Genomic DNA, 288,358 nt, shown 5'->3' on the forward strand with positions numbered 1-288,358 from the left:
TAGACGGGGTTGATAAGGGTGTCCCCGGCAAACTGCCGGTCTGTGAGGAAGATGCAGGCGGACATGTTAGGTTGCCTTGATCCAAAGGTGGTGCTATTGATGTCGGACAGCGCTCAAGACCAGCTGGTGTTACCACCTCCAAAGAAAATGATGACCTGCCAATCACGCTGGCTGTTGCGGGTAAAGAGGTGGCAGGTCTGCGCCCCAAAACAGGTGTGACTGCTGTCCCCCCAGTCACAGAGGATGAAGAGGCCGCGGATGCACAAGATATGGCAGACGGTGGTTGGCCCGGCCGGCTAGACCGCATTGTAGCACACTGAGCTTCCCACTGCAACTTATGCTTCATGTCCATGTGCCGGTTCATGCATGAAGTACTCAAACTATGTATTTTTTGGCCTCTACTTAGCTTTTGCTGACAAATGTTACAGATAACACGAGTTGGGTCATCTTTATCGATCTGAAAAAATGCCCAGGCTATGCAAGGCTTAGCACCCATGCGACCTGAAGAGCCACCACGACTTGTGGTGAGAGGCAGAGTTGTGTTTGAGGATGCAGTTGTTGACGTGCTTCCAGTACTACGTCTCTGTCCAGGAAGGCGCAACCTGACCTCGTCGTCACTAGCATCTTCCTCCACCTCCTCTGCTGACCTCATCTCTTGGCTGACTGTGGGTTGACAGTAAGTGGGATCTCCGACCTCATCATCATCACCCTGTGCGTTATCACACCCGTCGTCCTCAGAGCCAACCTGTTCCTGCCCTGACAAAAAACTAAAGTTGTCGCTCCAATCAGGTATTTGAGTCTTATCATCGTCTTCCTCATTGTCTCCACCAACAGGAGTTACAGTTTGGGAATGAGGGTCTACATTATGGTCAGAACCTTCTGCGTCTGGTCCTGGATCCGACTCATAAAGATTCTGGGCATCAGTGCAGATCATTTCCTCGTCTGGATTCACAGAAGCGCTGGAGTCGACCTCTGATTCCCAGGCTATAGTATGAGTAAACAGCTCTGCAGACTCAACCATCTGTTCTACCTCATACTCAGACGGGCAGCTGGAGATTTGGGAGCTGTGAGGAAGCAAGTGTGATTTGGGTGACACCTTTGAGGACTGGAGTATTTGTGATGTTGAAGTTGATGTGGAGGAGAGCCCACTTAAAGGAGCACTTGATATCCGTTGAAGCACCTGCTGTTTTTGTGCCTCATCTGGAATTTGTAGCGATTGGCATGGCCGTAAGAAAGGGATCTTATCACATTGTCCGCTAAAAGAAGTAGACATTTTAGTTTGGCTGGAAGATGGTCTTTCTTCTGCACCTACCCCACGGACACAACCTTTTTTCCCCTTCCCAACACGCCTATTCCCCTTTCCACCAGCAGCAGGCCTTTTTCCACTCATTTTGGTGGTTAACTAATTCACAACTCTGGAGTTGTTTGCACAAAAAAACAATGGATGGTAACCGAGCAGAGCTGAGTGGCCAAACTGTGGTATTAGGCCAAAACTATTGGCTGGGTTAGATGCAGAAAAAAATTATTTTTAATTTGCAACCTGATGGAGGTCAGTATAGATGGACTAATAGACCAAGTCCCACACACCGCTAGAAGCCCAAATATTTTTTCAGAGCTAGATGCAGAAATTTTTTTTATTCAATTTGCAACCTGATGGAGGTCAGTATAGATGGACTAATAGACCAAGTCCCACACACTGCTAGAAGCCCAAATATTTTTTCAGAGCTAGATGCAGAAAAAAATTATTTTTAATTTGCAACCTGATGGAGGTCAGTATAGATGGACTAATAGACCAAGTCCCACACACTGCTAGAAGCCCAAATATTTTTTCAGAGCTAGATGCAGAAAAAAATTATTTTTAATTTGCAACCTGATGGAGGTCAGTATAGATGGACTAATAGAACAAGTCCCACACGCTGCTAGAAGCCCAAATATTTTTTCAGAGATAAATGAAGAAAAAAATTATTTTTAATTTGCAACCTGATGGAGGTCAGTATAGATGGACTAATAGACCAAGTCCCACACACTGCTAGAAGCCCAAATATTTTTTCAGAGCTAGATGCAGAAAAAAAATATTTTTAATTTGCAACCTGATGGAGGTCAGTATAGATGGACTAATAGACCAAGTCCCACACACCGCTAGAAGCCCAAATATTTTTTCAGAGCTAGATGCAGAAAAAAATTATATTCAATTTGCAACCTGCTGGAGGTCAGTATAGAAGGACTAATAGAACAAGTCCCACACACTGCTAGAAGCCCAAATATTTTTTCAGAGCTAAATGAAGAAAAAAATTATTTTTAATTTGCAACCTGATGGAGGTCAGTATAGATGGACTAATAGACCAAGTCCCACACACTGCTAGAAGCCCAAATATTTTTTCAGAGCTAGATGCAGAAAAAAATTATATTCAGTTTGCAACCTGATGGAGGTCAGTATAGATGGACTAATAGAATGATGCTATGCCCAAAAGATTTTACTTCACTAGGTGCAGTAAAAAAATTGGTATTCTATACACAGGTGGTATATCTTGCAACACAGATAGGCTACTCCACTGACTAACACACTCTGCAATAGGCCAAAAAGGATTAGCTTTGCTAGATTCAGCCAAATGCTGTGAAAAAAACTTGCACAGCACTGGCACAGACCTGCCTGGCAAAAACTGATAGGAACTCATGTAACCTAGTCCTGAAAAGGACTCCAATTACAATTAGTCTTTACTCCCACAATCTATCTATTTAAGAGCACAGACCTGCCTGATAAAAGTCGTAGGAAATGCTGTAACCTAGTCCTTAAAAGGACTGCAATCACAACTATTCCCTACTCCCAAGCTATCTGTATATTTGTGCGAAAATTGGCTTGAAATTAACAAGGTATAGCGCACACAGCAACAGCGGTGCCGTGTAACACGCAGCTGCAGCAGTGAGAAAATGGTGGCGACGGGGAAAATGGCTTGGTCTTATAGGGCAAGGACATGTGACATACACTGCCAATCACACATGCCCTTGCTTGTGTGAAAAAAAGCACTTCGCTCCGTGTGTGCGCTGCTGATAGGCTGACAGATTGCACCTCCCCACTGCAAATGCGGGAAAGAGAAAAAAAAATGGAGATCTTCATTGTTCCTGCAGAGATCCATCCCCTGCCCCTCCCCCCGCCCCGCTGTACACTCAAACTGCGTATTAACATTAATTTTCATCATTACTGAGAAAAAATCCAGTTATGATTTTGGTGCACGAACAGTTATCGAACATAACCTCGAACAGCCGAATTTTTCTCAAATTGTTCGTGTTCGCCGACCGGCTCGAACACCGCCCAAAACAGCTCGAATTTGAGATTGGCGAACAGTTCGAGTAGAACAACGCTCATCTCTACTCACTACATGGATACAATTCACACCTCCACCAGACAGACTATAAATAACTAAGAGAACATTCCCACTGCCTCTCCATTTGTAACAAAATCCCTAATTTTATTTCCTTGGCTTTCTTTAAGAGGCATCACTCCTTCCACCTCATGAACAAATATTGTGTTGCAATATCTTTTGAATGATGTGCTCTTATCTTAATATTTCATTTTTAATTCTGCCTGAAGAAGGAGCCTCTGTGCTCTGAAAGCTTGCAAATATATATTTTGCTCTGGTTAGCCAAAAAAAACTCTGAATTACTTTTGTCATCTTTGGGCATATAAAATATTTACATTGATTTCTCTGACTAACATGATACCACAATATAATTTTTTATTGTACATAACTAGAGATGAGTGAATCTTTTGAATTCTGAATTCGACGGTTTTGCCGCATTGTTCCAGAAACTTCTATTAACAGTGCATTGAAGTGGCAAAAATTGTAAATACTCCAATTGCCCTTAAAAGACATGTGTACAACATTCTAAGATTTCCTAGAAATGAATTCAACCCATTTGAAGCTCTTTAAGACAAAAACAGCTTTAGTAATGTCAAAGTGACCTTCACATATGTGTTTATGAGCAAATGGATGGTATTTGTTCTTTGCTCATGCTGTTTCACACATTATCTGTGCAATTTGTTCATTGTCTATTCCATTTGTTCATTTTTTTTCATGGTTTTCTCTCTATTGCTAAACTGTGACATCCTTTAAATATCACGATTCACTTGGAAATGTCTGCTGCATTCCCTGCCTCCACTTTTATACAGGCCCTTTTTATATAGTCCTTTTTGATTAGTTGTGCTATATCGGGAGATATGTGATAGCTGCAATACATTTTGGTCAACACCCAATGTTGTCTATGCCGTCTCTGGCTGATGAAGTTTTTTGCATTGTGTAAAATGGTGGTTGGTATTTTTGGCAGGATGAATTGCAAATTGTTAGAATTTGCTTGATCAAGCGAATTTCCAAAAATTCAAAAAAAAATTTATCTGCATCAACTTATTCAACACATCTCTGACCGTAAGGTCCTGCACAAATTTTTTTTTTCCTATTAAAGAAAATGCTCTAGTCATTCTCTAGGGGACAAGAGCAGCTCTCACCAGCCTAAAAAGGAGTAAATGGAGAGGTGGTCGAGCATATGCATTGCCAATCCATTCTAACGAGACTAAAAGTTCTGCTGTTCTGCTAATGGATGTGGTTCCCAGTGTTCAGACTCTCATAAATTAATAAATTATTATCTGGTATTGACTTACTTGGTGAGATACTGGGAGAGTGGCTCAAATGAGCTCCTGTAACCCCTTTCCTAGAGAGTCCCAGGCTTTATTAAGGACACGGGTGACATTTTACATATTTTCAATGACCGTAAATGGTCATCTCAATATTCATAGTTGGGGTGTGGTGCAGCATCACTGTACATGTCTATTCCTCATCAGCTGGTTATAAGTGCAATGGATTTCCATTTAAAATAATACAATGTTTTTTCCACAGATCTTTAAAATGATATCAATGATGTTGCTTATTTCTTGATTGTCAACAATTACCTTAGCTTCAGTGCCCCATTCTACTAAATGGTAGAGTTCTCAGTGGTTGGAGCCCACCAATTAACAAATTATAACCTAATCTGTGGATAGATGATAACTTGTTTTCACAGGAGAACCCTTTTTAAGGTCTTTCAATGTAGGTGACAAAGTGTTTACAAACGAGGTATAGCACATGTCTTATAGGGCATTGGATAGAGCATGAATCCAACCTCAGGACTGAGGTCTAGTGTAGCCCCAGGAGGAGCCTTAAACGTGAAGTTCTGCAGCAGTCTTGTGAAGAACATGTATAGCTCCATTTTAGCCAAGTTCTCTCCAGCGCAACTTCTCTTACCTAAAGCAATGAAATACGTGGAAAAGGATAAAAATTTTATATTGTTCCATGGTTGAAGCAAAAGATACTATATAATTTCAAAATGGGCTGGTTTAACAAAATTATAAGTTGGCGATTTCAATCTGACCATTGTAAGAGCACCCAACGTTTAAATATGGAGGCACAACCATCCCCACCTCACACAGATTTCCCCAAAGGAGGAAACTGTCCACATACAGTTTCTCACATTTTCCTAAAGCCTACCCCACATAAATGATAAATGTCCTCTTAGGATACCTGACGTAGTCAGTCTCATAGGGAGACTGTTTACAATATTTTCTATTAATTTAGTGGATATGATGACGAATACATGTTCTTATTTGCGCTTATCACTCCTCCAAAGTGCTGAATGAAGTCATATGAAAGAATAACTCACCGGCCGAAAAAGGCATAAACGCTTCTTTCCTTACAAAATTTCCACTGGAATCCAGAAAGTGTTCTGGGTAGAATTCATCGGCTTTCACAAAATGATCCTTATCATAAAGTACGGAGGTCAGCAAAGGGATCACCTGCATTCCCTGAAAGTTTCAACATTTGCACAAGTCACATTAAAATCTGCCTCCTTAAGCATTATTTATTTAAAGGGAATTTGTCAACAAGTTTTTGCTACCTCATCTGAGAGCAGCGTAACGTAGGGAAAGACACCCTGAATCCAATGATGTATCACTTAGTTTACTGCGTATTGAGGCTCTGACACAGAGTTTAGCATGAAGCAGAGCTGGGAAAGCTGCCCTCACCCCAAGCACAGCTAACCCCGCCCACACCACAGATAACCCCACCCCCACCATGCACAGTATTTATATTGTCTATTGACAGTGAGATTATTTTAGCAGGGGGCAGAGTCAAACCAGTGCTCACACTCACCGAGCCCCCTGCTTGTCAGCACAAGTTCAACTGTATTAGCATACAATTGAAAGCATTAATGGAATAGGAAGCGTCAATTGATTTTCCATCTCCTGTTAATCCCCCTCTGTGTCTGACATCTCAGCACAGCAGGCACGATGACATCGCTACATGGCTCCTGCTCGCTGATATGTGCAGTGGTTCAGAGCGCTCGCTGCAGAGACTGGAGCATTGGGGGAATAGGTAGGAGAGGTGAGTATTGTATTTTTTTATGGTGAGTGCATTACATATTGTCTCCTCATGAACCACCTTTAGGGAAACATGTTGAGGCATTGAGGCATTATCTGAGGCATCATCTATGGGATAAGTAAACCCCGATTTTCAATAACATATGTGAGGCACAAGAACTTTAATCTTTATGAAATATTTCCCTGATCATATGCTTACATATTGATATAGGTTAAAAGGGATCAAGCACAGACACTATTCATCTACTTGTTTGTCATTGTCTCTGTTATATTTGAGTATCAATTTACATGATGAACTAGAACAATCAGTTTAATAATTATTATTATTATTTATTTATATAGCGCCATTGATTCCATGGTGCTGTACAAAAGAAGGGGTTACATACCAGATACAGACATCACTTCCAGTAAATAAAACTAACAATGGTAGACTGAAGCAAAGGAAAGTGGACGCTGCCCTTGCGAGCTTACATTCCATGAACGGGGAAGGAGACAGTAGGTTGGGGGGGTTGCAGTAGCTCCGGTGTTGAGGTGGCAGCAAGCAAGGTCATGGTAGACTGTAGGCTTGCTTGAAGAGATGAGTTTTCAGGTTCCGTCTGAAGGATCCGGACATGTTTAGGCACAGAATTCCATAGGATGGGGGATATTCGGGAGTAGTCTTGGAGGCGATTGGGTGAGTCACGAATAAGTGTGGAGGTGAGAAGGAGGTCTTGGGAGGGCTGGAGATTATGTGAGGGAATATATCGGGAGATTAGTTCAGTGATGTTAGAAGGGGAAAGGTTATGGATGGCTTTGTAGGTCAGTGTAAATAATTTGAACTGGATACGCTGGGCAATTGGGGGCGAGTGAAGGGATTTGCAAAGGGGGATAGCAGAGGAGTAGCGAGGCGAGAGATGAACCAGTTCCGCAGCAGAGTTAAGGATGGACTGGAGGGATGCGAGAGTTTTAGCAGGTAGGGCACAGAGGAGGATGTTACAGTAGTCAAGGCGGAAGATGATGATGGCATACGCAAGCAGTTTAGTAGATTGAGGGATGAGGAAAGGATGGATTCTGGAAATATTTTTGAGTTGGAGGTGACAGAAGGTGGCAAGAGCTTGGATGTGGGGCTTGAAGGAGAAGGTAGAGTCAAGGGTTACTCCGAGGCAGTGGATTGCCAGTACTGGGGAAAGTGTGGTGTCATTTATTGTAATTGAAAGATCAGGTGGGGAAGATACATGAGATGAGGAAAAGATGATGAGTTCAGTTTTGTCCACATTGAGCTTGAGGAAGCGAGAGGAGAAGAAGACATCTGGGCCAGAGAGGTAGATCTAGGTGTCAACAGTGTACAGATGGTATTGGAAGCCATGGGATTTTATGAGCTGTCCCAGGCCAGGGGTATATATTCAGAAGAGTAGGGGTCCTAGGACAGAGCCTTGAGAGACTCCAACAGACTCCAACAGAGAGGGGGCTTGATGAGGAGCTAGATTGGGAGTGGGAAGCGCTAAATATGCAGTTGGAAAGGTATGATGAGATCCAAGATAGGGCAAGGTCTTTGACGCCAAAGGAAGAGAGGATCTGTAGTAGGAGGAAGTGGTCAACTGTGTGAAAGGCAGAGGACAGGTCAAGAAGGAGGAGTACAGAGAATTGTCTGTTAGCTTTGGCTGTAAGTAAGTCATTAGTAATTTTGGTAAGGGCAGTTTCGGTGGAATGGTGGGGGTGGAAGCAAGTTTGTCAGTTGTCGAAGAGAGAGTTAGATGAGAAGTGGTAGGAAAGTTCAGCGTGAACGTGTTGCTCACAGAGTTTGCAAAAGGGAGCAGCGATATGTGGCGGTAGCTGGACAAGGCGGTTGGGTCTATGGATGGCTTTTGGAGAATGGGATTGATCGTGGCATGTTTGAAGGCAGCGGGGAAGGTACCAGAAGTTAGTGATAAGTTGAAGAGATGGGTTAGGGATGGGATGAGTGTGGGGGTGAGGTTGGGGAGGAGGTAGGATGGGATGGGGTCAAGTGCACAAGTGGTGAGATGTGATTTGTAGAGGAGATGAGTGAGGTCTCCTTTTGTGATGTTGGAAAGGGAGGTTATGGGGGAAGGGCAATGGTCTGGGAAACAAGGGGGTTGAGGTGGTTGGACAGTAAACACTTGCCATGTTTGGTCAATCATTTTTTTTAAGTGTGTGGCAAACTTCTCAGCAGAAATGATGGAGGTCGGAGGGGGCAGTGGAGGGGGGAGGAGAGAGTTAAAAAGTGTTGAATAACTGTGAAATAGGCATATTTAACAGAGTTGAGGGCTGATTTGAATGCAAGTGTTGCTTGTTTGAATGCAGCAAAGTTAGCTTGCAAATGTGTTTTCTTCCAATGCCGCTCCGCAACCCTGGACGCTTGCCAAAGCTGTTTAGTGAGGTTGTTGTGCCAGGGTTGCCTGTTGACTCGTCGCTCTCTGCCATGCATAAGAGGGGCGACCGAGTCAATAGCTGATGTGAGAGTGGCATTGTAGAAAGCAGTGGCATTATCTGTGTCATGGAGTGAGGATATGGATGTCAGTGTTAGAATAGAGTCAGAGATTGTGTGAGTGTCTAGATGTGCAAGGTTTCTGCGGGGGTGTGCTAGTAGCTGGACATGGGTGACAGGTGAGGAGGACAGGGATGAGAAAGTGAGTAAATGGTGGTGAGATAATGGTAAGGGGGAGGTTGTGAGGTTAGATAGGGAGCAGAGTCGAGTGAAGATGATATCTAGTGTGTGTCCTTCTGTGTGGGTGGTTGACGAGGACCACTGAGTAAATCCAAAGGATGAAGTAAGCGACAGGAGTTTGGATGTTATTGACTGGCGAATGTCAGTGGGGATGTTGAAATCACCCATGATGATTGTGGGAATGTCAGTAGAGAGAAAGTAAAGAAGGCAGGTGGAGAATTGGTCATTAAATGCAGTGATCAAGTCCGGTTGTCGGTATATGACAGCCACATGGAGGTTGGACGGAGAGTAGATGCGGACAAAGTTGACTTCAAAAGAAGGGAGAGTAAGAGAGGGTAAAGGTGGGAAAGGGATTAAGGTGCAGTTGGTAGAAAGGAGAAGACCCACTCCTCCACCATGTTTGTTACCAGTGTGAGGAGTGTGGGTGAAGTGGAGGCCACCGTAACACAGCGCAGTAGGGGAGGCAGTGTCAGAGGGTGTCAACAATGTCTTTGTGATGCCCCGGAAGTAGAGATGATGGGAGATAAAGAGGTCATGGAAAAAATGGAGCTTATTGCAGACAGAGCGGGCATTCAAGAGTGCCCTAGAGAGCAGGGGGGTGGGCGTCAGGAGCACAGGTTTTATGTAGGAGAGATTGCGGTAGTTTGCAGTTGGTTGGAAGCAATAGGAGGAGGAATTGGTTGGAGGTGTGAGTTGTAGGGGTCCAGGATTGGGAGATATGTCGCCAGCAGTGAGGAGAAGCAGAGAGAGGGAGAGCAGGTGGTAGAACGAGAGTGTCCCGCTTGTTTTATGTTTTGGTCGGATCAACCTTAGGTTGAGGAGCAGGTCTGCAGATGAGGTCAGGTGGGGAGGTAAGAGGGAAGGAGAGATGATGATTTGGTTAGAGGGTGCTGGGGTTTGGGGATAGCGAAGGAGGGTAAGGATTAGTGGGGCAAAGAAAGTAAGGGCGTATGTAAGCATCATGAAGGTTTACGTGTGAATGAGAAAGCAAAACTAAGCCTAATTAGTAAATAGTTACTCCTACCTTCTAGCCACTTCTGGTCTATTTCGGCATATTTCAGATAAGACCTTTTAATGCGACCCTTCAGCACCAGATCTCTGGACTCTGGATATATGAAGCTCTTAACAGCACATGGAGTTTGATCAGATGTGATCAGAAAGCAGGAGGAAGGGATACTTGACACAGAGCACAGGGATGAGGGGGGAGTAATTAGGAAAAACTTGATCACCTGATGTTGCCCATGAGCTTGGTTAGTGCTTTCACATGAGATAGAGCAGAGGTAGAATGAGTCATTTTATGTGATGATATTCATTTCTTGGCACTCAATGGTATGGTATGGCAATATATTTTTCTTTATGAACAAGCTATAATTGGTGTGCCTATGTCACAAAGTGCTTGATAAAGTTTGTAATGTTGAGCCGTGAAAATAAAAAAAAAATAATCACATTTTTCCCACTCAATTTGATTAGTGCCAAATTTTGCATTTTCACAAGGGTAACAGGAGTAATTGCACCACACAATTTGTAGTGCAATTTCTCCTGAGTATGCAGATATCCAATATGTGAAGGAAAACTACTGTTGGGGGCATGGCAGGGCTTGAAACTAGACCCCTAAGGAAACTTAACTAGATATCTGGTGAGCACTTTGAACTCTTATGGGCGTCACAGAAGTTTATAACATTGAGACATGAAAATGAAAAAATCACATTTTTCCCACAAGAATATATTTTATCCCTAAACTTTGCATTTTCAGAAGGGTAACAGGAAAAAATAGACCCCAAAATTTGTTGTGAAATTTCTCCTGAGTATGGAGATACCCCGTATGTGGTCAAAAACTACTTTTGAGGCTTAGTGCAAAGCTCAGAAGGGAAGAAGCGCCATATTGGAGTTCAGACTTTGCTGGACTGATTTGAGGGTGCCATTTCACATTGGTAGATGTGAGATCAGCCAAACCCCCTATAAGTGACCCCATTTTACAAACTATAGTGTATTATACTATATAGAGGACTATGAGGAGTGTATTATGCTATATTGAGGATTATGGGGAGTGCATTGTACTACAGTATATGGAGGACTATGGAGATGGCATTATACTATATTGTGGACTATACTATATTATGCATTATATTATATAGAGGACTATGGGGAGTGCATTATATTATATAGAGGGCTATGGGCAGTTCATTATAGTATAGAGAAGGACTATGGGGAGTGCATGTACTATATAGAAGACTCTAAGGAGTGCATTATATTATATTGAGGACCACGGGTGAGTGCATTATACTATATGGAGGGCTCTAAGGAGTGCATTATGCTATATTGAGGACTATGGTGAGAACATTACCAAAAAATAAGGTTCAATATTTATTTTTTACTTACTTTGGGGAGGAGATAACCCCTGAAGTTTACATCTTGAGTGGTACCATGGGGCATACTGGATGGAAGAATATTTCCAAAACGTTGAATCTCATGGATGACGGCATCAGTATACGGCATCTCTCTACGATGAATAACTTGGGGCTCATTCGATCCAATAACTTTATCGATCTCACTTTGGACCTTTTCTATTTCCAACACAAATACATGAAAATATATGTTAAAAAAAAGAACTTCCATCAATTAAAATGAATGATAACTAGTGATGAGCGAGCATGCTCGCTACTGCTCGGTGCTCGCCCGAGCATCTCACTGCTCGAGATGCTCGGCGCTCGTCGAGCAGTTTTGGGGTTGCTCAAGAGGAGCCCGGGTCTCCTCCCTGCATGTTTGGTGCTCTTTAGAGCACCAATCAACATGCAGGGATTGCCTGCCACTCATTGTAATGACGCAGCCATAGTGGATGTGTCATTACAGTGATTGGCTGGCTGCACAGCATCATCAGGTCTATATCAGACCTGTCGCTGCCATGCTTGTCAGAGTCACTCCAGAATCAGACAGTGTAGGGAGATGTGCTGCTGCATCAGGAAGAGATTTTCTTGTGTATTAGGTAGTGTAGGGAGAAAAACCATACATTACACATATCCATCTTAACAAACAGTCCTTTTGAGGACTAACTAATCCTTCTGCTGAGATATCAGGCAGGCAGTGTATATAGGCAGGCAGGCAGGGTATATAGCAGACTACAGTGCATATAGCACAAGAGGCTCCATTCCAATTCTGCCTTCTGCTGCTGTTAGATATTTCTATACAAAGGCCCAGGTCTGAGGGGCCAGAAATACTTTTTTTTGGATCTTAATCCTCATTATTTGCTTAAAAAGCAATCCAGAGAACACCGTTTTTCTGCGCCATTTGCTTGTTGGCACTGCAGAATACAGCCATGTCGTTTCCATATTACAGCGCTAGAAATCCAGCTATTAAAAACTGTGTTTTCTCCGTCACACAGATCACATATACGTTGTCAGAAAATACTGCCATTTCTGGCCTCCATTAAAAATTTCTTTCAGTGTGTCAGTGAAGCAATTCCCAACAGTTTGCTGTTCAAAATACTTACCTACAGGCCAGGTATTGAAAACTCTGTTTTCTCTGTCACACAGATCACATAAACGTTGTCAGAAAATACTGCCATTTCTGGCCTTCATTAAAAAATTCCTTTAGTGTGTCAGTGAAGCAATTCACAGCAGTGTGCTGTTCAAACTACTTACCTACAGGCCAGGTATTAAAAACTTTGTGTTCTCCATCACAAGGATCACATATAAGTTCGCTCCAAACTCACTCATCTGTAGTGAGCGTGGAAGATACTGTCCTCCATTTAAAATGGGCAAGGGATGGGGAACTGAACGTGATGGTGATGATGCATGCAGAGGCCGAGGACAAGGCCGTGGGCAAGCTGAAATTGTGCCCCAACAAACACCCACATCTTTACCCAGGGGACCGCAGCACACCATTATTGAACAGAGCAGTGTCAAAAGGTTGTTGGTTGGATAGCGGGAAATGCTTCCAGTCACTTAGCCACCACAACCACCACGACCCTGTCCTCCACACAGTCAAGTCTCAGTAGCAGTGAGTCTGGACCCCATATTCCTCACCTTGATCCTCCTTCCTCCCACCATGCTGAGTACCCGGAGACAACTGATCTCACACTTGGACACTCTGAAGAGCTGTTCACTTTTCTATTTATAGATTTGGGCCTCTTGCCTGGTCCACTTGAAGTGGGGCAAGAAGAGATCGCGTGTAGCGATGCCCAAATATTTAAGCAGCCACAGTCACACAAAGGAGACGGTGGGAAAGTGTCACAAGAGGTGGACGATGATGAGACACAATTGCCAGAAAATGAGGAGGAGGACCAGGGTGAAGAAATGGAAGATGAGGTGGTGGATGATATAGTAACTGACCCAACCTGGTTGGAGGACCTGCAGAGCGAGAAGAGCAGCACACAGGGGGAGGGAGGCACAGCACCCCAACAGGCAGGAAGAAGCAGTGTGGTGGCCGCAGACAGAAGGCAGGCAACCGTTCCCTGTAACACCAACATGAAGGAAGTTGCCAGAACAACTGTAAGGTCTTACCGAGTCTGGTTGTTTTTTAAAGACTCTGCCGATAACCCTAAAAAGGCCATTTGCACCACCTGCCAGGCCAGCATCAGCAGGGGTGGCAAAACTAGCAGCCTGACCGCCACCAGCATGATTAAGCACATGGCAGCAAAGCACTCGACTTTGTGGGCCGAACCCCAGGGTCCAGGAACAGTATCTGCAGGTGGCACCATTGCTTTTTCCTCTGTTGTGCGTGCAAGCAAATCCCCTGTCCATGGAGCATGTGAAGATGCCTCCTGCCCTGCTCCTGTCATTGTGAACTCTCAAGTTGCAGCATCAGGAAGCAAGTCCATATACTTGTCCCTGGGCAGAATTCAGTTGTCCATACCCCAGTCCTTGGAACGCAAGCGCAAATATGCAGCCAACGCCCCAAAGGCCACACTACTAAATTCTCGTGTTTCACGACTGCTTGTGCTCAAAATGTTCCCTTTTAGGCTCCTGGAGACGGAAGAATTCCACAACTTGATAGCTGCGGCAGTCTCTCGGTACTCGTTCCCCAGCCGCCACTATTTCTCCCAAGCACGCGTCCCAAAACATTAGCCATGCACTCAACAACGCTGTTACCGGTAAAGTCCACCTAACCACGGACAGGTGGACAAGTGCTTGTGGGCAGGGACGATACATCTCGCTGACGGCACACTGGGTTAACATAGTGGAAGCAGGGACCCAGTCGGACCATGGGATGGAACAAGTCCTCCCGACGCCAAGGATTGCGGGCCCTTGGTCAATCAAGGTTGCCCCCATGGTCTACAGCTCCTGCACCTCATCCTTGTCAGTCTCCTCCTCCTCTTCAGCCTCCATATCCGAAATGACCACATGAGTCACAAGAAGGAAGCACTGCAGCACTGCCTCGGCCAAGCGGCAACAGGCTGTGCTGAAGCTAATATGCTTAGGTGACAAATCGCACAATGCTGAAGAGTTGTGGACAGCTCTGAAAGAGCAGGCAGTTCTGTGGCTCACACCGCTGAACCTACAGCCAGGCATGGTCGTGTGTGACAGTGGACAGAACTTGGTGGCGGCTCTGAGGATAGACGAGCTCACACACGTACCATGCATGGCCCATGTGCTTAACCTTATGGTTCAGCGGATTCTCAAATCCTACCCTGAGCTGCCGGATCTGCTTGTTAAAGCACCAGCCTGTGTGCCCATTTTAGAAAGTCACCTACAGCTTCCGCCACCCTTGCCGTGTTTCATCAGCGTTTGCAGCTTCCGGCTCACAGACTGATGTGTGATGTCCCCATGCGTTGGAACTCTACACTACACATGTTGGGAAAGATTTGTGAGCAGAAGAGGGCAGTTGTTCAATACCAGCATCAACAAGGTTGTCAGTATTCAGTTCAGACTCCACACATAAGACCTCAGGAGTGGACATGGATATCAGACATATGTACCATCCTCCAAAACTTTGAGGACTCCACCAATAAGGTGAGCGGCGATGACGCCATAATTAGCGTCACCATCCCGCTTCTCTGTGTTCTGAAACACTCTCTGTTCACTATCATAGAGGATGCATTGCAGGCGGAGCACAATGAGATGTAGCAAGGTTCCATACAGGGTGATTACACGCTGCCAAACCTCATCTCATCCCAACATGGATTGGGTGACAATGAGGAAGTAGAGGAGGAGGAAGGACAGGAGCTAGTTTCATGTACTGTAGACGGTACTACCTGCACAGCTGTCATACCGTTTGTTCAGCATGGATGGCCAGAGGACAGAGAGGAGGAGGAGGAGAGCATGGTCATTCATTCTCTTGGTGAGGACACGGAAGTCTTGCCTGTTAGTAGTCTGGCACACATGGCTGAGTTTATGTTACACTGCCTTTCCCATGACCCTCACATTCTCAAAATTTTGGGTGACAGTCATTACTAGTTGGTGACACTTATAGACCCACGCTACAAGGAGAACTTTATATCTCTTATTCCTGAGGCGGACAGTTCTACAAAAATGGGGCTGTACCAGAAGGCCTTTGTTGCCGAAATATTAAAAAAATTCTGAAAACGCTGGCGGCAGAGGGCACACATCGTTGGACAACGAAGGAGTACAGGCGAGAGAGACGCAACTTCAATCCAACAGAGGCAAGGGAACACTGTCAACATTCTGGGAGAGTTTTATCAGACCCTCCCATCGCACAGGCCCTGAGGCTTGGGGTACTCTCACAAGGAGTGCAAAGTTTGGGAAGATGCTGAGGGAGTACCTTGCCGACCGTACCAACGTCCTCCGTGATTCCTCTGTGCCTTATAATTATTAAGTATCCAAGCTGGATACGTTGAATGAACTGGCTCTCTATGCCTTGGAGGTCCTGGCCTGCCCTGCCGCCAGCATTTTATCAGAGCAGGTTTTTAGTGCCGCTGGTGGAATTGTAACTGATAAGAGCATCCGCCTGTCAACTGAAAATGCTGACAGGCTTATTCTTATAAAAATGAACAAGTGCTGGATTGGGCCAGACTTCTATACACCACCAAAAGATAGTAGCGTAACATAAACTCAAATCCCGTGTCGTTTCTTGGGAGGTGTATTCCCATGCATCTTTTCACACCCACACATGGGTATACGCTTCCTGATTTTGGCTATTTGCTTTTGTCCTCCTACTTCTCCTCATCCTCCACCACCATATAACCAGGGTGACCATGGTCTGTGATGCTACACCAACATAATTTTTTTAAAGGGTGTTTATGATGCCCGTAAAAAAAAATTTTTATACAGTATGTTCATGTATACCCCCCATGGTAAATGTTTGTCAGCCCTACACTTAGTGCATGGGGATTACAAGTATATGAGGCGCGCTGCTTTCTAATAAGAACATTTTTTATGAGGCCCTCCTCCATGTCTCTTCCAAGGGGCATTGAAGTGCCGCCAAATTTTTGGCAGCCCTTGCATTCACTGCATAGGCCAACACTATAAGAGACTCTCTCCTTTCTAATGGGAATTTGTCATTACTGTGGCCCTGCTCTATGAGTCTTTAATTTCTTAGTGGGGTTTTTCCTAGAATTGGTTAGCCGTTGGACTCACTGCATACCCTAAAACTGTATAGCAGACCCTCTCCTTTCTAATGGGAACATGTCGTACTTCTTACTTTGGCCCTATGTGTCTTTAAATTCTTAGTGGGGTTTTTCCTAAATTTGGTCAGCCGTTAGACTCACTCCATACCCTATAACTGTATAGCAGACTCTCTCCTTTCTAATAGTAACATGTTGTACTTGTTACTGAAGCCCTGCTCTATGTGTCTTTCGGAGTCCCTCCATCATCAATGAAACAGGATGTGTCTGATGATGTGTCACACACCACATTGCCAGATAAGTTTGTAAAATGATAAAATGACATTTCCCGGTGAATGCATTTGCCTTAAAAAAATAACGTAAAAAAAAAAACAGTAGGATCTTTTTTTAGTATAAAAACAGAGTCGCCAATGTAACCTCAATGTTATCACATTGTTCAGCTCCTGCACCTCCTCCTCCATCTCCGAAATGAACACATCAGTCACAAGCTGAAAGCACTGCAGCACTACCTTGGCCAAGCGGCTGTGGTGAAGATAACATGCTTAATGCTTAGGAGACAAACCGCCCAGCGCTGCAGTTATTGAAAGCGGTAACACAGCAGCTTGATCTGTGGCTTTCACCGCTGAACATACAGCCAGGCATGGTCGTGTGTGACAATGGGCGGAAGCTTGTGTTGGAGAAATGACAGCCGGAGTAGATACAGTTTCCTCTATGTCCTTTCACCGAGCTAAAGAATATGGCTGTGGTGAAATACAACTCCCACTGGGAAGCTTTTTCAGATTGAAAAACATTGAGCCCACCAGAGGATTTGATTCTTAGGTCTCATCTTTCTTCCCCATAGCAGCTGCAAAGTTAGCACTATCATGAACTCTCCTGATGTAGAAACCAGGGCACACCAGAGGATTCTCTGGTGGGACCGTCCAACCCTGCCGAGTAGCAGTCCTGGCTAAGAAAAGTGTGTTGGAAGGTTCCCAGACACTCTATGGCTTCTTTTTTACTGAGGTGGAAACCCCGCAAACACGGAGAGTACAAACAAAATCCTTGCAGATGTTGTCTTTGCTGGGATTTGAACCCAGGTTCCCAGCGCTGCAAGGTTTCAGTGCTAACCACTGATCTAATGTGCAGCCGTTCACCCTCTGATATCTAACAGGCTGGAGAAACTTGCACCTACTGTCACTCTATTTTCAGCACCTACTGTCACTCTATTTTCAGCACCTTGGTGAGAAACTAATGTATTTGGGCAACCTGAGAAGGAAATTGGGAAAGGATTTGCTACTGGTACTGGGGGCAATGCTAATACCATGGCGTCGTACCATAGTTTACTGGAAATATTCCAGGAGGCAAGCAGATTCCCACAGAAAAATACCAGCAGTGATGTTCAGGGACCCGCGCTTGGGGACCGAGTATGGACACGAGTCATGAGGTTGTGAAAAGCTTCCGCCTCCACGAGCCTAAAAGGCCACATTTCAAGTGAAAGCAGCTTTAGAGGACTTCCTGCGAGAAATGACAGCTGGGCAGATATGGTTTCCCAAGTTCTTTCACCAAGCTAAAGAATATAGCTGTGGTGAAATACAACTCAGCAAAAAAAGCTGTGCAATGGCTCTGTACCGTCCCTGGCCACATTCACCTGTCCACGTGTTTGTGGTTAGGTGGTCCTTTCCTTAGAGTGCACTGGGGCGGGCACGGGTAATGTTGTGGGACCCATGCTTGTGGAAGTCGGAGACAACACCGGGAGATACAGTGATGACTGGGGACCGAGTATGGACACCCGGCCGCCGCCAACAAGAGGTTATGAAAAGCTTCTGCCCCCACAAGCCTAAAAGGCCACATTTCAAGTGAAAGCAGCTTTAGAGGACTTCCTGGGAGAAATCACAGCTGGAGTAGATATGGTTTCCCAAGTTTGTTCACCAATCTAAAGAATATGGCTGTGGTGAAATACAACTCAGCAAAAAAAGCTGGGGATTGGCTCCGCATCGTCCCTGGCCACATTCACTTGACCATGTGTTTGTGGGTAGGTGGTCCTTCCCAGTAAGTTCACTGGGGAGGGTACGGGTAATGTTGTGGGACCCGTGCTTGTGGAAGGCGGAGACGATACCGGGAGAAATAGTGGCGGCTGGGGACCGAGTATTGACACCCGGCTGCTGCCGGCATGAGGCTGTGAAAAGCTTCTGCCTCCACAAGCCTAAAAGGCCCCATTTCAAGTGCAAGTAGCTACCCAGAAATCTGGCAGTTTAGTATTGCAACCTGTGGGTAGGTAGGTGGCTGGCTGCATACTTGCTCTTGCATTCCAAGTAACAGAAAACAAAGCAGATGGTGGCCTCAATCATCATCATGGCCTCACCTTAGCACTATTAACTCTCCTGGAGGAGAATCCAGGGCCCACCGGAGGAGTCTCTGGCTTTCTGGTGGGTCTGTCTAACCCTGCCGAGAAGCAGCCCTGGCTAAGAAAAGTGTGGGGGAAGGTTCCCGGACACTCTATGGCTGTTTATTTTAATGTGGATCCGACATGCTTATGCATGTTATTTCGCAAACCGGATTGCAGATCAGGCCATTGCCCAACTCTGTAGTCATGAAATTAAATGTGGAAAGAAAGATGTTTGAGTATCAAAGCAACACCGAGAAATGCGAGTTGATGTTGGACGGGCTGCCATTGCTTCTGCAAAAGCTGCTTTAGAGTACTTCCAGGGAGGAATGACACCCAGAGTAGATACGGTTTCCCTCTATGCTAGTCCTTTAACCGAGCTAAAGATTATGGCTGTGGTGAAATACAACTCAGCAAAAAAAGCTGTGGACTGGCTCCGTACCATCCCTGGCCACATTCACTTGTCCACATGTTTGTATTTAGGCGGTCCTTCCCTGTAAGTGCACTGGGGAGGGCACGGGTAATGTTGTGGGACCTGTGTTTATGGAAGGCGGAGACGACATCGGGAGAAACAGAGGCGGCTGGGGACCGAGAATGGACACCCAGCCACCGCCGGCATAAGGTTATGAAAAGCTTAAGCCTCCATGTGCCTAAAAGGCCACATTTCAAGTGAAAGCACCTTTAGGACTTCCTGGGAGAAATGACAGCTGGGCAGATATGGTTTCCCAAGTCCTTTCACCAAGCTAAAGAATATAGCTGTGGTGAAATACAACTCAGCAAAAAAGCTGTGGACTGGCTCCGTACTACCCCTGGCCACATTCACCTGTCCATGTGTTTGTGGTTAGGCAGTCATTTTCAGTGTGTGCACTGGGTAGGGCACAGGTAATGTTGTGGGACCCGTGCTTGTGGAAGGCAGAGACGACACCGGGAGAAACAGTGGCGGCTGGGGACCGAGTATAGACCCCGCTGGCAGGAGGTTATGAAAAGCTTCCGCCTCCATGAGCCTAAAAGGCCACATTTTAAGTGCAAGCTGCTGTCAAAAATTTGGCAGTATAGTATTGCAGCCTGTGGGTTGGTGGGTGGGTGGCTGGCTGCATACTTGCGCTTACATTCCAAGGAATGGGGTAGGGACAACTGAACGCTGCACTGGGACAAGGAAGTGGACAGTGATTGTTGCAAGTCTGCAATGACAGGTGCATGGCGGGAGGCATCTTCGCATGCGCCAAGGATCACTTATGATAGGCACACTTTTAGGCAGTGACCTGAGAGTCAGAGATGCTTCCAAAGGTCTTCCCCATGCTGTTTCCATGTCTTTTCAGCTCTATATGCATGTGTCTGATGATGTGTCACACACCACATGGCCAGATCAGGTTGTAAAATGTTAAAATTACATTTCCTGGTGAATGCATTTGTCTTGGTTGAAAGCAATGCAAAAGTGCAAAACCACATCAAAAACGCTACGTGTGAACATAGCCCAAGGTGTGGAGGAGTATTTTTTGCTTTTGGTTATTTATTTTGCCTTATATACAAGTTATTACCCTGGAAAGGATGTTCATTAACATATTTCCCAGGAAAATCCATTTTGGTTTTGGTTTTGTATGTTTTATTGTGAGTCCGTAAAAGAGGTGTAATACTCTGACAACGTTGTTGACAGCAGTGATCTGGGAGTCAGAGATGCTTCCAGGGGTCTTCCCCATGCTGTTCCTATGTCATTTGAGCACTGTTCCCATTGATTTGGGCAAGTTTTATGCCCTCTGCAGACCGCCGGGGGAGCCACCTGAAAACTGCTCGAGTTTCCCATAGACTTACATTGGGCTCGTTGCTCGGGTCAAGCACCTGAGTATTCCAATGTGCCCGAGCAATGAGTACCCAAGCATTTTAATGCTCGCTCATCACTAATGATAACATTTCAGCAAGATTTCCACTTTGGCATTTGATACCATCATGGTTGTTATGAAATTACTGTTTACGTAACCTAATTTTTCCCCTATAGTCAAAATTCATTCCATATTCTTCTGTACGGAAATATTCAGCTTTTAATTTTTCCAAAATCAAGTTATTTTTTAATCCCTAGGAGTTGTATTGTGAATTTGTGCTCTCTAAGGGTATGTGCCCATGATGCAGAATTGAAGCAGAAATTTCCTGTGCGTTTTTTTTAAGCGTTTTTACATGCGTTCATGCATGCGTTTTTTCAAGCGGTTTTCCAAGCGATTTTGAGCACCACTGAAATGCATTTGGAAAAGGGCTTGACAATATACGTTGGTCACACAATATAAATCCATGCAACTGGCATGGATTTATATTGTGTGACCAACTTGTGAGGAGAGTTCTGCTTTCAAATGGTGCATATATAGTAAAAAAAAAAATGTAAGTAATTAAAGTAAGTAAAAAGAAAAAAAAACTTATACTCACCTCTCTGGTGGCCTCCGGTCTCCTCCTGGCAGCGATCCTATCTCCTTGGCGGCCCGCGGTGTACTACCAGGACCTGTGGTGACGTCATTTATCAGCTGATGGTCACGCGGCCATCAGCTGACCTCTGAAGTCCACCGATCAGCTGATAGTCGTGTGACCATCAGCTGATACATTACGTCACTGCAGGTCCTGGCAGTACACTGAGGGCCGCAGAGGAGAGAGGATCGCTGCCGGGAAGAGACTGGGGTCCACCAGAGAGGTGAGCATGAATAATTTTCTTTATTTTTTACTTTATAATTCTTTTTTAACTTGCGGGCACTATGGTACCCGGGTCGGATGAGAGGAGTAGCAGTCTCCTCTTCTCCAGCCCCGGGTACCCTCCGCGCATTGAACCGCAGAAAAAACGCATGTATAGATATATACATGCAGGTTTGCTGCGGTTGAATGCGAAATCGCGCCCATATTGGTTGTGCTGCAGATTTTTCCGCAATGATAATACGCAGTGGAAATTTCCGCAGCATGCGCACAGCACATGCAGATTATCATTGGGAAACATTGCAGACCTCTTAAGCGATTTTGATGCGTTTCCGCTGTGGAAATACCGCCACGGAAAAGCATTAAGTCCACATCGTGGTCACACAGCCTTAGACACGCATCACTGTCACCAAACTTCTTTTTTCTTCTCTAGTGGGAATCTATATGACCATTGTGGTTAACAGGCCAAAGTATTATACCATAAATTTTTATGATGGATGCCCCGTTTGGTCATCAATTTTGGAGGCCCTGTCTGGTCCTTCAAAATGCTTTGTCTAGCCTCTCTTTTCCTTCAACAAACAATGCTGGGCATCTTAACTCTGTACTGGGGTTTCTGGTGCCGAGAAGGCATCTGATGTCACGACACATGCTATAAGGTTGTAACATCACAACTTGCATCTTCTTATGTCTGATGTTTTATTATTTATTTAGAGGCCTTCTGCTTGATCTCTACCCATGGCAACTTGATGGATGAATGATATGTAGGGAGATATATCTTGAACAAGCCTAGATAGGTCCACCGGGGTCTGCTCTACCACTATCTTGATAGTATCAAGCCATCAGGATGATGGTATTCCTCTTTGCCTTGTTCTTTCTATTCTTCCGACCATGCTTTCCTTCTCCAGTGATTGCTCTCTTCATATGAAGTGTCCAAAGTAAGTAAGTCATATGTAGTTGGTGTAAAATGAATCTGAGATGCGGAGCACAGTTGAGGGAATATGGCTGCCGCCACAATCATCCACACAAAATAATATAAAAATAGATAATGAGAAAATAAGGTGTATGACTATATGATTTTAATTAGTAAAAGTAAAATTAAGTAAACATGATACATTCCCACACATAAAGGGGGGCTCTTACTTTGGATTTCAGGATACTTCATCATTAGTAGAAGGCCCCATTTCAGGGTGGTTGAGGTGGTTTCCATGCCAGCGTCAAAGAGATCCGAAACCAGCACTGTAAGGTTTTCATTGGTGAAGTATAATTTAGGATTTGGCTTTTCCTAATGAATAAAATACAAACAATTACATGCTCTTTTAGAAACCACTTTGAGCTGCTGCTCTAGCAAGATTCCAAACTCGAACATTAATTATAAACACGGAGCATGGAGGAGAGGAAAAGAAATGCTAACAAAAGGAGAGTGTTTGTAAATATTGTTTACTCATGGATTCTTGACAAAGCATCAAATCGGAACAGCTTCTAAAAGAGCATGAACTTTGCAGTTAAAACAGCACTTTAAGCATTGTTTTATTGCATTAGAGTTATAGCAGTGTGATGAAATGTCTTTATATGCGACAGTTTTACAATATATTTTACCATTTGTTCTGGGCATATCCATATGCTCCCATTTACTAGATCTATTTACCTATCTATCTATCTGAAAATACAAAAGCAGCAACAGCAAAGTTGGGTGCAAAATCTCCCAGGTACATACCAGTCCGCTATTATAGTAAAAAAGTTTAAAGCAGCACACCATATTATGAAGAAAAAAGCGCTATTTAATAGCTCATGAGGCAACGTTTCAGTTCCAAGTGTGAGCCTTACTCAAATTTACCTATCTACCATATTTTTCAGGCTACAAGACTTATCGGACCATAAGGCGCACCTAGATTTTAGAGGAGGAAAATAGAAAAAAAAATGAAGAAAAAAATGTGGTCAAGATGCATGTTATGGGGGAGGGGGTCTGCTGGTGACACGGTTACAGGGGTAATGTCCCTCAATTCTGTACTAATATCTTCCATTCCCTATCTCTGTTATATATGGCCCTCTCTTCCTGTTATATGTAGCCCCCCCATTCCCATCCTGGTATACATAATACCCCTCACCCCTAATCCTGGTAAGCATGACACCCTTATCCCCATCCTGGTATGCATGGCCCCCCTCATCCCTCTTCCGGTATACATGGCATCGCTCATCCCCATCCAGGTATGCATGGCACCCATCATCCCCATCCTGGTATGCATGGTACCCCTCATCCTGGTATGCATGACACTCCTCATCCTGTCATGCATAGTAACATAGTAACATAGGTTGAATAAAGACCTATGTCCATCAAGTTCAACCTTTCTCCCCCAACTGTACTCCCCATACCAACACTACACTAACTTACTGGGATTAGGCCTCACAAATGAATTACCATTTTTATTTTTATTATTACTGCACTATTACAATTACAAATAAATCTGTTTATAATTTTTTAATTAGTTTTATCTTTGCATTACTGTTATGGTATTACTAAAATCCCTGTACCTAAATCTGTTGATCCAGAATAAGGCAAAAACCCCAGGATACATTCAGCCAATTTGCATCACGGGGAAAAATTCCTTCTTGAGCCGAGAAAAGGCGATCAGTCCTAGAACCCTGGATCAAAAGTAGAACTATAGGTGTAACATTTTGTCTAATTTAACTGTAGCCCACAATGTTTTTTGTATAGAGGAAATCATCCAGCCCTTTTTTGAATGCTGTTATAGCATCTGCCATTACTACCTCTTGTGGTTGGCATTCCACAGCCTGACTGCTCTGACTGTAAAGAACCCTTTCCTGTTTAGGTGCTGGAATTGCCTTTCTTCCACCCGTAATGAGTGCCCCCTTGTCCTTAGTAAAGTCTTTGGAAGGATAAAATCATGTACTAGACCTTTGTACTGACCACACATATATTTATACATGTAAAAGAGATCCCCTCTGAGGCGTCGTTTTTCATGGCACCCCTCATCCCCCAACCTGCTTAGCATGGCCCCGTCACCCCCCATCGTGGTATGCATGGCACCTCTCATCCCTCATACTGGTATGCATGGCACCCCTCTTCCTGGTATGCATGGCACCTCCATCCCCATCACGCTGCACACAAAAAAATAATGGATTCTACTCACTTCCCCTCTGCTCTACTCACCTCCCCTCTGCTGCGTCCTGTTCTGCTGATAGCAGCTGATCTCACCTCGTGAGCCCCTCGTGAGCGTCACTGCCATGCATCCTGAGATGAGCCGCCGGAATAGTCATTGTTCCCCACGCTGGAACTATGAGCGTGGAGAGGAGTGACTATTTATTCTCCATAATAGCAGTCACACACTGTAGCCACAACCGCGGCTCCTGCAGCAGCTCGGTGATCGAGTGTACCCCCTATTAAAGAATATGAAAATTGACTACTTCCTACCCATGGGGGTGGGGAATAGTGAATATTCATGATCTTTAATAGCGGCCACACGTGACCTCTGAGCCAATGCAGGAAGCCACGGTTGCTGCTGACACTGCGCTATTCAGGAGAATGAATATTCAGTGCTCCACACGCCCATGTGTGTGAGGAGCAGTGAATATTCAGTTTCTTTAGCAGCGGGCATAGTGTGGGCTGCAGCAAGTGACTCCTGCCTCCTGTGTCCCTCTCCTCTGTCACTGCCACTCCCCCCACAGCTCCCACCACCCACAGCAGCAATCTATCTATCTATCTGTCTATCTAGTTATGATCAAACCTTTTGAAATTAAAAAAATTAAATTTGCCATCTTTGCCAAATTTTTCTCAAAAATGTGATTTGTAGGCCAATTGAATTGGTGTAACAAAGAAAGAAAGAGGAAAAAAAGAGAGAGGGAGAAAAGAGAAACAGAGGTAGAAAAAGTAAAAAGGTGGGTGAAGGGGAGAAAGAACCCAAGCTTTTGTATTGCAGGAAGGATAAGAAATGTGTGGATACTTGAATGCATCAATCCATTACGCTCTGATGCCATCTTTCTTATCTCTGTCTCGCTGCTGATACAACTAAGGGCAGGTGCAGATGACGGTATTATCTCTCATCCTAGAGAATCAGGCTGATTATGCAAATCACATTTTGATCAGAGTTTGAACAGAGTGTGGTCACAGTGTGATCCAATTCTCTCGGATGAGGTGAAAATTGAGAAAAAAAATTCTCCATCTTCTCCATTCTGTCAGTCCGTGGAAATTGGACTGCACTCAGATGTCATGCGAGCACAGTCCCATGTTTTTTATGCACTCATGGACTCGGATGTCTTAGTGTGATCCGAATTTTGGATCAAACTTGGGTATGCTGCAATTTTTTCCTCGGAATAAAATCGGGCATGTGCACGGCCCCATAGAATAGCATTAGTCTGAGTACCAATAATACAGTCGTCTAAATGTTCTTCAGCTGTAGTGTCTTTTTCTGTCCTTATGCAGGAAGGGCTGTGCACTCCGACCCGCCAATCTCTAAGCTGTAATAGCAGAAAATAGCGCTCCTTGGCCTGTCCTCATCTTTTATACGGGCCGTCATAGTCTCTCATTATTGGACGTTCTACATAATGTGATGTGATAGCTGCAGGACGTTATGGGGAAGCCTGTGCGTTCACACATGTCATCATTTGTCTACAATATTACTCTGCAGCAGTGTCTGATATGGTGCTGGGCATTATTCATTTTTGGCTCCATATTGAATCGCAAACTCTAATTAGATTAACCACTGGAGACAAGAGAAAAAAACGGAGAGGAGACTTAGACCACGTACACACGTTCAGGATTTGGTCAGTATTTTACATCAGTATTTGTAAACCAAAACCAGGAGTGAGTGATAAATACAGAAGTGGTGACGTGTTTCTATTATACTTTACCTCTGATTGTTCCACTCATAATTTTGCCTTAGAAATACTGATATAAAATACTGACCAAATACTGAACGTGTGAATGTGGCCTGAAGTTGCATATCAGGGGGCCTGAATGAACATATTTGGCATTGAAATGTTCGATCTATCAAAATATGCAATAAATTAACCTGCTCGGTAACCACGAGTAATAAAAACACCAGAATTACATATTTTTCATCGTCGCAACATTGAAATAAAATGCAATAATGGGCGATTGAAACATTGTATCTACCCCAAAATGGTTTCAATAAAATGTCAGCTCAGGGTGCAAAAAATAAGCCATACATCAGCCCCAAATTACAAAAATTGACAACATTATGGGTTTTGGAAAATAGCAACAAAAGCAGAATTTTTTTTTCCAAATTTCTGAATTTTTAACACCACTTAAAAAAAACAAACATGTTTAATATCTACGTATTCATACTGACCTGAGGAATCACATTGCCTTGTAAGTTTTACCATATAGTGACCATGGTACATAAAAGAAAAAAAACATTGTGGAATTGCATTTTTTTTGCAATTTCACTGCATATGATTTTTTCCCCTGTTTTTTCAGTGCATTATATGGCAGAATGAATGATGTCATTCAAAAGTACAACTCGTCCCACAAAAAAAGCCTTCATACGGCTATATAGATGGAAAATTATAAAAGTTATTGCTTTTTATAAAGTTATGGAAGACGGAAAGAAAATAAACGAAAAACGGAAAATCGCCCGGGAGTGAAGGAGTTAACTACATTGAACTAAATTAAATACAATTAAATAAATTGAAAATTTAGCAAATTAGCCAAAACAAAAACGTTCTTGAAATTACAGTGAGGAAAATAAGCATTTGATTTTGCAAGTTTTCCCACCTACAAAGAATGGAGTGGTCTGTAACATTTATCGTAGGTACACTTCACCTGTGAGAGACAGAATCTAAAAATAAAATCCAGAAAATCACATGGTATGATTTTACATAATTAATTTGCATTTTATTGCATGAAATAAGTATTTGAACAACCAGGAAGAATACTGGCTCTCACAGACCTGTTAGTTTTTCTTTAAAAAGCCTGCATACTCTGTATTAATTGCACCTGTTTGAACCCGTTACCTGTATAAAAGACACCTGTCCACTCAATCAATCACACTCCAACCTCTCCACAATGGCCAAGACCAAAGACCTGTCTAAAGACACCAGGGCCAAATTGTAGACCTGCACAAGGAAGGGATGGGCTATAGCACAATAGGCAAGCAGCTTGGTGAGAAGTCAACAGCTGTTGGCACAATTATTAGAAAATTGAAGAAACACAAGATGACTGTCAATCTTCCTCGGTCTGGGGCTTCAAGCAAGATTTCAAATCATGGGGTAAGGATGATTCTGAGAAATCTCAGCAATCAGCCCAGAACTATAAGGGAGGACCTGGTCAATGACCTGAAGAGATCTTGGACCACAGTCTCAAACATTACCGTTAGTAATACACTATGCCATCATGGATTAAAATCCTGCAAAGTACGCAAGGTCCCCCTGCCAGTATAGGTCCAGGCCCGCATGACCATCTGGATGATCCAGAGGAGACATGGGAGAAGGTTATGTGGTCACATGAGGCCAAAATAGAACTTTTTGGTATCAACTCTAGAGATGAGCGTTGTTCTACTCGAACTGTTCGCCAATCTCAAATTCGAGCTGTTTTGGGCGGTGTTCGAGCCGTTCGGCGAACACGAATAATTTGAGAAAAATTTGGCTGTTCGAGGTTATGTTCGATAACTGTTCGTGCACCAAAATCATAACTGGATTTTTTCTCAGTAATGATGAAAATTAATGTTAATACGCAGTTTGAGTGTACAGCGGGGTGGGGGGAGGGGCAGGGGATGGATCTCTGCAGGAACAATGAAGATCTCCATTTTTTTTTCTCTTTCCCGCATTTGCAGTGGGGAGGTGCAATCTGTCAGCCTATCAGCAGCGCACACACGGAGCGAAGTGCTTTTTTTCACACAAGCAAGGGCATGTGTGATTGGCAGTGTATGTCACATGTCCTTGCCCTATAAGACCCAGCCATTTTCCCCGTCGCCACCATTTTCTCACTGCTGCAGCTGCGTGTTAGACGGCACCGCTGTTGCTGTGTGCGCTATACCTTGTTAATTTCAAGCCAATTTTCGCACAAATATACAGATAGCTTGGGAGTAGGGAATAGTTGTGATTGCAGTCCTTTTAAGGACTAGGTTACAGCATTTCCTACGACTTTTATCAGGGAGGTCTGTGCTCTTAAATAGATAGATTGTGGGAGTAAAGACTAATTGTAATTGGAGTCCTTTTCAGGACTAGGTTACATCAGTTCCTATCAGTTTTTGCCAGGCAGGTCTGTGCCAGTGCTGTGCAAGTTTTTTTCACAGCATTTGGCTGAATCTAGCAAAGCTAATCCTTTTTGGCCTATTGCAGAGTGTGTTAGTCAGTGGAGTAGCCTATCTGTGTTGGAAGATATACCACCTGTGTATAGAATACCAATTTTTTTACTGCACCTAGTGAAGTAAAATCTTTTGGGCATAGCATCATTCTATTAGTCCATCTATACTGACCTCCATCAGGTTGCAAATTAAAACTAATTTTTATCTGCATCTACAGTACCTCTGAAAAAATATTTGGGCTTCTACCTGTGTGTGGGACTTGTTGTATTAGTCCATCTATACTGACCTCCATCAGGTTGCAAACTGAATATATTTTTTTCTGCATCTACCTCTGAAAAAATATTGGGCTTCTAGCTGTGTGTGGGACTTGTTGTATTAGTCCATCTATACTGACCTCCATCAGGTTGCAAACTGAATATATTTTTTTCTGCATCTACCTCTGAAAAAATATTGGGCTTCTAGCTGTGTGTGGGTCTTGTTCTATTAATCCATCTATACTGACCTCCATCAGGTTGCAAACTGAATATAATTTTTTTCTGCATCTAGCTCTGAAAAAATATTTGGCCTTCTAGTAGTGTGTCGGACTTTCTCTATTAGTCCATCTATACTGACCTCCATCAGGTTGCAAACTGAATATATTTTTTTCTGCATTTACCTCTGAAAAAATATTGGGCTTCTAGCTGTGTGTGGGTCTTGTTCTATTAATCCATCTATACTGACCTCCATCAGGTTGCAAACTGAATATAATTTTTTTCTGCATCTAGCTCTGAAAAAATATTTGGCCTTCTAGTAGTGTGTCGGACTTTCTCTATTAGTCCATCTATACTGACCTCCATCAGGTTGCAAATTAAAACTAATTTTTATCTGCATCTACAGTACCTCTGAAAAAATATTTGGGCTTCTAGCTGTGTGTGGGACTTGTTGTATTAGTCCATCTATACTGACCTCCATCAGGTTGCAAACTGAATATATTTTTTTCTGCATCTACCTCTGAAAAAATATTGGGCTTCTAGCTGTGTGTGGGACTTGTTGTATTAGTCCATCTATACTGACCTCCATCAGGTTGCAAACTGAATATATTTTTTTCTGCATCTACCTCTGAAAAAATATTGGGCTTCTAGCTGTGTGTGGGTCTTGTTCTATTAATCCATCTATACTGACCTCCATCAGGTTGCAAACTGAATATAATTTTTTTCTGCATCTAGCTCTGAAAAAATATTTGGCCTTCTAGTAGTGTGTCGGACTTTCTCTATTAGTCCATCTATACTGACCTCCATCAGGTTGCAAACTGAATATAATTTTTTTCTGCATCTAGCTCTGAAAAAATATTTGGCCTTCTAATAGTGTGTCGGACTTTCTCTATTAGTCCATCTATACTGACCTCCATCAGGTTGCAAATTAAAACTAATTTTTATCTGCATCTACAGTACCTCTGAAAAAATATTTGGGCTTCTAGCTGTGTGTGGGACTTGTTGTATTAGTCCATCTATACTGACCTCCATCAGGTTGCAAACTGAATATATATTTTTCTGCATCTACCTCTGAAAAAATATTGGGCTTCTAGCTGTGTGTGGGACTTGTTGTATTAGTCCATCTATACTGACCTCCATCAGGTTGCAAACTGAATATATTTTTTTCTGCATCTACCTCTGAAAAAATATTGGGCTTCTAGCTGTGTGTGGGTCTTGTTCTATTAATCCATCTATACTGACCTCCATCAGGTTGCAAATTCAAAATAATTTTTTTCTGCATCTAACCCAGCCAATAGTTTTGGCCTAATACCACAGTTTGGCCACTTAGCTCTGCTCGGTTCCCATCCATTGTTTTTTTGTGCAAACAACTCCAGAGTTGTGAATTAGTTAACCACCAAAATGAGTGGAAAAAGGCCTGCTGCTGGTGGAAAGGGGAATAGGCGTGTTGGGAAGGGGAAAAAAGGTTGTGTCCATGGGGTAGGTGTTAAAGCAACAGTAACATCTGCAGAAGAAAGACCATCTTCCAGACAAACTAAAATTTCTACTTCTTTTAGCGGACAATGTGATAAGATCCCTTTCTTACGGCCACGCCAATCGCTACAAATTCCAGATGAGGCACAAAAACAGCAGGTGCTTCAACGGATATCAAGTGCTCCTTTAAGTGGGCTCTCCTCCACATCAACTTCAACATCACAAATACTCCAGTCCTCAAAGGTGTCACCCAAATCGCACTTGCTTCCTCACAGCTCCCAAATCTCCAGCTGCCCGTCTGAGTATGAGGTAGAACAGATGGTTGAGTCTGCAGAGCTGTTTACTCATACTATAGCCTGGGAATCAGAGGTCGACTCCAGTGCTTCTGTGAATCCAGACGAGGAAATGATCTGCACTGATGCCCAGAATCTTTATGAGTCGGATCCAGGACCAGACGCAGAAGGTTCTGACCATAATGTAGACCCTCATTCCCAAACTGTAACTCCTGTTGGTGGAGACAATGAGGAAGACGATGATAAGACTCAAATACCTGATTGGAGCGACAACTTTAGTTTTTTGTCAGGGCAGGAACAGGTTGGCTCTGAGGACGACGGGTGTGATAACGCACAGGGTGATGATTATGAGGTCGGAGATCAGACTTACTGTCAACCCACAGTCAGCCAAGAGATGAGGTCAGCAGAGGAGGTGGAGGAAGATGCTAGTGACGACGAGGTCAGGTTGCGCCTTCCTGGACAGAGACGTAGTACTGGAAGCACGTCAACAACTGCATCCTCAAACACAACTCTGCCTCTCACCACAAGTCGTGGTGGCTCTTCAGGTCGCATGGGTGCTAAGCCTTGCATAGCCTGGGCATTTTTTCAGATCGATAAAGATGACCCAACTCGTGTTATCTGTAACATTTGTCAGCAAAAGCTAAGTAGAGGCCAAAAAATACATAGTTTGAGTACTTCATGCATGAACCGGCACATGGACATGAAGCATAAGTTGCAGTGGGAAGCTCAGTGTGCTACAATGCGGCCTAGCCGGCCGGGCCAACCACCGTCTGCCATATCTTGTGCATCCACGGCCTCTTCATCCTCTGTGACTGGGGGGACAGCAGTCACACCTGTTTTGGGGCGCAGACCTGCCACCTCTTTACCCGCAACAGCCAGCGTGATTGGCAGGTCATCATTTTCTTTGGAGGTGGTAACACCAGCTGGTGTTGAGCGCTGTCCGACATCGATAGCACCACCTTTGGATCAAGGCAACCTAACATGTCCGCCTGCATCTTCCTCACAGACCGGCAGTTTGCCGGGGACACCCTTATCAACCCCGTCTAAGCACAATAGCCAGCCCTCGGTCCCTCAGATGTGGACAAGTAAAAGACCATTTCCTCCTAGCCATGAGAAAGCTAAGAGGTTGAATTTCACCATCTGCAAGCTCTTGGCTACAGAAATGCTGCCTTTCCGCCTGGTGGACACAGAGGATTTTCGAGACCTTATGTCCGTCGCAGTGCCCCAGTACCAGATGCCCAGTCGGCACTACTTCTCAAAGAAAGGTGTGCCTGCGCTCCACCAGCATGTCACACATAACATCTCCGCTTCTTTGAGAAACTCTGTGTGTGACAGGGTGCATTTCACCACAGACACTTGGACGAGTAGGCATGGACAGGGGCGTTACATGTCGCTGACTGGGCTCTGGGTAACTATGGTGACAGCAGGACAAGGGGCTGCTGTCCAAGTCTTGCCGTCCCCACGAGTTGTGCGTCAATCCTCTTTATGTCAAAGTTCCTCCACTGCTTCTGCCTCCTCAACCTCCTCTCGGTCTTCCACCTGCACCCAAAGCCTGTCTGGTCATGCCACAAGCTTTCTAACTGCGCAGAAGGGATCCTGCACACCTCCTTACTATGCTGGCAGTAGGGCTCAATGTCATCAGGCGGTTTTTACATTGAAATGTCTGGGAAATGTGAGTCACACAGCTGAGGAGTTGTGGTCAGCTCTGGAGAACCAATTTCATGAATGGTTGTCTCCACTGGACCTGAAACCAGGGAAGGCCGTGTGCGACAATGCTGCAAACCTGGGTGCGGCCCTTCACCGGGGCAATGTCACACACATGCCTTGTATGGCTCACGTGTTGAACCTGGTTGTCCAGCAATTTTTAGCCCACTATCCCAGACTAGATGGCCTTCTGCAGAGGGCACGGTCGCTGTGTGCTCACTTCCGCCGTTCGCATCCCGCAGCTCAGCGACTTACATCTCTACAGAAGTCGTTGGGCCTGCCACTTCACCGGCTAAAATGCGATGTGCCTACCCGGTGGAATACAACTCTGCACATGTTGCAGCGACTGTGGCAGCACCGACAAGCCCTGGTGCAATACGTTCTGACGTATAGCCTGGGCCAACGAGATTCAGAGGTGGGGCAAATCACGCTGGAGGAGTGGTCTCAGATCAGGGACCTATGCACCCTTCTGCACAGTTTTGAAATGGCGACGAAGATGTTTAGTGCTGACGATGCCATTATCAGCATGACTATTCCGGTGATTTACATGCTGGAGCACATGTTAAACAGAATTCGGAGTCAGGTGGTGGCACAAGAGGAGGTGGAGGAAGTAGAGGAGGAGGAGTTGTATGCGGAAGGGCTAACATCTGCAAGGTCCAGACGGTCAGCAGCACCAAGGCGGCAGGCATGTGAGGGTGGGGGAGAAGGTTTTACCAGGGCGCATGGTAGCAGCCAAACTAGTGAGGAAGGTGCAGGAGCCCAGGAAGAAGTGGTGGACGAACTGATGGAAGACTCATCAGATGAGGGAGACCTTGATCACATTTCTGTTGTGCGAGGTTGGGGGGAGAGGACAGAGGAAGGAAGCATGATTGTTACCTCGCCACCAACACAACAGGGACTTGGTGCTCCTGGATGCGCAACACACATGAGTGCCTTCTTGCTGCACTACCTGCAACATGACCCTCGAATTGTGAGAATTAGAAATAATCCTGACTACTGGGTTGCCACACTGTTAGATCCCCGGTACAAAAGTAAATTTGCAGAAATTATTCCTGCCATAGAAAGGGATGCACGCATGCAGGAGTATCAGCAGAGACTGTTGCAGAATCTTACATGTGCTTTTCCACAAAATACCAGTGGTGCACGTAGTGAATCTCACAGTTCCAACTTGCCAACCGTGGGACCGTCAAGTGTTCAGCACTCAAACCGTAACAGAACCACAGTATCTGCTGGTAACATCAATTTTGCGGAATCATTTCACCACTTTTTTAGCCCATCCTTTGCAAGGCCACAGGAGACAAGAAGTCTGACACATAGTCAACGCCTAGAGACGATGGTACAGGAGTATCTCCAAGTAAACATTGAAGCCACGACTGTGTCACTGGACCCTTGCTCTTTTTGGGCTTCCAATCTGGATAAATGGCCGGAGCTAGCCACTTACGCCTTGGAGATCTTGTCATGCCCCGCAGCCAGCGTTCTGTCTGAACGTGTGTTCAGCGCTGCTGGTGGTGTGCTGACAGATAAGCGCACGCGGCTCTCCACTGATAATGTAGACAGACTCACGTTCATAAAGATGAACAAATCATGGATCCGAAATGACTTTTCTACCCATGTCTCATCCTGGGGAGAGTAAAAGCTTGATGATTGGTTAAAATCACCCTACCAACCGTTTTAAGCTTTCAAATTACTAATCATGTTTATCTGTATCTTGACTGGAAAATAATTTGGGCTTTGTAGCAGTGTGCAGCACTGATCCTATTAGGCCATCTATAATAAGCTTCACCAGATTTAAAATTAAAAATAATTTTTAGCTGCATCTAGCCCGGAAAATAATTTTGGGGCTCCGAGATGCGCAAGGCACATAAGTGCCTTCTTGCTGCACTACCTGCAGCATGACCCTCATATTGTCAGAATTCGAAGTAATCATGACTACTGGGTTGCCACACTCTTAGATCCCCCAAACTTTTCGATCAACCTTTTCATTTTAATAAAGACCAAAAAAATGGTCATTTTTGAAATTATAAGCATTAGCAGGTTGTTAGAAACTGAAATCAAACAGTTTTCAACTCAAAACTTTATTCTAGGTGATGTTACATTTTCACATAGGACCCCTTGTTCGAAAGGAGCTTCTGAGCTCTCTCGTCCATTGAATTTGTCAGGTTTTGGATGGTTTCTGCTTCAATTGTTTTGCATGAGGACAGAATACCCTCCCAGAGCTGTTGCTTAGATGTGAACTGCCTCCCGCCATCATAGACACTCCTTTTAATGATGCTCCAAAGGTTCTGAATGGGGTGGAGGTCAGGGGAGCATGGGGGTCAAACCATAAGTATGTCCCCTTTTATGCCCATATCAGCCAGAGATGCAGATGTTTTATGTGCAGCATGAGATGGTGCATTATCATGCAGAAAAATGATCTTGCTGTGAAATACATGGTTCTTTTTCTTGAACCATGGCAGGAAGTGCTGTTTGAGAAAATCCACATACATTATGGAGTTCATCTTTAGCGCCTTCAGGGATCCTAAAGGGGCCGACAATCTCTCTCCCCATGATTCCAGCCCAAAACATTACTCCACCTCCTCCTTGTTGGCGCTGTAGCCGTGTTTGCGTGGGGTGTCCATCAACCAGCCATCCTCCACTCCATCCATCTGGACCATCGAGCGCTGCACGGCACTCATCCGTGAACAAAACAGTTTTGAAATCAGTCTTCATGTAATGTTTGGCCCACTGGAGCCGTTTCTGCTTGTGTGAAGTGGATAGAGGAGGTCGACAGGATGGCGCATGCACAGCTGCAAACCTCTGAAGGACCCTGCATCTTGTTGTTCGGGGGATGTTGGAGGCACAAGCAGCTTCAAAAACTTGTCTGCTGCTATGACAAGGCTTTTTTGCCGCTGCTCTTTCAACCTGACGTAATTGCCTGTAGGAAAGAGTCCTCAATTTGCCCTTATAAGCACGCACACGTGTGTACTGTGAATCAGCTACATACTTCTTGATTGCCAAGACACTTCATCCTGATCATCGCACAATGTTGATTGTAGTCATGCCTTGACCTAAACACTCCACAATTTGTTGCTTCTCAGCAGCCGACACATCCTTTTTCTTTCCCATTTTGGCAGAAAATGTAGGCTGCTTAATAATGTGAGAGAGCCTTCTTAAGTAGTCTTGCCTTTCATTGGACACACCTGCCAAACTAATTAGCACAGGTGTCTGCAATTGCTTACAGTGATATAAAGAGCCCTGACACACATCACCATCAATGAGTTTAACTGACAAACAAACAAATTCTTCCCTTATCACTCCTAAACACTGTTTGCATAATAATTTGGAACGCAGTGTACATGTGCTTTTCCACAAAACACCAGTGGTTCACGTAGTGAATCTTACAGTTCTAACTTGCCAACCGTGGTCTGTATGGAGTTGTTCAATAAAGGGCCCAAAATTAAGATAACATAGATGGGAGAGGTCTCTATGAATAGGAATTCCTAAGTATTTGATACCCTGTGAGGGCCAGGCAAAGGGAAAGTTGGACTGGATGGAATCCTATATGGATTTGGGGAGGGAGACATCGAGGGCCTCAGACTTCGCTGCATTGATTTTAATATTTTACCATGTAACAAAGTGATCTATTTCAGCCATAACAGCATGGATGGATATATGTGATTGAGTGATATATACTAGGACATCATCAGCAAATAGAGAGCACTTGTACTCGGTGCCTCCCACCTCAATCCACCTAATATTGGGGTTATGGCGAATTGATGAGAGCAGGTGCTCCGTCACTAGGATGTATAAGAGAGGGGACAGAGGACATCACTGCCTTGTCCCATTGGTGATTGTGAAAAGTGATGAAAATGTTCTGACGCACCCCCTGGGCCTTGGGACACCCGGAGCCGGACCCTTTTTGGTGGATGCTGGTGGTTGTAGTCTTCGTGGCGGCGACCCGGTTCCGTGGCTCAGGGCGGTCAAACCAGTGGCGGAACTATTTATGTGGTTTTGATGTTTAAATGTCCGACTACGCCACCCGTGGATTGCGGTCAGAGTGAACCGCCGCAACAGGGCAGACCGCTGAGGCTGGTGTTGTGGGTGCAGCAGAGCGTAGCATAACTCCCCACGGGAGGAGTATAGCCTCAGGGCAGTGTATGCGGAGGATGGGGGTGATGGTGCAGGGCAGCAGCAGTAACGACACGGAGTCAGTGATGCAGTTCAGGGCCTTTACTCACAGTTCTTATTATCCAGACCACGTCTGCAGGTAACGGCTGCCCACGTCGTACTGTGCTCACCAGGTGAGGGGCTCAGACAACTCCCAGATAACTTTCGAGCACTTCACAGGACCCCCTTTGTTTGTCCTTTGTCTGGCCTTTCTTACCAACACTTCTGTCCGGCTGCCTCGGGCCTCCTCTTGGTAAACTTGGCGCCAGTTTCCCTGACCCTATGTGGTGCCTTCCTAGCGGGTGTAGCGAGGGGCTGCGCCACATAAAATGTCAGAGCCTCCGGTTTCTAGCTGAGGGTCGTTTCCTGCCTCCACTAGTTCGGGGACCGGTCTCCCCCTTTGGCCTGACCCCTCCACGCAGGTGGATTCGGGCGTGCGGTGGCGACTCGCCCGTCCGCACCCCTGGGATCCCTTCATTCCTCGTTCCTGGAGCCTTCTCCGCTCCTCTTCCTTCCTTCCCCCTCTTCCAGGCCTGGGCCTCTGTTACTAGGCCCGCCTCCGGAGCAGAGCTCATGCAGAGCCCCTGCTCCCTGCCACTTCTGCTCAGACTTCTCTGCACTGAACTGAGATGGTGCCCACCTTTTATACTCCCTTCTCAATGCACCCAGGAACTGCTTCCTCCCTGCTCCTTCACTACAGGGTTCCCCTTCCTCAGTGTTCCCTCCCCCCACTCCAGCCAGGGACAGGGACTGTCGTGCCCCTCTCAGGGGCATATTGGTCGCCCTGCCCCACGGCAATGTGGTGTAATGCATGCAGGTGTCGGGTCCTGATCCACACTCCATCCTTACCTGAGAGTGAGATATCACACCTCTGGGTGAGGTGCAATACGTTTGTAGCAACCGAGCCCTCAGGGTGCTACAGTTCCATTTATCTTCAGCGTAGGTGACGTATTGCGATACAGGGCCGTGATTTTGGCTATAAAAGGGTCCCCTAGACCCCTACCCCAAGCTTTTTAAGAGAATCATATATGGCGTGCCAGGAGACTCTATGGAATGCTTTCTCAGCATCCAACGAGAGTATCTAATTACAAATTTTTAACTGCATCTAGCCCAGGAAATACTTTGTGCCTAGTAGCAGTGTCTGCTAGTCAGCGGATTATCCCGGCTGTTAAGCAAGCTGCACCACCTGTAGTTTAGACACTTAATTTTTTCAAAGGAAATGCTTCGGGACCATGGGATACTTAGTGAAGAGCATCAGGAGGCACCCCAAGGCATAGGGGCTGGGACTGGCAGTAGGATGCCTTGCGGTGGACAGCCGAGCTCGATCCTTATAAAAGCTTTTTAACTGCAGCAGCTTTAGTGGACGCTACTGGAGCTGGAATTACCGCGGCTGCTGGCATGAGACTTGCCCTCCAATAGATCCTTGTAAATGGATTTAAAGTGTATTCATTCAAATTAGAGAGACAATTTAAATTAAAAAGCTTAGAGCTGCCTCCACCACAGGGGGGCTCGCTCGACCCACCAGCGGACAGGCACCAGTATTGGGAGAGGGGGGCTGGCCGTCAGGGTTCACCGCGGCTCTGGCACAAACCCGGCGACACGGAGGTGGCACGGGCAGGAGCGGACTGGCCATGTCGGCTTCTCACTTTTTGGATTTTAGAAGGGCATGACATGCCTATATCTGTGTCTCCCCCTCCTTTTACTCCTCCACCTCTTTTATTTTCGCATGACTATATGTACTTGTCACTTTTCCATGTGTTAGTTATGTCTTCTGAGCAGTTTGTCAGCTTTTGGACACCTTTGAAGGTGTTTTCTATGTGTTTCTATGTGTTTTTGTTTGCCTGCCATTGGTTTTAACGGTGTTCGAAGGTGTTCGACGAACAGTTCGGCGAACACACGGGTGTTCGACGAACCGAACCGAACTTGAACACTACGGGGGTGGCTCAACACTAATCAACTCCACTCACCGTGTTTGGAGCATGGTGGGGGATTCATACTTTGGGGGTGATTTTCTGAAAAGGGGACAGGACGACTGTACCGTATTGAAGGAAGCATGAATGGGGTCATGTATTGCAAGATTTTGGTCAACAACCACCTTTCCTCAGTAAGGGCATTGAAGTTGGGTCGTGGCAAGGTCTTCTTGCATGACAGTGACGCAAAACACAAAGCAAGGAACAAAGGAGTGGCTCCGTAAGAAGAATTTCAAGGTCCTGGAGTGGCCTAGCCCATCTCCAGACCTGAACCCAATAGAAAATATTTGGCGGTAGCAGAAACTCAAAAATTGCCCACCTACAGCCCCAAAACCTGAATGATCTGTAAACGATCTGTATGGAGGAGTGGGCCAAAATCCCCACTGCAGTATGTGCAAACCTGGACAAAAGCTACAGGAAACGTCTAACCTCTATAATTGCAATCAAAGCTTTCTGCACCAAATATTAAGTTCTGTTTTCTGTTGTATCAAATACTTATTTCATCCAATAAAATGCAAATTAATTATTAGAAAAAATCATACAATGTGATTTTCTGGTTTTTATTTTTGCGTTCTGTCTATTATAGTTGAAGTGTACCTAATAAAAATTACAAACCTGTCCATTCTTTGTAGGTGGGAAAACTTGCAATACCTGCAATGTATCAAATATTTATTTTTAGATATGGGTGAATGTTTCAATGTTCGGTTCCGATTTGATCGTTGAATTTGCAATACTCACTGCACAGTATTCACCGAACTTTGCTGAACGCCATAGGGTTCAATGGGGGACAATAACAAACGCATATGCAACACCTTCAAATGGGCCCAAAAGCTGTCAAAACACATCAAATTAGGGGCAGACACCAGGAAAGTGCCATCAATTGACCCAGAGTACAAGTTCTATAATTAATTATTATTATTGCAGCGACATTTATTCCGTGGAGCTTTACATGAGAAAAGGGGTCACCGACTGGTACAAGAGGATAGAGGACCCTGCCTGCGAGGGCGCACAAACAATCTACAAGGGATGGGTGAAGATACAGTATATCAGAGTACAGCTAGTCGTACAGCAGTATGCTGGAGTGAGGGTTAGCGTAGTTTGTACTCTTATCAGAAGAAGTGGGTCTTCAGTTTCCTTTTCAAGGTTTCCATGGTAGCCGAGAGTCTGCACAGTAGTGAGATGCACGGCACAAATCTTGTATGCGATTGTGGCAAGTAGAGATAAGAGGGAAGTAAAGAAGGAGATCTTGGAAGGATGGGAGGTTGCGTGCAGGTAACTAGTACAGGAAGACTAGGTCACACATGTATGGAGGAGACAGGTTTTCGATGGCTTGGTATGCCAAAGTTAGGCTTTTCTACTGGAGTCTCTGGGCAACAAGGAGCCAGAGCAGGGATTGACAGAGGGGAGAAGCCTGGGAATAGAGGGGTGAAAGGTGCATTAATTGGCCAGCTCAGTTTAGGATAGATTGAAGGGGTGCAAGACTGGTAGAAGGGAGGCCACAGAGCAGGAGCTTATAGTAGTCGAGGCAGGAGATGATGAGGGCATACACTGGTGTTTTTCTAGATTCATGCTTGAGGAATGTGCAGATGCCTGAGACACTTTGGAGTTGGAGTCAGCAGCAAGTGGAAAGGGCTTGATTCTGACGTTTGAAGGAGAGGTTAGAGTCAAGCTTTTCAGTTTGACCAATGCACCTGCGGTGTTCCAACATTTCATTAATGATATTTTCCATCATTCGATGGGCAGGTTTGTGGAAGTCTACCTGGGAGATATTTTGGTTTACTCACCTGACTTTCAGACATATCGGGGGGCATGTTAAACAGATGCTTCAGATATTACTGGATAACAAACTATATGCCAAACTAGAAAAGTGTGTTTTTGCTATCCAGGAGGTGCTGTTTTTTGGGTACTTGTTGTTATCTTTGGGTTTTCGGATAGATCCAGAGAAGATCCCTGTTTTCCTTGATTGAGACCATCCCAGGAACTTGAAGGCTCTACAGCGTTTTCTGTGCTTTACAAATTTTTACCGAAAATGTATCCAAAATTATTCTGAAATTGTGAAATCCCTCACTGCCTTAACAAGGAAGGGGTCTAATCTTTCTAAATGGTCGGATGCCACCCTGCAGGCTTTTTCCTCCCTAAAGAGTTGTTTTTCCACTGCACCTATACTCAGTCAACCCGATGTTTCCCAATCCTTTATTGTGGAAGATGATGCGTCAAAAGTGCGGGTTGGGGCTGAGTTGTCTCAGTGTCCGTCCCCTGGTAAATGGCGTCCATGCGCTTTCTTTTCTAAGAAATTATCCTCTGCTGAGAAAAATTATGACGTGGGTAATAGGGAGCTTTTGGCGATTAAATTGGAGTTCAAAGAATGGCGACATTGGTTGGAGGTGGCTGACCATCCTATTACTGTTATAACAAACCTTAAGAAACTGTAATCACTTCAGTCGGCTAAACATCTCAACCCTAGGCAAGATAGATGGTCCCTGTTTTTCACTAGGTTCAATTTTGTTGTCACTTTCCGTCTAGGAGTCAAAAACATCAAGGCTGATGCTTTGTCCTGGAGCTTCCTTGTGGTGGTGACCATGAGAACCCTGCCCCGATTTTGCAGAAGGGTTGTAGTCATTTTGGCATTGTACCCTGAACTGATGGGTGAGGTGTTGTAGGCTCAGGGGGACGCTCCTGTCTCGTGCCCTTCAGGAAGGTTATTTGTACCATCTAATCTGCGCCACAAAGTTATTAGAGAACATCACAACTCTGTTCTTGCGGGTGATCCAGGTGGTAAGGAAACTGCAGACCTCCTTTTTCATCATTTTTGGTTGCACCGGGATGTGGTTGAACACGGGTCCGCATGTACTATTTGCACAGGTTCTAAAGTATTGCATACCCGTCCATCTGGTACTATTTTTCCGCTACCCATTCCTAGCAGGCCATGGACAGACTTATCCATGGATTTTATTACTGACCTACTGGTATCTGCAGGCAAAACTGTGATTTTGGTGGTTGTAGATAGGTGTAATGCACACGCCCGGACTGACTGGCGTGTGCGTGAATATGTAGTGATTCCACTGGACCGTACCGGAGAGTGAATGCCTGGAGGGGTGTAACTAAGTATCCACCCGATCCAACCAAGGTTGCACGACGGCATACGACGCCAGTGCACCAAGGAGGAACCGAGCAGAGGGACCAGGGGCTACTCCATTTCTGACACGGCTGTTGACCCACACTGGGGAATACAGGAACAGGCAGGTTAGACTGGCACACAGACGGGTGGCTGCTGGCAAGCACGACTGGTATGCAAACAGGGAGGAACTGACTGGTACGGCCGGTATGCAGGCAGGTGGATGCTGGTAAGCACGGCTGGTATGCAGGCAGGGAGGTACTGGCTGGTACGACAGGTTGGAGCACAGAGTGGATAGGTCCCAGTGCAGACTGGGACTCAGGAACAGAACCACAGATGCGATGGACAAACACAGCAGAGTGAGGCCGCCCGGAGCGGCGAGCAAGAGCAGAGCAAGACGAGACCGCCTGGAGCGGTGAGCGAGAGTAGAGCAGGACGAGGCCACCTGGAGCAGTGAGCAAGAGTCAGAGCAGAGCGAGACTGCTGGAGCAGTGAGCAAAGGGTCAGAGCAGAGCGAAACTGCTGGAGCAGTGAGCAAAGGGTCAGAGAAGAGCGAGACTGCCGGAGCAGTGAGCAAAGGGTCAGAGCAGAGCGAGACTGCCGGAGCAGTGAGCAAAGGGTCAGAGCAGAGCGAAGCTGCGGGAGCAGTGAGCAAAGAGTCAGAGCAGAGCAAGACTGCTGTAGCAGTGAGCAAAGGGTCAGAGCCGAGCGAGACTGCCGGAGCAGTGAGCAAAGGGTTAGAGCAGAGCGAGACTGCCGGAGCAGTGAGCAAAGGGTCAGAGCAGAGCGAGACTGCCTGAGCAGTGAGCAAAGGGTCAGAGCAGAGCGAGACCGCCTGGAGCGGTGAGCAAGGCAGAGCAGGCAAGAACCGCCAGAGCGGTGAGCAAGGCAGAGCAGGCAAGAACCGCTGGAGCGGTGAGCAAGGCAGAGCAGGCAGAAACCGCAGGAGTGGTGAGCAAGGCAGGGCAGAGGGGACAGGGCTCTGTTCACACGTAATAGACAGGAAGGGAAAGGCAGAACCGGATAACCACAGGGTACTTGCAGCGAAGTAGCGAGTGGACCACAAACTCACAAACGGAAGTACAGAGACAACAAGCAGGAGTTAGGTACGAGTTCAGACTCTGCAGAAAAAGAGAAGATATGGGCGTAGAGAGAGACTAGAAACAGGCAGGAAGATAGTTAGGGCAGGAACAGACACTGGGAAAAGACACAGACAACAGATCTAGGTATGCGGCCCCTAGAGGGCAGAAGGAACAGGCTAAGAGCGTGTTCACATGTGCCTGGAAATACAGCCTACCGGAAAGGCAGAAAGACAGCTGGCTAGAGTGCACAGACAAGACACAGTTCCGACACGGGAACTGATACCGCAAGGCAGGAAACATAGACAGGACCTGGCACATCAGTGACTAGAAGCCAACTGACAGAACAAGATGCTCAGGCAAGGATTCCAAGGAGGAGCTGATTTAAATACCAGGTGACAGACAGCAATAGGCTGATGACCCATTAGGGGTGTGTCTGCAGCAGCTACAAGAAACAGGAAGTTCGGCGGGCATCGCCCTAAGCAGCCAGAGCAGAGCAGACAGTATGGAAAGAAACCAGAGTGGCAGTCTGGACTGGAAATCAAGTGCGCGCTCTTGCACAGTGGGAGGTGAACCACTATGCAAGGACGCCGCCAGGTATGTTACAGTACCCCCCCTCTTACGCCCCCTCTTCTTCATGCCTGCCAGAATCTTCTGCAGGGAATTAGAGGGCCAATCCTTCTCTTCAAGGAGATTACTTCTACTATCCACAGGAAGAGACAAAACTGGTCTCATCTGAGTAGCTAGGATGCTACCTCCTATCCAGCCATCCTCAGCAACAGACAAAACGGGTGTAGTACCAGGAACAGCACACAAGGAAGTCTCTCTCCACTTATTATCAGGTAGCACCCCAGATGGTTCAGGAGTAGTGTTGAGCCACCCCCGTAGTGTTCGGGTTCGGTTCGGTTCGTCGAACACCGGGATGTTCGAGGAACTGTTCGTCGAACTGTTCGTCGAACACCTTAGAACACCGTCGAACACCGTTAAAACCAATGGCAGGCAAACAAAAACACATAGGAACACATAGAAAACACCTTCAAAGGTGTCCAAAAGCTGACAAACTGCTCAGAAGACGCTTTCTTTAAAAAAGCCGGCCGGCAATTCAGCAGCGGCATACACCGGTACCCGACAATTTAGACATGAAGGAATAGAGCATCACACATAGATTAGATAGATAGAAACATGTCAGTCACATATATATGAAGTACAGTGACAGTGTTGCTTACTGTACTTGTCATTTAGTGTAAAGGATTTATTAAAAAATATAATAGTGTTTTCGTGCACCGTCTCTTTAAAAAAGCCGGCCGGCAATTCAGCAGCGGTACCCGACAATTTATAACAGACAGAATAGAGCTTCACACATAGATTAGATAGATAGAAACATGTCAGTCACATATATATGAAGTACTGTGACAGTGTTGCTTACTGTACTTGTCATTTACTGCAAAGGATTTATTAAAAAAAATAATAGTGTTTTCATGCACCGTCTCTTTAAAAAAGCCGGCCGGCAATTCAGCATCTGTACCCGACAATTTAGAATAGAAGGAATAGAGAATCACACCTAGATTAGATAGATAGAAACATGTCAGCCACATATATATGAAGTACTGTGACAGTGTTGCTTACTGTACTTGTCATTTACTGCAAAGGATTTATTAAAAAAAATATTAGTGTTTCCATGCACCGTCTCTTTAAAAAAGCCGGCTGGCAAATCAGCATCTGTACCCGACAATTTAGAATAGAAGGAATAGAGAATCACACATAGATTAGATAGATAGAAACATGTCAGCCACATATATACGAAGTACAGTGACAGTGTTGCTTACTGTACTTGTCATTTAGTGTAAAGGATTTATTAAAAAATAAAATAGTGTTTTCGTGCACCGTCTCTTTAAAAAAGCCGGCCGGCAATTCAGCAGCGGTACCCGACAATTTATAACAGACAGAATAGAGCTTCACACATAGATTAGATAGATAGAAACATGTCAGTCACATATATATGAAGTACTGTGACAGTGTTGCTTACTGTACTTGTCATTTACTGCAAAGGATTTATTAAAAAAAATAATAGTGTTTTCATGCACTGTCTCTTTAAAAAAGCCGGCCGGCAATTCAGCATCTGTACCCGACAATTTATAACAGAAAGAATAGAGAATCACACATAGATTAGATAGATAGAAACATGTCAGTCACATATATATGAAGTACTGTGACAGTGTTGCTTACTGTACTTGTCATTTAGTATTAAAATAAAGGATTTATTATTAAAAAAAATTGGCGTGGGGTTCCCCGTAATTTTAGTCTCTAGCGGAGGTTAAGCAGACAGCTGGGGCATTTGTTTGAAGCCTGGGAAGGGGGTAATACCCACGGAGCTTCCCAGGCTACTAATATCAGCCCCCAGCTGAATACCTAGCCTTTACTAGCTATTAAAATGGAGGACCAACCCAAAAAAAATGACGTGGGGTCCCCCCTAATTTAATAGCTAGCAAAGGCTAGGCAGACAGCTGGGGGCTGATATTAATAGCCCAGGAAGGGAGCCATGAATATTGGCCCCCTCCCAGGCTAGAAACACCAGCCGTCAGCAGCCCCAGAAATGGCGCATCCATAGGATGCGCCAATTCTGGCACTTAGCCTCGCTCTTCCACGCTGCCCTGGTGCGGTGGCAGGGGGTAATAGGGTTGGGGTTGATGTCAGCTTATAATGCCAGCTGACATCAAGCCCAGGTTAGTAATGGAGAGGCGTCTATAAGACACCCCCATTACTAACCCCATAGTCAAAGTTAAAAAAAAAAACACAAACACCCAGAATAAAGTCCTTTAATTGAAATAAAGACACAATTCTTTATTGTTCTAAATTAAACCATACTTACCATCACGCCCATTCCAGCTGAAGCCAACGATCTCCTGCAATAAAAGAAAAATAATAAAGCAACCTCATCCTTACCTTTCCATGGTTCCCAGGACAGCTTCAGCTCTGCTACATCGAGATGACAGGCTGGACCGCAGCAGAACGCTGCCATCCAGCCTGTCATCCCGCAGACACTGAGAAGCACAGGCATGCTTGCGCTCCTCAGTGTCTGACTGTGACGGCATCCAGATGAGCCGACAATGAACTCGGCTCACCTCATGTACGTCACTGACAGCGTGGGAAAATTCTCCTGCACTCAGCGCTTCAGCGTGAGAATTTTCCCACGCTGTCAGTGACGTGCATGAGGTGAGCCGAGTTCATTGGACATGACCTCGGCTCATCTGAATGCCGTCACAGCCAGACACTGAGTAGCGCAAGCAAGCCTGCGCTTCTCAGTGTCTGCGGGATGACAGGCTGGATGGCAGCGTTCTGCTGCGGTCCAGCCTGTCATCTCGATGTAGCAGAGCTGAAGCTGTCGTGGGAGCCATGGAAAGGTAAGGATGATGTTGCTTTATTATTTTACTTTTATAGCAGGAGATCATTGGCTTCAGCTGGAATGGGCGTGGCGGTAAGTATGGTTTAATTTAGAACAATAAAGAATTGTGTCTTTATTTCAATTAAAGGACTTTATTCTGGGTGTTGTGTTTTTTTTAAATACTTTACTAGAAATTCATGGTGGTCATGTCTAATATTGGCGTGACCCCATGAATTTCGGGCTTAGGGCCAGCTGATAATGCCAAGCTGGCCTTAACCCCTTTATTACCCAGTGAGCCACCGCACCAGGGCCCTGGATGAGTTGGGTACAGCGCCAGAAGATGGCGCTTCTATGAACGCGCCATTTTCCTGGGCGGCTGCGGACTGCAATTTGCAGCGGGTGGGGCCCAGAAAGCTTGGGCCTCCCTGCGCTGCAGATTCCAGCCCCCAGCTGCCTAGTTGTACCTGGCTGGACACAAAAATAGGGCGAAGCTCCATGTATTTTTTTTTTAAATTCATGAAATTCATGGAATAATTAAGAAAAAAAGGGCTTGCCTATATTGTTGTGTCCAACCAGGTACAAATAGGCAGCTGGTGGTTGGGAGCAGCCCGTTCCTGCCTGCTGTACCTGACTGGACACAAATATAGGGCGAAGCCCCACATCAATTTTTTTTTCATTGTTTCATGAATATCCTGAAATAATTTTAAAAAAATTGACGTGGGGCTTCGCCCTATATTTGTGTCCAGTCAGGTACAGCAGGCAGGAACGGGCTGCCCCCAACCACCAGCTGCCTATTTGTACCTCGCCAGACACAACAATATAGGGAAGCCCTTTTTTAAAAAAATTATTTCATGAAATAATTAAAAAAAAATTGACGTGGGGCTTCGCACTATATTTGTGTCCAGCCAGGTACAGCAGGCAGGGACGGGCTGCCCCCAACCACCAGCTGCCTATTTGTACCTGGCCAGACACAACAATATAGGGAAGCCCTTTTTTAAAAAAATTATTTCATGAAATAATTAAAAAAAAATTGACGTGGGGCTTCGCACTATATTTGTGTCCAGCCAGGTACAGCAGGCAGGGACGGGCTGCCCCCAACCACCAGCTGCCTATTTGTACCTGGTTGGACACAACAATATAGGGAAGCCCTTTTTTTCTTAATTATTCCATGAATTTCATGAAATAATTTAAAAAAAAAATGCGTGGGGCTTCGCCCTATTTTTGTGCCCAGCCAGGTACAACTAGGCAGCTGGGAGCTGGAATCCGCAGCGCAGGGAGGCCCAAGCTTTCTGGGCCCCACCCGCTGCAAATTGCAGTCCGCAGCCGCCCCAGAAAATGGCGCGTTCATAGAAGCGCCATCTTCTGGCGCTGTACCCAACTCATCCAGGGCCCTGGTGCGGTGGCTCACTGGGTAATAAAGGGGTTAAGGCCAGCTTGGCATTATCAGCTGGCCCTAAGCCCGAAATTCATGGGGTCACGCCAATATTAGACATGACCACCATGAATTTCTAGTAAAGTATTTAAAAAAACACAACACCCAGAATAAAGTCCTTTAATTGAAATAAACACACAATTCTTTATTGTTCTAAATTAAACCATACTTACCGTCACGCCCATTCCAGCTGAATCCAATGTCTTCTGCAATAAAAGTAAAATAATTAAGCAACCTCATCCTTACCTTTCCATGGTTCCCACGACAGCTTCAGCTCTGCTACAACGAGATGACAGGCTGGACCGCAGCAGAACGCTGCCATCCAGCCTGTCATCCCGCGGACACTCAGAAGCGCAGGCATGCTTGCGCTCCTCAGTGTCTCGCTGTGACGGCATAAAGATGAGACAAGCTCATGTCCAATGAACTCGGCGCACCTCATGCACGTCACTGACAGCGTGGGAGAATTCTCCTGCACTCAGCACTTCAGCGTGAAAATTCTCCCACGCTGTCAGTGACGTACATGAGGTCAGCTGAGTTCATTGGACATGAATGAGCTCACCTCATGCACGTCACTGACAGCGTGGGAAAATTCTCACGCTGAAGCGCTGAGTGCAGGAGAATTTTCCCACGCTGTCAGTGACGTGCATGAGGTTAGCTCATTCATGTCCAATGATCTCAGCTCACCTCATGCACGTCACTGACAGCGTGGGAAAATTCTCCTGCACTCAGCGCTACAGCGTGAGAATTCTCCCACGCTGTCAGTGACGTGCATGAGGTGAGCTCATTCATGTCCAATGAACTCAGCTGACCTCATGCACGTCACTGACAGCGTGGGAGAATTCTCTCGCTGAAGTGCTGAGTGCAGGAGAATTCTCCCACGCTGTCAGTGACGTGCATGAGGTGCGCCGAGTTCATTGGACATGAACTCGTCTCATCTTTATGCCGTCACAGCCAGACACTACAGAGCGCAAGCATGCCTGCGCTTCTCAGTGTCTGCGGGATGACAGGCTGGATGGCAGCGTTCTGCTGCGGTCCAGCCTGTTATCTCGATGTAGCAGAGCTGAAGCTGTCGTGGGAACCATGGAAAGGTAAGGATGAGGTTGCTTTATTATTTTTCTTTTATTGCAGGAGATCGTTGGCTTCAGCTGGAATGGGCGTGATGGTAAGTATGGTTTAATTTAGAACAATAAAGAATTGTGTCTTTATTTCAATTAAAGGACTTTATTCTGGGTGTTTGTGTTTTCTTTTAACTTTGACTATGGGGTTAGTAATGGGGGTGTCTTATAGACGCCTCTCCATTACTAACCTGGGCTTGATGTCAGCTGGCATTATAAGCTGACATCAACCCCAACCCTATTACCCCCTGCCACCGCACCAGGGCAGCGTGGAAGAGCGAGGCTAAGTGCCAGAATTGGCGCATCCTATGGATGCGCCATGTCTGGGGCGGCTGACGGCTGGTGTTTCTAGCCTGGGAGGGGGCCAATATTCATGGCTCCCTTCCTGGGCTATTAATATCAGCCCCCAGCTGTCTGCCTAGCCTTTGCTAGCTATTAAATTAGGGGGGACCCCACGTCATTTTTTTGGGGGGGGTCCTCCATTTTAATAGCTAGTAAAGGCTAGGTATTCAGCTGGGGGCTGATATTAGTAGCCTGGGAAGCTCCGTGGGTATTACCCCCTTCCCAGGCTTCAAACATCTGCCCCAGCTGTCTGCTTAACCTCCGCTAGAGACTAAAATTACGGGGAACCCCACGCCAATTTTTTTTAATAATAAATCCTTTATTTTAATAGTAAATGACAAGTACAGTAACCAACACTGTCACTGTACTTATTATATATGTGACTGACATGTTTCTATCTATCTAATCTATGTGTGAAGCTCTATTCTGTCTGTTATAAATTGTCGGGTACAGATGCTGAATTGCCGGCCGGCTTTTTTAAAGAGACGGTGCATGAAAACACTATTATTTTTTTTAATAAATCCTTTGCAGTAAATGACAAGTACAGTAAGCAACACTGTCACAGTACTTCATATATATGTGACTGACATGTTTCTATCTATCTAATCTATGTGTGAAGCTCTATTCTGTCTGTTATAAATTGTCGGGTACCGCTGCTGAATTGCCGGCCGGCTTTTTTAAAGAGACGGTGCATGAAAACACTATTATTTTTTTTAATAAATCCTTTGCAGTAAATGACAAGTACAGTAAGCAACACTGTCACAGTACTTCATATATATGTGACTGACATGTTTCTATCTATCTAATCTATGTGTGAAGCTCTATTCTGTCTGTTATAAATTGTCGGGTACCGCTGCTGAATTGCCGGCCGGCTTTTTTAAAGAGACGGTGCATGAAAACACTTATTTTTTTTGATAAATCCTTTACACTAAATGACAAGTACAGTAAGCAACACTGTCACTGTACTTCTTATATATGTGACTGACATGTTTCTATCTATCTAATCTATGTGTGAAGCTCTATTCTTTCGGTTCTAAATTGTCGGGTACCGGTGTATGCCGCTGCTGAATTGCCGGCTTTTCATGTTTCACTGTTGGCACTGTTCCCATCGATTTGGGCAATCACTGTAATGCCACAACCACCATGGCTGTGGCATTACAGTGAGTGTCAGACAATCCCTGCATGATTGGTGCTCTAAATAGCGCCAGACATGCAGGACACGCTTTTTGTGCACGAACAGTTATCGAACATATCCTCGAACAGCCGAATTTTTTGCAAATCGTTCGGGTTCGTCGAACAACTCGAACACCACCCAAAACAGCTCGAATTTGAGATTGGCGAACAGTTCTAGTCGAACACCGCTCATCTCTATTCAGGAGACAACTGGAAGTCCTCCACCGGGTTAGAGGGGTGCACAGACTCGGGGGTAACCTCTGCTTCGGGGTACCTCTTGTCAAGCTCACAGGATGAAATGGGCGAGGTATCAGGTACAAGGTGTAGAAAAGTCACTGTCCCTTTGTTATCTGGTGGTACCCCGGAGGATTCAGGAAACAACTGGAAGTCCTCCGCCGGGTCGGAAGAGTGCAGGGACTCGGGGGTAACCTCTGCTTCGGAGTACACTAGGTAGGACTCACTGGACAAAGCGGGCAAGGTATCAGGTACAGAGTATAGGAAAGTCTCTGTGCATTCGCTACCAGGTAGCACCCCGAAGGGTTCAGGAGACAACTGGAGGTCCTCCGCCTGGTCGGAGGAGTGTAGAGACTCGGGGGTAACCTGTGCTTCGGAGTACACTAGGTCGGACTCACTGGACGAAGCGGGCGAGGTATCAGTTGCAGAGTATAGGAAAGTCTCTGTCCATTCGCTACTAGGTAGCACCCCAAAGGGTTCAGGAGACAACTAGAGGTCCTCCACCTGGTCGGAGGGGTGTAGAGACTCAGGGGTAAAGTCTGCTATGGAGTACACTAGGTTGGACTCACTGGACAAAGCTGGCGAGGTATCAGGTAGCGGTTGTAGGGAAGTCTCTCTCCATTTGTCATCAGGTGGTATCCCGGAGGATTCAGGAGGCAACAGGGGGTCCTCCGCCAGGTTGTAGAGGTTCACGGCCTCGGAGGTAATCACTGCTTTGAAGCACCCTTGGACAGGCTCACCGGTAAAGTAGGCGAAGTATCAGATACCGGGTGCAGGAAGTCCTCCAGTGTGGATTCTGGGTGGGCAGCAGTCTCTTCGGGCAGGAGGAATAGTGCGCTACCCACACACATTACCCATCGGGGCTGCTCCGGGATATTGGGAAGTGAAGCTTCAGCAGGGGCTTCTGGGTTAGGGTCATCGAAGACCATTAGAAAGGCCACCAGGAAGGCCTGCAGGTCCAGGACGACAGGATCCTGTGCGTCCCATAGGGGGGTGATCCATTTCAAGGCATCACCCGCTAGGTAAGACATCATGAATCCCACCTTAACCTGATCGGTGGGAAAATAAAGAGGGTAGGACTGGAAGTGTAGCATGCATTGCTCCACAAATGCACGACTTTGTCTTGGATCCCCATAGTAACGTGGCAGATCCGCAGGAACGGGTGCAGAAAGCTCCATCTGGACGGGTGTGTAATTCGCCTGGAACTCAGCTAGTGGCAAAAAAAAAATAATTTCTTTTAGATGCACGTATTCGCTGGAAAACGTCTCAGAGAGAGAAGGCCGTGGGGCTCAACGGGAAACATGGCCTGAGCATGCTGTAATGCACACGCCCGGACTGACTGGCGTGTGCGTGTATATGTAGTGATTCCACTGGACCGTACCGGAGAGTGAATGCCTGGAGGGGTGTAACTAATAGAGATGAGCGTTGTTCTACTCGAACTGTTCGCCAATCTCAAATTCGAGCTGTTTTGGGCGGTGTTCGAGCCGTTCGGCGAACACGAACAATTTGAGAAAAATTCGGCTGTTCGAGGTTATGTTCGATAACTGTTCGTGCACCAAAATCATAACTGGATTTTTTCTCAGTAATCATGAAAATTAATGTTAATATGCAGTTTGAGTGTACAGCGGGGTGGGGGGAGGGGCAGGGAATGGATCTCTGCAGGAACAATGAAGATCTCCAATTTTTTTTTCTCTTTCCCGCATTTACAGTGGGGAGGTGCAATCTGTCAGCCTATCAGCAGCGCACACACGGAGCAAAGTGCTTTTTTTCACACAAGCAAGGGCATGTGTCATTGGCAGTGTATGTCACATGTCCTTGCCCTATAAGACCAAGCCATTTTCCCCGTCGCCACCATTTTCTCACTGCTGCAGCTGCGTGTTAGACGGCACCGCTGTTGCTGTGTGCGCTATACCTTGTTAATTTCAAGCCAATTTTCGCACAAATCTACAGATAGCTTGGGAGTAGGGAATAGTTGTGATTGCAGTCCTTTTAAGGACTAGGTTACAGCATTTCCTACGACTTTTATCAGGCAGGTCTGTGCTCTTAAATAGATAGATCGTGGGAGTAAAGACTAATTGTAATTGGAGTCCTTTTCAGGACTAGGTTACATCAGTTCCTATCAGTTTTTGCCAGGCAGGTCTCTGCCAGTGCTGTGCAAGTTTTTTTCACAGCATTTGGCTGAATCTAGCAAAGCTAATCCTTTTTGGCCTATTGCAGAGTGAGTTAGTCAGTGGAGTAGCCTATCTGTGTTGCAAGATATACCACCTGTGTATAGAATAAAAAATTTTTTACTGCACCTAGTGAAGTAAAATCTTTTGGGCATAGCATCATTCTATTAGTCCATCTATACTGACCTCCATCAGGTTGCAAATTGAATATAATTTTTTTCTGCATCTAGCTCTGAAAAAATATTGGGCTTCTAGCTGTGTGTGGGACTTGTTGTATTAGTCCATCTATACTGACCTCCATCAGGTTGCAAACTGAATATATTTTTTTCTGCATCTACCTCTGAAAAAATATTGGGCTTCTAGCTGTGTGTGGGACTTGTTCTATTAATCCATCTATACAGACCTCCATCAGGTTGAAAACTGAATATATTTTTTTCTGCATCTACCTCTGAAAAAATATTGGGCTTCTAGCTGTGTGTGGGACTTGTTCTATTAATCCATCTATACAGACCTCCATCAGGTTGCAAACTGAATATATTTTTTTCTGCATCTACCTCTGAAAAAATATTGGGCTTCTAGCTGTGTGTGGGACTTGTTGTATTAGTCCATCTATACTGACCTCCACCAGGTTGCAAACTGAATATATTTTTTTCTGCATCTACCTCTGAAAAAATATTGGGCTTCTAGCTGTGTGTGGGACTTGTTCTATTAATCCATCTATACAGACCTCCATCAGGTTGCAAACTGAATAGATTTTTTTCTGCATCTACCTCTGAAAAAATATGTGGCCTTCTAGCAGTGTGTGGGACTTTCTCTATTAGTCCATCTATACTGACCTCCATCAGGTTGCAAACTGAATATATTTTTTTTCTGCATCTACCTCTGAAAAAATATTTGGCCTTCTAGCAGTGTGTGGGACTTGTTCTATTAGTCCACCTATACTGACCTCCATCAGGTTGCAAATTCAAAATAATTTTTTGTCTGCATCTAGCTCTGAAAAAATATTTGGCCTTCTAGCAGTGTGTGGGACTTTCTCTATTAGTCCATCTATACTGACCTCCATCACGTTGCAAACTGAATATATTTTTTTCTGCATCTACCTCTGAAAAAATATTGGGCTTCTAGCTGTGTGTGGGACTTGTTGTATTAGTCCATCTATACTGACCTCCATCAGGTTGCAAATTAAAAATAATTTTTATCTGCATCTACAGTACCTCTGAAAAAATATTTGGGCTTCTAGCTGTGTGTGGGACTTGTTCTATTAGTCCATCTATACTGACCTCCATCAGGTTGCAAATTGAATATAATTTTTATCTGCATCTAGCTCTGAAAAAATATTTGGCCTTCTAGCAGTGTGTGGGACTTTCTCTATTAGTCCATCTATACTGACCTCCATCAGGTTGCAAATTAAAAATAATTTTCATCTGTATCTAGCTCTGAAAAAATATTTGGCCTTCTAGCAGTGTGTGGGACTTTCTCTATTAGTCCATCTATACTGACCTCCATCAGGTTGCAAATTAAAAATAATTTTTATCTGCATCTACCTCTGAAAAAATATTTGGGCTTCTAGCTGTGTGTGGGACTTGTTCTATTAATCCATCTATACAGACCTCCATCAGGTTGCAAACTGAATATAATTTTTTTCTGCATCTAGCTCTGAAAAAATATTTGGCCTTCTAGCAGTGTGTGGGACTTGTTCTATTAGTCCACCTATACTGACCTCCATCAGGTTGCAAATTCAAAATAATTTTTTGTCTGCATCTAGCTCTGAAAAAATATTTGGCCTTCTAGCAGTGTGTGGGACTTTCTCTATTAGTCCATCTATACTGACCTCCATCAGGTTGCAAACTGAATATATTTTTTTTCTGCATCTACCTCTGAAAAAATATTGGGCTTGTAGCTGTGTGTGGGACTTGTTCTATTAATCCATCTATACAGACCTCCATCAGGTTGCAAACTGAATAAAAAATTTTTCTGCATCTACCTCTGAAAAAATATTTGGGCTTCTAGCTGTGTGTGGGACTTGTTCTATTAGTCCATCTATACTGACCTCCATCAGGTTGCAAATTGAATATAATTTTTTTCTGCATCTAACCCAGCCAATAGTTTTGGCCTAATACCACAGTTTGGCCACTCAGCTCTGCTCGGTTCCCATCCATTGTTTTTTTGTGCAAACAACTCCAGAGTTGTGAATTAGTTAACCACCAAAATGAGTGGAAAAAGGCCTGCTGCTGGTGGAAAGGGGAATAGGCGTGTTGGGAAGGGGAAAAAAGGTTGTGTCCGTGGGGTAGGTGTTAAAGCAACAGTAAAATCTGCAGAAGAAAGACCATCTTCCAGCCAAACTAAAATGTCTACTTCTTTTAGCGGACAATATGATAAGATCCCTTTCTTACGGCCACGCCAATCGCTACAAATTCCAGATGAGGCACAAAAACAGCAGGTGTTTCAACGGATATCAAGTGCTCCTTTAAGTGGGCTCTCCTCCACATCAACTTCAACATCACAAATACTCCAGTCCTCAAAGGTGTCACCCCAATCGCACTTGCTTCCTCACAGCTCCCAAATCTCCAGCTGCCCGTCTGAGTATGAGTTAGAACAGATGGTTGAGTCTGCAGAGCTGTTTACTCATACTATAGCCTGGGAATCAGAGGTCGACTCCAGCGCTTCTGTGAATCCAGACGAGGAAATGATCTGCACTGATGCCCAGAATCTTTATGAGTCGGATCCAGGACCAGACGCAGAAGGTTCTGACCATAATGTAGACCCTCATTCCCAAACTGTAACTCCTGTTGGTGGAGACAATGAGGAAGACGATGATAAGACTCAAATACCTGATTGGAGCGACAACTTTAGTTTTTTGTCAGGGCAGGAACAGGTTGGCTCTGAGGACGACGGGTGTGATAACGCACAGGGTGATGATGATGAGGTTGGAGATCCCACTTACTGTCAACCCACAGTCAGCCAAGAGATGAGGTCAGCAGAGTAGGTGGAGGAAGATGCTAGTGACGACGAGGTCAGGTTGCGCCTTCCTGGACAGAGACGTAGTACTGGAAGCACGTCAACAACTGCATCCTCAAGCACAACTCTGCCTCTCACCACAAGTCGTGGTGGCTCTTCAGGTCGCATGGGTGCTAAGCCTTGCATAGCCTGGGCATTTTTTCAGATCGATAAAGATGACCCAACTCGTGTTATCTGTAACATTTGTCAGCAAAAGCTAAGTAGAGGCCAAAAAATACATAGTTTGAGTACTTCATGCATGAAACGGCACATGGACATGAAGCATAAGTTGAAGTGGGAAGCTCAGTGTGCTACAATGCGGCCTAGCCGGCCGGGCCAACCACCGTCTGCCATATCTTGTGCATCTGCGGCCTCTTCATCCTCTGTGACTGGGGGGACAGCAGTCACACCTGTTTTGGGGCGCAGACCTGCCACCTCTTTACCCGCAACAGCCAGCGTGATTGGCAGGTCATGATTTTCTTTGGAGGTGGTAACACCAGCTGGTGTTGAGCGCTGTCCGACATCGATAGCACCACCTTTGGATCAAGGCAACCTAACATGTCCGCCTGCATCTTCCTCACAGACCGGCAGTTTGCCGGGGACACCCTTATCAACCCCGTCTAAGCACAATAGCCAGCCCTCGGTCCCTCAGATGTGGACAAGTAAAATACCATTTCCTCCTAGCCATGAGAAAGCTAAGAGGTTGAATTTCACCATCTGCAAGCTCTTGGCTACAGAAATGCTGCCTTTCCGCCTGGTGGACACAGAGGATTTTCGAGACCTTATGTCCGTCGCAGTGCCCCAGTACCAGATGCCCAGTCGGCACTACTTCTCAAAGAAAGGTGTGCCTGTGCTCCACCAGCATGTCGCACACAACATCACCGCTTCTTTGAGAAACTCTGTGTGTGACAGGGTGCATTTCACCACAGACACTTGGACGAGTAGGCATGGACAGGGGCGTTACATGTCGCTGACTGGGCACTGGGTAACTATGGTGACAGCAGGACAAGGGGCTGCTGTCCAAGTCTTGCCGTCCCCACGAGTTGTGCGTCAATCCTCTTTATGTCAAAGTTCCTCCACAGCTTCTGCCTCCTCAACCTCCTCTCGGTCTTCCACCTGCACCCAAAGCCTGTCTGGTCATGCCACAAGCTTTCTAACTGCGCAGAAGGGATCCTGCACACCTCCTTACTATGCTGGCAGTAGGGCTCAACGTCATCAGGCGGTTTTTACATTGAAATGTCTGGGAAATGTGAGTCACACAGCTGAGGAGTTGTGGTCAGCTCTGGAGAACCAATTTCATGAATGGTTGTCTCCACTGGACCTGAAACCAGGGAAGGCCGTGTGCGACAATGCTGCAAACCTGGGTGCGGCCCTTCGCCGGGGCAATGTCACACACGTGCCTTGTATGGCTCACGTGTTGAACCTGGTTGTCCAGCAATTTTTAGCCCACTATCCCAGACTAGATGGCCTTCTGCAGAGGGCACGGTCGCTGTGTGCTCACTTCCGCCGTTCGCATCCCGCAGCTCAGTGACTTACATCTCTACAGAAGTCGTTGGGCCTGCCACTTCACCGGCTAAAATTCGATGTGCCTACCCGGTGGAATTCAACTCTGCACATGTTGCAGCGACTGTGGCAGCACCGACAAGCCCTGGTGCAATACGTTCTGACTTATAGCCTGGGCCAACGAGATCCAGAGGTGGGGCAAATCACGCTGGAGGAGTGGTCTCAGATCAGGGACCTATGCACCCTTCTGCACAGTTTTGAAATGGCGACGAAGATGTTTAGTGCTGACGATGCCATTATCAGCATGACTATTCCGGTGATTTACATGCTGGAGCACATGTTAAACAGAATTCGGAGTCAGGTGGTGGCACAAGAGGAGGTGGAGGAAGTAGAGGAGGAGGAGTTGTATGCGGAAGGGCTAACATCTGCAAGGTTCAGACGGTCGGCAGCACCAAGGCGGCAGGCATGTGAGGGTGGGGGAGATGGTTTTACCAGGGCGCATGGTAGCAGCCAAACTAGTGAGGAAGATGCAGGAGCCCAGGAAGAAGTGGAGGACGAACTGATGGAAGACTCATCAGATGAGGGAGACCTTGATCACATTTCTGTTGTGCGAGGTTGGGGGGAGAGGACAGAGGAAGGAAGCATGATTGTTACCTCGCCACCAACACAACAGGGACTTGTGAGAATTAGAAATAATCCTGACTACTGGGTTGCCACACTGTTAGATCCCCGGTACAAAAGTAAATTTGCAGAAATTATTCCTGCCATAGAAAGGGATGCACGCATGCAGGAGTATCAGCAGAGACTGTTGCAGAATCTTACATGTGCTTTTCCACAAAATACCAGTGGTGCACGTAGTGAATCTCACAGTTCCAACTTGCCAACCGTGGGACCGTCAAGTGATCAGCACTCAAACCGTAACAGAACCACAGTATCTGCTGGTAACATCAATTTTGCGGAATCATTTCACCACTTTTTTAGCGCATCCTTTGCAAGGCCACAGGAGACAAGAAGTCTGACACATAGTCAACGCCTAGAGACGATGGTACAGGAGTATCTCCAAGTAAACATTGAAGCCATGACTGTGTCACTGGACCCTTGCTCTTTTTGGGCTTCCAATCTGGATAAATGGCCGGAGCTAGCCACTTACGCCTTGGAGATCTTGTCATGCCCCGCAGCCAGCGTTCTGTCTGAACGTGTGTTCAGCGCTGCTGGTGGTGTGCTGACAGATAAGCGCACGCGGCTCTCCACTGATAATGTAGACAGACTCACGTTCATAAAGATGAACAAATCATGGATCCGAAACGACTTTTCTACCCCTGTGTCATCCTGGGGAGAGTAAAAGCTTGATGATTGGTTAAAATCATCCTACCAACCGTTTTAAGCTTTCAAATTACTAATCATGTTTATCTGTATCTTGGCTGGAAAATAATTTGGGCTTTGTAGCATTGTGCAGCACTGATTCTATTAGGCCATCTATAATAAGCTCCACCAGATTTAAAATTACTAATCATGTTTATCTGTATCTTGACTGGAAAATAATTTGGGCTTTGTAGCAGTGTGCAGCACTGATCCTATTAGGCCATCTATACTAAAGCTTCACCAGATTTAAAATTAATAATAATTTTTAGCTGCATCTAGCCCGGAAAATAATTTTGGGGCTCCGAGATGCGCAAGACACATAAGTGCCTTCTTGCTGCACTACCTGCAGCATGACCCTCATATTGTCAGAATTCGAAGTAATCATGACTACTGGGTTGCCACACTCTTAGATCCCCCAAACTTTTCGATCAACCTTTTCATTTTAATAAAGACTAAAAAAATGGTCATTTTTGAAATTATAAGCATTAGCAGGTTGTTAGAAACTGGAATCAAACAGTTTTCAACTCAAAACTTTATTCTAGGTGATGTTTCATTTTCACATAGGACCCCTTGTTCGAAAGGAGCTTCTGAACTCTCTCGTCCATTGAATTTGTCAGGTTTTGGATGGTTTCTGCTTCAATTGTTTTGCATGAGGACAGAATACCCTCCCAGAGCTGTTGCTTAGATGTGAACTGCCTGCCGCCATCATAGACACTCCTTTTAATGATGCTCCAAAGGTTCTGAATGGGGTAGAGGAAAGGGGAGCATGGGGGTCACACCATAAGTTTGTCCCCTTTTATGCCCATATCAGCCAGCGATGCAGATGTTTTATGTGCAGCATGAGATGGTGCATTATCATGCAAAAAAATGATCTTGCTGTGAAATACACGGTTCTTCTTCTTGAACCATGGCAGGAAGTGCTGTTTGAGAAAATCCACATACATTATGGAGTTCATCTTTAGCGCCTTCAGGGATCCTAAAGGGGCCGACAATCTCTCTCCCCATGATTCCAGCCCAAAACATTACTCCACCTCCTCCTTGTTGGCGCTGTAGCCGTGTTTGCGTGGGGTGTCCGTCAACCAGCCATCCTCCACTCCATCCATCTGGACCATCGAGCGCTGCACGGCACTCATCCGTGAACAAAACAGTTTTGAAATCAGTCTTCATGTAATGTTTGGCCCACTGGAGCCGTTTCTGCTTGTGTGAAGTGGATAGAGGAGGTCGACAGGATGGCGTATGCACAGCTGCAAACCTCTGAAGGACCCTGCATCTTGTTGTTCGGGGGACGTTGGAGGCACCAGCAGCTTCAAAAACTTGTCTGCTGCTATGACAAGGCTTTTTTGCCGCTGCTCTTTCAACCTGACGTAATTGCCTGTAGGAAAGAGTCCTCAATTTGCCCTTATCAGCACGCACACGTGTGTACTGTGAATCAGCTACATACTTCTTGATTGCCAAGACACTTCATCCTGATCATCGCACAATGTTGATTGTAGTCATGCCTTGACCTAAACACTCCACAATTTGTTGCTTCTCAGCAGCCGACACATCCTTTTTCTTTCCCATTTTGGCAGAAAATGTAGGCTGCTTAATAATGTGAGATAGCCTTCTTAAGTAGTCTTGCCTTTCATTGGACACACCTGCCAAACTAATTAGCACAGGTGTCTGCAATTGCTTACAGTGATATAAAGAGCCCTGACACACATCACCATCAATGAGTTTAACTGACAAACAAACAAATTCTTCCCTTATCACTCCTAAACACTTTTTGCATAATAATTTGGAACACAGTGTACATGTGCTTTTCCACAAAACACCAGTGGTTCACGTCGTGAATCTTACAGTTCTAACTTGCCAACCGTGGTCTGTATGGAGTTGTTCAATAAAGGGCCCAAAATTAAGATAACATAGATGGGAGAGGTCTCTATGAATAGGAATTCCTAAGTATTTGATACCCTGTGAGGGCCAGGCAAAGGGAAAGTTGGACTGGATGGAATCCTATATGGATTTGGGGAGGGAGACATCGAGGGCCTCAGACTTCGCTGCATTGATTTTAAAATTTGACCATGTAACAAAGTGATCTATTTCTGCCATAACAGCATGGATGGATATATGTGATTGAGTGATATATACTAGGACATCATCAGCAAATAGAGAGCACTTGTACTCGGTGCCTCCCACCTCAATCCACCTAATATTGGGGTTATGGCGAATTGATGAGAGCAGGTGCTCCGTCACTAGGATGTATAAGAGAGGGGACAGAGAACATCCCTGCCTTGTCCCATTGGTGATTGTGAAAGGTGATGAAAATGTTCTGACGCGCCCCCTGGACCTTGGGACACCCGGAGCCGGACCCTTTTTGGTGGATGCTGGTGGTTGTAGTCTCCGTGGCGGAGACCCGGTTCCGTGGCTCAGGGCGGTCAAACCAGTGGCGGAACTATTTATGTGGTTTTGATGTTTAAATGTCCGACTACGCTACCCGTGGATTGCGGTCAGAGTGAACCGCCGCTCCAGGGCAGACCGCTGAGGCTGGTGTTGTGGGTGCAGCAGAGCGTAGCATAACTCCCCACGGGAGGAGTATAGCCTCAGGGCAGTGTATGCGGAGGATGGGGGTGATGGTGCAGGGCAGCAGCAGTAACGACACGGAGTCAGTGATGCAGTCCAGGGCCTTTACTCACAGTTCTTATTATCCAGACCACGTCTGCAGGTAACGGCTGCCCACGTCGTACTGTGCTCACCAGGTGAGGGGCTCAGACAACTCCCAGATAACTTTGGAGCGCTTCACAGGACCCCCTTTGTGTGTCCTTTGTCTGGCCTTTCTTACCAACCCTTCTGTCCGGCTGCCTCGGGCCTCCTCTTGGTAAACTTGGCGCCAGTTTCCCTGACCCTATGTGGTGCCTTCCTAGCGGGTGTAGCGAGGGGCTGCGCCACATAAAATGTCACAGCCTCCTGTTTCTAGCTGAGGGTCGTTTCCTGCCTCCACTAGTTTCGGGGACCGGTCTCCCCCTTTGTCCTGACCCCTAAACGCAGGTGGATTCGGGCGTGCGGTGGCGACTCGCCCGTCCGCACCCCTGGGATCCCTTCGTTCCTCGTTCCTGGAGCCTTCTCCGCTCCTCTTCCTTCCTTCTCCCTCTTCCAGGCCTGGGCCTCTGTTACTAGGCCCGCCTCCGGAGCAGAGCTCATGCAGAGCCCCTGCTCCCTGCCACTTCTGCTCAGACTTCTCTGCACTGAACTAAGATGGTGCCCACCTTTTATACTCCCTTCTCAATGCACCCAGGAACTGTATCCTCCCTGCTCCTGCACTACAGGGTTCCCCTTCCTCAGTGTTCCCTCCCCCCACTCCAGCCAGGGACAGGGACTGTCGTGCCCATCTCAGGGGCATATTGGTCGCCCTGCCCCACGGCAATGTGGTGTAATGCATGCAGGTGTCGGGTCCTGATCCACACTACATCCTTACCTGAGAGTGAGATATCACACCTCTGGGTGAGGTGCAATACCTCTCTAGCAACCGAGCCCTCAGGGTGCTACAGTTCCATTTATCTTCAGCCTAGGTGACGTATTGCGATTCAGGGCCGTGATTTTGGCTATAAAAGGGTCCCCTAGACTCCTACCCCAAGCTTTTTAAGAGAATCATATATGGCGTGCCAGGAGACTCTATGGAATGCTTTCTCAGCATCCAACGAGAGTATCTAATTACAAATTTTTAACTGCATCTAGCCCAGGAAATACTTTGTGCCTAGTAGCAGTGTCTGCTAGTCAGCGGATTATCCCGGCTGTTAAGCAAGCTATACCACCTGTAGTTTGGACACTTAATTTTTTCAAAGGAAATGCTTCGGGACCACGGGATACTCAGTGAAGAGCATCAGGAGGCACCCCAAGGCATAGGGGCTGGGACTGGCAGTAGGATGCCTTGCGGTGGACAGCCGAGCTCGATCCTTATAAAAGCTTTTTAACTGCAGCAGCTTTAGTGGACGCTACTGGAGCTGGAATTACGCGGCTGCTGGCATGAGACTTGCCCTCCAATAGATCCATGTAAATGGATTTAAAGTGAATTCATTCAAATTAGAGAGACAATTTAAATTAAAAAGCTTAGAGCTGCCTCCACCACAGGGGGGCTCGCTCGACCCACCAGCGGACAGGCACCAGTATTGGGAGAGGGGGGCTGGCCGTCAGGGTTTACCGCGGCTCTGGCACAAACCCGGCGACGCGGAGGTGGCACGGGCAGGAGCGGCCTGAACGTGTCGGCTTCTCACTTTTTGGATTTTAGAAGGGCATGACATGCCTATATCTGTGTCTCCCCCTCCTTTTACTGCACTCGAACACTACGGGGGTGGCTCAACACTAGTAACTAAGTATCCACCCGATCTGACCAAGGTCGCACGACGGCATACGACGCCAGTGCACCAAGGAGGAACCGAGCAGAGGGACCAGGGGCTACTCCAGGTCAGACCCTGGACACGGCTGTTGACCCACACTGGGGAATACAGGAACAGGCAGGTTAGGCTGGCACACAGACGGGTGGCTGCTGGCAAGCACGACTGGTATGCAAACAGGGAGGTACTGACAGGTACAACAGATTGGAGCACAGAGTGGATAGGTCCCAGTACAGACTGGGACTCAGGAACAGAACCGCAGATGCAGTGGACAAACACAGCTGAGTGAGGCCGCCCGGATCGGCGAGCAAGAGCAGAGCAAGACGAGACCACCTGGAGCGGTGAGCGAGAGTAGAGCAGGACGAGGCCGCCTGGAGCAGTGAGCAAGAGTCAGAGCAAAGCGAGACTGCCGGAGCAGTGAGCAAAGGGTCAGAGCAGAGGGAGACTGCGGAGCAGTGAGCAAAGAGTCAGAGCAGAGCGAGACTGCCGGAGCAGTGAGCAAAGGGTCAGAGCAGAGCGAGACTGCCGGATCAGTGAGCAAAGGGTCAGAGCAGAGCGAGTCTGCCGGAGCAGTGAGCAAAGGGTCAGAGCAGAGCGAGGCTGCCGGAGCAGTGAGCAAAGGGTTAGAGCAGAGCGAGACTGCCGGAGCAGTGAGCAAAGGTTCAGAGCATTGCGAGACTGCGGGAGCAGTGAGCAAAGGGTCAGAGCAGAGCGAGACTGCCGGAGCAGAGAGCAAAGGGTCAGAGCAGAGCGAGACAGTTGGAGCAGTGAGCAAAGGGTCAGAGCAGAGCGAGGCTGCCGGAGCAGTGTGAAAAGGGTGAGAGCAGAGCGAGGCTGCCGGAACAGTGAGCAAAGGGTCAGAGCAGAGCGAGACCACCGGGAGCGGTGAGCAAAGGCAGAGCGAGACCGTCTGGAGCGGTGAGCAAGGCAGAGCAGGCAAGATCTGCCGGAGCGGTGAGCAAGGCAGAGCAGGCAAGAACCGCCGGAGCGGTGAGCAAAGCAAAGCAGGCAAGAACCACAGGAGCGGTGAGCAAGGCAGAGCAGGCAGAAACAGCCGGAGCGGCAAGCAAGGCAGGGCAGAGGCGACAGGGCTCTGTTCACACGGAACAGACAGGAAGGGAAAGGCAGAACCAGATAACCACAGGGTACTTGCAGCGAAGTAGCGAGTGGACCACAAACTCACAAACGGAAGTACAGAGACAACGAGCAGGAGTTAGGTACTAGTTCAGACTCTGCAGAAAAAGGGAAGATATGGGCGTAGAGAGAGACAGGAAACAGGCTGGAAGATAGTTAGGGCAGGAACAGATACTGGGAAAAGACACAGACCACAGATCTTGGTAGGCGGCCCCTAGAGGGCAGAAGGAACAGGCTAAGAGCGTGTTCACACGGGCCTGGAAATACAGCCTCCAGGAAAGGCAGAAAGACAGCTGGCTAGAGTACACAGACAGGACACAGTTCAGACACGGGAACTTATACCGCAAGGCAGGAAACATATACAGGACCTGGCACATCAGTGACTAGATGCCAACTGACAGAACAATATGCTCAGGCAAGGATTCCAAGGAGGAGCTGGTTTAAACCTACAGATCACTACAGACCTACAGACCTACAGATCACTACCCATTCCTGCTAATACATGTGGGGACAAATGACACCGCAAGAAAGGACCTGGAAACCATCTGCAGTGACTTTGAAGACTTAGGCAAGAAAGTGAAAGAATTGGGAGCGCAGGTGGTATTCTCATCCATCCTCCCAGTGGATGGCCATGGAACAATGAGGTGGAATAAGATTCTACAGGTGAACAACTGGCTACGTCGATGGTGCAGTCAACAAGGATTTGGATTTCTGGATCACGGAATGAATTACCTATACGATGGACTACTTGCTAGAGATGGGGTGCACCTTACGAAGACTGGAAAACATGTATTTGGAAGTCGCCTTGCTACACTCATCAGAAGAGCTTTAAACTAGAACAATGTGGGAAGGGAAGCAAAAGGCCAGAAAAAGCCATACAGCTGACAAATACTATTGAGATCTCTGCTACTGGAAGTGGAAAGGAAGAACAAAGACAAAACAATTTAAATAATAAAAATATGAGAGGAAGAGAAACCAATCACAAACTAAAATGTTTTTATACAAATGCACAAAGCATGGGCAACAAACAAGGAGAATTGGAACTACTAATGCAGGAAAAGGAATATGATGTCATTGGAATCACTGAAACTTGGTGGGACGATACACATGATTGGAATAAAAGGCTGAAAGGATACAACTTATTTGCAAGAAACAGACTTGATAAACGAGGAGGAGGTGTTGCATTGTATGTTAGAAAAGCGTATATCTGCACAGAGATTGAAGCTTCAGAGACTGGGAGTTCTGTGGAAACTGTTTGGGTAAGAATTCAAGGAGAGAACAACGGAAAGGACACCATTGTAGGCATTTACTACAGGCCACCTGGGCAAGCTGAAGATATGGATGAACTCTTTATGTATCAAATGACCAAGTTCTCCAAAAAATATGACGTAGTGGTCATGGGAGATTTCAACTATCCAGACATTTGTTGGGAATCTCTCTCAAGTAAAACTAACAGGTCAAGCAAATTCTTATCCTCTCTTGCTGACAACTTTATCTTCCAAAAGGTAGGGGAGAAAACAAGGGGATCTGCTACTTTGGATCTAATCCTTATAAACAGGGAGGAAATGGTTGAGGAGGTAAAGGTGGCTGGGACCCTAGGAGGCAGCGATCATGCTATTATAGAATTTTGGATAACTAGAGGAGGAAGACATGTGAAGACTCAGACTTCAAGGTTAGATTTTAGAAAGGCAGATTTTAAGAGACTCAGAAAGAGAATAGGAGGGATCCAATGGCTGGATGTCCTTAAGGACAAAAATGTCCAGGAAGGATGGGAAGTTTTTAAAAATGAGATTCTCAAAGCACAATCGTTAACAATCCCGAAAAGTAGGAAGAATGGGAAGCATTTAAGGAAACCAGGATGGATGAACACAGAACTTAAACACACGCTAAAAAGAAAGAAAGAAATGTTAATTAAATGGAAAGAGGGAGGCATATCTAAAGAAGATTATAATGCAGTCTGCAGATCCTGCAGGGCACGTATCAGGTTAGCTAAAGCTGACAATGAATTAAGGCTTGCAAGAGATGTCAAAAGCAATAAAAAAGGATTTTGGGGGTATGTCAAAAGTAAAAGAAAAGTCAAAGATGCTATAGGATTTTTACAGGATGAAAATGGAGAAATGGTAAGAGAGGATGTTGAGAAGGCCGAACTTTTTAATTCCTATTTTGCATCTGTTTTCTCTCAGAAAGAAAATGTAACATCAACTGATCTTCACTGTCCTTTTAAAGGAATAGAGGAATCCAAGTTATCTGTAAACAGAAAGATTGTGAGTAGTGTTGAGCCACCCCCGTAGTGTTCGAGTTCGGTTCGGTTCGTCGAACACCCGTGTGTTCGCCGAACTGTTCGTCGAACTGTTCGTCGAACACCTTCGAACACCGTTAAAACCAATGGCAGGCAAACAAAAACACATAGAAACACATAGAAAACACCTTCAAAGGTGTCCAAAAGCTGACAAACTGCTCAGAAGACACAACTAACACATGGAAAAGTGACAAGTACATATAGTCATGCGAAAAGAAAAGAGGTGGAGGAGTAAAAGGAGGGGGAGACACAGATATAGGCATGTCATGCCCTTCTAAAATCCAAAAAGTGAGAAGCCGAGACGGCCAGTCCGCTCCTGCCCGTGCCACCTCCGTGTCGCCGGGTTTGTGCCAGAGCCGCGGTGAACCCTGACGGCCAGCCCCCCTCTCCCAATACTGGTGCCTGTCCGCTGGTGGGTCGAGAGAGCCCCCCTGTGGTGGAGGCAGCTCTAAGCTTTTTAATTTAAATTGTCCCTCTAATTTGAATGAATACACTTTAAATCCATTTACAAGGATCTATTGGAGGGCAAGTCTCATGCCAGCAGCCGCGTAATTCCAGCTCCAGTAGCGTCCACTAAAGCTGCTGCAGTTAAAAAGCTTTTATAAGGATCGAGCTCGGCTGTCCACCGCAAGGCATCCTAGTGCCAGTCCCAGCCCCTATGCCTTGGGGTGCCTCCTGATGCTCTTCACTAAGTATCCCGTGGTCCCGAAGCATTTCCTTTGAGGTGGTGTAGCTTGCTTAACAGCCGGGATAATCCGCTGACTAGCAGACACTGCTACTAGGCACAAAGTATTTCCTGGGCTAGATGCAGTTAAAAATTTGTAAGTAGATACTCTCGTTGGATGCTGAGAAAGCATTCCATAGAGTCTCCTGGCACGCCATATATGATTCTCTTAAAAAGCTTGGGGTAGGGGTCTAGGGGACCCTTTTATAGCCAAAATCACGGCCCTGTATCACAATACGTCACCTAGGCTGAAGATAAATGGAACTGTAGCACCGAGGGCTCGGTTGCTACAGACGTATTGCACCTCACCCAGAGGTGTGATATCTCACTCTCAGATAAGGATGGAGTGTGGATCAGGACCCGACACCTGCATGCATTACACCACATTGCCGTGGGGCAGGGCGACCAATATGCCCCTGAGATGGGCACGACAGTCCCTGTCCCTGGCTGGAGTGGGGGGAGGGAACACTGAGGAAGGGGAACCCTGCAGTGCAGGAGCAGGGAGGAAGCAGTTCCTGGGTTCATTGAGAAGGGAGTATAAAAGGTGGGCACCATCTTAGTTCAGTGCAGAGAAGTCTGAGCAGAAGTGGCAGGGAGCAGGGGCTCTGCATGAGCTCTGCTCCGGAGGCGGGCCTAGTAACAGAGGCCCAGGCCTGCAAGAGGGAGAAGGAAGGAAGAGGAGCGGAGAAGGCTCCAGGAACGAGGAATGAAGGGATCCCAGGGGTGCGGACGGGCGAGTCGCCACCGCACGCCCGAATCCACCTGCGTGGAGGGGTCAGGCCAAAGGGGGAGACCGGTCCCCGAACTAGTGGAGGCAGGAAACGACCCTCAGCTAGAAACCGGAGGCTCTGAAATTTTATGTGGCGCAGCCCCTTGCTCCACCCGCTAGGAAGGCACCACATAGGGTCAGGGAAACTGGCGCCAAGTTTACCAAGAGGAGGCCCGAGGCAGCCGGACAGAAGTGTTGGTAAGAAAGGCCAGACAAAGGACACACAAAGGGGGTCCTGTGAAGCGCTCCAAAGTTATCTGGGAGTTGTCTGAGCCCCTCACCTGGTGAGCACAGTACGACGTGGGCAGCCGTTACCTGCAGACGTGGTCTGGATAATAAGAACTGTGAGTAAAGGCCCTGAACTGCATCACTGACTCCGTGTCGTTACTGCTGCTGCCCTGCACCATCACCCCCATCCTCCGCATACACTGCCCTGAGGCTATACTCCTCCCGTGGGGAGTTATGCTACGCTCTGCTGCACCCACAACACCAGCCTTAGCGGTCTGCCCTGTAGCGGCGGTTCACTCTGACCGCAATCCACGGGTGGCGTAGTCGGACATTTAAACATCAAAACCACATAAATAGTTCCGCCACTGGTTTGACCGCCCTGAGCCACGGAACCGGATCGCCGCCACGAAGACTACAACCACCAGCATCCACCAAAAAGGGTCCGGCTCCGGGTGTCCCAAGGCCCAGGGGGTGCGTCAGAACATTTTCATCACCTTTCACAATCACCAATGGGACAAGGCAGGGATGTCCTCTGTCCCCTCTCTTATACATCCTAGTGACGGAGCACCTGCTCTCATCAATTCGCCATAACCCCAATATTAGGTGGATTGAGGTGGGAGGCACCGAGTACAAGTGCTCTCTATTTGCTGATGATGTCCTAGTATATATCACTCAATCACATATATCCATCCCTGCTGTTATGGCTGAAATAGATCACTTTGTTACATGGTAAAATTTTAAAATCAATGCAGCGAAGTCTGAGGCCCTCGATGTCTCCCTCCCTAAATCCATATAGGATTCCATCCAGTCCAACTTTCCCTTTGCCTGGCCCTCACAGGGTATCAAATACTTAGGAATTCCTATTCATAGAGACCTCTCCCATCTATGTTATCTTAATTTTGGGCCCTTTATTGAACAATTCCATACAGACCACGGTTGGCAAGTTGGAACTGTGAGATTCACTACGTGCACCACTGGTATTTTGTGGAAAAGCACATGTAAGATTCTGCAACAGTCTCTGCTGATACTCCTGCATGCGTGCATCCCTTTCTATGGCAGGAATAATTTCTGCAAATTTACTTTTGTACCGGGGATCTAACAGTGTGGCAACCCAGTAGTCAGGATTATTTCTAATTCTCACAATTCGAGGGTCATGTTGCAGGTAGTGCAGCAAGAAGGCACTCATGTGTGTTGCGCATCCAGGAGCACCAAGTCCCTGTTGTGTTGGTGGCGAGGTAACAATCATGCTTCCTTCCTCTGTCCTCTCCCCCCAACCTCACACAACAGAAATGTGATCAAGGTCTCCCTCATCTGATGAGTCTTCCATCAGTTCGTCCTCCACTTCTTCCTGGGCTCCTGCACCTTCCTCACTAGTTTGGCTGCTACCATGCGCCCTGGTAAAATCATCTCCCCCACCCTCACATGCCTGCCGCCCTGGTGCTGCCGACCGTCTGGACCTTGCAGATGTTAGCCCTTCCGCATACAACTCCTCCTCCTCTACTTCCTCCACCTCCTCTTGTGCCACCACCTGACTCCGAATTCTGTTTAACATGTGCTCCAGCATGTAAATCACCGGAATAGTCATGCTGATAATGGCATCGTCAGCACTAAACATCTTCGTCGCCATTTCAAAACTGTGCAGAAGGGTGCATAGGTCCCTGATCTGAGACCACTCCTCCAGCGTGATTTGCCCCACCTCTGAATCTCGTTGGCCCAGGCTATACGTCAGAACGTATTGCACCAGGGCTTGTCGGTGCTGCCACAGTCGCTGCAACATGTGCAGAGTTGAATTCCACCGGGTAGGCACATCGCATTTTAGCCGGTGAAGTGGCAGGCCCAACGACTTCTGTAGAGATGTAAGTCGCTGAGCTGCGGGATGCGAACGACGGAAGTGAGCACACAGCGACCGTGCCCTCTGCAGAAGGCCATCTAGTCTGGGATAGTGGGCTAAAAATTGCTGGTCAACCAGGTTCAACACGTGAGCCATACAAGGCACGTGTGTGACATTGCCCCGGCGAAGGGCCGCACCCAGGTTTGCAGCATTGTCGCACACGGCCTTCCCTGGTTTCAGGTCCAGTGGAGACAACCATTCATGAAATTGGTTCTCCAGAGCTGACCACAACTCCTCAGCTGTGTGACTCACATTTCCCAGACATTTCAATGTAAAAACCGCCTGATGACGTTGAGCCCTACTGCCAGCATAGTAAGGAGGTGTGCAGGATCCCTTCTGCGCAGTTAGAAAGCTTGTGGCATGACCAGACAGGCTTTGGGTGCAGGTGGAAGACCGAGAGGAGGTTGAGGAGGCAGAAGCAGTGGAGGAAAAATGACATAAAGAGGATTGACGCACAACTCGTGGGGACGGCAAGACTTGGACAGCAGCCCCTTGTCCTGCTGTCACCATAGTTACCCAGTGCCCAGTCAGCGACATGTAACGCCCCTGTCCATGCCTACTCGTCCAAGTGTCTGTGGTGAAATGCACCCTGTCACACACAGAGTTTCTCAAAGAAGCGGTGATGTTGTGTGCGACATGCTGGTGGAGCACAGGCACACCTTTCTTTGAGAAGTAGTGCCGACTGGGCATCTGGTACTGGGGCACTGCGACGGACATAAGGTCTCGAAAATCCTCTGTGTCCACCAGGCGGAAAGGCAGCATTTCTGTAGCCAAGAGCTTGCAGATGGTGAAATTCAACCTCTTAGCTTTCTCATGGCTAGGAGGAAATGGTCTTTTACTTGTCCACATCTGAGGGACCGAGGGCTGGCTATTGTGCTTAGACGGGGTTGATAAGGGTGTCCCCGGCAAACTGCCGGTCTGTGAGGAAGATGCAGGCGGACATGTTAGGTTGCCTTGATCCAAAGGTGGTGCTATCGATGTCGGACAGCGCTCAAGACCAGCTGGTGTTACCACCTCCAAAGAAAATGATGACCTGCCAATCACGCTGGCTGTTGCGGGTAAAGAGGTGGCAGGTCTGCGCCCCAAAACAGGTGTGACTGCTGTCCCCCCAGTCACAGAGGATGAAGAGGCCGCGGATGCACAAGATATGGCAGGCGGTGGTTGGCCCGGCCGGCCAGACCGCATTGTAGCACACTGAGCTTCCCACTGCAACTTATGCTTCATGTCCATGTGCCGGTTCATGCATGAAGTACTCAAACTATGTATTTTTTGGCCTCTACTTAGCTTTTGCTGACAAATGTTACAGATAACACGAGTTGGGTCATCTTTATCGATCTGAAAAAATGCCCAGGCTATGCAAGGCTTAGCACCCATGCGACCTGAAGAGCCACCACGACTTGTGGTGAGAGGCAGAGTTGTGTTTGAGGATGCAGTTGTTGACGTGCTTCCAGTACTACGTCTCTGTCCAGGAAGGCGCAACCTGACCTCGTCGTCACTAGCATCTTCCTCCACCTCCTCTGCTGACCTCATCTCTTGGCTGACTGTGGGTTGACAGTAAGTGGGATCTCCGACCTCATCATCATCACCCTGTGCGTTATCACACCCGTCGTCCTCAGAGCCAACCTGTTCCTGCCCTGACAAAAAACTAAAGTTGTCGCTCCAATCAGGTATTTGAGTCTTATCATCGTCTTCCTCATTGTCTCCACCAACAGGAGTTACAGTTTGGGAATGAGGGTCTACATTATGGTCAGAACCTTCTGCGTCTGGTCCTGGATCCGACTCATAAAGATTCTGGGCATCAGTGCAGATCATTTCCTCGTCTGGATTCACAGAAGCGCTGGAGTCGACCTCTGATTCCCAGGCTATAGTATGAGTAAACAGCTCTGCAGACTCAACCATCTGTTCTACCTCATACTCAGACGGGCAGCTGGAGATTTGGGAGCTGTGAGGAAGCAAGTGCGATTTGGGTGACACCTTTGAGGACTGGAGTATTTGTGATGTTGAAGTTGATGTGGAGGAGAGCCCACTTAAAGGAGCACTTGATATCCGTTGAAGCACCTGCTGTTTTTGTGCCTCATCTGGAATTTGTAGCGATTGGCGTGGCCGTAAGAAAGGGATCTTATCACATTGTCCGCTAAAAGAAGTAGACATTTTAGTTTGGCTGGAAGATGGTCTTTCTTCTGCACCTACCCCACGGACACAACCTTTTTTCCCCTTCCCAACACGCCTATTCCCCTTTCCACCAGCAGCAGGCCTTTTTCCACTCATTTTGGTGGTTAACTAATTCATAACTCTGGAGTTGTTTGCACAAAAAAACAATGGATGGTAACCGAGCAGAGCTGAGTGGCCAAACTGTGGTATTAGGCCAAAACTATTGGCTGGGTTAGATGCAGAAAAAAATTATTTTTAATTTGCAACCTGATGGAGGTCAGTATAGATGGACTAATAGACCAAGTCCCACACACCGCTAGAAGCCCAAATATTTTTTCAGAGCTAGATGCAGAAAATTTTTTTATTCAATTTGCAACCTGATGGAGGTCAGTATAGATGGACTAACAGACCAAGTCCCACACACTGCTAGAAGCCCAAATATTTTTTCAGAGATAGATGCAGAAAAAAATTATTTTTAATTTGCAACCTGATGGAGGTCAGTATAGATGGACTAATAGACCAAGTCCCACACACCGCTAGAAGCCCAAATATTTTTTCAGAGCTAGATGCAGAAAAAAATTATTTTTAATTTGCAACCTGATGGAGGTCAGTATAGATGGACTAATAGACCAAGTCCCACACACCGCTAGAAGCCCAAATATTTTTTCAGAGCCAGATGCAGAAAAAAATTATATTCAATTTGCAACCTGCTGGAGGTCAGTATAGAAGGACTAATAGAACAAGTCCCACACACTGCTAGAAGCCCAAATATTTTTCAGAGCTAAATGAAGAAAAAAATTATTTTTAATTTGCAACCTGATGGAGGTCAGTATAGATGGACTAATAGACCAAGTCCCACACACTGCTAGAAGCCCAAATATTTTTTCAGAGCTAGATGCAGAAAAAAATTATTTTTAATTTGCAACCTGATGGAGGTCAGTATAGATGGACTAATAGAACAAGTCCCACACACTGCTAGAAGCCCAAATATTTTTTCAGAGCTAGATGCAGAAAAAAATTATTTTTAATTTGCAACCTGATGGAGGTCAGTATAGATGGACTAATAGACCAAGTCCCACACACCGCTAGAAGCCCAAATATTTTTTCAGAGCTAGATGCAGAAAAAATTATATTCAATTTGCAACCTGCTGGACGTCAGTATAGAAGGACTAATAGAACAAGTCCCACACACTGCTAGAAGCCCAAATATTTTTTCAGAGCTAAATGAAGAAAAAAATTATTTTTAATTTGCAACCTGATGGAGGTCAGTATAGTTGGACTAATAGACCAAGTCCCACACACTGCTAGAAGCCCAAATATTTTTTCAGAGCTAGATGCAGAAAAAAATTATTTTTAATTTGCAACCTGATGGAGGTCAGTATAGATGGACTAATAGACCAAGTCCCACACACCGCTAGAAGCCCAAATATTTTTTCAGAGCTAGATGCAGAAAATTTTTTTATTCAATTTGCAACCTGATGGAGGTCAGTATAGATGGACTAATAGACCAAGTCCCACACACTGCTAGAAGCCCAAATATTTTTTCAGAGCTAGATGCAGAAAAAAATTATTTTTAATTTGCAACCTGATGGAGGTCAGTATAGATGGACTAATAGACCAAGTCCCACACACTGCTAGAAGCCCAAATATTTTTTCAGAGCTAGATGCAGAAAAAAATTATTTTTAATTTGCAACCTGATGGAGGTCAGTATAGATGGACTAATAGAACAAGTCCCACACGCTGCTAGAAGCCCAAATATTTTTTCAGAGATAAATGAAGAAAAAAATTATTTTTAATTTGCAACCTGATGGAGGTCAGTATAGATGGACTAATAGACCAAGTCCCACACACTGCTAGAAGCCCAAATATTTTTTCAGAGCTAGATGCAGAAAAAAATTATTTTTAATTTGCAACCTGATGGAGGTCAGTATAGATGGACTAATAGACCAAGTCCCACACACCGCTAGAAGCCCAAATATTTTTTCAGAGCTAGATGCAGAAAAAAATTATATTCAATTTGCAACCTGCTGGAGGTCAGTATAGAAGGACTAATAGAACAAGTCCCACACACTGCTAGAAGCCCAAATATTTTTTCAGAGCTAAATGAAGAAAAAAATTATTTTTAATTTGCAACCTGATGGAGGTCAGTATAGATGGACTAATAGACCAAGTCCCACACACTGCTAGAAGCCCAAATATTTTTTCAGAGCTAGATGCAGAAAAAAATTATATTCAGTTTGCAACCTGATGGAGGTCAGTATAGATGGACTAATAGAATGATGCTATGCCCAAAAGATTTTACTTCACTAGGTGCAGTAAAAAAATTGGTATTCTATACACAGGTGGTATATCTTGCAAGACAGATAGGCTACTCCACTGACTAACACACTCTGCAATAGGCCAAAAAGGATTAGCTTTGCTAGATTCAGCCAAATGCTGTGAAAAAAACTTGCACAGCACTGGCACAGACCTGCCTGGCAAAAACTGATAGGAACTGATGTAACCTAGTCCTGAAAAGGACTCCAATTACAATTAGTCTTTACTCCCACAATCTATCTATTTAAGAGCACAGACCTGCCTGATAAAAGTCGTAGGAAATGCTGTAACCTAGTCCTTAAAAGGACTGCAATCACAACTATTCCCTACTCCCAAGCTATCTGTAGATTTGTGCGAAAATTGGCTTGAAATTAACAAGGTTTAGCGCACACAGCAACAGCGGTGCCGTCTAACACGCAGCTGCAGCAGTGAGAAAATGGTGGCGACGGGGAAAATGGCTTGGTCTTATAGGGCAAGGACATGTGACATACACTGCCAATCACACATGCCCTTGCTTGTGTGAAAAAAAGCACTTCGCTCCGTGTGTGCGCTGCTGATAGGCTGACAGATTGCACCTCCGCACTGCAAATGCGGGAAAGAGAAAAAAAAATGGAGATCTTCATTGTTCCTGCAGAGATCCATCCCCTGCCCCTCCCCCCGCCCCGCTGTACACTCAAACTGCGTATTAACATTAATTTTCATCATTACTGAGAAAAAATCCAGTTATGATTTTGGTGCACGAACAGTTATCGAACATAACCTCGAACAGCCGAATTTTTCTCAAATTGTTCGTGTTCGCCGACCGGCTCGAACACCGCCCAAAACAGCTCGAATTTGAGATTGGCGAACAGTTCGAGTAGAACAACGCTCATCTCTAATTGTGAGGGAATATTTAGCTAACATAAATGAGTTCAAGTCTCCAGGTCCAGATGAATTACACCCCAGAGTACTGAAGGAGATCGTAGAAGAAATTTTAGAACCACTCTCCATAATCTTTGAAAATTCTTGGAGAACAGGAGAAGTCCCAGAAGACTGGAGAAGAGCAAATGTTGTTCCTATCTTCAAAAAGGGGAAGAAGGTGGACCCAGGGAACTATAGGCCGGTGAGTCTGACTTCTATACCAGGAAAGATCTTTGAACAAATTATTAAACAACATGTATGTAAGTACATGGATAAGAATGAAGTGATTAACCAGAGTCAGCATGGGTTTGTAACTAACAAGTCATATCAGACTAACTTAATTTCCTTCTATGACAGAATCACTGACTGGGTGGATCAGGGAAATGCTGTAGATATAGTATATCTTGACTTCAGCAAAGCATTTGACAAAGTATCTCACACCATCCTTATTGAAAAAATGACCAAGTATGCAATGGACCAGGCAACTGTTAGGTGGATTCATAACTGGCTTAGTGATCGGACTCAAAGGGTGGTTGTAAATGGCTTCACATCCAGCTGGATGAATGTCTCAAGTGGGGTACCACAGGGCTCCGTCCTGGGACCTGTATTGTTCAACATCTTTATCAATGATTTAGATGAAGGAATTGAGGGTAAACTGATTAAATTTGCTGATGACACAAAGCTAGGAGGGATAGCTAATACTAGAGAAGAGAGAGAGAGGATTCAAAAAGACCTAAATAAACTGGAGCAGTGGGCAGCAACCAACAGAATGGTTTTTAACAGGGAAAAATGCAAAGTACTACATCTGGGCAATAAAAATGAAAAAAGCAGATACAGAATGGGAGGAATAGAGCTAAGCAACAGTACATGTGAAAAAGACTTAGGTATACTAATAGATCATAGACTGAACATGAGTCAACAGTGTGATGCAGCAGCAAAAAAGGCAAATACAATTCTGGGATGTATTAACAGAAGCATACAGTCTAGTTCACGTGAAGTCATTATCGGTCTTTACTCCTCTTTGGTCAGACCTCACCTGGAATATTGTGTACAGTTTTGGGCACCACATTTTAAAACAGACATAGACAAACTGGAGCAAGTTCAGAGAAGAGTGACCAGAATGGTGACTGGTCTGCAAACCATGTCCTATGAGAAACGGTTGCAGGATTTGGGAATGTTTAGCTTGCAAAAAAGAAGACTGAGAGGAGACTTAATAGCTGTCTACAAATATGTCAAGGGCTGTCACATTGTAGAAGGATCATCTTTATTCTCATTTGCACAAGGAAAGACTAGAAGCAATGGGATGAAACTAAATGGGAGGAGACACAGATTAGATATTAGAAAAAACTTTTTGACAGTTAGGGTGATTAATGAGTGGAACAGGCTGCTACGAGAGGTGGTGAGTTCCCCTTCAATGGACGTCTTCAAACAGAGGCTGGACAGACATCTGTCTGAGATGATCTAGTGAATCCTGCTTTGAGCAGGGGGTTGGACCAGATGACCCAGGAGGTCCCTTCCAACTCTACCATTCTATGATTCTATGATTCTATGAAATACCAGGTGACAGACAGCATTAGGCTGATGACGCATTAGGGGTGTGTCTGCAACAGCTACAAGAAACAGTAAGTTCGGCGGGCGTCGCCCTAAGCAGCCAGAGCAGAGCAGACAGTATGGAAAGAAACCAGAGTGGCAGTCTTGACTGGAAATCAAGTGCGCGCTCTTACACAATGGGAGGTGGACCACTATGCAAGGACGCCGCCAGGTATGTTACAATAGGTTAAGCAAAATTGTTCACTTTGTAACATTACCGGCACCTCCGAATGCCAACACTCTTGCTCAGGTATTTATAAATGAGATTATGAAGCTTTACAGGGTTCCCTTCGATATGGTGTCAGACCAGGGCACACAGTTTGTTTCCAAGTTCTGGAGAGCGTTCTGTTCTCGACTGGGGGTGCAGCTGTTCTTTTCCTCTGCTTTCCATTCTCAGCTGAATGGGTAGACCGAGCGCACTAATCAGAATTTGGAGACTTACCTTCAGGAGGATTGGGCATCTTTCCTCTTGCAGAATTTGCTATTAATAATCATCGCCAAGAAACTACCTGCAGGTCACCGTTATTCGGTGCATACAGTTTCCATCCACAGTTTGTACTTTTAGTGGGGGGAGGGGCTTCGGGGGTTCCTGAGGAGTAACATTTTGCTTTATCGTTCTCCTCTGTGTGGCAGGGGGTTCTGAGTAATTTGAAGATCATGAGAGACAGGTACAAACGTATGGCTGAAAGAAAATGCTCGCCAGGTCCAGACCAGAGTGTGAATGACTTTGTGTGGTTGTCTACCAGGAATATCAAGTTGAAGGGTCCTTCCTGGAAGCTGGGACCTAGATCTACTGGTCCCTATAAAATAACCTCCGTCATTAACCCAGCAGTGTTTCGTCTTGAGCTACCTCAGGCCCTTAACATCCACAATATCATTCACAAGTCTCTTCTCAAGAAATATGTAGAACCTCTTGAGTCCTCTCCCCTACCGCCATCCCTAATCATGGTTGATGGCAGTTTAGAGTTTCAGCGTCGTTCCCTACTGTACTTGGTGTACTGGAAGAGTTATGGTCCAGCGGAAAGTAGGTGGGTTTCAGCATCATAGGTGAATGCCCCCAGGTTAGTTCGTGCATTCCACACCATTTATCCTGAGAAACCTGGTCTTGAGTGTCCGGAGGCCACTCATAGAAGGAGGGGTACTGTCACGGTTGTGTCAAGTGTTAAAGACAGTTGCTCTGGATCTGGGTGTGGAAGGTTTCTGAGCTTGGCATTGCAGATGCCTTCTTAATCCTTTTTCCTTTAGGACCCAGTAGCTACCTCCCTCCTGCTGTTAAATGACACACCCTTCTATGGGAGTTAAAGACTCCCAGATTGCTGCAAGAAAGCGCTGGTGATACTTTTATGTACTTTTGTGCATGCTTGGTGCACTAGCTATTGGCTGGCTTCTTCTCTGGTGCCCTTGGAAGACAGTTAGCATTTCTCCTCTGTTGTCTGCTCAAGCTAAGGTCATACCCTTTGTTTGTCTACCTTGTTGTCTTTAGTATGTAGTGGGGCTTGACCAGTGCTTACGCCTCACCCTCTCTATTTAGAGCCAAGCTCTAGGGACATAACGGTTTTAGAGTCCTGCTCAGTGATTGGTGTGGAACCAATATAGGGATGGTAGAGTAGGCAGGGTGTTATACGATCTGCCTAGGGGTCTCCACTGCCCCTTTCTCTAGTGTTTGGGCTTCCTTCTACTCTTCCCTTCATGTTGCACTTAGTCTTTCCCACACCTTACGTGAAACATACACAGAACAGGTGTGTAAGATAAGATATATTACGTATTTTCTGTTACGTGTGTGTCAGAAGTGACAGTCTCCCTGCAATTGGTTGCAGGAGATCTGTACATTTGGCATTACAGACATCTTCTGAGAGGCTGTCTCTGGGTCCTCACGGCTAGCTTCCTTTGGCTAATTAACTCCCTGGTCTGGGTGTATAAATATCTGCTGAGTACAGAGGGAGGTGCTGGTGATAATTATCACTTCTAGTGAAGACTTCAGCAAAAGCAGTACTTCCTCCTCTTTGGTGTTTGAGGACGTGTGGCATTTGTCTGGAGTTGTCTAAAAACTAAGCAATTTTCCCTGTTTTTTCTTCCTTTTTGTCTTTAGAGTTCAGTAGACATCGACTAGTGGTCATCTTCTCCATTCCCTAGCCTGAGTCTATCGCCGGGGAAAGACAGGTCGAGGAACGCGTGCGGCGATTGGTTAAGAGCCAATATAGGGTCGATAGTTGAGACAGGGTGACACTAGACCAGACCAGGAGGTCTCCACTCCCCCCTTTACCTAGTGTCTGGGCTCCCTTTACCTCTTCCCTCTGTGTTGCCCTAAGTCTTTCTCACACCTTGCGTGACATTTTCATGTGTACTCTTAATTTATGAAACAAAAGTTATTACAAGTTACTCTTTAAGTTTCCTGTAATCTGTAACAGCTGCAGCTACCATGTGCCATTTATAATACTGCAAAGTTTATTTCTGAAATACACTAATGCCATATAGTTCCACCACAAGACAACGTTTTCCTGCAGTCCTGTATAAACAAAAAACTAAATTGGGCTTTCACCATGAATTGTGCCAGAGGACAAGCTCAGCTCTGCCACATATGTATCAGTAAGTATTCTAGTACCTCTTGTTGTTTCACCAGGAATGAGTCGATAAGATTCCTCTGGTCATTTACGTCCAGTTGTTTCCTGTGGTTGGTGAAGGTCTCTCCATTAAACGCATGTAATATATCTAAATTCCTGAGCACCTTTTCAGCCACACTTGTAAACCAGCGCATCACAGATGGATATGTGTTATAAAGCTGCACAAAAAAAACAGTTGACCTTTATATTTATATTTCTAACTAGGTACATTCCTAAATGTGTTATCCAAAATATAAAAGTTCCACTTACAAACATGATAAGTTATAAATATATAATCATAGGGATCCCAGTTTGTCAGCCCTGGGAAAAGGAAATTCAAAGATCCTATGTTTGGGGGATGGTAGTGTGTGTATATTTTAAGGATGTCATCAATAACAGAACAGTAGGGGTCTTGCTCTTGGCTCCTCGGTTGATCATCAATACTTGTTAGGTGGATTTTATGCATCAAAATGCAAAACTGATCCTTATTTCTGCTTTTTTGTGGCAATCCTGAATTTACTAATGCAACTTTCAGGAAAGTTGACTAAACACTCTAATTTTGTTCTGATTGTCCAACTGTCTCATGTGTATGAGATGTTCCAACTTATCTCTAATGGCAGATGTCATGTGACAGAAGGATTGGGAGTATTGAGTTCCAAAGTTTTTTTTAGAGATGTTTAAGCACGACCTTCATCCTAAACCTGCATTTTCCCAGATTCCAGGAATCTGGGAATTTCACATTTTTGGGAAGTATGGTTTCAGCATGCCCAATCCTGTATTCATGGAGGAGATAAGTAGAGGGATCTGGCAGTGGCTTATTCCCCTCTCTCCACTAAGCACCAGTTCAGTGAATTCAGAGTGGTCAAAAGTCTATAAAGCAGCATCATTAAGTAGTCACCTGGAATGGCTTTCAATGGATAGGTCTGTCTTAGTAAGAGTTTATTTGTGGAGGCCCTGGCCTTCAGAAAGTGTCTTCACCAATCAGATGTGTTTTACAGAGGCAGTGTTGGTACCCAGTCGCTATTACAATATTTTTGTAAGCCAGAATATTATAAGAACCGCTCAACTAAGACAAGAAAAATGATAGTCCATCATTATTATAAAACTCGAAGGTCAGTCAATCTGAAAAAAATTGCTATAACCTTGAAGGAATCTTCAAGTTAAGTCATGAAAACCATAAATCACTATGGAGAAACTGGCTGTCATGAGGACCGCCCCGAGAAAGGAAGTCCAAGAATTAGCTATGTTGCAGAGGATAAGTTCATCAGAGTTACCAGCCTGGGAAACTGCAAATTGATTGCACATCAGATAAAGTCAACATCAATTGTCCAGATTAGACTTCGAGAAGTGACCTTTATGGTTTCATGGCTACAAAGAAGCCACTACAGTGTACTGCAAACAAGAAGAACAGACTTCTTTGGGATGACTACCACAATAACTGGATATTAGATCAATGTAAATCTGTGCTGTTATCTTAGGAGTGAACATTTCAAATTTTTCATACTGACAGCCATGTCTTGGCCAGCATAGAGGAGGAGATGTTATGGTGTTCGGGAGCTTTACTGGTGACACTGATGATGATTTATTACAAATTCAAGCATACGTAGCCAGCATGGCTACCACAGAATTCTGCCCACATATGCCATTCTATCTGGGTTACAGTTTCTGGGACCATTATTTGTATTGCAACAGGACAAGGACCTAAAACATATTTCCAGGTTATGTGAGGGCTATGTGACCAAGAGAGAGGGATGGAGTGCTGTGTAAGATGACATGGCCTCCACAATTTCCTGATCTCAACCCAATTGACTTTGTTTGGGATGAGTTGGATGCAAAGTAAAGACAAAGCATCTAAAAAGTGCTCAGTACCTCTTGGGACCTTCTTCAAGACTATTGTAAAGCCATTACAGGTGACACCCGATGAAGCTGCTTTAGAGAATGACAAGGCAGTATAAAGCTGTCATCAGAATAAAAGGGTGTACTTTGAGGAATTTTAGGTTTAATATAAATTCTGGTTTGACTTGTTCCTTTACTTATCATTTCCATATGTGTTACTTCTAGGTTTTTCTGCCATCAGTCTAAATCTGTAATTTGTACATTCCAATATGAACAAGGGAAAACATTGCATGAAGAGGCGTTCCAAACTTTAGACTGGTAAAGGACAACGACACAGTTAAGAAAGCTGTTCGTAAGATTTTAATTTTAAGAGTACGGGCACCTTATGGGTTGCAGCCTCACCAATCACACATTATATATCTTAAGAATGGCCCATAATGCTATTTCTTAAACACAATATGTAGCTGTGCTGCTCACCAATGCCATTGGGGAACCAGTTAATTGCATAATTTCATTATTCATCTTTATCAGCTTCAAAAGTGTGGGATCCTCATAATCAAATCGCTTACTCAGTAAAATTGAGACAATTATGTTACATGTAGCAGCATTTATAGTCATGGTGTTATCAAAGGGTTCACCTGGAAAAACAGTGAGAAGAAGAGTGTTTGTAATTGCAAAAAAACAGAATACTGATCAGCACCTCTGAACACGACAAAGCAAGTGTGAACAGGAGCAAGCCCCGGTCATGACTGCAAAGCATAGAAAGAAAAGAATGCAGTCACCTTTGTAAGAACTAAGATGTATTCAAACACAAAATATGACATTTAAACTGCATTACTGTTATATAGAATATACTTATAAAAATGAAGGTACTTCGATCATTAATTGACAAATTCATGACAACCCATTAGCCACAAAAAGATGTACCTTCTCTCAATGGGACCCTAAGGCTGTGTGCCCACGATGCGTTTTTTAAGTGTTTCTGCAGCGGCAAAAACGCTGCAGAAAAGCTTAAAAAACGCATGGTAGAAGGTCTGCCATGTTCCCCAATGATAATCCGCATGTGCTGTGCACATGCTGCGGAAATTTCCGCTGCGGATTATCATTGTGGAAAAAAACGCAGCACTACAAATTATCACTTTCGCATGTCCCTGGCAGGAAAACACATGTACAATCCGCATGTACAATCCGCATGCGTTTTTTTCTGCCAGGGAGATTCAGAAACGCTCAGGAACAAATCCTGAGCATTTCTGCATCATGGGCACATAGCCTTAAACTGATATTTATCAAACATTTGCAGAGCAGTGCGGGGTGGTAGCTGCTTGCGAGGTAGTAGTGTCCTTTCACGTCCCGGCGCACTGCATGAAAGTGTTGGTCCTGGCTAGATGTGTGGACTTGTGCTGTGAGCATACCATGCCCATGCAGAGCACCTCACAGTTCATTAAAGGTAACCGTCCTTCAAACATAGAGTCTTTACTGAATGATAACTTGGCAAAGGATATATACAAGGGATAAAGGTCACAACGTCTTATGATTGTTTATTTCTCCCTCACATCATATCTTTCTTCTGTAGTTTTACTCAAGGGCTTTGCAGAAACACTGTTCATACATTATGCTGCCACAACTCAGCTTGTCGCCACAGCCCTGATCAGCGAGCCTCTCTACTCGCTCATGGGTTCCTTGTCTTATTTCTTCCACTACTGGCACCCTGGATCTACCACCCTGGACCCTCACTAGTTTCACGAACTCAGTCCTATTTAGGGCCATTACCTTCGGCGTTGTAAGGGGTTCGTAACTCGGCTTCTTATCCATAGATGCCTTTTCTGCAAGGCCAGTGTGAGTACCCAGTCATCTCTTCTTTAGGATCTCACTATTCCTTTCCTTAAGTCTCCTGTTACTGTATGTCAACCCAATGGCAGCACTGCTCATGTTACACTCCAAACTCCAACTCACCAACTACCAGGAAGCAGTCACTTGCCCACCCCTGTGGGCTAGTCCCAACATTAACTCTCTCTGACCCTGCAGTCTGTTGCTGGTCAGTTTTAGTCTTATCACACAGTTCTATACAAACATTCTAACACCTATCTCTATCATGCTCTACATTACCACATCCTACATTATAAATTACCAACATTACCTATAACACTGCCACATACTATTCATATTACACTTCACATTACTAGACATTACATAGGAACATATTACATTTCACATGGCACAATATTTACAAAAGATGCAAGTCATTCACATTATAATACAACACAGTTCACATTACATCACAATGACACATTTCAACAATGAACTTGTTTCTTTAAAGGGGAAACGTGGGCATGCACACAAATATCCATATCCTTACACATGATTTTCCCGAGGTAAAATTTAAAGGGCCAATATGATCTAACACTAATTATAAACAGCCTTAGGCTGATGGGAGGTGATATAAATAATTATGAATTCCTTCAAAATTTATATTAGTCAGCATCTGGCAATTTGGGGATTTGATACATACAGTTGAAACCAGAAGTTTACATACACTATATAAAAAGACACATGTGCATGTTTTTCTCAATATCTGACGAGAAACCAGAATAAACCTTTACTGTTTTAGGTCAATTAAGATTACCATTAGTGATGAGTGGGCATACTCGCAAGTACTTGGTACTCACCCGAGAATCTCAGTACATGAGATGCTTGGAGCTCGCCGAGTACTTGCAAGATGCTCGGGCAAGAGCTTGGGTCCCCTCCCTGCATGTTCGGCACTCTTTAGAGCGCCATTCAACCTGCAGGGATTGCCTGCCACTCACTGTAATGTCGCAGCCATGTTGGTTGTGGCATTACAGTGATTGGCTGGCCACACAGCACCATCAGGTCTATATCAGACCTGGCGCCGCCATGCTCGTCACAGTCACTCCGGAATCAGACATTGTAGGGAGAGGTGCTGCTGAGCTAGGGAGAGATTTGATTGTGTATTAGGTAGTGTAGGGAGAAAACAAGTACATTATACATATCCATCTTAACAAACAGTCCTTCTGAGGACTAATCCATCTGCAGAGATATCAGGCAGGCAGGATATATAGCAGACTACAGTGCATGTAGCACAAGAGGCTCCATTCCAGTTCTGCCTTCTGCTGCTGTTAGATATTTCTAAAAATAGGCCCAGGTCTTAGGGGCCAGGAATATTTTTTTTTGGATCTTAATCCTCACACAGGGATCACATATATGTTTTCAGAAAATTCTGCCATTTCTGGCCTCCATTCTAATTTTTTTTAATGTGTCAGCAAAGTTTATGACACCTGTTTGCTTTTCAAAATAGTTACCTGCAGGCCAAGTAGTTGAAACTGTGGTTTGTCCGTCACACGGATTACATATAACTTCGCTCCAAATTCAGTCATTTGCAGTGAGCATGGAAGATATTGTCCTCCATTTAAAATGGGCAAGGCGCTTGGCAAGGAACGGGAAACTGGACGTGATGGTGATGATGCATGCAGAGGACGAGGCCATGGGCAGGCAGAAATTGTGCCACACAAACACCCACATCTTCTCACCCGACCTACCTGTTCCAATTCCTAGCGGACCGCAGCACACCACTATTGAACAGAGCAGTGTCAAAAAGGTTGTTGGTTGGAAAGCGGATAATGCTTCCAGTCACTTAGCCAACACCACCACTGATACTCCTTCCTCCCACCATGCCGAGTGCCCGGAGATAACTGATCCCACACTTGGACACTCTGAAGAGCTGTTTACTTTTCCATATATAGATTTAGGCCTCTTGCCCGGTTCACTTGAAGTGGGGCAAGAGGAGATCGCATGTAGCGATGCCCAAAAATTTGAGCAGCCACGGCCACACAAATGCGACGGTGGGAAAATGTTACAAGAGGTGGATTATGATGAAGCACAATAGCCTGAAAGTCAGGAGGAGGACAAGAGTGAGGAAGAGGAAGACGAGGTGGTGGATGATATAGTAACTGACCCAACCTGGCAGGAGGACATGCAGAGCGAGGACAGCAGCACACAAGTTGAGGGAGGCAGAGCACCCCAACAGGCAGGAAGAAGCAGTGTGGTGGCCGCAGACAGAAGGCAGGCAACCGTTCCTCGTAACACCAACATGAAGGAAGTTGCCAGTACAACTGTTAGGTCTTCCGGAGTCTGGTTGTTTTTTAAAGACTCCGCAGATAACCCCAAAAAGGCCATTTTCACCACCTGCCAGGCCAGCATCAGCAGGGGTGGCGAAACTAGCAGCCTGACCACCACCAGCATGATCAGGCACATGGCAACAAAGCACCCGACTTTGTAGGCCAAATCCCAGGGTCCAGGAACAGTGTCTGCGGGTGGCACCACTGCATGCAAGACCATCCACTGTCCATGGTGCATGCAAAGATGCCTCCTGCCCTGCACCTGTCATTGCACACTCTCAAATTGCAGCATCAGGAAGCACGTCCATGTCCTTGTCACAGCGCAGCGTTCAGTTGTCTATACCCCAGTACTTGAAACGCAAGCGCAAATATGCAACCAACGCCCCACAGGCCACAGTACTAAATTCCCACATTTCACGACTGCTTGCGCTCAAAATGTTGCCTTTTAGGCTCGTGGAGACGGAAGCATTCCGCAACCTGATGGCGGCGGCCGTCTCTCGGTCGCCAGCCGCCACTACTTCTCCCATTGTGCTGTCCCCGCATTACACTACCACGTGTCTCAAAACATTAGCAGTACCCCCAACAACGCAGTTACCGGGAAATTCCACATAATCACAGACACGTGGACAAGTGCTTGTGGGCAGGGATGGTACATCTCGGTGACGGCACACTGGGTTAACATAGTGGAAGCCAGGACCCAGTCGGACATTGTGATGGAACACGTCCTCCCGACGCCAAGGATTGCGAGCCCTTGGTCAGTCAGGGTTGCCCCCACAGTCTACAGCCCCTGCACCTTTTTCTCCTCAGCCTCCTCCTCCTCTTCAGCCTCCATCTCCGAAATGACCACATCAGTCACAAGCTGGAAGCACTGCCTCGGCCAAGCGGCAACAGGCTGTGCTGAGGCTAATATGCTTAGGTGACAAACCGCACACTGCTGAAGAGTTGTGGACAGCTCTGGAAGAGCAAGCAGATCTGTGGCTCACACCACTGACCCTACAGCCAGGCATGGTTGTGTGTGACAATGACCGGAATCTGGCGGCGGCTCTGAGGCGAGGTGAGCTCACGCACGCACCATGCCTGGCCCATGTGCTTAACTTCGTGGTTCAGTAGTTTATCAAATCCTACCCGGAGCTGAAAAATCTGCTTGTTAAAGTGCGCCGCCTGTGTGCCCATTTTAGAAGGTATCCTACAGCTTCCGCCGTAATTTCCATGTTTCAGCAGCGTTTGCAGATTCCTGCTCATAGACTGGTGTATGATGCCCCCACGCTTTGGAACTCTACACTGCACATGTTGGGAAGGATTTGTGAGCAGAAGAGGGCAGTTATTGAGTACCAGCATCAACAAGGCCATCGGTATTCAGTTCAAAATCCCCACATAAGACCTCAGGTGTGGACATGGATGTCAGACATATGTACCATCCTCTAAAACTTTGAGGACTCCACCAATATGGTGAGCGGTGATGACACCATAATTAGCATCACCATCCCGCTTCTCTGTCTTCTGAAACGCCCTCTGATCACAATCAAAAAGGATGCATTGGAGGCAGAGCATGATGAGATGGAGCAAGGATTCATACAGGATGATTACACACAGCCCAGCCCCATCTCATCCCAACGTGGATTGGGTGACAATGAGAAGGAGGAGGGGGAGGAGGAACAACAGGAGATAGTTTCATGCACTATAGATGTTACTACCTGCACAACTGTCATACTGTCTTTTCAGCATGGATGGCCTGAGGACAGAGAGGAGGAGGAGGAGAGCATGGTCAGTCATCCTCTTGGTGAGGACACGGAAGTCTTGCCTGTTAGCAGTCTGGCACGCATGGCAGAGTTTATGTTACGCTGCCTTTCCCATGACCCTCGCATTCTCAAAATTTTGGTTGACAGTCATTATTGGTTGGTGACACTTGTAGACCCACGCTACAAGGAGAACTTTATATCTCTTATTCCTGAGGCGGATAGGTCTTCAAAATTAGGGCAGTACCAGAAGGCCCTTGTTGCGGAACTATTAAAAAAATTCCCATCTGAAAACGCTGGCGGCAGAGGTAAGAGTTCGTTGGACAACCAAGGAGTACAAGTGAGAGAGACACAACTTCAATCCAGCAGAGGCAGGGGAAAATTTTCTCAGCCCCTCCCATTGCACAGGCCCTGAGGCGCAGGGTACTCCCACAAGGAGTGCAACATTTGGGAAGATGCTGAGGGAGTACTAATGTCCTCCGTAATTCCTCTGTGCCTTATAATTATTGGGTATCCAAGCTGGATACGTGGAATGAACTGGCTCGCTACGCCTTGGAGGTCCTGACCTGCCCTGCTGCTATCATTTTATCAGAGCGGGTTTTTGGTGCTGCTGGTTGAATTATAACTGATAAGCGCATCCACCTGTCAACTGAAAATGCTGACAGGCTGACTCGTAAAAAAATGAACAAGGGCTGGATTGGGCCAGACATCTCAACACCACCGAATGATAGCAGCGTAACATAAACTCAAATCCAAAGTATTTTTTTGGGAGGTAAATTCCCATCCACCTCTTCACACCCACACATGGGTATACGCTTCCTGATTTTGGCTATTTGCTCTTGTCCTCCTCCTTCTCCTCATCTTCATCCTCCACCACCTTATCACCAGGGTGACCGTGGTCCAGGATGCAACACCCACATAATTTTTTTAAAGGGTGTTTATGATGCCCGTAAAATTTTTTTTTTATAAAGTATGTTCATGTATACCCCCCAGGGGTAATTGTTTGTCAGCCCATACACTTAGTGCATGGGCATTACAAGCATAGGAGGCCCGCTCCTTTCTAATGGGAACATTTTTTTATGAGGCCCTCCTCCACGTCTCTTCCAAGGGTCACTGAAGTGCCTCCAAATTTTTGGCAACCCTTGCATTCACTGCATAGGCAAACACAATGAAAGACCCCCTTCTAATAATAGTAACCTGGTTTCCAGGAGGCCCTCTGACCTCCACGTCTCTTGCAAGGGGCATTGGAGAGCCTCCAAATTTTTGGCAATCCTCGCATTTACTGCATAAGCAAACCCAATGGGAGACCAACTTCCTATTAATGGGAACATTTTTTTCAGGAGGCACTCTGACCTACACGTCTCTTCCAAGAGGCATTGGAGTGTCTTCAAATTTTTGGCAACCCTTGTGTTCACTGCATAGACAAACATAATGAGAGACCCATTCCTAATAATGGGAACATTGTTTTCAGGAGGCCCTTGACCTCCACGTCTCTTCTAAGGGGCATTGGAGTGCCTCCAAATTTTTGACAACCCTTGCATTCACTGCATAGGCAAACACAATGAGAGACCCCCTTCTAATAATGGGAATATTGTTTTCAGATGGCCCTCTGACCTCCACGTCCCTTCCAAGGGGCATTGGAGTGCCTCCAAATTTTTAGCAACTCTTTCATTTACTGCATAGGCAAACACAATGGGAGTCCCACTTCCTTATAATGAGAGCATTGTTTTCAGGATGCCCTCTGACCTCCACTTCTCTTCCAAGGGGCATTGGAGTGCCTCCAAATTTTTGGCAACCCTTGCATTCACTGCATAGGCAAACACAATGGGAGACCTACTTCCTAATAATGGGAACATTGTTTTCAGGAGGCCCTCCTCTAAGTCTCTTCAAAGGGGTATTGGGGTGCTTCCAAAATTTCAAAGTGGTATCGGGGTGCGTCCAAACTTTGGGCAGCCCTGCCACTCACTGCATACACAATAACAGTATAGGAGACCCACTCTTTAGTAATGGGAACAATAAAACATAGTCAGCTGATGGCTCTATAAGAATAGTGATGGCTGACTGCTGGCCCTTTAAGAATAGTAAAGGCCGCTTGATGGCCCTACAAAAATAGGCTTTGTGACTTTCAGAATCCCGCCTTCATAAATGAAACACAATGTGTCTGATGATATCTCACACATCACATGGCCAGATAAGGATGTAAAATGTTAAAATGACATTTCCTGGTGAATGCATTTGTCATGGTTGAAAGCAATGCAAAAGTGCAAAAACGCATCAAAAACGCTAAGTGTGAACATAGCCCAGGTGAGGAGGAGTATTTATGTTTTTGGTTATTTATTTTGCTTTATATACAAGTCATTACCCTGGAAAGGATGTTCATTAACATATTTCCCAGGAAAATTCATTTTGGTTTAGTTTTTGTATATTTTTTTGTGAGTTTGTAAAAGTGGCGTAATACCTCTGCCAACGTTGCTGACAGAAGTGACCTGGGAGTCAGAAATGCTTCCAGGGGTCTTCTCCATGCTGTTCCCATGTCATTTGAGCACTGTTCCCATCGATTTGGGCAATTTTTAGGCCCTCTGCAGACCGCCGGGGGGAGCCGCCTGAAAAATGCTCGAGTTTGCCATAGACTTACATTTGGCTCATTGCTCGGGTCGAGCACCAGAGTTTCCTAATGTTCTCAACTTGAGAATCGAGCACCCGAGCATTTTAGTGCTCGCCCATCACTAATTACTAACATTTTTAATATTTGTCAAATGCCAGAAAAATGAGAGAGAATGTTTTAAGGCATATTTATTACTTACTGCAAAGTCAAAAGTTTACATACATTTCATTAGTATTAGGTACCATTTCCCTTAAACTGAATGACTTGGGTCAAACAGTTCATATATCCTTCCACAATCTTCTCACAATGGTTGGTCAGAATTTGGGCCCATTCCTACTGACAAGACTGGTGTAAATGATGCATGTTTGTAAGTCGCCTTACTCGCACCTGCCTTTTCAGCTTTGCACATAAATTTTCAATAGGATTGAGATCAGAGATTTGTGATGGCTACTCCAAAACATTGGATTTGTTATCCTTAAGCCACTTTGTTACCATTTTGGCAGTATGCTTCGGGTTATTGTCCATTTGGAAGACTTATTTCCGCACAAGCTTTAACTTCCAGGCTGATGTCTTGAGATGCTGCTTCAGTATTGCCACATAATCTTCTGCTCTCATGATGCCATCAATTTTGTGAAGTGCACCATTCCATCCTGCAGCAAAATAACCCAACAACATGATGCTGCCACCCCATGTTTCACAGTTGGGATGGTGTTTTTAGGCTTCCAAGCTTCTCTCTTTTTCCTCCAAACGTAACGATGATCATTACAATATGCCCAAAAAGTTCAATTTTATCTTCATCAGACCACAGGACATGTCTCTAAAAATTAAGTTCTGTGTTCCTGTGTGCATTTGCAAATATTAATTTGGCTTTTTTATGTTTCTTTTGGAGTAATGGCAGAGTGGCCTTTCAGCCCATGTTGATACAGTAATCGTTTCACTGTGGATATTGAGGTAATCTTAAAAGCTTCCACCATCATCTTCACAAGGTCTTTTACTTTTGTCCTTGGGTTGATATGTACATGTTGGACCAAAGCACGTTCATTTCTGGGACACATAACCCATCTCCTTCCTGAACGGTATGATGACTGGACCTTCATATATTGTTTGTACTTGCGTATAATTGTTTGTACAGATGAACAAGGCACCTTCAGGTATCTTGAAATTGTACCCAAGGATGAGCCTTATTTCTGCAAGTCCACATTTCCCTTCCTGATATCTTGGCTGATTTCTTTAGACTCTCTCACGATGCTACACAAAGAAGCAGTGTGTTACAGGTGTGCATTAAAATACATCCACAGGTGTGTATTAACTGAGATGTTGTCAAAAACCTACCTGAAGCTTCCAAACACATGACATCATCATATGGGCAGTCCAGAAATGTTTAAAAGCATAGTAGTCTTAGTATATGTAAACTTTTGACTTTGCAGTAAGTAATAAAAATGCATTAAAACATTCTCTCTCTCATTATTTTGGCATTTGGCAAATATTAAAAATTATGGTAATCCTAATTGGCCTAAAAAGGGAAAGGTTTATTCTGTTTTCATGACAGATATTGAGAAAAACATGCATATGTGTCTTTTTATATAGTGTATGTAATCTTCCGGTTTCAATTTGTATGAAGCCAAGAAAAGATCAGTTTCTATTGAAGGTCAGGGAAACATTAAAATTGATAAACTTTTTCTTCACCTGTTCTGCCACATCCACCGCAGATCCTATTTTACATGCTGGTCTTGTTTTTTTTTCTAGGAGTGGTCGCTCCATTCCAGCTTCATGTGTTCCTATCATGATGTGTATTGCTTCACCCCTACCCTGTGACCACGTGAGACCAATCTCATATATCTGTGCTCATCTTGATCAACTGATTAAGGCTGATGAACAACACGTCCATTCTGAGCTGTCCTCCCACCTCTCCTCCTGCTCCATCTTCGACCGCCTACAATCTGGTTTCCGACCGCACCATTCTACTGAAACTGCACTGACTAAAGTCACCAATGACCTACTAACCGCCAAATCTAAGCGACACTACTCTGTCCTCTTCCTCCTAGACCTGTCATCTGCCTTCTACACAGTGGACCATTCCCTCTTACTACAAACTCTCTCATCTCTCGGCATCACAGACTTGGCCCTATCCTGGTTCTCCTCATACCTAACAGACAGGACATTCAGTGTCTCCCACTCACACACCACCTCCTCATCTTGCCCCCTATTTGTCGGTGTCCCCCAAGGTTCAGTTCTATGACCCCTGCTCTTCTCCATCTACACCTTAGGCCTGGGACTAGAGATGAGCGTTGTTCTACTCGAACTGTTCGCCAATCTCAAATTCGAGCTGTTTTGGGCGGTGTTCGAGCCGTTCGGCGAACACGAACAATTTGAGAAAAATTCGGCTGTTCGAGGTTATGTTCGATAACTGTTCGTGCACCAAAATCATAACTGGATTTTTTCTCAGTAATGATGAAAATTAATGTTAATACGCAGTTTGAGTGTACAGCGGGGTGGGGGGAGGGGCAGGGGATGGATCTCTGCAGGAACAATGAAGATCTCCATTTTTTTTTCTCTTTCCCGCATTTGCAGTGGGGAGGTGCAATCTGTCAGCCTATCAGCAGCGCACACACGGAGCGAAGTGCTTTTTTTCACACAAGCAAGGGCATGTGTCATTGGCAGTGTATGTCACATGTCCTTGCCCTATAAGACCAAGCCATTTTCCCCATCGCCACCATTTTCTCACTGCTGCAGCTGCGTGTTAGACGGCACCGCTGTTGCTGTGTGCGCTATACCTTGTTAATTTCAAGCCAATTTTCGCACAAATATACAGATAGCTTGGGAGTAGGGAATAGTTGTGATTGCAGTCCTTTTAAGGACTAGGTTACAGCATTTCCTACGACTTTTATCAGGGAGGTCTGTGCTCTTAAATAGATAGGTTGTGGGAGTAAAGACTAATTGTAATTGGAGTCCTTTTCAGGACTAGGTTACATCAGTTCCTATCAGTTTTTGCCAGGCAGGTCTGTGCCAGTGCTGTGCAAGTTTTATTCACAGCATTTGGCTGAATCTAGCAAAGCTAATCCTTTTTGGCCTATTGCAGAGAGTGTTAGTCAGTGGAGTAGCCTATCTGTGTTGCAAGATATACCACCTGTGTATAGAATACCAATTTTTTTACTGCACCTAGTGAAGTAAAATCTTTTGGGCATAGCATCATTCTATTAGTCCATCTATACTGACCTCCATCAGGTTGCAAATTAAAACTAATTTTTATCTGCATCTACAGTACCTCTGAAAAAATATTTGGGCTTCTACCTGTGTGTGGGACTTGTTGTATTAGTCCATCTATACTGACCTCCATCAGGTTGCAAACTGAATATATTTTTTTCCTGCATCTACCTCTGAAAAAATATTGGGCTTCTAGCTGTGTGTGGGTCTTGTTCTATTAATCCATCTATACTGACCTCCATCAGGTTGCAAACTGAATATAATTTTTTTCTGCATCTAGCTCTGAAAAAATATTTGGCCTTCTAGTAGTGTGTCGGACTTTCTCTATTAGTCCATCTATACTGACCTCCATCAGGTTGCAAACTGAATATAATTTTTTTCTGCATCTAGCTCTGAAAAAATATTTGGCCTTCTAGTAGTGTGTCGGACTTTCTCTATTAGTCCATCTATACTGACCTCCATCAGGTTGCAAATTAAAACTAATTTTTATCTGCATCTACAGTACCTCTGAAAAAATATTTGGGCTTCTAGCTGTGTGTGGGACTTGTTGTATTAGTCCATCTATACTGACCTCCATCAGGTTGCAAACTGAATATATTTTTTTCTGCATCTACCTCTGAAAAAATATTGGGCTTCTAGCTGTGTGTGGGTCTTGTTCTATTAATCCATCTATACTGACCTCCATCAGGTTGCAAACTGAATATAATTTTTTTCTGCATCTAGCTCTGAAAAAATATTTGGCCTTCTAGTAGTGTGTCGGACTTTCTCTATTAGTCCATCTATACTGACCTCCATCAGGTTGCAAATTAAAACTAATTTTTATCTGCATCTACAGTACCTCTGAAAAAATATTTGGGCTTCTAGCTGTGTGTGGGACTTGTTGTATTAGTCCATCTATACTGACCTCCATCAGGTTGCAAACTGAATATATTTTTTTCTGCATCTACCTCTGAAAAAATATTGGGCTTCTAGCTGTGTGTGGGTCTTGTTCTATTAATCCATCTATACTGACCTCCATCAGGTTGCAAACTGAATATAATTTTTTTCTGCATCTAGCTCTGAAAAAATATTTGGCCTTCTAGTAGTGTGTCGGACTTTCTCTATTAGTCCATCTATACTGACCTCCATCAGGTTGCAAATTAAAACCAATTTTTATCTGCATCTACAGTACCTCTGAAAAAATATTTGGGCTTCTAGCTGTGTGTGGGACTTGTTGTATTAGTCCATCTATACTGACCTCCATCAGGTTGCAAACTGAATATATTTTTTTCTGCATCTACCTCTGAAAAAATATTGGGCTTCTAGCTGTGTGTGGGTCTTGTTCTATTAATCCATCTATACTGACCTCCATCAGGTTGCAAATTCAAAATAATTTTTTTCTCCATCTAACCCAGCCAATAGTTTTGGCCTAATACCACAGTTTGGCCACTCAGCTCTGCTCGGTTACCATCCATTGTTTTTTTGTGCAAACAACTCCAGAGTTGTGAATTAGTTAACCACCAAAATGAGTGGAAAAAGGCCTGCTGCTGGTGGAAAGGGGAATAGGCGTGTTGGGAAGGGGAAAAAAGGTTGTGTCCGTGGGGTAGGTGTTAAAGCAACAGTAACATCTGCAGAAGAAAGACCATCTTCCAGCCAAACTAAAATGTCTACTTCTTTTAGCGGACAATGTGATAAGATCCCTTTCTTACGGCCACGCCAATCGCTACAAATTCCAGATGAGGCACAAAAACAGCAGGTGCTTCAACGGATATCAAGTGCTCCTTTAAGTGGGCTCTCCTCCACATCAACTTCAACATCACAAATACTCCAGTCCTCAAAGGTGTCACCCAAATCGCACTTGCTTCCTCACAGCTCCCAAATCTCCAGCTGCCCGTCTGAGTATGAGGTAGAACAGATGGTTGAGTCTGCAGAGCTGTTTACTCATACTATAGCCTGGGAATCAGAGGTCGACTCCAGCGCTTCTGTGAATCCAGACGAGGAAATGATCTGCACTGATGCCCAGAATCTTTATGAGTCGGATCCAGGACCAGACGCAGAAGGTTCTGACCATAATGTAGACCCTCATTCCCAAACTGTAACTCCTGTTGGTGGAGACAATGAGGAAGACGATGATAAGACTCAAATACCTGATTGGAGCGACAACTTTAGTTTTTTGTCAGGGCAGGAACAGGTTGGCTCTGAGGACGACGGGTGTGATAACGCACAGGGTGATGATGATGAGGTCAGAGATCCCACTTACTGTCAACCCACTGTCAGCCAAGAGATGAGGTCAGCAGAGGAGGTGGAGGAAGATGCTAGTGACGACGAGGTCAGGTTGCGCCTTCCTGGACAGAGACGTAGTACTGGAAGCATGTCAACAACTGCATCCTCAAACACAACTCTGCCTCTCACCACAAGTCGTGGTGGCTCTTCAGGTCGCATGGGTGCTAAGCCTTGCATAGCCTGGGCATTTTTTCAGATCGATAAAGATGACCCAACTCGTGTTATCTGTAACATTTGTCAGCAAAAGCTAAGTAGAGGCCAAAAAATACATAGTTTGAGTACTTCATGCATGAACCGGCACATGGACATGAAGCATAAGTTGCAGTGGGAAGCTCAGTGTGCTACAATGCGGCCTAGCCGGCCGGGCCAACCACCGTCTGCCATATCTTGTGCATCCGCGGCCTCTTCATCCTCTGTGACTGGGGGGACAGCAGTCACACCTGTTTTGGGGCGCAGACCTGCCACCTCTTTACCCGCAACAGCCAGCGTGATTGGCAGGTCATGATTTTCTTTGGAGGTGGTAACACCAGCTGGTGTTGAGCGCTGTCCGACATCGATAGCACCACCTTTGGATCAAGGCAACCTAACATGTCCGCCTGCATCTTCCTCACAGACCGGCAGTTTGCTGGGGACACCCTTATCAACCCCGTCTAAGCACAATAGCCAGCCCTCGGTCCCTCAGATGTGGACAAGTAAAAGACCATTTCCTCCTAGCCATGAGAAAGCTAAGAGGTTGAATTTCACCATCTGCAAGCTCTTGGCTACAGAAATGCTGCCTTTCCGCCTGGTGGACACAGAGGATTTTCGAGACCTTATGTCCGTCGCAGTGCCCCAGTACCAGATGCCCAGTCGGCACTACTTCTCAAAGAAAGGTGTGCCTGCGCTCCACCAGTATGTCGCACATAACATCACCGCTTCTTTGAGAAACTCTGTGTGTGACAGGGTGCATTTCACCACAGACACTTGGACGAGTAGGCATGGACAGGGGCGTTACATGTCGCTGACTGGGCACTGGGTAACTATGGTGACAGCAGGACAAGGGGCTGCTGTCCAAGTCTTGTCGTCCCCACGAGTTGTGCGTCAATCCTCTTTATGTCAAAGTTCCTCCACTGCTTCTGCCTCCTCAACCTCCTCTCGGTCTTCCACCTGCACCCAAAGCCTGTCTGGTCATGCCACAAGCTTTCTAACTGCGCAGAAGGGATCCTGCACACCTCCTTACTATGCTGGCAGTAGGGCTCAACGTCATCAGGCGGTTTTTACATTGAAATGTCTGGGAAATGTGAGTCACACAGCTGAGGAGTTGTGGTCAGCTCTGGAGAACCAATTTCATGAATGGTTGTCTCCACTGGACCTGAAACCAGGGAAGGCCGTGTGCGACAATGCTGCAAACCTGGGTGCGGCCCTTCGCCGGGGCAATGTCACACACGTGCCTTGTATGGCTCACGTGTTGAACCTGGTTGTCCAGAAATTTTTAGCCCACTATCCCAGACTAGATGGCCTTCTGCAGAGGGCACGGTCGCTGTGTGCTCACTTCCGCCGTTCGCATCCCGCAGCTCAGTGACTTACATCTCTACAGAAGTCGTTGGGCCTGCCACTTCACCGGCTAAAATGCGATGTGCCTACCCGGTGGAATTCAACTCTGCACATGTTGCAGCGACTGTGGCAGCACCGACAAGCCCTGGTGCAATACGTTGTGATGTATAGCCTGGGCCAACGAGATTCAGAGGTGGGGCAAATCACGCTGGAGGAGTGGTCTCAGATCAGGGACCTATGCACCCTTCTGCACAGTTTTGAAATGGCGACGAAGATGTTTAGTGCTGACGATGCCATTATCAGCATGACTATTCCGGTGATTTACATGCTGGAGCACATGTTAAACAGAATTCGGAGTCAGGTGGTGGCACAAGAGGAGGTGGAGGAAGTAGAGGAGGAGGAGTTGTATGCGGAAGGGCTAACATCTGCAAGGTCCAGACGGTCGGCAGCACCAAGGCGGCAGGCATGTGAGGGTGGGGGAGATGGTTTTACCAGGGCGCATGGTAGCAGCCAAACTAGTGAGGAAGGTGCAGGAGCCCAGGAAGAAGTGGAGGACGAACTGATGGAAGACTCATCAGATGAGGGAGACCTTGATCACATTTCTGTTGTGCGAGGTTGGGGGGAGAGGACAGAGGAAGGAAGCATGATTGTTACCTCGCCACCAACACAACAGGGACTTGGTGCTCCTGGATGCGCAACACACATGAGTGCCTTCTTGCTGCACTACCTGCAACATGACCCTCGAATTGTGAGAATTAGAAATAATCCTGACTACTGGGTTGCCACACTGTTAGATCCCCGGTACAAAAGTAAATTTGCAGAAATTATTCCTGCCATAGAAAGGGATGCACGCATGCAGGAGTATCAGCAGAGACTGTTGCAGAATCTTACATGTGCTTTTCCACAAAATACCAGTGGTGCACGTAGTGAATCTCACAGTTCCAACTTGCCAACCGTGGGACCGTCAAGTGTTTTGCACTCAAACCGTAACAGAACCACAGTATCTGCTGGTAACATCAATTTTGCGGAATCATTTCACCACTTTTTTAGCCCATCCTTTGCAAGGCCACAGGAGACAAGAAGTCTGACACATAGTCAACGCCTAGAGACGATGGTACAGGAGTATCTCCAAGTAAACATTGAAGCCACGACTGTGTCACTGGACCCTTGCTCTTTTTGGGCTTCCAATCTGGATAAATGACCGGAGCTAGCCACTTACGCCTTGGAGATCTTGTCATGCCCCGCAGCCAGCGTTCTGTCTGAACGTGTGTTCAGCGCTGCTGGTGGTGTGCTGACAGATAAGCGCACGCGGCTCTCCACTGATAATGTAGACAGACTCACGTTCATAAAGATGAACAAATCATGGATCCGAAACGACTTTTCTACCCCTGTGTCATCCTGGGGAGAGTAAAAGCTTGATGATTGGTTAAAATCACCCTACCAACCGTTTTAAGCTTTCAAATTACTAATCATGTTTATCTGTATCTTGACTGGAAAATAATTTGGGCTTTGTAGCAGTGTGCAGCACTGATCCTATTAGGCCATCTATACTAAAGCTTCACCAGATTTAAAATTAAAAATAATTTTTAGCTGCATCTAGCCCGGAAAATAATTTTGGGGCTCCGAGATGCGCAAGGCACATAAGTGCCTTCTTGCTGCACTACCTGCAGCATGACCCTCATATTGTCAGAATTCGAAGTAATCATGACTACTGGGTTGCCACACTCTTAGATCCCCCAAACTTTTCGATCAACCTTTTCATTTTAATAAAGACCAAAAAAATGGTCATTTTTGAAATTATAAGCATTAGCAGGTTGTTAGAAACTGAAATCAAACAGTTTTCAACTCAAAACTTTATTCTAGGTGATGTTACATTTTCACATAGGACCCCTTGTTCGAAAGGAGCTTCTGAACTCTCTCGTCCATTGAATTTGTCAGGTTTTGGATGGTTTCTGCTTCAATTGTTTTGCATGAGGACAGAATACCCTCCCAGAGCTGTTGCTTAGATGTGAACTGCCTCCCGCCATCATAGACACTCCTTTTAATGATGCTCCAAAGGTTCTGAATGGGGTAGAGGTCAGGGGAGCATGGGAGTCACACCATAAGTTTGTCCCCTTTTATGCCCATATCAGCCAGAGATGCAGATGTTTTATGTGCAGCATGAGATGGTGCATTATCATGCAGAAAATTGATCTTGCTTTGAAATACACGGTTCTTCTTCTTGAACCATGGCAGGAAGTGCTGTTTGAGAAAATCCACATACATTATGGAGTTCATCTTTAGCGCCTTCAGGGATCCTAAAGGGGCCGACAATCTCTCTCCCCATGATTCCAGCCCAAAACATTACTCCACCTCCTCCTTGTTGGCGCTGTAGCCGTGTTTGCGTGGGGTGTCCATCAACCAGCCATCCTCCACTCCATCCATCTGGACCATCGAGCGCTGCACGGCACTCATCCGTGAACAAAACAGTTTTGAAATCAGTCTTCATGTAATGTTTGGCCCACTGGAGCCGTTTCTGCTTGTGTGAAGTGGATAGAGGAGGTCGACAGGATGGCGCATGCACAGCTGCAAACCTCTGAAGGACCCTGCATCTTGTTGTTCGGGGGACGTTGGAGGCACAAGCAGCTTCAAAAACTTGTCTGCTGCTATGACAAGGCTTTTCTGCCGCTGCTCTTTCAACCTGACGTAATTGCCTGTAGGAAAGAGTCCTCAATTTGCCCTTATCAGCACGCACACGTGTGTACTGTGAATTAGCTACATACTTCTTGATTGCCAAGACACTTCATCCTGATCATCGCACAATGTTGATTGTAGTCATGCCTTGACCTAAACACTCCACAATTTGTTGCTTCTCAGCAGCCGACACATCCTTTTTCTTTCCCATTTTGGCAGAAAATGTAGGCTGCTTAATAATGTGAGAGAGCCTTCTTAAGTAGTCTTGCCTTTCATTGGACACACCTGCCAAACTAATTAGCACAGGTGTCTGCAATTGCTTACAGTGATATAAAGAGCCCTGACACACATCACCATCAATGAGTTTAACTGACAAACAAACAAATTCTTCCCTTATCACTCCTAAACACTTTTTGCATAATAATTTGGAACGCAGAGTACATGTGCTTTTCCACAAAACACCAGTGGTTCACGTAGTGAATCTTACAGTTCTAACTTGCCAACCGTGGTCTGTATGGAGTTGTTCAATAAAGGGCCCAAAATTAAGATAACATAGATGGGAGAGGTCTCTATGAATAGGAATTTCTAAGTATTTGATACCCTGTGAGGGCCAGGCAAAGGGAAAGTTGGACTGGATGGAATCCTATATGGATTTGGGGAGGGAGACATCGAGGGCCTCAGACTTCGCTGCATTGATTTTAAAATTTTACCATGTAACAAAGTGATCTATTTCAGCCATAACAGCATGGATGGATATATGTGATTGAGTGATATATACTAGGACATCATCAGCAAATAGAGAGCACTTGTACTCGGTGCCTCCCACCTCAATCCACCTAATATTGGGGTTATGGCGAATTGATGAGAGCAGGTGCTCCGTCACTAGGATGTATAAGAGAGGGGACAGAGGACATCACTGCCTTGTCCCATTGGTGATTGTGAAAGGTGATGAAAATGTTCTGACGCACCCCCTGGGCCTTGGGACACCCGGAGCCGGACCCTTTTTGGTGGATGCTGGTGGTTGTAGTCTTCGTGGCGGCGACCCGGTTCCGTGGTTCAGGGCGGTCAAACCAGTGGCGGAACTATTTATGTGGTTTTGATGTTTAAATGTCCGACTACGCCACCCGTGGATTGCGGTCAGAGTGAACCGCCGCTACAGGGCAGACCGCTGAGGCTGGTGTTGTGGGTGCAGCAGAGCGTAGCATAACTCCCCACGGGAGGAGTATAGCCTCAGGGCAGTGTATGCGGAGGATGGGGGTGATGGTGCAGGGCAGCAGCAGTAACGACACGGAGTCAGTGATGCAGTTCAGGGCCTTTACTCACAGTTCTTATTATCCAGACCACGTCTGCAGGTAACGGCTGCCCACGTCGTACTGTGCTCACCAGGTGAGGGGCTCAGGCAACTCCCAGATAACTTTGGAGCACTTCACAGGACCTCCTTTGTGTGTCCTTTGTCTGGCCTTTCTTACCAACACTTCTGTCCGGCTGCCTCGGGCCCCCTCTTGGTAAACTTGGCGCCAGTTTCCCTGACCCTATGTGGTGCCTTCCTAGCGGGTGTAGCGAGGGGCTGCGCCACATAAAATGTCAGAGCCTCCGGTTTCTAGCTGAGGGTCGTTTCCTGCCTCCACTAGTTCGGGGACCGGTCTCCCCCTTTGGCCTGACCCCTACACGCAGGTGGATTCGGGCGTGCGGTGGCGACTCTCCCGTCCGCACCCCTGGGATCCCTTCATTCCTCGTTCCTGGAGCCTTCTCAGCTCCTCTTCCTTCCTTCTCCCTCTTCCAGGCCTGGGCCTCTGTTACTAGGCCCGCCTCCGGAGCAGAGCTCATGCAGAGCCCCTGCTCCCTGCCACTTCTGCTCAGACTTCTCTGCACTGAACTTAGATGGTGCCCACCTTTTATACTCCCTTCTCAATGCACCCAGGAACTGCTTCCTCCCTGCTCCTGCACTACAGGGTTCCCCTTCCTCAGTGTTCCCTCCCCCCACTCCAGCCAGGGACAGGGACTGTCGTGCCCATCTCAGGGGCATATTGGTCGCCCTGCCCCACGGCAATGTGGTGTAATGCATGCAGGTGTCGGGTCCTGATCCACACTCCATCCTTATCTGAGAGTGAGATATCACACCTCTGGGTGAGGTGCAATACGTCTGTAGCAACCGAGCCCTCAGGGTGCTACAGTTCCATTTATCTTCAGCCTAGGTGACGTATTGCGATACAGGGCCGTGATTTTGGCTATAAAAGGGTCCCCTAGACCCCTACCCCAAGCTTTTAAGAGAATCATATATGGCGTGCCAGGAGACTCTATGGAATGCTTTCTCAGCATCCAACGAGAGTATCTAATTACAAATTTTTAACTGCATCTAGCCCAGGAAATACTTTGTGCCTAGTAGCAGTGTCTGCTAGTCAGCGGATTATCCCGGCTGTTAAGCAAGCTGCACCACCTGTAGTTTAGACACTTAATTTTTTCAAAGGAAATGCTTCGGGACCATGGGATACTTAGTGAAGAGCATCAGGAGGCACCCCAAGGCATAGGGGCTGGGACTGGCAGTAGGATGCCTTGCGGTGGACAGCCGAGCTCGATCCTTATTAAAGCTTTTTAACTGCAGCAGCTTTAGTGGACGCTACTGGAGCTGGAATTACCGCGGCTGCTGGCATGAGACTTGCCCTCCAATAGATCCTTGTAAATGGATTTAAAGTGTATTCATTCAAATTAGAGAGACAATTTAAATTAAAAAGCTTAGAGCTGCCTCCACCACAGGGGGGCTCGCTCGACCCACCAGTGGACAGGCACCAGTATTGGGAGAGGGGGGCTGGCCGTCAGGGTTCACCGCGGCTCTGGCACAAACCCGGCGACACGGAGGTGGCACGGGCAGGAGCGGACTGGCCGTGTCGGCTTCTCACTTTTTGGATTTTAGAAGGGCATGACATGCCTATATCTGTGTCTCCCCCTCCTTTTACTCCTCCACCTCTTTTCTTTTCGCATGACTATATGTACTTGTCACTTTTCCATGTGTTAGTTATGTCTTCTGAGCAGTTTGTCAGCTTTTGGACACCTTTGAAGGTGTTTTCTATGTGTTTCTATGTGTTTTTGTTTGCCTGCCATTGGTTTTAACGGTGTTCGAAGGTGTTCGACGAACAGTTCGACGAACAGTTCGACGAACACACGTGTGTTCGGCGAACACACGGGTGTTCGACGAACCGAACCGAACTCGAACACTACGGGGGTGGCTCAACACTACCTGGGACAGTTCATAGAGTCTCAAGGCTTTCATTATCACCTCTATGCTGATGACACACAGACCTACCCTTCTGGACCCGATATCACCTCCTTACTAACCAAAATCCCACAATATTTTTCTGCTATTTCATCCTTCTTCTCTGTTAGATTTCTAAAACTTAATGTGGACAAAACAGAATTCATCATCTTTCTGCCATCTCATTCACCCCCCCAACTGACCTATCTAACAACGTCAATGGCTGTTTACTCTCCCCAGTCCCTCAAGCTCGCTGCCTTGGGGTAACCCTGGAATCTGGACTCTCATTCAAACCACATATACAAGCCCTTTCCACTTGCTCCCGACTCCAACTCAAAAATATCTCGCGGATCCACACATTCATCAACCATGAATCTGCAAGAACACTAGTGCACGCCCTCATCATCTCCCACCTTGACTTCTGCAACCTCCTGCTCTGTGGTCTCCCTTCCAACATTCTCGCACCCCTCCAATCCATCCTAAACTCTGCTGCCCGACTAATCCACCTGTCCCCCCGCTATTCCCTGGCCTCTCCTCTCTGTCAATCTCTTAACTGGCTCCCCATTGGTCAGAGACTCCAGTTCAAAACCCTAACCATGACATACAAAGCCATTCACAACCTATCTCCTCCATATATCTCTGACCTAGTCTCACAAGATCTCCTTCTCTACTCCCCTCTTATCTCCTCCTCCCACAATCGCATACAAGATTTCTCCCATGCTTCCCCCCTACTCTGGAACTCTCTACCCCAACTCATCAGACTCTCATCAACCGTGGAAACTTTCAAAAGGAGCCTGAAGACCCAACTTTTCCGACAAGCCTACAACCTGCAGTAACCATCGCTGCACGACCAGCTCTACCCTCATCTACTGTATCCTCACTAGAGATGAGCGTTGTTCGACTCGAACTCAAATTCAAGCTGTTTTGGGCGGTGTTCGAGCCGTTCGGCGAACACGAACGATTTGAGAAAAATTCGGCTGTTCGAGGTTATGTTCGATAACTGTTCGTGCACCAAAATCATAACTGGATTTTTTCTCAGTAATGATGAAAATTAATGTTAATACGCAGTTTGAGTGTACAGCGGGGTGGGGGCAGGGGCAGGGGATGGATCTCTGCAGGAATAATGAAGATCTCCATTTTTTTTTCTCTTTAACGCATTTACAGTGGGGAGGTGCAATCTGTCAGCCTATCAGCAGCGCACACACAGAGTGAAGTGCTTTTTTTGCACACAAGCAAGGGCATGTGTCATTGGCAGTGTATGTCACATGTCCTTGCCCTATAAGACCAAGCCATTTTCCCCGTCACCACCATTTTCTCACTGCTGCAGCTGCGTGTTAGACGGCACCGCTGTTGCTGTGTGCGCTATACCTTGTTAATTTCAAGCCAATTTTCGCACAAATCTACAGATAGCTTGGGAGTAGGGAATAGTTGTGATTGCAGTCCTTTTAAGGACTAGGTTACAGCATTTCCTACGACTTTTATCAGGCAGGTCTGTGCTCTTAAATAGATAGATTGTGGGAGTAAAGACTAATTGTAATTGCAGTCCTTTTCAGGACTAGGTTACATCAGTTCCTATCAGTTTTTGCCAGGCAGGTCTGTGCCAGGGCTGTGCAAGTTTTTTTCACAGCATTTGGCTGAATCTAGCAAAGCTAATCCTTTTTGGCCTATTGCAGAGTGTGTTAGTCAGTGGAGTAGCCTATCTGTGTTGCAAGATATACCACCTGTGTATAGAATACCAATTTTTTTACTGCACCTAGTGAAGTAAAATCTTTTGGGCATAGCATCAATCTATTAGTCCATCTATACTGACCTCCATCAGGTTGCAAATTGAATATAATTTTTTTCTGCATCTAGCTCTGAAAAAATATTTAGGCTTCTAGCAGTGTGTGGGACTTGTTCTATTAGTCCATCTATACTGACCTCCATCAGGTTGCAAACTGAATATAATTTTTTTCTGCATCTAGCTCTGAAAAAATATTTGGCCTTCTAGCAGTGTGTGGGACTTGTTCTGTTAGTCCATCTATACTGACCTCCATCACGCTGCATATTCAAAATAATTTTTTGTCTGCATCTAGCTCTGAAATAATATTTGGCCTTCTAGCAGTGTGTGGGACTTTCTCTATTAGTCCATCTATACTGACCTCCATCAGGTTGCAAATTAAAAATAATTTTTATCTGCATCTACCTCTGAAAAATTATTTGGGCTTCTAGCTGTGTGTGGGACTTGTTCTATTAGTCCATCTATACTGACCTCCATCAGGTTGCAAACTGAATATAATTTTTTCTGCATCTAGCTTTGAAAAAATATTTGGCCTTTTAGCAGTGTGTGGGACTTTCTCTATTAGTCCATCTATACTGACCTCCATCAGGTTGCAAATTAAAAATAATTTATATCTGCATCTAGCTCTGAAAAAATATTTGGCCTTCTAGCAGTGTGTGGGACTTTCTCTATTAGTCCATCTATACTGACCTCCATCAGGTTGCAAATTGAATATAATTTTTTTCTGCGTCTACCTCTGAAAAAAAATTTGGGCTTCTAGCAGTGTGTGGGACTTGTTCTATCAGTCCAGCTATACTGACCTCCATCAGGTTTCAAACTGTATATCATTTTTTTCTGCATCTACTTCTGAAAAAATGTTTGGGCTTCTAGCAGTGTGTGGGACTTGGTCTATTAGTCCATCTATACTGACCTCCATCAGACTGCAAATTAAAAATAATTTTTATCTGCATCTAGCTCTGGAAAAATGTTTGGGCTTCTAGCAGTGTGTGGGACTTGTTCTATTAGTCCATCTATACTGATCTCCATCAGGTTTCAAATTGAATATAATTTTTTTCTGCATCTAGCTCTGAAAAAATATTTGGACTTCTAGCAGTGTGTGGGACTTGTTCTATTAGTCCACCTATACTGACCTCCATCAGGTTGCAAACTGAATATCATTTTTTTCTGCATCTACCTCTGAAAAAAAATTTGGGCTTCTAGCAGTGTGTGGGACTTGTTCTATTAATCCATCTATACTGACCTCCATCAGGTTGCAAATTGAATATAATTTTTTTCTGCATCTACTTCTGAAAAAATATTTGGGCTTCTAGCAGTGTGTGGGACTTGGTCTATTAGTCCATCTACACTGACCTCCATCAGGTTGCAAATTAAAAATAATTTTTATCTGCATCTAGCTCTGAAAAAATATTTGGGCTTCTAGCAGTGTGTGGGACTTGGTCTATTAGTCCATCTATACTGATCTCCATCAGGTTGCAAATTAAAAATAATTTTTATCTGCATCTAGCTCTGAAAAAGTATTTGGGCTTCTAGCAGTGTGTGGGACTTGGTCTATTAGTCCATCTATACTGACCTCCTTCAGGTTGCAAATTGAATATCATTTTTTTCCGCATCTAGCTCTGAAAAAATATTTGGGCTTCTAGCAGTGTGTGGGACTTGTTCTATTAGTCCATCTATACTGACCTCCATCACGATGCAAATTCAAAATAATTTTTTGTCTGCATCTAGCTCTGAAAAAATATTTGGCCTTCTAGCAGTGTGTGGGACTTTCTCTATTAGTCCATCTATACTGACCTCCATCAGGATGCAAATTAAAAATAATTTTTATCTGCATCTACCTCTGAAAAAATATTTGGGCTTCTAGCTGTGTGTGGGACTTGTTCTATTGGTCCATCTATACTGACCTCCATCAGGTTGCAAACTGAATATAATTTTTTTCTGCATCTAGCTCTGAAAAAATATTTGGCCTTCTAGCAGTGTGTGGGACTTTCTCTATTAGTCAATCTATACTGACCTCCATCAGGTTGCAAATTAAAAATAATTTTTATCTGTATCTTGCTCTGAAAAAATATTTGGCTTCTAGCAGTGTGTGGGACTTCTTCTATTAGTCCATCTATACTGACCTCCATCAGGTTGCAAATTGAATATCATTTTTTTCCGCATCTAGCTCTGAAAAAGTATTTGGGCTTCTAGCAGTGTGTGGGACTTGTTCTATTAGTCCATCTGTACTGACCTCCATCACGATGCAAATTCAAAATAATTTTTTGTCTGCATCTAGCTCTGGAAAAATGTTTGGGCTTCTAGCAGTGTGTGGGACTTGTTCTATTAGTCCATCTATACTGATCTCCATCAGGTTTCAAATTGAATATAATTTTTTTCTGCATCTAGCTCTGAAAAAATATTTGGACTTCTAGCAGTGTGTGGGACATGTTCTATTAGTCCATCTATACTGACCTCCATCAGGTTGCAAACTGAATATCATTTTTTTCTGCATCTACCTCTGAAAAAAAATTTGGGCTTCTAGCAGTGTGTGGGACTTGTTCTATTAATCCATCTACACTGACCTCCATCAGGTTGCAAATTAAAAATAATTTTTATCTGCATCTACCTCTGAAAAAATATTTGGGCTTCTAGCTGTGTGTGGGACTTGTTCTATTAGTCCATCTATACTGACCTCCATCAGGTTGCAAATTAAAAATAATTTTTTGTCTGCATCTAGCTCTGAAAAAATATTTGGCCTTCTAGCAGTGTGTGGGACTTTCTCTATTAGTCCATCTATACTGACCTACATCAGGTTGCAAATTAAAAATAATTTTTTGTCTGCATCTAGCTCTGAAAAAATATTTGGCCTTCTAGCATTCTGTGGGACTTTCTCTATTAGTCCATCTATACTGACCTCCATCAGGTTGCAAATTAAAAATAATTTTTTGTCTGCATCTAGCTCTGAAAAAATATTTGGCCTTCTAGCAGTGTGTGGGACTTTCTCTATTAGTCCATCTATACTGACCTCCATCAGGCTGCAAATTAAAAATAATTTTTATCTTCATCTACCTCTGAAAAAATATTTGGCCTTCTAGCTGTGCGTGGAACTTGTTCTATTAGTCCATCCATACTGACCTCCATCAGGTTGCAAACTGAATATAATTTTTTCTGCATGTAGCTCTGAAAAAATATTTGGCCTTTTAGCAGTGTGTGGGACTTTCTCTATTAGTCCATCTATACTGACCTCCATCTGGTTGCAAATTAAAAATAATTTATATCTGCATCTAGCTCTGAAAAAATATTTGGCCTTCTAGCAGTGTGTGGGACATTCTCTATTAGTCCATCTATACTGACCTCCACCAGGTTGCAAATTAAAAATAATTTTTTGTCTGCATCTATCTCTGAAAAAATATTTGGCCTTCTAGCAGTGTGTGGGATTTTCTCTATTAGTCCATCTATACTGACCTTCATCAGTCTGCAAATTAAAAATAATTTTTATCTGCATCTACCTCTGAAAAAATATTTGGGCTTCTAGCTGTGTGTGGGACTTTTTCTATTAGTCCATCTATACTGACCTCCATCAGGTTGCAAACTGAATATCATTTTTTTCTGCATCTACTTCTGAAAAAATGTTTGGGCTTCTAGCAGTGTGTGGGACTTGGTCTATTAGTCCATCTATACTGACCTCCATCAGACTGCAAATTAAAAATAATTTTTATCTGCATCTAGCTCTGGAAAAATGTTTGGGCTTCTAGCAGTGTGTGGGACTTGGTCTATCAGTCCATCTATACTGACCTCCATCAGGTTGCAAATTAAAAATAATTTTTATCTGCATCTAGCTCTGAAAAAATATTTGGGCTTCTAGCAGTGTGTGGGACTTGTTCTATTAGTCCATCTATACTAACCTACACCAGGTTGCAAATTCAATATAATTTTATTTTGCATCTACCTCTGAAAAACTATTTGGGCTTCTAGCAGTGTGTGGGACTTGTTCTAGTAGTCCATCTATACTGACCTCCATCAGGTTGCAAATTAAAAATATTTGTTATCTGCATCTAGCTCTGAAAAAATATTTGGGCTTCTAGCAGTGTGTGGGACTTTCTCTATTAGTCCATCTACACTGACCTCCATCAGGTTGCAAATTAAAAATAATTTTTATCTGCATCTACCTCTGAAAAAATATTTGGGCTTCTAGCTGTGTGTGGGACTTGTTCTATTAGTCCATCTATACTGACCTCCATCAGGTTGCAAATTAAAAATAATTTTTTGTCTGCATCTAGCTCTGAAAAAATATTTGGCCTTCTAGCAGTGTGTGGGACTTTCTCTATTAGTCCATCTATACTGACCTACATCAGGTTGCAAATTAAAAATAATTTTTTGTCTGCATCTAGCTCTGAAAAAATATTTGGCCTTCTAGCATTGTGTGGGACTTTCTCTATTAGTCCATCTATACTGACCTCCATCAGGTTGCAAATTAAAAATAATTTTTTGTCTGCATCTAGCTCTGAAAAAATATTTGGCCTTCTAGCAGTGTGTGGGACTTTCTCTATTAGTCCATCTATACTGACCTCCATCAGGCTGCAAATTAAAAATAATTTTTATCTTCATCTACCTCTGAAAAAATATTTGGCCTTCTAGCTGTGCGTGGAACTTGTTCTATTAGTCCATCCATACTGACCTCCATCAGGTTGCAAACTGAATATAATTTTTTCTGCATGTAGCTCTGAAAAAATATTTGGCCTTTTAGCAGTGTGTGGGACTTTCTCTATTAGTCCATCTATACTGACCTCCATCTGGTTGCAAATTAAAAATAATTTATATCTGCATCTAGCTCTGAAAAAATATTTGGCCTTCTAGCAGTGTGTGGGACATTCTCTATTAGTCCATCTATACTGACCTCCATCAGGTTGCAAATTAAAAATAATTTTTTGTCTGCATCTATCTCTGAAAAAATATTTGGCCTTCTAGCAGTGTGTGGGATTTTCTCTATTAGTCCATCTATACTGACCTCCATCAGTCTGCAAATTAAAAATAATTTTTATCTGCATCTACGTCTGAAAAAATATTTGGGCTTCTAGCTGTGTGTGGGACTTTTTCTATTAGTCCATCTATACTGACCTCCATCAGGTTGCAAACTGAATATCATTTTTTTCTGCATCTACTTCTGAAAAAATGTTTGGGCTTCTAGCAGTGTGTGGGACTTGGTCTATTAGTCCATCTATACTGACCTCCATCAGACTGCAAATTAAAAATAATTTTTATCTGCATCTAACTCTGGAAAAATGTTTGGGCTTCTAGCAGTGTGTGGGACTTGGTCTATCAGTCCATCTATACTGACCTCCATCAGGTTGCAAATTAAAAATAATTTTTATCTGCATCTAGCTCTGAAAAAATATTTGGGCTTCTAGCAGTGTGTGGGACTTGTTCTATTAGTCCATCTATACTAACCTACACCAGGTTGCAAATTCAATATAATTTTATTTTGCATCTACCTCTGAAAAAATATTTGGGCTTCTAGCAGTGTGTGGGACTTGTTCTAGTAGTCCATCTATACTGACCTCCATCAGGTTGCAAATTAAAAATATTTGTTATCTGCATCTAGCTCTGAAAAAATATTTGGGCTTCTAGCAGTGTGTGGGACTTTCTCTATTAGTCCATCTACACTGACCTCCATCAGGTTGCAAATTAAAAATAATTTTTATCTGCATCTACCTCTGAAAAAATATTTGGGCTTCTAGCTGTGTGTGGGACTTGTTCTATTAGTCCATCTATACTGACCTCCATCAGGTTGCAAATTAAAAATAATTTTTTGTCTGCATCTAGCTCTGAAAAAATATTTGGCCTTCTAGCAGTGTGTGGGACTTTCTCTATTAGTCCATCTATACTGACCTACATCAGGTTGCAAATTAAAAATAATTTTTATCTGCATCTAGCTCTGAAAAAATATTTGGCCTTCTAGCAGTGTGTGGGACTTTCTCTACTAGTCCACCTATACTGACCTACATCAGGTTGCAAATTCAAAATAAATTTTTGTCTGCATCTAGCTCTGAAAAAATATTTGGCCTTCTAGCAGTGTGTGGGACTTTCTCTATTAGTCCATCTATACTGACCTCCATCAGGCTGCAAATTAAAAATAATTTTTATCTGCATCTACCTCTGAAAAAATATTTGGCCTTCTAGCTGTGCGTGGAACTTGTTCTATTAGTCCATCCATACTGATCTCCATCAGGTTGCAAACTGAATATAATTTTTTCTGCATGTAGCTCTGAAAAAATATTTGGCCTTTTAGCAGTATGTGGGACTTTCTCTATTAGTCCATCTATACTGACCTCCATCAGGTTGCAAATTAAAAATAATTTATATCTGCATCTAGCTCTGAAAAAATATTTGGCCTTCTAGCAGTGTGTGGGACTTTCTCTATTAGTCCATCTATACTGACCTCCATCAGGTTGCAAATTAAAAATAATTTTTTGTCTGCATCTATCTCTGAAAAAATATTTGGCCTTCTAGCAGTGTGTTTGATTTTCTCTATTAGTCCATCTATACTGACCTCCATCAGGCTGCAAATTAAAAATAATTTTTATCTGCATCTACCTCTGAAAAAATATTTGGGCTTCTAGCTGTGTGTGGGACTTGTTCTATTAGTCCATCTATACTGACCTCCATCAGGTTGCAAACTGAATATCATTTTTTTTTGCATCTACTGAAAAAATGTTTGGGCTTCTAGCAGTGTGTGGGACTTGGTCTATTAGTCCATCTATACTGACCTCCATCAGACTGTAAATTAAAAATAATTGTTATCTGCATCTAGCTCTGGAAAAATGTTTGGGCTTCTAGCAGTGTGTGGGACTTCTTCTATTAGTCCATCTATATTGATCTGCATCAGGTTGCAAATTGAATATCATTTTTTTCTGCATCTACCTCTGAAAAAAAATTTGGGCTTCTAGCAGTGTGTGGGATTTGCTCTATTAGTCCATCTATACTGACCTCCAATCGTGTTGCAAATTGAATATAATTTTTTTCTGCATCTACTTCTGAAAAAATATTTGGGCTTCTAGCAGTGTGTGGGACTTGGTCTATTAGTCCATCTACACTGACCTCCATCAGGTTGCAAATTAAAAATAATTTTTATCTGCATCTAGCTCTGAAAAAATATTTGGGCTTCTAGCAGTGTGTGGGACTTGATCTATTAGTCCATCTATACTGATATCCATCAGGTTGCAAATTAAAAATAATTTTTATCTAATCTATCTCTGAAAAAGTATTTGGGCTTCTAGCAGTGTGTGGGACTTGGTCTATTAGTCCATCTATACTGACCTCCATCAGGTTGCAAATTGAATATCATTTTTTTCCCCATCTAGCTCTGAAAAAATATTTGGGCTTCTAGCAGTGTGTGGGACTTGTTCTATTAGTCCATCTATACTAACCTACACCATTTTGCAAATTCAATATAATTTTATTCTGCATCTACCTCTGAACAAATATTTGGGCTTCTAGCAGTGTGTGGGACTTGTTCTAGTAGTCCATCTATACTGACCTCCATCAGGTTGCAAATTAAAAATATTTGTTATCTGCATCTAGCTATGAAAAAATATTTGGGCTTCTAGCAGTGTGTGGGACATGGTCTATTAGTCCATCTATACTGATCTCCATCAGGTTGCAAATTAAAAATAATTTTTATCTGCATCTAGCTCTGAAAAAGTATTTGGGCTTGTAGCTGTGTGTGGGACTTGTTCTATTAGTCCATCTATACTAACCTACACCAGGTTGCAAATTCAATATAATTTTATTCTGCATCTACCTCTGAAAAAATATTTGGGCTTCTAGCAGTGTGTGGGACTTGTTCTAGTAGTCCATCTATACTGACCTCCATCAGGTTGCAAATTAAAAATATTTGTTATCTGCATCTAGCTCTGAAAAAATATTTGGGCTTCTAGCAGTGTGTGGGACTTTCTCTATTAGTCCATCTACACTGACCTCCATCAGGTTGCAAATTAAAAATAATTTTTATCTGCATCTACCTCTGAAAAAATATTTGGGCTTCTAGCTGTGTGTGGGACTTGTTCTATTAGTCCATCTATACTGACCTCCATCAGGTTGCAAATTAAAAATAATTTTTTGTCTGCATCTAGCTCTGAAAAAATATTTGGCCTTCTAGCAGTGTGTGGGACTTTCTCTATTAGTCCATCTATACTGACCTACATCAGGTTGCAAATTAAAAATAATTTTTATCTGCATCTAGCTCTGAAAAAATATTTGGCCTTCTAGCAGTGTGTGGGACTTTCTCTATTAGTCCACCTATACTGACCTCCATCAGGTTGCAAATTCAAAATAATTTTTTGTCTGCATCTAGCTCTGAAAAAATATTTGGCCTTCTAGCAGTGTGTGGGACTTTCTCTATTAGTCCATCTATACTGACCTCCATCAGGTTGCAAATTAAAAATAATTTTTTGTCTGCATCTAGCTCTGAAAAAATATTTGGCCTTCTAGCAGTGTGTGGGACTTGTTCTATTAGTCCATCCATACTGACCTCCATCAGGTTGCAAACTGAATATAATTTTTTCTGCATGTAGCTCTGAAAAAATATTTTGCCTATTAGCAGTGTGTGGGACTTTCTCTATTAGTCCATCTATACTGACCTCCATCAGGTTGCAAAGTAAAAATAATTTATATCTGCATCTAGCTCTGAAAAAATATTTGGCCTTCTAGCAGTGTGTGGGACTTTCTCTATTAGACCATCTATACTGACCTCCATCAGGTTGCAAATTAAAAATAATTTTTTGTCTGCATCTAGCTCTGAAAAAATATTTGGACTTCTAGCAGTGTGTGGAACTTTCTCTATTAGTCCATCTATACTGACCTCCATCAGGCTGCAAATTAAAAATAATTTTTATCTGCATCTACCTCTGAAAAAATATTTGGGCTTCTAGCTGTGTGTGGGACTTTTTCTATTGGTCCATCTATACTGACCTCCATCAGGTTGCAAACTGAATATCATTTTTTTCTGCATCTACTTCTGAAAAAATGTTTGGGCTTCTAGCAGTGTGTGGGACTTGATCTATTAGTCCATCTATACTGACCTCCATCAGACTGCAAATTAAAAATAATTTTTATCTGCATCTAGCTCTGGAAAAATGTTTGGGCTTCTAGCAGTGTGTGGAACTTGTTCTATTAGTCCATCTATACTGATCTCCATCAGGTTGCAAATTGAATATCATTTTTTTCTGCATCTACCTCTGAAAAAAAATTTGGGCTTCTCGCAGTGTGTGGGACTTGCTCTATTAGTCCATCTATACTGACCTCCATCAGGTTGCAAATTGTATATAATTTTTTTCTGCATCTACTTCTGAAAAAATATTTGGGCTTCTAGCAGTGTGCGGGACTTGGTCTATTAGTCCATCTACACTGACCTCCATCAGGTTGCAAATTAAAAATAATTTTTATCTGCATCTAGCTCTGAAAAAATATTTGGGCTTCTAGCAGTGTGTGGGACTTGTTCTAGTAGTCCATCTATACTGACCTCCATCAGGTTGCAAATTAAAAATATTTGTTATCTGCATCTAGCTATGAAAAAATATTTGGGCTTCTAGCAGTGTGTGGGACATGGTCTATTAGTCCATCTATACTGATCTCCATCAGGTTGCAAATTAAAAATAATTTTTATCTGCATCTAGCTCTGAAAAAGTATTTGGGCTTGTAGCTGTGTGTGGGACTTGTTCTATTAGTCCATCTATACTAACCTACACCAGGTTGCAAATTCAATATAATTTTATTCTGCATCTACCTCTGAAAAAATATTTGGGCTTCTAGCAGTGTGTGGGACTTGTTCTAGTAGTCCATCTATACTGACCTCCATCAGGTTGCAAATTAAAAATATTTGTTATCTGCATCTAGCTCTGAAAAAATATTTGGGCTTCTAGCAGTGTGTGGGACTTTCTCTATTAGTCCATCTACACTGACCTCCATCAGGTTGCAAATTAAAAATAATTTTTATCTGCATCTACCTCTGAAAAAATATTTGGGCTTCTAGCTGTGTGTGGGACTTGTTCTATTAGTCCATCTATACTGACCTCCATCAGGTTGCAAATTAAAAATAATTTTTTGTCTGCATCTAGCTCTGAAAAAATATTTGGCCTTCTAGCAGTGTGTGGGACTTTCTCTATTAGTCCATCTATACTGACCTACATCAGGTTGCAAATTAAAAATAATTTTTATCTGCATCTAGCTCTGAAAAAATATTTGGCCTTCTAGCAGTGTGTGGGACTTTCTCTATTAGTCCACCTATACTGACCTCCATCAGGTTGCAAATTCAAAATAATTTTTTGTCTGCATCTAGCTCTGAAAAAATATTTGGCCTTCTAGCAGTGTGTGGGACTTTCTCTATTAGTCCATCTATACTGACCTCCATCAGGTTGCAAATTAAAAATAATTTTTTGTCTGCATCTAGCTCTGAAAAAATATTTGGCCTTCTAGCAGTGTGTGGGACTTGTTCTATTAGTCCATCCATACTGACCTCCATCAGGTTGCAAACTGAATATAATTTTTTCTGCATGTAGCTCTGAAAAAATATTTTGCCTATTAGCAGTGTGTGGGACTTTCTCTATTAGTCCATCTATACTGACCTCCATCAGGTTGCAAAGTAAAAATAATTTATATCTGCATCTAGCTCTGAAAAAATATTTGGCCTTCTAGCAGTGTGTGGGACTTTCTCTATTAGACCATCTATACTGACCTCCATCAGGTTGCAAATTAAAAATAATTTTTTGTCTGCATCTAGCTCTGAAAAAATATTTGGACTTCTAGCAGTGTGTGGAACTTTCTCTATTAGTCCATCTATACTGACCTCCATCAGGCTGCAAATTAAAAATAATTTTTATCTGCATCTACCTCTGAAAAAATATTTGGGCTTCTAGCTGTGTGTGGGACTTTTTCTATTGGTCCATCTATACTGACCTCCATCAGGTTGCAAACTGAATATCATTTTTTTCTGCATCTACTTCTGAAAAAATGTTTGGGCTTCTAGCAGTGTGTGGGACTTGATCTATTAGTCCATCTATACTGACCTCCATCAGACTGCAAATTAAAAATAATTTTTATCTGCATCTAGCTCTGGAAAAATGTTTGGGCTTCTAGCAGTGTGTGGAACTTGTTCTATTAGTCCATCTATACTGATCTCCATCAGGTTGCAAATTGAATATCATTTTTTTCTGCATCTACCTCTGAAAAAAAATTTGGGCTTCTCGCAGTGTGTGGGACTTGCTCTATTAGTCCATCTATACTGACCTCCATCAGGTTGCAAATTGTATATAATTTTTTTCTGCATCTACTTCTGAAAAAATATTTGGGCTTCTAGCAGTGTGCGGGACTTGGTCTATTAGTCCATCTACACTGACCTCCATCAGGTTGCAAATTAAAAATAATTTTTATCTGCATCTAGCTCTGAAAAAATATTTGGGCTTCTAGCAGTGTGTGGGACTTGGTCTATTAGTCCATCTATACTGATCTCCATCAAGTTGCAAATTAAAAATAATTTTTATCTGCATCTAGCTCTGAAAAAGTATTTGGGCTTCTATCAGTATGTGGGACTTGGTCTATTAGTCCATCTATACTAACCTCCATCAGGTTGCAAATTGAATATCATTTTTTTCTGCATCTACCTCTGAAAAAAAATTTGGGCTTCTAGCAGTGTGTGGGACTTGCTCTATTAGTCCATCTATACTGACCTCCATCAGGTTGCAAATTGAATATAATTTTTTTCTGCATCTACTTCTGAAAAAATATTTGGGCTTCTAGCAGTGTGTGGGACTTGGTCTATTAGTCCATCTACACTGACCTCCATCAGGTTGCAAATTAAAAATAATTTTTATCTGCATCTAGCTCTGAAAAAATATTTGGGCTTCTAGCAGTGTGTGGGACTTGGTCTATTCGTCCATCTATACTGATCTCCATAAGGTTGCAAATTAAAAATAATTTTTATCTGCATCTAGCTCTGAAAAAGTATTTGGGCTTCTAGCAGTGTGTGGGACTTGGTCTATTAGTCCATCTATACTGACCTCCATCAGGTTGCAAATTGAATATCATTTTTTTCCCCATCTAGCTCTGAAAAAATATTTGGGCTTCTGGCAGTGTGTGGGACTTGTTCTATTAGTCCATCTAAACTAACCTACACCAGGTTGAAAATTCAATATAATTTTATTCTGCATCTACCTCTGAAAAAATATTTGGGCTTCTAGCAATGTGTGGGACTTGTTCTAGTAGTCCATCTATACTGACCTCCATCAGGTTGCAAATTAAAAATATTTGTTATCTGCATCTAGCTCTGAAAAAATATTTGGGCTTCTAGCAGTGTGTGGGACTTGGTCTATTAGTCCATCTACACTGACCTCCATCAGGTTGCAAATTAAAAATAATTTTTATCTGCATCTAGCTCTGAAAAAATATTTGGGCTTCTAGCAGTGTGTGGGACTTGGTCTATTAGTCCATCTATACTGATCTCCATCAGGTTGCAAATTAAAAATAATTTTTATCTGCATCTAGCTCTGAAAAAGTATTTGGCCTTCTACTGTAGCAGTGTGTGGGACTTGTTCTATTAGTCCATCTATACTAACCTACACCAGGTTGCAAATTCAATATAATTTTATTCTGCATCTACCTCTGAAAAAATATTTGGGCTTCTAGCAGTGTGTGGGACTTTTTCTAGTAGTCCATCTATACTGACCTCCATCAGGTTGCAAATTAAAAATATTTGTTATCTGAATATAGCTCTGAAAAAATATTTGGGCTTCTAGCAGTGTGTGGGACTTGGTCTTTTAGTCCATCTATACTGACCTCCATCAGGTTGCAAATTAAAAATAATTTTATCTGCATCTAGCTCTGAAAAAATATTTGGGCTTCTAGCAGTGTGTGGGACTTGGTCTATTAGTCCATCTATACTGATCTCCATCAGGTTGCAATTTAAAAATAATTTTTATCTGCATCTAGCTCTGAAAAAGTATTTGGGCTTCTAGCAGTGTGTGGGACTTGGTCTATTAGTCCATCTATACTGACCTCCATCAGGTTGCAAATTGAATATCATTTTTTTCCCCACCTAGCTCTGAAAAAATATTTGGGCTTCTAGCAGTGTGTGGGACTTGTTCTATTAGTCCATCTATACTAACCTACACCAGGTTGCAAATTCAATATAATTTTATTCTGCATCTACCTCTGAACAAATATTTGGGCTTCTAGCAGTGTGTGGGACTTTTTCTAGTAGTCCATATATACTGACCTCCATCAGGTTGCAAATTAAAAATATTTGTTATCTGCATCTAGCTCTGAAAAAATATTTGGGCTTCTAGCAGTGTGTGGGACTTGGTCTATTATTCCATCTACACTGACCTCCATCAGGTTGCAAATGAAAAATAATTTTTATCTGCATCTAGCTCTGAAAAAATATTTGAGCTTCTAGCAGTGTGTGGGTCTTGTTCTATTAGTCCATCTATACTGACCTCCATCAGGTTGCAAATTGAATATAATTTTTTACTGCATCTAGCTCTGAAAAAATATTTGGGCTTCTAGCAGTGTGTGGGACTGGGTCTATTAGTTCATCTATACTGACCTCCATCAGGTTGCAAATTAAAAATATTTTTTATCTGCATCTAGCTCTGAAAAAATATTTGGGCTTCTAGCAGTGTGTGGGACTCATTGTATTAGGCCACCTATACCAAGCTCCACCAGCTTTGAAATTAATAATAATTTTTAGCTGCATCTAGCACTGAAAATAATTTTTCCCAATAGTGGTAGCAATAGAAATATGGGGTGCGCGCCTGGCTAACAAAAATATACGCTTCATAACACAAAACACCAGCCTAGCGCACTGCATTAATAAGATGGCATCATCGTCTCTCCCAGTGCTAGGCCTACTACGCAGGCTAGCATTCCTTTGCCTAAAACACAATGTATGGGTCCGCGCTAGCCACTATGCTGAGGGGTATAAAGCTGCTGCTAACGCTTTATAACAATTCAATTGGCAGATTTTCACATAGCTCTTCCACAACGCCCACCCATCGGGCAACAGTTGCCACCCTTCCTATGGGATCTAGTGGCGAATAGTTGATGCCATTAATCAGAGCGTCAGTTGCCCCGTCAACGTGGCAAGCATATGGTAAGGCATGGGAAGAGTGGACACGACTAGTAGCAGGCAGACGGGTTGACCAATGTGAACAAGCCAGATCACAAGTCACCATAGAATTTCACCACCAGCTAATGATGAGGGGCATATCAGGGGCGTCAGCGCAGCGGTGTCTGACCGGAGTAGAATTTCACTTCCAACTACTGAATTGGGGAGATGTGACAAAGATTCATCATCAGACAATCCATAAAAGGGTGGAAAAGGCGTCAGCCAAGTCAGGAATGTAGACGTCCCGTCCCGTGTCACTAAAACTGATTTCTCACATCTTATCCCTAACACCATTAACATGACACTCACAATTTGAAGCAACACTAATGTCTACTGCATTTGTGATCGCCTTCTTCGGGCCGCTATGTATAAGCGAATTAGTCCCTCAATCCAAAATTACCACCAGTGGAGGCTTATTACACCAGGACGTAGTCATAGCCAATAATGCAATACGTCTACGCATACACCAATCGAAAACGGTTCCAGCGGGCAGGGGTACTTGGGTACTTCTGCAACCCACAAACGGTGCACTGAGTCGGGTAACAATAGTAAAAACATATCTAACCATCAGATCACAAAGTAATTTCTTCCTATCACACATTGATGGAACGCCATTATCAAGATACCTGTTCCAAGCTATATTTAATAAATGCATAACATCGGCAGGGAACCACCCCAAAGATTACAGGACACACTCATTCCGCATAGGTGCGGCCACAGAAGCAGCAAGAGCAGGACTGTCAGAAACGGAAGTTGAGAGGATAGGGAGATGGCGATCCACGTGTTTGGCGAGATACATAAGACCGGACTTGTTATCCTAATGTGGTTTGTTTCTTTTACAGGTGACGCTAAGCCAACAGTGTGAGTGATAGGCCACTCGTATATATATTGGGCACAAAAAAGGGCGAAAGTCCGCCCAGGCGGGAGGAAATTAGAGTTTCATAACATATATTTCAACTGGAGAGGTATTAGAGGCCTGCTATGGCCACAGGTACTAATGGAGGTAATCAAGGTAGGGAGAGAGGCAAGAGGTCCGGTCATCTTAGTTATACAGGCAGGGGGAAACAACCTAGGTCATCACAAGAGCGCATAACTAATGGCAATAATGAAACTAGACACTGAGCGCTTCAGAGAATTTTTCACAAAATTAGCTATAGTATAGTCAGAGATTGTGCCGAAAGCGGTATGGCAAGGTGCGCGAGACATCACGGCCATCGAATGGACAAGGCGGGTAATAAATATTCGGATGGCAAAATTTAGAAGAGACAGAGGTGGTGTAGTGATATGACACCGACAACTGGAAGGAGATAAAGCAGGCCTCATACGGCCCGACGGTGTTCACTTAATAGATATTGGACTGGACATATTCCTGTCAGGACTCCAGGACGGAGTGGAACAGCGTTAAGAGTGATGGGTGGGGGTCAGAGTCCTGCATACGAGTACGCTGGATCCTCCGTGGCCTGGAAATAGAAAGGACATGTTGGAGAGTTACACTTGTTGGCCAACTTGCCAGAGTGGGGACCCAGGGCATGCTGCAACAAGCTGAATTATTTTAGAAATAAAATGTCTTTCTAATGGAATGAGTATAAAGAGTTAATAAAGCTGTGACCGATCCTCACCCATCCAGTTGTAAGAGTTACATTATTGTATTGTCCATGAAAGGGGGGCGGTAGGGGAGCTGAGCGTCTGGGTTTGGTTGGGGGTCCCCACAGTCTGCCTAGGCTAGATTCATTTAAAAATTCTTATTAGATACACAGGCGGTGCGGCTTGCTTCGCAGCTGGGCTACTACGCCCAAAGTATTGCCTAGGCTAGATGCAGTTAAAAATTCTACGCTGACTAGAAGACACTGAAGATTTGGAGCAGACCTCTGAGTAAACAGCTCTTCAGACTCAACCATCTGTGTTACCCCAAGCCATAGTGTATGTAGTTTCTTACAGTTAAAAGGGGGGGGGGGTGCGACCCAACCCATCTGGAATTGACGATGCCAACGTCACGTAAGACACAGCAAGGGGACTCCCAAAATTGTGGCCTTGCAGGCCCACCCAGTTAATTGTTTTCTATTTTCTGCAAGATTACTTAAGTTAGAATTTTAGAATTTTGAAACTCTAGGTATTCTTCATGTATATAGTTGTTTGTCATTTGAGTTTGAGTTATTCCATGTTATTTGCACACGGGCCTAAAGGGCCCCAGGTATGTGAAAGTGTAGATTTTTATGGTCATGCGTTCTAGGGTTAAGTGGCATCAATTGCCCCACTGTTGCTTAAAACGGTTGGTGAGGTGATTTTACCAAATCCCCAAGCTTTTAGTCTCCCAAGGATGACACAGGGGTAGAAATGTCCTTGCGAATCCATGATTTGTTCATCTTTATGAACGTGAGTCTGTCTACATTCTCAGTGGACAGCCGCGTGCGCTTGTCTGTCAGCACACCACCAGCAGCGCTGAACACACGTTCAGAGAGAACGCTGGCTGCATGGCATGACAAGATCTCCAAGGCGTGAGTGGCGAGCTCCGGCGATTTTTCCAGATTGGAATACCAAAATGAGCAAGGGTCCAGTGACACAGTCATGGCTTCGATGTTCACTTGGAGATTCTCCTGTACCATCCTCTCTAGACATTGACTATGTGTCAGACTTCCTGTCTCCTGTGGCCTTGCAAAGGATGGTCTAAAAAAGTGGTGAAACGATTCCACAAAATTGCTGTTACCAGCAGATACTGTGTTACTGTTACTGTTTCAGTGATGAAGACTCGACAGTCCCACCGTTGGCAAGTTAGAACTGTGAGATTCACTATGTGCACCACTGGTGTTTTGTGGAAAAGCACATGTAAGATTCTGCAACAGCGTCTGCAGATACTCCTGCATTCGTCAATACCTTTTTATGGCAGGAATTATTTCGGCAAATATACTTTTGTACCGGGGATCTAAGAGTGTGGCAACCCAGTAGTCGGGATTACTTTGAATTCTGACAATCCGGGGGTCATGTTGCAGGTAGTGCAGCAAGAAGGCACTCATGTGTCTTGCGCATCCAGAAGGACCAAGTGCTTGTTGTGTTGGTAGCGGGGTAAGAAACATGCTTCCTTCCTCTGCCCTCTCCCTCCAACCTCGCACAACAGAAATGTGATCAAGGTCTCCCTCATCTTATGAGTCTTCCATGCCCATCGCCAGTTCGTCCTCCACTTCTTCCTCGGCTCCTGCACCTTCCTCAACAGTTTGGCTGCTACCATGCGCCCTGGTTAATCCCTCTCCCCCACCCTCCCATGCCTGCCGCCTTGGTGCTGCCAACCGTCTGGACCTTGGAGATGTTATCCCTTCCGCATACGACTCCTCCCCTACTTCCTCCACCTCCTCTTGTCCCACCACCTGACTCTGAATTCTGTTTAATGTGTGCTCCAGCATGTAAATCACCAGAATAGTCATGCTGATAATGGCATCGTCGTCAGCACTAAACATCTTCGTCGCCATTTCAAAACTGTGCAGAAGGGTGTGTGGCGCCCCTGAGGGATCAGTCGCCACAGAGTTACTGCATCTCACCCAGAGGTGTGGTATCTCACCCTCAGGTAAGGAAGGCGTATGGCTCGGGACCCTAACTCCTGCATCCAACACATACCCGCAGTGGGGGTAGGGCGAGATTGCTCCTAAGGGAGAGCACAGTCCCAGTTCCCTAGCTGGTTTGAGGGTCCTATGTAGTGGGTGCTTAGGGGAGCAGCTTACGGGAGCACATGATAAGGAGAGTATAAATAGGAAGCCATATTGGAAAGAGCAAGCCAGACAGAGGAGGAAAAGTGACAGGAGCAGAGACTAGGCATGAGCTCTGCTCCGGAGGCGGGCCTAGCCTGGGAGGCCCAGGACTGAAGGAGAGAAGAGAGGAGTGGGAGCTGGAAGGCTCCAGGAACCGAAGGGACCCTACGGCTACGGGCCGTGCAGAATGCCACCCGTTCTCCCGCTGCTACCAGGAGGTAGAGGGGTCAGGCCAGATAAGGGGAACCGGTCCCTCATCTAGCGGAGAAACAGCAAGGCTCAACTAGAAACCGGAGGCTGCTGCATTTCATGTACTGCAGGCCAAAGTCCACACCAGTCTCACTAAGAAGGTAGCCACATAGAACCCAGGGGACGGAACACACGTCACCCGCCAAGGCCCAAGGATACCGGATAGAAGTGTCACTGGGTGTGAGGTGCAGGGAGAAGGCCAGAGAAAGGACACACAGAAGGGGGTACTGCTAAGTACTCCGGAGCTATCTGGGGGTGGACTGAGCCCCTCACTGAGTATGCACAGCACGACGGAGGAGATTGCTCTGGTACCTGTAATCTGGACTACAACAACTGTGAGTAATATCTTGAGACGGTATCACACGGACTCTGTGTTCATTACTGACTCCCTGCACTACAACCACCATCATCCACCCACACTGCCCTAAAGCTACACTCTTCCTGTGGTGAGTAATAATACCGTTGCTGCAAAACCACCAGCTTCAGAGGACTGTTCCGCAGCGGCGGCCCCTTTGGCCGCACTCCACAGGTGGCGTAGTCAGACATTATAGAATCCATATATACAAATTACCCTTGGATTGACCGCCCTGGGTCACGGACTGGGTCACCGCCACAGTGACAACAACCCCCAGCGTCTACCGGCCCGACTCAGGGTACCCCATGGCCCAGGGGGCGCGTCAACTTCATAGGTCCCTGATCTGAGACCACTCCTGCAGCGTGATTTGCCCCACCTCTGGATCTCGTTGGCCCAGGCTATACGTCAGAACGTATTGCACCAGGGCTTGTCGGTGCTGCCACAGGCGCTGCAACATGTGCAGAGTTGAATTCCACCGTGTCGGCACATTGCATTTCAGCCGGTGAACTGGCAGGCCCAACGACTTCTGTAGAGATGTAAGTCGTTGAACTGCGGGATGCGAACGGCGGAAGTGAGCACACAGCGACCGTGCCCTCTGCAGAAGGCCATCTAGTCCGGGATAGTGGGCTAAAAATTGCTGGACAACCAGGTTCAACACGTGAGCCATACAAGGCACGTGTGTGACATTGCCCCGGCGAAGTGCCGCACCCAGGTTTGCAGCATTGTCGCACATGGCCTTCCCTGCTTGCAGGTCCAGTGGAGACAACCTTTCATGAAACTGGGTCTCCAGAGCTGACCACAGCTCCTCAGCTGTGTGACTCACATTTCCCAGACTTTTCAAAGTAAACACTGATGCCGATGAGCCCTGCTGCCAGCATAGTAAGGAGGTGTGCAGGATTCCATCTGCGCAGTTAGAAAGCAGGTGGCATTACCAGACAGGCATTGGGTGCAGGTGGAGGACCGAGAGGAGGTTGAGGAGGCAGAAGCAGTGGAGGAACTTCGAGATAAAGAGGATTGACGCACAACTCGTGGGGACGGTAAGACTTGGACAGCAGCCCCTTGTCCTGCTGTCACCATAGTTACCCAGTGCCCAGTCAGCGACATGTAACGCCCTGTCCATGCCTTCTCGTCCAAGTGTCTGTGGTGAAGTGCACCCTGTCACACACAGTTTCTCAAAGAACCGGTGATGTTGTGTGCGACATGCTAGTGGAGCGCAGGCACACCTTTCTTTGAGAAGTAGTGCCGACTGGGCATCTGGTACTGGGGTACTGTGACGGACATAAGGTCTTGAAAATCCTCTGTGTCCTCCAGGTGGAACGGCAGCATTTCTGTAGCCAACAGCTTGCAGATTGTGAAATTCAACCTCTTAGCTTTCTCATGGCTAGGAGGAAATGGTCTTTTACTTTTCCACATCTGAGGGACCGAGGGCTGGCTGTTGTGCTTAGACGGTGTTGAGTAGGGTGTCCCCGGCAAACTGCCGGTCTGTGAGGAAGATGCAGGTGGACATGTTAGGTTGCCTTGATCCAAAGGTGGTGCTCTCGATGTCGGAGAGCGCTCAACATTAGCAGGTGTTTCCACTTCCCAATGAACTGACGACCTGCCTATCACACTGGCTGTTGCGGGTAAAGAGGTGGCAGGTCTGCGTCCAAAAACATGTGTGACTGCTGTCCCCCCAGTCACAGAGGATGAAGAGGCTGCGGATGCACAAGATGGGGCAGACGGTGGTTGGCCCAGCCGGCTAGGCCGCATTGTAGCACAGTGAGCTTCCCACTGCAACTTATGCTTCATATCCATGTGACGGTACATGCATGAAGTACTCAAACTATGGATTTTTTGGCCTCTACTTAGCTTTTTCTGATAAATATTACAGATAACACGAGTTGGGTCATCCTTATCGATCTGAATAAATGCCCAGGCTATGCAAGGCTTAGAGCCCATGTGACCTGAAGAGCCACTACGACTTGTGGTCAGAGGCAGAGTTGTGGTTGAGGATGCAGTTGTTGACGTGCTTCCAGTACTCCGTCTCTGTTCAGGAAGGCGCAACCTAACCTCATCGTCAATAGCATCTGTGATGCCCCGCTGCGCTTGGTATCACAGATCCTAGAAGAGTGCATTGATGGAATCCTCCACAAGAGGCCCCCATAAACATTCACACATCTCCACCTTCCACCTCAGATAAGCAGAGGGAGCCCGTTAGGGATATAAATAGGGAAGGTGGAGCTAGGCAGTTCAGTTCCTCTGAAGAGTTCCTGCAGTAGAGAAGCCTAAGAGAGGTCAGTCTGCAGTGGAGCTCAGTCTAGTCTAGAGAACGCAGTTAATAGTTCAGAAGTGGAGCACGAGGCTCCTGCTTGCTAGATTCAGGGAGCCCAGATAGAGCTTAAGGTGTGCCGGTGCCGTAAGATCAGTGAAGTGCGGCAAGCTGCCGTTAGTGTGTATAGCCTAGTGAGGGCCCGAGTAGGCCGAAGGCGAGTGGCGAGTTAGTACATAAGGGGCAGAGGAGCTTAACCAGCTCACCCCGAAGCATTTACCGGACACAGAATCCGAGCTTACCGGTATCTCTATGACCAGTAAGGCATAACCGGAATCCCTGGAGAAATACAAGTCCCAGGATCGCTAAGGTGCTGATATGTAACAGAGCCAGGAGACGCTTAGGCCCCGCATACTGGGAGCGTGAACTCCAAGAGAAGGCCCTACCACAAGGTCAGCCAGCGCAGGACAGAGACAAAGTTAGGCCTAGCTCCAGGCTGGTCAGAAACTTACTACGCAGAGGCAAGAAACAGGAGGCCCTACACCCGCTCATTGGGGAGGATCCTGATATGCACCCTTCACCCTACAGCGCTCCGGGATGTGCCTGAATTTCCACCGGTAAAAGGTACTGAAGTGACTACCGTGTCCGTTCCCGTTCTTGCTCTGACCCAGCTGGGTCTCGCCTGTCCTGCATTCCCCCTGCATACGCTGCCCTGAGACCTAGCTCCACCTGTGGGGAGCTATACCATCGAGCTGCCTTATCCCTGGCCTCAGTGGACTGCTGCAGTGCTGGTGCTTGTCACCAGATACCACAGGTGGCGTCATGAACTCTTATAAAATTAACAATTATCCACCCTTTTAAAGAGAGACTCTAGGGTACGGGCCAGGGAGCCGACCACCGCGACATCCCCAAGGCCAGGCAAATGCCCGGGTACCGAGTCATCCCCATCCCCAGGGCTAGTCACATCCTCCTCCACCTCCTCTGCTGACCTCATCGACTGGCTGACTGTGGGTTGACAGTAAGTGGGATCTCCAACCTCGTCATCATCACCCTGTGTGTTATCACACCCGTCGTCCTCAGAGCCAACCTCTTCCTGCCCTGACTGAAAAGTCAAGTTGTCGCTCCAATCAGGTATTTGAGTCTCATCATCGTCTTCATCATTGTCTCCACCAACAGGAGTTACAGTTTGGGAACAAGGGTCTACATTATGCTCAGAACCTTCTTCATCTGGTCCTGGATCCGACTTATAAAGATTCTGGGCATCAGATCAGATCATTTCCTCATCTGGATTAACAGAAGCTCTGGAGCAGACCTCCGTTTCCCAGGCTATAGTATGAGTAAACAGCTGTGCAGACTCAACCATCTGTGTTACCCCATACTCAGACGGGCAGCTGGAGACTTGGGAGCTGTGAGGAAGCAAGTGCGATTGGGGTGACACCTCAGAGGACTGGAGTATTTGTGATGTTGAAATTGAGGTGATGGAGAGCCCACTTGAAGGAGCACTTGATATCCGTTGAAGCACCTGCTGTTTTTGTGCCTCATCTAGAATTTGTAGCGATGAGCGTGTCCGTAAGAATGGGATTGTATCACATTGTCCACGAAAAGAAGTCGACATCTTAGTTTGGCTGGAAGATGGTCTTTCTTCTGCAGATGTTACTCCCCCCCCACCGTGGGGGGCCTCGACCCACCGGCGGACAGGCACCAGTATTGGGATAGGGGGGCTGGCCGTCAGGGTCCACCGCGGCTCTGGCACAAACCCGGCGATACAGAGGTGGCACGGGCAGGAACGGACTGGCCGTGTAGGCTTTTCACTTTTTGGATTTTAGAAGGGCATGACATGCCTATATCTGTGTCTCCCCCTCCTTTTACTCCTCCACCTCTTTTCTTTTCGCATGACTATATGTACTTGTCACTTTTCCATGTGTTAGTTGTGTCTTCTGAGCAGTTTGTCAGCTTTTGGACACCTTTGAAGGTGTTTTCTATGTGTTTCTATGTGTTTTTGTTTGCCTGCCATTGGTTTTAACGGTGTTCGAAGGTGTTCGACGAACAGTTCGACGAACAGTTCGGCGAACACACGGGTGTTCGACGAACCGAACTCGAACACTACGGGGGTGGCTCAACACTAATCCTCACCCATCCCTTGTAGATTGTGAGCCCTCGCGGGCAGGGTCCTCGCTCCTCCTGTACCAGTCGCTGTCACATTGTGTTCAAGATTATTGTAATTGTTCTTGTATGTATACCGCTTTTTCACATGTAAAGTGCCATGGAATAAATGGCGCCATAATAATAAATAATAATAATAATATATCAGATTGGCCTCTGAGATGGAATGGAGTGGCTTTTGTGACCAGTGCAAAGAGGTTTGGAGCTTTGGCGGAGGCAGCAAAACATGTGAGGAAAGGAAAGTATAAAGATTTTTTTTCTTATTTTCTAACTCCTTCCCTGTCCTAACAGCAATTGTGTCAGTTTCAATTTGGAGCAAATTTAATCTTCAAATTTGTGAAATGTTAGTGAATCTTTCAAAAAATAATTTCAAGAGATTAGCTCATCTTTCCTAATCACTCAAGGGAAATAGGGTTCTGCTTTCTGAGGCCCACCATGTAGTAACGTAGACCCTAGATGGATGTTGGACCTTTAAAATCATCTCCTCTGATGGGCTCATGACACAGAGGTGTAGCTAGGTTTTCTGGCACCTTGGGCAAGAATTCAGTTTGGCGCCCCCCACCCACCCTAAGGACATATGCGATTTGCACACTTACAGTCACGTGTCGAAAAGCTACTCTTCCTAATTCTCTTAATACACTGTGTTCCAAATTATTATGCAAATAATATTTTCTCAGATTTTCCCAAATTACCTGTATGAATTGCAGTCATTGTAATTTTCCAGTCAAATAACTATTAGAGTACAATTGAAAGGTTTTTGTACAAACTGCCTATGATAACAGTATATTTTTAAAAAAATAAAAAACTCAAACTGCACTGAAAATGCATGTTCCAAATTATTATGCACAGCAGAGTTTTCAACCTTTTCATTTCAATAAAGCCCAAAAAAATGGTCATTTTTGAAATTATAAGCATTAGCAGGTTATTACAAACTGAAATCAAACAGTTTTCAACTCAAAACTTTATTCTAGGTGATGTTACATTTGCACATAGGACCGCTTGTTCGAAAGGAGCTTCTGAACTCTCTCGTCCATTGAATTTGTCAGGTTTTGGATGGTTTCTGCTTCCAATTGTTTTGCATGAGGACAGAATACCCTCCCAGAGCTGTTGCTTAGATGTGAACTGCCTCCCGCCATAATAGACACTCCTTTTGATGATGCTCCAGAGGTTCTCAATGGGGTTGAGGTCAGGGGAGCATGGGTGCCACACCATAAGTTTGTCCCCTTTTATGCCCATAGCAGCCAGAGATGCAGATGTGTTATGTACAGCATGAGACGGGGCATTATCATGCATGAAAATGATCTTTCTGCGGAATGCACGGTTCTTCTTCTTGAACCATGGAAGGAAGTGCTGTTTGAGATACTCAACATACATTATGGAGTTCATCTTTACCCCTTCAGGGATCCTAAAAGGGCCGACAATCTCTCTCCTCATGATTCCAGCCCAAAACATTACTCCACCTCCTCCTAGTTAGCGCCGTAGCCGTGTTTACATGGGGTGTCCATCAACCAGCCATCCTCCACTCCATCCATCTGGACCATCGAGATCATTTCATGCATGATAATGCCCCGTCTCATGCTGCACATAACACATCTGCATCTCTGGCTGCTATAGGCATAAAAGGGGACAAACTTATGGTGTGGCACCCATGCTCCCCTGACCTCAAGCCCATTGAGAACCTCTGGAGCATCATCAAAAGGAGTGTCTATTATGGCGGGAGGCAGTTCACATGTAAGCAACAGCTCTGGGAGGGTATTCTGTCCTCATGCAAAACAATTGGAAGCAGAAACCATCCAAAACCTGACAAATTCAATGGACGAGAGAGTTCAGAAGCACCTTTCGAACAAGCGGTCCTATGTGCAAATGTAACATCACCTAGAATAAAGTTTTGAGTTGAAAACTGTTTGATTTCAGTTTCTAATAACCTGCTAATGCTTATAATTTCAAAAATGATCATTTTTTTGTTCTTTATTAAAATGAAAAGGTTGAAAACTCTGCTGTGCATAATAATTTGGAACATGCATTTTGAGTGCAGTTTGAGTTTTTTATTTTTTAAAAAATATACTGTTATCATAGGCAGTTTATACAAAAACCTTTCAATTGTACTCTAATAGTTATTTGACTGGAAAATTATAATGACTGCAATTCATATAGGTAATTTGGGAAAATCTGAGAAAATATTATTTGCATAATAATTTGGAACACAGTGTATTTAGTGAAAAACTGAGAGAAGCAGGAAGAAAAGATAAGTGTCACGTGACCATAAGTGTGAAAATTGTGGCTGGAACCTGCAAGCAGAGCTGAACCCTGACAGTGAGTATATTACACGCTGTTAGGATTGGCTACAGGGCTTTATTTTATAACTAAAGGACTTGTCCCGGTTTGAGAAGAGAGTCTGAAGTCACTCTATGTGACTGCAGGCTTCTGAATTCTCATAGTGTATGCACTGCACACTTTGAGGATTCTCCCTTGCACAAGTATGCTATCTGGCAACATTCCGACTAATCGTGTCTGGCCTCCCTCAATTAATGTTCATTGAGTGATGCCACACATGTCTAGTCGGCATGTGACCGCATGTATGCAAATCGCTTGCTTGAGAATCCTGACAGTGTGCAATGTGTGCTGTGAGAATTCAGAAGTCTGCAGTCACAAAGAATGACTGCAGAGTCATCACAAACTTAGACAACCCCTGTAATGTTCCTAACATAAATAAAAAGATAAGAATTAGTATCGCAAAAAAAATTTACATCCAGGTACCATTATAGATGAACGACTAAAAAGTATACGTCTCTTTCTTTTCATCTTCATCTTGTCCATACTCCTTGATGACTTTTTCTCATCCACAGCTGAACTCTGCAGATTTCCATCTTCTCCAGTCTTCTGTTGCACATCCCCACATGATACCCTTAACGATAGCATTGTCATTATAATTTTCCTGAATAAAAATATCTGCCCTACACTGAGCCCCTGAATAAATAATTGCCCCTCACTATTTTCCCTGCACAAAATATGATGCCACATCATACTTTTGCATACTGGGCCCCTCTTCATACTGTTCTCTCACACTGTGTTTCCCTTATAGGGCTCAGTCTTTATACTATGCCCACTCATCACACTCCCCTTTTTTAGCTTACTTGCCCCTCTTGGCTGGGACTTTCCCCCTATGCTACTCCTCACACTACTCAAATTTTATTCTGTGCCCACTCACACTTTTCTACCCCCATACTGTCTCCTCACACACTTCCCCCTCCCTCCTCATTCAATCTTCTCTCACACCCCTCCCAACTCCCCATACTGTCTCCTCACAAATCTCCCCGACTCCCCATACTGTGCCTGCACCCATTCCCCAACTCGCTCCCCATACTGTGTCCGCATACATTTCACTGTACACTCAACGTACAGCATTCGCACCCATATTACCCATTCTGTGTCTTCACCAATCCCCCATACTGTTTCCTCATGCCCCCTATCATCCCACTTTCTCCTCATACTGTGGCTTCAAATCTCTCCCGCTCTCCATATTGTGGCTGTGACGCGCCCCCATGGCAGTGGGGTACTCGGTGTCCGGGCCTATGGATGCTGGGGGGGAATATGTCACAGTGGCTAGCCCGGTCTGTGGCCCAGGGCAGTCAACAAAAAGGGGATAGTTTATATGGGATTTGTTGTTTGATTGTGACGCCACCTGTGGTTTCTGGTAATTTGTACCAGCGCTGCTGCAGACTTCTGAGGCAGTTGATAGGGCAGCTAGGATGGAACAGCTCCCCACAGGTGGAGCGGGCCTCAGGGCAGTGTAGAGTTTGATGGTGGGTGGTGATGCTGGGGCTTGTAGTGCAGTCAGGATGGCACAGCTGAAATAACTGACGGAGGTAGTGCAGTGCAGTCATCCGAGTTTTACTCTCAGTTCTTGTTCACGATTCTCAGGTACACTGTACGGGTGTCAGCATCCCGTGTCGCACTGCATCTACCAGAACAGAGGTTCAGCTCTTCCTCAGATATGTCAGGAGCACTTGACGGAACCCCGCTTTCTTTATGTTCCTTACTAGACCGACTTCTGGCGCTGGGTCTTCTCCCTCTTGCCCTGCGCTTCCCACACACAGTCCCGATCGGGTGCTCTGAAGTTCCTTCTGGGCAACCTGTAGTTCCCGGACCTATTTGACCTTCACGGTGACTAGGGTGAGACTGTGGCGACTGCACCACGGAAGTGCAGAAGCCTCCGGTTTTTCTAGCTGAGACCTGTAGTAACACGGCTGGTCCAGGGGCCGGTCCCCTTCTTGTGGCCTGATCCCTCTGATACCTGGCAGATTCGGGGCGTACGGGTGCTGTCCTGCACTCACCGTACCCCCTGGGATCCCTTCTATAGAACGGAGCCTTTCTCCTCTGCTCCCCTCCTGGGCCTATATCACTAGGCCCCACTTGTGGAGCAGAGCTCCTGAAGAGACTCTGCTCCCCTCCTCTTCTTACTGAATCCATACTGACTAACCTCTGCCACTCTAAGATGGCTTCCCTTTGTATACCTCCTACAATGGAGCTCCACAACTCTACATCCTCCACCCATACCAACTACTGGTTCCCCCTCTCTTTGGTTCTCCCCACTCCGGCCAGAGACAGGGCTCAGCAGAAACACAGTGCATCTTGCCCTCCCAGCCGGCCTGGAGTAGTGTAGTGTTGAATGCGGGTGTTTGGGTTCCGGGCAGCACTCCCTCCTTACCTGAGAGAAGGAGACACCACACCTCTGGGTGAGGTGCAGTACCTCTGTGGCGACTGAACCCCAGGGGTGCCACAGCTGCACCTGTCCCTTCCTTGCTCCCCAAACTTGTGTCCTCAAATCTTCCTCACTGTTACACTAAATCTTCGAAACCCCTCCCCCCACTCGAAATCTCCCCGCCACATACTAAATTTCCCCGCTAGAAACTAAATCTTCCCCTCATACACTAAATATTCCCCCCACAGTATAAAAATTCTTCCCACAGAATAAATATTTCCTCACAGCATAAACATTGCTCCCAAAGCATAAATATTGCCCCAGAGAGTAAATATTTCACCTTTTACATTTAATTTTCTATCTTCAGCTCCAATGTGAAGCACTTACCACCGATGTGCGCCTCTGTGTGTACCCGCGCTGACGAATGACGTCATATGTGTAATCACAAAACCTGATCACGCTGCTAACGTTGCTCTGATCCAGTGGTCAGAGCGTCAATTGTACTTACAGTACAGACCAAAAGTTTGGACACACCTTCTCATTTAAAGATTTTTCTGTATTTTCTTGAATATGTAAATTGTACATTCACACTGAAGGCATCAAAACTATGAATTAACACATGTGGAATTATATACTTAACAAAAAAGTGTGAAACAACTGAAAATATGTCTTATATTCTAGGTTCTTCAAAGTAGCCACCTATTGCTTTGATGACTGCTTTGCACACTCTTGGCATTCTCTTGATGAGCTTCAAGAAGTAGTCACCGGAAATGATCTTTCAACAATCTTGAAGGAGTTCCCAGAGATGCTTAGCACTTGTTGGCCCTTTTGCCTTCACTCTGCGGTCCAGCTCACTCCAAACCATCTCGATTGGGTTCAGGTCTGGTGACTGTGGAGGCCAGGTCATCTGGTGTAGCAACCCATCACTCTCCTTCTTGGTCAAATAGCCCTTACACAGCCTGGAGGTGTGTTTGAGGTTATTGTCCTGTTGAAAAATAAATGATGGTCCAACTAAACGCGAACCGGATGGAATAGCATGCCGCTGCAAGATGCTGTGGTAGCCATTCTGGTTCAGTATGCCTTCAATTTTGAATAAATCCCCAACAGTGTCACCAGCAAAGCAACCGCCCCCACACCATCACACCTCCTCCTCCATGCTTCATGTGGGAGGCATGTAGAGTCCATCCGTTCACCTTTTCTGCGTTGCACAAAGACACGGTGGTTGGAATCAAAGATCTCAAATTTGGACTCATCAGACCAAAGCACAGATTTCCACTGGTCTAATGTCCATTCTTTGTGTTCTTTAGCCCAAACAAGTCTCTTCTGATTGTTGCCTGTCCTTAACAGTGGTTTCCTAGCAGCTATTTTACCATGAAGGCCTGCTGCACAAAGTCTCCTCTTAACAGTCTTCCTTTCCTGGGGCGGTCCTCATGTGAGCCAGTTTCTTTGTAGCGCTTGATGGTTTTTGCAACTGCACTTGGGGACACTTTCAAAGGTTTCCCAATTTTTCAGACTGACTGACCTTCATTTCTTAAACTAATGATGGCCAATCGTTTTTCTTTACTCAACTGCTTTTTTCTTGCCATAATACAAATTCTAGCAGTCTATACAGTAGGACTATCAGCTGTGTATCCACCTGACTTCTGCACAACACAACTGATGGTCCCAACCCCATTTATAAGGCAAGAAATCCCACTTATTAAACCTGACAGGGCACAACTGCTAAGTGAAAACCATTTCCGGTGACTACCTCTTGAAGCTCATCAAGAGAATGCCAAGAGTGTGCAAAGCAATCATCAAAGCAAAAGGTGGCTACTTTGAAGAACCTAGAATATAAAACATATCTTCATTTGTTTCACACTATTTTGTTAAGTATATAATTCCACATGTGTTAATTCATAGTTTTGATGCCTTCAGTGTGAATGTACAATTTTCATAGTCATGAAAATACAGAAAAATCTTTAAATGAGAAGGTGTGTCCAAACTTTTGGTCTGTACTGTACGTCTGGAAGACACACGTACAGTTGAACACTGGGAGCCGGCGTGCTGCACCTTCTCTGTTCTGGCTGTCAGCTTGACAGCCTGTTCAGAGAACTGCCGAATCTCAGTCTACAGGCGGCAAAATGCAGCCACCGGGGAAGACACTTCGGAACGCCGCATTAGGCGGCCCGAGGGCACCCCTCCTGCCAGCTGCGCCTGGGGCACATGCCCCAGCTCCCACCCAGGTATGTCTCTGTCATAACATAATAAGTTAATTTCTTGAAGATGCACAAAGAAAGTATAATGGAACCATTCACCAACCTTTGTAAGATCTGAACTTTTGTACCAAAAAATCTGCTTCTTCAGAAATTTTGTTTTCGATAGCTTCTTTCCCCATTCCAAAATCTCGAAGTGTTGACAGAGTAAATCGTCTCATCGCTCTCCAGTTATCATTGGAAGCAAAAAGAATCCCTGAGGACACATTATATAAAAAGGGAAGATATTAGAGAGGAAAGATAGCAAGCAATATTTTATATCTACTGGATAACTCAGAGTACCTTAAAGACCCAAAAGGCAATATTTCTAATGTGTCAAAAAATATTTTGCCGCAATTATCAAAAAAGTGTCTTTTTAAAATGAGACATAGTCCTATGTGAGTGACTTAGGGTGTGCAAATTTCTAAATTTTATATCTTTCAGACTAAATCGGTGTTTACCCTACGGTTAAATATGTTTCTTTACTGTCCGGTCAGTACATTTACACTTTTGGCAGAAATTGGGAAGTATGATGAGCTATGGAAAGAAAGTCACTGTAATATTAACCAGTTGATCAAGAACTTAAAGTAAACAGTAGTGTTGAGCCACCCCCGTAGTGTTCGAGTTCGGTTCGGTTCGTCGAACACCCGTGTGTTCGCCAAACTGTTCGTCGAACTGTTTGTCGAACACCTTCGAACACCGTTAAAAACAATGGCAGGCAAACAAAAACACATAGAAACACATAGAAAACACCTTCAAAGGTGTCCAAAAGCTGACAAACTGCTCAGAAGACATAACTAACACATGGAAAAGTGACAAGTACATATAGTCATGCGAAAATAAAAGAGGTGGAGGAGTAAAAGGAGGGGGAGACACAGATATAGGCATGTCATGCCCTTCTAAAATCCAAAAAGTGAGAAGCCGACACGGCCAGTCCGCTCCTGCCCGTGCCACCTCCGTGTCGCCGGGTTTGTGCCAGAGCCGCGGTGAACCCTGACGGCCAGCCCCCCTCTCCCAATACTGGTGCCTGTCCGCTGGTGGGTCGAGCGAGCCCCCCTGTGGTGGAGGCAGCTCTAAGCTTTTTAATTTAAATTGTCTCTCTAATTTGAATGAATACACTTTAAATCCATTTACAAGGATCTATAGGAGGGCAAGTCTCATGCCAGCACCCGCGTAATTGCAGCTCCAGTAGCGTCCACTAAAGCTGCTGCAGTTAAAAAGCTTTTATAAGGATCGAGCTCGGCTGTCCACCGCAAGGCATCCTAATGCCAGTCCCAGCCCCTATGCCTTGGGGTGCCTCCTGATGCTCTTCACTAAGTATCCCATGGTCCCGAATCATTTCCTTTGAAAAAATTAAGTGTCTAAACTACAGGTGGTGTAGCTTGCTTAACAGCCGGGATAATCCGCTGACTAGCAGACACTGCTACTAGGCACAAAGTATTTCCTGGGCTAGATGCAGTTAAAAATTTGTAATTAGATACTCTCGTTGGATGCTGAGAAAGCATTCCATAGAGTCTCCTGGCACGCCATATATGATTCTCTTAAAAAGCTTGGGGTAGGGGTCTAGGGGACCCTTTTATAGCCAAAATCACGGCCCTGTATCGCAATACGTCACCTAGGCTGAAGATAAATGGAACTGTAGCACCCTGAGGGCTCGGTTGCTACAGACGTATTGCACCTCACCCAGAGGTGTGATATCTCACTCTCAGGTAAGGATGGAGTGTGGATCAGGACCCGACACCTGCATGCATTACACCACATTGCCGTGGGGCAGGGCGACCAATATGCCCCTGAGATGGGCACGACAGTCCCTGTCCCTGGCTGGAGTGGGGGGAGGGAACACTGAGGAAGGGGAACCCTGTAGTGCAGGAGCAGGGAGGAAGCAGTTCCTGGGTGCATTGAGAAGGGAGTATAAAAGGTGGGCACCATCTTAGTTCAGTGCAGAGAAGTCTGAGCAGAAGTGGCAGGGAGCAGGGGCTCTGCATGAGCTCTGCTCCGGAGGCAGGCCTAGTAACAGAGGCCCAGGCCTGGAAGAGGGAGATGGAAGGAAGAGGAGCGGAGAAGGCTCCAGGAACGTGGAATGAAGGGATCCCAGGGGTGCGGACGGGCGAGTCGCCACGGCACGCCCGAATCCACCTGCGTGGAGGGGTCAGGCCAAAGGGGGAGACCGGTCCCCGAACTAGTGGAGGCAGGAAACGACCCTCAGCTAGAAACCGGAGGCTCTGACATTTTATGTGGCGCAGCCCCTCGCTACACCCGCTAGGAAGGCACCACATAGGGTCAGGGAAACTGGCGCCAAGTTTACCAAGAGGAGGCCCGAGGCAGCCGGACAGAAGTGTTGGTAAGAAAGGCCAGACAAAGGACACACAAAGGGGGTCCTGTGAAGTGCTCCAAAGTTATCTGGGAGTTGTCTGAGCCCCTCACCTGGTGAGCACAGTACGACGTGGGCAGCCGTTACCTGCAGACGTGGTCTGGATAATAAGAACTGTGAGTAAAGGCCCTGGACTGCATCACTGACTCCGTGTCGTTACTGCTGCTGCCCTGCACCATCATCCCCATCCTCCGCATACACTGCCCTGAGGCTATACTCCTCCCGTGGGGAGTTATGCTACGCTCTGCTGCACCCACAACACCAGCCTCAGCGGTCTGTCCTGGAGCGGCGGTTCACTCTGACCGCAATCCACGGGTGGCGTAGTCGGACATTTAAACATCAAAACCACATAAATAGTTCCGCCACTGGTTTGACCGCCCTGAGCCACGGAACCGGGTTGCCGCCACGGAGACTACAACCACCAGCATCCACCAAAAAGGGTCCGGCTCCGGGTGTCCCAAGGCCCAGGGGGCGCGTCAGAACATTTTCATCACCTTTCACAATCACCAATGGGACAAGGCAGGGATGTTCTCTGTCCCCTCTCTTATACATCCTAGTGACGAAGCACCTGCTCTCATCAATTCGCCATAACCCCAATATTAGGTGGATTGAGGTGGGAGGCACCGAGTACAAGTGCTCTCTATTTGCTGATGATGTCCTAGTATATATCACTCAATCACATATATCCATCCCTGCTGTTATGGCTGAAATAGATCACTTTGTTACATGGTCAAATTTTAAAATCAATGCAGCGAAGTCTGAGGCCCTCGATGTCTCCCTCCCCAAATCCATATAGGATTCCATCCAGTCCAACTTTCCCTTTGCCTGTCCCTCACAGGGTATCAAATACTTAGGAATTCCTATTCATAGAGACCTCTCCCATCTATGTTATCTTAATTTTGGGCCCTTTATTGAACAACTCCATACAGACCACGGTTGGCAAGTTAGAACTGTAAGATTCACTACGTGAACCGCTGGTGTTTTGTGGAAAAGCACATGTACACTGCGTTCCAAATTATTATGCAAAAAGTGTTTAGGAGTGATAAGGGAAGAATTTGTTTGTTTGTCAGTTAAACTCATTGATGGTGATGTGTGTCAGGGCTCTTTATATCACTGTAAGCAATTGCAGACACGTGTGCTAATTAGTTTGGCAGGTGTGTCCAATGAAAGGCAAGACTACTTAAGAAGGCTCTCTCACATTATTAAGCAGCCTACATTTTCTGCCAAAATGGGAAAGAAAAAGGATGTGTCGGCTGCTGAGAAGCAACAAATTGTGGAGTGTTTAGGTCAAGGCATGACTACAATCAACATTGTGCGATGATCAGGATGAAGTGTCTTGGCAATCAAGAAGTATGTAGCTGATTCACAGTACACACGTGTGCGTGCTGATAAGGGCAAATTGAGGACTCTTTCCTACAGGCAATTACGTCAGGTTGAAAGAGCAGCGGCCAAAAAGAATTGTCATAGCAGCAGACAAGTTTTTGAAGCTGCTTGTGCCTCCAACGTCCCCCGAACAACAAGATGCAGGGTCCTTCAGAGGTTTGCAGCTGTGCATACGCCATCCTGTCGACCTCCTCTATCCACTTCACACAAGCAGAAACGGCTCCAGTGGGCCAAACATTACATGAAGACTGATTTCAAAACAGTTTTGTTCACGGATGAGTGCCGTGCAGCGCTCGATGGTCCAGATGGATGGAGTGGAGGATGGCTGGTTGATGGACACCCCACGCAAACACGGCTACAGCGCCAACAAGGAGGAGGTGGAGTAATGTTTTGGGCTGGAATCATGGGGAGAGAGATTGTCGGCCCCTTTAGGATCCCTGAAGGCGCTAAAGATGAACTCCATAATGTATGTGGATTTTCTCAAACAGCACTTCCTGCCATGGTTCAAGAAGAAGAACCGTGTATTTCACAGCAAGATCATTTTTCTGCATGATAATGCACCATCTCATGCTGCACATAAAACATCTGCATCTCTGGCTGATATGGGCATAAAAGGGGACAAACTTATGGTGTGACCCCCATGCTCCCCTGACCTCTACCCCATTCAGAACCTTTGGAGCATCATTAAAAGGAGTGTCTATGATGGCGGGAGGCAGTTCACATCTAAGCAACAGCTCTGGGAGGGTATTCTGTCCTCATGCAAAACAATTGAAGCAGAAACCATCCAAAACCTGACAAATTCAATGGACGAGAGAGTTCAGAAGCTCCTTTCGAACAAGGGGTCCTATGTGAAAATGTAACATCACCTAGAATAAAGTTTTGAGTTGAAAACTGTTTGATTTCAGTTTCTAACAACCTGCTAATGCTTATAATTTCAAAAATGACCATTTTTTTGGTCTTTATTAAAATGAAAAGGTTGATCGAAAAGTTTGGGGGATCTAAGAGTGTGGCAACCCAGTAGTCATGATTACTTCGAATTCTGACAATATGAGGGTCATGCTGCAGGTAGTGCAGCAAGAAGGCACTTATGTGTCTTGCGCATCTCGGAGCCCCAAAATTATTTTCCGGGCTAGATGCAGCTAAAAATTATTTTAAATTTTAAATCTGGTGAAGCTTTAGTATAGATGGCCTAATAGGATCAGTGCTGCACACTGCTACAAAGCCCAAATTATTTTCCAGTCAAGATACAGATAAACATGATTAGTAATTTGAAAGCTTAAAACGGTTGGTAGGGTGATTTTAACCAATCATCAAGCTTTTACTCTCCCCAGGATGACACAGGGGTAGAAAAGTCATTTCAGATCCATGATTTGTTCATCTTTATGAACGTGAGTCTGTCTACATTATCAGTGGAGAGCCGCGTGCGCTTATCTGTCAGCACACCACCAGCAGCGCTGAACACACGTTCAGACAGAACGCTGGCTGCGGGGCATGACAAGATCTCCAAGGCGTAAGTGGCTAGCTCCGGCCATTTATCCAGATTGGAAGCCCAAAAAGAGCAAGGGTCCAGTGACACAGTCGTGGCTTCAATGTTTACTTGGAGATACTCCTGTACCATCGTCTCTAGGCGTTGACTATGTGTCAGACTTCTTGTCTCCTGTGGCCTTGCAAAGGATGGGCTAAAAAAGTGGTGAAATGATTCCGCAAAATTGATGTTACCAGCAGATACTGTGGTTCTGTTACGGTTTGAGTGCTGAACACTTGACGGTCCCACGGTTGGCAAGTTGGAACTGTGAGATTCACTACGTGCACTACTGGTATTTTGTGGAAAAGCACATGTAAGATTCTGCAACAGTCTCTGCTGATACTCCTGCATGCGTGCATCCCTTTCTATGGCAGGAATAATTTCTGCAAATTTACTTTTGTACCAGGGATCTAACAGTGTGGCAACCCAGTAGTCAGGATTATTTCTAATTCTCACAATTCGAGGGTCATGTTGCAGGTAGTGCAGCAAGAAGGCACTCATGTGTGTTGCGCATCCAGGAGCACCAAGTCCCTGTTGTGTTGGTGGCGAGGTAACAATCATGCTTCCTTCCTCTGTCCTCTCCCCCCAACCTCGCACAACAGAAATGTGATCAAGGTCTCCCTCATCTGATGAGTCTTCCATCAGTTCGTCCTCCACTTCTTCCTGGGCTCCTGCACCTTCCTCACTAGTTTGGCTGCTACCATGCGCCCTGGTAAAACCATCTCCCCCACCCTCACATGCCTGCCGCCTTGGTGCTGCCGACCGTCTGGACCTTGCAGATGTTAGCCCTTCCGCATACAACTCCTCCTCCTCTACTTCCTCCACCTCCTCTTGTGCCACCACCTGACTCCGAATTCTGTTTAACATGTGCTCCAGCATGTAAATCACCGGAATAGTCATGCTGATAATGGCATCGTCAGAACTAAACATCTTCGTCGCCATTTCAAAACTGTGCAGAAGGGTGCATAGGTCCCTGATCTGAGACCACTCCTCCAGCGTGATTTGCCCCACCTCTGAATCTCGTTGGCCCAGGCTATACGTCAGAACGTATTGCACCAGGGCTTGTCGGTGCTGCCACAGTCGCTGCAACATGTGCAGAGTTGAATTCCACCGGGTAGGCACATCGCATTTTAGCCGGTGAAGTGGCAGGCCCAACGACTTCTGTAGAGATGTAAGTCGCTGATCTGCGGGATGCGAACGGCGGAAGTGAGCACACAGCGACCGTGCCCTCTGCAGAAGGCCATCTAGTCTGGGATAGTGGGCTAAATATTGCTGGACAACCAGGTTCAACACATGAGCCATACAAGGCACGTGTGTGACATTGCCCCGGCGAAGGGCCGCACCCAGGTTTGCAGCATTGTCGCACACGGCCTTCCCTGGTTTCAGGTCCAGTGGAGACAACCATTCATGAAATTGGTTCTCCAGAGCTGACCACAACTCCTCAGCTGTGTGACTCACATTTCCCAGACATTTCAATGTAAAAACCGCCTGATGACGTTGAGCCCTACTGCCAGCATAGTAAGGAGGTGTGCAGGATCCCTTCTGCGCAGTTAGAAAGCTTGTGGCATGACCAGACAGGCTTTGGGTGCAGGTGGAAGACCGAGAGGAGGTTGAGGAGGCAGAAGCAGTGGAGGAACTTTGACATAAAGAGGATTGACGCACAACTCGTGGGGACGGCAAGACTTGGACAGCAGCCCCTTGTCCTGCTGTCACCATAGTTACCCAGTGCCCAGTCAGCGACATGTAACGCCCCTGTCCATGCCTACTCGTCCAAGTGTCTGTGGTGAAATGCACCCTGTCACACACAGAGTTTCTCAAAGAAGCGGTGATGTTGTGTGCGACATGCTGGTGGAGCGCAGGCACACCTTTCTTTGAGAAGTAGTGCCGACTGGGCATCTGGTACTGGGGCACTGCGACGGACATAAGGTCTCGAAAATCCTCTGTGTCCACCAGGCGGAAAGGCAGCATTTCTGTAGCCAAGAGCTTGCAGATGGTGAAATTCAACCTCTTAGCTTTCTCATGGCTAGGAGGAAATGGTCTTTTACTTGTCCACATCTGAGGGACCGAGGGCTGGCTATTGTGCTTAGACGGGGTTGATAAGGGTGTCCCCGGCAAACTGCTGGTCTGTGAGGAAGATGCAGGCGGACATGTTAGGTTGCCTTGATCCAAAGGTGGTGCTATCGATGTCGGACAGCGCTCAACACCAGCTGGTGTTCCCACCTCCAAAGAAAATGATGACCTGCCAATCACGCTGGCTGTTGCGGGTAAAGAGGTGGCAGGTCTGCGCCCCAAAACAGGTGTGACTGCTGTCCCCCCAGTCACAGAGGATGAAGAGGCCGCGGATGCACAAGATATGGCAGACGGTGGTTGGCCCAGCCGGCTAGGCCGCATTGTAGCACACTGAGCTTCCCACTGCAACTTATGCTTCATGTCCATGTGCCGGTTCATGCATGAAGTACTCAAACTATGTATTTTTTGGCCTCTACTTAGCTTTTGCTGACAAATGTTACAGATAACACGAGTTGGGTCATCTTTATCGATCTGAAAAAATGCCCAGGCTATGCAAGGCTTAGCACCCATGCGACCTGAAGAGCCACCACGACTTGTGGTGAGAGGCAGAGTTGTGTTTGAGGATGCAGTTGTTGACGTGCTTCGAGTACTACGTCTCTGTCCAGGAAGGCGCAACCTGACCTCGTCGTCACTAGCATCTTCCTCCACCTCCTCTGCTGACCTCATCTCTTGGCTGACTGTGGGTTGACAGTAAGTGGGATCTCCAACCTCATCATTATCACCCTGAGTGTTATCACACCCGTCGTCCTCAGAGCCAACCTGTTCCTGCCCTGACAAAAAACTAAAGTTGTCGCTCCAATCAGGTATTTGAGTCTTATCATCGTCTTCCTCATTGTCTCCACCAACAGGAGTTACAGTTTGGGAATGAGGGTCTACATTATGGTCAGAACCTTCTGCGTCTGGTCCTGGATCCGACTCATAAAGATTCTGGGCATCAGTGCAGATCATTTCCTCGTCTGGATTCACAGAAGCGCTGGAGTCGACCTCTGATTCCCAGGCTATAGTATGAGTAAACAGCTCTGCAGACTCAACCATCTGTTCTACCTCATACTCAGATGGGCAGCTGGAGATTTGGGAGCTGTGAGGAAGCAAGTGCGATTTGGGTGACACCTTTGAGGACTGGAGTATTTGTGATGTTGAAGTTGATGTGGAGGAGAGCCCACTTAAAGGAGCACTTGATATCCGTTGAAGCACCTGCTGTTTTTGTGCCTCATCTGGAATTTGTAGCGATTGGCGTGGCCGTAAGAAAGGGATCTTATCACATTGTCCGCTAAAAGAAGTAGACATTTTAGTTTGGCTGGAAGATGGTCTTTCTTCTGCAGATGTTACTGTTGCTTTAACACCTACCCCACGGACACAACCTTTTTTCCCCTTCCCAACACGCCTATTCCCCTTTCCACCAGCAGCAGGCCTTTTTCCACTCATTTTGGTGGTTAACTAATTCACAACTCTGGAGTTGTTTGCACAAAAAACAATGGATGGTAACCGAGCAGAGCTGAGTGGCCAAACTGTGGTATTAGGCCAAAACTATTGGCTGGGTTAGATGCAGAAAAAAATTATATTCAATTTGCAACCTGATGGAGGTCAGTATAGATGGACTAATACAACAAGTCCCACACACAGCTAGAAGCCCAATATTTTTTCAGAGGTAGATGCAGAAAAAAATATATTCAGTTTGCAACCTGATGGAGGTCAGTATAGATGGACTAATACAACAAGTCCCACACACAGCTAGAAGCCCAATATTTTTTCAGAGGTAGATGCAGAAAAAAATATATTCAGTTTGCAACCTGATGGAGGTCAGTATAGGTGGACTAATAGAACAAGTCCCACACACTGCTAGAAGGCCAATATTTTTTCAGAGCTAGATGCAGAAAAAAATGATATTCAGTTTGCAACCTGATGGAGGTCAGTATAGATGGATTAATAGAACAAGACCCACACACAGCTAGAAGCCCAATATTTTTTCAGAGCTAGATGCAGAAAAAAATTATATTCAGTTTGCAACCTGATGGAGGTCAGTATAGATGGATTAATAGAACAAGACCCACACACAGCTAGAAGCCCAAATTTTTTCAGAGCTAGATGCAGAAAATATTATATTCAGTTTGCAACCTGATGGAGGTCAGTATAGATGGATTAATAGAACAAGACCCACACACAGCTAGAAGCCCAATATTTTTTCAGAGGTAGATGCAGAAAAAAATATATTCAGTTTGCAACCTGATGGAGGTCAGTATAGATGGACTAATACAACAAGTCCCACACACAGCTAGAAGCCCAATATTTTTTCAGAGGTAGATGCAGAAAAAAATATATTCAGTTTGCAACCTGATGGAGGTCAGTATAGGTGGACTAATAGAACAAGTCCCACACACTGCTAGAAGGCCAAATATTTTTTCAGAGCTAGATGCAGAAAAAAATTATATTCAGTTTGCAACCTGATGGAGGTCAGTATAGATGGATTAATAGAACAAGACCCACACACAGCTAGAAGCCCAATATTTTTTCAGAGCTAGATGCAGAAAAAAATTAGATTCAGTTTGCAACCTGATGGAGGTCAGTATAGATGGACTAATAGAATGATGCTATGCCCAAAAGATTTTACTTCACTAGGTGCAGTAAAAAAAATTGGTATTCTATACACAGGTGGTATATCTTGCAACACAGATAGGCTACTCCACTGACTAACACACTCTGCAATAGGCCAAAAAGGATTAGCTTTGCTAGATTCAGCCAAATGCTGTGAAAAAAACTTGCACAGCACTGGCACAGACCTGCCTGGCAAAAACTGATAGGAACTGATGTAACCTAGTCCTGAAAAGGACTCCAATTACAATTAGTCTTTACTCCCACAACCTATCTATTTAAGAGCACAGACCTGCCTGATAAAAGTCGTATGAAATGCTGTAACCTAGTCCTTTAAAGGACTGCAATCACAACTATTCCCTACTCCCAAGCTATCTGTATATTTGTGCGAAAATTGGCTTGAAATTAACAAGGTATAGCGCAGACAGCAACCGCGGTGCCGTCTAACACGCAGCTGCAGCAGTGAGAAAATGGTGGCGACGGGGAAAATGGCTTGGTCTTATAGGGCAAGGACATGTGACATACACTGCCAATGACACATGCCCTTGCTTGTGTGAAAAAAAGCACTTCGCTCCGTGTGTGCGCTGCTGATAGGCTGACAGATTGCACCTCCCCACTGTAAATGCGGGAAAGAGAAAAAAAAATGGAGATCTTCATAGTTCCTGCAGAGATCCATCCCCTGCCCCTCCCCCCACCCCGCTGTACACTCAAACTGCGTATTAACATTAATTTTCATGATTACTGAGAAAAAATCCAGTTATGATTTTGGTGCACGAACAGTTATCGAACATAACCTCGAACAGCCGAATTTTTCTCAAATTGTTCGTGTTCGCCGAACGGCTCGAACACCGCCCAAAACAGCTCGAATTTGAGATTGGCGAACAGTTCGAGTAGAACAACGCTCATCTCTAGTAAACAGTAGATCAAGAAATGAGAAAAGAGTAAAACCAGAGTGCAAACACATGCCTGTAGACCAGTCCACAGATCCTTATGTAGGTTCTTGTACTAACCTGCCAGACAAGGTCTTTGAATAGGAGTGAGGTCTAGTTGAGTAGATGTGAATTGGTTTTGCAGTCAAGAGATTTGCCAGACTATGGGAAGAGTCAAATGTCTGTATACGTCAAACGAGGATGGCAACACAATGCGCGGACTGGCTGTCAGGTCTCCTAACCTGAGAGTGACAGCAACTATTTCTATGCAGCTGTCACGCTCAGTTCAAGAGAGCCGACAGCCTGTCTGAGCATTCTGTTGCAATTTCCATCACTGTTATATGGCCGTCTGACTCTTCCTTAAACCGCACTGTTTCCCAAGCTTATTCATAATTTTCCACACATGCATCTCTATTGCCTCACTCCAGTCTGCACCAGAATGACCACTTTCATGCATATGTGGCATCCCGGTACCCGTTCTACTGCTGCTAAATGAGACAGTTGTAGTGTGGTAGTAGATTTGTTCCATTGTGTGTACTGAGTTAATTTAATACATTGCATTGTAAATTGTACTTTCCTGCCATCTGCTGGCCAATGTGTGTATATGAAGTAATGATTAGAGATGAGCGTTGTTCTACTCGAACTGTTCGCCAATCTCAAATTCGAGCTGTTTTGGGCGGTGTTCGAGCCGTTCGGCGAACACGAACAATTTGAGAAAAATTCGGCTGTTCGAGGTTATGTTCGATAACTGTTCGTGCACCAAAATCATAACTGGATTTTTTCTCAGTAATGATGAAAATTAATGTTAATACGCAGTTTGAGTGTACAGCGGGGTGAGGGGAGGGGCAGGGGATGGATCTCTGCAGGAACAATGAAGATCTCCATTTTTTTTTCTCTTTCCCGCATTTGCAGTGGGGAGGTGCAATCTGTCAGCCTATCAGCAGCGCACACACGGAGCGTAGTGCTTTTTTTCACACAAGCAAGGGCATGTGTCATTGGCAGTGTATGTCACATGTCCTTGCCCTATAAGACCAAGCCATTTTCCCCGTTGCCACCATTTTCTCACTGCTGCAGCTGCGTATTAGACGGCACCGCTGTTGCTGTGTGCGCTATACCTTGTTAATTTCAAGCCAATTTTCGCACAAATATACAGATAGCTTGGGAGTAGGGAATAGTTGTGATTGCAGTCCTTTTAAGGACTAGGTTACAGCATTTCCTACGACTTTTATCAGGGAGGTCTGTGCTCTTAAATAGATAGGTTGTGGGAGTAAAGACTAATTGTAATTGGAGTCCTTTTCAGGACTAGGTTACATCAGTTACTATCAGTTTTTGCCAGGCAGGTCTGTGCCAGTGCTGTGCAAGTTTTTTTCACAGCATTTGGCTGAATCTAGCAAAGCTAATCCTTTTTGGCCTATTGCAGAGTGTGTTAGTCAGTGGAGTAGCCTATCTGTGTTGCAAGATATACCACCTGTGTATAGAATACCAATTTTTTTACTGCACCTAGTGAAGTAAAATCTTTTGGGCATAGCATCATTCTATTAGTCCATCTATACTGACCTCCATCAGGTTGCAAATTAAAACTAATTTTTATCTGCATCTACAGTACCTCTGAAAAAATATTTGGGCTTCTACCTGTGTGTGGGACTTGTTGTATTAGTCCATCTATACTGACCTCCATCAGGTTGCAAACTGAATATATTTTTTTCCTGCATCTACCTCTGAAAAAATATTGGGCTTCTATCTGTGTGTGGGTCTTGTTCTATTAATCCATCTATACTGACCTCCATCAGGTTGCAAACTGAATATAATTTTTTTCTGCATCTAGCTCTGAAAAAATATTTGGCCTTCTAGTAGTGTGTCGGACTTTCTCTATTAGTCCATCTATACTGACCTCCATCAGGTTGCAAACTGAATAGAATTTTTTTCTGCATCTAGCTCTGAAAAAATATTTGGCCTTCTAGTAGTGTGTCGGACTTTCTCTATTAGTCCATCTATACTGACCTCCATCAGGTTGCAAATTAAAACTAATTTTTATCTGCATCTACAGTACCTCTGAAAAAATATTTGGGCTTCTAGCTGTGTGTGGGACTTGTTGTATTAGTCCATCTATACTGACCTCCATCAGGTTGCAAACTGAATATATTTTTTTCTGCATCTACCTCTGAAAAAATATTGGGCTTCTAGCTGTGTGTGGGACTTGTTGTATTAGTCCATCTATACTGACCTCCATCAGGTTGCAAACTGAATATATTTTTTTCTGCATCTACCTCTGAAAAAATATTGGGCTTCTAGCTGTGTGTGGGTCTTGTTCTATTAATCCATCTATACTGACCTCCATCAGGTTGCAAACTGAATATAATTTTTTTCTGCATCTAGCTCTGAAAAAATATTTGGCCTTCTAGTAGTGTGTCGGACTTTCTCTATTAGTCCATCTATACTGACCTCCATCAAGTTGCAAATTAAAACTAATTTTTATCTGCATCTACAGTACCTCTGAAAAAATATTTGGGCTTCTAGCTGTGTGTGGGACTTGTTGTATTAGTCCATCTATACTGACCTCCATCAGGTTGCAAACTGAATATATTTTTTTCTGCATCTACCTCTGAAAAAATATTGGGCTTCTAGCTGTGTGTGGGACTTGTTGTATTAGTCCATCTATACTGACCTCCATCAGGTTGCAAACTGAATATATTTTTTTCTGCATCTACCTCTGAAAAAATATTGGGCTTCTAGCCTTCTAGCTGTGTGTGGGTCTTGTTCTATTAATCCATCTATACTGACCTCCATCAGGTTGCAAACTGAATATAATTTTTTTCTGCATCTAGCTCTGAAAAAATATTTGGCCTTCTAGTAGTGTGTCGGACTTTCTCTATTAGTCCATCTATACTGACCTCCATCAGGTTGCAAATTAAAACAAATTTTTATCTGCATCTACAGTACCTCTGAAAAAATATTTGGGCTTCTAGCTGTGTGTGGGACTTGTTGTATTAGTCCATCTATACTGACCTCCATCAGGTTGCAAACTGAATATATTTTTTTCTGCATCTACCTCTGAAAAAATATTGGGCTTCTAGCTGTGTGTGGGTCTTGTTCTATTAATCCATCTATACTGACCTCCATCAGGTTGCAAACTGAATATAATTTTTTTCTGCATCTAGCTCTGAAAAAATATTTGGCCTTCTAGTAGTGTGTCGGACTTTCTCTATTAGTCCATCTATACTGACCTCTATCAGGTTGCAAACTAAATATAATTTTTTTCTGCATCTAGCTCTGAAAAAATATTTGGCCTTCTAGTAGTGTGTCGGACTTTCTCTATTAGTCCATCTATACTGACCTCCATCAGGTTGCAAATTAAAACTAATTTTTATCTGCATCTACAGTACCTCTGAAAAAATATTTGGGCTTCTAGCTGTGTGTGGGACTTGTTGTATTAGTCCATCTATACTGACCTCCATCAGGTTGCAAACTGAATATATTTTTTTCTGCATCTACCTCTGAAAAAATATTGGGCTTCTAGCTGTGTGTGGGACTTGTTGTATTAGTCCATCTATACTGACCTCCATCAGGTTGCAAACTGAATATATTTTTTTCTGCATCTACCTCTGAAAAAATATTGGGCTTCTAGCTGTGTGTGGGTCTTGTTCTATTAATCCATCTATACTGACCTCCATCAGGTTGCAAATTCAAAATAATTTTTTTCTGCATCTAACCCAGCCAATAGTTTTGGCCTAATACCACAGTTTGGCCACTCAGCTCTGCTCGGTTACCATCCATTTGTTTTTTTGTGCAAACAACTCCAGAGTTGTGAATTAGTTAACCACCAAAATGAGTGGAAAAAGGCCTGCTGCTGGTGGAAAGGGGAATAGGCGTGTTGGGAAGGGGAAAAAAGGTTGTGTCCGTGGGGTAGGTGTTAAAGCAACAGTAACATCTGCAGAAGAAAGACCATCTTCCAGCCAAACTAAAATGTCTACTTCTTTTAGCGGACAATGTGATAAGATCCCTTTCTTACGGCCACGCCAATCGCTACAAATTCCAGATGAGGCACAAAAACAGCAGGTGCTTCAACGGATATCAAGTGCTCCTTTAAGTGGGCTCTCCTCCACATCAACTTCAACATCACAAATACTCCAGTCCTCAAAGGTGTCACCCAAATCGCACTTGCTTCCTCACAGCTCCCAAATCTCCAGCTGCCCGTCTGAGTATGAGGTAGAACAGATGGTTGAGTCTGCAGAGCTGTTTACTCATACTATAGCCTGGGAATCAGAGGTCAACTCCAGCGCTTCTGTGAATCCAGACGAGGAAATGATCTGCACCGATGCCCAGAATCTTTGAGTCGGATCCAGGACCAGACGCAGAAGGTTCTGACCATAATGTAGACCCTCATTCCCAAACTGTAACTCCTGTTGGTGGAGACAATGAGGAAGACGATGATAAGACTCAAATACCTGATTGGAGCGACAACTTTAGTTTTTTGTCAGGGCAGGAACAGGTTGGCTCTGAGGACGACGGGTGTGATAACGCACAGGGTGATGATGATGAGGTCGGAGATCCCACTTACTGTCAACCCACAGTCAGCCAAGAGATGAGGTCAGCAGAGGAGGTGGAGGAAGATGCTAGTGACGACGAGGTCAGGTTGCGCCTTCCTGGACAGAGACGTAGTACTGGAATCACGTCAACAACTGCATCCTCAAACACAACTCTGCCTCTCACCACAAGTCGTGGTGGCTCTTCAGGTCGCATGGTTGCTAAGCCTTGCATGGCCTGGGCATTTTTTCAGATCGATAAAGATGACCCAACTCGTGTTATCTGTAACATTTGTCAGCAAAAGCTAAGTAGAGGCCAAAAAATACATAGTTTGAGTACTTCATGCATGAACCGGCACATGGACATGAAGCATAAGTTGCAGTGGGAAGCTCAGTGTGCTACAATGCGGCCTAGCCGGCCGGGCCAACCACCGTCTGCCATATCCTGTGCATCCGCGGCCTCTTCATCCTCTGTGACTGGGGGGACAGCAGTCACACCTGTTTTGGGGCGCAGACCTGCCACCTCTTTACCCGCAACAGCCAGCGTGATTGGCAGGTCATCATTTTCTTTGGAGGTGGTAACACCAGCTGGTGTTGAGCGCTGTCCGACATCGATAGCACCACCTTTGGATCAAGGCAACCTAACATGTCCGCCTGCATCTTCCTCACAGACCGGCAGTTTGCCGGGGACACCCTTATCAACCCCGTCTAAGCACAATAGCCAGCCCTCGGTCCCTCAGATGTGGACAAGTAAAAGACCATTTCCTCCTAGCCATGAGAAAGCTAAGAGGTTGAATTTCACCATCTGCAAGCTCTTGGCTACAGAAATGCTGCCTTTCCGCCTGGTGGACACAGAGGATTTTCGAGACCTTATGTCCGTCGCAGTGCCCCAGTACCAGATGCCCAGTCGGCACTACTTCTCAAAGAAAGGTGTGCCTGCGCTCCACCAGCATGTCGCACCTAACATCACCGCTTCTTTGAGAAACTCTGTGTGTGACAGGGTGCATTTCACCACAGACACTTGGACGAGTAGGCATGGACAGGGGCGTTACATGTCGCTGACTGGGCACTGGGTAACTATGGTGACAGCAGGACAAGGGGCTGCTGTCCAAGTCTTGCCATCCCCACGAGTTGTGCGTCAATCCTCTTTATGTCAAAGTTCCTCCACTGCTTCTGTCTCCTCAACCTCCTCTCGGTCTTCCACCTGCACCCAAAGCCTGTCTGGTCATGCCACAAGCTTTCTAACTGCGCAGAAGGGATCCTGCACACCTCCTTACTATGCTGGCAGTAGGGCTCAATGTCATCAGGCGGTTTTTACATTGAAATGTCTGGGAAATGTGAGTCACACAGCTGAGGAGTTGTGGTCAGCTCTGGAGAACCAATTTCATGAATGGTTGTCTCCACTGGACCTGAAACCAGGGAAGGCCGTGTGCGACAATGCTGCAAACCTGGGTGCGGCCCTTCGCCGGGGCAATGTCACACACGTGCCTTGTATGGCTCACGTGTTGAACCTGGTTGTCCAGCAATTTTTAGCCCACTATCCCAGACTAGATGGCCTTCTGCAGAGGGCACGGTCGCTGTGTGCTCACTTCCGCCGTTCGCATTCCGCAGCTCAGCGACTTACATCTCTACAGAAGTCGTTGGGCCTGCCACTTCACCGGCTAAAATGCGATGTGCCTACCCGGTGGAATTCAACTCTGCACATGTTGCAGCGACTGTGGCAACACCGACAAGCCCTGGTGCAATACGTTCTGACGTATAGCCTGGGCCAACGAGATTCAGAGGTGGGGCAAATCACGCTGGAGGAGTGGTCTCAGATCAGGGACCTATGCACCCTTCTGCACAGTTTTGAAATGGCGACGAAGATGTTTAGTGCTGACGATGCCATTATCAGCATGACTATTCCGGTGATTTACATGCTGGAGCACATGTTAAACAGAATTCGGAGTCAGGTGGTGGCACAAGAGGAGGTGGAGGAAGTAGAGGAGGAGGAGTTGTATGCGGAAGGGCTAACATCTGCAAGGTCCAGACGGTCGGCAGCACCAAGGCGGCAGGCATGTGAGGGTGGGGGAGATGGTTTTACCAGGGCGCATGGTAGCAGCCAAACTAGTGAGGAAGGTGCAGGAGCCCAGTAAGAAGTGGAGGACGAACTGATGGAAGACTCATCAGATGAGGGAGACCTTGATCACATTTCTGTTGTGCGAGGTTGGGGGGAGAGGACAGAGGAAGGAAGCATGATTGTTACCTCGCCACCAACACAACAGGGACTTGGTGCTCCTGGATGCGCAACACACATGAGTGCCTTCTTGCTGCACTACCTGCAACATGACCCTCGAATTGTGAGAATTAGAAATAATCCTGACTACTGGGTTGCCACACTGTTAGATCCCCGGTACAAAAGTAAATTTGCAGAAATTATTCCTGCCATAGAAAGGGATGCACGCATGCAGGAGTATCAGCAGAGACTGTTGCAGAATCTTACATGTGCTTTTCCACAAAATACCAGTGGTGCACGTAGTGAATCTCACAGTTCCAACTTGCCAACCGTGGGACCGTCAAGTGTTCAGCACTCTAACCGTAACAGAACCACAGTATCTGCTGGTAACATCAATTTTGCGGAATCATTTCACCACTTTTTTAGCCCATCCTTTGCAAGGCCACAGGAGACAAGAAGTCTGACACATAGTCAACGCCTAGAGACGATGGTACAGGAGTATCTCCAAGTAAACATTGAAGCCACGACTGTGTCACTGGACCCTTGCTCTTTTTGGGCTTCCAATCTGGATAAATGGCTGGAGCTAGCCACTTACGCCTTGGAGATCTTGTCATGCCCCGCAGCCAGCGTTCTGTCTGAACGTGTGTTCAGCGCTGCTGGTGGTGTGCTGACAGATAAGCGCACGCGGCTCTCCACTGATAATGTAGACAGACTCACGTTCATAAAGATGAACACATCATGGATCCGAAACGACTTTTCTATCCCTGTGTCATCCTGGGGAGAGTAAAAGCTTGATGATTGGTTAAAATCACCCTACCAACCGTTTTAAGCTTTCAAATTACTAATCATGTTTATCTGTATCTTGACTGGAAAATAATTTGGGCTTTGTAGCAGTGTGCAGCACTGATCCTATTAGGCCATCTATACTAAAGCTTCACCAGATTTAAAATTAAAAATAATTTTTAGCTGCATCTAGCCCGGAAAATAATTTTGGGGCTCCGAGATGCGCAAGGCACATAAGTGCCTTCTTGCTGCACTACCTGCAGCATGACACTCATATTGTCAGAATTCGAAGTAATCATGACTACTGGGTTGCCACACTCTTAGATCCCCCAAACTTTTCGATCAACCTTTTCATTTTAATAAAGACCAAAAAAATGGTCATTTTTGAAATTATAAGCATTAGCAGGTTGTTAGAAACTGAAATCAAACAGTTTTCAACTCAAAACTTTATTCTAGGTGATGTTACATTTTCACATAGGACCCCTTGTTCGAAAGGAGCTTCTGAACTCTCTCGTCCATTGAATTTGTCAGGTTTTGGATGGTTTCTGCTTCAATTGTTTTGCATGAGGACAGAATACCCTCCCAGAGCTGTTGCTTAGATGTGAACTGCCTCCCGCCATCATAGACACTCCTTTTAATGATGCGCCAAAGGTTCTGAATGGGGTAGAGGTCAGGGGAGCATGGGGGTCACACCATAAGTTTGTCCCCTTTTATGCCCATATCAGCCAGAGATGCAGATGTTTTATGTGCAGCATGAGATGGTGCATTATCATGCAGAAAAATGATCTTGCTGTGAAATACACGGTTCTTCTTCTTGAACCATGGCAGGAAGTGCTGTTTGAGAAAATCCACATACATTATGGAGTTCATCTTTAGCGCCTTCAGGGATCCTAAAGGGGCCGACAATCTCTCTCCCCATGATTCCAGCCCAAAACATTACTCCACCTCCTCCTTGTTGGCGCTGTAGCCGTGTTTGCGTGGGGTGTCCATCAACCAGCCATCCTCCACTCCATCCATCTGGACCATCGAGCGCTGCACGGCACTCATCCGTGAACAAAACAGTTTTGAAATCAGTCTTCATGTAATGTTTGGCCCACTGGAGCCGTTTCTGCTTGTGTGAAGTGGATAGAGGAGGTCGACAGGATGGCGCATGCACAGCTGCAAACCTCTGAAGGACCCTGCATCTTGTTGTTCGGGGGACGTTGGAGGCACAAGCAGCTTCAAAAACTTGTCTGCTGCTATGACAAGGCTTTTTTGCCGCTGCTCTTTCAACCTGACGTAATTGCCTGTAGGAAAGAGTCCTCAATTTGCCCTTATCAGCACGCACACGTGTATACTGTGAATCAGCTACATACTTCTTGATTGCCAAGACACTTCATCCTGATCATCGCACAATGTTGATTGTAGTCATGCCTTGACCTAAACACTCCACAATTTGTTGCTTCTCAGCAGCCGACACATCCTTTTTCTTTCCCATTTTGGCAGAAAATGTAGGCTGCTTAATAATGTGAGAGAGCCTTCTTAAGTAGTCTTGCCTTTCATTGGACACACCTGCCAAACTAATTAGCACAGGTGTCTGCAATTGCTTACAGTGATATAAAGAGCCCTGACACACATCACCATCAATGAGTTTAACTGACAAACAAACAAATTCTTCCCTTATCACTCCTAAACACTTTTTGCATAATAATTTGGAACGCAGTGTACATGTGCTTTTCCACAAAACACCAGTGGTTCACGTAGTGAATCTTACAGTTCTAACTTGCCAACCGTGGTCTGTATGGAGTTGTTCAATAAAGGGCCCAAAATTAAGATAACATAGATGGGAGAGGTCTCTATGAATAGGAATTCCTAAGTATTTGATACCCTGTGAGGGCCAGGCAAAGGGAAAGTTGGACTGGATGGAATCCTATATGGATTTGGGGAGGGAGACATCGAGGGCCTCAGACTTCGCTGCATTGATTTTAAAATTTTACCATGTAACAAAGTGATCTATTTCAGCCATAACAGCATGGATGGATATATGTGATTGAGTGATATATACTAGGACATCATCAGCAAATAGAGAGCACTTGTACTCGGTGCCTCCCACCTCAATCCACCTAATATTGGGGTTATGGCGAATTGATGAGAGCAGGTGCTCCGTCACTAGGATGTATAAGAGAGGGAACAGAGGACATCACTGCCTTGTCCCATTGGTGATTGTGAAAGGTGATGAAAATGTTCTGACGCACCCCCTGGGCCTTGGGACACCCGGAGCCGGACCCTTTTTGGTGGATGTTGGTGGTTGCAGTCTTCGTGGCGGCGACCCGGTTCCGTGGCTCAGGGCGGTCAAACCAGTGGCGGAACTATTTATGTGGTTTTGATGTTTAAATGTCCGACTACGCCACCCGTGGATTGCGGTCAGAGTGAACCGCCGCTACAGGGCAGACCGCTGAGGCTGGTGTTGTGGGTGCAGCAGAGCGTAGCATAACTCCCCACGGGAGGAGTATAGCCTCAGGGCAGTGTATGCGGAGGATGGGGGTGATGGTGCAGAGCAGCAGCAGTAACGACACGGAGTCAGTGATGCAGTTCAGGGCCTTTACTCACAGTTCTTATTATCCAGACCACGTCTGCAGGTAACGGCTGCCCACGTCGTACTGTGCTCACCAGGTGAGGGGCTCAGACAACTCCCAGATAACTTTGGAGCACTTCACAGGACCCCCTTTGTGTGTCCTTTGTCTGGCCTTTCTTACCAACACTTCTGTCCGGCTGCCTCGGGCCTCCTCTTGGTAAACTTGGCGCCAGTTTCCCTGACCCTATGTGGTGCCTTCCTAGCGGGTGTAGCGAGGGGCTGCGCCACATAAAATGTCAGAGCCTCCGGTTTCTAGCTGAGGGTCGTTTCCTGCCTCCACTAGTTCGGGGACCGGTCTCCCCCTTTGGCCTGACCCCTCCACGCAGGTGGATTCGGGCGTGCGGTGGCGACTCGCCCGTCCGCACCCCTGGGATCCCTTCATTCCTCGTTCCTGGAGCCTTCTCCGCTCCTCTTCCTTCCTTCTCCCTCTTCCAGGCCTGGGCCTCTGTTACTAGGCCCGCCTCCGGAGCAGAGCTCATACAGAGCCCCTGCTCCCTGCCACTTCTGCTCAGACTTCTCTGCACTGAACTAAGATGGTGCCCACCTTTTATACACCCTTCTCAATGCACCCAGGAACTGCTTCCTCCCTGCTCCTGCACTACAGGGTTCCCCTTCCTCAGTGTTCCCTCCCCCCACTCCAGCCAGGGACAGGGACTGTCGTGCCCATCTCAGGGGCATATTGGTCGCCCTGCCCCACGGCAATGTGGTGTAATGCATGCAGGTGTCGTGTCCTGATCCACACTTCATCCTTACCTGAGAGTGAGATATCACACCTCTGGGTGAGGTGCAATACGTCTGTAGCAACCGAGCCCTCAGGGTGCTACAGTTCCATTTATCTTCAGCCTAGGTGACGTATTGCGATACAGGGCCGTGATTTTGGCTATAAAAGGGTCCCCTAGACCCCTACCCCAAGCTTTTTAAGAGAATCATATATGGCGTGCCAGGAGACTCTATGGAATGCTTTCTCAGCATCCAACGAGAGTATCTAATTACAAATTTTTAACTGCATCTAGCCCAGGAAATACTTTGTGCCTAGTAGCAGTGTCTGCTAGTCAGCGGATTATCCCGGCTGTTAAGCAAGCTGCACCACCTGTAGTTTAGACACTTAATTTTTTCAAAGGAAATGCTTCGGGACCATGGGATACTTAGTGAAGAGCATCAGGAGGCACCCCAAGGCATAGGGGCTGGGACTGGCAGTAGGATGCCTTGCGGTGGACAGCCGAGCTCGATCCTTATAAAAGCTTTTTAACTGCAGCAGCTTTAGTGGACGCTACTGGAGCTAGAATTACCGCGGCTGCTGGCATGAGACTTGCCCTCCAATAGATCCTTGTAAATGGATTTAAAGTGTATTCATTCAAATTAGAGAGACAATTTAAATTAAAAAGCTTAGAGCTGCCTCCACCACAGGGGGGCTCGCTCGACCCACCAGCGGACAGGCACCAGTATTGGGAGAGGGGGGCTGGCCGTCAGGGTTCACCGCGGCTCTGGCACAAACCCGGCGACACGGAGGTGGCACGGGCAGGAGCGGACTGGCCGTGTCGGCTTCTCACTTTTTGGATTTTAGAAGGGCATGACATTCCTATATCTGTGTCTCCCCCTCCTTTTACTCCTCCACCTCTTTTATTTTCGCATGACTATATGTACTTGTCACTTTTCCATGTGTTAGTTATGTCTTCTGAGCAGTTTGTCAGCTTTTGGACACCTTTGAAGGTGTTTTCTATGTGTTTCTATGTGTTTTTGTTTGCCTGCCATTGGTTTTAACGGTGTTCGAAGGTGTTCGACGAACAGTTCGGCGAACACACGGGTGTTCGACGAACCGAACCGAACTCGAACACTACGGGGGTGGCTCAACACTAGTAATGATTAATACCCACACAACAAGCTGCCATATCAACGGCTCGGAGGAGCCTCCCAGCTCAGGCCACACTCTGACTGAACCTTGGTACAGACCAGTTATGGGCAATTCCAGCTGCCTAAGGAAGATCTAGGAGAGACACTATTTTCTCTCAGAGAAGAGTTTTCAATGCCAGTCTACGCTGAGGGGACATTTTTCCTCATATAATCTCCTTCACAAAAAGAGTGAAGTGTCTTCTAGTCAGGAGAGAGAAAGCTGTACATGGGCTCTCCTGCTCTCTGGTTATCCTGATCGCTTCTAGCCAGGACTAGATCTGCGTAGCTGCCACGCCACCGACTTTGCTTAAACCTACCCGATGCAAGAGAGAACGGTGGGATAAAAACTGAGTACATCCACACTTTAGTGTGTTTTCCACAGAGAGCCAATCTGTGAAGGTCCCTCCATCAGTGTAATATTTCCTGGACTGTAGATAGCTATTCCTGTACAAGAGAGTGAAGAGAACTCTGCTCCAGCAGCCAGGGGCAATAACAATGCTTGTCTCATGAGTAGAAAACCATAACTTCCTTATTCACAATATACTGTGAACTTTGCCTATAAGAGAGACTGCACCCCGTTACCTCATTCAGTAAAATTATTATGTTTACAAGTTCACCTGCGTGTCTGGCTGCTTGAGATTGCACAAATATCACGAGTACTCCAAAACTTACACCCAGACACCACGGCTACAGGAGTGCCCCCTGGGGGGTCCTATACCATCCACAAGTGCCACCTCCCACTTTTGAAATTATTGTGGACACGAGGGAAGCGTTGAGGGGTCCAGCAACCCACTTCAGCTACCTTGACTTCATTATCTGCTGCCAGTGAGGCTACACACCCCAGCTGGCCCTTCTGCAACATCTGGCACCTCCCCAGTGGCCCACCACACATATTTGCAAAGTTCCTGACTTGGGATGAGCGAAACCAAACTGTAAAGTTTGGGGTCCAAATGAAGCACCTAGTGTCTGGTTCTGAACCCTGAATACTGACTTTTAGCAGGATGTATGGTTTACTTTTCTGGTTCGGATACCTAATAAAGTTTGCAGAAAGGCTGCAGTGCAGCAGATTAACAAGCCTTAAGGTACAAAGATAGAGCAAAAGTGTTAAGGCACCAATTCAAACCTCTTATAGGATGATCACAGATAGAGGCCACTGCTTAAAAATAATAACTGGTGGTGCAAATGCTGAGACTTGGATAAATATTGCATGGAAGAAACAGAAAAGCAGCACTAACCAAATCTTCATGGCTGAAAGTCCTTTATTCCAAATAGTTTGAACATTCGTTACACAGCATGCAGGTGAATTAGGGAAATTCACAGGGGTGGAGGTGGAATAAAGGACTTTTAGCCATGAAGATTTGGTGAGTGCTGCTTTTCTGCTTCTTCAACTTAACGAGCTTTTAGGCTGTGGGCACTTCCGGATCCATCACAGCCATTCCAAGTATTGTCATGGCTGTGATTGGCCAGCTCAGCACATGATCCTGCCTGTATGAGGGCCAACACCTTTCTGCTTTGATTAGTGATAGGATAGGGATAGGATGCAGTAGGAGGGGGGGGGACATTGTTAGGTAGCGCATTTTGCCTTTAAGCCGCTGTGTGTTCTCTGCACCCATATCTGTGGCCAAAAGCTGCTGTGTGTACTCTGCAATGCTGCTTGTGGGAGTACTGTGCCAAAAGCTGTTGTGTGTACTTTGCCGCTGTCACAGGTGTGTCTGAAGTGACAGATAGTCATCCTGCAGTTGATTTCAAGAGATCTCTACGTTTGTCATTACAGACATCTTCTTAGAGGCTGTCTCTAGGACTCAGGCGTTACCTCCCTCTGGCTAATTTACACCCTGGTCTGGGTGTATAAATACCTGCTGTGTTTCAGCGGGAGGTGTCGGCAATATTCATTACTCCTTGTGAAGGCTTTAGCAAGAGCAGTACTTCTTCCTCTTTGGAGCTTGAGGACATGTGTGCATTTTTCTGGAGTCATCTAAAGCTATGCTATTTCCCCTGTTTGTCCTCCCTTGTTATCTTTAGTGTTCAGTGGGGATCGACTAGTGCTCATCTCTTCCCTTCCCTAGCCTTAGCCATATGCCAGGAAAAGGCAGGGAGAGACACGCTTCTGGCGATTGGTGAAGAGCCAATATAGGGTCACTAGGGGAGACAGGGTGACACTAGACCAGCCTAGAAGGTCTCCACTCTCCCCTTTCCCTAGAGTCTGTGTTCCCTTTCCCTCTTCCCTTTGTGTTGCACTAAGTCTTTCCCACACTTTGCGTGTCAGCAACCCCGCTTGTGGAAGAGCTGTGCCAAAAGCCACTGTATGTACTCTGCAAACCTGACTATGGGAGCACTGTGCCTTTAAGCTGCTGTATGTGTTCTGCAACCCTGCCTGTGGGAGTACTGTGCCTTTAAGCTGCTGCATGTACTCTGCACTCATATCTGTGGGAGTACTGTGCCAAAAGCCACTGTGTGCTCTGCAACCCAGCCTGTTAAAGTAGTGTGACAAAAGCCTCTGTGTGTGCTCTGCAACCCGCCTGTGGCAGAATTGTGCCAAAAGCGGCTGTGTGTACTCTGAAACTCTGCCTCTGGGAGCACTGTGCCAAAAGCCACTGTGTGTACTCTACAACCCTGCCTGTGGGAATACTGTAGCATTAGGCTGCTGAGTGTACTCTGCACTCATAGCTGAGGGAATACTGTGCCAAAAGCTGCAGTGTGTGCTCTGCTACCCCACCTGTGGGTCTACTGTGTCAAAAGCTGCTGTGTGTACTCTGTAACCCCCCCTGTGTGTATATCTGCATTAGAGTTAAGCAAACTTGGTGGGAAAAGATTTGTCAATCTCAAAGTCGGCGTGAACATTGCACAATCGGCTGACAGTAATTCTTTTTGTTCATTAACTTAATGTGTTGAAATTCTGGCAGCCAATCTGGGCACAGAAACCATCAACAATGTCAAGACAAATGGACTTTTGTTACTGTCTGCCAAAGTCACATGTCTCTCTCCATATAAAAACCGGACATGTGGCTTTGGTGCCATTTTGTTATTGTAACAGCATAGTGAGGCTGCTGCTGCTGCAAGTAGTCAGATAGTTAGCAAGGCAGTTTATTGTCAGCTAGTTCAGATAGATAGCATACTGTGTCAAATTGACCTTCCTGCATATCAATCCTTTGTGCTAATTGTGTGGTCCTGCCACCAGTTCACATACATTTCAGCATCTAAATTCTTTTTGATAATTGTGTGGTCCAGACAACAATTCACATTTCAGCATCTAAATCCTTTGTGCTAATTGTGTAGTCCAGACAGTAGTCCATATTTCAGCATCTATATCCTTTGTGCTAATTGTGTGGTCCAGCCAGCAGTCCACATTTCAGCATCTAAATTCATTGTGCTAATTGTGTGGTCCAGACACCAGTCCACATTTCAGCATCTAAATTCTTTGTGCTAATTGTGTGATCCAGCCAGCATTCCACATTTCAGCATCTAAATCCTTTGTGCTAATTTTTTAGTCCAGATACCATTCCTCATTTCAGCATCTAAATCGTTTATGCTAATTTTGTGGTCCAGCCAGAAGTCCACATTTCAGCATCTAAATCCTTTGTGCTAATTGTGTGGTCCTGCCACCAGTCCACATTTCAGCATCAAAATCCTTTGTGCTAATTGTGTGGTCTAGATGCCAGTCCACATTTCAGCATCTAAATCCTTTGTGCTAATTGAGTGGTCCAGCCAGCAGTCCACACTTCAGCATCTAAATCCTTTGTGCTAATTGTGTGGTCTAGACACCAGTCCACACTTCAGCATATAAATTCTTTGTTCTAATTATGTGGTCCAGACACCAGTCCACATTTCAGCATCTAAGTCATTTGTGCTAATTGTGTGGTCTAGACACCAGTCCACATACAGCATCCAAATCCTTTGTGCTAATTGTGTGGTCCAGACACCAGTCCACACTTCAGCATATAAATCCTTTTTGCTAATTCTGCGGTCCAGCCACACTATCTCAGCAGATAAATACTGATTATTTATTTAGTGACAGATGACTGACAGTTCTGGGACTAGGGTTGTGAAACAGCTGGTTAAATGAGGGAAAGGTTACATCCAACATAAGTGGGAAAAAGCCATGTCATTGTGGAAAGGAGAATAGGCTTGGTGCTCGAGTTGTACGTAGGGTAGGTGGTAATGTTACTGAAAGCTCTGCTGAACAAACATTGTCTCGCCCTATCCAAAGACAACTGACAACTTCTGTTACTGGATGGGCTACTCCATCCCCTTTCTTTGGCTGCCGCACAGCTTTATGCCTTGTATATGAGTGCCAGAAAGAGCATGTGCTCCAGTGGATGGCAAGCGCTGCATAAAATGGCCTCTCCTCCTCTTCCTCCACCTTAACATCACACATATTACAGTCCCAGAGGTGACACCCCAATTACCCTTGTTTACAACTCTCCAGCCATCCAACTGACTGTGGGAAAACACAGATGGGCGAGTCTGCAGAGCTGCTCACATATTCTATTCCATGGGCATCAGAGGTCTGCTCCAAAGATTCACAGACTCAAGAGGAGGAAAGCACGTTCGAGTCCTAACAGAGTATCTTCGGCATGCTTGTATATTATGTTCAAATCCCCGAGTCTGCATGATTTGCGGCTGTTAGACAGCCTCAACACATCAGGGATTGACTATTTGTTAGGGAATCCACACATGTGTTGAGGCCGTCTAACAGCCACAAATCATGCAGACACAAGGCCTCGAACAGAATATACCAACACGGCGAAGATACTCGGTCAGGACTTGAGCATGCTTGGTTAGCCCCTTATCCAAGCACGTTTGCTCATCACTAATATGCACCGATGCCCAAATTTTTTTTCTGTTGGATCCAAGGCCTGATGAAGTAGGGTCCGAGCAGAATCCAGACCGTCCTCACCAGACGTTAAACCCCAGAGGTGATCCTTATGAGACATACATACAGCAGGGAAAAAAAGTATTTAGTCAGCCACCAATGATGCAAGTTCTTCCACTTAAAAAGATGAAAGAGGCCTGTAATTGACATCATAGGTAGACCTCAACTGTGAGAGACAAAATGAGAAAACAAATCCTGAAAATCACATTGTCTGATTTGGAAAGAATTTTTTTTCAAATTTTGATGGAAAATAAGTATTTCGTCAATTACAAAAGTTCATCTCAATACTTTGTTATATATCCTTTGCTGACAACGACAGAGGTCAAACGTTTTGCATAAGTCTTCACAAGGTTGGCACACACGATTGATGGTATGTTGGCCCATTCCTCCATGCAGATCTCCTCTAGAGCAGTGATGTTTTGGGGCTGTCACTGGGCAACACGGACTTTCAACTCCCTCCAAAGGTTTTCTATAGGGCTTAGATCTAGAGACTGGCCAGGCCACTCCAGGACCTTGAAATGCTTCTTACGAAGCCACTACTTCACTGCCCTGGTGGTGTGCTTGGGATCATTGTCATGCTAAAACACCCAGCCATGTTTCATCTTCAATGCCCTTGCTGATGGAAGGAGGTTTACACTCAAAATCTCACGATACATGGCCCCATTCATTCTTTCATGTACACGGATTAATCATTTTTGTCCCTTGGTAGAGAAACAGCTCCAAAGTATGATGTTGCCACCCCCATGCTTCACAGTAGGTATGGTGTTCTTTGGATGCAACTCAGCATTCATTCTCCTCCAAACACTAGGAGTTGTGTTTCTACCAAACAGTTCTACTTTGGGTTCATCTGACCATATGACATTCTCCCAATACTCTTCTGGATCAACCAAATGCTCTCTAGCAAACTTCAGACCGGCCCGGACATGTAGTGGCTTAAGCAGGGGGACACGTCTGGCACTGCAGGATCAGAGTCCCTGGTGGCGTAGTGTGTTACTGATGATAGCCTGTGTAATGTTGGTCCCCAGCTCTCTGCAGGTCATTCACTAGGTCCCCCCCGTGTGGTTCTGGGATTTTTCTCACTGTTCTTGAGATCATTTTGACCCCACAGGGTGAGATCTTGTGTGGAGCTCCAGATTGAAGGAGATTATATTATAGTGGTCTTGTATGTCTTCCATTTTCAAATTGTTGCTCCCACAGTTGATTTCTTCACATCGAGCTGCTTGCCTATTGCAGATTCAGTCTTCCTTGCCTGGTCCAGTGCTACAATTTTCTTTCTGCTTTCCTTCGACAGCTTTTTGGTCTTCACCATAGTTGAGTTTGGAGTGTGACTGAGGTTGCAGACAGGGGTCTTTTATACTGATAACAAGTTCAAACAGGTGCCAGTATTACAGGTAATGAGTGGAGGACAGAGGAGCCTCTTAAAGAAGAAGTTACAGGTCTGTGAGAGCCAGAAATCTTGCTTATTTGTAATTGACCAAATACTTATTTTTCTCCAAAATTTAAAAAAAATTTCTTTCCAAATCAGACAATGTGATTTTCAGGATTTGTTTTCTCATTTTGTCTCTCATAGTTAAGGTCTACCTATGATGTCCATTACAGGCCTCTCTCATCTTTTTAAGTGAGAGAACTTGCACAATTGGTGACTGACTAAATACTTTTTTCCCCCACTGTACTTGAGGTGCACGCAGACTGTGCTGTGCTGTCAAGGCAGGTAGAAGAGGAGGGTGACTCTCAGGGTGAGGAGTGGGAGAAGAGAGAGGATGACAATGAGGTTGTAGATCCCACTTGCTGTAATCTCATAGGCATTCAGCTAAGTAGCTCAGCAGAGTAGATGGAGGAGGAGAAAAATGAGAAGGTTTCATTGCGGCTTCACGAAGTGATGCAACCACGACAAGCACTGCACCCTCAGCCACAACTCTGGCTGTGGACAGCAGCGGTCACGGGACTGAAGTTCGCAGGGGAAGCAAGGGTTTCCTAGCCTTGACCTTTTTTGAAACCACAAAGGATGACCAAACTCACGTTATCTGCCAACTTTGCAAAAAATGACTGAGTAGAGGCAAAAATTGCAAAAATTTGACTACTATATGCATGAACCGGCACATGCGTGATCAACATGCATTAGCCTGGGAATCTCACTGCCCTAAAATGCAGACTAACGGGCCTCACCGACCACTGGTCGCCCCATCAACTGCATCTGCTGTTTCTTCCTCCTCTGCATAACATCTCCTCCTGCACCTCACTCCAGCAGTTTGGCATGTTCACCCTATTCCACCCTCTCTCAGCAACACAGCTAGCCCTTGGTCCCACAGTTGTGGTCAAGTAAAAGATTGTTTCCTCCTACACATGTCAAAGCAAAGAGCTTGAATTTCACCATCTCCAATCTGCTGGCCACAGAAATGCTCGCTTTCCACCTGGATACAGACAGTTTCCGAAAGTTGATGGCCATCGCAGTTCCTCAGTACCAGTTGCTCAGTCACCATTACTTCTCTAAGAAAGCTGTGCCTGTGCTACACCAGCATGTCACAGACAACATCACCCATTCCTTGAAAAAATCTATGTCAGACAGGGTGAATTTCACCACTGACACTTGGATGAGCAAGCAAGGCCAGAGGTGTTACATCTCGCTGACTGGGCACTGTGTGACTCTGGTGGCTGTTGAGCCAGGCAGGGAAGGGGTTGTTAGCCTCTCTAACATTTCCTCCACTGCTTCTGCCTCCTACACCTCCTCGACGGCCTCCACCTGCACACTCAATCTCTCCCTTATTGAGACACGCTTTCCAACAGTTCAAAGAAAATCTCCCCCACCTCCATACTGCGCAGCCAGGGCTCACCGCAATCAAGCAGTGTTTAAATTAATATGCCTTGGAGATCACAGTTATACAGCTCAAGAGTTATGAACAGCTATCCTGGCTGAGTTTGAGCAATGGCTGTCTCCACTGAACCTGGAGTTAGGGAAGGCTGTGTGGGATAACGGTGCAAACCTGTTGGCAGGCCTACACCGGGGCAATCAGACTCACATGCCTTTAATGGCTCGTGTCCTCAAACTGGTGGTTCAGCAATTTCTCCGCAATTATCCCGGCCGGGATGAACTTCTGCAGAAAGCACGGTCACTGTGTGCTCACTTTCACCGTTTGCACACCACAAATCATCAACTTGCATTGCTACAGAGGTCTTTCGGCCTACCAGCTAACCGATTGATATGCGATGTGCCGACACAAAGGAATTCCACTCTGCACATGTTGCAATGACTGTGGCAGCAGCAAAGAGTCCTAGTGCAGTATGTCATTTTGGATAGCCTGGGCCAACGCAGTGCAGATGTGGTGCAAATCACGCTTGCCAAATGGGCACAGATGAAAGACCTCTGCACCTTCTACACAGTTTCGAAATTACTGCTAAAATGGTTTGCTCTAACAATGTGTAGCGCCGGCGTCCCTGCCCTCTGCTAGGCAGGGACGCTGTTCCCCTCACCCCTCTGCTCCTAGCCCAGCGTCCTCCTCCCGCTCTGCTGGCAGCGCGCGCTCCTTCCCGGCCACTGTGCTTAGGGCGCGCGCGCGCGCTCCCTCCCTCTTAAAGGGGCCGCGCGCGCCATCCTAAGGAGTCCCCGGCCAATGGCCGGTGGACTTCACCATATATAAGGCACCTCCTCCAAAATGGAGGTGCCCGAGCAATGTTGTTGCACTGTTCACTACTCTGCTTCAGCCCTCAGGTCCTGTTGCCAGTTACCTGCCAGAATCCTGCCAGTTTGCTGTCTGTTTCCTGCCTGACATTCCTCCTACCTGCTTGTTAGCCTGAGGTCCAACGGTCTGCCTTCCTACTCCTGTCAGTCTGTCTATGGACCAGCTTGCCCGCTCACCTGGGAGCGCACATCTGCTGCCTGCCTGCTAAGCCTACCTGGAGGCTCCGCCGTCACGTGCTGTGACCACCTGCCTGCCCAGAGACTTCTGCCCGCTCACCTGGGAGCGTTCATCTGCTGCCTGTCTGTTGGCCTACCTGGAGGCTCCGCCGTCACGTGCTGTGACCACCTGCCTGCCCAGAGACTTCTGCCCGCTCACCTGGGAGCGCTCATCTGCTGCCTGTCTGTTGGCCTACCTAGAGGCTCCGCCGTCACGTGCTGTGACCACCTGCTATTCCAGAGACTCTTGCCCGCTCACCTGGGAGCGCTCGTCTGCTGCCTGTCTGTTGGCCTACCTGGAGGATCGGCCGTCACATGTTGTGACCACCCGTTTATCCAGAGACTCTCGCTTGCTCACCTGGGAGCACACATCTACCATCTGCCTGCTAGCCCTCCTGGAGGCTCAGCCATCACAGGTCGTACCTACCCTTACCCAGAGACTGTCCCGGTCACTTGCCGTGACCTCCTGCCCATTCACCCAGAGACTGCCCCGGTCACTTTCCGTGACCTCCTGCCCGTTCACCCAGAGACTGTCCCGGTCACCTGCTGTGACTGCCTGCCCGTCTTCCCTGGTCTCCACCCACTCCCTTACAAGGACCGCCCCCTTGTATAAGTAGCTCAGAGGTTCCGCCTCCCAGACCCGTTACAGTTTGCTCGGGCCATGGAACCCGGTGGCACCCAAGCTCCCTCGCTCTCGGACCTATGTCATGAACTGTCCCGTCAGAGGTCCCAACAAGAGTCCATCCTGGGTCACCTGCGGAATGTCAATTCTCGCCTGGACACTCTGACTGCTCCACCAGCAACCACCGACAGTGCCATAACTCGCAATCCGGCAGCTCCGCTGCCCACCAATACCATGGTATCCTACCCCGGACCCCGGCTTTCTGCACCTCCTCGCTTCGGAGGCGACTCCGCTCAGGCTCGGGGCTTCATAAATCAGTGCACCCTGCACTTTGAACTCCTGTCCCACCAGTTTAACTCCGACCGGGCCAAAATTGCCTTCATCATGTCCCATCTCACCGGGGAGGCCCTGGCCTGGCTAAATCCTCTATGGGAGAGAGGAGACCCCCTGGTGTCCGACTTGCCTGCCTTTCTCACGGCTTTCCGGAAAGTCTTCGACGAACCCGGACGGAAGACCTCATCCGCATCATCTCTGCTACGCCTCCTTCAGGGAAGTCTCACCGTGGGCCAATATGCCATATGGTTCCGTACCCTTGCCTCGGAGCTGGCCTGGGATAACGACGCTCTGGTATCTGTTTTCTGGGAGGGTCTGTCCGGCCGTATTAAAGATGAACTCGCCGGTCGGGACATTCCTACCACTCTCGATGACCTAATAACTCTTGCCACCCGGATTGACCTATGGTTCCAGGAGCGTGCCAAAGAGGTCACCCGTGAGAGGAGGTTTCCACGTCTAGCTCCTACTTTTCAGAAACCCGTCACTCCCTCCGTTTCTCACCAGGTACACTCTCCTGAGCCTATGCAGGTCGACCAGACCAAGATGGTCAAAGCCCGTCAGGACTTACGCCGTGCCGAGGGGAGCTGCTTCTACTGTGGCAGTAAGGAGCACCGGATCCGTATCTGCCCGGAGAGGTCGGGAAACGCCTGTGTCTAGGTTCGCTCAGAGAGGTCGACCTAGACAAGAATAAATCCTCTCCATCTCTGCTGCTGTCAGTCTCAATTATCTGCGGGGAGAATCGTTATTTCGAACTAGCCCAACTTGACTCTGGAGCAGCCGGGAATCTTATTTCACAGTCCCTGGTAGAAAAATACCGCATTCCCACCAAACCTCTGGATGTACCCTTATCTGTCGCTGCTGTGGATGGGGGCCTCTTACCACGTCCCATCCAACTCATCACCGAATCCATAACTCTGCAGGTGGGAATGCTACATTCTGAGAGCATCTCTTTTCATGTTCTGCCTGGACTCTCTCACGCCCTCTTACTAGGTCTACCTTGGCTCCAGAGACACGCACCCGTGCTTGACTGGCAGACCGGAGAGGTCCTTCGCTGGGGACAGGACTGTCATAAGACTTGTTTGGTTCCTGTTCATCCTGTCCGTCCTTCTCCTACCCCAACTAATCTACCTGGACTTCCGATTCCCTATTGGTCTTTTGCTGATGTCTTTAATAAAAAGGAGGCAGAGACATTACCCCCTCATAGACCATACGACTGTCCTATCGACCTGTTACCCGGTACTACGCCTCCCCGTGGGCGTATTTACCCATTGTCCGCTGCTGAGACCCGGTCGATGTCCGAATATATTGAGGAGAATTTGGCCAGGGGATTCATCCGGAAATCTACCTCCCCGGCGGGAGCAGGCTTCTTTTTCGTAAAAAAGAAGGACGGCTCTCTCCTTCCCTGTATAGACTATAGAGGCCTTAACCAGATCACGGTGAAGAATAAGTACCCCCTTCCGCTCATTCCAGAATTATTTGATCGTCTGAGGGGGGCTAGAATCTTTACCAAACTGGACCTCCGTGGGGCGTACAACCTGGTCCGTATCCGTCAAGGGGATGAATGGAAGACTGCATTCAACACCCGGGACGGCCACTATGAATATCTGGTAATGCCCTTTGGTCTCTGTAACGCTCCTGCCGTCTTTCAAGAGTTGGTCAATGACATCTTCTGGGACCTTCTCTACTCCTGCGTAGTGGTGTACCTGGACGACATCTTGGTCTTTTCTCCGGATCTCCAGACTCACCGGAGGGACGTTCGTCAGGTCCTGCTCAGGCTCAGGCAGAATCACCTCTTCGCTAAATATGAGAAGTGCCTCTTTGAGCAGACCTCGCTTCCGTTTTTGGGCTACATTATTTCTCAGACCGGCCTACGAATGGATCCAGAGAAACTGTCTGCCATCGAGAAATGGCCCCGACCGGAGGGGTTGAAGGCCATTCAGCGGTTCCTGGGCTTCGCCAACTACTACCGTCTCTTCATATCGCACTTCTCTTCCCGGACAGCCCCAATTTCCGCGCTCACCCGTAAGGGCACTAATCCCAAAGAGTGGACGCCCGAAGCAGAGGAGGCCTTTCTTTCCTTAAAACAGGCCTTCTCTTCCGCCCCGATGCTGCATCGCCCGGACGGCAACAAGCAGTTCTTCCTGGAGGTTGACGCCTCCTCCTCTGGAGCCGGAGCGGTACTTACTCAAAAATCATCTTCCGGGAGGATGGTAACTTGCGGCTTCTTCTCCAAACTCTTCTCCTCTTCTGAGCGCAATTATTCCATAGGAGACCGAGAGTTATTGGCCATCATGCTGGCATTGGAGGAGTGGCGTTACCTACTCGAGGGGGCTCTTCATCCGGTAATAATTTACACTGACCACAAGAACTTGACTTACCTCCAGCATGCCCAGAGACTTAACCTGCGCCAAGCCCGGTGGTCCTTGTTTTTTGCTCACTTTGATTTTGTTCTACATTTTCGCCCGGCCGACAAGAACATCAAAGCGGACGCCTTGTCCCAATCCTTTCTGGTGTCTGATCTCGAGGAGGAACCGAAACATATCATCGATCCCGCCAGAGTAATGCAGGTGGCTCCCGTGAGCCTAAATAGTCTCCCTCCCGGTAAGACGTTCGTATCGGTACTCGATCGGGAGAGGATCCTACACTAGGGTCATTCGTCTAAACTAGCTGGCCACGCCGGTCAGAAAAAGACCCTCCAGCTTATTACCCGGCACTACTGGTGGCCTACCCTGCACAAGGACGTAATAGACTTTGTTTCTGCCTGTGCCCGCAACAAAGTTCCGAGACACCTGCCTGCCGGTCGCCTCCTTCCGCTTCCTGTACCCGCTGCCCCCTGGCAGCATATAGCTATGGACTTCATAACTGATCTCCCCGTCTCTGCCGGTTGTACGGTCATTTGGGTGGTTGCTGACCGCTTTTCCAAGATGGCTCACTTTATTCCCCTGCCAGGCCTCTCGTCTGCACCCGAGCTGGCTAAATACTTTATCCGCCACATCTTCCGTCTTCATGACCTGCCCCGTCACATCGTGTCGGATCGTGGGGTACAGTTCACCTCACGTTTCTGGAGAGCCACTTGTAAATTGCTAGACGTCACCCTGGACTTCTCCTCCGCTTACCACCCACAGTCCAATGGTCAAGTGGAGCGGATCAATCAGATCCTGACCAGTTACCTCCGGCACTTCGTTAATGCCCACCATTGTAACTGGGTGGATCTCCTGCGATGGGTCGAATTTTCTTACAACAATCACGAGAGTGAATCTTCCTCCAAATCCCCGTTTTTTGTAGTCTTCAGTCAGCATCCTCGGATCCCATTTCCCGTCTCCACCTCGGTGGACAATCCGGCTGCGGAATCTTTTGTTAACAAATTTTCCTCCATATGGGAGAGTACCCGGTCCGCACTCCTTCTGTCATCCGAGCGTATGAAAAGACATGCTGACAAAAAACGTCTGGATCCTCCTCAATTCCGTCCAGGGGATAAGGTCTGGCTCGCGTCCAAGTATGTCCGGCTCAAGATTCCTTCCTATAAGTTAGGGCCTCGGTTCATCGGTCCTCTGGAGGTCATCAGTCAGATCAACACGGTGGCCTATAAATTGAAACTCCCGGCCAACTTGCGGATCCCTAACTCCTTCCATGTATCTCTCCTCAAACCTGTGGTACTTAACTCTTTTTCCAAGTCTACAGGTACGCCTCCTGCTACGGTTTCCGCTGAAAACGAATTTGAGGTAGAGAACATTCTGGCCACCAAAAGGGTAAGAGGGAAGACCTTTTTTCTAGCAGATTGGAAGGGGTTTGGTACTGAAGAGAGAACGTGGGAGCCCCGGGAGAACATCCATGCCCCTCTCATCCTAGCTAAATTTCTCTCTGGCCTAAAAAAAGGGGGGCCTAAAGGGGGGGGTACTGTAGCGCCGGCGTCCCTGCCCTCTGCTAGGCAGGGACGCTGTTCCCCTCACCCCTCTGCTCCTAGCCCGGCGTCCTCCTCCCGCTCTGCTGGCAGCGCGCGCTCCTTCCCGGCCACTGTGCTTAGGGCACGCGCGTCCCTCTTAAAGGGCCCACGCGCGCCATCCTAAGGAGTCCCCGGCCAATGGCCGGTGGACTTCACCATATATAAGGCACCTCCTCCAAAATGGAGGTGCCCGAGCAATGTTGTTGCACTGTTCACTACTCTGCTTCAGCCCTCAGGTCCCGTTGCCAGTTACCTGCCAGTTACCTGCCAGAATCCTGCCAGTTTCCTGTCTGTTTCCTGCCTGACATTCCTCCTACCTGCTTGTTAGCCTGAGGTCCGACGGTCTGCCTTCCTACTCCTGTCAGTCTGTCTATGGACCAGCTTGCCCGCTCACCTGGGAGCGCACATCTGCTGCCTGCCTGCTAAGCCTACCTGGAGGCTCCGCCGTCACGTGCTGTGACCACCTGCCTGCCCAGAGACTTCTGCCTGCTCACCTGGGAGCGCTCATCTGCTGCCTGTCTGTTGGCCTACCTGGAGGCTCCGCCGTCACGTGCTGTGACCACCTGCCTGCCCAGAGACTTCTGCCCGCTCACCTGGGAGCGCTCATCTGCTGCCTGTCTGTTGGCCTACCTGGAGGCTCCGCCGTCACGTGCTGTGACCACCTGCTATTCCAGAGACTCTTGCCCGCTCACCTGGGAGCGCTCGTCTGCTGCCTGTCTGTTGGCCTACCTGGAGGATCCGCCGTCACATGTTGTGACCACCCGTTTATCCAGAGACTCTCGCTTGCTCACCTGGGAGCACACATCTACCATCTGCCTGCTAGCCCTCCTGGAGGCTCAGCCATCACAGGTCGTACCTACCCTTACCCAGAGACTGTCCCGGTCACTTGCCGTGACCTCCTGCCCGTTCACCCAGAGACTGCCCCGGTCACTTGCCGTGACCTCCTGCCCGTTCACCCAGAGACTGTCCCGGTCACCTGCTGTGACTGCCTGCCCGTCTTCCCTGGTCGCCACCTTCTCCCTTACAAGGACCGCCCCCTTGTATAAGTAGCTCAGAGGTTCCGCCTCCCAGACCCGTTACACAATGCCATAATCAGCATCACTATTCCAGTCATCTACATGCTGGAGCACACTTTGAATAGTCTGCGGGATAAGTTGGTGGTCCCAGAGGAAAAGAAGGAAGCAGAGGAGGATACAGAAGTGATAACAGTATTTCTAATTTCCTTACAGTCGTCATACAGGCGGGTGCCATGGGAGTGTGCATTACAGCAATCATGGGGCTAATGGTACCAGACAAACTGTCTGTCAAAATGTAGGAGCTGATGAACAAATGAAGGAGGAGAAGGAGCAATAGGTGATGGGCGCGCAACAGGCAGGAGATGAAGAGAATAATTATCCCCTCTCTGTTGCCCATAGTTGGTGGGTGGGGATGGAGGAATCAAGCTTGAGGGTTACCCTGCAATCAACACATCATTGATTTGGACGTCATGGAACCACCCGACACATGAGTGCCTTCTTGCTGCATTTTCTGCAACATGATTCCTGCATTGTTAGGATTAGAAATAGCACTGACCACTGGGTTGCCACTCTGCTAGATCCATGGAACAAGAGTACATTTTGCCAGATGCTTCCCCCCTGGAAAGGGACCCGTACATGCTGGAGTACCGAAACACACTTGTAGACAATTTTACGGGTGGTTTTCACCAAAACAGCAGTGAGGCACACAGTGTACATCACAGTTCTAGGCTTCCAACTCCAGGAACATCGAGTCATCAACGCAAAATATTAGCAGCAGCAGCAGTGTAAGTGGCAGAAGAAATTTCTGTGAGTAGTTTCACACATTTTTTAGACCAGCCTGTGCTCCAGCTGTACATGTCTGACACGTATTGAACCACTGGAGAGGATGGTGCAGGAGTATCTCAAGCTCAATATCAATGTCATCAGGGGGCTCTTTTGCATTTTGGTCTTCAAAAATGGAAGAGAGGCCTGAGCTCACCCGTCACGCCTTAGAGGTTTTGTCATGGCCGGCAGATAGCATTCTCTCAGAACATGTCTTCAACGCTGCTGGTGGTGTCCTGACAGATAAGCACATCCGGCTGTCCCCTGAAAGTGTAGACTGCCTTACTTTCATCAAGATGAACAAGTCATGGATCTCCAATGACTTTTGCACCCTAGTTGCAAACTAGGTGATGGTGTAGTTTTTAGTGTGCTTCATTGATCTCGCGTTATTCCAGTCTGTGACACCTTTGTTGTTACTTCTGTGTCTGCTGTCGCTATTGCTGCTGATGTTGCTAACAATTTTTTGAAATGTGAAGACTCCAAGTTGGGTCTCCATCTGTTGGGTTGCCTGTAGTGGAAGGTGTGTCAGAGCCCCATTATACTATTTCTTCTCTGGGGAAATTGATGCCACATTAGTGGTGTCTGCCCCTAATTTTTGGAAATGTTTGGACTCCAAGTTGGATCTCCTTCATGTGTGTTTCCTGTAGCAGTAGGGCTCCCAGACTCTGGAACACAGAGTACTGTGTGTACTCTGCAACCCTGCCTGTGGGAGTACTGTGCCAAAAAGCCGCTGTGTGCAGTCTGAAGCCGTGTCTTTACAAGCAGTTTGCATTAAAAAAAATTCTACTTTGCAGCCATCTCTTTGCCATTTGTAGACCAAACAAATAATTTTACTGTACCGCTATATCTATACGATTAGTGTGGCAAATAAATAAATCTCAGCAGCTGTCTGTTTTCCATTTGTAGGCCAAGCAAATAATTTTACTTTACCGCTGTATATATGTATATATACAAATATTGTGTCAAATAAATGTCAGCACCCGTCTCTTTGCCATTTGAAGGGCAAACAAATAATTTTACTGCACCGCTGTGTGTATACGAGTAGTGTGGAAAAGAAAAAAAATCTCAGCAGCCGTCTCTTTTCCATTTGTAGGTTAAAGAAATAAAGTTATTGTACCGTTGGGTCTTTATGAGTAGTGTGTCAAATATATAAATCGCAATATTCGTCTCTTTGTCATTTGTAGGCCAAACAAATAAAATTACTATACTGCTGTTTGTATACGAGTAGTATGGCAAATAGATAAATCTCAGCAGCCAACTCTTCGCCATTTGTAAAGCAAAATCAATCCATCCCCAATCAGTGATAATTTTATGAACTTTACCGTGTCCTTTGTACATTTCGTCAAGCAATGCCACTTTAGGTCTTCCTGAAAATTCATCTGCGTGATTGACCAGGGCGTCTTTTACAGCCTCGTACCCACATATGACAACAACTTTCTCTACTCCTAATTGTAAGGTGTACACGGGTCCATACTTCTTCGACAGCTGAAAAGTGAAATTAGTATTTTTTTTGTGAATTTCTTAATGTTATTTTGCCTGATTTTTATTGTGAACGTATTCTAATAGTAGAGTAAAATTTATTATAGAAGTTTTCTGATTTTATTTTAATAAACTTTAACCTCTTGCCGCCAGTGCCAATTTTAATTTTTGTGCTTTTACTTTTTTCTCCTCTTCTCCAAGAGCAATAACTTGAATCTAAAGATCAGTACGATTACATCAATCCCAAAAATATAGTTTTTGTTTTATAAATACATTTTACTGGTTTTAAAAATGGTTTGTTACAATGGTTATTATATTCTCTGTAGGTTACATTTTTGTTTCCTCCAACCATGTAATTAACAGGATCACCAATTAGCAAACGATACTGATCCCTAATGTGTCTCTACTTTTCTAAAACTTACATTAATTTCCCTCCAACCTTGAGATTGCTGGTAGTGCACATTTTAATTGCAATTAAACAAGTGATAACAGTCATTGGTAGAAAATATGCCAACCTGATATCCAAGAAATTATTTATTTAACCACTTACTTATATGAAAAAATGACTTTATATCAGAATCAATGTCTGGCCTAATTCTATAAGTATTAGGATTTGTGGATTAATCGCCCATATTATTCCTACTGGATGGTGTCTATGGTAATTTCATAGACTATGAGCCCGATTCAACATTTGCACAGTCTAACCCCTTCACCCCTGGGGCGATTTTGCATTCTTTTGTTTTTGTTTTTTTCCTCCCCTTCTTCCTAGAGACATAACTTTTTTTATTTTTCAGTCCTCATAGTCAGATGGGGGCTTGTTCATGATTTGTTACACAAAATACATTTTTTTCTCATCATTCTTTTTTTAACCTTTTAAAGCAAAAAGTTCCATGGTCTGCAATTTTTGTGTAAAAAATTCAGTCAGATATAAAATTACTCTGGTTGGATACCGGAGTTCATTTTTGCGAAAATGTTATGACCTTTTTTAAATGTCTCAATTGATGAATCAGTCAAAACCATCTGGAAATCAGAATCTCAGCCCACTAGTAAACTTGAACATAAAAAAAATGGACAAACACAAATAAAATAGACTTTAATAAAGGCACAGAATAAAGAATAAGGCTCAAATGTAAAACAGGTAATAAAACCAAAAACTACAGAAAAAATGAACAAATGCATTAAGATAAAGCTCATGGTCCCCATTCATTATTGCTGTTTCTCTGCTTTTCTGAAGTAATTTGTTTCTTTTTAGTGGCTTTTATATTTGTGCCTTATGCTCTATACATTCCACACCCATCTTTAAGTTCTGTGTGCTTAAGTCTTTTTTTTTAATTTTTCCTCAACAAATTTGCTTATACAGATGTTTAAGACAAATTCATGGCATGCGACTATTGCCAAACGCCGCCATTTTTTTAGGGGTGCATCTCACTCCTGTTACCACCTGGAGTAAGGGTACATTCCCATGTACATTCAGATGTTGGACCATTAAAAGTGAGTAAACAACTGTCACTGACAGGTTGGTTAAGGACTGGTTGTTACCCTTGCCTCAACTGCATTAATTGTGTAAATATGCTTAAGAGAAATCAATTCTCACATCCTATTACAAATAACTTTTTTTCATTAATCTCTATCTACCATGTGATTCTTAATACTTAATTTATTTATTACAAAGTCCATGTAACCTGTGGTATGTGGGGGAGACCACAGGGGATCTAAAAATCTGATTAAACCATCATAGATATACCACTAGGAAGAAAAAACTTGATCTGCCAGTCCTAAAACATTTTATAGATTGTGGTCATAGTGAAAAGAAATATTGATCATGTGCCACCCCTGAGGAGAGGAGGCGACAGAATATAATTGCTTAAAACAAAAGAATTACAGTGAATCCATAGGTTGAATACTCTACGCCCTAATGGGCTGTATGTGGAAATTAAGATTAATCTGGCGATTTAGAAATGATGTCTTGTCTTCCTTTCTTTTATGACCCCTATTCATTTTTTCCTATTGTGTATTGTTGGTTTCTTTTTTGATAATGTAACTTATATGATTTTAATTATTGTTTTTCCTCCCTGTTCTCTAGATCACTTGCAACAATGAATATTCAATTGGAGCGTGACTCACCCCCTTTCTTACTGCATAAAAATTAGAAAAACATAATAAAATGCATATGTACAGTATATCTATATATATATATATATATAGATATACTGTATATATACACAGTACAGACCAAAAGTTTGGACACACCTCATTTAAAGATTTTTCTGTATTTTCATGACTATGAAAATTGTACATTCACACTGAAGACATCAAAACTATGAATTAACACATGTGGAATTAAATACTTAACAAAAAAGTGTGAAACAACTGAAAAGATGTCTTATATTCTAGGTTCTTCAAAGCAGCCACCTTTTGCTTTGATGACTGCTTTGCACACTCTTGGCATTCTCTTGATGAGCTTCAAGAGGTAGTCACCGGAAATGGTTTTCACTTCACAGGTGCCCTGTCAGGTTTAATAAGTGGGATTTCTTGCCTTATTAATGGGGTTGGGACTATCAGTTGTGTTGTGCAGAAGTCTGGTGGATACACAGCTGATAGTCTTACTGAATAGACTGTTAGAATTTGTATTATGGCAAGAAAAAAGCAGCTAAGTAAAGAAAAACGAGTGGCCATCATTACTTTAAGAAATGAAGGTCAGTCAGTGCGAAAAATTGGGCAAAATTTGAAAGTGTCCCAAGTGCAGTTGCAAAAACCATCAAGCGATACAAAGAAACTGGCTCACATGAGGACCGCCCCAGGAAAGGAAGACCAAGAGTCACCTCTGATTCTGAGGATTCGTTTATCCGAGTCACCAGCCTCAGAAATCGCAGGTTAACAATAGCTCAGATTAGAGACCAGGTCAATGCCACACAGAGTTCTAGCAGCAGACACATCTCTTCAACAACTGTTAAGAGGAGACTTTGTGCAGCAGGCCTTCATGGTAAAATAGCTGCTAGGAATCCACTGCTAAGGACAGGCAACAAGCAGAAGAGACTTGTTTGGGCTAATGAACACAAGGAATGGACATTAGACCAATGGAAATCTGTGCTTTGGTCTGATGAGTTCAAATTTGAGATCTTTGGTTCCAACCACCGTGTCTTTGTGCGACGTAGAAAAGGTGAACGGATGGACTCTACATACCTGGTTCCCACCGTGAAGCATGGAGGAGGAGGTGTGATGGTGTGGGGGTGCTTTGCTGGTGACACTGTTGGGGATTTCTTCAAAATTGAAGGCATACTGAACCAGCATGGCTACCACATGATGATGGTTTGGGATGAGCTGGACCTCAGAGTGAAGGCAAAAGGGCCAACAAGTGCTAAGCATCTCTGGGCACTCCTTCAAGATTGTTGGAAGACCATTTCCGGTGACTACCTCTTGAAACTCATCAAGAGAATGCCAAGATTGTGCAAAGCAGTCATCAAAGCAACAGGTGGCTACTTTGAAGAACCTAGAACATAAGACATATTTTCAGTTGTTTCACACTTTTTTGTTAAGTATATAATTCCACATGTGTTAATTCATAGTTTTGATGTCTTCAGTGTGAATGTACAATTTTCATAGTTATGAAAATACAGAAAAATCTTTAAATGAGAAGGTGTGTCCAAACTTTTGGTCTCTACTATATATATATATATACAGTACAGACCAAAAGTTTGGACACACCTTCTCATTTAAAGATTTTTCTGTATTTTCATGACTATGAAAATTGTACATTCACACTGAAGACATCAAAACTATGAATTAACACATGTGGAATTATATACTTAACAAAAAAGTGTGAAACAACTGAAAATATGTCTTATGTTCTAGGTTATTCAAAGTAGCCACCTGTTGCTTTGATGACTGCTTTGCACACTCTTGGCATTCTCTTGATGAGCTTCAAGAGGTAGTCACCGGAAATGGTCTTCCAACAATCTTGAAGGAGTGCCCAGAGATGCTTAGCACTTGTTGGCCCTTTTGCCTTCACTCTGAGGTCCAGCTCACCCCAAACCATCTCGATTGGGTTCAGGTCTGGTGACTGTGGAGGTCAGGTCATCTGGCAGAGCACCCCATCACTCTCCTTCTTGGTCAAATAGAACTCACCCAGCCTGGATGTTGCTTGGGGTCATTGTCCTGTTGAAAAATAAATGATGGTCCCACTAAACGCAAACCGGATGGAATAGCATGCCGGTGCAAGATGCTGTGGTAGCCATGCTGGTTCATATGCCTACAATTTTGAATAAATCCCCAACAGTGTCACCAGCAAAGCACCCCCACACCATCACACCTCCTCCTCCATGATTCATGGTGGGAACCAGGCATGTAGAGTCCATCCTTTCACCTTTTCTGCATCGCACAAAGACACGGTGGTTGGAACCAAAGATCTCAAATTTGGACTCATCAGACCAAAGCACAGATTTCCACTGGTCTAATGTCCATTCCTTGTGTTCTTTAGCCCAACAAGTCTCTTCTGGTTGTTGCCTGTCCTTAGCAGTGGTTTCCTAGCAGCTATTTTACCATGAAGGCCTGCTGCACAAAGTCTCCTCTTAACAGTTTTTGTAGAGATGTGTCTGCTGCTAGAACTTGTGTGGCATTGACCTGGTCTCTAATCTGAGCTGCTGTTAACCTGCGATTTCTGGCTGGTGACTCGGATAAACTTATCCTCAGAAGCAGAGTTGACTCTTGGTCTTCCTTTCCTGGGGCGGTCCTCATGTGAGACAGTTTCTTTGTAGCGCTTGATGTTTTTTGCAACTGCACTTGGGGACACTTTCAAAGTTTGCCCAATTTTTCGAACTGACTGACCTTCAATTCTTATAGTAATGATGGCCACTCATTTTTCTTTACTTAGCTGCTTTTTTCTTGCCATAATACAAATTCTAACAGTCTGTTCAGTAGGACTATCTGCTGTGTATCCACCTGACTTCTGCACAACACAACTGATGGTCCCAACCCCATTTATAAGGCAAGAAATCCCACTTATTAAACCTGACAGGGCACACCTGTGAAGTGAATACCATTTCCGGTGACTACCTCTTGAAGCTCATCAAGAGAATGCCAAGAGAGTGCAAAGCAGTCATCAAAGCAAAAGGTGGCTACTTTGAAGAACCTAGAACATAAGACATATTTTCAGTTGTTTCACACTTTTTTGTTAAGTATATAATTCCACATGTTTTATTCATAGTTTTGATGTCTTCAGTGTGAATGTACAATTTTCATAGTCATGAAAATACAGAAAAATCTTTAAATGAGAAGGTGTGTCCAAACTTTTGGTCTCTACTATATATATATATATATATATATATATATATATATATATATATATACAGTACAGACCAAAAGTTTGGACACACCTCTCATTTAAAGATTTTTCTGTATTTTCATGACTATGAAAATTGTACATTCACACTGAAGACATCAAAACTATGAATTAACACATGTGGAATTATATACTTAACAAAAAAGTGTGAAACAACTGAAAATATGTCTTATGTTCTAGGTTATTCAAAGTAGCCACCTGTTGCTTAGATGACTGCTTTGCACACTCTTGGTATTCTCTTGATGAGCTTCAAGAGGTAGTCACCGGAAATGGTCTTCCAACAATCTTGAAGGAGTGCCCAGAGATGCTTAGCACTTGTTGGCCCTTTTGCCTTCACTCTGCGGTCCAGATCACCCCAAACCATCTCGATTGGGTTCAGGTCTGGTGACTGTGGAGGTCAGGTCATCTGGCAGAGCACCCCATCACTCTCCTTCTTGGTCAAATAGAACTCACCCAGCCTGGAGGTTGCTTGGGGTCATTGTCCTGTTGAAAAATAAATGATGGTCCCACTAAACTCAAACTGAATGCAATAGCATGCCGCTGCAAGATGCTGTGGTAGCCATGCTGGTTCATATGCCTACAATTTTGAATAAATCCCCAACAGTGTCACCAGAAAAGCACCCCACACCATCACACCTCCTCCTCCATGATTCATGGTGGGAACCAGGCATGTAGAGTCCATCCTTTCACCTTTTCTGCGTCGCACAAAGACACGGTGGTTGGAACCAAAGATCTCAAATTTGGACTCATCAGACCAAAGCACAGATTTCCACTGGTCTAATGTCCATTCCTTGTGTTCTCTAGCCCAACAAGTCTCTTCTAGTTGTTGCCTGTCCTTAGCAGTGGTTTCCTAGCAGCTATTTTACCATGAAGGCCTGCTGCACAAAGTCTCCTCTTAACAGTTTTTTTAGAGATGTGTCTGCTGCTAGAACTCTGTGTGGCATTGACCTGGTCTCGAATCTGAGCTGCTGTTAACCTGCGATTTCTGGCTGGTGACTCGGATAAACTCATCCTCAGAAGCAGAGTTGACTCTTGGTCTTCCTTTCCTTGGGCTGTCCTCATGTGAGACAGTTTCTTTGTAGCGCTTGATGTTTTTTGCAACTGCACTTGTGGACACTTTCAAAGTTTGCCCAATTTTTCGTACTGACTGACCTTCATTTCTTAAAGTAATGATGGCCACTCATTTTTCTTTACTTAGCTGCTTTTTTCTTGCCATAATACAAATTCTAACAGTCTGTTCAGTAGGACTATCTGCTGTGTATCCACCTGACTTCTGTACAACACAACTGATGGTCCCAATCCCATTTATAAGGCAAGAAATCCCACTTATTAAACCTGACAGGGCACACCTGTGAAGTGAAAACCATTTCCTGTGACTACCTCTTGAAGCTCATCAAGAGAATGCCAAGAGAGTGCAAAGCAGACATCAAAGCAAAAGGTGGCTACTTTGAAGAACCTAGAACATAAGACTAGAGATGAGCGTTGTTCTACTCGAACTGTTCGCCAATCTCAAATTCGAGCTGTTTTGGGCAGTGTTCGAGCCGTTCGGCGAACACGAACAATTTGAGAAAAATTCGGCTGTTCGAGGTTATGTTCGATAACTGTTCGTGCACCAAAATCATAACTGGATTTTTTCTCAGTAATGATGAAAATTAATGTTAATACGCAGTTTGAGTGTACAGCGGGGTGGGGGGAGGGGCAGGGGATGGATCTCTGCAGGAACAATGAAGATCTCCATTTTTTTTCCTCTTTCCCGCATTTACAGTGGGGAGGTGCAATCTGTCAGCCTATCAGCAGCGCACACACGGAGCGAAGTGCTTTTTTTCACACAAGCAAGGGCATGTGTCATTGGCAGTGTATGTCACATGTCCTTGCCCTATAAGACCAAGCCATTTTCCCTGTCGCCACCATTTTCTCACTGCTGCAGCTGCGTGTTAGATGGCACCGCTGTTGCTGTGTGCGCTATACCTTGTTAATTTCAAGCCAATTTTCGCACAAATCTACAGATAGCTTGGGAGTAGGGAATAGTTGTGATTGCAGTCCTTTTAAGGACTAGGTTACAGCATTTCCTACGACTTTTATCAGGCAGGTCTGTGCTCTTAAATAGATAGATTGTGGGAGTAAAGACTAATTGTAATTGGAGTCCTTTTCAGGACTAGGTTACATCAGTTCCTATCAGTTTTTGCCAGGCAGGTCTGTGCCAGTGCTGTGCAAGTTTTTTTCACAGCATTTGGCTGAATCTAGCAAAGCTAATCCTTTTTGGCCTATTGCAGAGTGTGTTAGTCAGTGGAGTAGCCTATCTGTGTTGCAAGATATACCACCTGTGTATAGAATACCAATTTTTTTACTGCACCTAGTGAAGTAAAATCTTTTGGGCATAGCATCATTCTATTAGTCCATCTATACTGACCTCCATCAGGTTGCAAATTGAATATAATTTTTTTCTGCATCTAGCTCTGAAAAAATACTGGGCTTCTAGCTGTGTGTGGGACTTGTTCTATTAATCCATCTATACAGACCTCCATCAGGTTGCAAACTGAATATATTTTTTTCTGCATCTACCTCTGAAAAAATATTGGGCTTTTAGCTGTGTGTGGGACTTGTTCTATTAATCCATCTATACAGACCTCCATCAGGTTGCAAACTGAATATATATTTTTCTGCATCTACCTCTGAAAAAATATTGGGCTTCTAGCTGTGTGTGGGACTTGTTGTATTAGTCCATCTATACTGACCTCCATCAGGTTGCAAACTGAATATATTTTTTTCTGCATCTACCTCTGAAAAAATATTGGGCTTCTAGCTGTGTGTGGGACTTGTTCTATTAATCCATCTATACAGACCTCCATCAGGTTGCAAACTGAATATATTTTTTTCTGCATCTACCTCTGAAAAAATATTGGGCTTCTAGCTGTGTGAGGGACTTGTTCTTTTAATCCATCTATACAGACCTCCATCAGGTTGCAAACTGAATATATTTTTTTCTGCATCTACCTCTGAAAAAATATTGGGCTTCTAGCTGTGTGTGGGACTTGTTCTATTAATCCATCTATACAGACCTCCATCAGGTTGCAAACTGAATATATTTTTTTCTGCATCTACCTCTGAAAAAATATTGGGCTTCTAGCTGTGTGTGGGACTTGTTGTATTAGTCCATCTATACAGACCTCCATCAGGTTGCAAACTGAATATATTTTTTTCTGCATCTACCTCTGAAAAAATATTGGGCTTCTAGCTGTGTGTGGGACTTGTTGTATTAGTCCATCTATACTGACCTCCATCAGGTTGCAAACTGAATATATTTTTTTCTGCATTTACCTCTGAAAAAATATTGGGCTTCTAGCTGTGTGTGGGACTTGTTCTATTAATCCATCTATACAGACCTCCATCAGGTTGCAAACTGAATATATTTTTTTCTGCATCTACCTCTGAAAAAATATTGGGCTTCTAGCTGTGTGTGGGACTTGTTGTATTAGTCCATCTATACTGACCTCCATCAGGTTGCAAACTGAATATATTTTTTTCTGCATCTACCTCTGAAAAAATATTGGTCTTCTAGCTGTGTGTGGGACTTGTTCTATTAATCCATCTATACAGACCTCCATCAGGTTGCAAACTGAATATATTTTTTTCTGCATCTAGCTCTGAAAAAATATTTGGCCTTCTAGCAGTGTGTGGGACTTTCTCTATTAGCCCATCTATACTGACCTCCATCAGGTTGCAAATTGAATATAATTTTTTCTGCATCTAACCCAGCCAATAGTTTTGGCCTAATACCACAGTTTAGCCACTCAGCTCTGCTCGGTTCCCATCCATTGTTTTTTTGTGCAAGCAACTCCAGAGTTGTTAATTAGTTAACCACCAAAATGAGTGGAAAAAGGCCTGCTGCTGGTGGAAAGGGGAATAGGCGTTTTGGGAAGGTGAAAAAAGGTGTTGTCCGTGGGGTAGGTGTTAAAGCAACAGTAACATCTGCAGAAGAAAGACCATCTTCCAGCCAAACTAAAATGTCTACTTCTTTTAGCGGACAATGTGATAAGATCCCTTTCTTACGGCCACGCCAATCGCTTCAAATTCCAGATGAGGCACAAAAACAGCAGGTGCTTCAACGGATATCAAGTGCTCCTTTAAGTGGGCTCTCCTCCACATCAACTTCAACATCACAAATACTCCAGTCCTCAAAGGTGTCACCCCAATCGCACTTGCTTCCTCACAGCTCCCAAATCTCCAGCTGCCCGTCTGAGTATGAGGTAGAACAGATGGTTGAGTCTGCAGAGCTTTTTACTCATACTATAGCCTGGGAATCAGAGGTCAACTCCAGCGCTTCTGTGAATCCAGACGAGGAAATAATCTGCACTGATGCCCAGAATCTTTATGAGTCGGATCCAGGACCAGACGCAGAAGGTTCTGACCATAATGTAGACCCTCATTCCCAAACTGTAACTCCTGTTGGTGGAGACAATGAGGAAGACGATGATAAGACTCAAATACCTGATTGGAGCGACAACTTTAGTTTTTTGTCAGGGCAGGAACAGGTTGGCTCTGAGGACGACGGGTGTGATAACGCACAGGGTGATGATGATGAGGTTGGAGATCCCACTTACTGTCAACCCACAGTCAGCCAAGAGATGAGGTCAGCAGAGGAGGTGGAGGAAGATGCTAGTGACGACGAGGTCAGGTTGCGCCTTCTTGGACAGAGACGTAGTACTGGAAGCACGTCAACAACTGCATCCTCAAACACAACTCTGCCTCTCACCACAAGTCGTGGTGGCTCTTCAGGTCGCATGGGTGCTAAGCCTTGCATAGCCTGGGCATTTTTTCAGATCGATAAAGATGACCCAACTCGTGTTATCTGTAACATTTGTCAGCAAAAGCTAAGTAGAGGCCAAAAAATACATAGTTTGAGTACTTCATGCATGAACCGGCACATGGATATGAAGCATAAGTTGCAGTGGGAAGCTCAGTGTGCTACAATGCGGCCTAGCCGGCCGGGCCAACCACCGTCTGCCATAACTTGTGCATCCGCGGCCTCTTCATCCTCTGTGACTGGGGGGACAGCAGTCACACCTGTTTTGGGGCGCAGACCTGCCACCTCTTTACCCGCAACAGCCAGCGTGATTGGCAGGTCATCATTTTCTTTGGAGGTGGTAACACCAGCTGGTGTTGAGCGCTGTCCGACATCGATAGCACCACCTTTGGATCAAGGCAACCTAACATGTCCGCCTGCATCTTCCTTACAGACCGGCAGTTTGCCGGGGACACCCTTATCAACCCCGTCTAAGCACAATAGCCAGCCCTCGGTCCCTCAGATGTGGACAAGTAAAAGACCATTTCCTCCTAGCCATGAGAAAGCTAAGAGGTTGAATTTCACCATCTGCAAGTTCTTGGCTACAGAAATGCTGCCTTTCCGCCTGGTGGACACAGAGGATTTTCGAGACCTTATGTCCGTCGCAGTGCCCCAGTACCAGATGCCCAGTCGGCACTACTTCTCAAACAAAGGTGTGCCTGCGCTCCACCAGCATGTCGCACACAACATCACCGCTTCTTTGAGAAACTCTGTGTGTGACAGGGTGCATTTCACCACAGACACTTGGACGAGTAGGCATGGACAGGGGCGTTACATGTCGCTGACTGGGCACTGGGTAACTATGGTGACAGCAGGACAAGGGGCTGCTGTCCAAGTCTTGCCGTCCCCACGAGTTGTGCGTCAATCCTCTTTATGTCAAAGTTCCTCCACTGCTTCTGCCTCCTCAACCTCCTCTCGGTCTTCCACCTGCACCCAAAGCCTGTCTGGTCATGCCACAAGCTTTCTAACTGCGCAGAAGGGATCCTGCACACGTCCTTATTATGCTGGCAGTAGGGCTCAACGTCATCAGGCGGTTTTTACATTGAAATGTCTGGGAAATGTGAGTCACACAGCTGAGGAGTTGTGGTCAGCTCTGGAGAACCAATTTCATGAATGGTTGTCTCCACTGGACCTGAAACCAGGGAAGGCCGTGTGCGACAATGCTGCAAACCTGGGTGCGGCCCTTCGCCGGGGCAATGTCACACACGTGCCTTGTATGGCTCACGTGTTGAACCTGGTTGTCCAGCAATTTTTAGCCCACTATCCCAGACTAGATGGCCTTCTGCAGAGGGCACGGTCGCTGTGTGCTCACTTTCGCCGTTCGCATCCCGCAGCTCAGCGACTTACATCTCTACAGAAGTCGTTGGGCCTGCCACTTCACCGGCTAAAATGCGATGTCCCTACCCGGTGGAATTCAACTCTGCACATGTTGCAGCAACTGTGGCAGCACCGACAAGCCCTGGTGCAATACGTTCTGACGTATAGCCTGGGCCAACGAGATCCAGAGGTGGGGCAAATCACGCTGGAGGAGTGGTCTCAGATCAGGGACCTATGCACCCTTCTGCACAGTTTTGAAATGGCGACGAAGATGTTTAGTGCTGACGATGCCATTATCAGCATGACTATTCCGGTGATTTACATGCTGGAGCACATGTTAAACAGAATTCGGAGTCAGGTGGTGGCACAAGAGGAGGTGGAGGAAGTAGAGGAGCACCAAGGCGGCAGGCATGTGAGGGTGGGGGAGATGGTTTTACCAGGGCGCATGGTAGCAGCCAAACTAGTGAGGAAGGTGCAGGAGCCCAGGAAGAAGTGGAGGACGAACTGATGGAAGACTCATCAGATGAGGGAGACCTTGATCACATTTCTGTTGTGCGAGGTTGGGGGGAGACGACAGAGGAAGGAAGCATGATTGTTACCTCGCCACCAACACAACAGGGACTTGGTGCTCCTGGATGCGCAACACACATGAGTGCCTTCTTGCTGCACTACCTGCAACATGACCCTCGAATTGTGAGAATTAGAAATAATCCTGACTACTGGGTTGCCACACTGTTAGATCCCCGGTACAAAAGTAAATTTTCAGAAATTATTCCTGCCATAGAAAGGGATGCACGCATGCAGGAGTATCAGCAGAGACTGTTGCAGAATCTTACATGTGCTTTTCCACAAAATACCAGTGGTGCACGTAGTGAATCTCACAGTTCCAACTTGCCAACCGTGGGACCGTCAAGTGTTCAGCACTCAAACCGTAACAGAACCACAGTATCTGCTGGTAACATCAATTTTGCGGAATCATTTCACCACTTTTTTAGCCCATCCTTTGCAAGGCCACAGGAGACAAGAAGTCTGACACATAGTCAACGCCTAGAGACGATGGTACAGGAGTATCTCCAAGTAAACATTGAAGCCATGACTGTGTCACTGGACCCTTGCTCTTTTTGGTCTTCCAATCTGGATAAATGGCCGGAGCTAGCCACTTACGCCTTGGAGATCTTGTCATGTCCCGCAGCCAGCGTTCTGTCTGAACGTGTGTTCAGCGCTGCTGGTGGTGTGCTGACAGATAAGCGCACGCGGCTCTCCACTGATAATGTAGACAGACTCACATTCATAAAGATGAACAAATCATGGATCCGAAACGACTTTTCTACCCCTGTGTCATCCTGGGGAGAGTAAAAGCTTGATGATTGGTTAAAATCACCCTACCAACCGTTTTAAGCTTTCAAATTACTAATCATGTTTATCTGTATCTTGGCTGGAAAATAATTTGGGCTTTGTAGCAGTGTGCAGCACTGATTCTATTAGGCCATCTATAATAAGCTCCACCAGATTTAAAATTACTAATCATGTTTATCTGTATCTTGACTGGAAAATAATTTGGGCTTTGTAGCAGTGTGCAGCACTGATCCTATTAGGCCATCTATACTAAAGCTTCACCAGATTTAAAATTAATAATAATTTTTAGCTGCATCTAGCCCGGAAAATAATTTTGGGGCTCCGAGATGCGCAAGACACATAAGTGCCTTCTTGCTGCACTACCTGCAGCATGACCCTCATATTGTCAGAATTCGAAGTAATCATGACTACTGGGTTGCCACACTCTTAGATCCCCCAAACTTTTCGATCAACCTTTTCATTTTAATAAAGACCAAAAAAATGGTCATTTTTGAAATTATAAGCATTAGCAGGTTGTTAGAAACTGAAATCAAACAGTTTTCAACTCAAAACTTTATTGTAGGTGATGTTACATTTTCACATAGGACCCCTTGTTCGAAAGGAGCTTCTGAACTCTCTCATCCATTGAATTTGTCAGGTTTTGGATGGTTTCTGCTTCAATTGTTTTGCATGAGGACAGAATACCCTCCCAGAGCTGTTGCTTAGATGTGAACTGCCTCCCGCCATCATAGACACTCCTTTTAATGATGCTCCAAAGGTTCTGAATGGGGTAGAGGTCAGGGGAGCATGGGGGTCACACCATAAGTTTGTCCCCTTTTATGCCCATATCAGCCAGAGATGCAGATGTTTTATGTGCAGCATGAGATGGTGCATTATCATGCAGAAAAATGATCTTGCTGTGAAATACATGGTTCTTCTTCTTGAACCATGGCAGGAAGTGCTGTTTGAGAAAATCCACATACATTATGGAGTTCATCTTTAGCGCCTTCAGGGATCCTAAAGGGGCCGACAATCTCTCTCCCTATGATTCCAGCCCAAAATATTACTCCACCTCCTCCTTGTTGGCGCTGTAGCCGTGTTTGCGTGGGGTGTCCATCAACCAGCCATCCTCCACTCCATCCATCTGGACCATCGAGCGCTGCACGGCACTCATCCGTGAACAAAACAGTTTTGAAATCAGTCTTCATGTAATGTTTGGCCCACTGGAGCCGTTTCTGCTTGTGTGAAGTGGATAGAGGAGGTCGACAGGATGGCGCGTATGCACAGCTGCAAACCTCTGAAGGACCCTGCATCTTGTTGTTCGGGGGACGTTGGAGGCACAAGCAGCTTCAAAAACTTGTCTGCTGCTATGACAAGGCTTTTTTGCCGCTGCTCTTTCAACCTGACGTAATTGCCTGTAGGAAAGAGTCCTCAATTTGCCCTTATCAGCACGCACACGTGAGTACTGTGAATCAGCTACATACTTCTTGATTGCCAAGACACTTCATCCTGATCATCGCACAATGTTGATTGTAGTCATGCCTTGACCTAATTACTCCACAATTTGTTGCTTCTCAGCAGCCGACACATCCTTTTTCTTTCCCATCTTGGCAGAAAATGTAGGCTGCTTAATAATGTGAGACAGCCTTCTTAAGTAGTCTTGCCTTTCATTGGACACACCTGCCAAACTAATTAGCACAGGTGTCTGCAATTGCTTACAGTGATATAAAGAGCCCTGACACACATCACCATCAATGAGTTTAACTGACAAACAAACAAATTCTTCCCTTATCACTCCTAAACACTTTTTGCATAATAATTTGGAACACAGTGTACATGTGCTTTTCCACAAAACACCAGTGGTTCACGTAGTGAATCTTACAGTTCTAACTTGCCAACCGTGGTCTGTATGGAGTTGTTCAATAAAGGGCCCAAAATTAAGATAACATAGATGGGAGAGGTCTCTATGAATAGGAATTCCTAAGTATTTGATACCCTGTGAGGGCCAGGCAAAGGGAAAGTTGGACTGGATGGAATCCTATATGGATTTGGGGAGGGAGACATCGAGGGCCTCAGACTTCGCTGCATTGATTTTAAAATTTGACCATGTAACAAAGTGATTTATTTCAGCCATAACAGCATGGATGGATATATGTGATTGAGTGATATATACTAGGACATCATCAGCAAATAGAGAGCACTTGTACTCGGTGGCTCCCACCTCAATCCACCTAATATTGGGGTTATGGCGAATTGATGAGAGCAGGTGCTCCGTCACTAGGATGTATAAGAGAGGGGACAGAGAACATCCCTGCCTTGTCCCATTGGTGATTGTGAAAGGTGATGAAAATGTTCTGACGCGACCCCTGGGCCTTGGGACACCTGGAGCCGGACCCTTTTTGGTGGATGCTGGTGGTTGTAGTCTCCGTGGCGGCGACCCGGTTCCGTGGCTCAGGGCGGTCAAACCAGTGGCGGAACTATTTATGTAGTTTTGATGTTTAAATGTCCGACTACGCCACCCGTGGATTGCGGTCAGAGTGAACCGCCGCTGCAGGGCAGACCGCTGAGGCTGGTGTTGTGGGTGCAGCAGAGCGTAGCATAACTCCCCACGGGAGGAGTATAGCCTCAGGGCAGTGTATGCGGAGGATGGGGGTGATGGTGCAGGGCAGCAGCAGTAATGACACGGAGTCAGTGATGCAGTCCAGGGCCTTTACTCACAGTTCTTATTATCCAGACCACGTCTGCAGGTAACGGCTGCCCACGTCGTACTGTGCTCACCAGGTGAGGGGCTCAGACAACTCCCAGATAACTTTGGAGCGCTTTACAGGACCCCCTTTGTGTGTCCTTTGTCTGGCCTTTCTTACCAACCCTTCTGTCCGGCTGCCTCGGACCTCCTCTTGGTAAACTTGGCGCCAGTTTCCCTGACCCTATGTGGTGCCTTCCTAGCGGGTGTAGCGAGGGGCTGCGCCACATAAAATGTCACAGCCTCCTGTTTCTAGCTGAGGGTCGTTTCCTGCCTCCACTAGTTTCGGGGACCGGTCTCCCCCTTTGGCCTGACCCCTCCACGCAGGTGGATTCGGGCGTTCGGTGGCGACTCGCCCGTCCGCACCCCTGAGATCCCTTCGTTCCTCGTTCCTGGAGCCTTCTCCGCTCCACTTCCTTCCTTCTCCCTCTTCCAGGCCTGGGCCTCTGTTACTATGCCCGCCTCCGGAGCAGAGCTCATGCAGAGCCCCTGCTCCCTGCCACTTCTGCTCAGACTTTTCTGCACTGAACTAAGATGGTGCCCACCTTTTATACTCCCTTCTCAATGCACCCAGGAACTGCTTCCTCCCTGCTCCTGCACTACAGGGTTCCCCTTCCTCAGTGTTCCCTCCCCCCACTCCAGCCAGGGACAGGGACTGTCGTGCCCATCTCAGGGGCATATTGGTCGCCCTGCCCCACGGCAATGTGGTGTAATGCATGCAGGTGTCGGGTCCTGATCCACACTACATCCTTACCTGAGAGTGAGATATCACACCTCTGGGTGAGGTGCAATACCTCTGTAGCAACCGAGCCCTCAGGGTGCTACAGTTCCATTTATCTTCAGCCTAGGTGACGTATTGCGATACAGGGCCGTGATTTTGGCTATAAAAGGGTCCCCTAGACCCCTACCCCAAGCTTTTTAAGAGAATCATATATGGCGTGCCAGGAGACTCTATGGAATGCTTTCTCAGCATCCAACGAGAGTATCTAATTACAAATTTTTAACTGCATCTAGCCCAGGAAATACTTTGTGCCTAGTAGCAGTGTCTGCTAGTCAGCGGATTATCCCGGCTGTTAAGCAAGCTACACCACCTGTAGTTTGGACACTTAATTTTTTCAAAGGAAATGCTTCGGGACCACGGGATACTCAGTGAAGAGCATCAGGAGGCACCCCAAGGCATAGGGGCTCGGACTGGCAGTAGGATGCCTTGCGGTGGACAGCCGAGCTCGATCCTTATAAAAGCTTTTTAACTGCAGCAGCTTTAGTGGACGCTACTGGAGCTGGAATTACGCGGCTGCTGGCATGAGACTTGCCCTCCAATAGATCCTTGTAAATGGATTTAAAGTGTATTTATTCAAATTAGAGAGACAATTTAAATTAAAAAGCTTAGAGCTGCCTCCACCACAGGGGGGCTCGCTCGACCCACCAGCGGACAGGCACCAGTATTGGGAGAGGGGGGCTGGCCGTCAGGGTTCACCGCGGCTCTGGCACAAACCCGGCGACGCGGAGGTGGCACGGGCAGGAGCGGACTGAACGTGTCGGCTTCTCACTTTTTGGATTTTAGAAGGGCATGACATGCCTATATCTGTGTCTCCCCCTCCTTTTACTCCTCCACCTCTTTTCTTTTCGCATGACTATATGTACTTGTCACTTTTCCATGTGTTAGTTGTGTCTTCTGAGCAGTTTGTCAGATTTTGGACACCTTTGAATGTGTTTTCTATGTGTTTCTATGTGTTTTTGTTTGCCTGCCATTGGTTTTAACGGTGTTCGAAGGTGTTCGACGAACAGTTCGACGAACAGTTCGGCGAACACACGGGTGTAGCTTGCTTAACAGCCGGGATAATCCGCTGACTAGCAGACCCTGCTACTAGGCACAAAGTATTTCCTGGGCTAGATGCAGTTAAAAATTTGTAATTAGATACTCTCGTTGGATGCTGAGAAAGCATTCCATAGAGTCTCCTGGCACGCCATATATGATTCTCTTAAAAAGCTTGGGGTAGGGGTCTAGGGGACCCTTTTATAGCCAAAATCACGGCCCTGTATCGCAATACGTCACCTAGGCTGGAGATAAATGGAACTGTAGCACCCTGAGGGCTCGGTTGCTACACAGGAATTGCACCTCACCCAGAGGTGTGATATCTCACTCTCAGGTAAGGATGTAGTGTGGATCAGGACCCGACACCTGCATGCATTACACCACATTGCCGTGGGGCAGGGCAACCAATATGCCCCTGAGATGGGCACGACAGTCCCTGTCCCTGGCTGGAGTGGGGGGAGGGAACACTGAGGAAGGGGAACCCTGTAGTGCAGGAGCAGGGAGGAAGCAGTTCCTGGGTGCATTGAGAAGGGAGTATAAAAGGTGGGCACCATCTTAGTTCAGTGCAGAGAAGTCTGAGCAGAAGTGGCAGGGAGCAGGGGCTCTGCATGAGCTCTGCTCCGGAGGCGGGCCTAGTAACAGAGGCCCAGGCCTGGAAGAGGGAGAAGGAAGGAAGAGGAGCGGAGAAGGCTCCAGGAACGAGGAACGAAGGGATCTCAGGGGTGCGGATGGGCGAGTCGCCACCGCACGCCCGAATCCACCTGCGTGGAGGGGTCAGGCCAAAGGGGGAGACCGGTCCCCGAAACTAGTGGAGGCAGGAAACGACCCTCAGCTAGAAACAGGAGGCTGTGACATTTTATGTGGCGCAGCCCCTCGCTACACCCGCTAGGAAGGCACCACATAGGGTCAGGGAAACTGGCACCAAGTTTACCAAGAGGAGGCCCGAGGCAGCCGGACAGAAGGGTTGGTAAGAAAGGCCAGACAAAGGACACACAAAGGGGGTCTTGTGAAGCACTCCAAAGTTATCTGGGAGTTGTCTGAGCCCCTCACCTGATGAGCACAGTACGACGTGGGCAGCCGTTACCTGCAGACGTGGTCTGGATAATAAGAACTGTGAGTAAAGGCCCTGGACTGCATCACTGACTCCGTGTCATTACTGCTGCTGCCCTGCACCATCACCCCCCCCCTCCGCATACACTGCCCTGAGGCTATACTCCTCCCGTGGGGAGTTATGCTACGCTCTGCTGCACCCACAACACCAGCCTCAGCGGTCTGCCCTGGAGCGGCGGTTCACTCTGACCGCAATCCACGGGTGGCGTAGTCGGACATTTAAACATCAAAACCACATAAATAGTTCCGCCACTGGTTTGACCGCCCTGAGCCACGGAACCGGGTTGCCGCCACGGAGACTACAACCACCAGCATCCACCAAAAAGGGTCCGGCTCCGGGTGTCCCAAGGCCCAGGGGGCGCGTCAGAACATTTTCATCACCTTTCACAATCACCAATGGGACAAGGCAGGGATGTTCTATGTCCCCTCTCTTATACATCCTAGTGACGGAGCACCTGCTCTCATCAATTCGCCATAACCCCAATATTAGGTGGATTGAGGTGGGAGGCACCGAGTACAAGTGCTCTCTATTTGCTGATGATGTCCTAGTATATATCACTCAATCACATATATCCATCCATGCTGTTATGGCTGAAATAGATCACTTTGTTACATGGTCAAATTTTAAAATCAATGCAGCGAAGTCTGAGGCCCTCGATGTCTCCCTCCCCAAATCCATATAGGATTCCATCCAGTCCAACTTTCCCTTTGCCTGGCCCTCACAGGGTATCAAATACTTAGGAATTCCTATTCATAGAGACCTCTCCCATCTATGTTATCTTAATTTTGGGCCCTTTATTGAACAACTCCATACAGACCACGGTTGGCAAGTTAGAACTGTAAGATTCACTACGTGAACCACTGGTGTTTTGTGGAAAAGCACATGTACACTGTGTTCCAAATTATTATGCAAAAAGTGTTTAGGAGTGATAAGGGAAGAATTTGTTTGTTTGTCAGTTAAACTCATTGATGGTGATGTGTGTCAGGGCTCTTTATATCACTGTAAGCAATTGCAGACACCTGTGCTAATTAGTTTAGCAGGTGTGTCCAATGAAAGGCAAGACTACTTAAGAAGGCTGTCTCACATTATTAAGCAGCCTACATTTTCTGCCAAAATGGGAAAGAAAAAGGATGTGTCGGCTGCTGAGAAGCAACAAATTGTGGAGTGTTTAGGTCAAGGCATGACTACTGTTATGCACACGCCCGGGCTAAGCGGCGTGTGCGTGTGATTGGTAGTGATTCCACTGGACCGTGCCGGAGAGTGAATGCCTGGAGGGGCGTGACTAAGTATTCACCCGATCCGACCAGGGTCGCACGACGGCATACGACTCCAGTGCACCAAGGAGGAACCGAGCAGAGGGACCAGGTGCTACTCCAGGACAGACCCCGGACACGGCTGTTGACCCACACAGGGGAATACAGGAACAGGCTGGTAGGCTGGCACACAGACTGGTATGCAGGCAGGCGGGTATGCAGGCAGGCGGGTATGCAGGCAGGGGGGTAAAGGCAAGCACAGCTAGAGTGCAGACAGGGAGGCACTAGCAGGCAGGAACACAGGCGGGATAGGACCCAGTACACACCGAGACTCAGGAACAATACAGGCAGAGGGTTACAGGCAAGCACAGCTAGAGTGCAGACAAGGCTGAGCAGGGAGGACAGGGCTCTGTTCACACGGAACAGACAGGAAGGGAAAGACAGAGCCAGATACTCACACAGTACTTGCAGAGACAACAAGCAGGAGTTAGGTACGAGTTCAGACTCTGCAGAAAAAGGAAGGGAACGGACATAGAGGCAAAACAGGTAAAGGACAGGAGAGAGTTCAGACTGGAACTGAGTGTACGGAGAAGACCGACACTGCAGAGGGATACAGGAGCGGGTCTGGGAATACGGCCCCCAGAGAGGCGGAACGAACAGGCAAGGAGCGTGTTCAGACAGGACAGACCAGACACAGGAGCGGGTCTAGGAAATCGGCCACTAGAAGGCGAGAGGAACAGGCTAGGAGCGTGTTCAGACAGGACAGACAAGAGAACACAGAAAGGACTCAGTTCAGACACGGGAACTAATACCGCAAAGCAGGAGACATACAGGACTTAGTTCAGACACGGGAACTAATACCGCAAAGCAGGAGACATACAGGACACAGTTCAGACACGGGAGCTGATACCGCAAAGCAGGAGACATACAGGACTCAGTTCAGACACGGGAACTGATACAAAAAGCAGGAGACATACAGGACTCAGTTCAGACACGGGAACTGATACAAAAAGCAGGAGACATACAGGACTAGTTCAGACACGGGAACTAATACCGCAAAGCAGGAGAAATACAGGACTCAGTTCAGACACGGGAACTGATACAAAAAGCAGGAGACATACAGGACTTAGTTCAGACACGGGAACTAATACCGCAAAGCAGGAGACATACAGGACTAAGTTCAGACAGGCCTGGAAATACAGCCTCCAGGAAAGGCAGACAAGGAAACAAAGACGGGACCTGGCACCTTCAGAGTGCAAGCACACACTGAAGGAAAACACTTATGCTCAGGCAGGGATAGAAGGGAGCTGCTGAGCTATATACCAAGTGACAGACAGCAATAGGCTGAGGACGCACAAGGGGAGTGACCCACAGCAGGTACAAAAGGCAGGAAGTGATCGGGCGCCGCCCTTAAGCAGCAGAAACAGACACAAACAGACAGCATGGAGGGAAGCCAGAGAGACATTCTGGACAGGAGATCAAGTGCGCCCTCTTGCACAGTGGGAGATGGACCACCATGCAAGGACGCCGCCAGGTATGTTACAGTACCTCCCCCCTTACGCCCCCTCTTCTTCAGGCCTGCCAGAATCTTCCGCAGGGAATTCAAGGGCCAGTCGTTCACTGGGTTGGAGGGGGACAGAGACTTAAGGGTAATCTCTGCTTCGAGGTACATCTTGTCAAGCTCACAGGAAAAAATAGACGGGTTATCAGGTACATAATGAGGAAAAGTCACTGTCTCTTTGTTATCTGGTGGTACCCCGGAGGATTCAGGAAACAACTGGAGGTCCTCCGCCGGGTCAGAAGAGTGCAGAGGCTCAGAGAAAACAACTGCTTCAGAGTACACTAGGTCGGACTCACTGGAGGAAGCAGGCGAGGTATCGGGTACCGAGTATAGGAAAGTCTCTGTCCATTCACCACCAGGTGGCACCCCGAAGGGTTCTGAACACAACTGGAGGTCCTCCGCCTGGTCGGAGGGGTGTAGAGACTCGGGAGTAACCTCTGCTTCGGAGTACACTAGGTTGGACTCACTGGAGGAAGCAGACGAGGTATCGGGTACCGAGTATAGGAAAGTCTCTGTCCATTCACCACCAGGTGGCACCCCGAAGGGTTCTGAACACAACTGGAGGTCCTCCGCCTGGTCGGAGGGGTGTAGAGACTCGGGAGTAACTTCTGCTTCGGAGTACACTAGGTTGGACTCACTGGACGAAGCGAGCGAGGTATCAGGTACAGAGTATAGGAGAGTCTCTGTCCTTTCGTTACCAGGTAGCACCCCGAAGGGTTCAGGAGACAACTGGAGATCCTCCGCCTGGTCGGAGGGGTGTAGAGACTCGGAGGTAACTACCACTTTGGGGTACCCATTGTCAGGCTCACAGGACGAAGCGGACAAAGTATTGAGTACCGGGTGTAGAGAAGTCTCTCTCCATTTGTCATCGAGTGGTATCCCGGAGGATTCAGGAGGCAACAGGGGATCCTCCGCCAGGTAGTAGAGGTGCACAGACTCAGAGGTAACCACAGCTTTGGAGCATCCTTGGACATGCACACCTGTTAAAGAGAGAGAAGCATTTGATGCCGGGTGCAGGAAGTTCTCCTGTGTGGAGTCTGGATGGGCAGAAGTCTCTTCGGGCAGGAGAACTGGTGCACTACCCACGCACATTACCCATTGGGGTTTCTCCGGGATACAGGGAGATGAAGCTTCAGTAGGGACTTCAAGGTTGGGGTCAGGAGGTCTCAGGGAGGACAGACCCTGGCGTGACGGCTTGCCTCTACGTCTAGCACGTCTGGACTGCCTCTTGAGGTTGAGAGAAGTATTCCGGAAAGCGTAGTCACCCTGTGAGGATTCTGGGTGGGCAGTAGTCTCATTGGGCTGGAGGACTATTGCGCTACCCACACACATTACCCATCGGGGCTGCTCCGGGATATTGGGAGGTGAAGCTTCAGCAGGAGCCTCCGGGTTAGGATCATCGAAGACCATTAGAAAGACCACCAGGAAGGCCATTAGGTCCCGGAGGATCGGATCCTGTGTTTCATATAGGGGGTTGATCCATTCCAAGGCATCACCCGCCAGGTAAGACATCATAAAGGCCACTTTAGCCCAATCGGAAGGAAAGTAGAGAGGGTAGGCCTTAAAGTGTAGCATACATTGCTCCACAAATGCACGACACTGTCTTGGATCCCCATAGTAACGTGGCGGATCCGCAGGAACGAGAGCTGATAGATCCATCTGGACGGTGCGTAATCTCGCCTGGAACTCAGCTAAGAGAAAAAAAATTTATTTATTTATTTTAATGCATATATTCGCTGGAAAACTTCTCAGAGGGCGAAGGCCGTGGGGCTCAACGGGAACCATGGCCTGAGCATGCTGTTATGCACACGCCCGGGCTAAGCGGCGTGTGCGTGTGATTGGTAGTGATTCCACTGGACCGTGCCGGAGAGTGAATGCCTGGAGGGGCGTGACTAAGTATTCACCCGATCCGACCAGGGTCGCACGACGGCATACGACGCCAGTGCACCAAGGAGGAACCGAGCAGAGGGACCAGGTGCTACTCCAGGACAGACCCCGGACACGGCTGTTGACCCACACAGGGGAATACAGGAACAGGCTGGTAGGCTGGCACACAGACTGGTATGCAGGCAGGCGGGTATGCAGGCAGGCGGGTATGCAGGCAGGGGGGTAAAGGCAAGCACAGCTAGAGTGCAGACAGGGAGGCACTAGCAGGCAGGAACACAGGCGGGATAGGACCCAGTACACACCGAGACTCAGGAACAATACAGGCAGAGGGTTACAGGCAAGCACAGCTAGAGTGCAGACAAGGCTGAGCAGGGAGGACAGGGCTCTGTTCACACGGAACAGACAGGAAGGGAAAGACAGAGCCAGATACTCACACAGTACTTGCAGAGACAACAAGCAGGAGTTAGGTACGAGTTCAGACTCTGCAGAAAAAGGAAGGGAACGGACATAGAGGCAAAACAGGTAAAGGACAGGAGAGAGTTCAGACTGGAACTGAGTGTACGGAGAAGACCGACACTGCAGAGGGATACAGGAGCGGGTCTGGGAATACGGCCCCCAGAGAGGCGGAACGAACAGGCAAGGAGCGTGTTCAGACAGGACAGACCAGACACAGGAGCGGGTCTAGGAAATCGGCCACTAGAAGGCGAGAGGAACAGGCTAGGAGCGTGTTCAGACAGGACAGACAAGAGAACACAGAAAGGACTCAGTTCAGACACGGGAACTAATACCGCAAAGCAGGAGACATACAGGACTTAGTTCAGACACGGGAACTAATACCGCAAAGCAGGAGACATACAGGACACAGTTCAGACACGGGAGCTGATACCGCAAAGCAGGAGACATACAGGACTCAGTTCAGACACGGGAACTGATACAAAAAGCAGGAGACATACAGGACTCAGTTCAGACACGGGAACTGATACAAAAAGCAGGAGACATACAGGACTAGTTCAGACACGGGAACTAATACCGCAAAGCAGGAGAAATACAGGACTCAGTTCAGACACGGGAACTGATACAAAAAGCAGGAGACATACAGGACTTAGTTCAGACACGGGAACTAATACCGCAAAGCAGGAGACATACAGGACTAAGTTCAGACAGGCCTGGAAATACAGCCTCCAGGAAAGGCAGACAAGGAAACAAAGACGGGACCTGGCACCTTCAGAGTGCAAGCACACACTGAAGGAAAACACTTATGCTCAGGCAGGGATAGAAGGGAGCTGCTGAGCTATATACCAAGTGACAGACAGCAATAGGCTGAGGACGCACAAGGGGAGTGACCCACAGCAGGTACAAAAGGCAGGAAGTGATCGGGCGCCGCCCTTAAGCAGCAGAAACAGACACAAACAGACAGCATGGAGGGAAGCCAGAGAGACATTCTGGACAGGAGATCAAGTGCGCCCTCTTGCACAGTGGGAGATGGACCACCATGCAAGGACGCCGCCAGGTATGTTACAACTACAATCAACATTGTGCGATGATCAGGATGAAGTGTCTTGGCAATCAAGAAGTATGTAGCTGATTCACAGTACACACGTGTGCGTGCTGATAAGGGCAAATTGAGGACTCTTTCCTACAGGCAATTACGTCAGGTTGAAAGAGCAGCGGCAAAAAAGCCTTGTCATAGCAGCAGACAAGTTTTTGAAGCTGCTTGTGCCTCCAACGTCCCCCGAACAACAAGATGCAGGGTCCTTCAGAGGTTTGCAGCTGTGCATACGCCATCCTGTCGACCTCCTCTATCCACTTCACACAAGCAGAAACGGCTCCAGTGGGCCAAACATTACATGAAGACTGATTTCAAAACAGTTTTGTTCACGGATGAGTGCCGTGCAGCGCTCGATGGTCCAGATGGATGGAGTGGAGGATGGCTGGTTGATGGACACCCCACGCAAACACGGCTACAGCGCCAACAAGGAGGAGGTGGAGTAATGTTTTGGGCTGGAATCATGGGGAGAGAGATTGTCGGCCCCTTTAGGATCCCTGAAGGCGCTAAAGATGAACTCCATAATGTATGTGGATTTTCTCAAACAGCACTTCCTGCCATGGTTCAAGAAGAAGAACCGTGTATTTCACAGCAAGATCATTTTTCTGCATGATAATGCACCATCTCATGCTGCACATAAAACATCTGCATCTCTGGCTGATATGGGCATAAAAGGGGACAAACTTATGGTGTGACCCCCATGCTCCCCTGACCTCTACCCCATTCAGAACCTTTGGAGCATCATTAAAAGGAGTGTCTATGATGGCGGGAGGCAGTTCACATCTAAGCAACAGCTCTGGGAGGGTATTCTGTCCTCATGCAAAACAATTGAAGCAGAAACCATCCAAAACCTGACAAATTCAATGGACGAGAGAGTTCAGAAGCTCCTTTCGAACAAGGGGTCCTATGTGAAAATGTAACATCACCTACAATAAAGTTTTGAGTTGAAAACTGTTTGATTTCAGTTTCTAACAACCTGCTAATGCTTATAATTTCAAAAATGACCATTTTTTTGGTCTTTATTAAAATGAAAAGGTTGATCGAAAAGTTTGGGTGATCTAAGAGTGTGGCAACCCAGTAGTCATGATTACTTCGAATTCTGACAATATGAGGGTCATGCTGCAGGTAGTGCAGCAAGAAGGCACTTATGTGTCTTGCGCATCTCGGAGCCCCAAAATTATTTTCCGGGCTAGATGCAGCTAAAAATTATTATTAATTTTAAATCTGGTGAAGCTTTAGTATAGATGGCCTAATAGGATCAGTGCTGCACACTGCTACAAAGACCAAATTATTTTCCAGTCAAGATACAGATAAACATGATTAGTAATTTTAAATCTGGTGGAGCTTATTATAGATGGCCTAATAGAATCAGTGCTGCACACTGCTACAAAGCCCAAATTATTTTCCAGCCAAGATACAGATAAACATGATTAGTAATTTGAAAGCTTAAAACGGTTGGTAGGGTGATTTTAACCAATCATCAAGCTTTTACTCTCCCCAGGATGACACAGGGGTAGAAAAGTTGTTTCGGATCCATGATTTGTTCATCTTTATGAATGTGAGTCTGTCTACATTATCAGTGGAGAGCCGCGTGCGCTTATCTGTCAGCACACCACCAGCAGCGCTGAACACACGTTCAGACAGAACACTGGCTGCGGGGCATTACAAGATCTCCAAGGCGTACGTGGCTAGCTCCGGCCATTTATCCAGATTGGAAGCCCAAAAAGAGCAAGGGTCCAGTGACACAGTCGTGGCTTCAATGTTTACTTGGAGATACTCCTGTACCATCGTCTCTAGGCGTTGACTATGTGTCAGACTTCTTGTCTCCTGTGGCCTTGCAAAGGATGGGCTAAAAAAGTGGTGAAATGATTCCGCAAAATTGATGTTACCAGCAGATACTGTGGTTCTGTTACGGTTTGAGTGCTGAACACTTGACGGTCCCACGGTTGGCAAGTTGGAACTGTGAGATTCACTACGTGCACCACTGGTATTTTGTGGAAAAGCACATGTAAGATTCTGCAACAGTCTCTGCTGATACTCCTGCATGCGTGCATCCCTTTCTATGGCAGGAATAATTTCTGCAAATTTACTTTTGTACCGGGGATCTAACAGTGTGGCAACCCAGTAGTCAGGATTATTTCTAATTCTCACAATTCGAGGGTCATGTTGCAGGTAGTGCAGCAAGAAGGCACTCATGTGTGTTGCGCATCCAGGAGCACCAAGTCCCTGTTGTGTTGGTGGCGAGGTAACAATCATGCTTCCTTCCTCTGTCCTCTCCCCCCAACCTCGCACAACAGAAATGTGAACAAGGTCTCCCTCATCTGATGAGTCTTCCATCAATTTGTCCTCCACTTCTTCCTGGGCTCCTGCACCTTCCTCACTAGATTGGCTGCTACCATGCGCCCTGGTAAAACCATCTCCCCCACCCTCACATGCCTGCCGCCTTGGTGCTGCCGACCGTCTGGACCTTGCAGATGTTAGCCCTTCCGCATACAACTCCTCCTCCTCTACTTCCTCCACCTCCTCTTGTGCCACCACCTGACTCCGAATTCTGTTTAACATGTGCTCCAGCATGTAAATCACCGGAATAGTCATGCTGATAATGGCATCGTCAGCACTAAACATCTTCGTCGCCATTTCAAAACTGTGCAGAAGGGTGCATAGGTCCCTGATCTGAGACCACTCCTCCAGCGTGATTTGCCCCACCTCTGGATCTCGTTGGCCCAGGCTATACGTCAGAACGTATTGCACCAGGGCTTGTCGGTGCTGCCACAGTCGCTGCAACATGTGCAGAGTTGAATTCCACCGGGTAGGCACATCGCATTTTAGCCGGTGAAGTGGCAGGCCCGACGACTTCTGTAGAGATGTAAGTCGCTGAGCTGCGGGATGCGAACGGCGAAAGTGAGCACACAGCGACCGTGCCCTCTGCAGAAGGCCATCTAGTCTGGGATAGTGGGCTAAAAATTGCTGGACAACCAGGTTCAACACGTGAGCCATACAAGGCACGTGTGTGACATTGCCCCGGCGAAGGGCCGCACCCAGGTTTGCAGCATTGTCGCACACGGCCTTCCCTGGTTTCAGGTCCAGTGGAGACAACCATTCATGAAATTGGTTCTCCAGAGCTGACCACAACTCCTCAGCTGTGTGACTCACATTTCCCAGACATTTCAATGTAAAAACCGCCTGATGACGTTGAGCCCTACTGCCAGCATAGTAAGGAGGTGTGCAGGATCCCTTCTGCGCAGTTAGAAAGCTTGTGGCATGACCAGACAGGCTTTGGGTGCAGGTGGAAGACCAAGAGGAGGTTGAGGAGGCAGAAGCAGTGGAGGAACTTTGACATAAAGAGGATTGACGCACAACTCGTGGGGACGGCAAGACTTGGACAGCAGCCCCTTGTCCTGCTGTCACCATAGTTACCCAGTGCCCAGTCAGCGACATGTAACGCCCCTGTCCATGCCTACTCGTCCAAGTGTCTGTGGTGAAATGCACCCTGTCACACACAGAGTTTCTCAAAGAAGCGGTGATGTTGTGTGCGACATGCTGGTGGAGCGCAGGCACACCTTTCTTTGAGAAGTAGTGCCGACTGGGCATCTGGTACTGGGGCACTGCGACGGACATAAGGTCTCGAAAATCCTCTGTGTCCACCAGGCGGAAAGGCAGCATTTCTGTAGCCAAGAACTTGCAGATGGTGAAATTCAACCTCTTAGCTTTCTCATGGCTAGGAGGAAATGGTCTTTTACTTGTCCACATCTGAGGGACCGAGGGCTGGCTATTGTGCTTAGACGGGGTTGATAAGGGTGTCCCCGGCAAACTGCCGGTCTGTGAGGAAGATGCAGGCGGACATGTTAGGTTGCCTTGATCCAAAGGTGGTGCTATCGATGTCGGACAGCGCTCAACACCAGCTGGTGTTACCACCTCCAAAGAAAATGATGACCTGCCAATCACGCTGGCTGTTGCGGGTAAAGAGGTGGCAGGTCTGCGCCCCAAAACAGGTGTGACTGCTGTCCCCCCAGTCACAGAGGATGAAGAGGCCGCGGATGCACAAGATATGGCAGATGGTGGTTGGCCCGGCCGGCTATGACGCATTGTAGCACACTGAGCTTCCCACTGCAACTTATGCTTCATGTCCATGTGCCGGTTCATGCATGAAGTACTCAAACTATGTATTTTTTGGCCTCTACTTAGCTTTTGCTGACAAATGTTACAGATAACACGAGTTGGGTCATCTTTATCGATCTGAAAAAATGCCCAGGCTATGCAAGGCTTAGCACCCATGCGACCTGAAGAGCCACCACGACTTGTGGTGAGAGGCAGAGTTGTGTTTGAGGATGCAGTTGTTGACGTGCTTCCAGTACTACGTCTCTGTCCAGGAAGGCGCAACCTGACCTCGTCGTCGCTAGCATCTTCCTCCACCTCCTCTGCTGACCTCATCTCTTGGCTGACTGTGGGTTGACAATAAGTGGGATCTCCAACCTCATCATCATCACCCTGTGCGTTATCACACCCGTCGTCCTCAGAGCCAACCTGTTCCTGCCCTGACAAAAAACTAAAGTTGTCGCTCCAATCAGGTATTTGAGTCTTATCATCGTCTTCCTCATTGTCTCCACCAACAGGAGTTACAGTTTGGGAATGAGGGTCTACATTATGGTCAGAACCTTCTGCGTCTGGTCCTGGATCCGAATCATAAAGATTCTGGGCATCAGTGCAGATCATTTCCTCGTCTGGATTCACAGAAGCGCTGGAGTCGACCTCTGATTCCCAGGCTCTAGTATGAGTAAACAGCTCTGCAGACTCAACATCTGTTCTACCTCATACTCAGACGGGCAGCTGGAGATTTGGGAGCTGTGAGGAAGCAAGTGCGATTGGGGTGACACCTTTGAGGACTGGAGTATTTGTGATGTTGAAGTTGATGTGGAGGAGAGCCCACTTAAAGGAGCACTTGATATCCGTTGAAGCACCTGCTGTTTTTGTGCCTCATCTGGAATTTGTAGCAATTGGCGTGACCGTAAGAAAGGGATCTTATCACATTGTCCGCTAAAAGAAGTAGACATTTTAGTTTGGCTGGAAGATGGTCTTTCTTCTGCAGATGTTACTGTTGCTTTAACACCTACCCCACGGACACAACCTTTGTTCCCCTTCCCAACACTCCTATTCCCCTTTCCACCAGCAGCAGGCCTTTTTCCACTCATTTTGGTGGTTAACAACTCTGGAGTTGTTTGCACAAAAAAACAATGGATGGGAACTGAGCAGAGCTGAGTGGCCAAACTGTGGTATTAGGCCAAAACTATTGGCTGGGTTAGATGCAGAAAAAAATTATATTCAATTTGCAACCTGATGGAGGTCAGTATAGATGGACTAATAGAGAAAGTCCCACACACTGCTAGAAGGCCAAATATTTTTTCAGAGCTAGATGCAGAAAAAAATATATTCAGTTTGCAACCTGATGGAGGTCTGTATAGATGGATTAATAGAACAAGTCCCACACACAGCTAGAAGCCCAATATTTTTTCAGAGGTAGATGCATAAAAAAATATATTCAGTTTGCAACCTGATGGAGGTCAGTATAGATGGACTAATACAACAAGTCCCACTCACAGCTAGAAGCCCAATATTTTTTCAGAGGTAGATGCAGAAAAAAATATATTCAGTTTGCAACCTGATGGAGGTCTGTATAGATGGACTAATACAACAAGTCCCACACACAGCTAGAAGCCCAATATTTTTTCAGAGCTAGATGCAGAAAAAAATTATATTCAATTTGCAACCTCATGGAGGTCAGTATAGATGGACTAATAGAATGATGCTATGCCCAAAAGATTTTACTTCACTAGGTGCAGTAAAAAAATTGGTATTCTATACACAGGTGGTATATCTTGCAACACAGATAGGCTACTCCACTGACTAACACACTCTGCAATAGGCCAAAAAGGATTAGCTTTGCTAGATTCAGCCAAATGCTGTGAAAAAAACTTGCACAGCACTGGCACAGACCTGCCTGGCAAAAACTGATAGGAACTGATGTAACCTAGTCCTGAAAAGGACTCCAATTACAATTAGTCTTTACTCCCACAATCTATCTATTTAAGAGCACAGACCTGCCTGATAAAAGTCGCAGGAAATGCTGTAACCTAGTCCTTAAAAGGACTGCAATCACAACTATTCCCTACTCCCAAGCTATCTGTAGATTTGTGCGAAAATTGGCTTGAAATTAACAAGGTATAGCGCACACAGCAACAGCGGTGCCGTCTAACACGCAGCTGCAGCAGTGAGAAAATGGTGGCGACGGGGAAAATGGCTTGGTCTTATAGGGCAAGGACATGTGACATACACTGCCAATGACACATGCCCTTGCTTGTGTGAAAAAAAGCACTTCGCTCCGTGTGTGCGCTGCTGATAGGCTGACAGATTGCACCTCCCCACTGTAAATGCGGGAAAGAGAAAAAAAAAATGGAGATCTTCATTGTTCCTGCAGAGATCCATCCCCTGCCCCTCCCCCCACCCCGCTGTACACTCAAACTGCGTATTAACATTAATTTTCATCATTACTGAGAAAAAATCCAGTTATGATTTTGGTGCACGAACAGTTATCGAACATAACCTCGAACAGCCGAATTTTTCTCAAATTGTTCGTGTTCGCCGAACAGCTCGAATTTGAGATTGGCGAACAGTTCGAGTAGAACAACGCTCATCTCTAGTCAACATGTAGTTTGGCAAATTCGAGTCTGGCATTTTTGTGATTTTTTATCAACAATGGTGTTCTCCTTGGTCGTCTCCCATGAAGTCCACTTTGGATCAAACAACGACGGATGGTGCGATCTGACACTAATGTTCCTTGAGCTTGAAGTTCACCTTTAATCTCTTTAGAAGTTATCCTGGGCTCTTTTGTTACCATTCATATTATCCGTCTCTTTGATTTGTCATCCATTTTCCTCCTGTGGCCACGTCCAGGGAGGTTGGCTACAGTCTCATGGATCTTAAAATTCTGAATAAATGTGAAACTGTAGTCACAGGAACATCAAGCTGCTTGGAGATGGTCTTATAACCTTTACCTTTAACATGCTATAATTTTCTTTCTAATCTCCTGAGACAACTCTTTCCTTTGCTTCCTCTGGTCCATGTTTAGTATGGTACACACCATGTCACCAAATAGCACAGTGAGTATCTGTAACCCTATATACAGGCCCACTGACTGATTACAAGATTGTAAACACCTGTGATGCTAATTAGTGGACACAACTTCATTCATCATGTCCCTTTTTGTCACATTATTTTCAGTGGTACCATCATTTCTGTCCAGGCCTATTTCATGAGTTTAATTATTTTTAAAATTCTGTGGAAGCAGGGTTGAAAAGCAATGACTGACTTTCATTTGTTCATTTTCATAGATTTATAAATTATTATTACTTTTGTCAGATTCAAGTTATTTCTGTAACCATTGTGGGTTTTTCTTTCATTAAACGAGGGGTACCAACAATTTTGACCACGTGCGTATATATATATATATATATATATATATATATATATATATATATATATATATATATATATATACACAGTATATACATATTTATATATATATATATATATATATTATATACATAATATACATTATTATATATACATATATATTATTTTTTTAAATAAAAAGAAAATTTCTGTGGTCTTCCTAAATAATAATTAATTTTACAGTCTATATTGGACATTGTGAAAACCAGAAAGGAAAGTTTGGAAGTGCACTGATCAGCCTTTTGTCTAAATTTGATTGAGGTTGAGTGTTGTATGCCTACCAGGATCTATAACTCCCTTAGAATCAATTGTCTCGGCCATACCAACCCCAGCTAAAAGGGTGTTTTGCTTAAAGACTTCCTGGATCTTGCTAATAGATCAGATATACAGTTTAACCAATTATGGATTGATATCATTTTTTCCATACTCCAGGTTATTGTCCCTTTTATAAAACATTGCGGTGTTAATATGCTATTATTCTCATTCGACGCAAATTTTCTGATATTGAGACTTCAATGCCATTATGGGCAAGCCAGTGATGTAAAATTACATAGACTGTATTCTTTAATATGGTGATGATCTGACCGTGCCCCGGTGAGTGAGTGGATTCTTTGTTTTTTTTTCTTTCATCTGATATGCACATATACAGACATGTGCTTTGGGAACGACCTTACTAAAAATGACGTGGGTGACTTTTTTTCGCTCAGAACGCCTGCGGTCACAGCATCTTCCTGATTAGATTACTGACATGCGCTTATGGAAGAGTTAAACACCGAAATAGGGGCTTCATATGATATGCTTGATGGGGAGAGTCCTGCTTCACACTAAAACACCTGTCACATGATTGTCAATTAACATTCTTAGCACTCTGTAGAAATATGGATATGATGTATTCACTATCTGCACTTTGTTGATGAAATTATTTAAATAATAATGACTGTATTCATTCTTACACTAGAAATGAACTACTGTTATGCACTTTTTGCACTTTTATCTGTAGTGATGTATAATGGATGTACCTATAAAAACCTTGCTTTATCACTTGTACACTGCTTGAAAAATATTCTCAACAAAACTGAAACGTTGCTGAGCCCCAATGGGCAATTAAATCACACTTTTTTCCCTAAATTCTTGATGGAGTGCTGCTTTAATTTTTTTTAGCTATCTGGAGGTTTGGTAATTGCCTGAATGATTTTGCACCCATATTCATTTTATATTGCCTGCCTGTGTTGCTTCTTTTTTTCTTTTTCTAAATAGATAGATATGGGGTAGATAAATAACCGTGAGAAATATAAAGAGTGTCTTGTGTGTGTAATTTACTGTACATATGCTAAGCTAATAAATAAAAAAGTGAAAAAAAATATGTGGGGTCCTCCTATTTTTGGTAAACAGCAAAGGTAAAGCAGACAGCTGCATCCTGATATTATCAGGGTGGGAAGGTCCATGGATATTAGCCCCTTCTCAGCTTAATAATACTAGCCCTCAGCCACACCAGAATGGCACATTAGACGTGCCAATTCTGGCATTTTGTACGGCTCTTCCCGATTGCCCTGGAGCGGTGACAATCAGATATAATGGTAGTTGGGGTTGAGGACAGCTGTGATTTGTCAAAAATCAAATCTGACATCAAGCCCTGGGGATAGTAATGGAGAGCTTTCTATCAGACACCCCCATTACTTACCCAGTAATAAAAAAAAATTGATTAATTGAAGAAAAAAAATCCCATGCAGGTAGGCCGTAATCCACCAAATTGGATGTAGTCCAAAAATGGGAAAAATGGAAGAAGGCAGTAATAAAAACAAGAGACAGTCGCTTGTTCACCAATTTATTGAAAATATGTACCCTGAATCGGGCTCCTGCATCTGTAAATAACAGTAAACTTCCTGCTATTCACACAAGCCGGTTACTGATGTCAACGCTCATCATTGTCACCGGGTCTCGCTGAGCACAAACCTGGTGACTCTTATAAGCGTCGTAGTCACTGTCCGGTGTCTGTGAACAGCAGTCACTTTACTGCAATTCACAGACGCTGACATTTTTTCAATAAATTGATGAACAAGCTATAGTGTGGAGGAGTCTTTATTCAAATAAAGGATTTTTTTCTGTGTTTTTTTTTTTATTACTGGGTTAGTAATGGGGATGTCTGATAGACATGTCTCCATTACTAACACCATGGGTTGATGTCAACTGTGATTTTTGACAAATACCAGCTGTCATCAACCCCAAATCCCATTACCCCAATTGCCACAGCAACAGGGCAATCAATAAGAGTTGGGCCAAGCGCCGGAATTGGAGCATCTATTGTAATATACCAACTCTGCGGCAGATGCGGGCTGTTATTTTTAGGCTGAGAATCGCCCAATGACTATGGACCTTCCCAGCCTAATAATATCAGCTCACAGTTGTTTGATTTACCTTTGCTGGTTATCAAAAATAGGGGGACCTCAAGTTATTTTTTTCATTTATTAATTTATTAGCTTAATATATGTACAATAAACTACTCATGAAAGCCACTGATATATTTCACAGATATCTGTCTACCTGTCTATCTATCTATTTGCACATCTCATCTAACATACAAAAGGGAAACAAAAACGCAAGCGTCAAAAAAGCATTAAAAATGCATACAAAAATGGAAGTGAACAAATGTGCGGGATTGAAATTCAGCTGCATCAAAAACTCAATAAACACTGATCATGGGAACGTGCCCTAAGTTTTCTGGATGATTGATTTGTGGTGCTTAAAAGTCACCAAAAATGGTTTAAGACAAAAATAAAGTGAATATTTTTATATGAGAATTTGTAGACACAATGTCTTTAAAAAAATGGCACCAGGTTGCGCAACATTTATTGAAGTATTGTACTACAAAATTAAAGGGAACCTGTTACCAAAAATAACACTGTTAACCTACAGATATGCAGTTAATCTGCAGATTTACAGGGTTATTATGCTGCCCGGCACATGCACGCAGCCGAACGCAGCAAATGGAAAACTAACTTTATTTTTCCCGCCAGCATTCAGCTTTTGTCATGGCGGTGGGGGGTTCCGCAGGTTCAGTCATTGCTCTGAGAATACAGAGCAGCTGCTGCAACCACACTCCTGGTATTGACTGACACTGGCTCTACAGTGAGGCCAGCTGTTACTCAGGGTGGAGGGCATGGTTACAACAGCCGCTCTGTATTCTCATAGCAATGACTGAACCCACAGTGCCCCTGCCCACATGGCTGAATCCAAATGATAGTGTAAAGAATAAAGTCCATATTCTCCCCACTGCATTTGGCTGTGTGCAGGTGCCAGGCAGCATAATAATTATGTTAATCCGCAGATTAACCACATATCTGCAAGTTATTAGCGTTATTTCTGGTGACAGGTTCACCTTAAACAGAGCACAAAAATGTACCAATAAAAATGCTCGCCACCCGGGCATAGAACGGGTTCAATAGCTAGTCCTGGTATATGCTTCAGCATCCTTGTATATGGTCCCCTATTGCTGGATATGGTCCTCCAGCCTGGTATATGCACACCCAGCCTGGTCCACCACCTTATTATATGCTCCCTCATCCTGATATATGGCCCCTCCATCCAGGTCCCCATCCTATTATTTGCTCCCCCATCCTGGTATATGCTCCCCCATCCTGGTCCCCATTCTATTATATGTTTCCTCAGCCTGGTCACCCATCCTATTATATGCTCCCCCATCCTGGTTCCCCATTATTTTAGATGCTCCCCCATCCTGCTATATGTTCCCCCATCCTGGTCCCCAATCCTACTATATGCTCCCCCATCCTAATATCTGTTCCTCCAGCCTGTGTCCCCATCCTATTATATGCTCCCCATATTGGTATATGCTCCCCCATCCTATTATATGTTCCCCCATCCTGATCCCCCATCCTATTATGTGCTCCTCCATCTTAGTCCCACATCCTATTATATGCTCCCCCATACTGGTATATGCTCCCCATGCTTGTACACCATCCTATTATATGCTCCTCCATCTTGGTAAATGCTCCTCCATCTTGATATATGCTCCCTCATCCTGGTCCGCCATATTATTATATGCTCCCTCATCCTGGATTATGCTCCCACATCCTGGTTCCCTATCGTATTGTATGCTCCCCCATCCTGGTCCCACATAATACTTTATGCTCCTGCAGGTTGTATATGCTCCCCCATCCTAGTTTATGCTCCCCCATCCTGGTGCCCCATAATAGTATATGCTCCCACATCCTATTATATGCTCCCCCATCCTGGATCTCCCATGCTATTATATGCTCCCCCATCCTGGTATATACAGTACCTCCCATGCTTGTGCTGTTGTTCAATACATACATAAATACATACAAACAAAGCACTCCTACTCACATTTAACCTGCAGCACGTCATCTGCATTACAAATTTAAATAAAATGGCGTTGGAGTCAGCGCGTGCGCATACCGTGCTATCCCGCGCTGTGTGTGCAAAATGGCCTTCAATAAAATGACGCCGGAGAATGCAATATGTGCAAGCGTTGACTCCGGTACCACACTCCTCATCCAACCTCGCCCTAATGGCGTCTGAGATCGGCGTAGACTCCGGCGCCACACTCCTCCTCCAGCATTGTCCTCCTCCCTGGACTGCTGGTGTATTAACACTGGATGTGTTCTTCTGACTCCAGCCACACTGCGCAGGAACAGCCTACACTGGCTTCGGACAGACAGACACATCCAGCAATATATTATAGATATATACTGTTAAGGGGACAGTTGCAGACAACTTTATTATAATGGAACGCAACCAAACCTGGGGTCCGCGATGCAGCCTGGTGGACTGCTGCCGAACACCTTCTGGGTATGAAGGTAAAAGTAACTGAATAACAATCCCTTCCGTGTTACAGCACACTGGAACGGGTATAGAAATTTGCACTATCTCCGTTAGCAGCACAAGAGATATGAGGTAAAAAACTATCTGTAGTCCTGTTACAGCACAGGGACTACACTGGCGGCGCTAGGATGCGTGTGTGACTCACACCGACGGATACGTGCCCTCAGTCGGCGTGCTGCCGGACAGAGGAGTATATCTCCATGTGGCTTACGGAAGACCACCAGGAATAGGACGTCTGCAGGCTGCTCGGGGTGTTAGGCGACCCCTTTGGCAGAGCCAGACTGCTAGACGAAGCTACCTGCCTATTTCCACTAGCCTGTCTATGGAAACTACACGTGGAACACAGTCGTCCACACAACAGCATCACTGTTCAATGATCAGAGCGCGCCGCCATGTTTGTGGGCGGGTCTTTTAAAGACTAAGCTCTGCCCACCGTCGCACCATTGGTGATGTCACCCGTGACCAATCTGGCGATGCCAGGTCACCGGATCAGCTGACTCCCAAACCACCAATCACGCCATGTCACGGGCATGCTCAGTGCGGTGCATCCTGGACTTAGACTGCAAAAGCCCTGTCTCTTTCCCAACCTATGTTTAACATTGCTAGGCACAATTACCCAAGAGGCAATCTGTATATCTCGTGGACCCGCTAGGTGCTGGAGCTGATGACTAATGCTTAGCAGCATCAGTACTGGCTGGACAAGAATGGGAGACCACAGGAGGCTATAGACTCATTTTGAATCCAGCAACGACCCGACGTCTAACATATACAGTATATATAAGCCAAAAAAAGCCAAGCAAACTGTGAGAAGGAAGTCTAAAGTAAACAAACCCTTTAAATCTTTACTCTCTGCAATATGTGGCCCTATTATATTCCTTCCAGGTGACAGAATCATAACCTTTTAGGATAAAATAGTCAATATACTGAATGTTACCTGATGCATTGTGATATGTGGCTTCTTCATGTCTAGAATGTGCAGATTTCCAATGATTGGTAGCGGTCGAGGTCCGGGGGGAAAATTATAAGCATTTTTTTTCCGTTCAATAAAAAACAGGACAAAAAAAAGGAATAAAATAATAGACAGAACCAACGTGATGGGATCAGATGGGATCATAATGCCAGGAAGGGGTTCTGTAGAAAGACAAATAGAAACACATAAATGTGCTAACATCTATAAACATTATCTATCTATCTATCTATCTATCTATCTATCTATCTATCTATCTATCTATCTATCTATCTATCTATCTATCTATCTATCTATCCACTAGTATCTACCCCTCCAGTATATCTATAAATCTATCCTATCATACCTAAAAATCCTTCTGTTTTCTCAGTAATATTTTTCAGCCCTTCCAAATTAATGCTTACTCTGTTAATCAAATGTCCACGACTGGATCCTGCTCTTCAGTGTGATTTTGCACTTCTGATTCACATTGCATAACATCAAAAATGTAATGTGATATTTACAACCCGCCCAGATATTCGGGCCAAGGAATTGTTTTCTTTGAGATTTGCTGTGCTGTGGAGCAAAGTTTTTCTATAACAGAGTTCGGCTACAAATTAAATTCAACTGACTGGAGGACCGAACATGTCCATGAATAGCACAGACAAGTGGTGACGCTGCAGAGGAGTTTCAGATCTGTGGTCTACTCTCTCCTACAGCTGGAGCTGGTTATACACATGTAGTAGCTATCGGCTGATTGGATGCTCGGCGGATTGTTATTCTCCATACACATGAACGCTCGGCACAACCAATGGGGACAGAATAAATTTCTGACAGACACCACTGCTGTCAGACACCTCCAGCGAACACTTATCACTAAAGAAAACAAAAAGGGCATTGTTTTTAAGTTCAAATTGTTGGATTCTTCTCTTCCCCAAAATCATCTGTTGAATGATATTCTGGAGGCTTTCATTGATGTTCAGTCAATCTCACTGATAACAAAGTGTTCAGCTGACTTTAATCTAATGTGTACGTGGGGCTTTACAGCTGATCGCTGGGGGTCTTTGCATTGGGCACTATGTGATCTAGTTACAGGGAACTCTTCTGACCAAAATGTAGGTGACCTACATTTCTTTAACAGGACTGAAAATTAGAAGTGATAGAAGCAATTTGCCAGAATTCCAGCAAAATAATTGCCGATTTTACTGTTTTCTGTGAACGAGGAAGTTTTGAAAATTTTTTTTACTAACCTCTCCTCAGTCCTACTCATACCTCTCCCACTGCCACCAGTACTCCGATCAGCTCCTCTGTCTCCTCCCTTCTGTCTTCCATAATCTTTGCTTTCCAGACCTCTGGCGCTGCTGTTCTTCCCTTCCGTCATGCTGTCATGTGAATGATATGCAACACTCAGTCATTTGGGGCACAACATAAGTCATTGACCTAGAAAGTATAGCATCATATCTTAAATTTCACTAATAAAACAAGTGTGCAAAAAACAGTAAATTGTGACACGCACACTTTACGAGGTATTTATTAACACTCTTGTTTGGTTTTTTTCATTTGTCTTTTGCATTTTTTTTTTCAAACAATTCACCCATTCTCTTATGGATTTAACACAAAATGCTAAGCACATTGCATCCTGAAAAAAACAGTAGTGGCAACAGGCTGCAATATCGGTGTTAAACTAATGTAGCGGTTCTGCAAAAAAACAGTACTTTGTGACACGCACACGTTGCGAGGCGGACACTAAGCTACAGTTTTTTTTTCTTTCAGTAATATTGATGGTTTGCTTTTGCATGAAGAATGAAAAAAAATATGCACAACTGAAATACAGCACAGCACTATATCCATTGTGATCAATCACTGTTGGCTCCTCTATCTCTCTCTCTCTATCAATTGAATTTCAGAATTATTCTCATTTCTTCACAAACTGCACACTAATTGACTTTACTGCTGTTCTGCAACACACATTATCAATTGACTATGTTCACTATTTTCTCATACAATCGTAGAATGTTAGAGTTGGAAGGAACCTCCAGGGTTATCATGTCCAGCCCCCTGCTCAATGCAGAATTCACTAGACCATCTCAGACAGATGTCTGTCCAACCTCTGTTTGAAAACTTCCATTGAAGCCCCTCTCACCTGATGCTGTAGTCCTTCCTATATATCTAGATGCATCATAAGGGGTGCAAGTGATGTGGGGTGCATGCACGTGTCCTTTTCAGCAAAGTGTCCTATTCGACAAGTGTCTGACAGTCATTTCAATGGCAGTCATTCAGGGCAGGAGTCAGGTAACCCACACTTTGTACTCTCTTCTAACTATGTACTTTACTCTTGCATCCATATTCCTGTTTGCTTTTTTCATCCACATTCACCGCCCCATCCCCCCTCCATCACCACTCATCCACATCTGCCCCTCTATCCTGCCCTCTCCCACGTACAGCTCCCATGCTCTTTTCAATTTCCTGAAAAATCTCACTCTATATTATACAAAGATATTGCACAAGAAACCATGTCACAATTCCAAAAACTATCTGCTCTTTCTCTTTTTACTGCTACTACTCACTTTAGGGGATATCTCTCCTAACCCCTGTCCATCATCTGCCAACCTCAACCCCTCCCCCACTTCACATCGAAACCTTGCTAATCTTATTAACATCAGTTGTACTCCTTCATCTCCCTTCTTCAATCGTACACTGTGGAATCCACGGTCTGTATGCAACAAGCTTTCTTTCCTGCATAATTAATTTGTGACCAACTCTCTCAATCTGCTGGCCCTCACTGAAATCTGGATCTAGGATTCTGACACTGTCTCCCCTGATGCTATTTCTAATGGCGGTTTGCATTTTTCACATTCCCCGAGACCTGCAAACAGACTTGGTGTTGGAGTCGGCTTACTCCTGTCCCCACAATGCACCTTCCAGGTCATCCCCCTAGTTCCATCACTCTCCTTCCCTTCTTTTGAAGTCCACATCATCAGGCTCTTCCATCCCCTCTCGCTCAGAGTAGCGGTCATATAACGTCCCCCAGTCTCACCCACCCAGTTCCTTGACCATTTTTCTGCCTGGCTGCCGCACTTCATGTCCTCAGATTTACCAACCCTTATCCTGGGAGACTTCAACATCCCCATGAACAGCCCCACCTTCTCATCCGCATCCCAGCCTCTATTTTTAACCACTTCTCTTGGCCTCTCACAGCTTTCAACCTCTGAGACACACAAAGACAGAAACACCTTGATCTGGTCTTTGTCCGACTTTGTTCAATCCCTTACCTAGATAACTCCTCTCTTCTGCTCTCTGAACATAACATTCTCTACTTCACGCTCACAAATCTTCACCCTCCCCAGCACACTCCTACCTATCACACATTCAGAAATCTACAAGCCATTAACCCTCATACACTTACAGACAACCTTCACTCATCACTGTTCCCAATCTCCTCTTTTTCTTGTCCTGATATGGCTGTAAATCACTACAATGACACTTTCAGAAGCACCCTGGACCAAGTAGTGCCCCTCACCCTCAGAACCACTAAAGACAGAGTAAAACAGCCCTGGCTTACACGGCAAACCCGACTTCTCCAGCGATGCTCTAGTAGTGCCGAACGCATATGGAGGAAAACTCGCACACTAAAAAACTTTATCCACTATAAATTTATGTTAAAAACGTATAACTTAGCCCTTCACCTCGCCAAACAGTACTCCTTCACCACCCTGATCTCCTCACTACCCAACAACCCTAAAATAAGCTTTGACAACTTTCACTCCCTCCTCAGTCCTAAAGCGCAGGCCCCCATCACAGATATTTGTGCTGAGAACTTGGCCTCCTACTTCACAGAGAAAATAGACACCATCCATCAGGAAATCAGCTCCCAGTCACCAAGTGCCATAACTCCCATCCCTCCCCACATCTCCTCTGTATCACTCTCCACATTTGACCCAGTCACAGAAGAAGAAGTCTCCAGGCTCCTCTCTTCTTCTCATCCTACTACATGCACCACTGACCCCATTCCCTCACATCTACTCCAGTCTCTCTCTTCAGTTGTCACTACTCACCTAACTAAAATCTTCAAACTCTCCCTCTCTTCTGGTATCTTCCCCTCCACCTTCAAAAACTACATCATTACTCCATTATTAAAAAGCCCTCTCTTGACCCTTCCTGCACAAACAACTACAGACCAATCTTCAATCTTCTCTTCATCTCTAAACACTTGGAGCACCTGGTCTACTCTCGCCTTACCAGTTACCTCTCCATTCATTCTCTTCAAGACCCATCACAGTCCGGCTTCTGCTACCTACATTCTACAGAAACTGTACTCATCAAAGTAACCAATGACCTTCTGACAGAAAAAACATATTGGTGATTACTCACTGCTCATTCTTCTTGACCATTCTGCAGCTTTCGATACTGTTGACCACCACCTCCTACTCTCTATGCTCCACTCAATTGGCATAAAGGACACAGCTTTCTCCTGGTTCTCTTCCTACCTATCTGACCGCTCTTTCAGTGTATCGTTCACTGGCTCCACTTCTTCCTCCCTTCCTCTCACTATTGGGGTTCCTCAGAGTTCAGTCCTTGGCCCTCATCTCTCCTCTCTCTCCATGGCCCCAATTGGACAAACCATCAGCAAATTTGGCTTTCAGTACCATCTTTATGTTGATAACACACAACTATACACCTCATCCCCTGACCTTACCCCTACTGTACTACTGAACACCAGTGACTGTCTGGCCGCAGTTTCCAACATCATGTCCGCCCTCTATCAGAAACTCAACCTTTCCAAAACTGAACTCTTCTTCTCCCGCCATCTACTCACCTCCCTCAATCTGACATCTACCTTTCCATGTGTGGCACCACAATAACGCAGAGCCAGCAGGCGTGTTTTCTTGTATGTTGTCTTGGACACCAATCTTTCCTTCACATTTTATATACTCATATACAATCTCTTGCCCACTCTTGTCGCCTGCACCTGAAGAACATCTCTTGAATCCGCCTCTTTCTCACCTTGGAAACAACAAAAACCCTCACTGTTGCCCTGATCCACTCCCGCCTGTAACTCTCTATTAATTGGCCTCCCCCTCACTCGAATTTCACAACTCCAGTCCATCCATAATGCAGTAGCCAGGGTCATCTATCTGACTAATCGTTACTCAGACGCTTCCGCTCTATGCCAGTCATTGCACTGGCTGCCCATGAATTATAGGATCCAATTTAAATTGTTCATTCTCACCCTCAAAGCTCTCCACAGTGCGGCACCCCCCTCATTTCTGTTTATCAGCCTACCTGTTCTCTAAACTCCGCAAGTGACTTTCGACTAACATCCGCACCTCCCACTTCCAGCTCCACGACTTCTTCCGAGTTGCACCCATTCTTTGGAATGCTCTACCCCAAGAAATTAGGATGTTCCACAACGTAAACAGTTTTAGGCGCTCCCTAAAAACATACCTGTTTAGGGCAGCCTATCATTTTCCCTAATTGAAGTCCTTTTTATATTTTTATAGTCCATTCATTATTTCTCCAAACATACAGTACAGACCAAAAGTTTGGACACACCTTCTCATTTAAAGATTTTTCTGTATTTTCATGACTATGAAAATTGTACATTCACACTGAAGGCATCAAAACTATGAATTAACACATGTGGAATTATATACTTAACAAAAAAGTGTGAAACAACTGAAAATTTGTCTTATATTCTAGGTTCTTCAAAGTAGCCACCTTTTGCTTTGATGACTGCTTTGCACACTCTTGGCATTCTCTTGATGAGCTTCAAGAGGTAGTCACCAGAAACGGTTTTCACTTCACAGGTGTGCCCTGTCAGGTTTAATAAGTGGGATTTCTTGCCTTATAAATGGGGTTGGGATCATCAGTTGTGCTGTGCAGAAGTCAGGTGGATACACAGCTGATAGTCCTACTGAATAGACTGTTAGAATTTGTATTATGGCAAGAAAAAAACAGCTAAGTAAAGAAAAACGAGTGGCCATCATTACTTTAAGAAATGAAGGTTAGTCAGTCTGAAAAATTGGGAAAAATTTGAAAGTGTCCCCAAGAGCAGTTTCAAAAACCATCAAGCGCTACAAAGAAACTGGCTCACATGAGGACCGCCCCAGGAAAAGAAGACCAAGAGTCACTGCTGCTTCTGAGGATAAGTTTATCCGATTCACCAGTCTCAGAAATCACAGGTTAACAGCAGCTCAGATTAGAGACCAGGTCAATGCCACACAGTGTTCTAGCAGCAGACACATCTCTTCAACAACTGTTAAGAGGAGACTTTGTGCAACAGGCCTTCATGGTAAAATAGCTGCTAGGAAACCACTGCTAAGGACAGGCAACAAGCAGAAGAGACTTGCTTGGGCTAAAGAACACAAGGAATGGACATTAGACCAGTGGAAATCTGTGCTTTGGTCTGATGAGTCCAAATTTGAGATCTTTGGTTCCAACCACAGTGTCTTTGTGCGACGCAGAAAAGGTAAACGGATGGACTCTACATGCCTGGTTCCCACCGTGAAGCATGGAGGAGGAGGTGTGATGGTGTGGGGGTGCTTTGCTTGTGACACTGTTGGGGATTTATTCAAAATTGAAGGCATACTGAACCAGCATAGCTACCACAACATCTTGCAGCTTGTCATCCTTCAGAGAAACTGCTGAGAACAGGCATGCTTGCGCTCTGCAGTGTCTCTGAAGCTCTACCAGCAGTGTCTCTGAAGCGCTGGATCGCAGCAGAGCGCTACCATCCAGCTTGTCATCCTTCAGACACACTGCAGAGTGCAAGCATGCCTGCGCTCTGCAGTGTCTCTGAATGATGACAAGCTTGATAGCAGCACTCTGCTGCAATCCAGCCTGTCATCTCAATGCTATCCCAGAGTGGGAGAATTCTCCTGCTCAAGCGGTGAGCGCAGGAGAATTCTCCCATGCTGTCAGTGACTTGCATGAGGTGAGCTGAGTTCATTGGACATGAACTCGGCTCATCTGGATGCTGTTACGGCCAGACAGTGAGGAGCTTCACTGAGGATCTTCTCAGTGTCTGTGGCATGGCAAGCTAGATTGCAGCGTTCTGCTGTGGTCCAGCCTGTCATGTCAATGTAGAAGATCTGAAGCTCTCCTGGGAACCATGGAAAGGTAAGGATGAGGTTGATTTATTATTTTATTTTTATTGCAGGAGATCGTTGGCTTCAGCTGGCATGGGCGATACAGTAAGTGGGGTTTAATTTAGAACATTAAAGGAATGTCTCTTTATTTCAATTAAAGGACTTTATTCTGGGTGTTTGTGTTTTTTTAAAATTTGACTATGGGGTTAGTAATGGGGGTGTCTTATAGACGCCTCTCCATTACTATCCTGGGCTTGATGTGAGCTTGCATTATAAGCTGACATCAACCCCAACGCTATTACCCCACTGCCACTGCTACAGGGCAGTGGGAAGAGCGAAGCTAAGTGCCAGCATTGACACATCCTATGGATGCGCCATTTCTGGGGCGGCTGACGGCTGGTGTTTCTAGCCTGGGAGGGGGCCAATATTCATGGCACCTTTCCTGGGCTATTAATATCAGCCCCCAGCTGTCTGCCTAGCCTTTGCTAGCTATTAAAATAAGAGGATCCCACGTCATTTTTTTTGGGTCCCCCATTTTAATAGCTAGTAAAGGCTAGCTATTCAGCTGGGGGCTGATATTAGTAGCCTGGGAAGCTCCATGGGTATTATCCCCTTCCCAGGCTTCAAACATCTGCCCCAGCCGTCTGCTTAACCCCCACTAGAGACTAAAATTACGGGGAACCCCACGCCAATTTTTTTTTTAATAAATCCTTTATTTTAATACTAAATGACAAGTACAGTAACCAACACTGTTACTGTACTTATTATATATGTGACTGACATGTTTCTATCTATCTAATCTATGTGTGATTCTCTATTCTCTCTGTTCTAAATTGTCAGGTATCGGTGTATGCCGCTGATGAATTGCCGGCTTTTCATGTTTCAGTGTGAGCACTGTTCCCATCGATTTGGGCAATCACTGTAATGCCACAACCACCATGGCTGGGACATTACAGTGAATGGCAGACAATCTCTGCATGTTTGGTGCTCTAAAAAGCACCAAACATGCAGGACGGGGACCCGAGTTCCCGCCCGAGCATCGCGCTAGTACTCGGCGAGCTCCGAGCATCTTGAGTACTGAGATGCTCGGGCGAGTACCGAGCAGTGGCGAGCATGCTCGCTCATCACTAGTCATATAGTATCTTTGTTTCACCAACACTGGTAACATGGTATCTTTGTTTCGCCAGCACTGGACACATGGTATCTTATTTTTACCCACACTAGTAACATGGTATCTTTCCTTCCCCAGCACTGGCCATATGGTATCTTTGTTTAACCTGCATTGGCCACATTCTTTTGCCCACACTAATAATGTGGTATTTTTGCTTCACCAGCACTGGTCACTAGTGATGAGTGAGCACTAAAATGCTCGGGTACTCATTGCTCATATCGAGCAAATTGGAATACTCGGGTGCTTGACCCGAACAATGAGCCCAATGTATATCTATGGGAAACTCAAGCATTTTTCAGACGGCACCCCCCGGTGGTCTTCAGAGGTCACAGTGATCAAATGACATGGGAACAGCATGGGGAAGACCCCTGGAAGCATTTCTGACTCCTAGGTCACTGCTGTTAACAGCGTTGTCAGAGGTATTATGCCACTTTTACGGACTCACAATAAAACATACCAAAACAAAACAAAATGGATTTTCCTGGGAATTATGGTAAGGAACATCCTTTCCATGACATGTACAATGTATATAAAGCAAAATAAATAACCAAAAACAAAAATATTCCTCCACACCTTGGGCTATGTTGACACATAGCGTTTTTGATGCATTTTTGCATTGCTTTCAACAAAGACAAATGCATTCACTGGGAAATGTCATTTTAACATTTTACAACCTTATCTGGCCTTGTGGTGTGTCATCAGACACATGCATACAGTGCTGAAAAGACATGGGAACAGCATGGGGAAGACATCTGGAAGCGTCTCTGACTCCAAGGTCACTGCCTAAAAGTGTGCGCATCATAAGTGATCCTTGGCGCATGCACGAAGATGCCTCCCATCATGAACCTGTCATTGCAGACTTGCAACAATCACTGTTCACGTCCTTGTCCCACTGCAACGTTCAGTTGTCCCTATCCCATTCCTTGGAATTCAAGCGCAAGTATGCAGGTAGCCACCCACCCACCCACAGGATGCAATACTATACTGTCAAATTTTTGACAGCTGCTTGCACTTGAAAATGTGGCCTTTTAGGCTGGCGGGAGGCGGAAGCTTTTCATAACCTCATGCTGGCGGGGGCCGGGTGTCCATACTCGGTCCCCAGCCGCCACTGTTTCTCCTGGTGTTGCCTCCACCTTCCACAAGCACGGGTCCCACAACATTACCCGTGCCCTCCCCAGTGCACTTACTGGGACGGACCGCCTAACCACAAACACGTGGACAGGTGAATGTGGCCAGGGATAGTACAGAGCCAGTCCACAACTTTTTTTGCTGAGAGTTGTATTTAGCTCGGTGAAAGGACTGGCATAGAGGGAAACCCTATCTATCTTGTGTGTCATTTCTCCCAGGAAGTCCTCAAATGCAGCTTGTTGCATAAGCAATGGCAGCCCGTTCAACATCAACTTGCACTTGACACACACACACATCTTTCTTTGCGCATTTAGGCTGTGTGCCCACGATGCGTTTTTTTAAGCGTTTCCGCAGCGGCAAAAACACTGCAGAAACGCATAAAAAACCCATGGTAGAAGGCCTGCCATGTTCCCCAATGATAATCCTCATGTGCTGTGCACATGCTGCGAAAATGTCCACTGCGGATTATCATTGTGGAAAAAAATGCAGCACTACCAATTATTAGACCGCATGGATTATGCATCACTGCATAAGTAGATGCGCATTCCATGCGTTCTAATGTGCGGATGTTACCCAGGTCTAGAGAAGAGGAGACTCTCCTCCGGACCCGGGTACCATAGAAACTGTGAAAAAAATGAATAAAATAAAACATAAATATATTCTTACCTTCTGGCGGCCCGCAGTGCGCTCCTCCTTGCTTGGCAGCAGTTCGCGATGGAATGAAGGACCTGTGCTGACGTCATAGTCATGTGACGGGTCACGCGACGCTGACGTTGGCATGTCCTTCAGTTTACCATTGCCGGCAGCCAGGACTGTGAACCAAGCCAGCGCGGGCCATCGGAAGGTAAGCATAGATTTATTTTTTTATTTTTTGACATTCTCTCGGGTCACAGTATATAAATCCATGCCGTTTGCATGGATTTATATAGTGTAACCAAGTTGACAAGCACTTTCCAAGTGATGCTAAAATCGCTTGGAATGCTTTTGTCAACCAGCATGCGGAAATGCAAGCGAAGAACGCTTCACTTCCGCATGTCCCTGGCAGGAAAACGCATGTACAATCCGCATGCGTTTTTTTCTGCCAGGGAGATGCAGAAACGCTCAGGAAAAAATCCTGAGCATTTCTGCATCGTGGGCACATAGCCTTAATTTCTTGAATACAGAGTTGGACAATGTCCTGATATGTAATGCATTTTAAGAAATAACATGCATAAGCATGGCCGATCCAAATTAAAAAAGCAGCCATAGAGTGTCCGGGTGTTAGAACCCTCCTGTTTTTTTTTCCATCTTATGTTTTGCGATCACGTGACCATCTGCCTTTGTATTCTGGCTCTGCCCTTTTGGCTGTGCTGGACTTCAGTGTTTAACTGTTTCTCTAGCCAGGTGCTTCTGTGCCTTTCTCAGTCAGTTTGTTTGGTCCTTCTGGGACCTCTAGTAATTTTTTGTCTTTTTGTCTTTGTGTTCTGCAACAACTTCTCTGTTTAGGAGGTGTCCCATTTTTGTTCCAGTCCTTAGTTCTTTTAGGGACCCCTCCCCTTATGCTGTAGGGCTTCGTTCATACTAGCCAAGGACTAAGGCGGGTCTGTTCAGTAGGAAAAGGCAGCCCGCTACATCGTAGGGATTCAGCTTCGTTTTACTGTAGGGACAGTTTTCCCTTATCTTTCCTTAGTACTTGTTGCAGATCTTAACACCAGGAACCTTCCGCCACACTTTACTTAGCCAGGGCTGCTTCTCGGCAGGTTTGGACGGGCCCACCAGAGAACCAGAGACTCCTACGGAGGGCCCTGGCTTCTCCTTCAGGAAAGTTCATAGTGTCAATGTAAGGCCATGATGATGATAGAAGCCACCATCTGCTTAGTTTTCTGTTACTTGGTATGCAAGTGCAAGTATGCAGCCAGCCAGCCACCCACCCACCCACAGGCCGCAACACTAAACTGACAGATTTCTAAGCAGCTGCTTGCACTTGAAATATGGCATTTCAAGCTTGTGTAGGCAGAAGCTTTTCACAACCTCATGCCGGCGGCGGCCGGGGGTCCATACTCGGGCCCCAGCCGCCACTTTTTCTTCCGGTATCGTATCCGCCTTCCACAACCACGGGTCCCACAACTTTACCCGTGCTCTCCCCAGTGCACTTCCTGGGAAGGACCGCCTAACCACAAAGACGTGGACAGGAGAATGTGGCCAATGATGGTATGGAGCCAGTCCACAACTTTTTTTGCTGAGAGCTGTATTTAGCTTGGTGAAAGGACTGGCATAGAGGGAAACCGTATCTACACCGTCTGTCAATTCTCCGTCACCAGGTTCTGCCCATTGTAACACACGACCATGCCTTGCTGTATGTTCAGTGGTGAGAACCACAGATCAGGCTGTTGTGTTACAGCTTTCAACAACTTTGCAGCGCTGGGCGGTTTGTCATTAAGCATGTTATCTTCAGCACAGCCTGTTGCCGCTTTGCCAAGGCAGTGCTGCAGTGCTGTCAGCTTGTGATTGATGTGGTCATTTTGGAGATGGAGGAGGAGGTGCATGAGCTGAACAATGTGATTACATTGAGGCTAAATTGGTGACGCTGTTTTTTATACTAAAGAAAGATCCTATTGTTGTTTTTTTTTTTACATTATTTTTTAAGATAAATGCATTCACCGGAAAATGTCACTTTAACATTTTACAACCTTATCTGGCAATGTGATGTGTGATACATCATCAGACACATCCTGTTTTATTTATGATGGAGGGATTCTGAAAGTCATAAAGCCTCTTTTTATAGGGACATCAGACGGCCCTTACTATTCTTAAAAGGCCAGCAGTCTGCCCTCGCTATTGTTAGAGAGCCATCAGCCGACTATGCTTTGTTGTTCCCATTATTAACAAGTGGGACTCCTATACTGTTATTGCGTATCCAGTGACTGCAAGGGCTACCAAAAATTTGGACGCAACCCAATACCCCTTTGAAGAGATATAGAGGAGGGTCTCAATAAAAAAAATGTTCCCATTATAAAGGAGCAGGTCTCCTATAGTGGTAATGCCCATGCTGTGACTGTAAGGGCTGCCAAAATTTGGGAAAAACCCTACTATGAATTTAAAGAAACATAGAGCAGGGCCACAGTAACGACAAATTCCCATAAGAAAGGAGAGAGTCTGCTATACAGTTATAGGGTATGCAGTGAGTTCAACGGCTGACCAATTTTAGGAAAAACCCCACTAAGAATTGAAAGGTGCACAGAGCAGGGCCACAGTAACAAGTACGACATGCTCCCATTAGAAAGGAGAGAGTCTGCTATACAGTTATAACGTATGCAGTGAGTCCAACGGCTGACCAATTTTAGGAAAAACCCCACTAAGAATTTAAAGACACATAGAGCAGGGCCAGAGTAACGACAAATTCACATTAGAAAGGAGAGTCTACTATACAGTTATAATGTATGCAGTGAGTCCAACGGCTGACCAATTTTAGGAAAAACCCCACTAAGAATTTAAAGATACATAGAGCAGGGCCACAGAAACGACAAATTCCCATAAGAAAGGAGAGAGTCTCCCATAGTGTTGACATATGCAGTGAATGCAAGGGCTGCCAAAAATTTGGAGGCACTTCAATGCCCCTTGGAAGAGACGTGAAGGAGGGCCTCATAAAAAAATGTTCCCATTAGAAAGGAGCGGGCCTTCTATACTTGTAATGCCCATGCACTAAGTGTATGGGCTGACAAACATTTACCCCTGTGGGATATACATGAACATACTGTATAAAAAATTTTTTTACGGGCATCATAAACACCCTTTAAAAAAATTATGTGGGTATTGCATCACGGACCACTGTCACCCTGGTGATATGGTGGTGGAGGATGAGAAGAAGGAGGAGGACAAGAGCAAATAGCCAAAATCAGGAAGCTTATACCCATGTGTGGGTGTGAAAAGGTGCATGGGAATACACCTCCCAAGAAAAGACACTGGATTTGAGTTTATGTTACGCTGCTATCATTCGGTGGTGTTGAGAAGTCTGGCCCAATCCAGCCCTTGTTCATTTTTATAAGAGTCAGCCTGTCAGCATTTTCAGTTGACAGGCAGATGCACTTATCAGTTTTAATTCCACCAGCGGCACTAAAAACCCGTTCTGATAAAATGCTGTCAGCAGGGCAGGCCAGGACCACCAAGTCATAGAGAGCCAGTTCATTCCACGTGTCCAGCTTGGATACCCAATGATTAGAAGGCACAGCGGAATCATGGAGGACGTTGGTATGGTCGGCAAGGTACTCTCTCAGCATCTTCCCAAACTTTGCACTCCTTGTGAGAGTAACCCTTGTCTCAGGGCCTGTGCGATGGGAGGGTCTGAGAAAACTCTCCCAGAACTTTGACAATGTTTCCCTGCCTCCGCTGGATTGAAGTTGTGTCTCTCTAGCCTGGACTGCTTGGTTGTCCAACAAAGTGTGCCCTCTGCCACCAGCGTTTTCAGATGGGATTTTTTTTAATAGTTCCGCAACAAGGGCCTTTTGGTACTGCCCCATTTTTGTAGACCTGTCCACCTCAGGAATAAGAGATATAAAGTTCTCCTTTCAGCGTGGGTCTAGAAGTGTCACCAACCAGTAATGACTGTCACCCAAAATTTTGAGAACGCGAGGGTCATGGGAAAGGCAGCGTAACTTAAACTCAGCCATGCGTGCCTGACTACTAACAGGCAAGATTTCCGTGTCCTCACCAAGAGGATGACTGACCATGCTCTCCTTCTCCTCCTCTCTGTCCTCTGGCCATTCACGCTGAACAGACGGTATGACAGCTGTGCAGGTAGTACCATCTATACTGCATGAAACTAGCTCCTGTCCTTACTCCTCCTCCTCCTCTTCCTCATTGTCACCCAATTCACGTTGGGATGAGATGAGGCTTGGCTGTGTTTAATCACTCTGTATGGTTCATTGATCCATCTCTTCATGCTCTGCCTGCAATGCATCCTCTTTGATTGTGAGCAGAGAGCGTTTCAGAAGACAGAGAAGCTTAATGTTGACGCTCATTATGGCGTCATCGCCGCTCACTATCTTGGTGGAGTCCTCAAAGTTTTGGAGGATGGTACATATGTCTGACATCCATGTCCACTCCTGAGGTCTTATGTGTGGAGTCTGAACTGAATACCGATGGCCTTGTTGATGCTGGTACTCAACAACTGCCCTCTTCTGCTCACAAATCCTTCCCAACATCTACAGTGTAGAGCTCCAATGCATGGGGACATCACACACCAGTCTGTGAGCCGGAAGCTTCAAACACTGCTGAAACACTGCAAGAGCAGTGGAAGCTGTAGCTGACTTTCTAAAATGGGCACACAGGCGGCATACTTTAACAAGCAGAACCGGCAGCTCTGGGTAGGATTTGAGAAACTGCTGAACCACGGGGTTAAGCACATGGGCCAATCATGGTATGTGTGTGAGCTCGGCTTGCCTCAGAGCTGCCACCAGGTTCCGGCCATTGTCACACACGACCATGCCTGGCTGTAGGTTCAGCAGTGTGAGTCACAGATCTGCCTGCTCTTTCAGATCTGTCCACAAATCTTCAGCATTGTGCGTTTTTTCACCTAAGCATATTAGCTTTAGCACAGCCTGTAGCCGGCTTGGCCTAGGTAGTGATGCAGTGCTTACAGCTTGTGACTTATGTGGTCATTTCGGAGATGGAGGCTGAAGAGGAGGAGAAGGCTAAGGAGGATGAGGTGCAGGAGCTGTTGACCGTGGGGGCAACCCTGTTTGACCTAGGGCCCGCAATCCTTGGCATCAGGCATGTTCCTTCCCAATGTCGACTGGGTACCGGCTACCACTATGTTAACCCAGTGTGCTGTCAGCAAGATGTACCGTCCCTGCCCACAAACACTTGTCCACGTGTCCGTGGTTATGTGGACTTTACCTGTAACTGCGTTGTTGAGGGCGCGGCTAATGTTTTGGGACACGTGCTTGTGTAATGCGGGTGTGGCACACCAGGAGAAATAGTGGCGGCTAGGGACCGAGTATCGAGGGACCGCCGCCGCCATCAGGTTGCGGAATGCTTCTATCTCTCACGAGCCTAAAAGGGAACATTTCGAGTGCAAGCAGTCGTGAAATGTGAAAAAATTAGTAGTGTGTCTTGTGGGGCATTGGCTGCATATTTGCACTTGCGTTCCAAGGACTGGGGTATGGACAACTGAATGCTGTGCTGGGACAAGGAAATGGACGTGATTAATGATGCTGCTACTTGAGAGTGTTCAATGACAGGTGCAGGGCAGAAGGCATTTTTGCATGCACCATGGACAGTAGATTGGCTTGCATGCACAACAGTGGAAGAAGCAATGGTGCCACCCGCAGACACTGCTCCTGGATCTTGTGGTTTGACCCACAAAGTCGTGTCCTTTGCTGCCATATGCCTGATCATGCTGTTGGTGGTCAGGCTGGTCGTTTTGCCACCCCTGCTGATGCTGGCCTGGCAGGTGGTGCAAATGGCCTTTTTTGGGTTATTGGCAGAGTCTTTAAAAAACAACCAGACTCGGGAAGACCTAACAGTTGTACTGGCAACTTCCTTCGTGTGGGTGTTACGGGGTACGGTTGCCTGCCTTCTGTCTGCGGCCACCACACTGCTTCTTCCTGCCAGTTGGCGTGCTCTGCCTCCCTCCCCCTGTGTGATGCTGTCCTCGCTCTCCATGTCCTCCTGCCAGGTTGGGTCAGTTACTATATCATCCACCACCTCGTCTTCCACTTCCGCACCCTGGTCCTCCTCCTGACTTTCTGGCAATTGTGTCTCATCATCGTCCACCTCTTGTGACACTTTCCCACTGTTGCCTTCGTGTGACCGTGGCTGCTAAAATATTTGGGCATCGCTAAACGCGATCTCCTCTTGCCCCGCTTCAAGTGGACTGGGCGACATGCCCGAATCTATAAATGGAAAAGTGAACAGCTCTTCAGAGTGTCCAAGAGTGGGATCAATTGTCTCTGGGTACTCGGCATTGTGGGAGGAAGGAGGATCAGGGTGAGGAATATGCGGTCCAGACTCGCGGCTACTGAGACTTGACCGTGTGGAAGACAGGGTGGTGGCGGTGGTGGCTAAGTGACAGGAAGCATTATCCACTATCCAACCAACAACCTTTTGACACTGCTCTGGGTTCAATAGTGGTGTTCTGCTGTCCCCTAGAAATTGTGACAGGAAGGTCAGTCAAGTAGATGTGGGTGTTTGTAGTGGCACAATTTCGGCTTGCCAATGCCTTGTCCTCGGCCTCTGCATTCACCATCACCATCACGTCCAGTTCCCCATCCCTTTCCACGTTCTTTGCCCATTTTAAATGGAGGACAGTATCTTCCACGCTCACTACAAATTACTGAGTTTGGAGCGAACTTATATGTGATCCGTGTGACTGAGAAAACAGAGTTTTAAATACCTGGCCTGTAGGTAAGTAGTTCGAACAGCAAACTGCTGTGAATTGCTTCACTTACACACTGAAAGAAAGTTTTAATGTAGGCGAGAAATGGCAGTATTTTTTGACAACGTATATGTGATCCGTGTGATGGAGAAAACAGAGTTTTAAATACCTGGCCTGTAGGTAATTAGTTTGAACAGCAAACTGCGGTGAATTGCTTCACTGACACACTAAAGGAAATTTTTAATGGAGGCCAGAAATGGCAGTATTTTCTGACAACGCATATGTGATCCATTTGACGGAGAAAACAGAGTTTTAAATAGCTGGATTTCTAGCGCTGTAATATGGAAAGGACATGGCTGTATTCTGCAGTGCCAACAAGCAAATGGTGCAGAAAAACTGTGTTCTCTGGATTGCTTTTTAACCAAATAATGAGGATTAAGATCCAAAGAAAAGTATTCCTGGCCCCTGAGACCTGGGCCTTTGTATAGAAATATCTAACAGCAGCAGAAGGCAGAATTGGAATGGAGCCTCTTGTGCTATATGCACTGCAGTCTGCTATATACACTGCCTGCCTATACACCCTGCCTGCCTGATATCTCTGCAGATGGATTAGTCCTCAGAAGGACTGTTTGTTAAGATGGATATGTGTAATGTACGGTTTTTCTCCCTACACTACCTAATACACAGGCAAATCTCTCCCTGACGCAGCAGCAGCTCTCCCTACACTGTCTAATTCCAGAGTGACTGTGACGAGCATGACGGCCCCAGGTCTGATATAGACCTGATGATGCTGTGCAGTCATCCAATCACTGTAATGCCACAACCAACATGGCTACGGCATTACAGTGCATGGCAGTCAATCCCTGCATGTTCATTAGTTCTCTAAAGAGTGCCAAACATGCAGGGAGGTGACCCGAGTTCCCGCCCCAGCAACCCGGAAATATTTGGCGAGCGCCGAGCATCTCGAGCAGCAGCGAGCATGCTCGCTCATCACTACTGGTCACATTATATGTTTATTTCGCAAACACTGGTCACAAGTTTTTTTTATTTCTCCAGCACTGGTCACATGGTATCTTTGTTTTGACGCACTATTAAAGTGGTACCTTTGTTTTGCATACACTGGTCACATTGTATCTTTTCTTCACCAGCACTGGTCACATGGTATTTCTGTTTTGTCAGCACTGGTTACAACGTATCCTTATTTCATCCACCAACACTGGTCACATTGTATCTTCTCCAGATGTTTTGATTTATCTTAAGCACAGCACAAGCTCAGCTCTCCCCCTCCCTTCTACACTTTCAAAGGCAGTTTTCCAAAACTCCCCCAGCACAATGCTAGACAAGTTTGTGCAGAATGTGTAGCACAGTTGCCAACTGGCTCTTTTATTTTGGCAGAACAACTTATCCCAAATAATACAGACAGTGGATATTTTTTATAAAAGCATTATTATTCATGATTATGTGATACGTGTCTACAGACCAGAATACTGATATAGAGTCACTAGTTACATTTAGGCTGGTTACATCACATGGCCAGATGCAGTTAGGTTCGAGTAAGGCTTTGTTCCCACACGTTGTGTTTTGCAGCGTATTTTGCTGCAGATTTTTATACAATTTTTCAGTTGCATTTGGCAGTACCAGCAAAGTCTATGAGAAACTAGAATTCTCTGTTCCCACATCTTGTGGGTTTTTTTGCTGCGTATTTTGTGCCTTGGTTGTGTTCTTGGAAAATAGAGCATGTCACTACTTTCAGCATTTTTTCAGCATTTTTTCACCCATAAGAAGTAATGAGTGGTGAAAAAAAACGCTTAAAAAAAGTTACCAGAAAAACGCAGGTAAATTTTTTTCTTCTGTTTTTTAGCGTTTTTGATGGCAAAATAGAATGGTTTTTTTTTCATAGAACTTTATGTACATGCATAAATAGAGACAGAAGGACAGTGAAAAAAAACGCAAAAAAACCTGCAGATTTGACACAGCTGTTTACCTGCTAGAGATCTGTTTTGCTGCAGATTTGTGACTGAAAATAAACACAACACGTGGGAACATAGCCGAAGGAGACCCACGGGCAGGTCAGAAATTGTGGTATATACATAGACCGTGATAGTCAGATGTGTGAACCCGGCCTTTTAACTCATTCAGATGTCGGTGATTTCTCTTCTATGTGATATGCAAATTGCCTCTTCAGAAGGAAGAGGATTTGATCTCCTCTTGCCGCCTATTGGAAATAGAAAACCTAAAAAGCAATATCGACCTTTTGACAAGCCTTGCCACGTGACTTAGCATTAGCGCCAAGCCAAAGTCTCAATTTGCAGACAGATGTTTCGGGGTGTTGTACCTCCTCAGTGCAAAGCATGAGATCTCATTTGGCCGAATGAGAGTCCCCTGACTGAGGACCAAGGGATACTGCCTCTTCTTATGGAAAATGACATGCCTGACATGCCAGTGTAAGGAGTAGAGATGAGCGGTGTTCGACTCGAACTGTTTGCAAATCTCAAATTCGAGCTGTTTTGGGCGGTGTTCGAGCCGTTCGGCGAACACGAACGATTTGAAAAATATTCGGCTGTTCGAGGTTATGTTCGATAACTGTTCGTGCACCAAAATCATAACTGGATTGTTTCTAAGTAATGCTGAAAATTAATGTTAATATGCAGTTTGAGTGTACAGCGGGGCGGGGGGAGGGGCAGGGGATGGATCTCTGCAGGAATAATGAAAATCTCCATTTTTTTTTCTCTTTTCCGCATTTACAGTGGGGAGGTGCAATCTGTCAGCCTATCAGCAGCGCACACACGGAGCGAAGTGCTTTTTTTCACACAAGCAAGGGCATGTGTCATTGGCAGTGTATGCACATGTCCTTGCCCTATAAGACCCAGCCATTTTCCCCGTCGCCACCATTTTTTCATTGCTGCAGCTGCGTGTTAGACAGCACCGCTGTTGCTGTGTGTGCTATACCTTGTTAATTTCAAGCCAATTTTCGCACAAATCTACAGATAGCTTGGGAGTAGGGAAGAGTTGTGATTGCAGTCCTTTTAAGGACTAGGTTACATCATTTCCTACGACTTTTATCAGGCAGGTCTGTGCTCTTCAATAGATAGGTTGGGAGTAAAGACTAATTGTAATTGCAGTCCTTTTCAGGACTAAGTTACATCAGTTCCTATAAGTTTTTGCCAGGCAGGTCTGTGCCAGTGCTGTGCAAGTTTTTTTCACAGCATTTGGCTAAATCTAGAAAAGCAAAACCTTTTTGGCCTATTGCAGAGTGTGTTAGTCAGTGGAGTAGCCTATCTTTGTTGCAAGCTACACCACCTGTGTATAGAATACCAATTTTTATACTGCACCTAGTGAAGTAAAACCTTTTGGGCATAGCATCATTCTATTAGTCCATCTATACTGACCTCCATCAGGTTGCAAATTCAATATAATATTTTTCGGCATCGAGCTCTGAAGAAATATTTCGGCTTCTAGCAGTGTGTGGGACTTGTTCAATTAGTCCATCTATACTGACGTCCATCAGGTTGCAAATTCAATATAATTTTTTTCTGCATCTAACTCTAAAAAAATATTTCGGCTTCTAGCTGTTAGAACTCTCCTGTTAGGTTTTTTCTATCTTGCTGGTCACATGACCTTTTTTGCCTATTTAGTCCTGCTCCGCCCTCCTGGTCTTGCTGGACTTCATTGTAATTTCTACTCTTAAGCTAGCTTGGTGCTAATTACCTTTCTCAGTCAGTTTAGCTAGGTCTTCGGACCTTTATGTTCTATGTTGTGTGTTTGTCTTTTACTGCTACAATTTCTGCTAGGAGGTCTCCAACTTTATCCCAGTCCCTAGTTCTGGTAGGGATCCCTCCCTTGCATCTATAGGTCTTCGCACAGACTAGCCGAGGACTTAAGCGGGTCTGATCGCAGGATCAAGTTCCTCGTTTCACCGTAGGGATCTAGCTTAGTTCTATTGTAGGGACAGATCTCCTTTCTTTCCTTAGTGTTTGTAGCAGATCATAACAGTAAGTCCAGTCTAAAAATATCTCTAAGGAAAGACTTCCTGTTTCCATCATGGTTTCGGTTCAGGATTTGGCTCAACGCCTGCAGGGACTCTCTCTGGAGGTGGCCGAGCTCCAACAACACGTGAGTAGCTGTTCTGGAGCACATTTTGTGGAGCCAAAGGTACGTTTGCCTGATTTATTTTTTGGTGATCAACAAGAATTTTTTTCCTTTAAAAATGCTTGTTTGTTGTGTTTTCGTTTGAGACCCAGATCCTCTGGTGATGAATCACAGCGCATAGGGTTCATAATGTCACTTTTGCGCAAAGAACCTCAGGGATGGGCCTTTTCTCTCCAAATTAGTGATCCATGCTTTAGATCAGTGGATAGTTTTTTTTCTGCTTTGGGTTTGTTGTATGATGATCCCGATCGTGTCTCATCAGCTGAGACTGAATTGAGACGTTTGAGGCAGGGAGCAGGTAATGTGGAAAAATATTGTTCTCACTTCCGTCGGTGGTCTGCCCAGGTGGGGTGGAGCGATTCAGCTTTGAAAAGTTTGTTTCTTGCGGGGCTAGGGGAAAGGGTTAAGGATTTGCTGATTGCTTATCCCACACCTAGAAACTTGCAGGAGGCAATGCAATTAGTTATACGGGTGGACAGGAGACTGCGTGCAAGGGTTAATGAGAGTAAATCCTCTGCCATGTCAGCTCCGAGTCTTGAGAGGGTCTGTACTCACATTGCAGAGCCGATGGAGATTGGGGCGATGGCACCCCGCTCTCAGGAAAAAGACCGCAGACTTTCTCAAGGTTTGTGCTTTTATTGGGGAAAATCTGATCATTTCATTAAGAACTGTGTGCTTCATATGAACAAAGAAAAAAAAAGGTCAGTTACACCCGCATAGCCTGTTTAAATACTAAGGGGGTATTCCTATCTGCTACTACCGCTGCTCAGGAAGAATTAATTGAATTTCAGGTATTTGTGGATTGTGGTTCTACTCTGAATGTGATTGATGGGGGATTCTTGGAAAAACTTAAATTAAAACCCAAACCTTTGTCATCCCCTATTGCTGTGGTTTCTGTCGATGGCTCTCCCTTGAAGAGTGTTACTCACAAGGTCTGTGAATTTCCCCTCACTATTAATGGTGTTCACCAAGAGAATTTGGATTTGGTAGTATTAAATAATTTGCCTTCTCCAGTAGTTTTGGGTTTGCCCTGGTTAAAATTGCACAATCCTGTACTGGATTGGTCTACCAATGAAATTAAGTCCTGGAGCCCTAAGTGTTATGACAAGTGTTGTAACGGACGTATTGCTGCGGTGGAAAAAGGGGAATTACCTGTACCTATTCAGGATTTTTGGAGAGTTTTTCCTGAGGAGGAGTCACAAATTTTGCCTCCCCATAGAGACTATGATTGTACCATTGAATTTGTCCCTGGAGCGACTCTTCCTAAAAGTCGTTTATTTAATCTTACTATTCCTGAGAGAAAGGCTTTGGAGGAATACATTCAGACAAGTTTGGCCGCCGGTCACATTAGGCCTTCCAAGTCTCCTGTGGCTGTTGGATTTTTTTTGTTAAAAAAAAGGACGGCGGTTTACGTCCTTGTCTGGATTTTCGTGAGATTAATAAAATTATTGTACGCAATCCTTACCCACTGCCATTGATTCCTGATTTGTTTAACCAGTTAGTGGGGGCCAAGTGGTTCTCTAAAATTGATCTCTGGGGGGCATACAATTTGTTGCGCATGAAGGAGGGTGATGAATGGAAGACTGCTTTTAACACTCCTGTGGGTCATTTTGAGAATCTGGTTTTCTCGCGGTTTAATTTTTCCGTTACTTACATCCCGGGTACCAAGAATGTTAAAGCTGATGCTTTGTCTCGCAGCTTTTCTCCCATGGTCGGTGCTGAGGAGGAGGAGAGCATTTTACAAGAAGGTGTTGTGATTGCTGCATTGGACTCCGTTTTGGAAGATGAGATTCTTAAAGCACAGGAGAATGCCCCATCTAACACTCCCCATGGGAGGTTGCTTGTGCCTAGGACCTTTAGGAGAGATTTGTTTGTCGAGTGTCATGAGTCTTGGTTGGCAGGTCATCCAGGAATTTCTGAGACCAAGAGACTTGTGGGTCGCAGTTTTTGGTGGCCTGGATGGCAGAAGGAAGTCATTAAGTGGGTGCGTCAATGTACGGTGTGTGCTAGATCTAAGTCTTCACATACTCCTGCAGCGGGGTAGCTTTGCCCTCTGGAGGTTCCTAGTGCACCTTGTACACATCTGGCTATGGACTTTATTACTGACCTTCCCCCCTCTGAGGGTTTCATGGTCATCTGGGTGGTCGTGGACCGTTTTAGCAAGATGTGTCACTTGGTTCCTTTCATGAAACTGCCCTGCGCTAAGACACTCGCTAAGGCCTTTGTCAAGGAAATTGTCAGACTACATGGCATTCCTCCTGACATTGTTTCGGATAGGGGACCTCAGTTCGTGGCTCGTTTTTGGCGTGCTTTTTGTGACAGGTTGGGAGGTCATTTGTCGTTTTCATCCGGATATCATCCTGAGTCTAATGGCCAGACAGAAAGGAAGAATCAGGATGTTGAGCAGTTCTTGCGTTGTTTTGTGGCAGACAATCAGGAGGGGTGGTCTGAGTTTCTGCCACTTGCTGAGTTTGCTCTTAACAACCATACATTCTCTTCTGCTGGTTGTTCACCTTTTTTTTGTTGTTCTGGGAGACATCCGTCTTTTGGGTCATTCTCCAAATTGGTATCGGCTGTGCCTGAGGAGGAGAGTTTTTCCGGTGATTTGGAGAGAGTTTGGACGGATGTGCGTGGTAATCTTCAGGAGGCTAACAAAAAATCTAAGAGGTACTTTGATAGGAAACGGCAAGATGTTTTGTTTGCTATTGGTGACATGGTTTAGTTGTCCTCTAAGAATCTGCGGTTGAGGATTCCTTCTAAAAAATTGGGTCCCAAGTTTGTAGGGCCCTTTAAGGTGCTTCAGGTAGTTAACCAATCTGCTGTTAGGATGGAGTTTCCTACTTCCTGGAAGATTAATCCAGTGTTTCATGTTTCTCTGTTGAAAAGAGCTTATGTGTCGGATGGAGACGCCTCTGCCACTGTTCCTCCGGTGGTGGAGGAAGGGGAATACGAAATTTCCCGCATCCTAAATTCTAGACGGTATAGAGGGAGTTTGCAGTATCTCGTCGCTTGGAAGGGTTTCGGACCCGAGTATAACTCATAGGTGAGGGCGGATGATGTTTCTGCTTCCAGACTTGTCAGAGCGTTTCACAAGAGGTTTCCTGATAAGCCTGGGCCTAGGGGATCCGGAGGATCCTCATAGAAGAGGGAGTACTGTTAGAACTCTCCTGTTAGGTTTTTTCTATCTTACTGGTCACATGACTTTTTTTGCCTATTTAGTCCTGCTCCGCCCTCCTGGTCTTGCTGGACTTCATTGTAATTTCTACTCTTAAGCTAGCTTGGTGCTAATTACCTTTCTCAGTCAGTTTAGCTAGGTCTTCGGACCTTTATGTTCTATGTTGTGTGTTTGTCTTTTACTGCTACAATTTCTGCTAGGAGGTCTCCAACTTTATCCCAGTCCCTAATTCTGGTAGGGATCCCTCCCTTGCATCTATAGGTCTTCGCACAGACTAGCCGAGGACTTAAGCGGGTCTGATCGCAGGATCAAGTTCCTCGTTTCACCGTAGGGATCTAGCTTAGTTCTATTGTAGGGACAGATCTCCTTTCTTTCCTTAGTGTTTGTAGCAGATCATAACAGTAAGTCCAGTCTAAAAATATCTCTAAGGAAAGACTTCCTGTTTCCATCATGGTTTCGGTTCAGGATTTGGCTCAACGCCTGCAGGGACTCTCTCTGGAGGTGGCCGAGCTCCAACAACACGTGAGTAGCTGTTCTGGAGCACATTTTGTGGAGCCAAAGGTACGTTTGCCTGATTTATTTTTTGGTGATCAACAAGAATTTTTTTCCTTTAAAAATGCTTGTTTGTTGTGTTTTCGTTTGAGACCCAGATCCTCTGGTGATGAATCACAGCGCATAGGGTTCATAATGTCATTTTTGCGCAAAGAACCTCAGGGATGGGCCTTTTCTCTCCAAATTAGTGATCCATGCTTTAGATCAGTGGATAGTTTTTTTTCTGCTTTGGGTTTGTTGTATGATGATCCCGATCGTGTCTCATCAGCTGAGACTGAATTGAGACGTTTGAGGCAGGGAGCAGGTAATGTGGAAAAATATTGTTCTCACTTCCGTCGGTGGTCTGCCCAGGTGGGGTGGAGCGATTCAGCTTTGAAAAGTTTGTTTCTTGCGGGGCTAGGGGAAAGGGTTAAGGATTTGCTGATTGCTTATCCCACACCTAGAAACTTGCAGGAGGCAATGCAATTAGTTATACGGGTGGACAGGAGACTGCGTGCAAGGGTTAATGAGAGTAAATCCTCTGCCATGTCAGCTCCGAGTCTTGAGAGGGTCTGTACTCACATTGCAGAGCCGATGGAGATTGGGGCGATGGCACCCCGCTCTCAGGAAAAAGACCACAGACTTTCTCAAGGTTTGTGCTTTTATTGGGGAAAATCTGATCATTTCATTAAGAACTGTGTGCTTCATATGAACAAAGAAAAAAAAAGGTCAGTTACACCCGCATAGCCTGTTTAAATACTAAGGGGGTATTCCTATCTGCTACTACCGCTGCTTAGGAAGAATTAATTGAATTTCAGGTATTTGTGGATTGTGGTTCTACTCTGAATGTGATTGATGGGGGATTCTTGGAAAAACTTAAATTAAAACCCAAACCTTTGTCATCCCCTATTGCTGTGGTTTCTGTCGATGGCTCTCCCTTGAAGAGTGTTACTCACAAGGTCTGTGAATTTCCCCTCACTATTAATGGTGTTCACCAAGAGAATTTGGATTTGGTAGTATTAAATAATTTGCCTTCTCCAGTAGTTTTGGGTTTGCCCTGGTTAAAATTGCACAATCCTGTACTGGATTGGTCTACCAATGAAATTAAGTCCTGGAGCCCTAAGTGTTATGACAAGTGTTGTAACGGACGTATTGCTGCGGTGGAAAAAGGGGAATTACCTGTACCTATTCAGGATTTTTGGAGAGTTTTTCCTGAGGAGGAGTCACAAATTTTGCCTCCCCATAGAGACTATGATTGTACCATTGAATTTGTCCCGGGAGCGACTCTTCCTAAAAGTCGTTTATTTAATCTTACTATTCCTGAGAGAAAGGCTTTGGAGGAATACATTCAGACAAGTTTGGCCGCCGGTCACATTAGGCCTTCCAAGTCTCCTGTGGCTGTTGGATTTTTTTTGTTAAAAAAAAGGACGGCGGTTTACGTCCTTGTCTGGATTTTCGTGAGATTAATAAAATTACTGTACGCAATCCTTACCCACTGCCATTGATTCCTGATTTGTTTAACCAGTTAGTGGGGGCCAAGTGGTTCTCTAAAATTGATCTCCGGGGGGCATACAATTTGTTGCGCATGAAGGAGGGTGATGAATGGAAGACTGCTTTTAACACTCCTGTGGGTCATTTTGAGAATCTGGTTTTCTCGCGGTTTAATTTTTCCGTTACTTACATCCCGGGTACCAAGAATGTTAAAGCTGATGCTTTGTCTCGCAGCTTTTCTCCCATGGTCGGTGCTGAGGAGGAGGAGAGCATTTTACAAGAAGGTGTTGTGATTGCTGCATTGGACTCCGTTTTGGAAGATGAGATTCTTAAAGCACAGGAGAATGCCCCATCTAACACTCCCCATGGGAGGTTGTTTGTGCCTAGGACCTTTAGGAGAGATTTGTTTGTCGAGTGTCATGAGTCTCGGTTGGCAGGTCATCCAGGAATTTCTGAGACCAAGAGACTTGTGGGTCGCAGTTTTTGGTGGCCTGGATGGCAGAAGGAAGTCATTAAGTGGGTGCGTCAATGTACGGTGTGTGCTAGATCTAAGTCTTCACATACTCCTGCAGCGGGGTAGCTTTGCCCTCTGGAGGTTCCTAGTGCACCTTGTACACATCTGGCTATGGACTTTATTACTGACCTTCCCCCCTCTGAGGGTTTCATGGTCATCTGGGTGGTCGTGGACCGTTTTAGCAAGATGTGTCACTTGGTTCCTTTCATGAAACTGCCCTGCGCTAAGACACTCGCTAAGGCCTTTGTCAAGGAAATTGTCAGACTACATGGCATTCCTCCTGACATTGTTTCGGATAGGGGACCTCAGTTCGTGGCTCGTTTTTGGCGTGCTTTTTGTGACAGGTTGGGAGTTCATTTGTCGTTTTCATCCGGATATCATCCTGAGTCTAATGGCCAGACAGAAAGGAAGAATCAGGATGTTGAGCAGTTCTTGCGTTGTTTTGTGGCAGACAATCAGGAGGGGTGGTCTGAGTTTCTGCCACTTGCTGAGTTTGCTCTTAACAACCATACATTCTCTTCTGCTGGTTGTTCACCTTTTTTTTGTTGTTCTGGAAGACATCCGTCTTTTGGGTCATTCTCCAAATTGGTATCGGCTGTGCCTGAGGAGGAGAGTTTTTCCGGTGATTTGGAGAGAGTTTGGACGGATGTGCGTGGTAATCTTCAGGAGGCTAACAAAAAATCTAAGAGGTACTTTGATAGGAAACGGCAAGATGTTTTGTTTGCTATTGGTGACATGGTTTAGTTGTCCTCTAAGAATCTGCGGTTGAGGATTCCTTCTAAAAAATTGGGTCCCAAGTTTGTAGGGCCCTTTAAGGTGCTTCAGGTAGTTAACCAATCTGCTGTTAGGATGGAGGTTCCTACTTCCTGGAAGATTAATCCAGTGTTTCATGTTTCTCTGTTGAAAAGAGCTTATGTGTCGGATGGAGACGCCTCTGCCACTGTTCCTCCGGTGGTGGAGGAAGGGGAATACGAAATTTCCCGCATCCTAAATTCTAGACGGTATAGAGGGAGTTTGCAGTATCTCGCCGCTTGGAAGGGTTTCGGACCCGAGTATAACTAATAGGTGAGGGCGGATGATGTTTCTGCTTCCAGACTTGTCAGAGCGTTTCACAAGAGGTTTCCTGATAAGCCTGGGCCTAGGGGATCCGGAGGATCCTCATAGAAGAGGGAGTACTGTTAGAACTCTCCTGTTAGGTTTTTTCTATCTTACTGGTCACATGACTTTTTTTGCCTATTTAGTCCTGCTCCGCCCTCCTGGTCTTGCTGGACTTCATTGTAATTTCTACTCTTAAGCTAGCTTGGTGCTAATGACCTTTCTCAGTCAGTTTAGCTAGGTCTTCGGACCTTTATGTTCTATGTTGTGTGTTTTCTTTTAATGCTACAATTTCTGCTAGGAGGTGTCCAACTTTATCCCAGTCCCTAGTTCTGGTAGGGATCCCTCCCTTGCATCTATAGGTCTTCATACAGACTAGCCGAGGACTTTAGCGGGTCTGATCGCAGGATCAGATTCCCCGTTACACCGTAGGGATCTAGCTTAGTTCTATTGTAGGGACAGATCTCCTTTCTTTCCTTAGTGTTTGTAGCAGATCATAACACTAGCAGTGTATGGGAAATGATCTATTAGTCTATCTATACTGACCTCCATCAGGTTGCAAATTCAATGTAATTTTTTTCTGCATCTAGCTCTGAAAAAATATTTGGACTTCCAGCAGTGTGTGGGACTTGGTCTATTAGTCCATCTATACTGACCTCCATCAGGTTGCAAATTCAATATAATTTTTTTCTACGTCTAGTTCTGAAAAAATATTTGGGCTTCTAGCAGTGTGTGGGACTTGGTCTATTAGTCCATCTATACTACCCTCCATCAGGTTGCAAATTAAAAATAATTTTTTTCTGCATCTAGATCTGAAAAAAAATTTGGGCTTCTAGCAGTGTGTGGGACTTGGTCTATTAGTCCATCTATACTGACCTCCATCAGGTTGCAAATTCAATATATTTTTTTTTCTGCATCTAGCTCTGAAAAAATATTTCGGCTTCGAGCAGAGTGTGGGACTTGGTCTATTAGTCCATCTATACTGGCCTCCATCAGGTTGCAAATTCAATATAATTTTTTTCTGCATCTAGCTATGAAAAAATATTTCGGCTTCTAGCAGTGTGTGCGACTTGGTCTATTAGTCCATCTATACTGACTTCCATCAGGTTGCAAATTCAATATAATTTTTATCTGCATGCAGCTCTGAAAAAATATTTGGGCTTCCAGCAGTGCGTGGGACTTGGTTTATTAGTCCATCTATACTAACCTCCATCAGGTTGCAAATTCAATATAATTTTTATCTGCATGTAGCTCTGAAAAAATATTTGGGCTTCTAGCATTGTGTGGGACTTGGTCTATTAGTCCATCTATACTGATCTCCATCAGGTTGCAAATTCAATATAATTTTTTTCTGCATCTAGCTCTGAAAAAATATTTTGGCTTCTAGCAGCGTATGGGACTTGGTCTATTAGTCCATCTATACTAACCTCCACCAGGTTGCAAATTAAAAATAGTTTTTATCTGCATCTAGCTCTGAAAAAATATTTTGGCTTCTAGCAGTGTGTGGGACTTGGTCTATTAGTCCATCTATACTAACCTCCACCAGGTTGCAAATTAAAAATAATTTGTATCTGCATCTAGCTCTGAAAAAATAATTCGGCATCTAGCAGTGTGTGGGACTTGGTCTATTAGTCCATCCAAACTGACCTCCACCAGGTTGCAAATTCAATATATTTTTTTTCTGCATCTAGCTCTGAAAAAATATTTTGGCTTCTAGCAGTGTGTGGGACTTGGTCTATTAGTCCATCTATACTAACCTCCACCAGGTTGCAAATTAAAAATAATTTTTATCTGCATCTAGCTCTGAAAAAATATTTGGGCTTCTAGCAATGTGTTTGACTTGGTCTATTAGTCCATCTATACTGACCTCCATCAGGTTGCAAATTCAATATAATTTTTTTCTGCATCTAGCTCTGAAAAATTATTTGGGATTCTAGCAGTGTGTGGGACTTGGTCTATTAGCCCATCTATACTGACCTCCATCAGGTTGCAAATTCAATCTAATTTTTCTCTGCATCTAGCTCTGAAAAAATATTTTGGCTTCTAGCAGTGTGTGAGACTTGATCTATTAGTCCATCTATACTAACCTCCACCAGGTTGCAAATTAAAAATAATTTTTATCTGCATCTATCTCTGAAAAAATATTTGGGCTTCTAGCAGTGTGTTGGACTAGTTCTATTAGTCTATCTACACTAACCTCCATCAGGTTGCAAATTCAATATAATTTTTTCTGCATCTAGCTCTGAAAAAATATTTTGGAGTCTAGCAGTGTGTGGGACTTGGTCTATTAGTCCATCTATTCTGACCTCCATTAGGTTTCAAATTCAATATAATTTTTTTCTGCATCCAGCTCTGAAAAAATATTTGGGCTTCGAGCAATGTGTGGGACTTGGTCTATTAGTCCATCTATACTAACCTCCACCTGTTTGCAAATGAAAAATAATTTTTATCTGCATCTAGATCTGAAAAAATATTTGGGCTTCTAGCAGTGTGTGGGACTTGGTCTATTTCTCCATCTATACTGACCTCCATCAGGTTGCAAATTGAATATAATTTTTTTCTGCATCTAGCTCTGAAAAAATATTTGGGCTTCTAGCAGTGTGTGGGACTTGGTCTATTAGTGCATCTATACTAACCTCCACCAGGTTGCAAATTAAAAATAATTTTTATCTGCATCTAGCTCTGAAAAAATATTTGGGCTTCTAGCAGTGTGTGGGACTTGGTCTATTAGTCCATCAATACGGACCTCCATCAGGTTGCAATTTCAATATAATTTTTTTCTACATCTAGCTCTGAAAAAATATTTGGGCTTCTAGTAGTGTGTGGGACTTGGTCTATTAGTCCATCTATACTAACCTCCACCAGGTTGCAAATTAAAAATAATTTTTATCTGCATATAGCTCTGAAAAAATATTTGGGCTTCTAGCAGTGCGTGGGACTTGGTCTATTAGTCCATCTATACTGACCTCCATCAGGTTACAAATTCAATATAATTTTTTTCTGCATCTAGCTCTGAAAAAATATTTTGGCTTCTAGCAGTGTGTGGGACATGGTCTTTTAGTCCATCTATACCTCCATCAGGTTGCAAATTCAATATATTTTTTTTCTGCATCTAGCTCTGAAAAAATATTTGGGCTTCTAGCAGTGTGTGGAACTTGGTATATTAGTCCATCTATACTGACCTCCATCAGGTTGCAAATTCAATACAATTTTTAATGCGTCTAGCTCTGAAAAAATATTTGGGATTCTAGCAGTGTGTGGGACTTGGTCAATTAGTCCATCTATACTAAATTCCACAAGGTTGCAAATTAAAAATATTTTTTTTCTGCATCTAACTCTGAAAAATTATTTGGGCTACTAGCAGTGTGTGGGACTTGGTCTATTAGCCCATCTATACTGACCTCCATCAGGTTGCAAATTCAATCTAATTTTTCTCTGCATCTAGCTCTGAAAAAATATTTTGGCTTCTAGCAGTGTGTGGGACTTGATCTATTAGTCCATCTATACTAACCTCCACCAGGTTGCAAATTAAAAATAATTTTTATCTGCATCTATCTCTGAAAAAATATTTGGGCTTCTAGCAGTGTGTGGGACTTGTTCTATTAGTCTATCTACACTAACCTCCATCAGGTTGCAAATTCAATATAATTTTTTTCTGCATCTAGCTCTGAAAAAATATTTTGGAGTCTAGCAGTGTGTGGGACTTGGTCTATTAGTCCATCTATTCTGACCTCCATCAGGTTGCAAATTCAATATTATTTTTTTCTGCATCCAGCTCTGAAAAAAATATTTGGGCTTCGAGCAGTGTGTGGGACTTGGTCTATTAGTCCATGTATATTAAATTCCACCAGGTTGCAAATTAAAAATAATTTTTTTCTGCATCTAGCTCTGAAAAATTATTTGGGCTTCTAGCAGTGTGTAGGACTTGTTCTATTAGCCCATTTATACTGACCTCCATCAGGTTGCAAATTCAATATAATTTTTTTCTCCGTCTAGCTCTGAAAAAATATTTGGGATTCTAGCAGTGTGTGGGACTTGGTCAATTAGTCCATCTATACTAAATTCCACCAGGTTGCAAATTAAAAATATTTTTTTTCTGCATATAGCTCTGAAAAATTATTTGGGCTACTAGCAGTGTGTGGGACTTGGTCTATTAGCCCATCTATACTGACCTCCATCAGGTTGCAAATTCAATATAATTTTTCTCTGCATCTAGCTCTGAAAAAATATTTGGGCTTCTAGCAGTATGTGGAACTTGATCTATTAGTACATCTATACTAACCTCCACCAGGTTGCAAATTAAAAATAATTTTTATCTGCATCTATCTCTGAAAAAATATTTGGGCTTCTAGCAGTGTGTGGGACTTGTTCTATTAGTCTATCTACACTAACCTCCATCAGGTTGCAAATTCAATATAATTTTTTTCTGCATCTAGCTCTGAAAAAATATTTTGGAGTCTAGCAGTGTGTGGGACTTGGTCTATTAGTCCATCTATTCTGACCTCCATCAGGTTGCAAATGCAATATTATTTTTTTCTGCATCCAGCTCTGAAAAAAATATTTGGGCTTTGAGCAGTGTGTGGGACTTGGTCTATTAGTCCATCTATACTAACCTCTACCAGGTTGCAAATTAAAAATAATTTTTATCTGCATCTAGATCTGAAAAAATATTTGGGCTTCTAGCAGTGTGTGGGACTTCGTTAATTAGTCCATCAATACGGACCTCCATCAGGTTGCAAATTCAATATAATTTTTTTCTACATCTATCTCTGAAAAAATATTTGGGCTTCTAGCAGTGTGTGGGACTTGGTCTATTAGTCCATGTATATTAAATTCCACCAGGTTGCAAATTAAAAATATTTTTTTTCTGCATCTAGTTCTGAAAAATTATTTGGGCTACTAGCAGTGTGTGGGACTTGTTCTATTAGTCTATCTACACTAACCTCCATCAGGTTGCAAATTTAATATAATTTTTTTCTGCATCTAGATCTGAAAAAATATTTTGCAGTGTAGCAGTGTGTGGGACTTGGTCTATTTCTCTATCTATTCTGACCTCCATCAGGTTGCAAATTCAATATAATTTTTTTCTGCATCTAGCTCTGAAAAAATATTTTGGAGTCTAGCAGTGTGTGGGACTTGGTCTATTAGTCCATCTATTCTGACTTCCATCAGGTTGCAAATTCAATATAATTTTTTTCTGCATCCAGCTCTGAAAAAATATTTGGGCTTCGAGCATTGTGTGGGACTTGGTCTATTAGTCCATCTATACTAACCTCCACCAGTTTGCAAATGAAAAATAATTTTTATCTGCATCTAGATCTGAAAAAATATTTGGGCTTCTAGCAGTGTGTGGGACTTGGTCTATTTCTCCATCTATACTGACCTCCATCAGGTTGCAAATTCAATATAATTTTTTTCTGCATCTAGCTCTGAAAAAATATTTCAGCTTCTAGCAGTGTATGGGACTTGGTCTATTAGTCCATCAATACGGACCTCCATCAGGTTGCAAATTCAATATAATTTTTTTCTACATCTAGCTCTGAAAAAATATTTGGGCTTCTAGCAGTGTGTGGGACTTGATCTATTAGTCCATGTATATTAAATTCCACTAGGTTGCAAATTAAAAATAATTTTTTTCTGCATCTAGCTCTGAAAAATTATTTGGGCTTCTAGCAGTGTGTGGGACTTGTTCTATTAGTCCATCTATACTGACCTCCATCAGCTTGCAAATTCAATATAATTTTTTTCTCCGTCTAGCTCTGAAAAAATTTTTGGGATTCTAGCAGTGTGTGGGACTTGGTCAATTAGTCCATCTATACTAAATTCCACCAGGTTGCAAATTAAAAATATTTTTTTTCTGCATCTAGCTCTGAAAAATTATTTGTGCTACTAGCAGTGTGTGGGACTTGGTCTATTAGTCCATATACACTGACCTCCATCAATTTGCTAATTCAATATAATTTTTTTCTGCATCTAGCTCTGAAAAAATATTTCGGCTTCTAGCAGTGTGTGGGGCTTGATCTATTAGTCCATCTATACTAACCTCCACCAGGTTACAAATTAAAAATAATTTTTATCTGCATCTATCTCTGAAAAAATATTTGGGCTTCTAGCAGTGTGTGGGACTTGTTCTATTAGTCTATCTACACTAACCTCCATCAGGTTGCAAATTCAATATAATTTTTTTCTGCATCTAGATCTGAAAAAATATTTTGGAGTCTAGCAGTGTGTGGGACTTGGTCTATTTCTCTATCTATTCTGACCTCCATCAGGTTGCAAATTCAATATAATTTTTTTCTGCATCTAGCTCTGAAAAATATTTCGGCTTCTAGCATTGTGTGGAACTTGGTCTATTAGTGCATCTATACTAACCTCCACCAGGTTGCAAATTAAAAATAATTTTTATCTGCATCTAGCTCTGAAAAAATATTTGGGCTTCTAGCAGTGTGTGGGACTTGTTCTATTAGTCTATCTACACTAACCGCCATCAGGTTGCAAATTCAATATAATTTTTTTCTGCATCTAGCTCTGAAAAAATATTTTGGAGTCTAGCAGTGTGTGGGACTTGGTCTATTAGTGCATCTATTCTGACCTCCATCAGGTTGCAAATTCAATATAATTTTTTTCTGCATCCAGCTCTGAAAAAAATATTTGGGCTTCGAGCAGTGTGTGGGACTTGGTCTATTAGTCCATCTATACTAACCTCCACCAGTTTGCAAATGAAAAATAATTTTTATCTGCATCTAGATCTGAAAAAATATTTGGGCTACTAGCAGTGTGTGGGACTTGTTCTATTAGTCTATCTACACTAACCTCCATCAGGTTGCAAATTCAATATAATTTTTTTCTGCATCTAGATCTGAAAAAATATTTTAGAGTCTAGCAGTGTGTGGGACTTGGTCTATTTCTCTATCTATTCTGACCTCCATCAGGTTGCAAATTCAATATAATTTTTTTCTGCATCTAGCTCTGAAAAAATATTTTGGAGTCTAGCAGTGTGTGGGACTTGGTCTATTAGTCCATCAATACGGACCTCCATCAGGTTGCAAATTCAATATAATTTTTTTCTACATCTAGCTCTGAAAAAATATTTGGGCTTCTAGCAGTGTGTGGGACTTGGTCTATTAGTCCATGTATATTAAATTCCACCAGGTTGCAAATTAAAAATAATTTTTTTCTGCATCTAGCGCTGAAAAATTATTTGAGCTACTAGCAGTGTATGGGACTTGGTCTATTAGTCCATATATACTGACCTCCATCAGGTTGCAAATTCAATATAATTTTTTTCTGCATCTAGCTCTGAAAAAATATTTCGGCTTCTAGCAATGTCTGAGACTTGGTGTATTAGTCCATCTATACTAACCTCCACCAGGTTGCCAATTAAAATTAATTTTTATCTGCATCTAGCTCTGAAAAAATATTTGGGCTTCTAGCAGTGTGTGGGACTTGGTCTATTAGTCCATCTATATTGACCTCCATCAGGTTGCAAATTCAATATAATTTTTTTCTGCGTCTAGCTCTGAAAAAATATTTGGGCTTCTAGCAGTGTGTGGGACTTGGTCTATTAATCCATCTATATTAAATTCCACCAGGTTGCAAATTAAAAATAATTTTTTTCTGCATCTAGCTCTGAAAAATTATTTGGGCTTCTAGCAGTGTGTGGGACTTGTTCTATTAGTCCATCTATACTGACCTCCATCAGGTTGCAAATTCAATATAATTTTTTTCTGCATCTAGTTCTGAAAAAATATTTTGGCTTCTAGCAGTATGTGGGACTTGGTCTATTAATCCATCTATACTTACCTCCACCAGGTTGCAAACTAAAAATAATTTTTATCTGCATCTAGCTCTGAAAAAATATTTGGGCTTCTAGCAGTGCGTGGGACTTGGTATATTAGTCCATCTATACCTCCATCAGGTTGCAAATTCAATATAATTTTTCTCTGCATTTAGCTCTGAAAAAATATTTCGGCTTCTAGCAATGTCTGAGACTTGGTGTATTAGTCCATCTATACTAACCTCCACCAGGTTGCAAATTAAAAATTATTTATATCTGCATCTAGCTCTGAAAAAATATTTGGGCTCCTAACAGTGTGTGGGACTTGTTCTATTAGTCCATCTATACTGACCTCCATCAGGTTGCAATTTCAATATAATTTTTTTCTCCGTCTAGCTCTGAAAAATTTTTTGGGATTCTAGCAGTGTGTGGGACTTGGTCAATTAGTCCATCTATACTAAAATCCACCAGGTTGCAAATTAAAAATATTTTTTTTCTGCATCTAGCTCTGAAAAATTATTTGTGCTACTAGCAGTGTGTGGGACTTGGTCTATTAGTCCATCTATACTGACCTCCATCAATTTGCAAATTCAATATAATTTTTTTCTGCATCTAGCTCTGAAAAAATATTTCGGCTTCTAGCAGTGTGTGGGGCTTGATCTATTAGTCCATCTATACTAACCTCCACCAGGTTGCAAATTAAAAATAATTTTTATCTGCATCTATCTCTGAAAAAATATTTGGGCTTCTAGCAGTGTGTGGGACTTGTTCTATTAGTCTATCTACACTAACCTCCATCAGGTTGCAAATTCAATATAATTTTTTTCTGCATCTAGATCTGAAAAAATATTTTGGAGTCTAGCAGTGTGTGGGACTTGGTCTATTTCTCTATCTATTCTGACCTCCATCAGGTTGCAAATTCAATATAATTTTTTTCTGCATCTAGCTCTGAAAAATATTTCGGCTTCTAGCAGTGTGTGGAACTTGGTCTATTAGTGCATCTATACTAACCTCCACCAGGTTGCAAATTAAAAATTAATTTTTATCTGCATCTAGCTCTGAAAAAATATTTGGGCTTCTAGCAGTGTGTGGGAACTGTTCTATTAGTCTATCTACACTAACCTCCATCAGGTTGCAAATTCAATATAATTTTTTTCTGCATCTAGCTCTGAAAAAATATTTTGGAGTCTAGCAGTGTGTGGGACTTGGTCTATTAGTCCATCTATTCTGACCTCCATCAGGTTGCAAATTCAATATAATTTTTTTCTGCATCCAGCTCTGAAAAAATATTTGGGCTTCGAGAATTGTGTGGGACTTGGTCTAATAGTCCATCTATACTAACCTCCACCAGTTTGCAAATGAAAAATAATTTTTATCTGCATCTAGATCTGAAAAAATATTTGGGCTTCTAGCAGTGTGTGGGACTTGGTCTATTTCTCCATCTATACTGACCTCCATCAGGTTGCAAATTCAATATAATTTTTTTCTGCATCTAGCTCTGAAAAAATATTTCGGATTCTAGCAGTGTATGGGACTTGGTCTATTAGTCCATCAATACGGACCTCCATCAGGTTGCAAATTCAATATAATTTTTTTCTACATCTAGCTCTGAAAAAATATTTGGGCTTCTAGCAGTGTGTGGGACTTGGTCTATTATTCCATATATATTAAATTCCACCAGGTTGCAAATTAAAAATATTTTTTTTCTGCATCTAGCGCTGAAAAATTATTTGGGCAACTAGCAGTGTATGGGACTTGGTCTATTAGTCCATCTATACTGACCACCATCAGGTGGCAAATTCAATATAATTTTTTTCTGCATCTAGCTCTGAAAAAATATTTCGGCTTCTAGCAATGTCTGAGACTTGGTGTATTAGTCCATCTATACTAACCTCCACCAGGTTGCCCATTAAAATTAATTTTTATCTGCATCTAGCTCTGAAAAAATATTTGGGCTTATAGCAGTGTGTGGGACTTGGTCTATTAGTCCATCTATATTGACCTCCATCAGGTTGCAAATTCAATATAATTTTTTTCTGCGTCTAGCTCTGAAAAAATATTTGGGCTTCTAGCAGTGTGTGGGACTTGGTCTATTAATCCATCTATATTAAATTCCACCAGGTTGCAAATTAAAAATAATTTTTTTCTGCATCTAGCTCTGAAAAATTATTTGGGCTTCTAGCAGTGTGTGGGACTTGTTCTATTAGTCCATCTATACTGACCTCCATCAGGTTGCAAATTCAATATAATTTTTTTCTGCATCTAGTTCTGAAAAAATATTTCGGCTTCTAGCAGTATGTGGGACTTGGTCTATTAATCCATCTATACTTACCTCCACCAGGTTGCAAATTAAAAATAATTTTTATCTGCATCTAGCTCTGAAAAAATATTTGGGCTTCTAGCAGTGCGTGGGACTTGGTCTATTAGTCCATCTGTACCTCCATCAGGTTGCAAATTCAATATAATTTTTTTTTGCATCTAGCTCTGAAAAAATATTTGGGCTTCTAGCAATGTCTGAGACTTGGTGTATTAGTCCATCTATACTAACCTCCACGAGGTTGCAAATTAAAATTAATTTTTATCTGCATCTAGCTCTGAAAAAATATTTGGGCTTCTAGCAGTGTGTGGGACTTTGTCTATTAGTCCATCTATATTGACCTCCATCAGGTTGCAAATTCAATATAATTTTTTTCTGCGTCTAGCTCTAAAAAAATATTTGGGCTTCTAGCAGTGTGTGGGACTTGTTCTGTTAGTCCATCTATACTGACCTCCATCAGGTTGCAATTTCAATATAATTTTTTTCTGCATCTAGTTCTGAAAAAATATTTCGGCTTCTAGCAGTGTGTGGGAATTGGTCTATTAATCCATCTATACTTACCTCCACCAGGTTGCAAATTAAAAATAATTTTTATCTGCATCTAGCTCTGAAAGAATATTTGGGCTTCTAGCAGTGCGTGGGACTTGGTCTATTAGTCCATCTGTACCTCCATCAGGTTGCAAATTCAATATAATTTTTTTCTGCATCTAGCTCTGAAAAAATATTTGGGCTTCTATCAGTGTGTGGGACTTGGTCCATTAGTCCATCTATACTAACCTCCACCAGGTTGCAAATTAAAAATTACTTATATCTGCATCTAGCTCTGAAAAAATATTTGGGCTCCTAACAGTGTGTGGGACTTGTTCTATTAGTCCATCTATACTGACCTCCACCAGGTTGCAAATTAAAAATATTTTTTTTCTGCATCCAGCTCTGAAAAATTATTTGTGCTACTAGCAGTGTGTGGGACTTGGTCTATTAGTCCATCTATACTGACCTCCATCAATTTGCAAATTCAATATAATTTTTTTCTGCATCCAGCTGGGAAAAAATATTTCGGCTTCTAGCAGTGTGTGGGGCTTGATCTATTAGTCCATCTATACTAACCTCCACCAGGTTGCAAATTAAAAATAATTTTTATCTGCATCTATCTCTGAAAAAATATTTCGGCTTCTAGCAGTGTATGGGACTTGGTCTATTAGTCCATCAATACGGACCTCCATCAGGTTGCAAATTCAATATAATTTTTTTCTACATCTAGCCCTGAAAAAATATTTGGGCTTCTAGCAGTGTGTGGGACTTGGTCTATTTGTCCATGTATATTAAATTCCACCAGGTTGCAAATTAAAAATAATTTTTTTCTGCATCTAGCAATGAAAAATTATTTGGGCTTCTAGCAGTGTGTGGGACTTGTTCTATTAGTCCATCTATACTGACCTCCATCAGGTTCCAAATTCAATATAATTTTTTTCTCCGTCTAGCTCTGAAAAAATATTTGGGATTCTAGCAGTGTGTGGGACTTGGTCAATTAGTCCATCTATACTAAATTCCACCAGGTTGCAAATTAAAAATAATTTTTATCTGCATCTATCTCTGAAAAAATTGTGGGGCTTCTAGCAGTGTGTGGGACTTGTTCTATTAGTCTATCTACACTAACCTCCATCAGGTTGCAAATTCAATAAAAATTTTTTCTGCATCTAGATCTGAAAAAATATTTTAGAGTCTATCAGTGTGTGGGACTTGGTCTCTTAGTCCATCTATTCTGACCTCCATCAGGTTGCAAATTCAATATAATTTTTTTCTGCATCTAGCTCTGAAAAAATATTTTGGCTTCTAGCAATGTCTGAGACTTGGTGTATTAGTCCATCTATACTAACCTCCACCAGGTTGCCAATTAAAATTAATTTTTATCTGCATCTAGCTCTGAAAAAATATTTGGGCTTCTAGACGTGTGTGGGACTTGGTCTATAAGTCCATCTATATTGACCTCCATCAGGTTGCAAATTCAATATAATTTTTTTCTGCGTCTAGCTCTGAAAAAATATTTGGGCTTCTAGCAGTGTGTGGGACTTGGTCTATTAATACATCTATATTAAATTCCACCAGGTTGCAAATTAAAAATAATTTTTTTCTGCATCTAGCTCTGAAAAATTATTTGGGCTTCTAGCAGTGTGTGGGACTTGTTCTATTAGTCCATCTATACTGAACTCCATCAGGTTGCAAATTCAATATAATTTTTTTCTGCATCTAGTTCTGAAAAAATATTTCGGCTTCTAGCAGTATGTGGGACTTGGTCTATTAATCCATCTATACTTACCTCCACCAGGTTGCAAATTAAAAATAATTTTTATCTGCATCTAGCTCTGAAAAAATATTTGGGCTTCTAGCAGTGCGTGGGACTTGGTCTATTAGTCCATCTATACCTCCATCAGGTTCCAAATTCAATATAATTTTTCTCTGCATCTAGCTCTGAAAAAATATTTCGGCTTCTAGCAATGTCTGAGACTTGGTGCATTAGTCCATCTATACTAACCTCCACCAGGTTGCAAATTAAAATTAATTTTTATCTGCATCTAGCTCTGAAAAAATATTTGGGCTTCTAGCAGTGTGTGGGACTTGGTCTATTAGTCCATCTATATTGACCTCCATTAGGTTGCAAATTTAATATAATTTTTTTCTGCGTCTAGCTCTAAAAAAATATTTGGGCTTCTAGCAGTGTGTGGGACTTGGTCTATTAGTCCATCTATATTAAATTCCACCAGGTTGCAATTAAAAATAATTTTTTTCTGCATCTAGCTCTGAAAAATTATTTGGGCTTCTAGCAGTGTGTGGGACTTGTTCTGTTAGTCCATCTATACTGACCTCCATCAGGTTGCAATTTCAATATAATTTTTTTCTGCATCTAGTTCTGAAAAAATATTTCGGCTTCTAGCAGTGTGTGGGAATTGGTCTATTAATCCATCTATACTTACCTCCACCAGGTTGCAAATTAAAAATAATTTTTATCTGCATCTAGCTCTGAAAGAATATTTGGGCTTCTAGCAGTGCGTGGGACTTGGTCTATTAGTCCATCCATACCTCCATCAGGTTTCAAATTGAATATAATTTTTTTCTGCATCTAGCTCTGAAAAAATATTTGGGCATCTAGCAGTGTGTGGGACTTGGTCTATTAGTTCATCTAAACTGACCTCCATCAGGTTGCAAATTCAATATAATTTTTTTCTGCATCTATCTCTGAAAAAATATTTGGGCTTCTAGCAGTGTGTGGAACTTGTTATATTAGTCTTTCTATACTAACCTCCATCAGGTTGCAAATTCAATATAATTTGTTTCTGCATCTAGCTCTGAAAAAATATTTTGGAGTCTAGCAGTGTGTCGGACTTGGTCTATTAGTACATCTATTCTGACCTCCATTATGTTGCAAATTCAATATAATTTTTTTCTGCATCTAGCTCTGAAAAAATATTTTGGCTTCTAGCAGTGTGTGGGGCTTGGTCTATTAGTCCATCTATACTAACCTCCACCAGGTTGCAAATTAAAAATAATTTTTATCTGCATCTAGCTCTGAAAAAATATTTGGGCTTCTAGCAGTGTGTGGGACTTGGTCTATTCGTCCATCTATACTAACCTCCAGCAGGTTGCAAATTAAAAATAATTTTTATCTGCATCTACCTCTGAAAAAATATTTGGGCTTCTAGCAGTGTGTGGGACTTGATCTATTATTCCATCTATACTAACCTCCACCAGGTTGCAAATTAAAAATAATTTTTATCTGCATCTATCTCTGAAAAAATATTTGGGCTTCTAGCAGTGTGTGGGACTTGTTCTATTAGTCTATCTACACTAACCTCCATCAGGTTGAAAATTCAATATAATTTTTTTCTGCATCTAGCTCTGAAAAAATAATTTGGAGTCTAGCAGTGTGTGGGACTTGGTCTATTAGTCCATCTATTCTGACCTCCATCAGGTTGCAAATTCAATATAATTTTTTTCGGCGTCCAGCTCTGAAAAAAAATTTGGGCTTCGAGCAGTGTGTGGGACTTGGTCTTTTAGTCCATCTATACTAACCTCCACCACTTTGCAAATGAAAAATAATTTTTATCTGCATCTAGATCTGATAAAATATTTGGGCTTCTAGCAGTATGTGGGACTTGGTCTATTTCTCCATCTATACTGACCTCCATCAGGTTGCAAATTCAATTTTAATTTTTTTCTGCATCTAGCTCTGAAAAAATATTTGGGCTTCTAGTAGTGTGTGGGACTTGGTCTATTAGTCCATCTATACTAACCTCCACCAGGTTGCAAATTAAAAATATTTTTTATCTGCATATAGCTCTGAAAAAATATTTGGGCTTCTAGCAGTGCGTGGACTTGTTCTATTAGTCCATCTATGCCTCCATCAGGTTGCAAATTCAATATAATTTTTTTCTGCATCTAGCTCTGAAAAAATATTTGGGCTTCTAGCAGTGTGTGGGACTTGGTCTATTAGTCCATCTATATTAAATTCCACCAGGTTGCAAATTAAAAATATTTTTTTTCTGCATCTAGCTCTGAAAAAATATTTGGGCTTCTAGCAGTGTGTGGGACTTGTTCTATTAGTCTATCTACACTAACCTCCATCAGGTTGCAAATTCAATATAATTTTTTTCTGCATCTAGATCTGAAAAAATATTTTGGAGTCTAGCAGTGTGTGAGACTTGGTCTATTTCTCTATCTATTCTGACCTCCATCAGGTTGCAAATTCAATATAATTTTTTTCTGCATCTAGCTCTGAAAAATATTTCGGCTTCTAGCAGTGTGTGGAACTTGGTCTATTAGTGCATCTATACTAACCTCCACCAGGTTGCAAATTAAAAATTAATTTTTATCTGCATCTAGCTCTGAAAAAATATTTGGGCTTCTAGCAGTGTGTGGGAACTGTTCTATTAGTCTATCTACACTAACCTCCATCAGGTTGCAAATTCAATATAATTTTTTTCTGCATCTAGCTCTGAAAAAATATTTTGGAGTCTAGCAGTGTGTGGGACTTGGTCTATTAGTCCATCTATTCTGACCTCCATCAGGTTGCAAATTCAATATAATTTTTTTCTGCATCCAGCTCTGAAAAAATATTTGGGCTTCGAGCATTGTGTGGGACTTGGTCTATTAGTCCATCTATACTAACCTCCACCAGTTTGCAAATGAAAAATAATTTTTATCTGCATCTAGATCTGAAAAAATATTTGGGCTTCTAGCAGTGTGTGGGACTTGGTCTATTTCTCCATCTATACTGACCTCCATCAGGTTGCAAATTCAATATAATTTTTTTCTGCATCTAGCTCTGAAAAAATATTTCGGATTCTAGCAGTGTATGGGACTTGGTCTATTAGTCCATCAATACGGACCTCCATCAGGTTGCAAATTCAATATAATTTTTTTCTACATCTAGCTCTGAAAAAATATTTGGGCTTCTAGCAGTGTGTGGGACTTAGTCTATTATTCCATATATATTAAATTCCACCAGGTTGCAAATTAAAAATATTTTTTTTCTGCATCTAGCGCTGAAAAATTATTTGGGCAACTAGCAGTGTATGGGACTTGGTCTATTAGTCCATCTATACTGACCTCCATCAGGTTGCAAATTCAATATAATTTTTTTCTGCATCTAGCTCTGAAAAAATATTTCGGCTTCTAGCAATGTCTGAGACTTGGTGTATTAGTCCATCTATACTAACCTCCACCAGGTTGCCCATTAAAATTAATTTTTATCTGCATCTAGCTCTGAAAAAATATTTGGGCTTATAGCAGTGTGTGGGACTTGGTCTATTAGTCCATCTATATTGACCTCCATCAGGTTGCAAATTCAATATAATTTTTTTCTGCGTCTAGCTCTGAAAAAATATTTGGGCTTCTAGCAGTGTGTGGGACTTGGTCTATTAATCCATCTATATTAAATTCCACCAGGTTGCAAATTAAAAATAATTTTTTTCTGCATCTAGCTCTGAAAAATTATTTGGGCTTCTAGCAGTGTGTGGGACTTGTTCTATTAGTCCATCTATACTGACCTCCATCAGGTTGCAAATTCAATATAATTTTTTTCTGCATCTAGTTCTGAAAAAATATTTCGGCTTCTAGCAGTATGTGGGACTTGGTCTATTAATCCATCTATACTTAATTCCACCAGGTTGCAAATTAAAAATAATTTTTATCTGCATCTAGCTCTGAAAAAATATTTGGGCTTCTAGCAGTGCGTGGGACTTGGTCTATTAGTCCATCTGTACCTCCATCAGGTTGCAAATTCAATATAATTTTTTTTTGCATCTAGCTCTGAAAAAATATTTGGGCTTCTATCAGTGTGTGGGACTTGGTCCATTAGTCCATCTATACTAACCTCCACCAGGTTGCAAATTAAAAATTATTTATATCTGCATCTAGCTCTGAAAAAATATTTGGGCTTCTAGCAGTGTGTGGGACTTGGTCTATTAATCCATCTATATTAAATTCCACCAGGTTGCAAATTCAATATAATTTTTTTCTGCGTCTAGCTCTAAAAAAATATTTGGGCTTCTAGCAGTGTGTGGGACTTGTTCTGTTAGTCCATCTATACTGACCTCCATCAGGTTGCAATTTCAATATAATTTTTTTCTGCATCTAGTTCTGAAAAAATATTTCGGCTTCTAGCAGTGTGTGGGAATTGGTCTATTAATCCATCTATACTTACCTCCACCAGGTTGCAAATTAAAAATAATTTTTATCTGCATCTAGCTCTGAAAGAATATTTGGGCTTCTAGCAGTGCGTGGGACTTGGTCTATTAGTCCATCTGTACCTCCATCAGGTTGCAAATTCAATATAATTTTTTTCTGCATCTAGCTCTGAAAAAATATTTGGGCTTCTATCAGTGTGTGGGACTTGGTCCATTAGTCCATCTATACTAACCTCCACCAGGTTGCAAATTAAAAATTATTTATATCTGCATCTAGCTCTGAAAAAATATTTGGGCTCCTAACAGTGTGTGGGACTTGTTCTATTAGTCCATCTATACTGACCTCCAGCAGGTTGCAAATTAAAAATATTTTTTTTCTGCATCTAGCTCTGAAAAATTATTTGTGCTACTAGCAGTGTGTGGGACTTGGTCTATTAGTCCATCTATACTGACCTCCATCAATTTGCAAATTCAATATAATTTTTTTCTGCATCTATCTCTGAAAAAATATTTGGGCTTCTAGCAGTGTGTGGGACTTGTTCTATTAGTCTATCTACACTAACCTCCATCAGGTTGCAAATTCAATATAATTTTTTTCTTCATCTAGCTCTGAAAAAATATTTTGGAGTCTAGCAGTGTGTGGGACTTGGTCTATTAGTCCATCTATTCTGACCTCCATCAGGTTGCAAATTCAATATTATTTTTTTCTGCATCCAGCTCTGAAAAAAATATTTGGGCTTCGAGCAGTGTGTGGGACTTGGTCTATTAGTCCATCTATACTAACCTCCACCAGTTTGCAAATGAAAAATAATTTTTATCTGCATCTAGATCTGAAAAAATATTTGGGCTACTAGCAGTGTGTGGGACTTGGTCTATTTCTCCATCTATACTGACCTCCATCAGGTTGCAAATTCAATATAATTTTTTTCTGCATCTAGCTCTGAAAAAATATTTCGGCTTCTAGCAGTGTATGGGACTTGGTCTATTAGTCCATCAATACGGACCTCCATCAGGTTGCAAATTCAATATAATTTTTTTCTACATCTAGCCCTGAAAAAATATTTGGGCTTCTAGCAGTGTGTGGGACTTGGTCTATTTGTCCATGTATATTAAATTCCACCAGGTTGCAAATTAAAAATAATTTTTTTCTGCATCTAGCAATGAAAAATTATTTGGGCTTCTAGCAGTGTGTGGGACTTGTTCTATTAGTCCATCTATACTGACCTCCATCAGGTTCCAAATTCAATATAATTTTTTTCTCCGTCTAGCTCTGAAAAAATATTTGGGATTCTAGCAGTGTGTGGGACTTGGTCAATTAGTCCATCTATACTAAATTCCACCAGGTTGCAAATTAAAAATAATTTTTATCTGCATCTATCTCTGAAAAAATTGTGGGGCTTCTAGCAGTGTGTGGGACTTGTTCTATTAGTCTATCTACACTAACCTCCATCAGGTTGCAAATTCAATATAATTTTTTTCTGCATCTAGATCTGAAAAAATATTTTAGAGTCTAGCAGTGTGTGGGACTTGGTCTCTTAGTCCATCTATTCTGACCTCCATCAGGTTGCAAATTCAATATAATTTTTTTCTGCATCTAGCTCTGAAAAAATATTTTGGCTTCTAGCAATGTCTGAGACTTGGTGTATTAGTCCATCTATACTAACCTCCACCAGGTTGCCAATTAAAATTAATTTTTATCTGCATCTAGCTCTGAAAAAATATTTGGGCTTCTAGCCGTGTGTGGGACTTGGTCTATAAGTCTATCTATATTGACCTCCATCAGGTTGCAAATTCAATATAATTTTTTTCTGCGTCTAGCTCTGAAAAAATATTTGGGCTTCTAGCAGTGTGTGGGACTTGGTCTATTAATACATCTATATTAAATTCCACCAGGTTGCAAATTAAAAATAATTTTTTTCTGCATCTAGCTCTGAAAAATTATTTGGGCTTCTAGCAGTGTGTGGGACTTGTTCTATTAGTCCATCTATACTGAACTCCATCAGGTTGCAAATTTAATATAATTTTTTTCTGCATCTAGTTCTGAAAAAATATTTCGGCTTCTAGCAGTATGTGGGACTTGGTCTATTAATCCATCTATACTTACCTCCACCAGGTTGCAAATTAAAAATAATTTTTATCTGCATCTAGCTCTGAAAAAATATTTGGGCTTCTAGCAGTGCGTGGGACTTGGTCTATTAGTCCATCTATACCTCCATCAGGTTGCAAATTCAATATAATTTTTCTCTGCATCTAGCTCTGAAAAAATATTTCGGCTTCTAGCAATGTCTGAGACTTGGTGCATTAGTCCATCTATACTAACCTCCACCAGGTTGCAAATTAAAATTAATTTTTATCTGCATCTAGCTCTGAAAAAATATTTGGGCTTCTAGCAGTGTGTGGGACTTGGTCTATTAGTCCATCTATATTGACCTCCATCAGGTTGCAAATTTAATATAATTTTTTTCTGCGTCTAGCTCTAAAAAAATATTTGGGCTTCTAGCAGTGTGTGGGACTTGGTCTATTAGTCCATCTATATTAAATTCCACCAGGTTGCAATTAAAAATAATTTTTTTCTGCATCTAGCTCTGAAAAATTATTTGGGCTTCTAGCAGTGTGTGGGACTTGTTCTGTTAGTCCATCTATACTGACCTCCATCAGGTTGCAATTTCAATATAATTTTTTTCTGCATCTAGTTCTGAAAAAATATTTCGGCTTCTAGCAGTGTGTGGGAATTGGTCTATTAATCCATCTATACTTACCTCCACCAGGTTGCAAATTAAAAATAATTTTTATCTGCATCTAGCTCTGAAAGAATATTTGGGCTTCTAGCAGTGCGTGGGACTTGGTCTATTAGTCCATCCATACCTCCATCAGGTTTCAAATTCAATATAATTTTTTTCTGCATCTAGCTCTGAAAAAATATTTGGGCATCTAGCAGTGTGTGGGACTTGGTCTATTAGTTCATCTAAACTGACCTCCATCAGGTTGCAAATTCAATATAATTTTTTTCTGCATCTATCTCTGAAAAAATATTTGGGCTTCTAGCAGTGTGTGGAACTTGTTATATTAGTCTTTCTATACTAACCTCCATCAGGTTGCAAATTCAATATAATTTGTTTCTGCATCTAGCTCTGAAAAAATATTTTGGAGTCTAGCAGTGTGTCGGACTTGGTCTATTAGTACATCTATTCTGACCTCCATTATGTTGCAAATTCAATATAATTTTTTTCTGCATCTAGCTCTGAAAAAATATTTTGGCTTCTAGCAGTGTGTGGGGCTTGGTCTATTAGTCCATCTATACTAACCTCCACCAGGTTGCAAATTAAAAATAATTTTTATCTGCATCTAGCTCTGAAAAAATATTTGGGCTTTCCAGCAGTGTGTGGGACTTGGTCTATTCGTCCATCTATACTAACCTCCACCAGGTTGCAAATTAAAAATAATTTTTATCTGCATCTACCTCTGAAAAAATATTTGGGCTTCTAGCAGTGTGTGGGACTTGATCTATTATTCCATCTATACTAACCTCCACCAGGTTGCAAATTAAAAATAATTTTTATCTGCATCTATCTCTGAAAAAATATTTGGGCTTCTAGCAGTGTGTGGGACTTGTTCTATTAGTCTATCTACACTAACCTCCATCAGGTTGAAAATTCAATATAATTTTTTTCTGCATCTAGCTCTGAAAAAATAATTTGGAGTCTAGCAGTGTGTGGGACTTGGTCTATTAGTCCATCTATTCTGACCTCCATCAGGTTGCAAATTCAATATAATTTTTTTCTGCGTCCAGCTCTGAAAAAAAATTTGGGCTTCGAGCAGTGTGTGGGACTTGGTCTATTAGTCCATCTATACTAACCTCCACCACTTTGCAAATGAAAAATAATTTTTATCTGCATCTATCTCTGAAAAAATATTTGGGCTTCTAGCAGTATGTGGGACTTGGTCTATTTCTCCATCTATACTGACCTCCATCAGGTTGCAAATTCAATTTTAATTTTTTTCTGCATCTAGCTCTGAAAAAATATTTGGGCTTCTAGTAGTGTGTGGGACTTGGTCTATTAGTCCATCTATACTAACCTCCACCAGGTTGCAAATTAAAAATATTTTTTATCTGCATATAGCTCTGAAAAAATATTTGGGCTTCTAGCAGTGCGTGGGACTTGTTCTATTAGTCCATCTATGCCTCCATCAGGTTGCAAATTCAATATAATTTTTTTCTGCATCTAGCTCTGAAAAATTATTTGGGCTTCTAGCAGTGTGTGGGACTTGTTCTATTAGTCCATCTATACTGACCTCCATCAGGTTGCAAATTCAATATAATTTATTTCTGCATCTAGCTCTGAAAAAATATTTTGGTGTCTAGCAGTGTGTCGGACTTGGTCTTTTAGTCCATCTATTCTGACCTCCATCAGGTTGCAAATTAAAAATAATTTTTATCTGCATCTATCTCTGAAAAAATATTTGAGCTTCTAGCAGTGTGTGGGACTTGATCTATTAGTCCATCTATACTAACCTCCACCAGGTTGCAAATTAAAAATAATTTTTATCTGCATCTATCTCTGAAAAAATATTTGGGCTTCTAGCAGTGTGTGGGACTTGTTCTATTAGTCTATCTACACTAACCTCCATCAGGTTGAAAATTCAATATAATTTTTTTCTGCATCTAGCTCTGAAAAAATATTTTGGAGTCTAGCAGTGTGTGGGACTCGGTCTATTAGTCCATCTATTCTGACCTCATATCAGGTTGCAAATTCAATATAAATTTTTTCTGCATCCAGCTCTGAAAAAATACTTGGGCTTCGAGCAGTGTGTGGGACTTGTTCTATTAGTCCATCTATACTAACCTCCACCAGTTTGCAAATGAAAAATAATTTTTATCTGCATCTAGCTCTGAAAAATTATTTGGGCTTCTAGCAGTGTGTGGGACTTGGTCTATTAGTCCATGAATACGGACCTCCATCAGGTTGCAAATTCAATATAAATTTTTTCTGCATCCAGCTCTGAAAAAATACTTGGGCTTCGAGCAGTGTGTGGGACTTGTTCTATTAGTCCATCTATACTAACCTCCACCAGGTTGCAAATTAAAAATATTTTTTATCTGCATATAGCTCTGAAAAAATATTTGGGCTTCTAGCAGTGCGTGGGACTTGGTCTATTAGTCCATCTATACCTCCATCAGGTTGCAAATTCAATATAATTTTTTTCTGCATCTAGCTCTGAAAAAATATTTGGGCTTCTAGCAGTGTGTGGGACTTGGTCCATTAGTCCATCTATACTAACCTTCACCAGGTTGCAAATTAAAAATTATTTTTATCTGCATCTAGCTCTGAAAAAATATTTGGGATTCTAGCAGTGTGTGGGACTGGGTATATTAGTCCATCTATACTAAATTCCACCAGGTTGCAAATTAAAAATATTTTTTTTCTGCATCTAGCTCTGAAAAATTATCTGGGCTACTAGCAGTGTGTGGGACTTGGTCTATTTCTCTATCTATTCTGCCCTCCATCAGGTTGCAAATTCAATATAATTTTTTTCTGCATCTAGCTCTGAAAAAATATTTCGGCTTCTAGCAGTGTGTGGGACTTGATCTATTATTCCATCTATACTAACCTCCACCAGGTTGCAAATTAAAAATAATTTTTATCTGCATCTATCTCTGAAAAAATATTTGGGCTTCTAGCAGTGTGTGGGACTTGTTCTATTAGTCTATCTACACTAACCTCCATCAGGTTGAAAATTCAATATAATTTTTTTCTGCATCTAGCTCTGAAAAAATAATTTGGAGTCTAGCAGTGTGTGGGACTTGGTCTATTAGTCCATCTATTCTGACCTCCATCAGGTTGCAAATTCAATATAATTTTTTTCTGCGTCCAGCTCTGAAAAAAAATTTGGGCTTCGAGCAGTGTGTGGGACTTGGTCTATTAGTCCATCTATACTAACCTCCACCACTTTGCAAATGAAAAATAATTTTTATCTGCATCTAGATCTGATAAAATATTTGGGCTTCTAGCAGTATGTGGGACTTGGTCTATTTCTCCATCTATACTGACCTCCATCAGGTTGCAAATTCAATTCTAATTTTTTTCTGCATCTAGCTCTGAAAAAATATTTGGGCTTCTAGTAGTGTGTGGGACTTGGTCTATTCGTCCATCTATACTAACCTCCACCAGGTTGCAAATTAAAAATATTTTTTATCTGCATATAGCTCTGAAAAAATATTTGGGCTTCTAGCAGTGCGTGGGACTTGGTCTATTAGTCCATCTATGCCTCCATCAGGTTGCAAATTCAATATAATTTTTTTCTGCATCTAGCTCTGAAAAAATATTTGGGCTTCTAGCAGTGTGTGGGACTTGGTCTATTAGTCCATCTATATTAAATTCCACCAGGTTGCAAATTAAAAATATTTTTTTTCTGCATCTAGCTCTGAAAAATTATTTGGGCTTCTAGCAGTGTGTGGGACTTGTTCTATTAGTCCATCTATACTGACCTCCATCAGGTTGCAAATTCAATATAATTTTTTTCTGCATCTAGCTCTGAAAAAATATTTTGGCTTCTAGCAGTGTGTGGGACTTGGTCTATTAGTCCATCTATACTAATCTCCACCAGGTTGCAAATTAAAAATAATTTTTATCTGCATCTATCTCTGAAAAAATATTTGAGCTTCTAGCAGTGTGTGGAACTTGTTATATTAGTCTATCTATACTAACCTCCATCAGGTTGCAAATTCAATATAATTTTTTTCTGCATCTAGATCTGAAAAAATATTTTGGAGTCTAGCAATGTGTGGGACTTGGTCTATTTCTCTATCTATACTAACCTCCATCAGGTTGGAAATTGAAAATAATTTTTATCTGCATCTAGCTCTGAAAAAATATTTGGGCTTCTAGCAGTGTGTGGGACTTGATCTATTAGTCCATCTATACTAACCTCCACCAGGTTGCAAATTAAAAATAATTTTTATCTGCATCTATCTCTGAAAAAATATTTGGGCTTCTAGCAGTGTGTGGGACTTGTTCTATTAGTCTATCTATACTAACCTCCATCAGGTTGCAAATTCAATATAATTTGTTTCTGCATCTAGCTCTGAAAAAATATTTTGGTGTCTAGCAGTGTGTCGGACTTGGTCTTTTAGTCCATCTATTCTGACCTCCATCAGGTTGCAAATTAAAAATAATTTTTATCTGCATCTATCTCTGAAAAAATATTTGAGCTTCTAGCAGTGTGTGGGACTTGATCTATTAGTCCATCTATACTAACCTCCACCAGGTTGCAAATTAAAAATAATTTTTATCTGCATCTATCTCTGAAAAAATATTTGGGCTTCTAGCAGTGTGTGGGACTTGTTCTATTAGTCTATCTACACTAACCTCCATCAGGTTGAAAATTCAATATAATTTTTTTCTGCATCTAGCTCTGAAAAAATATTTTGAAGTCTAGCAGTGTGTGGGACTCGGTCTATTAGTCCATCTATTCTGACCTCCATCAGGTTGCAAATTCAATATAAATTTTTTCTGCATCCAGCTCTGAAAAAATACTTGGGCTTCGAGCAGTGTGTGGGACTTGTTCTATTAGTCCATCTATACTAACCTCCACCAGTTTGCAAATGAAAAATAATTTTTATCTGCATCTAGCTCTGAAAAATTATTTGGGCTTCTAGCAGTGTGTGGGACTTGGTCTATTAGTCCATGAATACGGACCTCCATCAGGTTGCAAATTCAATATAATTTTTTTCAACATCTAGCTCTGAAAAAATATTTGGGCTTCTAGCAGTGTGTGGGACTTGGTCTATTAGTCCATCTATACTAACCTCCACCAGGTTGCAAATTAAAAATATTTTTTATCTGCATATAGCTCTGAAAAAATATTTGGGCTTCTAGCAGTGCGTGGGACTTGGTCTATTAGTCCATCTATACCTCCATCAGGTTGCAAATTCAATATAATTTTTTTCTGCATCTAGCTCTGAAAAAATATTTGGGCTTCTAACAGTATGTGGGACTTGGTCCATTAGTCCATCTATACTAACCTTCACCAGGTTGCAAATTAAAAATTATTTTTATCTGCATCTAGCTCTGAAAAAATATTTGGGATTCTAGCAGTGTGTGGGACTGGGTAAATTAGTCCATCTATACTAAATTCCACCAGGTTGCAAATTAAAAATATTTTTTTTCTGCATCTAGCTCTGAAAAATTATCTGGGCTACTAGCAGTGTGTGGGACTAGGTCTATTAGTCCATCTATACTGACCTCCATCAGGTTGCAAATTCAATATAATTTTTCTCTGCATCTAGCTCTGAAAAAATGTTTTGGCTTCTAGCAGTGTGTGGGGCTTGATCTATTAGTCCATCTATACTAACCTCCACCAGGCTGCAAATTAAAAATAATTTTTATCTGCATCTATCTCTGAAAAAATATTTGGGCTTCTAGCAGTGTGTGGGACTTGTTCTATTAGTCTATCTACACTAACCTCCATCGGGTTGCAAATTCAATATAATTTTTTTCTGCATCTAGATCTGAAAAAATATTTTGGAGTCTAGCAGTGTGTGGGACTTGGTCTATTTCTCTATCTATTCTGCCCTCCATCAGGTTGCAAATTCAATATAATTTTTTTCTGCATCTAGCTCTGAAAAAATATTTCGGCTTCTAGCAGTGTGTGGGACTTAATCTATTATTCCATCTATACTAACCTCCACCAGGTTGCAAATTAAAAATAATTTTTATCTGCATCTATCTCTGAAAAAATATTTGGGCTTCTAGCAGTGTGTGGGACTTGTTCTATTAGTCTATCTACACTAACCTCCATCAGGTTGAAAATTCAATATAATTTTTTTCTGCATCTAGCTCTGAAAAAATAATTTGGAGTCTAGCAGTGTGTGGGACTTGGTCTATTAGTCCATCTATTCTGACCTCCATCAGGTTGCAAATTCAATATAATTTTTTTCTGCGTCCAGCTCTGAAAAAAAATTTGGGCTTCGAGCAGTGTGTGGGACTTGGTCTATTAGTCCATCTATACTAACCTCCACCACTTTGCAAATGAAAAATAATTTTTATCTGCATCTAGATCTGATAAAATATTTGGGCTTCTAGCAGTATGTGGGACTTGGTCTATTTCTCCATCTATACTGACCTCCATCAGGTTGCAAATTCAATTTTAATTTTTTTCTGCATCTAGCTCTGAAAAAATATTTGGGCTTCTAGTAGTGTGTGGGACTTGGTCTATTAGTCCATCTATACTAACCTCCACCAGGTTGCAAATTAAAAATATTTTTATCTGCATATAGCTCTGAAAAAATATTTGGGCTTCTAGCAGTGCGTGGGACTTGGTCTATTAGTCCATCTATGCCTCCATCAGGTTGCAAATTCAATATAATTTTTTTCTGCATCTAGCTCTGAAAAAATATTTGGGCTTCTAGCAGTGTGTGGGACTTGGTCTATTAGTCCATCTATATTAAATTCCACCAGGTTGCAAATTAAAAATATTTTTTTTCTGCATCTAGCTCTGAAAAATTATTTGGGCTTCTAGCAGTGTGTGGGACTTGTTCTATTAGTCCATCTATACTGACCTCCATCAGGTTGCAAATTCAATATAATTTTTTTCTGCATCTAGTTCTGAAAAAATATTTCGGCTTCTAGCAGTGTGTGGGACTTGGTCTATTAGTCCATCTATACTTACCTCCACCAGGTTGCAAATTAAAAATAATGTTTATCTGCATCTAGCTCTGAAAAAATATTTGGGCTTCTAGCAGTGTGTGGGACTTGGTCTATTCGTCCATCTATACTGACCTCCATCAGGTTGCAAATTCAATATAATTTTTTTCAACATCTAGCTCTGAAAAAATATTTGGGCTTCTAGCAGTGTGTGGGACTTGGTCTATTAGTCCATCTATACTAACCTCCACCAGGTTGCAAATTAAAAATATTTTTTATCTGCATATAGCTCTGAAAAAATATTTGGGCTTCTAGCAGTGCGTGAGACTTGGTCTATTAGTCCATCTATACCTCCATCAGGTTGCAAATTCAATATAATTTTTTTCTGCATCTAGCTCTGAAAAAATATTTGGGCTTCTAACAGTATGTGGGACTTGGTCCATTAGTCCATCTATACTAACCTTCACCAGGTTGCAAATTAAAAATTATTTTTATCTGCATCTAGCTCTGAAAAAATATTTGGGATTCTAGCAGTGTGTGGGACTGGGTAAATTAGTCCATCTATACTAAATTCCACCAGGTTGCAAATTAAAAATATTTTTTTTCTGCATCTAGCTCTGAAAAATTATCTGGGCTACTAGCAGTGTGTGGGACTAGGTCTATTAGTCCATCTATACTGACCTCCATCAGGTTGCAAATTCAATATAATTTTTCTCTGCATCTAGCTCTGAAAAAATGTTTTGGCTTCTAGCAGTGTGTGGGGCTTGATCTATTAGTCCATCTATACTAACCTCCACCAGGCTGCAAATTAAAAATAATTTTTATCTGCATCTATCTCTGAAAAAATATTTGGGCTTCTAGCAGTGTGTGGGACTTGTTCTATTAGTCTATCTACACTAACCTCCATCGGGTTGCAAATTCAATATAATTTTTTTCTGCATCTAGATCTGAAAAAATATTTTGGAGTCTAGCAGTGTGTGGGACTTGGTCTATTTCTCTATCTATTCTGCCCTCCATCAGGTTGCAAATTCAATATAATTTTTTTCTGCATCTAGCTCTGAAAAAATATTTCGGCTTCTAGCAGTGTGTGGGACTTAATCTATTATTCCATCTATACTAACCTCCACCAGGTTGCAAATTAAAAATAATTTTTATCTGCATCTATCTCTGAAAAAATATTTGGGCTTCTAGCAGTGTGTGGGACTTGTTCTATTAGTCTATCTACACTAACCTCCATCAGGTTGAAAATTCAATATAATTTTTTTCTGCATCTAGCTCTGAAAAAATAATTTGGAGTCTAGCAGTGTGTGGGACTTGGTCTATTAGTCCATCTATTCTGACCTCCATCAGGTTGCAAATTCAATATAATTTTTTTCTGCGTCCAGCTCTGAAAAAAAATTTGGGCTTCGAGCAGTGTGTGGGACTTGGTCTATTAGTCCATCTATACTAACCTCCACCACTTTGCAAATGAAAAATAATTTTTATCTGCATCTAGATCTGATAAAATATTTGGGCTTCTAGCAGTATGTGGGACTTGGTCTATTTCTCCATCTATACTGACCTCCATCAGGTTGCAAATTCAATTTTAATTTTTTTTTGCATCTAGCTCTGAAAAAATATTTGGGCTTCTAGTAGTGTGTGGGACTTGGTCTATTAGTCCATCTATACTAACCTCCACCAGGTTGCAAATTAAAAATATTTTTTATCTGCATATAGCTCTGAAAAAATATTTGGGCTTCTAGCAGTGCGTGGGACTTGGTCTATTAGTCCATCTATGCCTCCATCAGGTTGCAAATTCAATATAATTTTTTTCTGCATCTAGCTCTGAAAAAATATTTGGGCTTCTAGCAGTGTGTGGGACTTGGTCTATTAGTCCATCTATATTAAATTCCACCAGGTTGCAAATTAAAAATATTTTTTTTCTGCATCTAGCTCTGAAAAATTATTTGGGCTTCTAGCAGTGTGTGGGACTTGTTCTATTAGTCCATCTATACTGACCTCCATCAGGTTGCAAATTCAATATAATTTTTTTCTGCATCTAGTTCTGAAAAAATATTTCGGCTTCTAGCAGTGTGTGGGACTTGGTCTATTAGTCCATCTATACTTACCTCCACCAGGTTGCAAATTAAAAATAATGTTTATCTGCATCTAGCTCTGAAAAAATATTTGGGCTTCTAGCAGTGTGTGGGACTTGGTCTATTCGTCCATCTATACTGACCTCCATCAGGTTGCAAATTCAATATAATTTTTTTCTGCATCTAGCTCTGAAAAAATATTTCGGCTTCTAGCAGTGTGTGGGACTTGGTCTATTAGTCCATCTATACTAACCTCCACCAGGTTGCAAATTAAAAATAATTTTTATCTGCATCTAGCTCTGAAAAAATATTTGGGCTTCTAGCAGTGTGTGGGACTTGGTCTATTAGTCCATCTATACTGACCTCCATCAGGTTGCAAATTATATATAATTTTTTTCTGCATCTAGCTCTGAAAAAATATTTCGGCTTCTAGCAGTGTGTGGGACTTGGTCTATTAGTCCATCTATACTAATCTCCACCAGGTTGCAAATTAAAAATAATTTTTATCTGCATCTATCTCTGAAAAAATATTTGAGCTTCTAGCAGTGTGTGGAACTTGTTATATTAGTCTATCTATACTAACCTCCATCAGGTTGCAAATTCAATATAATTTTTTTCTGCATCTAGATCTGAAAAAATATTTTGGAGTCTAGCAGTGTGTGGGACTTGGTCTATTTCTCTATCTATACTAACCTCCATCAGGTTGCAAATTAAAAATAATTTTTATCTGCATCTAGCTCTGAAAAAATATTTGGGCTTCTAGCAGTGTGTGGGACTTGTTCTATTAGTCTATCTATACTAACCTCCATCAGGTTGCAAATTCAATATAATTTGTTTCTGCATCTAGCTCTGAAAAAATATTTTGGTGTCTAGCAGTGTGTCGGACTTGGTCGTTTAGTCCATCTATTCTGACCTCCATCAGGTTGCAAATTAAAAATAATTTTTATCTGCATCTATCTCTGAAAAAATATTTGAGCTTCTAGCAGTGTGTGGGACTTGATCTATTAGTCCATCTATACTAACCTCCACCAGGTTGCAAATTAAAAATAATTTTTATCTGCATCTATCTCTGAAAAAATATTTGGGCTTCTAGCAGTGTGTGGGACTTGTTCTATTAGTCTATCTACACTAACCTCCATCAGGTTGAAAATTCAATATAATTTTTTTCTGCATCTAGCTCTGAAAAAATATTTTGGAGTCTAGCAGTGTGTGGGACTCGGTCTATTAGTCCATCTATTCTGACCTCCATCAGGTTGCAAATTCAATATAAATTTTTTCTACATCTAGCTCTGAAAAAATATTTGGGCTTCTAGTAGTGTTTGGGACTTGGTCTATTAGTCCATCTATACTAACCTCCACCAGGTTGCAAATTAAAAATAATTTTTATCTGCATATAGCTCTGATAAAATATTTGGGCTTCTAGCAGTGCGTGGGACTTGGTCTATTAGTCCATCTATACTGACCTCCATCAGGTTGCAAATTCAATATAATTTTTTTCTGCATCTAGCTCTGAAAAAATATTTGGGCTTCTAGCAGTGTGTGGGACTTGGTCAATTAGTCCATCAATACGGACCTCCTTCAGGTTGCAAATTCAATATAATTTTTTTCTACATCTAGCTCTGAAAAAAAATTTGGGCTTCGAGCAGTGTGTGGGACTTGGTCTATTAGTCCATCTATACTAACCTCCACCACTTTGCAAATGAAAAATAATTTTTATCTGCATCTAGATCTGATAAAATATTTGGGCTTCTAGCAGTATGTGGGACTTGGTCTATTTCTCCATCTATACTGACCTCCATCAGGTTGCAAATTCAATTTTAATTTTTTTTTGCATCTAGCTCTGAAAAAATATTTGGGCTTCTAGTAGTGTGTGGGACTTGGTCTATTAGTCCATCTATACTAACCTCCACCAGGTTGCAAATTAAAAATATTTTTTATCTGCATATAGCTCTGAAAAAATATTTGGGCTTCTAGCAGTGCGTGGGACTTGGTCTATTAGTCCATCTATGCCTCCATCAGGTTGCAAATTCAATATAATTTTTTTCTGCATCTAGCTCTGAAAAAATATTTGGGCTTCTAGCAGTGTGTGGGACTTGGTCTATTAGTCCATCTATATTAAATTCCACCAGGTTGCAAATTAAAAATATTTTTTTTCTGCATCTAGCTCTGAAAAATTATTTGGGCTTCTAGCAGTGTGTGGGACTTGTTCTATTAGTCCATCTATACTGACCTCCATCAGGTTGCAAATTCAATATAATTTTTTTCTGCATCTAGTTCTGAAAAAATATTTCGGCTTCTAGCAGTGTGTGGGACTTGGTCTATTAGTCCATCTATACTTACCTCCACCAGGTTGCAAATTAAAAATAATGTTTATCTGCATCTAGCTCTGAAAAAATATTTGGGCTTCTAGCAGTGTGTGGGACTTGGTCTATTCGTCCATCTATACTGACCTCCATCAGGTTGCAAATTCAATATAATTTTTTTCTGCATCTAGCTCTGAAAAAATATTTCGGCTTCTAGCAGTGTGTGGGACTTGGTCTATTAGTCCATCTATACTAACCTCCACCAGGTTGCAAATTAAAAATAATTTTTATCTGCATCTAGCTCTGAAAAAATATTTGGGCTTCTAGCAGTGTGTGGGACTTGGTCTATTAGTCCATCTATACTGACCTCCATCAGGTTGCAAATTATATATAATTTTTTTCTGCATCTAGCTCTGAAAAAATATTTCGGCTTCTAGCAGTGTGTGGGACTTGGTCTATTAGTCCATCTATACTAATCTCCACCAGGTTGCAAATTAAAAATAATTTTTATCTGCATCTATCTCTGAAAAAATATTTGAGCTTCTAGCAGTGTGTGGAACTTGTTATATTAGTCTATCTATACTAACCTCCATCAGGTTGCAAATTCAATATAATTTTTTTCTGCATCTAGATCTGAAAAAATATTTTGGAGTCTAGCAGTGTGTGGGACTTGGTCTATTTCTCTATCTATACTAACCTCCATCAGGTTGCAAATTAAAAATAATTTTTATCTGCATCTAGCTCTGAAAAAATATTTGGGCTTCTAGCAGTGTGTGGGACTTGTTCTATTAGTCTATCTATACTAACCTCCATCAGGTTGCAAATTCAATATAATTTGTTTCTGCATCTAGCTCTGAAAAAATATTTTGGTGTCTAGCAGTGTGTCGGACTTGGTCGTTTAGTCCATCTATTCTGACCTCCATCAGGTTGCAAATTAAAAATAATTTTTATCTGCATCTATCTCTGAAAAAATATTTGAGCTTCTAGCAGTGTGTGGGACTTGATCTATTAGTCCATCTATACTAACCTCCACCAGGTTGCAAATTAAAAATAATTTTTATCTGCATCTATCTCTGAAAAAATATTTGGGCTTCTAGCAGTGTGTGGGACTTGTTCTATTAGTCTATCTACACTAACCTCCATCAGGTTGAAAATTCAATATAATTTTTTTCTGCATCTAGCTCTGAAAAAATATTTTGGAGTCTAGCAGTGTGTGGGACTCGGTCTATTAGTCCATCTATTCTGACCTCCATCAGGTTGCAAATTCAATATAAATTTTTTCTACATCTAGCTCTGAAAAAATATTTGGGCTTCTAGTAGTGTTTGGGACTTGGTCTATTAGTCCATCTATACTAACCTCCACCAGGTTGCAAATTAAAAATAATTTTTATCTGCATATAGCTCTGATAAAATATTTGGGCTTCTAGCAGTGCGTGGGACTTGGTCTATTAGTCCATCTATACTGACCTCCATCAGGTTGCAAATTCAATATAATTTTTTTCTGCATCTAGCTCTGAAAAAATATTTGGGCTTCTAGCAGTGTGTGGGACTTGGTCAATTAGTCCATCAATACGGACCTCCTTCAGGTTGCAAATTCAATATAATTTTTTTCTACATCTAGCTCTGAAAAAATATTTGGGCTTCTAGTAGTGTTTGGGACTTGGTCTATTAGTCCATCTATACTAACCTCCACCAGGTTGCAAATTAAAAATAATTTTTATCTGCATATAGCTCTGATAAAATATTTGGGCTTCTAGCAGTGCGTGGGACTTGGTCTATTAGTCCATCTATACTGACCTCCATCAGGTTGCAAATTCAATATAATTTTTTTCTGCATCTAGCTCTGAAAAAATATTTGGGCTTCTAGCAGTGTGTGGGACTTGGTCTATTAGTCCATCTATACTAATCTCCACCAGGTTGCAAATTAAAAATTATTTTTATCTGCATCTAGCTCTGAAAAAATATTTGGGCTTCTAGCAGTGTGTGGGACTAGGTCTATTCGTCCATCTATACTGACCTCCATCAGGTTGCATATTCAATATTATTTTTTTCTGCATCCAGCTCTGAAAAAATTTTTGGGATTCGAGCAGTGTGTGGGACTTGGTGTATTAGTCCATCTATACTAACCTCCAACAGTTTGCAAATTAAAAATAATTTTTATCTGCATCTAGATCTTAAAAAATATTTGGGCTTCTAGCAGTGTGTGGGATTTGGTCTACTTCTCCATGTATACTGACCTCCATCAGGTTGCAAATTCAATATAATTTTTTTCTGCATCTTACTCTGAAAAAATATTTCGGCTTCTAGCAGTGTGTAGGACTTGGTCTATTAGTCCATCTATACTAACCTCCACCAGGTTGCAAATTAAAAATATTTTTTATCTGCATCTAGCTCTGAAAAAATATTTGGGCTTCTAGCAGTGCATGGGACTTGGTCTATTAGTCCATCTATACCTCCACCAGGTTGCAAATTAAAAATAATTTTTATCTGCATCTAGCTCTGAAAAAATATTTGGGCATCTAGCAGTGTGTGGGACTTGGTCTATGAGTCCATCTATACTAACCTCCACCAGGTTGCAAATTAAAAATAATCTTTAACTGCATCTAGCTCTGAAAAAATATTTGGGCATCTAGCAGTGTGTGGGACTTGGTCTATTAGTCGATCTAAACTGACCTCCATCAGGTTGCAAATTCAATATAATTATTTTCTGCATCTAGCTCTGAAAAAATATTTTGGCTTCTAGCAGTGTGTGGGACCTGGTCTATTAGTCCATCTATACTAACCTCCACCAGGTTGCAAATTGAAAATAATTTTTATCTGCATCTAGCTCTGAAAAAATATTTGGGCTTCTAGCAATGTGTTTGACTTGGTCTATTAGTCCATCTATACTGACCTCCATCAGGTTGCAAATTCAATATAATTTTTTTCTGCGTCTAGGTCTTAAAAAATATTTGGGCTTCTAGCAGTGTGTGGGACTTGGTCTATTAGTCCATCTATACTAAATTCCACCAGGTTGCAAATTAAAAATAATTTTTTTCTGCATCTAGCTCTGAAAAAATATTTGGGCTTCGAGCAGTGTGTGGCACTTGGTCCATTAGTCCATCTATACTAACCTCCACCAGGTTGCAAATTAAATTTTTTTTTATCTGCATCTAGCTCTGAAGAAATATTTGGGCTTCTAGCAGTGTGTGGGACTTGGTCTATTAGTCCATCTATACTGACCTCCATCAGGTTGCAAATTCAATATAATTTTTTTCTGCACCTAGCTCTGAAAAAATATTTGGGCTTCTAGCAGTGGGTGCGACTTGGTCTGTTATTCCATCTATACTAACCTCCACCAGGTTGCAATTTAAAAATAATTTTTATCTGCATCGAGCTCTGAAAAAATATTTGGGCTTCTAGCAGTGTGTGGGACTTGGTCTAATAGTCCATCTATACTGACCTCCATCAGGTTGCAAATTCAATATAATTTTTTTCTGCATCTAGCTCTGAAAAAATATTTCGGCTTCTAGCAGTGTGTGGGACTTGGTCTATTAGTCCATCTATACTAACCTCCAAAAGGTTGCAAATTAAAAATAAGCTGACCCTGAGCTGGGGCCCTGACTAATCCCTCTACCTGGAGGTACTGTTAAAGGTACAGAGGTCCAGGCCGCTAGCGTAACCCCTACCTCCTGAGGATCCCTGCACCTAAGTAATCTAGTCCTGAGAAGTACCCCGATCACAACAAAAGGGGACAGGTAATAATATGCCAACACTCAGTACTTAGACGAATGAGACAGTACAAGGGTAAAATCAAAACCACCTTGCATACAAAAACTACACAACTACAACAGAGGGAACACCAACGGGAAAGGAGATAAATGATAAAGCGAGGAATGGAAAAATCACTCCAAATACACTTAGCTCTGAAACTCCAAATACCACGATCCGCTTTGTTAGTCTGCATGAAATGCTTTCACCGACAACTTCCCTAACAGAGCAGCAGACATATGAAGGAATCTCACTACTGCAGAATTGATTGCAGCTGGGCGAGGCTGGACCTTGTCTAGCACAGAGAGAGAGTTAACTCCCTCACTGCCGAAAAGCACAAAGCACCAAAAACTCAGCTGCGAGAAGTCAGGCTGTGCAATCGTGACGATCTTCGTGGCGACACAACCATGACAATCTAGCTCTGAAAAAATATTTGGGCTTCTAGCAGTGTTTGGGACTTGGTCTATTAGTCCATCTATACTAACCTCCACCAGGTTGCAAATTAAAAATAATTTTTATCTGCATCTAGCTCTGAAACAATATTTGGGCTTCTAGCAGTATGTGGGACTTGGTCTATTAGTCCATCAATACGGACCTCCATCAGGTTGCAAATTCAATATAATTTTTTTCTACATCTAGCTCTGAAAAAATATTTGGGCTTCTAGTAGTGTGTGGGACTTGGTCTAGTCATCCATCTATACTAACCTCCACCAGGTTGCAAATTAAAAATAATTTTTATCTGCATATAGCTGTGAAAAAATATTTGGGCTTCTAGCAGTGCGTGGGATTTGGTCTATTAGTCCATCTGTACCTCCATCAGGTTGCAAATTCAATATAATTTTTTTCTGCATCTAGCTCTGAAAAAATATTTGGGCTTCGAGCAGTGTGTGGCACTTGGTCCATTAGTCCATCTATACTAACCTCCACCAGGTTGCAAATTAAATTTTTTTTTTATCTGCATCTAGCTCTGAAAAAATATTTGGGCTCCTAGCAGTGTGTGGGACTTGGTCTATTAGTCCATCTATACTGACCTCCATCAGGTTGCAAATTCAATATAATTTTTTTCTGCATCTAGCTCTGAAAAAATATTTGGGCTTCTAGCAGTGTGTGGGACTTGGTCTATGAGTCCATCTATACTAACCTCCACCAGGTTGCAAATTAAAAATAATTTTTATCTGCATCGAGCTCTGAAAAAATATTTGGGCTTCTAGCAGTGTGTGGGACTTGGTCTAATAGTCCATCTATACTGACCTCTATCAGGTTGCAAATTCAATATAATTTTTTTCTGCATCTAGCTCTGAAAAAATATTTTGGCTTCTAGAAGTGTGTGGGACTTGGTCTATTAGTCCATCTATACTAACCTCCACCAGGTTGCAAATTAAAAATAATTTTTATCTGCATCTAACCCAGCCAATACTTTTGGCCTAATACCACAGTTTGGCCACTCATCTCTGCTCGGCTCCCATCCATTGTTTTTTTGTGCAAACAACTCCAGAGTTGTGAATTAGTTAACCACCAAAATGAGTGGAAAAAGGCCTGCTGCTGTTGGAAAGGGGAATAGGCGTGTTGGGAAGGGAAAAAAGGTTGTGTCCATGGGGTAGGTGTTAAAGTAACAGTAACATCAGTAGAAGAAAGACCATCTTCCAGCCAAACTAAAATGTCTACTTCTTTTACCGGACAATGTGATAAGATCCCTTTCTTACGGCCACGCCAATCCCTACAAATTCCAGATGAGGCACAAAAACAGCAGGTGCTTCAACGGATATCAAGTGCTCCTATAAGTGGGCTCTCCTCCACCTCAACTTCAACATCACAAATACTCCAGTACTCAGAGGTGTCACCCCAATCGCACTTGCCTCCTCACAGCTCCCAAATCTCCAGCTGCCCGTCTGAGTATGGGGTAGAACAACTGGTTGAGTCTGCAGAGCTGTTTACTCATACAATAGCCTGAGAATCAGAGGTCGGCTCCAGAGCTTCTGTGAATCCAGACGAGGAAATGATCTGCACTGATGCCCAGAATCTTTATGAGTCGGATCCAGGACCAGACGCAGAAGGTTCTGACCATAATGTAGACCCTCATTTCCAAACTGTAACTCCTGCTGGTGGAGACAATGAGGAAGACGATGATGAGACTCAAATACCTGATTGGAGTGACAACTTTAGTTTTTTGTCAGGGCAGGAACAGGTAGGCTCTGAGGACGACGGGTGTGATAACAAACAGGGTGATGATGATGAGGTTGGAGATCCCACTTACTGTCAACCCACAGTCAGCCAAGAGATGAGGTCAGCAGAGGAGGTGGAGGAGGATGCTAGTGATGACGAGGTCAGGTTGCGCCTTTCTGGACAGAGACGTAGTACTGGAAGCACATCAACAACTGCATCCTCAAACACAACTCTGCCTCTGACCACAAGTCGAGGTGGCTCTTCAGGTCGCATGGGTGCTAAGCCTTGCATAGCCTGGGCATTTTCTCAGATCAATAAAGATGACCCAACTCGTGTTATCTGTAACATTTGTCAGCAAAAGCTTTGTAGAGGCCAAAAAATACATAGTTTGAGTACTTCATGCATGAACCGGCACATGGACATGAAGCATAAGTTGCAGTGGGAAGCTCACTGTGCTACAATGCGGCCTAGCCGGCCGGGCCAACCACCGACTACCACATTTTGTGCATCCGCGGCTTCTTCATCCTCTGTGACTGGGAGGACAGCAGTCACACCTGTTTTGGGAAGCAGACCTGCCACCTATTTACCCGCAACAGCCAGTGTGATTGGCAGGTCATCATTTCTTTGGAGGTGGAAACACCAGGAGGTGCTCAGCGCTGTCCGGCATCGAGAGCACCACCTTTTGATCAAGGCAACCTAACATGTCCGCCTGCATCTTCCTCACAGACCGGCAGTTTGCCGGGGACACCCTTCTCAACCCCGTCTAAGCACAACAGCCAGCCCTCGGTCCCTCAGATGTGGACAAGTAAAAGACCATTTCCTCCTAGCCATGAGAAAGCTAAGAGGTTGAATTTCACCATCTGCAAGCTCTTGGCTACAGAAATGCTTCCTTTCCACCTGGTGGACGCAGAGCATTTTCGAGACCTTATGTCAGTGGCAGTGCCCCAGTACCAAATGCTCAGTCGGCAGTACTTCTCAAAGAAAGGTGTGCCTGCAATCCACCAGCATGTTGCACACAACATCACCGCTTCTTTGAGAAACTCTGTGTGTGACAGGGTGCATTTCACCACAGACACTTGGACGAGTAGGCATGGACAGGGGCATTACATGTCACTGACTGGGCACTGGGTAACTATGGTGACAACAGGACAAGGGGCTGCTGTCCAAGTCTTGCAGTCCCCACGAGTTGTGCATCAATCCTCTTTATCTCAAAGTTCCTCCACTGCTTCTGCCTCCTCAACCTCCTCTCGGTCCTCCACCTGCATCCAAAGCCTGTCTGGTCATGCCACAAGCTTTCTAACTGGACAGAAGGGATCCTGCACACCTCCTTACTATGCTGGCAACAGGTTTCAACGTCATCAGGCAGTTTTCACTTTGAAATGTCTGGGAAATGTGAGTCACACAGCTGAGGAGTTGTGGTCAGCTCTGGAGAACCAATTTCATGAATGGTTGTCTCACTGGACCTGAAACCAGGGAAGGCCGTGTGCGACAATGCTGCAAACCTGGGTGCGGCCCTTCGTCGGGGCAATGTCACACACATGCCTTGTATGGCTCACGTGTTGAACCTGGTTGTCCAGCAATTTTTAGCCCACTATCCCGGACTAGATGGCCTTCTGCAGAGGGCATGGTCGCTGTGTGCTCACTTCCGCCATTCGCATCCCGCAGCTCAGTGACATACATCTCTATAGATGTCGTTGGGACTGCCACTTCACCGGCTAAAATGCGATGTGCCTACCCGGTGGAATTCAACTCTGCACATGTTGCAGCGACTGTGGCAGTACCGACAAGCCCTGGTGCAATACGTTCTGACGTATAGTCTGGGCCAACGAAATTCAGAGGTGGGGCAAATCACGCTGGATGAGTGGTCTCAGATCAGGGACCTATGCACCCTTCTGCACAGTTTTGAAATGGCGACGAAGATGTTTAATGCTGATGATGCCAATATTAGCATGACTATTCCGGTGATTTACATGCTGGAGCACATGTTAAACAGAATTTGGAGTCAGGTTGTGGGACAAGAGTAGGTGGAGGAAATAGAGGAGGAGGAGTTGTATGCGGAAGGGCTAACATCTGCAAGGTCCAGACGGTCGGCAGCACCAAGGCAGCAGGCATGTGAGGGTGGGGGAGATGGTTTTACCAGGGCGCATGGTAGCAGCCAAACTAGTGAGGAAGGTGCAGGAGCCCAGGAAGAAGTGGAGGACGAACTGATGGAACACTCATCAGATGAGGGAGACCTTGATCACATTTCTGTTGTGCGAGGTTGGGGGGAGAGGACAGAGGAAGGAAGCATGATTGTTACCTCGCCACCAACACAACAGGGACTTTGTGCTCCTGGATGCGCAAGACACATGAGTGCCGTCTTGCTGCACTACCTACAACATGACCCTTGAATTGTGAGAAATAGAAATAATTCTGACTACTGCGTTGCCACACTGTTAGATCCCCGGTGCAAAAGTAAATTTGCAGAAATTATTCCTGCCATAGAAAGGGATGCACGCATGCAGGAGTATCAGCAGAGACTGTTGCAGAATCTTACATGTGCTTTTCCACCAAACATCAGTGGTGCACGTAGTGAATCTCACAGTTCCAACTTGCCAACCGTGGGACCGTCGAGTGTTCAGCACTCAAACCGTAACAGAAACACAGTATCTGCTGGTAACATCAATTTTGCGGAATCATTTCACCACTTTTTTAGCCCATCCTTTGCAAGGCCACAGGAGACAAGAAGTCTGACACATAGTCAACGCCTAGAGACGATGGTACAGGAGTATCTCCAAGTAAACATTGAAGCCATGACTGTGTCACTGGACCCTTGCTCTTTTTGGGCTTCCAATCTGGATAAATGGCCGGAGCTCGCCACTTACGCCTTGGAGATCTTGTCAAGCCCTGCAGCCAGAGTTCTGTCTGAACGTGTGTTCAGCGCTGCTGGTGGTGTGCTGACAGATAAGCGCACTCGGCTCTCCACTGATAATGTAGATAGACTCACGTTCATAAAGATGAAAAAATCATGGATCCGAAACGACTTTTCTATCCCTGTGTCATCCTGGGGAGAGTAAAAGCTTGATGATTTGTTAAAATCACCTCACCAACCATTTTAAGCTTTCAAATTACTAATCATGTTTATCTGTATCTTGGCTGGAAAATAATTTGGGCTTTGTAGCAGTGTGCAGTACTGATTCTATTAGGCCATCTATACTAAGCTCCACCAGATTTAAAATTACTAGTGTGTAGCGAGCACTAAAATGCTCGGGTGCTCGAAGCTCGGGCCGAGCTCGCCGTGATACTCGGGTGCTCGACCCGAGCAACGAGCCCAATGTTAGTCTATGGGAGACTCGAACATTTTTGCGGTGGCACCCCCGGCAGTCTTTTAAAAGCCTAACAAATGCCCAAAACGATAGTGACAGTGCTCAAATGACATGGGGACAGCATGGGGACCGCCCCAGGAAGCATTTCTGACCCCCAGGTCACTGCTGTCAACAACGTGGTCAGAGGTACTAAGCCACTTTTACGGGCTCACAATAAAACGTTCAAAAACGAAAGTGAAACTTTTTTACTGTGAAATATGTTAAGGAACATCCTTTCCAGGGAAAAGACTTGTGTATAAGTTAAAATAAATGACCAAAAGCACTTTTGTATTGCTTTCAAATATGACAAATGCATTCACCGGGAAATGTCATTTTAACATTTTACAACCTTATCTGGCCATGTGCTGTGTGACACATGCATAAAGTGCTGAAAAGACATGGGAACAGCATGGGGAAGAACCCTGGAAGCATCTCTGACTCCCAGGTCACTGTCTAAAAGTGTGCCCATCATAAGTGATCCTTGCCGCATCAGATGATGCAGACTTGCAACTATCCCCATGCAAGTTCTAGTCCCAGGGCAGTGTTCAATTGTACCTCCCCCATTCCTTGCAATACAAGCGCAAGTATGCAGCCTGCCAAACCAGGCTGCAATACCATACTGCTTGCTTGCTTGAACTTGAAATTGGGCCTTTTAGACATGTGGAGGCGGAATCTGGCCACTACGCCATGGCTGTGTCGGCGGCCTGGTATCCATACTCAGTCCCCAGCCGCCCTGGGGGTGGTCGGGTGTCCATAAATGGTGCCCAGCCGCCCCTATTTCTCCTGTCATCTTCCCCCACACTTTTTTTTAGCCTGGTCTGCTTTAGAGCAGCATTGGACGAGCCCACCAGAGAACCAGGCTCCTCCGGTGAGCCCTGGCTTCTCCATCAGGGGAGTTGAGAGTGCCAAGGTGAGGAGCATGATGAGGATGATAGAAGTTAGCATCTGCTTTGTTTTCTTGTAATGCAAGAGCATGTATGTAGTAGCGGCTAGGCCTGAGGTGGTCAGCGTTTTGGCGCATATCCTACCTCCTCCGAGGATTGCTGGATGTTTTCCTGCTACTATCCAAGTTCTATGACTCCCGTTAAAGCAAAGCTGCAGGTGATAAATGATGGATGAGGTAGTGGCAAAGGAGAAAGAGCAGGAGGAACAGGGACCATTCACATCAATATCAGGCCAGTCAACCAGATATGTCTTGTAGGATACGTTTCTGTAACAAAAGGAGCGGTTCGGCTACACAGTTTTAGGGCATACAGTGAGTGCAATGCCTACCAAAAATTTCGAGGCACTCCAATGCCCCTTGAAAATGACATGGAGGTTAGAGGGCGTTAACTAAACCTTTTTTTCAATTTATAGCAACTGGGTCTCCTGTGCACTGTTGGCCTAAGCAGTGAATGGAAGGCTTTCCAAAAATTATGAGGAACTGCAATGCCCCTTACAAGAGCCATGTGTGGCACCCCAGGGGTCTGGTCACCACAGTAATAGAGATATTACGTCGGAGAGCAAGTGGGAGGTTTCCTGGTCAGGATCCCTTAAACATGCAACATCCTCCTGCCCCAGTCCTGGGAGGGGAGAATTCTGCCCTTATAAACTGGATCTGGGGCGGGGTTGAGTGAGTCAGAGAACAGAGAACAGTCAGAGTCAGAGTGAGAGCAAGGGAAAGTAACAGCAAGGAGCTCTGTAGGAGCTAGGAGCTAAAGACCAGGGGCTGGAAGCTGAGCAGAGATCGCCCTGGCAGAAGACAATAGGAACAGGACACAGGAGTCCGAGGCTGTGAGGACTTATATATCCAGCAGCAGAAACCAGCCGGCAGGGGATTTCAGGTCCTCTGGCCATAGAAGCCCGGAGGCTCAGTCACAAGCAAGGGACCAGCACCGCCGTCGTGGAGCGGAGGCTAACAGAAGGCCACAAGTCACCAGCCATACGGGTGAGCACTACACGGTACACTCAGGGACGTGGGCTACTTCTACCCGCTTACAGCAAGGAAGCCAGGAAGAGTGCATACAGACGGGGAGGCCTACAACTCCACCTGGCCAGGGGAACTCCTGCTTGCTCACAGACTGACCAGGCCTCTTATGCTAGCCAGTACTCCTGGGAGGGTCTACCTTATAATCATCAGTAAAGACCCTGAACTGCACTGTAAAGACTCTGAGTCATTCCTGATGCGCTCGTGCACCATCACCCCCACTTACTGCCCTGAGGCTATACTCCTCCCGTGGGGAGTTATCCCATTCTCTGCTGCGCACACAACACCAGCCTCAGCGGTCTGCCTCGCAGCGGTTGTACTCCCTGACCGCAATCCACGGGTGGCGCAGTCGGACAAGTAACCTCAAAACCTAAGAAAGACTGCCACTGGTTTGACCAGCCTGAGCCACGGGACCGGGTCACCGCCACGGAGACTACAGACCCCAGAGACCCGGCACCTTGTTCATTTTGATAAGGGTCAGCTTGTCAGCATTGTCAGTTGACAGGCGAGTGCGCTTATCAGTTATAATTCCCCCAACGGCTCTAAAAACACGCTCCGATGACACGCTAGTGGCAGGGCAGGCCAGGACCTCCAAAGCTTACAGAGCGAGTTCATTCCAAGTGTCCAGATTGGATACACAATAATTAAAAGGCACAGAGGAATCACGGAGAACGCTGGTACGGTCGGCAAGGTACTCCCTCACCATCCTTTGAAACTTTCCACTCCTTGTGAGAGTACCCCGCGCCTCAGGGCCTGTAAGCTGGACGGGTGTCAGAAAACTGTCCCAGAACGTTGACAGTGTTCCCCTGCCTCTGCTGGATTGGAGTTGCATCTCTCTCGCCTGTACGCCTTGGTTGGGCAACGAACTGTGACCTCTGCCGCTAGCGTGTTCAGATGGGAATTTTTTTAAGAGTTCTGCAGCAAGGGCCTTCTGGTACTGCCCCATTTTTGTAGACCTCTCCACCTTAGGAATAAGAGAGTGAAAGTTCTCCTTGTAGCGGGGGTCTACAAGTGTCACCAACCAGTAATGACTGTCACCCAACATTTTGACAACGCGAGGGTCACGGTTAAGGCAGCGTAACATAAAGTCAGCCATGCGTGCCAGACTGGTAACGGGCAAGATTTCCGTGTCCTCACCAAGATGACGACTGACCATGCTCTCCTCCTCCTCCTCCTCTTCCTCCTCCCCCCTGTCCTCAAGCCACCCACGCTGAACCGACGGTATCACACTTGTTCAGGTACTACCGTCTACAATGCATGATAGCAGCTCCTGTTCTTCCTCCTCCTCCTCCTCCTCCTCTCCCTCATTGTCCCCCAATGCACGTTGGGATGAGATGAGGCTGGGCTGTGTGTAATCGCCCGCTACGGCTTCTTGATCCATCTCATCATACTCTGGCTGCAATGCCTCCTCTTTAATTCTCTGCAGAGAGCATTGCAAAAGACAGACAAGTGGGATGCTGACACTAATGATGGCGTCATCGCCACTCACCATCTTGATGGCCTCCTCAAAGTTTGTCAGGATGGGACATATGTCAGACATCCAGGTCCACTCCTGAGTAGAAATGAGCGTTGTTCTACTCGAACTGTTCGCCAATCTCAAATTCGAGCTGTTTTGGGCGGTGTTCGAGCCGTTCGGCGAACACGAACAATTTGAGAAAAATTCGGCTGTTCGAGGTTATGTTCGATAACTGTTCGAGCACCAAAATCATAACTGAATTTTTTCTCAGTAATGATGAAAATTAATGTTAATACGCAGTTTGAGTGTACAGCGGGTGGGGGGAGGGGCAGGGGATGGATCTCTGCAGGAACAATGAAGATCTCCATTTTTTTTTCTCTTTCCCGCATTTGCAGTGGGGAGGTGCAATCTGTCAGCCTATCAGCAGCGCACACATGGAGCGAAGTGCTTTTTTTCACACAAGCAAGGGCATGTGTCATTGGCAGTGTATGTCACATGTCCTTGCCCTATAAGACCAAGCCATTTTCCCCGTCGCCACCATTTTCTCACTGCTGCAGCTGCGTGTTAGACGGCACCGCTGTTGCTGTGTGCGCTATACCTTGTTAATTTCAAGCCAATTTTCGCACAAATATACAGATAGCTTGGGAGTAGGGAATAGTTGTGATTGCAGTCCTTTTAAGGACTAGGTTACAGCATTTCCTACGACTTTTATCAGGGAGGTCTGTGCTCTTAAATAGATAGATTGTGGGAGTAAAGACTAATTGTAATTGGAGTCCTTTTCAGGACTAGGTTACATCAGTTTCTATCAGTTTTTGCCAGGCAGGTCTGTGCCAGTGCTGTGCAAGTTTTTTTCACAGCATTTGGCTGAATCTAGCAAAGCTAATCCTTTTTGGCCTATTGCAGAGTGTGTTAGTCAGTGGAGTAGCCTATCTGTGTTGCAAGATATACCACCTGTGTATAGAATACCAATTTTTTTACTGCACCTAGTGAAGTAAAATCTTTTGGGCATAGCATCATTCTATTAGTCCATCTATACTGACCTCCATCAGGTTGCAAACTGAATATAATTTTTTTCTGCATCTAGCTCTGAAAAAATATTTGGCCTTCTAGCAGTGTGTCAGACTTTCTCTATTAGTCCATCTATACTGACCTCCATCAGGTTGCAAATTAAAAATAATTTTTATCTGCATCTACAGTACCTCTGAAAAAATATTTGGGCTTCTAGCTGTGTGTGGGACTTGTTGTATTAGTACATCTATACTGACCTCCATCAGGTTGCAAACTGAATATATTTTTTTCTGCATCTACCTCTGAAAAAATATTGGGCTTCTAGCTGTGTGTGGGACTTGTTGTATTAGTCCATCTATACTGACCTCCATCAGGTTGCAAACTGAATATATTTTTTTCTGCATCTACCTCTGAAAAAATATTGGGCTTCTAGCTGTGTGTGGGTCTTGTTCTATTAATCCATCTATACAGACCTCCATCAGGTTGCAAACTGAATATAATTTTTTTCTGCATCTAGCTCTGAAAAAATATTTGGCCTTCTAGCAGTGTGTGGGACTTTCTCTGTTAGTCCATCTATACTGACCTCCATCAGGTTGCAAACTGAATATAATTTTTTTCTGCATCTAGCTCTGAAAAACTATTTGGCCTTCTAGCAGTGTGTGGGACTTTCTCTGTTAGTCCATCTATACTGACCTCCATCAGGTTGCAAACTGAATATAATTTTTTTCTGCATCTAGCTCTGAAAAAATATTTGGCCTTCTAGCAGTGTGTCGGACTTTCTCTATTAGTCCATCTATACTGACCTCTATCAGGTTGCAAATTAAAAATAATTTTTATCTGCATCTACAGAACCTCTGAAAAAATATTTGGGCTTCTAGCTGTGTGTGGGACTTGTATTAGTCCATCTATACTGACCTCCGTCAGGTTGCAAACTGAATATATTTTTTTCTGCATCTACCTCTGAAAAAATATTGGGCTTCTAGCTGTGTGTGGGACTTGTTGTATTAGTCCATCTATACTGACCTCCATCAGGTTGCAAACTGAATATATTTTTTTCTGCATCTACCTCTGAAAAAATATTGGGCTTCTAGCTGTGTGTGGGACTTGTTGTATTAGTCCATCTATACTGACCTCCATCAGGTTGCAAACTGAATATATTTTTTTCTGCATCTACCTCTGAAAAAATATTGGGCTTCTAGCTGTGTGTGGGACTTGTTGTATTAGTCCATCTATACTGACCTCCATCAGGTTGTAAACTGAATATATTTTTTTCTGCATCTACCTCTGAAAAAATATTGGGCTTCTAGCTGTGTGTGGGACTTGTTGTATTAGTCCATCTATACTGACCTCCATCAGGTTGCAAACTGAATATATTTTTTTCTGCATCTACCTCTGAAAAAATATTGGGCTTCTAGCTGTGTGTGGGACTTGTTGTATTAGTCCATCTATACTGACCTCCATCAGGTTGCAAACTGAATATAATTTTTTTCTGCATCTAGCTCTGAAAAAATATTTGGCCTTCTAGCAGTGTGTGGGACTTTCTCTGTTAGTCCATCTATACTGACCTCCATCAGGTTGCAAACTGAATATAATTTTTTTCTGCATCTAGCTCTAAAAAATATTTGGCCTTCTAGCAGTGTGTGGGACTTTCTCTGTTAGTCCATCTATACTGACCTCCATCAGGTTGCAAATTAAAAATAATTTTTATCTGCATCTACAGAACCTCTGAAAAAGTATTTGGGCTTCTAGCTGTGTGTGGGACTTGTTGTATTAGTCCATCTATACTGACCTCCATCAGGTTGCAAACTGAATATATTTTTTTCTGCATCTACCCCTGAAAAAATATTGGGCTTCTAGCTGTGTGTGGGACTTGTTGTATTAGTCCATCTATACTGACCTCCATCAGGTTGCAAATTGAATATATTTTTTTCTGCATCTACCTCTGAAAAAATATTGGGCTTCTAGCTGTGTGTGGGTCTTGTTCTATTAATCCATCTATACAGACCTCCATCAGGTTGCAAACTGAATATAATTTTTTTCTGCATCTACCTCTGAAAAAATATTGGGCTTCTAGCTGTGTTTGGGACTTGTTGTATTAGTCCATCTATACTGACCTCCATCAGGTTGCAAATTGAATATAATTTTTTTCTGCTTCTAACCCAGCCAATAGTTTTGGCCTAATACCACAGTTTGGCCACTCAGCTCTGCTCGGTTACCATCCATTGTTTTTTTGTGCAAACAACTCCAGAGTTGTGAATTAGTTAACCACCAAAATGAGTGGAAAAAGGCCTGCTGCTGGTGGAAAGGGGAATAGGCGTGTTGGGAAGGGGAAAAAAGGTTGTGTACGTGGGGTAGGTGTTAAAGAAACAGTAACATCTGCAGAAGAAAGACCATCTTCCAGCCAAACTAAAATGTCTACTTCTTTTAGCGGACAATGTGATAAGATCCCTTTCTTACGGCCACGCCAATCGCTACAAATTCCAGATGAGGCACAAAAACAGCAGGTGCTTCAATGGATATCAAGTGCTCCTTTAAGTGGGCTCTCCTCCACATCAACTTCAACATCACAAATACTCCAGTCCTCAAAGGTGTCACCCCAATCGCACTTGCTTCCTCACAGCTCCCAAATCTCCAGCTGCCCGTCTGAGTATGAGGTAGAACAGATGGTTGAGTCTGCAGAGCTGTTTACTCATATTATATCCTGGGAATCAGAGGTCGACTCCAGCGCTTCTGTGAATCCAGACGAGGAAATAATCTGCACTGATGCCCAGAATCTTTATGAGTCGGATCCAGGACCAGACGCAGAAGGTTCTGACCATAATGTAGACCCTCATTCCCAAACTGTAACTCCTGTTGGTGGAGACAATGAGGAAGACGATGATAAGACTCAAATACCTGATTGGAGTGACAACTTTAGTTTTTTGTCAGGGCAGGAACAGGTTGGCTCTGAGGACGACGGGTGTGATAACGCACAGGGTGATGATGATGAGGTTGGAGATCCCACTTACTGTCAACCCACAGTCAGCCAAGAGATGAGGTCAGCAGAGGAGGTGGAGGAAGATGCTAGTGACGACGAGGTCAGGTTGCGCCTTCCTGGACAGAGACATAGTACTGGAAGCACGTCAACAACTGCATCCTCAAACACAACTCTGCCTCTCACCACAGGTCATGGTGGCTCTTCAGGTCGCATGGGTGCTAAGCCTTGCATAGCCTGGGCATTTTTTCAGATCGATAAAGATGACCCAACTCGTGTTATCTGTAACATTTGTCAGCAAAAGCTAAGTAGAGGCCAAAAAATACATAGTTTGAGTACTTCATGCATGAACCGGCACATGGACATGAAGCATAAGTTGCAGTGGGAAGCTCAGTGTGCTACAATGCGGCCTAGCCGGCCGGACCAACCACCGTCTGCCATATCTTGTGCATCCGCGGCCTCTTCATCCTCTGTGACTGGGGGGACAGCAGTCACACCTGTTTTCCGGCGCAGACCTGCCACCTCTTTACCCGCAACAGCCAGCGTGATTGGCAGGTCATCATTTTCTTTGGAGGTGGGAACACCAGCTGGTGTTGAGCGC

The 288,358-nt window shown here is 44.5% G+C and overlaps 1 protein-coding gene across 2 annotated transcripts; it reads right to left on the minus strand.

The window, feature by feature from the left end:
- Positions 1-4,033: 4,033 nt before the first annotated feature.
- Positions 4,034-213,312, minus strand: LOC141258814 (cytochrome P450 2K1-like). Of its 2 annotated transcripts, none has more exons than XM_073673964.1 (10): positions 213,027-213,312; positions 212,590-212,786; positions 174,383-174,545; positions 134,735-134,884; positions 82,144-82,304; positions 79,833-80,009; positions 22,757-22,898; positions 11,448-11,632; positions 5,689-5,830; positions 4,034-5,273 (listed from the first exon to the last, which is right to left on the minus strand). In XM_073673964.1, the coding sequence occupies exons 2-10, from the start codon at positions 212,767-212,769 to the stop codon at positions 5,095-5,097; spliced, it is 1,479 nt and encodes a 492-aa protein (XP_073530065.1). In that variant the 5' UTR covers positions 212,770-212,786; positions 213,027-213,312; the 3' UTR covers positions 4,034-5,094. The 2 variants fall into 2 exon arrangements, with proteins under 2 accessions (XP_073530065.1, XP_073530066.1); XM_073673965.1 differs by having other exon boundaries at positions 212,969-213,312.
- Between the last annotated feature and the right edge of the window lie 75,046 nt (positions 213,313-288,358).

The sequence above is a fragment of the Phyllobates terribilis genome, unplaced genomic scaffold (genome assembly GCF_046119375.1).
Source record: "Phyllobates terribilis strain yellow unplaced genomic scaffold, ASM4611937v1 Scaffold_3__8_contigs__length_932513732, whole genome shotgun sequence".
In the NCBI taxonomy this organism is placed as follows: domain Eukaryota; kingdom Metazoa; phylum Chordata; class Amphibia; order Anura; family Dendrobatidae; genus Phyllobates; species Phyllobates terribilis.

Bases quoted from the DNA above. Each gene is read 5' to 3' on its own strand.
- LOC141258814 (XM_073673964.1), bottom strand. From the start codon at position 212,769: ATGATCCCATCTGATCCCATCACGTTGGTTCTGTCTATTATTTTATTC. The intron at 5,831-11,447 runs GTAAGTAAAAAA...TGAAACTTTCAG, and splicing joins GGGGTTATCTCCTCCCCAAA to GGAATGCAGGTGATCCCTTT. The intron at 5,274-5,688 runs GTGAGTTATTCT...TCATTGCTTTAG, and splicing joins GTTTATGCCTTTTTCGGCCG to GTAAGAGAAGTTGCGCTGGA.